Raw genomic sequence first — 288,358 nt, forward strand, 5'->3', positions numbered from 1 at the left:
ACTCTAATAGCTATGGCCATGTTCACGTTTTGCCTTTGGCAATGTGTGATCAATTGTATTATTGACTTTTTTTATGTTGAAATGCATGCTTTTAGTTTGAGGCGCTTTCACGCCCAAGTGGGGGCGCACTCGCACTTGTTTACGTGAAGAAGAGCGCTCACACGCCAAAAGAAGATGGACAGCTACGCAGCCTCTGAGCAAGTGGGCGAGTTAGTGAGAGAAAGAGAAACACGGCTGCAAACCTACGTTCATTGTTTATGCTTGTAAAATATCTCTACAGAGGCAACACCTGTGTGTATCATCTTTTCTGTTGTTGTTGTGTTTTCCACCCGCGATCGGACAATTGGAGCCAGTTGTGTGGTTGTTTGAACGATGTGCTAATGCTAGCAAACGCATGCTAACCGTTTGTGTCATTGCCGTAATAGCAGCTAATTACCATTTATTTACGTTGATGCGAACCTGTTTGGTAACGACGACGAAATTGATTTGTATTATTTGTATTTTTGTTTCACTCTTCAAATGATGGTGTCATAACGACGGCCAAACCAAAGTCAGCAAATTATACAGATGTCCATCATTGTCATTTGGGAGTTCAACTCGCTGTATAGCTAGGACCGAGCCGTAGCGTCCTGGTGAGGACAGTATATTTGCGTTTCGTTGTTCATGCATCATGTAACATTATCATACTGTACACTTATTCAGCATGTTGTTCTCAATTGTATTTTTATATTAAATTTCCTTTCAAGATGACATATCTGTTCTATGTGTTGGATGTTATCAAGTAAAATTCATTTTAAATTTTTTTTTTTTAAACATTTTTTAAAAATGCGACTTATACTCCGGTGCAACTTATGGGCCTATATGTTTTTTTTTACTCTTCGTTGGGCATTATATGGCTGGTGCGACTTATAGTCCGAAAAACACGGTAGTAGAATTCATTTAACTAATGAAAAAAATGTACATACATGTATTTTTTTGATCCTGTTAATTGACCAGATCATTATTTCCTGTTGGCAAGGATTTCGCCCCAAAATGTCAATCGGCTTTGTTGGCAAATAGATAGGATTAACTCTACAATCATTCGGACAGTGAGCAGCAAGGTATTAGCGGCCGCGTCTAAGCTGGATTTAAACTGAACAGACCGGTCGTCTCGACTGAAGGATCACAGGAGTGTCCGGCGGAAGGAGAAGCGAGCACAGCTAGAATTCATGCCTTGGCATCAACACTCAGGCCATGGAAATAACACTGAAGGGTTTTCCCATGAAGGTTGTCAATATTCCATGGAGGAACAACAACCTGAGTAATTTGCATTCAGAGCCTCCGCTGTCCGAACATGGAGAGACTATTATTGGAATCTACCTGCTGATCTTAGGTAGGTGACCTGTTGATTATTACTTATGCTGATAAATATTACATTTCTTTTCTGGTGACAATACTCAGGAATTTAGTCCAAAGTATAGTTGGCATAGAAGGTGTTTAGTAATTCTCCTAATTTACACAACCAAGTGATTAAGTGTAGTTCAACTTCAAATAACTCTAGTCGGTGTCCTAAACTGACCTTGACCACTTCAATCTGAGATAAAAGCATTACGTGAATTCTCCTAACTAATCAGTTAAGAAAAATAATCTGAATTGATCAATTAATATGATAATAATATAGTCAAAACATAACAATATGAATCTTCTACATACCATACGATATACAGTACTTAATTACAATTTGTCCTTTCACAGGATGGCTGTCCTGGTTCGGAAACAGTCTTGTGTTGTTTGTCTTGTACCGACAAAGAGCTTCTCTACAACCTACAGATTTCCTCACTTTAAATCTCGCCATTTCGGATGCCAGCATCTCAGTATTTGGCTACTCTCGAGGGATTTTGGAAATATTTAACATTTTCAAGGATGATGGTTTTATAATCTCCTGGATTTGGACCTGTCAGGTAAAACAATCATTCTCAACTCAGTACTCTTACACATGCACGCTCCTAATTGATGCCACGTGTATGCATCTGCTTTCTTCATTTCACCAATCCCCATTAATGAAGTAAATTAAAGGAATCTGTCTTTGAGTAGCGTGGCACCGGGTACACATGTGAATGTGTGTGTGGGAAAGGGATAAAGCACGTAGCTGCATGCATGTGTGCTGAAGGTTAAATCTGTAATAAGATTACCAAACGTGAAGGCTTGTACACGGGGGAACTCTCTGACCACAATGTCAACTGTTACCAAACAGGTAAAACACATCAAAGATGCGAAAAAATTCTAGCATAACAATCCGAAAACTTATTAGTTCATTAAGTATTGTGTCTCTGCATCAAATAAACAATAAGCAGGGCATAGCTAGAAAAAGACAACGCTTGACCCTCCCATATCAGAAAATGGGATGATCTCATCTTGAAGGTTAGCTTACAATCAAGTAAAGAAGAAGGTGAATGACGCAGGCATTAGCCGTCACATTATATAGCCACGTCGCTTGAGTCGACAAATTTAAGTTAAAAACAGAGTCAAAACTCAAGTTTAAAACTGCCGATACGTAATTACAGAATAATGTGATTTCAATGACTTAATCGTCACATGTGAAATCTGATATGTAGGATCCGCACAATGTGAGGGTGAAGGTAACGTGATGACGGGCAGTAATAGGATTACAACTAAGAGAGATCAAGAAAAGGATTAAGTAAGGGACCTCAACTGGTACGTGTCACCTGCAAACGGCACAACAGGGAGCGTCGGGGTTGCACAGAGCCAGACATAGCAAAGTGGTGTCATTGTCTTAAAGGAGAGCAAGGATTAAAAGATAATCAAACATTTGTCTTTACAAACAGTGCATACAAGTTAAACAAATAAAAAAAAAAACTGAACTCAAACTACAGCAAATAGTGTGCTTCAGTAAACAACTTTTGTAGCTTGCTAGTAGGCTAACCCAGGGGTCGGCAACCCGCAGCTCAGGAATCCTCTTATTTGGCTCAGTTTTATATTAATTAAATGAATATTTGACTGTATTGTATTCTGATACCTGCTAGATTTAACAACAAAGTTTACCTTTGTAGGCAGGTCAATTCAGGTTGACAGTATGTGTTTTTGTTGACAGAACACACACGCTCGTCATGAATTCACCATCTATGTAAAGTCATGGTTGCTAATCTACCACAAGTGGGTAGACCATCCAAGTGGCAAACGTGACTTTACATAGCTGGTGAATTAATTATCTGTTCTGTTCTGTGAATCTCAGTATGCAAACAGTGAGGCTTTATTGTGCTTACTAAAAGGAAGCTAAACACTTTAACTCAAATATGCCCCTCAGAACAAGCTCCCAATGTTGTCTTTTTTGTGGAAATGGGTCGAAATAGCTCTATGTGTCTGAAATGTATTCAAAATAGAACAGTAGATTTGTGTGGCAAAATTTGCTGATTTCAGGCATATAAGAGCCAATATGAGCACGTTTTATTTTCATGAGAGACATTTTATTTCAGCAACATTTAAAGGACTATGTGTTTTATTTATTTAATTTTTTATATGGCATTTTGGTGCCTCTTAAATCAAAAGTGAGCATCACTCTTAAGAGGTGTTGAGAAAAGAAGATCATGAAAAGAGCAAATTATGAATGGAAATTTCTGGCAATATGATTTCAATGTAATTACTGTAATTTTCGGACCATAAGCCGCTACTTTTTTCCTTTAGTTTGAATCCTGCGGCTTAATTGTTGATTTATTTGGGTTAATAAGTAACACTTTATTCGACAGCGGCGGAATAAGACCGTCACAATTATGACATGGCACTATAATGGCCATTACTTAATGCTTATGACATGTCATTAAGTTTAATCCGGCAAATATGTCACTCGTTCCACTTATGTCCAGTTCTGATCTTTTACATCCATTCAAAAGTGAGATCATTTGCCGGATAACACTAAATGACATCTGTTATAAGCATTCATTAATGCGCATGACAGTGCCAGTGACAGTATCATGTCATAATTATGATTGTCTAATGACAGTCCTATGGCGCCACTGTCAGATAAAGTGTTACCAAATACCATAACTAGCAATTAATGAAATAACCGGAACAGTAACTGAAGAAATAATTAGCACAGAACATGTTTTTTTTTTTTTTTTTTTTTTTTTTTTTTTTTGCATCTGTAGAGCTGCAATGCATGCTAGGAGGCATGTTGGACAACAACAGTGTTGACAGCAGGTGGCGGCAGAGGTTGAGTATCTCCCCCTAGGGAGCAGTTATGGCCAAATGAAACTTCTTGAAGCAATGAAGCTTTGCAGCCAATTGGTTCAAAGGTTCATGGTGGTTCATTTGGTCTTATGACAGTCATATGATGCCGCTGTCAAATAAAGTGTAACCGGTTAATATCTTTTGGCGTAAATATGCCGTAATACAGTGAAGACAGCTGCGGCTTATAGTCCAGTAGGGCTTATTTATGAACAATTTTGTGTCAAATTTGGTGGGTGGCGGCTTATATTTAGGTTTACCTTATAGTGCAAAAATGACAGTATATTGTTACTACAATAAAAATACATTTGAATACTAAAAATGTATTTCCAAAAGGAATTGCGCTTGACTTTGCAGACACAACAAAACATATTAGAAAATAAAAATAACTTTTTTTTTTTCTTTTTTACGTCATCCAGGTGGATGGCTTCTTTACTTTGCTGTTTGGCTTAGCGAGCATCAACACCTTGACCGTAATCAGTGTCACCAGATACATCAAAGGATGCCACCCCAACAAAGGTCTGCTTCTGCCCTCACACCAAACAACCCATGTCCACAGTACAGTCTTCACATTCCACTAGTTCCTGCCTGGGAATGGGGCTAATAAAACCTTAATACCAACCTCAACGGTGGAAACAACCAACACTTGTCCCCTGTGATTCCACATGCCAACATTTCATTAAGTCTGTTAAAGTGACAGTTTCTATTTTTGAGTATAGACTGGAGAACATTTTAATCACGTGCTTATGCAAGTGTTTGTGGTTGTTCATAAAAGACAAATCTGTCTTTTAACATTGGTGGTTACATCTGTGGTATATGTGGGTCTTACATTTAATGTGTTTCCAAGTGAGTGGAATTCCCCAGTATTTTGCCGCTTTTGAGTTGAAACTGTTGAACTCTCTGCAGTAGTTGCTGCTGTTTAACACACAGCAACAAAGTGACTTTGACAAACGGATTATTGACATATGATAATGGAGCCCAGTATGGAGATGTGGTGTTCTACCAAAGAACATGAAGCTGCGTGTAATTTGTTAACAGAGGTTGAGGTTATTAGCAAAAGAAAGGACCGTCTTGTGCATTCATTGTCAAATTACGGAATTGCTAACAAAGTAAGAATCCTTGACTGTCAACCCTTTATAGGGCACTCGTTTAAAACATTGGCTCCCATTCATGGCACTGGACGTCAATGGTCATTGATGCTGAAACATGAGCATTCCTAGTGTAAATGAATCGGACATCCATTGTTCTCAATGATAGGCAATTAGTTAAAAATACGATGAAATTTAACATTGGAACTACCAGGATTTTTTTTGGCCCACTACTTGGCTTTGTCAAACAATAGACCACTCAAACAAGCAATCAAGCAGCATCGGTGTTAAGGGGGGACTCACTCTGGATAGCTGCAATCAGCATCTTGAATATTTGCAAAACCAGACTTGTTAACTCCTGGATTAGTGTAACAATGATGAGAGGGCCATGTGGCATGGAACTACGACTAGCATCCATAACTGTGGCTAAACCAGACTGTCTACATTTTAGAAAAATAGATTGTTAGAACATCTGGGACAAATCCCAGCACCTTTACTTTGTCTTGACAAGTCCAACATTCAGTTGTCAAGGTTCACAGTTTATTATGTTGAAGCACACAATGACCAAACAACTTTCCACAGCAGCTCAAACAGCTGTTTTGTCACAGCAAACACAAGCTTCGGTATACATTACATACAGTGCTGGCTCAAAATATTGGCACCCCTGCAATTCTGTCAGATTATGCTCAATTTCTCCCAGGAAACGATTGCAATTTCAAATGCTTTGGTCGTAATATCTTCATTTATTTTGCTTGCAATGAAAAAACACAAAATGATTTTGTGTTTTTTCATTGCAAGCAAAATAAATGAATGAATATGAATATCTTCATTTATTGAATGAATATGAATATCTTCATTTATTTTGCTTGCAATGAAAAAACACAAAATGATTTTGTGTTTTTTCATTGCAAGCAAAATAAATGAAGATATTACGACCAAAGCATTAGTAATTGCAATGATTTTCTGGGAGAAATTGAGCATTATCTGACAGAATTGTAGGGGTTCCAATACTTTTGGCCAGCAGTGTAGGCAAACTGCAGCTTTTGGAAGATGTAAAAAGGTTGTCCGCCCGATTGCCTGCCTGTGCGGTCCACTGTCCGACAAAAAACAACTGTTTTGTGCAACTGGACAAGCCTATTCGGAAGGAGGAGAGAAAATGACCTCTAAAGGTGTTCATTGCCTCAGACAACCATCCAATGGCACCTTTCGGTCTCCATAGAGTTTACACACACATACAGTATATGTGAGACATACTGTAGGTCTGACCACATTATTGTTCCATGCATGAAGATGAAAAAAAAAAAAAAAAGAAAAATGAAAAAGAAAAAACTTGACTAGTATGTTGATTTGGTTTACACAGAGGATAAAACTGGAAGAGTTGAAGGGACAAGTAAAAGGGAAAGTCACATCCTGTCAGTAGTTTGGTCTATTTTATGGTGGCTTTTTCACTACGACCTGTCTTCTGGGCTTGAAATTGACAACAGGCCAGCTAGAATAACACCCGTTTACCCTTCCCTCATCAGCCAAGGCACCCCTACCCTGCAAACACTCAAACTGCTGATTGGAGCGATCCAACCCTTTGGTTTTGCGAGTATGAATGGGAATGACTAATGAGGACCAGAGTGGTCACAAAAGATGTGCTGATTAGGGTCAGATGATCCTTCTCTGGTTACATAAGTGATTTGTAACCAATGATTCCTTGGTAATTCTCATGTTAAAATGTAATGTATTTTCCGCACTATACGGTGCACCTAAAAGCCTTCAAATTTCTCAAGAGTGCGCCTTCTAATCCGATGCGCCATATATATGGATCAATATTGGTTAATCATGGGATGACATTCCCTTTAGCACAGCTCTATCTAGTGAATATGTAACGCAACCCTAACCTCTCCTACTACTCCTACTCCTGCTCCTTATAATGCGGTGCACGCTATAGTTGTCCGATAAAGACTTTAACCGATAACCGATATCCAGATATTGTCCAATTCCAAGAAATAGATACCGATATCAAACCGATACCGATATATGGGACCGTGGACTTAACATATTATGGCTAATTGTATTGTGATGCCTCACTGGATACTTTAATAATGATAAATGATACAACTTAAAGGTTTTACCAATAAACATTCTGTGAAAAATAAGAGAACAACTTTAACTGAAGTTTAGGAAAATAGGCCTATATTGCACCACTATATTTATATAATAGTGCAAACATCAGTTTTTTGGATCAAATGCATAATGCCAGTACGGCACTATCATATCACATGTGACTCACACACTGCTACACATAGCTTCATTACAGTAAATTAGGTATGTAATGAGTTTATAATTAATTTTCAGTCATTTACTGTTCATTTAAATTTTGCACCATGAATGCAAATGGTCTGCTGACATAACAAATCCGAGGCATCTAATGGTCTTTGGTCAATAAGCATAATTGCTGTGCTAAGCTGTGACCAGCCCTTGTACAAAGGCAGAAGGCTTCTAAATTCACTTTAATTTTTGCACCATGAATGCAAATGGTCTGCTCACATAACAAATCCCAGGCATCTTAATTTGGAGACATCTTATGGTCATTGGTCAATTAGCATAATTGCAATGCTAAGCTGTGATCAGCCTTTGTACAAAGGCAGAAGGCTTCTACATTTACTTTGCAGGCGACATGCATACTGGTAGCTCAAAATCGCTAAAGAAAAACTGATGTCGATATTATCCAACATCATTTTAAAAGGCTTTTATCGACTGACATCAACTCAAGTATTTCTTTATAAAAATAACATGTTCTCGCACCTTAAAAATACATAAATCATTAATAATATGAATTAAAAACTTTTCATTTTATTTCATTCTCTACACGACAAAGATAGAAACATCTCTCAAACCAAAAACCGAAGAAAATATAACATGATGAGTACAACAAATAAATATGCAATAAATTAAAACTACATAAGATACAGCAGTTATAAATCATTATAAGGAGAGTGTCTGTGTACATTTATGTACGGAAATAATATAATTATAATTACAATTGAGACATGGAATCCACATGTGTGAAGATCACATTTTGTGTCATGCAAGCCACATATGATTACCAAATTAATATTGTAGCTATATGTTAAGTACATTTTCTTTTAATTACCAAAAATAGTCACTTGCCCTAGAAATGGGTTGAATCCATATTAATTTCTCTGATTTGCGTTCACTCATTGCTTTCTGGACGCTCGGTTGTATCGTTCATTGTGTTTATAATATTTTATATTACTGTTTATATCATCTCTTATTAGGATACTGCATCAGCATGAATACCATTGCAATATCGCTGATCTGCATTTGGACCGGAGCAGCTTTTTGGTCGACGGCACCAGTGCTGGGCTGGGGCAGTTACACAGGTCTGTACTAGGGTGATAACTAACTTAAAAAATTAAAAAAAAAAGTTACTCTACCCATTCACCTTCACATTTCTAACACTTCAGATCGAGGATATGGAACCTGTGAAGTTGACTGGTCCAAAGCTAATTACTCCACTATTCACAAGTCTTACATCATCTCCATTCTCATCTTTTGCTTCTTCATCCCTGTGATGATCATGCTGTCCTCCTACGTTTCAATCATCAACACTGTCAAAAGCACTAACGCCATGTCCGCCGAGGGTTACCTCACCGCCCGTCAAAGAAAGGTGGAGAGGGACGTCACAAGGGTACGCAAATACCCACTCAAAATCCATGTTGTTTTTACAAATGATCATTAGAAACTAGGGCTGCCACAAAGGGTTTTAATATTCACCTAATCACCATTTATTTTTGCAACTAAATTTATTTTTGTATGCACTGTTATTTATTGTTATATAATGCTCATTGTTTTTTGCTGCAAAAGCAGATGTTTGAAAATATCTCATTTTGATGTGTTAGAAAGATCTACATACACTGACGACGACACAAATGAGAGAAAATTTCGTTTTTTCTGTTTTTCCTTAAAAACTACTTGAAAAAATATTTGATCAATAAATAAATACATATTTTTTAAATAGGATAGTCCTATAAAAATATATAAGTACATGTATAAATAAATATATATTTTTTAACAAAATGTTTTTCCTTTTTAAAAAAAAAAACTTTTGAAAAATAGAAAAAAGAATTATGAATAAAAGACAATACATAATATTTTTTTCCATTAAAAAGGATTATGACAGAAAAAGGAAGAACAAAGAAAATTAAAGGAAAAATATTTTTCATTTTTCAAAAAATATTTGCTGTATTAATTTTTTAAATTAAAAAAGTCTAAAAAAAAATTGCAGCTTTAACTTATTCAATGCCACTGATGACAATCAGATTTTAAATTTTTTTCCCTTTTTTAAATGAAAAAAAAATTATATTCTTTTTAAAATAAATAAGAGTCATTTTATTAAAAAAATAAAATAAAAAAATCTAATAATAAAAACAATATTTAGTTTTAAATAAAAAAAAAAAGGTTTGTCATTCAGCAAAAGACCTTCAAAAAATGTATAGGATTATAAAACGAGTACATTTACTGTTTTTTTATTTTTTATTTTTTACCCTTGTTTTTTATTTTAAAAAATATATATTATTATTGTTTGAATATATATATATATATATATATATATATATATATATATATATATATATATATATATATATATATATACTGCCTGTAGTTAGCTGGGATAGGCTCCAGCACCTCCGCGACCCTCGTGAGGAAAAGCGGCATGGAAAATGAATGAATGAGTTAGCTGGGATAGGCTCCAGCACCTCCGCGACCCTCGTGAGGAAAAGCGGCATGGAAAATGAATGAATGAATATATATGTGTATATATATATATATATATATATATATATATATATATATATATATATATATATATATATATATATATATATATATATTGCCACACAAACGTAAACAAAATAATCCAGGTAAGCATAAAATCCAGTTTTTATCTAATTTACTGCCATTGGCGGATATAGATGTACAATTTATTTAGATCGAATTATCACTACCGCCCTTCCCAGCTCAATTGGATTTGACGTCTATCACCGTCAATTGCTGCCATTAGATATTGCCAAGCATCCAATTGGCTAAGCGGGGCCTCTACTGTATGTGTATGTGTTCATCCCAGTATCCTCTTCATTCGCCTCTTGTGTTCTGACAGCTTTACATGAGTGTATTAACTTTTATTCTTTACTCTATTATTGTTTTTGTTTTTTTTGTTTTTTTACATAATGCACAACATATTTTACAGTATGTTTATAGTGCAATAATCTAAATGTAACATGTATTTGTCACATGTTTTGATGCATTTTTAACAAATAAAATAGATTTAGGCATTTACCTGGAAAACGCGTCTACTTGCAGAATTCTCAGGTTTATGAAATTATGAAATTACACTGTATTTGGACATTTTTAAGTTCAACAATGCCTCTCAATGAGTCATTGACTATCAAAATCGGTGTTAATAAATTTGATAGCCAATTACTTGTCTATTTGCCGATGAGCCTAGTGATCAGCCTCACAGCTCTGAAGTTCCTCCAACTTTTCTAACGCATGCTTGAACACTCAAAATTTTGCATATTGTAAGTACAACGGTTGCTTGTCCTTATGTGCCCTTTTTGTTTCTTGACTATGGTGCCTTCATTTTCCTCTCCAGATTTCCATTGTAATTTGCACAGCTTTCATCATGGCCTGGTCACCGTACGCGGTGGTGTCCATGTGGTCTGCCTGGGGTTTCCACGTGCCAAGCACAACCAGCATCATCACCCGTCTCTTTGCCAAATCAGCCAGCTTCTACAACCCGCTCATCTATTTCGGCATGAGCTCCAAATTTCGCAAGGATGTGTGCAACCTCCTACCGTGCGCGGGGGAAAACAGGGATGTGATCCGTCTGCAACGTTTTAAAAACATCAAGCTTAAGGCTGAGGCGAAGCCCCCACCCGCTCCACTTCCTGTCCAGGTACTGGAGGCCAAATACACAGTGAAAGAAGAGATGCAGTTCAATCCTGACAGTGACTCAGGAGTAAATAGTCCGCCACGAACTCCTCCATTTCACCCGCAAGAGATCTACCATATTGATTTGCCCTCACATATCGAAACATCCGAGTACTGCTGCGACAGACTTTAAAAACTGAGACAATCTACTTGAACCCATACTTGAATTATAAAGGGAAGATTACGAGAGAATTTTTTATTTTTTTGCTCCCGCCCATCGTAAAAGGACGTAAAATGCATTATTACTTTCAATAAATTATTTTCTGTGTCTGAACGGTTATGCTGTGTTGTCTTTAATCCTTATAACTATGATTCAGTCTAATCTGGAGTCATACTTGCGCAATATGGACATAGGTAACATCTGGAAACGGTCTCCAACTCATCCCAAGTATGTGATGGCACTCACGTACACGGTGCCTCTGGCTCCTCATGCTATCGTACTTCCTACATCCCACACTCTCAGAGGGATGCCAGACTGTGTGGGTATGGTGTCTGCAGCACAGAAAAGCTTTTATTAACATTGGTATTTGTTGGACAACGGTCCAGTCTTGTGATCTCCATCTAAAACAATATCAAATATTATTATTATTTTTTTAAATTTAATATATATTTGAAAATCAAAACTTGGTTTACCTCATGGAATGTTTTAGACAGGAATCTCAAACTTGCGGGCCAGTATTTTGTAGCTCCCGCGTTGATATCTGGATATTTATATTAAGGACCTGTTTTGTTTATGAATCGCAACAAGCTAGCATAGTTCAGTCTAATGTCAGTTTTCAGCAATGTTTATCATCCTGTTAGCCAAAGTCAAACTGTTTAGAGACGTAAAAATCCTCTTTGTAGAATATCTTAAAAGCAATTCAATTCAATTCTGTCAATCTTGTATCATTGAATCAACGTCACTTTTGCACCCTCATTTAATGTTGTGTCAACGCTGAACTCTTTACAAAACCTAAAGTCATTTCGATTATTAATAATATTGGAACAACGCTAAATCAATGCTATGTTTTCGATAGGGCTGTCAACATTATCGCGATAACGCGCGGTAATTAATTTTTTAAATTAATCACATTAAAATATTTGACGCAATTAACGCATATGTCCCGCACAGACAGTATTCTGCCTTTTGGTAAGTTTTACAGCAAGGCTTTTTGTGCTGTCTAACAGCGAACTCTTGTGGTCGCTTTGCGACATGGTTTATTGTGTTCTTGCCAGTTCAATATGGCTGCACGACGTCTCGGGCTGACGCCTACGTTGTAATATTGTGCTTATATGATCCTTGGACAAGATTTGTCCGTAAGTATGGTTGTTGTAAAGAATGTAAATATTATGTTAGTAAGCGAAATGTTATATTTTTTGTATGAGACGCTTTTTGTTTATGTTTAGTGAACCTGTATAGCGTGCTAAGCTAACGTTGTTGCTAATGCAATGCTTGTGTACTTTTTTTGTAGTTTTACAACGGTCTAAAGAGGACAATGGTTTGAGGCCATTTTATTGATAAATCAGATGAAAAAGGAAGAAGTCTGGTTATTAAGGCGTCGTTCACTAGCTGTCTAGCTTTGGAAAAAGTAGATGCTTCGGAGTGAGGACAGCATAGACAGATTTAAATGACAGTGGAGTGAAATGCCCACTACAGTTGAATGTATATATCCATCTTGTGTCTTATCTTTCCATTCCAACAATTTATTTTACAGAATATATATATAATTTACAGAAAAATATGGCATATTTTATAGATGGTTTGAATTGCGATTAATTGCGATTAATTACGATTAATTAATTTTTAAGCTGTAATTAACTCGATTAAAAATTTTAATCGTTTGACAGCCCTAGTTTTCGACCAAAACGCCCGCTCATCCATAATTCAATGACTTTTCCATCATATTTCCCGGTCAATCATAAATCAACTATTTGTCAACATTAGTTCATCAACTATAAAACAATGTTAACCTAACCATCGCCTGACATACCATAGAACAATGTCGATTCAACATCACTTGACGTCGAAAATTTCGATGTCAACCATACTGATGATTATGATGGAAAATCAACGTTTATTCAATGTCCGTCTGCTATCTGGGAAAAGCACTTAATTTCATTACTCACTACTGAAAAGTAAAAAAAACGCTGTTATACTCTAACGCTGGCCCGGTACTTCTTCGAGCAAGGTCACAGGTAGATTTTCTGTGATGTTGGCGTTCTCTATAAAAACAAGTGGAATGGTTTGGATAATCACGCACTGAAGGGGCTCTTTACCTTACTCTATGACAGGGGTCCCCAACCACCGGGCCGTTGACCGGTACCGGTCCGTGGCACAATTGCTACCGGTCCGCACAGAAATAATAAATTATTAACGACTGCATTCTGGCCGAATTAACTTTGGCCTATGCCCATTAACACACTAATATCCCTGTCTACTCTAGATATAATACTACAGGATAGAATGTCGTCAGAGAAATCCATTGATTGGACTGCTACCAGTACATCTTGTTTTGTATATCTATGTACGCTTGTCCTCGATAATAACGTATGACGTAGGGCGGGCGCATCACATTTGTTCCCGGAAATAATTAGCCCCAACACTAGAACGACTGAAAAAAAAGACGTCTTTGGACAGATTTTTTACGCGGGAAATGGCACCCGACGAGCCAGAAGATGAGCCTACAACCTCGAAGAAAACAACATCTACGCTACTTCCCAATCACTAAAGACCCACAAACTGCGAAGGAGTGCATTCGTGTCACGTTTGTGAATAAACCGAGTGATTCGAGCATGTCTGTGCAACAGGAGGATCAGCTTGTAGAGATCGCAAATGATGGCGACCTTAAACGTATTGTACATTTGAGACAACAACTCTACCGCGGTTCAGGATTAAAGTCATTCCGTAATATCCTGACATCGCTACGAGAGCACTGAAAACCATGCTACAATTTCCAACATCGTATCTTTGTGAAGCAGGCTTCTCTCACTCTCCAATCACATCTAGATGGAAGCATCTCGTCTCAACAAAACAGGCTTAGGTCTCCCACTTATTCAGCAGGTGAGTTATATTTTCCCTGCACTTAACACGACGGGGCTAAAAACAAATGTGATCATGTAATTTTATATTTGCTGTATTTTATTGCCGCACATTGCCGGTGTTCTGACAAATTTTGCATAGGCGTAACATTAAAAATGACCGCGAATGCAGTGATTCCAAAGTAAATACTACAAACTTTCTTTACAGAAAGGATTATTAACTTACGTTTGATCATTGACGGACATGTAGAAAATAGTACAACTGAATATAAAAGAGGGCTTTTTCACCGCGACAAAAGCTTAGGGAGCATAATTTTATATGGGTGCAAAATTTGACAGAACACCGGTCCGTGAAAAAAAGACCCAAATCACACCGGTCCGTGGTGCAAAAAAAAAGGTTGGGTACCCCTGCTCTATGAAGTGAGGGGAAACTGACAGATTTACAGACCCGGCGGCATGGGCGGGCATTAGGGGGCCGGGCCCGCCCTGAGAGATTGCTGTGCCCGCCCTAGCTCGATTAGACTGTACTGTGTTTTTTTTTTTTTTTTAATCTTCCACAAAAACACACACACATGGAGAGGACGAACCCTCTTTTCATTCTATTTTGATCTGTCGTCATTCAATTCAACCAATCTGAGCAGCGAATGAAGACCATTTCTAGCCAATCACAGATAAGGGGGGCGGGCCGAGTAGCCGGCCATTTGGTGCTCATGTTTATCAGTGCATATGTTATGTTTACGCTGAAGTGAGCACTGATTTTTTAAATGTGTACGCCTACGTTCAAAATCTGTACGTTTTTCGTGCAATACGTTTTTTTTTCTCCGTTCGGATTTTGTCACCGTTTTGGCAACGAGATAATGTGCGTTACGATGCGTTACTACGTTGGTTGAATGACGCAAGAAAAGTCAGAGACACTGAGAGAGAAGAGTGTTGTGACGCTGTAGCAAACACGATGCTAGGCTAGGTGGCTCCAATATTTCCTGACTGTAGCCGACAGCCTACAATCTATGCCTAGATATCAAATGCTTATAGAACTACATGCGAAATGACAGACGGCGACGTTAATAAACAGCCGCAATTTTGAAGCAGTAGACTTCTCAGAAAGGCTCGGTTGTAGTGAACCTTCCTAGTGAATTTAAGTAACTTTTAATCTAAAATACTCCTAAATCGGCAAAATCTTGACTTGAATCTATCTTTAAATGATGAAACAGTTTTAAAACTTTAACATGTCGAAAGAATACAGAAGGGAACTAATGCAAAAACGGTAGCAATTTTAACAACTTTAAAAGATGATTGACAACATTTACCGATTTCCAAACATAGCAAAGGTTACTATGTTTGTTTTTGTTGTTGTTTTTTTAATGGAAAAAAAAGTAAGGTAACATCATTTACTTTGCCAAGTAACTAATTACTATTACCTTCAGGTAACTGAGATACTAACTCAATTACTTTTTGGGAGAAGTAATTTGTAACTAATTAATTACTTTTTAAAAGTGAGATTAACAACACTGGTCATAAAGATGAAGTCTGCAGAATGAATAGTGACGAAAGCGGAGATTTTATTCTGCCAGTTTGTTGCCAAACACAATTTGCCCGCAACTATTGCTGATCACCTCTCAGAATTAGCAAAAGAAATTGTTCCCTGACTCAAAGATTGCAACGTTAGTTTTATCAATTGACCTTTTTAATTTATAATTGGACACACTAACGAACTACCTTCAAGTCAAACTAAATTGCGAGCTGAAGTGCTATGAAGCGCAGCCATCAAAAGTCATGATAGAAATTTCCAAAAGTGCTACATACAATTATAACAAAAGTCACTGTTAAATTTTAGTAATCATGATGTAGCTGAAGATATTGTTCTTTCATTGCACCAGGTTATGTGTTACAATATTACCAATAAATTCATATTATTTTAAAAATTTAAAGTTAAAAATTAAAGTTTTATTTTTGTTTGATATTGCACACTTTAAATGACGTTGTAAGATTAGTCACTAATTTGTAAGGGCATAAGTTACTATTTGTAAGATTGCCAACGGCCTCGGGTTGACAGGTATGTTTTCGTTTGTCTTATAAATTTACGATGAACTACCACCAGGGGTGAAAGTCGGCAGGAACGGTCAGGAACGCAGTTCCCGTATAAGATTCAGGGCCAGAACGCAGTTCCGGTATAAGATTAAGGGCCGGAATGCGTTTCCGGTACACGGTGCTTTGATTCCGAAAATATGACGGCAACTGTCAAAACGCTTGATTAAAAAAAAATAAAATAAATTAAATACTAAGCTGCCACGTCATGCATTTCATCTCCAAGAAGAAAACAATCTACCAACATCAGATTTACATACACAAGTGTTAACAACAAGCATAATAAAGTGCTTGTGTAGTGCATTCCGTTGCCACCAATATTTATTATTGTTTTTATTCCACGGACGGCATGGAGGTTTCCCCAGCTGCTGCAGTTATCTGAGTCTGACGATAATGAGTCATGTCAATGTGCGAATGCACCCAGCAAAGCAAAACGGCTGGACTCATTTATCCGTTCAATTGGCTGACATACTGACATGTGATCAGCACAGATCGTTAGCTCTGATTGGTTCAAATGTGCATGTTTTCTGGAACAGCAAAAAAAAAAAAAAAAAAAAAAAAGGTTGAATTGATGCGACAAAAAAAGGGCAATGCAACCTAAAATGGATCAAATCTTTAAGAGCAACGAAAGAGTTGAGGAGGCATATTTATCAAATTTAGTTTTATTTGCTCTGATGGGGAGGTTCAGAACATCATAGCTGTCAATGTGCACTTTGGACTTATATTTGTTCATTTATGTTAGGCTACTTCTTCATTTCCTTATGATTTAAAAAAGTCAATGTTTGCGCAATCTTCAAAATATATTCCATTTCACTCTGCAAAATATAAGTCATTTGTACTTATTTTTCTGAATGTATGTTATGAATATCTTTATTATTTAAAAAAAAGTATATGTTTACATTAACTTAAATTTTATTATACATCCTATGGTCTTAAGTAGTTAAAATTGAGATTTGGCATTTAGTATGTGAGGAAATGAGGGAAAATTAAAAATAAAAAAAAGGAAATGGAGGTTGGGGTCATTGCTGTTTTTGTTAACTTTTATTTTGCAAATCATTGAAAAAATACAATTTTGAAAGAAAATCAGATTTTGCGTTATAGAATTAACTGTGCTAAAACAGTTTTCTTTGCATTTCAGTAGTTTAACAGGTTTGACAGCCCCCCCCCCCACACACACACACACAAAAAATGAAAGAAAAAAGTACATTTCTGGCACCGTGGCGACCTTCACACCGGGGAGTTCCGGCAAGAAATTCTAGCCACTTTCACCCCTGACTACCACTTGTGACTTCAGTGACAGAAAATATTTCAGTGCACTGATGTAGTAATGTACGGGTAATAATGCCAGTGTTCAGGCTAAATTTACATTAAAGAAGTGTGCCTCCCCAAAAAATGTAATGCCCCCCCCCCACCCCCGTAATTTCTTTTTGCAGCCGGGTCTGCAGATTTATAATCATATTTAATAATTATAGGTTATATGATTATTGATTTAAACTAATATTCTGGAAACTTCGTAGTGAATATATCAGCATTTTTGTGTATTTATTTATTTATTTATTTATTTTTAAACAAAAGAAAATATTATAATATTATAAATTATTAGGGGGGGGGGCTTGAAAATATTAAGCCCCCTCTAAAATAGGCCTAACAACGCCCCTGCCTGATATTATTACAGCATGCCCATCTAGCGTTTGTATTTTATAGCCATGATTATCGCTTAATTAAAATGGATTGGACGTCTAGCGCCGACAATGGCAGCCATTGAGTTAAATTGTAGCTGTTGGTACTTGCGTAACACAAATTTGTATACAGAAAACATTAAGCGTAAAATAACGCTGAAGTGTGACCACAGCAGAATCCAAAGTGTGCGCGCGTCTGTCAAACAAGTGTTGATTGGCGTGTTTGGGTAGATAAGGAGGCGTTACGACTGCGGGGTGCGAGTGCCATGGACCAGTCTGGGAGTCAAGAATTAGTGACGGGATCTGTCGTTCACTTGAGTAAACGAATCCATTCCGGTTCGTTCAGTAAAACGATTCGTTCAAACGAATCGTTCAACGAATCGTTCGCCCCCCTCATCTCCCTCCCCACCCAAATGAATCGTTCGGTTAGTGAACGGGAAGTGACGTTGCCGAACGAATCACCAAAGACCGCTTCGCAGTATAACTGAACGGGAAGTGACATTGCTTGGTCCCTCCCTCTCTTGCACATTGACCACTCGTCGTAGTTTCAGAAATGAGTGACAGGCGATATCATTCTGCTCTCAGAGACAGCCTCGTCTCCCTCCCGCTGCTGCAAAAGCGAGGGAGAACTTCCGCGTCGTCTGTCCTAGTTCTATGGGCTCAAAGTCATGGCTCGTGCTTGCATTTCGAATTAGGACACGGTTAAACATTTTCCTTTTGAGGGGGGTTTGGGGTCGGGGGCGCATGGACTTTCTTTAGCATGATCTTGCTCACATATATAATGCTGCTGCTAACAGCCAATGCGGCATGCTTGCTGTCACGAAAATAAAAATAAATCGAAAGTTTAATTTCTAATTATGGAACGGCCAACTCATCACATTAACCTCTCGCTCTGTTGTATTTTTGTTTTTTATTATTAAGATGATCGTTTTGAATTTTTGCACTGGTATTAATAAATAAAATAATCCGGTCAGCTCCCCTGTCGTCCCCGCATCTCAGATCGTCAAATGCTGACGAGAAATAATTGTTTGCTTTATGATTTCGCCTTTCTACTCTCATTAGTCTGTTAAGAAAAATGTAGACATATTGCGACATCTCCCGTGTCCGCGCGCTTTGTTTTTGGGGCGCTTGAGTAGCACATGATGGACGGATTGACATAATTTGTCAAACCAACCGACACCCTCTGACACGAAAAAAAAAAAAAAAACACTCGGAAAAAATTGACATGTATATACAGTTTCATTGCAAATCAGTATTATGGTGATCATACTAAATATTATTTTTTTTCTGTGCACATATGAGGTACATATCGCTGCCATGAAGCCTCCATATAGTGACAGTTCTCTGCCCGCTTCACTGCCGTCACGCGACCGCGACCGGTTTTGCTTGCCTCGTAGCTACGCGTGTTTTAAATTACTGTAAATTTGATAGTATGTCGTCATAGGCACAGTCCCGAGTCTGTTGAGTAAAGTAGAACACTAAACCATGCTCGCTAGATTTGTGTGGTGTTTTTGTCTTTTTGAGCAGCATTTGATAGGCTCCACGTTAACAAATATGTGACAAAGTCGTTTCCTTTCATTTTATGACTCGTTCACCGCATAGTCATTGCTGGAAAGTCAAGTTAGCAGCAAGCTAGGTCAGGAACCGGAGGACCGAATCACTGAACGGGAAGTGACAAAACTCAGTCTTTCCCCCCTGCCTGCACGCTGGCTGCTTATTGGCCACACGTGGAAATGAGTGACATACGCCCTGATTCTGTTTCCGCTCCCTCCCCTGCCCGCGATGAGGCTGGCGTCTGATTGGTCGTGTGCGATGTCAGAAGACGCTGCCGCTTGCTCAGCGCCCTCCCACGCAGCGAACAAGCGCCACCAACTTCATAGAACGAATCAGTGCAGATGGTGATTAGTTCGGTCTCGTTCACCCAAACAATTCGTTCAAAAAGAACGAATCGTTCGCGACCGATACAACACTATCAAGAATGATTTCTCTCCAAGCAGCGCAGCAGAAAAACACGAGTAAACAACAGTAAGAGGTTAACAACAGGATGCCTGCAGAGAGTTGATATACTTCTAGGTTGAAGGGTCAATGCATCCTCTCTGTATATGAGCGAAGAGTTCGCGTCTGTCGAGTGGGACGGGCAATTGAGGAGAAACTGGCCCCATCCTCGCCTGCACTTTTAATGAGCTGCCTGGATCATGCACGAGTAAAAAAAGTCCAGGTGGAGGCTTCACTCATCTGAATGGAGGCGTCAAACTAGCGCGCAAGGATTTACATTCGCGATTTGCTGTGCTGCGGGATTATTTGGAGTCGTCCGGTGAGTTTGTTTTTAATTACTTGGTGGATGACAGCAAATTGGAGTGCAAACAAGCAGTTGTAAAGTGTGTTAGCGCTTGGCTGCAGCGTAAATGGAGGATCTACTTTATTTCTGTGCGTAATTGACTCGAATTCAGGCGGACTGTCAAAACGTGGTCCGATCAGTATGAACTGTTTTCAACATCACCTTTTACCCCTTAAAATAATTTACCTTTTAAAAATCATGTTTGATTCAAAGTTTGCAACATTTTCTGGTTTTATTTTAATTCCTCCGTCTTTTCTGAATCACTTTAAAAAGAGTGAATTAGTCATTCAACCATTTACAGTAAACAGACGGACTTTTCATGGATGGCGATTCACTGATGTTATCTGTATTCTGAAAGACTTAACTCTGACCCCCCCCCCCCCCCCCCCCATCTTTTCTGTTCTTGCAATGCATTTTCTTGCACTGAACAATATTTGACATGTCTGCCAAGTTTGATCAAGGAAAAGTTGGCGTGTAAACAACCTGTCCAGCAGCAGACTGGAGCAGGCTGCGACTTGCACTGAAAGCAGTGCCAAGTATTAAAGTATTCCAAGCTGTACCGGGTCTGATCACCAAATAGGGCCCACAGGCATAGAGGCTTTAAAGATAACCTCATAGATTAGTTTAGCCCATATTTTCTCATTTTTGTTCCCAAACCTCCCTGAAAAAAATCATGTACTTCCATTACTTAAAATTCATGGCTGTATTTACTACTATTGCTGTGGTTCGCGAACCTTTTTGCCTGAGAGGGCCTTAACACCCAACATATTTAAAAATGTGATTCTACGAGAGCCATATAAAATGTTTGTGTCTATGTGTGTATATACGGTAATTTATATACTCTCCGAGTTGTGATTGATAGAACTGTTGAGAAAACAACAAGGAAAGCTTAAGATTGTCACTTGAGATGTTACAATCGTTGCTCAGTTGCCCACTAACCACTTGGAAAAAACATAGAAACATGAATTGCCGTTGCGTATATACAGTAGGGACAACCAGTTCGACGTGTGCATCACAGTGGCCGAGTCAGGTGGAGCCTCTCAAGGCAGTTGTTTCGTGAGTCTCACTCTCCTGGAAGTGGTGACAATTTGAGAGGCGAGAAAGTAATGAAAGTGAAACCGATCACCCGCCTGTGTGACTTTGGGTACCACACAATTCACTTTCGTTGTTTAATTTCCCCCTATGCATTTTCATAATTATATTTTAACTCATTTACTATACTTTATAGCCACGCTGCTGGCTGAGCGGAGACTTAACGCACAAGGCGAACTCTGTAATGTCCATCTTTGTGCAATCCGCGACAAGAGGACCACCAATTGGCACCGAATTGAAGCATATCGTTGAAAAATATGTTTAAAATGTCCAAGATCAATGTGTGAATGCGCCATCAGCTCATCACAGCTTATTTATTTGAAGCGAGTTGGCCGGTTCCACATTTAAGATTACGGGTTGGCCGAGAGCCAGATGCACTCCTTAAAAGAGCCAGTAATGGCTCGCGAGCCATAGGTTCCTGACCCTTGTACTAGTGAATGTCAGGATAGCTGATTTAAGCTTCAGTAAATGTACAAAAAGAGTTATATGGCTGTAATTCCTTTAAGTTCAACTACATATTTACGGCAGTTTTTTAAATGTTTTTTTAAGCAATTGCAGAAATGTATAACTGCAACAAACTGTATATGATGAAATCCACATGCACGGAAATAATGTGTGTTAATCAGTGTTGTTTTTGGAAGCCCTTTTAATTTTTGTCTTAGTCTTTTGGACAAAAATACTTCTCATATTATATATACATTATTTTCAATTAAACCCACCCAGAAGCCAAGACCTGTATGGAAAAAATTGTCCAAACATTTAAGCGGATGCTCGCCACACTAAAGTGGATGCTAATGCTAACGCGACGACTTATATTTAGTGTATGATGATCACTCAGCACAGACCTTTAAAGGCTAAAGCAACATGGCATATTCTCTCTTGCCAAGATAAGAAAAGAAATCTTACCATGTGTTTCCAAACAAGCAAGATGGAGCACAGCTTACCTTGAAACACATGCTAAAATCCTGTGAGGAAAGTGAGGGAGAGGCTCTGCACATCTCACAAACAGTGCTATGAAGCAAGCTGACCTACCCCACTTACAATACGAAAATATCATGCCGACTCACGCACTGTGAACATAAACTAGGATGACCATATTTTGATTTCCAAAAAAAAGGACACTCGGCCCGGCCTCGATATGTTGGAATTTTACTCAAAGTTCACTCAAAGGTGCCTATATCACTTTAATATATTTAAAGTGCCTCCTCCGTCTGGATAGCAATGTTCAATTTTATTTAAAAAAAAAATATATATATATTTGCCATATAGTATATATTATATACTATATGGCAATAATTTTTTACTCAACAGGTTACAGGTTACTCAACAGGCTTTAGTTTTCCTAAAAAAATTTAAAAAAAATCAATAAATAAATAAACAAATAATGATAAAATGTAATATTTATAATAATTTCCATTTTTGCGCCACACACAAAAATGAACCAAGCCGACGAGAATTTTGAAGAGGTCCGCAAGTACGACCACCTGTAGAATGTTTTGTGAATGCATTATAAAGATCGCCAAATGGCGAGCAATTCGTGGAAGGAGATTGCTGAAAATAAGGGGCTGGAGGTCAGTGAAAGCATTAAAAAAATGGAAGAACCTCAGAGACAAATATGTGCGCTTTCGGAATCGAATGGCCACACGAAGCGGTGACCCAGCCAGCCAAAAACTGCCAGCTTTTTATCACTCGTATTTTTGGTTGGTGCACTTTACCATTTATTTTGTACATATGTTTGCTGACTTATTTACATTTACACTTCAAGAATATAAAGAATAAAGCATTGCTTGCTCAATGTTGATTAGCTGAAGATCCGCATTCAAGTGTTCCATCTCCGTTGCCATTGTTGTGTAACCGGAAGAAAAGTAAAGGAATTCGACAAGTCCCCCAAAACTGTACAAACACAACTCCACACCCCTTCTAGTGGCTTGTCGGTGAATTACAAGAGCAACACGTTCCCTTGACGCTGAACTTCGAATGCTCATTGACGACGTAGAGTCTACGCCGTCACCAGAACGCAGAAGCATAAATTAGGCTTTAGGTTAGTGGACATCAAATTTGAGGTCACGTGGGCTATAAGGTTAAACTTTTTTTTTTTTTAACACCAAAAATAGTCACTTGCCCTAAAAAGGATGAATGAATGATCAATTATAAGAACCACAGCATTTTCCCCAATGACCAATCACTGACCCGATAAAAGTACGTTTTTGGCAACACCACTGTAGAGACGTGATCTCATGGTGGTCACTTGGCTTGTTGATACAGCAAATCGAACATGCTCACAATGCAACTTGGACACCAGTGAATGCTGGGATTTACCACTGTCTGCACAGAGGAGTATACCATTGTGTGCCACATAAGTTACCATGACACTTTAAGTATCCAACCGTCATTTGAATTAGCAACTCCGGATAAAACTATCAGAAAAATACGTCAGTGCACATTTGTTGCATCTGTGCCTTTTATATTTGTTTAAAGATTGGGATGTAGAAAACCATTTCAACATTGACAGCAAATATAATGCAGGTAAACTAATTGCTCTTTGAAAAAGTGATCTTGCAGCTGCCCAACATCCTGTTTCTTGCCCCTTTACACCTGTCAGGTGTCCCTTATCGAGCACAAGCCGATTGTTACTGATAATACATCAAATGAAAATACCTGCAGCAAATTTTACTGCAATAGATCATGCATTACACTAGAAATCTTGGAAGGAGAGCACAAGTTTGTAATCCCTTTTGTGGCGTGGGGTTACCCTGATGTGAATTGTGCTATAATTCCTTCAACTATGTGGACTGTCTGAGCTGACAGATTTACTACAAAATGAGTGAGGACCGATGTCGAGGACCTTTCACCTTCTGCCATAGATATGGAAACTACTGTTTCATTTCTGTTCCGTTCTTTCCTATTGATGGATGGATAGTAGCGAAAACTACAGAATTGGCCTTGGAGCACAGACCTTTCAAAATATCTACTTTAAAGGGACAGACAACTTGTATAGGGCTGCAGCTATCAAATATTTTAGTAATTGAGTATTCTACTGAAAATTCCATCAATTAATCAAGTAATCGGATTTTCGGAGCAATTATAAATATATGTACATGTGAAAAAAAGACATTTCACCAAATACTGAACCATTTTTAGACATCTTTATTTTAGATGTACGAACAGCCAACAATTGCCTCTCAGCTGTGACTAGAATAAAAACAACAAATTCACTGCTTTCACTCAAAAAACCTAAGGTCTTATTTACAAAAAATCTTAATCCTTACCTATAAATGTGATTACGCTTGATAAGACACATGCACTTAAAAATTGGGTGGTTTTCCCACGTGTTTCTATTGAATTTCCATGTGTCAAGCTATTTCTAAGTTTAAGTTAAGTTTTGAGTTTAAGTCTAAATTGTAAGTCCTGATAGGACTTTTGAGTTTTTGCCGTTTTCAAAATAAATGTATGTGCCGTATCGGAGCACATTAGGCACCAGTGCTACTTGGTGTTTTTTCCATCAATGACTACCGAACTAAAATTGGCAGTTAGCTTTATTATTTTTTTATTTTATACCCTCATCACTCTACAGCGCCGTGTTTTTACAGAATAAATAAAGCCTGTGTGAAAGACACAGCCACGCATCAACAGTGGTCATAATTACCTCATTTGTTCCCAAAAACGTATAAATACCTTCTATTTTTAATTGCTTCAGAGTCCCAAAAATGTATTTATACGTCTTTTGCATTTTTTTTTTCACAATCGGCATCTATAGGTTCCCATGTATCTCAGATAGAATGCACAAAGCTCAAAACCCATTTTTAAGCAATAAAACTGGCCACTGGAGGGCAGTAGTGCATTTGGTAATACCCGCAACCCTATTCAACGGCAACCAACGGCCAAGCCGCAAAGCCGGGGAGAGGGCGGAAGACGACCGAATGGATGACAGGCACTGGACGACCAAGCAGAGCGACCGGGACCACTAGATGCCGTACTGTCCATGCTGCTCGCGAGCAGAGCCCGCAGACACTCAAAAAAATCCATCTTTTTGAAACAGGCGGCGATGAGGGAAAAGTTTAACCTGCTGTCGCTGCCAACACAACGTCATATTTCAGTTAGTTATGTCTAAATAAATTGTTACTTTGCTATTAAAAGCTCTATTTGTCTTGTTGTTTCTGTTTTTTTGGTAAAAGGAAAACATTATTCAGATGTTTGGGTTGTAACTAAAGCAAAAAATAGCTGTGTTAAAGTCAAAGTTATGTTTGAAATGTATGCGTTCACAAAAAGCTCAATTTCTCAGTTTTTTCATCAGAAATTGGAAAAATGCTCAAACTAAGCTATTTTCTAATGCTGATTTCCAAAGAATGGAAAAACATTTGAACTTACTTTTTTTCTGTTGAAAGAAGAGAGTCTAATCTTTCTTTTGGTGGGTTCCATGTTTATATAGCAATAGAACAGAATTTTCTGTGGGCCTTGCAAAATCAGTCAAAATCCAGTAAAACGGCCGGGAGCGAAAGGCCTTGCTCCAGTGAAAATGGCTGGGAGTGAATGAGTTTATAGAAACCTAGCCATGCGCAGGGCTAACGTTACATTAGCAAGGTATAGTCACGTTAATGTTATTTATTACTGCTACGTTAACTTAATTTTACCTTGTCCTGAGTATTGCTCCTCCGCTCTCGGAGTAAACAGGGTGCCTTCTATGGAGCTGGGGCTAGGCGGGCGGGCCGTGTGGTGGCGCTCGGCCCGGGTGGTCATCGGTCGCGGGGTCCAGTCAGGGATGGGGAAGCGTCAGCAGCATAACACTACCCTTGCCCAGCCACGGGTAGCCGGGGCCGGGCAAGGGTAGTGTTATGCAAGCGCTGTCTTACAGTGAATACATGAAACAGTATTCGCCTTGGTCTCCAGCTTGAAATGCTCCCACACTTTTGACATTTTCTGCTTTTTCGTGGTGCCTTTCTCTTCGCTTTCGTCGGCTTCTTCTTTGCTACCTCTTTATTCATGCATGGTGGAAATCAAATATATCCACCGCCTCTCTCTTCTTCATGTACGCACGTGACGTCAGCGCGTTGTGCAGCATTAAAAGTAGTCATGCTTAGAGGTGGCAAAATTAAACGATTACTCAAGGCGGAGAAGATTCCTCTATCAATTTTTAAAATCGAGTTACTCAAATTATTCGAGCTCTAATATAGTAGAAATAACCCTTACGTGACAGACGCTCAAAGTTTTTAAGTATGCACATTTCTTAGACTGCTGAATATGGAGAAAACAGTGTTTGAACACCAAATAAATGACACTGCTTACAAGCAACCTTCTTGAAGTTGGCCCCCATTCAGATACAAATGTGTATAAAAATGATGTTGATCGTAAGGCTACGTTTGTACTACGTTGTGCTGTAAAAGGTTTCGTTTGTGCTGCTATCGTTTTTAAGATATTTACAATTCTTTTATAGGTCAATCTGAGGTTAACCAGTTGCCTATTTTGATTAAAAATGGCTAAAAATTGTGTCAATCGCTTGTGCTGTAAAATGTTTCGTGTGTGCTGCTATGGTGTTTGAGATATTGAGATATTAATTTCGAGTGATGATGTCAGGCAGCCCCCCATTTATTGCAAAATGGACCTGAAATGCTACGTTTGTGCTCATTTGTGCTGTAAAAAAATTGTTTTAAAAAATTTGTTTTTGCTGCCATTGTTTTATTGATCAGGAGATATTAATTTTGAGCGATGACCTCAATCACAGCCCTCCATTTACTGCAAAATAGACTCGAAAGGATGCCTTTCATTTGTGCTACGTTTGCGCTAGTTGTTGAGTCACCCCCTGTTATTGAGAGAATTGGTACGCTCCGTCAACTGCGACAGAGGGGCTAGGGCTGCTGCTATCGATTATTTTAGTCGTTGATTAATTTATCAACTAGTTAGTCCGAATAATCGAGTAATCGGATTTGGAACATTTAATATGTTGCAGAATAAATTTTAGGAGATACAAACAAAGGCTTGCTAAAATTGCACTTTCAAAAAAGCAATAAATGCGAATACAAAATAAAATTACTGAGTGTTTCTTCAAACAATACAGAATTGCACTTTCATTTAACAATAATTTAAAATACCTGAGTTTAACCTCAAAACGGTAGATGATATAACTACAACAAAAAAACAATTGGCTAACCTGCATAGCAAAAGTCTGCTAGCTTAAATGCTATAAAATGCTAACGTGTTTTTATAGTGCTCTTAACAAATCGTTCAAACTAACACAAAAAAACACACACACACACAAAAAAGAAAAAAAAACAGCTAAATATACCTCTAAACAAAATTACAAAGGCATAAAAACATTTTAGCATTTACCCATTTACCTAATGTTGGTCTTAACAGGGAGAAGCTGGATTCAGCCATGTTTAATGACTTACTATGTCATATTCACTGCTGCCACTAGAGGGCAGTGTATACACCCAAATCAATGAAACCAAATGCAACCATGACGACACCACTGTAATTGAACCAGCAAAATTTGATTTGAAGCTTTTTTTCCAATCGAATTACTCAAGTTAATCAATTAATCGAGTCAAAATAAATTAATCGAAAATAGTATCTCAATATCTATACAACGACAGCAGCACAAACGAAAATGTTTACAGGACAAACGTAGCATAAACGACTAGCAAAATTCGGGTCAATAAAAAAATGGGGGCTGCATGACGACATCACTCAAAATCAATATCTCTGCGTGGCTGTCGCGTGTTTGGTGGGGCTCGCGCGCGGCTCGATGTGATTGGGCGCGCTCGGGTGGGGCCCCAGTGCCGGGATTGGCGATGGGGTGGCGTAGCCTCGGTTGCCGACAGGCTTACACTCACAAGGGATTCACATGATTACTGGTTTCTAGATCACAGAACAGATTTGTGTACACTCCACCCCTCCCAATCACTTATCCTATAAACTCCCCATTCCTTCTCCCCTTCTTTCCCTGGTCAACAGGCCCCCCACAGGGTGTCAACCAGAAATACATTTAGCTGACGATAGCACCAAAATATTCATAGTTAGTGTAGGCGTTCAATGTATTTCTTGTTGTTGTTTGTGTTTCTTTTCTTTCTTTTCTTTTCTTTTATTCCCTCATATTCCCTTCCTGTTCGCTACTTTTTCATAATAAACGATGTTTGTTGAATGATCACAATGGGAGTATGTCATACTCTCAATGTGAAACATTAAAAGTGTTCGGACCAACCGGACACTTAGACTTCCATTCTCTGTGTCAAACAGCTGAACACGACCGGTTAAAAAACAAAAAAACAAAACCAATATCTCAAAAACGATAGCCGCACAAACAAAACTTTTTACAGCACAAACCAGCACAGCCCATCTTCACAGAGGTTTACGAACACTGTCATTTTCAAGTGTCATAAGTTGTTTGCGTCACTGAGAGAATTATGATAAGTCGTCCCACCACATTTAGCACTAGAGGTGTACTTATCTGCCCCAACTTGCTCTGCTCCCCTCACACATATGGGAATGGTAATTCCAGACAATGTAGAAGTCGTCAGACTTCCATGTCAAAATGCAATGATGTTGAAAAATGAAGTCAGAGCCTATGATCAAATTGTTGTGCTGCATTGGGCCTGTCTTACCGCCGTTGCATACAGATCATTCAATTGCATAAGAGGTTAAACAGTAATCATTCTTAAGCAAAACTGTCTTCTAATTCAGGGGTGTGAGACTTTGTCGCGGGCCAGGTTGTAGTCATCATTTCTTCCAGAAGGCCATAATGTCTGCCATGATTAATCAATGAATCAACATCTATTTGATGATCAAATTAATTCATAGGCGGAGTTTTACTTTTGGGGCATGGGGGGCACAATATGTTGATGATCCCGAAACGCAGTGTCAGCAATAAAATCAACCTACAACAATATTTATAATAATACGTTGAAGCTGCTTAGGCTATACTTTTCCCCAAGATCGTCATCCATTGAATGTGGTACACCCACCGGTGTTGTGCCAATATAGTTACCCCAGTCTGGGTGGAGCCACTGCACTGCACTGATTTGCTTGATTGCTTGATTTTGGTGATGTAGTTACGAGGTTTTAAAACATGGCATATTTATTTTAAAAAAAAAAAAAAAAAAACCTTTTTTTTTCTGTCGTATACCATAACATACGTACTGAACGTTAAAAAAGGCAATGTTTCACAGTTTTACTCGTAGGATGACCAATAACTTTTTTTTACTGTAATTCAAGTCCTGTATGGAGTTTCTCCAGTTCGGTAAACGTCGATCTCTAAAATATATAATTGTGGTTCTTTTCTTGATCAGTTAATTGTTTAAGTCGACAACACTCATAACTAATGTGTGTGTGCGGGGCCAAGGGACATAATTTTTGGACGGGGGTAACTACATTGGCAAGAAGATGGTGGCTGATGGTGGCTCTGTTGTACAATTAGCGTCTTTAGTGGGGCAAATTGAAACTCCGCTCACCATTTTGATGGTGGTCTCTAACGTTTCATGGTCCACATTTTAAATCTTTGGTTCTTGCTCAGTAGTTGTTGTCGCTTTTGAAAGCTTAGGTTTGAAAAAATATTACGTATATCCATCTTGCCTTTTCGGTCCTCGGGTGGTTTTGGCTAAGCAAAGCAAATGACCGGCTAAGGTGCTAGTTACATAATCTGTTTGAAAAATAATTTTGACCTACTATAAAAATATAATTTTTTGTTCCTTTTGTTAGGTTTTGTGTTTGGTTTCTCCTTGTGTGACTTGTCCCTGTGATTACCCATTGCTCTCACCTGTGTGTGTTTTCCCAGTGCATCCTGCAATTTGCATCCACCTGTGTTACCCAGCTGTTCCTCGTCTCGTTACCCCTTGTCTGCGTATATAATGACCCAGTTTCTTGTCACTCCTTGTTGCGTCATTGTCTATGTCTATGTCCGTCTTCACCAAAGTCAAGTCCGTTCCACGCTCTCGTGTACCAGTCCCTCTGCTTAAGTGAGTTTTGTTTGAACATTGCCTTTTGAGCCATAGCCCTTTTGTTTGTACTTTGTGATTTTGTTAGTTGTCATTAAAAGGTTTTTTTTTAGTTCACTGCCACCTGCCTCGCTGCATTTTTTGTTTCCCTGCATTTGGGTCCATACAACCTGCCTGCCTGCTCATTCCTGACACCTTTCTGTTATTTTGTTTTGTTTATAGCTTGACATTTATAGTCAATATTTTACCAGAAAATTCTTAATTTTAAAAAATTACTGTATAGGAAAGTCAATTACATACAATGACACTTTTCTGCCACCGGGGGTGGGGGGGGGGGGGGGGGGGGCTGGCCCCCCTGGCCCCCCCCCCGAGAATCCGCTTATGAATTAATTGACAATTATTTTCATAGTTTATGTTTTAGAGACATTTTTTGATCGAAAAATGGTCCACATCCTCTTTTTCGCACCTTTTAATAGCAAATATTCTCATTTTTTAATAAAAAAAAAGGAAAATACAGTAAATATTTTCTATTTATTTTATTTACTGATTTTATTTGTATTCTTTAATTTTGATTCATTAAAGTTGTATAGTAAAGTTCTACATTTTTCAATTAAAAAACAAAAAAGTAAATATTAACCTATGTTTAGTTTTTTATACATTAAAAAACAGAAAGGAAAAAACAGCAAATATTTTTATTTTCCTAATAAAATATGTATATTGATATTTTTTATTATCATTTTAAAAGTAGAAAAAAAGCAAATATTCTCTGATACCTGCAGTCCTTGAGCCTTCATTGAGGCTGATGAAATTGTTTTTAAAATGTCATTTTAGCGAAAAAAGAAGTTAATTGTCATCAGCATTCCTTCAGTCATTCGTCTTCATTGACAAACATACTTATCAATGAAAATGATTTGTAACTTGGCAGCACAGTGACATAGTGTTTCATAGCAGCAATATTCTCTATCTTTCAAAAACACTCCCACTATAATGCACAAATGCATTAACAGGATTAACATCCTTATATTGGTCTTTAAAATCAGTGTTCCTGAGAGGATCACATGTCGAAGCTCCTTTACATTGCCCTGCATGCGATGGGAATCCACCCCCATGGGTGGTACTGCATTCCAGCCTTAACGGGGAATGCCAACAGTGAGTTCATCCAGGAGTCTGTAGGTGAAAAGCAGGGGAAAGCACCTCAAAAGCAGTGCATGACTGCTTATCAATGCAAGTTTCAATATTTCAGCTGACCTGCAGTCCAGAATTACATGATTGCAACCTATTGATTCACTTGTTTACACCGAGCAAAACACATGTAAAACGGAAATTCAGCTTCATGTGGTCGTCGAACAACAAAGCCATCTTTTGATTTAAGGCGTCTTCTGTTTCTCCACCTTTGTACTACTCTCTTATTGAGTCTGATGTAATATGTATTCTAGTGTAATAAACAAGTTTGTATAAAACACCAGCTGCTTGAAGTGGTGCTTCCCGCTGTTTAATATGTTGTATTTGATCACCCTGTGTGATTTATAGCCCAGATTTTAGTCCAGGTACACTTCAAAGAGCTTTATCTAGAAGGCTCACTCGGTGGGAGAAGTTTACTCAATCGCCATTCAGTGTTACTGCAATAAGTTTCTGTTTTTGCTCACTTTTGAAGGAGTTTATACAACAACATCTGGCCCGCGGAACCGACACCCACCCACCATGACCAGGGCATCGTTGACTCTTGTCTGTTTTGGTGAGTGACATCAGTTGTAGTCCATGTACTGTATGTAGAAACATTTTTAACTTGGAATGCGGTTACCCTAACCCTCTACAAAAGCTGAATTTCCTTCAAAATGGAAAACGTGTTAACACTCTGCAACTGATGCCAAAACATACAAAAATCTCTACACTAGGCATTTTATTGTAAAACTTAAGTTAATACTACAAGGTCTCTCTGGCTGCTTAGTGGTCCAACTCAACATTTTTTCTTTTGTATGCTTTTGAAGTGAAGAAATGTTGCGTTTCAGCTCTGGTCTTTGTGTCCAAAAACTCACTGAGTGTTTTGATTGACGTAGATTCAATGATCCTTTTGTAATTGTCTCTCTCTTCCATTATGAGGTCTGTATTATCTAAAGTTAATGTGAAAAGGTTTTTATGAAGTTATATGAATAAATGGACCTTAAAAGAGGGCCACTTTTCCATTCAGTCGTAAAGATAGATAGATTTTCTAATAGAGATCAATCAATTCATGTTTTATATTTTTTTAGTTTGTAGGGGTGTAGTATTACATAGTATTATACTGAAGGGTTAAATATTATAAATAAAATAAAATTAAAAAAAAAATCAGAATGGACTCAGGGGCGGAGCATACTAGAGATGCTGCCGGGCCCAGACTTCTAGGGGGGCTCAGTTTGCGGGCGCAAATGGGGTGTGGTTGGGCAAGGAAAGGGTCAAACAGAAAGATAGGAAGATGCGCAGAGCTGTAATATAGTGTTAAAATAGCTCTGTCAACCCCCTCCCCCACCCAACTCACGCCGTCTGGAGGGGCCCATGTCATGTCTGTTTTTTTGGCGTGTCCGTTCAGACTGCGATTGTCCATTGAGCGATTGTCCATTGAGCACGTTCAAGTATTACGCATGTACACTAATTCGCAGTCCGACACGCGCTAAGCAAACTGACCCGCATGCACAGAAGCATCAACACAAATAACTATGCACTGTGCGGGCATGACGCACACATAAAAGCCTAATGTGTGTGCGTCAGTTTGCCCCGACTCGGCCATGTAAGCAATATTTCAGTTTTGCCTACATGGCCATACTGAAATATTGTTCACTTGGCGCACAGTAAGAAACTGAGCCTTTTCTTCATTGTATTTCTTTTTTTATGACTGTGTTCAAGCCCGCCTCCTGCGTAGTAAAAGCTAGAAAAGCTAGGCGCTAACGCGAATGAACAGCTACATTGCTGCCGTCTAGTGTTCTGCTCTCGCTCGTTGCTGACATAATTGCTGCATGAATTCCGATTTGGGAGACTTGACAGCTCAAACCGCTGCTACATTCTGGAAAAATGTGGCCCGGATCAGATTTAACCACATACAAAAGTGACCCTGATTGGATTTGAAATGGTCCACTTCTATGTGACGTGTCCCATTCAGACTGTCAAGTCAATGCCTCACTTGAGTCGAAAAAACATGAAACAATCAGATTCGTGCATTAAGACCTGCAGTATGAACCTAGCCATAGTCTCTCCAGCATTTCCTGGCTTTCCCGCCGGTGGGACATGCCCAGAACACCTCTCATGGGACACGTCCAGGAGGCATCCGAACCAGATGCTCAAGCCACCTCAACATGCTCCTTTCAACGCGGAGGAGTAGCGGCTTGACGCCGAGTCCCTCCTGGATGACCGTGGTTCTCACCCTGTATCTAAGGGATAGCCCGGACACCCTGCGGAGGAAACTCATTTCGGCCGCTTGTATCAAGGATCTTCTCCTTTCGGTCACGAACCACAGTTCGTGACCATAGGTGAGGGTAGGAACGTTGATAGACTGGTAAATTGAGAGCTTCTCCTCTTCACCACTACGGACCAGCACAAGTCCGCATTACTGCAGATGCTGCACCGATCCGCCTGTCGATCTCCCGCTCCCTTCTACTCATACTCGTGAACAAGACCCCAAGATACTTGAACTACTCCACTTAGGTTCTTATCCCAGAACCGGAGAGGGCACACCACCCTTTTCCGACTGAGGACCATGGTCTCGGATTTGGAGGTGCTGTTCTACTGTATGATGATATGTGACCATGATAAGCACAGCTGAAGAACGCTAGCACCATAGAAAATACCTCCCAAATTTAATTCTGATCCATTCATGAGTAACAAATAATATTTTAGTTAGTGTCCTCACCAAGAAGAACAAAAACAAAGCAAATGACTTTTTGAGCCCTCCCTCTGACAGACTAAAAAGCTCACAGTATGTGCAGCCCTACATCGTAGCAAAAGTCAGTGATCGTAATGATATAAACATGGCAGCACAGAGCCGAGTGTTCAGCATCTGCCTCACAGTTCAGAGATTTTGGCTCTAAACATGCATCTTAGGTTAATTGGAGACTCAATTGCCTACATGTGGGCTTGTGTGTGTGTGTTAACAAGTGCCCCGCAGTGGACTAGCAACCAATGCTGACAAGATCCCAAAACTCCTGATTTGGGAACTAAAGTTGAGCTGAGTAAAGTTGACTCGAGTCAGTCATGGTTTAGAATGTTTGACACACCTCTTGTAATGCTCCATAACGCATGGATGACATTTCCCACTAGACTGCTGTCAACAGAATCTCCCTTTCGCATTTTGCACACAGCGCTCCTGCTTTCCTGCACTTGTCGGGCCAAGCCAAATGGATCAAAGAGCAAGAAACCAAAGCAAGGTAGCTACTATCGAACCAAATGTATTATTTCTGTGTCAGCTGCAAAATGGCCGTCTCCACCTTTATGCTCCACTTGATTTATCGACTAGAAAGTAGTCTGAAGTGTCCTGCTGCCATTAAATTGTTGCGATAATTTGTTATTGCAGGTAAACTGTAAAATGGGATTTTACAAGATACTAATGGGTACTCATGAGTACTCACTGGTACCTGGGAAATTATCCAACCTTTCTCCACGATATAACAGAACACAACTGTGCAATGTTCAATCAATCATCTGGAACAGTCCAGTATGAATAATTACATTTGCATAGTCAAATGTTTTGATTCTAAAGCCCTTGACAAACATTCACATACGTTACTGGAAGCAGTGCAGCTGTGAGAGATGCTAGAAATAAAACAGATTGTTGGCAATAAGTTAACATAATTTCCTGGAACCAAAATTTAGCTTCTGAATGACACTCATTGCTCATATTACACTCAGAAAAAGCTATACTATGAAGCTCAAAGACAGAAATGCAATCCATTAGTGTAAATTATAATTCAGGATAAGCTTCAGAAACAAATCCTTAATTGCATTGCTTTGAGTAATGCTGAAACAAAGAATCAGTTGTAAGAATTGTTGACTACAGCCCGCTTAATCGGTGTATCTGCTTAACAAATAATCGGATCATCGTTTTAGCAATTTCAATGATGTCAAAACAACAGGTAACGACGATATATGCACACATCGCTTCTGTTTAGTGGTTCCAGCCATCGAATGCGATGTCAGAGCTGGAAAGATTAATCTCCCGGAATTCATAGTCAAATGCCCTTCGCACTGCCGAGAGACCAAGCAGCAGGTCTATGGCACAGGGGTGTTCGCGTCCATCTCCAGCATCTGTAACGCCGCCATCCACAGGTAGAAGTTGAACTCACGATAATTATGAAGATGTAGGCTTTTGGCGGAAAGTAAAAAGAAATATATATCCCTGCCAACAGTGGCGTCATCACCAATTCGGGAGGAAAGGTGATTGTGAGGAAAATGGCAGGCCAAAACATTTACAAAGGCAGTAACTCCAATGGCGTGCGCTCTCTGTCACTACCTAAATGGAGAGAATCCTTCGTGGTCACAGGTACTATAATCATGATGCCAATCATAAATGCATTTATTTATTTTTAACACAATGTTGAAAGCCACACGAAAATGACTTCATTTGCCTTGCTGAGTTTCAGAAGGGAAGCCAAAGAAAGGCGTGATCTACCCTTCTACCCTTGACTTTGTCCCTTCAAGACCAACTTATGTGAAGACTAGTAAGTAAAAGGAAGTTTTTTTTTTTTTTTTTTACACAGTGAAGCATGCAAAAAATCTTTCCAAACCTCAAAGCGAGGTTACTCGATGTATGGGTTTTCAGGTTCAATGGGAAGTCATAAAGTTATCAGTCATTCAAAGAATGTCAAAAATGAATCAAAGACCCACAGCTCCTGTTGACGCTCTTCCTTTGTCCTAATTCATCTTGTCATCTCCTTTCAGGTCAAAAGGACAAAGGCCCCGCGGTTACCACTGCTCTTCCAACAACAGCAGCACCTGAACCCACCACCATGACACCTGAACCTACCACTATCGTCCCCACTACCCAGGCTCCCACGACCACAACAACGCCTCCACCTCCACCGCCCGCGACGACTCCCAAAGCCCGTGCTGTTATGCAAAAAGTCCGAGATGCAGGTGACCTAAATAAATCCTTGCTTATGTTGTGTATTTTATGATGGATCGCTGCATGTTAGGTGAATAAATTGTAACACTTTGCCAGTGGCGTCATAAGACTGTCATAAGACCGTTATAATTAGGGATGTCCCAATCGCATATTTTCACACCCTCTGGCGATACCGAGTCCCGATCCGATACTGAAAAAAAAAGTTTTATTTTTTTGTAACAAAAGTTCAAAACATGTCACAGTACTGTACCGTTTACAGTACTTACTCTTCCTCTTTTTCTGGGAGTCTTGCAGAGTATAAAACATATATATTTTTGATTGTTTTGGCAATGCCATTGTATTTCTAGATTATTTTGTTACTTTTTAGCCCTAAAAAAATTGTTTACAAACCGTACATACAGTATAAAGATATGTATATTAGTGCTGCAACAATTAATCGATTAACTTTTTAGCGAAAAAATCATTTTCATTGATAAGTAACTTTGTAAGTAACTTTTGCTGCTTCGAGTATTCGTTTAATTGATGTGGCATTGTAATTGTTTGATTTGAAAGTGTTTGCATTTAGTTTTATTGATTAGGGTGGATACACTGCCTTCTAGTGGCAAGAGTGAATATGACCTAACTCATTTTACATGGCTGAATCCACCTGCTCCCTGTTAAGACCAACATAAGCTAAGTTTTTGTTTGAGCTGATGTTTTTTTTAATGCATTCGTAATTTAGTTCTTTAGGTATATTTAGCCGTTTTTGTGAGAATATGTTTAGAATATTTTTTAACCATTTGTTAAGAGCATTTGAAAAAAATGTTAGCATTTCATAGCATTTAAGCTAGCGGACTTTTTCTATGTAAGTTAGCCAGTTGTTCTTTTGTTGTACTTAAATCCTTATCTATTTATTTTTTATACTGTTTGAGGCTCAGCTCAGGTATTTGGAGTTTTTGCGTTCCATGTCCAATTACTCGATTATTCGAACTAACTAGTTCATCGATTAATCGGCTACTAAAATAATCTATAGCAGCTACCCTAATATATATATAATGTGTACTGCCCAAAACAGTGCGTTTCCTTGTGTACTGCCCGACAGCCAGCTAACAATGAATGTCCTCCATTAAAAAACAAAGCTTGGTCTTTTCTGGTTTTTCACATGAAGTAATTTAATTATGTAAAACTGTAACAAAGAAACATGCATGTATTCAACACAACTGCACAATACACGCCGGTATACAAATACTATGTAGACATCACACTTCACTTAAGCTAGAAGCTAGATTAGCTTCCACACAGCAGGATTTATAAACAAATTTCGTTCATATAGCGTTTCCCCATAAACACACATATACTGCATATTAACAGGTTGGTAAAATACTTACAGACGTATAGTTTCCAAGACAGAAAGGTAACATAAAGCCCTGAACAGCGTCATTGCGACCGACAGGCAGTGTACTGTGCAAGGGCACAGCAATAATAACCCACTTTTTAATGGATTTTTTAATATTAGCTGGTTGGATTTAAAAAAGCCGATACCAATATACGTCAAATTTTCAAATATCTGCACTAGGGCTGGGCGATATGGCCTTAAGTACATATCGTGGTAAATTGAGCGGATTTACCTGGATAACGATAAATTCGCCCCAGCGGACTGTTATATAATTTGAAAATCTGAATCAATGCATGAAACATAAATTAACTGTTTCTCGTTGATTTATTTACCAGCTTTCAATTTAACAATTGTACATGCAGTCTAAACATTGAGTATATAAAACATTCTTGTAAACAATATGAATTCAAGTACTGTATGAACATTTATAACAGCTTGTATGACTTGAGCAATGTATATTATAAAAAGCAATACGAGAACTGTGCAAACATGTCATTTGTAACACAAATGCCTTACAGCTTGAACAGTACACTTCAAACAACTTATTGTTAATGGCTGCTGAGACATAATTACTCAACACACGTGTTTACTTAAAGGTTTCAGTTTTTTTTTTTTTTTTTTAACCAGATCTTTTTTTTTTAATACATGCACGCACACACATGCACCCTCCACGCAGACACACACACATTAAAGCTGTATTGCTCTTATGAATGAAACATTTAAGATTTTATGATGGCAGTAATGACACAGAATAACAGAATGAAGCAAGCACATACAGAAAAAAGCTGTGGCCATTAAACGGTCACTGTTGGATTATAATTTATGATGAATGCATCATAAAAGATATCAAAGAAATCCCACTCACAGAGATACAAAATAATGCGACATAGCCTACTAATTGCTAGATGCAGTCCGTGCATAATCCACTCTTTAATTCAGCCGTTTTGAAAAGGTTAGAGCCACTAGCCGACTCCATCATGTTCATTTGGAGCCGCTGTTAGCTGCTAGCGTTAGTCTGTGGCCTGGCTACCAGTAGAAAGCACGGAAAACACACGCTCCTTAAATCGTGAGAACCAGGGAGGAAAGCGGGTGAAAGCCCGTCTGGAGGCCGCCAAGAGTCTACTTAAGGTCGGGTGAAATTTTTGCGAAGCTCCCTTAAGCCAGACTCCATCCCGTTTGCTTGTAGCATTAGCCACTAGCGTTAGCCTACCGGGCTTCTGTTTGTTTTGAGTTCCTGATAACCAAGTGACTTCATACGTAAGCACACTGACTGCTTTCTTAAAGGGGAATGAATATAGCCGAACAACACAGTCAATGCGGGATGAAAAGACTATTTTCTTGTTTTATTAAATTACCGATTTTATCGACATGGTCAAAATTACGTCAGTCATCGTGAAGAATTTTGGTAACGGTAAATTTTCGGTGTACCGCCCGGCTCTAATCTGCACCGATAATCGGTCTGGCCGATAACCGGTCTATCCCTATTCCTTAGTTATAATTATGATGTGAGACTCTAATGAGCAATCATGAATGCTTATGACAAATGATGTCACTTCCGAATGGATGTAATAGATGCGGATTGGACATAAGTGGAGTTAGTGACAAAATTTGCCAGATGACACTTAAGTACATCTATTATAAGCATTCATTAATGTTCATGACAGTGTCATGTCTTAATCATGATGGTCGTATGACGACACTGTCAAATAGTGTTACCGAATTAAGCTAATATCATGGTCCGTGTACCTTTTGGGCATTCGTTTTTTTTTTTTTTTTTACTTCTAATTTCAGGAAAAAAACGGGAAATTAATCACTTTATTTCCTGATTCATAATTAGTCAAAGAAAAATAGAAAACGAGTCTTTATAAATTATTTCATTATAAGTTTATTTAACACACGTCGGGAAATAAAATATTGCCATTATTTGTTTTCGTTCTTAAATTCATTGTCATGACCCAGATTACATTCTTCTTGTGATGATTTTTATTCTGGGGAATTTTCCCCCATATTTTATTACTTAGTCCAGCGACTTAAGGCCTCCAGACTTGGAAACACAACACACTATGCATTGCTGCCCGCATCCCCTTTAATCAATGGGCAGGATCCAACTGCAGACGCAAAATATGAAGCAGCAGAAGATGATGTAGATATATATTTCCATTTATTCACACAAATACATATCTGTTCATTTCACATGGTTTTACATGATCTTCTCACATCTGTGTGTTATCTACAGTACAAGGACTTACGCTTCCATTGTTTTGTCTAGCTATGGGTGGCACTAGGCTGCTGTTTTTTTTTCTGTACGGTTCGTGGAAGACAGCAAATGTTAACTCCCGCGAGATTTGGGGCACTTCTTCTGGGGTTCATCTCGTGGTGTTTTGAGAGATGTGTCCTAAATTGATCACCATTAAATGACTTTTTGCTTAATAAATGTATATATCTTAGGAGATTAATGCTTTCTTTTTGTTCCTGAATTGTTTGTTGCCATCACCTGTTCGTTAAGAGAATTAAAGAACCTGTAAAAAGGGGGGGGGGGGGGGAATCAACATTCTTTTCTGTCGATAGTCTTCCGGGTCGCGGCAAAGGGAACTTGAAGAAAACGAATAAGAGTCGTATTTTATTTCCCGACTTGTGTTAAAGAACTCATGATGAAACATCGGATAAAAGCGTTCGTTTTCTGTGAATGGGAAAATGAAAGACAATATTCACCCCCCCCCCCCCCCGTTTTTTTTTTTTTTAAATACACATAACACAAAAAATGGAAATAGACCAGTTTTCTGATTTTCTTTCTCTAAAATTAGAAGAAAAAAAACAAATGGACCATGTCACTACAGGCTCTTCATTTATATGGTCGTACTAGCTCATACATGTGTTCTCATGACAAATGGCTGCTGCACTGCCATGCATTTGTGCTGTTCATTTGACTAACTGATTTAAGTGCTCATTTGAGTGCACCTTTCACCACCTCTAACACATGTAAACATTATGAAACACTTGGGAACAAAAGCAGCCACAGTGAGTGCGTAAATGTGCTGTGTGCTAAAGTAATGTGTACCATGTCAGAAAACCTCCCAAAAGAACTCTCTTTTTTTCATAATGTTTTCTCTTCTTGCTTCATTTGTGTGTTTTCTATGTAGGCAGCAGTCACCCATACCTTGCCTCTGTAGCAGCTGCCAGTTCAAGTGAGTTCAGCAAAGTAACGCTCCATTACAGTGCCATGAGGGCTATAAAGTTGATTTCCATAGACTAAAATTAGCATGGAGGGGCCTATTCTACCCAAGTGTATTTTAGTGACAGAGCAGAATACACAGTAGTACTTGTTTTGGAATTTGGTAGATCGGTCTAAGTAGCGTACAGTGGTATGAAAAAGTATCTGAACCTTTTGGAATTTCTCAAATTTCTGCATAAAATCACCATCAAATGTGATCTGATCATTGTCAAAATCACACAGATGAAAATACAGTGTCTGCTTTAACTAAAACCACCCAAACATTTATAGGTTTTCATATTTTAATGAGGATAGCACACAAACAATGACAGAAGGGGGAAAATAAGTAAGTGAACCCTCTGCCTAAGGGGACTTAAAGAACAATTGAAACCATTTTTATTAGACAAAAGTCAGGTTTGTGCCTAATCACTGATGAGTGGTGAAAGCCGCCCTGTCCACTATAAGAGGCCGTTTACATGGCGACTCTCCGAGAATACGAAAAATTTCAAATTTGCATTTATATGGGTCCGTCTCCATTCGAACAATGTCGAAATTCCGCATGAAAACGATGTGGTATTCATGCCAGGCCCTAGGGGGCAGTGCAGATTCACAAGGCGACAGTGAATGATGCACTTTGACCCCAACAAGCTCCTCAGCCCGGAAAAAAATATGCCCGCCCACTCGAAGCAATGGCATTTTTCTTTTGTTCAAAAAGGCACAAAAATGGAAACATTCAACATATTTAATTTAAAAATATTATTAAAACAGTAAATTAAAGCCGACATTCCGCCATATTTGCTGTTTTTAATGTTTAGTAGCACTGCTGCGCACGCCCAATGTGACGTGTACGAGTGCTGACGTTATCGGCGCAGTCTCACGCCGCGGGAGCTTTTGATATTCATACGGATCAAGCCCCCTCTATCCCCCGCAATTGAATTCTTCCACTTTGGAGGCAGGATTCAGAACTTTTCGTCTTCGCCTTCCATCTTCGCCAACACCATATGCACGTGAGGCGAGTCCGCTACTCAGTCATTGCGTCTTTGTGTTGCAAAGTCGTCATGTAAATTGCCCCTTAAACACTCACCTGGTGAGAAATGTCTTGATGAGAAGCATTGTCTGATGTGTATCACGGCTCGGTCAAAAGAGCTGTCTGAAGACCTGCGATCAAGGAGTTTTGATTTGTATAAATCTGGGAAAGGATACAAAACCTCTCCACGGAGGAAGCCACTGCTTCAAAAAAACAATGTTCCTCGTTTAATGTTTGCAACCAGGTACTTGTACACTCCACAGAAGTTTTGGCAAAATATTTTGTAGACTGATGGAACCAAAGTTGAATTGTTTGGGAGTAACACACAACATCATGTGTGGAGGAAAAATGGAACAGCTCACCAACATCAACACCTCATCCCCACCGTGACGCGTGGTGAAGGGAGCATCCTGATTTGGGGCTGTTTTCCTGCCTCAGGGCCTTGACAACTTGCAATCATCAATGGAAGAATGAATTCAAAAGTTTATCAGTATGTTTTGCATGAAAACCTGAATCTGTCTGTCAGGCAGTTGAAGCAGTGAGAGGATGGATGCTGCAACAAGACAATGATCCAAAACACTGAAGTTTATCAACTTCAGAGTGGTTTCAGAAGAACAAAATACATGTTCTAGAGTGGCCAAGTCAAAGTCCAGGCTTGAACCCCATTGAGATGCTGTGGCTAAAGACAGCGATTCATGCCAGACATCCCAGGAATCTGACTGAACTACAGCAGTTTTGTAGATAAGAATGGGCCAAGATTAGTCCTGATCGAAGTGCCAGATAGATCTGCAGGTACAGGAAGCATCTGGTTGAATTAATTGCTGCTAAAGGGGGGCCCACGAAATATTAAATGTGGTCGTTCACCGACTTATTTTTCCCCTTTCTTTCATTGTTTGCATACTATTCTCATTACTATATAAAAACCTATAAATGTTTGGGTGGTTTTAGTTAGACATTGTTTTTTCAACTGTGTGATTTTGACAAAGATCAGATCACATTTAATGGTGATTTTATGCAGAAATGTGAGAAATTCCAAATGGTTCGGATACTTTTTCAGACCACTGTGTGACCACATGTGTCTTGCAGATATCTTTCGTGGACAAAAGAGTACTTTTACTTTAATTTTTTTCCCCAAAAGATGAGCTGCTGTTAAGGGGAATATTAAGAAGCCTGTTTATTGGCGTAAAGGAGTACCCAGTGTTCACTAATATAAGCAACACACCACATCCGCTTTCCAAAGTGTATGGTTGTCCATGAAATTAGCAAAACCTGGTCTAAAACACACATCACTTGGCACAGACTTATGCCAATCTCGATTTGGATGGCATACAAAAATAGTGCCATGAATGTTTGCTTCTCGGTGGCGACCTCCAGCAAAAGTCTCATTCAGTACATCAAATTTAGATAACTGTCTCAAACTGGTATACAGCATCTTCTGTTTTTACCTGGAATATGGAAAAGCTTTGAGTCACAGTAAAGTTTTATATCCTTTTAAAAGGGCTTGTGTTATCGTGTAGAGAAATCAACTGTAATGCAAAATAGCAATTCAGATCATAGGTGCTGTATGCTGATGCAGTTCTGTTGATTGTTTCCTACCCTAAATATATTTATTTTACCGGTATAGGACAATCACAGACTGCTCAAGGCAAAAGCCCCAGCCAAGGTAGACGACTCATTCAGCAGCTCTTGGAAAATCTTTTACGCTGCATGTAACAACTCTTTGACTTGAACATGATGTTTCTTTAAAGTATTCCGTGGAAGTGCCTATCCCAATAGATACCCACAGCGTTCCAGTGCAGGTACTGTGAAGCCAACTTTTGAAAAACAAAACCGATCTTATCGTATCCTTTCTTATTCATAATATTAACTTATACAGTACATAACTGCAAATCAACCTTGCATGCACATCTGCTGCCGCTTTTGACTGTAATGCCTTTCACCACAATGTTTTTTTTCCTGAAATAACACTCAGTGACTGTTTTCAGCTTGCTTCATCCATAACTTCCAATTCAAAATGATCTTACGAATTTTGTTTCTGTTGTCAGGTCTTCGCAGACCAGAGGCTATAAGGAGGCAGTCATCCTCTCCAGTTGGACCAGGTAAGCCTCACTAAACATACTCACTGCTTATATGCACAGATAAATGCTTATATGCAGACAAGGTTGGACCAATGTGGAATGTAGGTCAAGGTCAGTGGTATTGGAACAAAAATGTTGGAGATGCTGTCAGAGTGCTATCCTCACCTTAAGGCACTAAATCATCCAATCAAGCTCACATTCCTTCCCCAGTAGCATCTGCTATCTGTCATCAGCTGCATCCTCAAATTCAGCTTTTCATGGCCTATGAAAAAAAGAGCCAATTGGCCTGCATGAATATTATTTAACATCAAATTACAGGGAAATAGATTAGCTGAAATTGTGGCTGCATCCTTTATCCTTCGTTTCTTCTTTCCCTTCCATTTTTCAACCCAACTCTCTGTTTTCTTTATGTTCTTATTCTGTCTGTTTCTTGTTGCTCCAAGCAGCTTTTAACAGAGGTCAGCAAACCCCCAAGGAGCGAACTCCAATCATGAGCCAATCCAATCCTGGTAAGTGATTCGGAAGTCCCAACAGGCACGTTCATACTTTATATTTTATCTCTTTGAATATGTTCCTTTAAGAATTTGAATTTGGATAAAAAATGCTCGCTCCTTTTAACTATATGGCATGTAGTATATAAGGCTTGGTTCAGTGGTGGAGGCATGAAAATTGCACTCTAAGTGCCTCTGAGATGAGTGACGTCAAGATAAAAAGCATTCATCTCATGCCATATCTGCAATGAAGATAAGACTGTGATGAGAAAGGCGCTCTCTCAGTAGAGTAATAGTATCTTCCAGTAAAGTCCATCTGGTCATGCCTCTTCTGGTCCAATGTCAAAGCCTGCAGAGAGATCCAGTTTTACATAAAATGTGGTTTTACTCTCTTGCTTTATTCAAACCTGAGGAATTTTTATCTTTGGGTGGAAAGTTCCTCTGTTCTTGCCTGCGTGGAATGCACCCTGATTGATCCCTACAATTAGTGTCATCTCCATGATAACAAAACGTAACATTAGTACATTTATCTGCTTGTTAAATTTATTAGAAGTAATGACAGAACTGAGCAAGAGCTGCAAAAGGCAAGTTGTGATTCATAAACTTAAGTTTTATTGACGCCCGTAAGGTACATTCTTCAAGCCTGAGTTCGAAGGTCAGAGGTGGAGATCATCCAGGCGTGAGGGATCACTTTCTATCTCAAGGACACTACAGGACAGAGAGTGAAGTTAGAGGCACGATTTATGACTGTTTCGCTCACCAATGCCTTTGCCAATCACCAAGCAGATGTACAAGAGTGTTATTGGGTTCTATAACCAGAGTTTATTTCTCTTGGAAAAGCCCCAAAACAATTTAAGCTTCCTTAGAAATTACTATTTAATTATTTCATTGGCTTGTCATGACGAGAATAGCGAGAATTAGTGCTGCAACGATTAATCGATTAACTCGAGTAATTTGATTTGAAAAAAAGCTTCAAATCAAAATTTGTTGCTTCGAGTATTCATTTAATTAGAGTGGCGTTGTAATGGTTTGTTTTGAAAGTGTTTGCATTTAGTTTTATTGATTTGGATGGATACACTGCCCTCTAGTGGCAACAGTGAATAGGACATAACTCATGTAACATGGCTGAATCCAGCTGCTACCTGTGAGGACCAACATAAGGTTGTAAGATTTGTTTGAGCAAATATTTTTTTTTACATTCGTGATTTTGTATAGAAGTATATTTAGCAGTTTTTTTGTGGGAATATGAATTTGAACAATTTTGTTAAGAACATTGTGAAAAAAATTATTACATTTTACATTAGCATTTTATAGCATTTAAGATAGCGGACTTTTGCTATGCAAGATAGCCAGTTGTTCTTTTGTTGTACTTAGATTCTCATTTATTTATTTTTTTATATCATTTGAGGCTAAGCTCAGGTAATTTTTTTTTTTTTGTGAAAGTGCAGTTCTGCATAGTTTGAAGAAATATTTTGCATCTCCTAAAATATATTCTGCAACGCATTAAATGTTGCTAATCCGACTACTCGATTATTCAAACTAACTAGTTGATGGATTAATTGACTACTAAAACAGCTGCTCCCTGTTAAGACCAATATAAGGTTTTAAGTTTTTGTTTGACATATACAGTGCCTTGCAAAATTATTCGGCCCCCTTGAACCTTGCAACCTTTCGCCACATTTCAGGCTTCAAACATAAAGATATAAAATTTTAATTTTTTGTCAAGAATCAACAACAAGTGGGACACAATCGTGAAGTGGAACAAAATTTATTGAATAATTTAAACTTTTTTAACAAATAAAAAACTGAAAAGTGGGGCGTGCAATATTATTCGCCCCCTTGCGTTAATACTTTGTAGCGCCACCTTTTGCTCCAATTACAGCTGCAAGTCGCTTGGGGTATGTTTCTATCAGTTTTGCACATCGAGAGACTGACATTCTTGCCCATTCTTCCTTGCAAAACAGCTCGAGCTCAGTGAGGTTGGATGGAGAGTGTTTGTGAACAGCAGTCTTCAGCTCTTTCCACAGATTCTTGATTGGATTCAGTTCTGGACTTTGACTTGGCCATTCTAACACCTGGATACGTTTATTTTTGAACCATTCCATTGTAGATTTGGCTTTATGTTTTGGATCATTGTCCTGTCCCAGTGTCAGGTCATGTGCAGATACCAACAGGTTTTCTTCCAGAATGTTCCTGTATTTTGCTGCATCCATCTTCCCGTCAATTTTAACCATCTTCCCTGTCCCTGCTGAAGAAAAGCAGGCCCAAACCATGATGCTGCCACCACCATGTTTGACATTGGGGATGGTGTGTTCAGGGTGATGAGCTGTGTTGCTTTTACGCCAAACATATCGTTTTGCATTGTGGCCAAAAAGTTCAATTTTGGTTTTATCTGACCAGAGCACCTTCTTCCACATGTTTGGTGTGTCTCCCAGGTGGCTTGTGGCAAACTTTAAATGAGACCTTTTATGGATATCTTGAGAAATGGCTTTCTTCTTGCCACTCTTCCATAAAGGCCAGATTTGTGCAATGTACGACTGATTGTTGTCCTATGGACAGACTCTCCCACCTCAGCTGTAGATCTCTGCAGTTCATCCAGAGTGATCATGGGCCTCTTGGCTGCATCTCTGATCAGTTTTCTCCTTGTTTGAGAAGAAAGTTTGGAAGGACGGCCGGGTCTTGGTAGATTTGCAGTGGTCTGATGCTCCTTCCATTTCAATATGATGGCTTGCACAGTGCTCCTTGAGATGTTTAAAGCTTGGGAAATCTTTTTGTATCCAAATCCAGCTTTAAACTTCTCCACAACAGTATCTCGGACCTGCCTGGTGTGTTCCTTGGTTTTCATAATGCTCTCTGCACTTTAAACAGAACCCTGAGACTATCACAGAGCAGGTGCATTTATACGGAGACTTGATTACACACAGATGGATTCTATTTATCATCATCGGTCATTTAGGACAACATTGGATCATTCAGAGATCCTCACTGAACTTCTGGAGTGAGTTTGCTGCACTGAAAGTAAAGGGGCCGAATAATATTGCACGCCCCACTTTTCAGTTTTTTATTTGTTAAAAAAGTTTTAATTATCCAATTAATGTTGTTCCACTTCACGATTGTGTCCCACTTGTTGTTGATTCTTGACAAAAAAAATAAATTTCATATCTTTATGTTTGAAGCCTGAAATGTGGCGAAAGGTTGCAAGATTCAAGGGGGCCGAATACTTTTGCAAGGCACTGTATATATAAATATTTTATACATTCGTAATTTAGAGGTATTTTAGCCATTTTTTGTGGGAATATTTTGAACGATGTGTTAAGAGCATTGTTTAAAAAAAAAAAAAAAAAAAAAAAAAAAAAAAAAAAAGCATTTCATGGCATTTGAGACTTTTGCTATGCTATAAGTTAGCCATTTGTTCTTTTGTTGTACTGAGATCCTCTTTTATTTATTATACCATTTGAGGCTAGGCTTAGGTATTTTAATTATTTTTTTTAATATAGTAATAGTATACTCGATTATTCGAACTAGTTGATAGATTAATTGACTACTAAAATAATCGATAGCTGCAGCCCTAGTGAGAATGCTTTGTCTAAGTGGTGTCGAGTGCGGCTGTTTGGTACCTTGTGACCGCAATCATGGTTATGATGAAGACAACCCTACTGCCTCACCTTCACAGCAAAAAAAAACAACACTGCTGTCTGCCATACTCTACAGCAGCAGATTAAGTTAATCTTTGCTTCTTTTTGTTTGCACTGTCCATAGACTGTCCCAACTATACAATAATACTCTTACACTCCAGTGAGCGTCCCGGTCAACACAAAGCCAGCCTGCTCGCTGCTACAGGCTGGGAATTGTGAAATCAGGCTGTGTGCTTGTGTAAGCTACCTGACAATTACAGAGAGCGAGCATTGAATTAGCTTAAGTCTGTTCAGACAAATTTAATGGTCTGCTCTTCTTGCCTTTAAACAGTTTGCCAAATTCTCGTTTCCATCATGTTCCAAAGCGGAATGTACATTATGAGGGTGTTTCTAGTAAATTGGCATCTAACAAAAACTAATTTAAAGGGCAGATGAAGAGTTTAATTCTTGAGCCTTTTACTTGGTTAAATTGTGATGAATGCGTCATTCGCTGTGTCAAAACTCATACTAAAAAAAAAAAAAACATTGACTTCACCGCATAGTTTTTCAGTTACTGCTACAGCAACACCTTAGCAATGAGGAACGTGCTTCGCTGCCGGCCGCTACCTGATGACATAATTTACAGAAGACCTTGCCAGCACTCCAGTACGGAAGTATAGCACTACGCTATCCTCACCAAAAATTGCAAAGATTTTTTGGGTTTTACTCGCAAAATTCATCATGCCATCTCAATGTGTAGCGATAAATTGCTCACTCGAAGGCTCGACACTCTAACACGGGCCCACAAAACCTTCTTCTGCAAGGATATGGACATCTTTTGTGAGAGTTAAGCAGAAGAACCTATGCCCGGCTCTTCGATCGATTCTTTGTTTTCAGAATTTCAGGGACGAATACAACCTTGGATTTTCAAAGACGTAAGTAGACCCTTACTGGCTTTTCTCATTCTAAAATTATATGCAATTCTGTTGGTATAGATGGGCAAATCCTACTGCCTGGCCGTTGAAATGCGACCTTTTTTTTGTTTTTGGCCTGTCATAAGTATATTGGACAGCGGACAGGTCGTCTATTCATGTGTATTTTATATATTTATTACTAAATCTATATACAGTGGGGCAAATATGTATTTAGTCAACCACCGATTGTGCAAGTTCTCCTACTTGAAAAGATTAGAGAGACCTGTAATTGTCAACATGGGTGAACCTCAACCATGAGAGACAGAATGTAGAAAAAAAAAAACAGAAAATGACATTGTTTGATTTTTAAAGAATTTATTTCCAAATTGAAGTGGAAAATAAGTATTTGGTAACCTACAAACAAGCAAGATTTCTGGCTGTCAAAGAGGTCTAACTTCTTCTAATGATGTCTAACGAGGCTCCACTCGTTACCTGTATTAATGGCAACTGTTTTAACTCATTATCGGTATAAAAGAGACCTGTCAACAATCTCAGTCAGTCACACTCCAAACTCCACTATGGCCAAGACCAAAGAGCTGTCGAAGGACACCAGAGACAAAATTGTAGACCTGCACCAGGCTGGGAAGACTGAATCTGCAATAGGTAAAACGCTTGGTGTAAAGAAATCAACTGTGGGAGCAATTATTAGAAAATGGAAGACATACAAGACCACTGATAATCTCCCTCGATCTGGGGCTCCATGCAGGATCTCACCCCCTGGCGTCAAAATGATACCAAGAGCAAAAATTCCAGAACCACACGGGGGGACCTAGTGAATGACCTACAGAGAACTGGGACCACAGTAATATAGGCTACTATCAGTAACGCAATGCGCCGCCAGGGACTCAAATCCTGCACTGCCAGACATGTCCCCTTGCTGAAGCCACTACACGTCCAGGCCCGTCTGCGGATCTCGAGAGAGCATTTGGATGATCCAGAAGAGGACTGGGAGAATGTGTTATGGTCAGATGAAACCAAAATAGAACTTTTTGGTAGAAACAGAGGTTCTCGTGTTTGGAGGAGAAAGAATACTGAATTGCATCCGAAGAACACCATACCCACTGTGAAGCATGAGGGTGGGAACATCATGCTTTGGGGCTGTTTTTCTGCAAAGGGACCAGGACGACTGATCTGTGTAAAGTAAAAAATGAATGGGGCCATGTATCGAGAGATTTTGAGTGAAAATCTCCTTCCATCAGCAAGGGCATTGAAGATGAGACGTGGCTGGGTCTTTCAGCATGACAGTTATCCAAAACACACAGCCGGGGCAACAAAGGAGTGACTTCGTAAGAAGCATTTCAAGGTCCTGGAGTATCCTAGCCAGTCTCCAGATCTTAACCCCATGGAAAATCTGTGGAGGGAGTTGAAAGTCTGTGTTGCCCAACAACAGCCCCAAAACATCACTGCTCTAGAGGAGATCTGCATGGAGGAATGGGCCAAAATACCAGCAACAGTGTGTGAAAAGATTGTTAAGAGCTCCAGAAAACGTTTGGCCTCCGTTATTGCCAACACAGGATACATAACAAAGTACTGAGATGAACTTTTGGTATTGACCAAATACTTATTTTCCACCATGATTTGCAAATAAATTCTTTAAAAATCAAACAATGTGATTTTCTATTTTTTTTTTTTTTCCACATTCTGTCTCTCATGGTTGAGGTTAACCCATGTGGACAATTACAGGCCTCTTTAATATTTTCAAGTGGGAGAACTTGCACAATTAGTGGTTGACTAAATACTTATTTGCCCCACTGTAGCTACTCTGTTTTTCATATACTGATAATTATATCACAGAATGACTGTGGAAGTAAAGGTTCAGAGAGAAATCACGATGCTAGACATAGGGTTACCACGCTTTCGTTTCGAGCTGCCAGTCGGCGTCATCACCACTGTCTGCTGTGCCGAGTACATCGTTGTGATCTGACGCCTCAGGTTCAAACAAGTAAGGATTCATTGTAGATAATCTTTCCTAGGAGCCCTCGTCATCGTTAACGTCACGAAAAAGTGATCCCGAACGGAAATATCACTATCGCTGGTGCTGCTATGGATAAAGTCTGCCATGTTTTCTGTTGCCTTCTGTAAATAACGTCGCACTTCGGGGCTTTGGGAAGGCAGTTTTGCACAGTGCAAAATTTTTTGTTTTTGTTTTGAAAGTTAAGCGTTACAAATAACATAGTCGTATTGACTAACTCATGCAAAGTTTAAATTCGTCAAATTACACCAAAATCCGACAAACTCGTCATCTGCCCTTTAGAACATTAGGCAGTACTATTTAGGGTGATCCTATGTCCGGATTTATGCTCAACAGTCCTTCAGGATACTTTTTTTTTTTTCCTTTTCAGAGGTGCACCTGAACGCAGCACACTTCCGTTTGTTCACGTGTGCTCGCTGCATTGAGAGAAGCTAATGATGACTCATTTTCCGTTGTCAAAGCAACTGATTACATGAGGAAATAAGTTTGTTTAATTCAATTGTTGTTGTTTGTGTAGTAAGCTCGCCAATAGTCACTTACTACGTTAGACGTGGCAGTAGTTTTTGGAAGTGGACTCTTTTGTCTTTTGTATATATTATCAATACCGTAAAATATTTTTCTTTGCGATATCAAAAATCTATTACATCCCATCAGTTGCATGTTGTTTTTCAGTTCAGAGTAGATTTTTGAATGTAAATTTTATCTTGGTGTGTACATAAAAGTTCTACAACACATAGGCCTACATCATGATACAGTATTTCATAGATAAAAATGTCTTGTGATGAACAACAGCTCAGAATCACTGTACAGTACTATGATACTATTAGTTAGAGGTGCACGATAATTATCGGTCAGATAATTATCGGTCCGATAATAGGAATGATGACATCTCCCAATAAATCTGATAACATTATTTATCGGCCCGATAATATATAATATTTTTGGCCCAGTGTCGGTGGATTGGGATGTGTGCGTTTGCATACTGACAAAACAGGAGAGGAAACAAAGTTTTGTTGCTGTTCTGGAGGCTGTATTTTTCCATCACTGAGTGATAAACCTTACTATGGCTAAGGGTATTGATAGGCTTTCTGTCCTATAATTGCCAAGTTAAGAAGGTTGTGTCATGAACCAAGACCGCAAAAGCCTCCTCTCCTGTTACACCAAATGTTTTATCTCCTGTCAAAGCACAATACCTGTTGGGTTTATGTTTTAGTTCAGTGCTCATTTTTCAGGGGAACACATTGTCAATGATATTGACTGATTGATTATGATTGAATTAAATTATATTTATTTGAAAAAAAAATAAAAATGGGCACTTCATTTGAAGTCAAAACTCGTCTTTGTTTTGTTCATCATAATAATGTTCATGTTAACATGAGAATTCTGGTAAGGGTCAAAGGCAAATCTATGCTGAATCCGCCACTAGTATTTTTGACCTACAGTGTTCAAAAACTCAGGTTAATATACATTTAAAAATTCTATAAATATTATTGGTTATCATATCGGTATTGGCCTGGAGGAGCAGGAAGTTATCAATATCGGTATCGGTTTCAAAAAATGGATATCGTGCACGCCTACCATTATTGTTTTGTATTGCTGTAGGTAGACATTGCGAGTTTTCTTTCCCCATTAAATGCCGCAAAGTATGGCCGACCAAAGTGGTATGGTGCTCATTTACAGTTAGAGAGTGCGTCTAAGCTCCTACACTGTCCTGTTAGTGTGGTTAGCACAAGTGGAGTTATGTAAATTGACCTAAATCTAGCATTCAATGAGGGCAGGATGGAACTGATTTTTGGAGACACACAACCAGGTAAGTATAGCTCATGAGCGCATGCTTGTTGTGTGTATACTCTATACCTTCTTCCAACTAGTGTAGTGCAAACAACCTTAGATGCTCAGCTGTCTGAGTTACTAGGGTATGTTTCATGTCTGACTCAAGGCTGAACATCTTGTGTAAACCCCACTAATGATGCGGCATCTTTAGTGGAGGTCACAAGTATGCTCTGCGTCACGCTTTATCCTCTTCCCCTGCACAGTTTATCCCAGGAGGGACTGGGCCCCTCCGTCCTTCCCTCGTCCTGAGTGGTTTCCCGGAGCCAGACGATCGTCAGGTACCGCTACATAATAAAAATGCACATGTGAAAAGACACGAAAGAATTTTGAACAGTTCTCGGGTCTTTTGATAACTGTCATGTCAAGGTCTTGTATGGTTTAACCATTATTTTCATCAGGATTGTTCTCTTGCATAGAGGCTACCCCCAATAAAAGGCCTCTTGAAAATTTGCAGTATTACTGTATTGGCTTTACAAGACCAGCCATCTCTAGAAAATATGGGTTTCTCTGCTTCTTTGTTTTGTTTTGTTTTTCTTTTTTTATTTGTAAATACAGCATGTATATAAGCTTCCATTCATCTATTTTATAAGGTGTGTAATCCTTTATTGAGTAATAAACGATTCAAGATATATTTTTGAACGCCTTTTCCCATTAGTGCACACAGGAATCAAACTCAACTCTATTGGGCCAGATTTGGCCCACCACATTATTTTGCGTGGCCGGCAAAAGTCAATCATGCGCATTGATGTAAAGCGACACTTGGTAATTTTTCACCCTTTATGAAATATTTTCATAACATTTGTGATAATATGTCGACTGAATCGTAGATGAATGGCACATCTTTTATATCTTGAGGGGATCTGTATCGTTTTCACCAGCACTAATTAACTTTGAGGAGGGTGGTAGGAATCCTGCCACACAAAAGAAAAACTACAAATGTGCTGACTGCTTTACGGCATATGACACTTCCCTCTTTCCCCATTCATTATAAAGACCGAAGTCGATGCGAACGCTTTCGCGCGAATTCTGCAAAGATGGCAGAGCAACAAAACTGACAAAAAGTTTTGTCTGAAGAGATGAAAAAAAGCTTATCACTTAGCTATCACGTCCGTGATGTCAACCACTGCCCCCCCACCCCTCCGTCAACTGAACTTGTCAGCGTTACGAGTTCGGGTGGGGTTGGGGGTTAGACACACGATTGCCAACCGTTATATGCTATTATTTAGCCACAACTGGATTCATTACCTTATTACTATTCATCCTTCACACAGCCACTGGAAACAGAAATGTTGTTTCTGCAGGCGACCGGGAGAATGAATGATTTTGATTGATTAATGATTTTACGACACTTTGCGGTTGTGCGCTGGTCCTCATGGAAAACGCAGTCTTCCTCAACCCTCATATTGTGTTATGGTTAGAATTGAGCCATTTTCAAATATTCGTATGCAAAAATCAATGGTACTCTTGACAGACCCAAACATGAAAACGGGTCAGTCTTGACCCGAAAGCAATATACTGCAAAGGCTTAGTATTTTCAGGCCAAGTTCATTTACAGATCAAATTTTAATTCACTAACAAAAATATGGACTGATTTCTAACACCAGATAATGGTTAAGGAAAAACACTACCGCTTTTGTCCACCGGCATCGCTAAAATTGACCCAAACTGAAAAACTACGAAGTGTTTCTTTAATGTTTCTCGATTTTTTTCTTTTTAAAAATTAAAAATAAACATTTAAAAAAAAGAAAATAAAAATATTAAGACAAAATTAACCTTTTTCCGTATTTGTTGTTTTGGATAAGAAAAAAAAATATTTACTGTTTTTCCCTCTTTTTTAAATTTAAAACTTACTCATTTAAAAAAAAAAAAAAAAGACAAAAATAACAAAAACTTTAAAAAAAAAAATTTATTTAGTTTTTTCCAGTTTTTCGTCAGTACCGTATGAAAAAAAAAATAATAAGGGAAATCTTTTCTGTTTTTCCCATTTATTTTTTTCATGAAAAAAAAACAAAAACAAAACGGAATTACAATAATATAAAAGAAAAAAGAAAATATTTGCTATTGAGGCTCAGAAAATCTGATGTAGACAATTTTGAGGTCATAAATGTCTCTAAACGATTGTTGATTCATTAGTTGTTGCCCTGTGACTGGCTACACATTCACTCTAACAGTTTATCTTTCACACGATAGTGCTTGTATTTCTCATTTTTAGATGTTGCAAGCACCTTAACTGTAACCTTCTGCTGTAAATTTAGATGTTATTTATGCAGCTCCAGATTCAGGATATACGTGGACTGAGACAGACACACCTGAGATGACAGGTAAGTCTGCCACAGAAGTGTGCATGGGACAGCTATGTGCTTGTATTATTGTATGCTGCATGTGCAGACATGATCGTGCATGATCATGTTATTGATACAGTTGGACATGTGCATGGATGGAATGGATGTGTTGAATGGGTGAGTGCATGCCATGGTTCTAAGTACAGAACTGTATTGCGTCATGTGGAAGAGAGATCTATTGAGCAGACCGCACTTTAAGCACGAGAGGTGTGATTCTGCAGAACGCCGCCGTTTTCACTGGTCTGGGATTGGGTATGAAACAGCATGACCAATCGCAGCCATGGAAATGCGTGCTTTCCCTCCAAAGTTCATTGTGGGAATACTAACAGGTTTCAAACCATCCTCCTCTAGCTCAGGATCACAGGCCCGATATCTCAGACTTTGAGCGCTGGTATTATAACTTTGGATCATACCGTAAGTGTTTTTCTCTTCTATTTACAGGGAACTAACAAGTCTTGGGGGTTTATAGTCATTAGAACAGATTAGACTCCTGTAATTGTCCAACTCCAAATGATATTGAAAGTGGCTAATTGCTCAGATTCAGGCTACTTTAATCCATTTTTGGTGAGAACATTCAATATTGTTTATAGTCATACAGTACTTGATTGTAAGTGCCAAAATCATTTTTAAGTAAGTTGAACACTGTCCAAAATAAAAATCCCAATAAATTATGCTAATGTAAGATTTTAAGTGGCCACAACTCAGGTTTTATTCAGAAACTTTTTATTTTGGATATTCGTTACTCATTTTGTTAAGATTGTTAACTTCATAAAATGTGTTGTGTTAACTTGCATGCTCAGGTTTTGTAGCAAAACCTAAATTTCTGAGTTAGCAAAACATAAAAATAACTAGTTCTGTAAACCTGAAATGTAAAGTTGTGTGAGCTTGATACAGTGTATTACAAAAGTGAGTACACCCTTCGCATTTTGCAGATATTTAAGTATATCTTTTCATGGCACAACACTGACAAAATGACACTTTGACACAATGAAAAGTAGTCTGTGTGCAGCTTATATAGTAAAGTTAATTTATTTTCCCCTCACAAATAACTCAAAATATAGCCATCAATATCTAAACCCCTGGCAACAAAATTACTGGACATGGTTCCAGTAATCCATGTGCTTTGTTGATATGCCTTCAGCAAACTGTTTGCGGGCTTTCTTGCGTACCGTCTTCAGAAGAGGCTTCCCCCTGGGGTCACAGTCATGCACACCAATTTGATGTAGAGTGCGGCGTATGGTCTGAGCACTAACAGGCTGACCCCCCACCTCTTCAATCTCTGTAGGAATGCTGACAGCACTCCTATGACGAGTCAAGTGACATTGTGGAGGGAAAATGACAAGCAGTACTCAATTTGGACATTTAGGGATGTACCTTTTTTTCATAGGGGTGTACTCACTTTTGTTGCCAGGGGTTTAGATATTAATGGCTATATTTTGAGTTATTTTTGGGGGGGAAATAAATTAACTATTATATAAGTTTCACACAGACTACTTTTCATCGTGTCAAAATGTCATTTTGTCAGTGTTGTCCCATGAAAAGATATACTTAAATATCTGCAGAAATGTATGGGGTGTACTCACTTTTGTGATACACTGTATGTTGTGTGAACTTAGCCCTAGCCACACTCCTTTCAAAACAACATGCGGGCAAATCCACAGTTAACTAGACTATTTAGTTTAGTTGTCTAGGCATAGTGCTGTTATTGAGGAAATTTACAGTAAGTTTAAATCCCATTAGGCAAAGGTTTATATATGTGCTTAAAGTTGAAGCTAGTTTACTTAAATCTTGAGTTAAGACTAGTCAACAGCAGTCCTTTTTACTTAAAATATGGAATTCAATTTACCTAACATGAATCCAGTTTGCTTCGAACGTTAAATTCTGCTCATTTAATATAAGTCCAGTTTATTTTGAGTTCTACCTACAGTACTTGATATATTAAGTCCAGTTTACTTGAAATTTTAAGTCTTTGGCAGTAATCTGACTTTGTAAGTTTTCCCTTAAAACTTGAAAATTAAGGTAAAATCAGTTGACTTAAAGTTCTGTCAGCTTTTTTTTTTTTTTTTTTTTTTTTTTTACTACTGTGTATGTTATGAATGAAAATGACACAAAAAAATGTGTTTTTTCTTTCTTTTTTGTGTTCTTTCAGAAAACTTAGTGACATTTTGCACAATCTAGAGCAATCTAATTTACTCTAAATTTACTCAGACGGATATGCCTGTATTGGTAATACTAAATACCATACTGTGGATAATTTTACATTTTAATCTTATGAAATGTAAGCAGTCTTTGCCACTTTTCAAGTACCATATTTTCCGCACTATAAGGCGTATCAGAGTATAACGCGCACCTTCGGTGGATGGCCTATTTTAAAACTGTTTTCAAGGCACACTGCATTATAAGGTGCAGTAGTAGTAGTAGTAGTGGTTGGAGTTGCGTTATTTAACGAGATAGAGCTGTACTAAAGGGAATGTCATGCTATGATTAACCAATATTGATCTATACACAGTGAAGACGATAAGTATTTGAACACCCTGCTATTTTGCAATTTCTCCCACCTAGAAATCATGGAGGAATTTGAAATTTTCATTGTAGGTACATGTCCACTGTGAGAGATATAATCTAAAAATAAAAATCCAGAAATCACAATGCATGATTTTTTTTACAATTTATTTGTGTGATACAGCTGCAAATAAGTATTTGAACACCTGTCTATCAGCTAGAATTCTGACCCTGAAAGGCCTTTTGGTCCGCCCATTAAAAGTCCAACTCCACTCCATATATTTTCCTGAATCAGATGCACTTGTTTGAGGTCGATAGCTGCATAAAGACACCTGTCCAACCCATAGAATCAGTAATTTGTAACATGGCCAAGACCAAAGAGCTGTCCAAAGACACTAGAGACAAAATTGTACACCTCCATAAGGCTGGAAATGTTACGTCCACGAATACGGAAATAAGGTTGGACCAAGCAGCAGACAACAAGCGGGGATGGCGCACAAGGGTTTATTAATCACAAACAAAAAAACAACACGCGATTGCGGAAAGGTAGAAAAAACAAAAAGGGTCCTGTGAAAGTAGGTCGACGGGGCTCAATAATACTAACTCGAGGGTAAACTAAGAGAATGGGCAGAGAGCCGAAAAGGCAAAAGACAAATACTCAAATACTTGCACAAGGTAGAGATTCACTGGAGGGCAGCACACAAACAAAATCCTAGACAGGGAATATGCGAAAGTAGCGAGGCTATAGTGCGAGAATCAAGTGGCGATCAGCAAGCAATATCTCGGCAGCTTTCTTCAGGATCACCCGTGCTTAAATGCTGTGTTGATGAGCCTGCACTGAGTGCAGGTGCAACGTCAGGAACGCCCCCCACAATGAGCTCTGTAACAAAACATAATCTAACCAGCCGCAGAACGTGACAGGAAAGGGCTACGGAGCAATTAACAAGCGGCTTGGTGCAAAAACGTCCACTGTTGGAGCAATCATTAGAAAATTGAAGAAGCTAAACATGACGGTCAGTCTCAGAGTGGAGCCCCATGTAAGATATCACCTCGTGGGGTCTCAATGATCCTAAAAAAAGGTGAAGAGTCAGCCCAGAACTACATGACAGGAGTTGGTCCATGACCTGAAAAGAGCTGGAACCACCGTTTCCAAGGGTACTGTTGGTAATACACTAATACGTCATGATTTGAAATCATGCACGGAACGAAGGTTCCCATGCTTAAACCAGCACATGTCCTAAGTTTGCCTATGACCATTTGGATGATGGAGATGAGTCATGGGAGCAAGTTTTGTGGTCACATCAGGCAAAATAGAACTACTTGGTCATAACTCCACTAACTGTGCTTGGAGGAGGAGGAAGGAGAATGATGAGTACTATCCCAAGAACACCATCCCAAGTGTGAAGCATGGGGGTGGTAGCATCATGCTTTGGGGGTGTATTTCTGTACATGGGAATGGACGAGGATGACTGGGGGCCTGTATTGTGAGATTTTGGGGAACATGCTCCTTCCCCCAGTCAGAGCATTGAAGATAGTCTTCCTGGGTCTTCTAACATGACGATGACCCGAAGCACACAGCCAGGAAAACCAAGGAATGGCTCCATAAGAAGCATATCAACGTTCTAGCATGACCTAGCCAGTCTCCAGACCGAAACCCAATAGAAAACCTTTGGAGGGAGCTCACACTCAGCAACAGCCCAGAAACCTGACTGATCTAGAGAAGATTTGTGTAGAGGAGTGGGTCAAGATCCCTCCTGCAGTGTGTGTTTACCTGGTGAAAAAGTACAGGAAAGGTTTGACCTCTGTAGTTGCAAACAAAGGCTACTGTACCAAAGATTAACATTCGTTTTCTCAGGTGTTCAAATACTTATTTGCAGCTGTACCACACAAATAAATTGCTAAAAAAATACATACACTGTGATTTTTTTTTCTTTTTAGATTATCTCTCTCACAGTGGACATGCACCTACGATGAAAATTTCAGAGCCCTCGATGATTTTTAAGTGGGAGAACTTGCAAAATAGCAGGGTGTTCAAATAATTATTTTTTTCACTGTATAAAATGCATTGGATTATAAGGCACACATTTGAGAAAATTGAAGGCTTTTAGGTGCACCTTACAGTGCAGAAATACAGTGCATTAAAAGCTTAAAGCACAGGTTTTGACAGAATAACATGTTACTTAACATTTGTCATTATGTAACTAGAATCTCCTGGCATTTACTCACTTCTGTAGGATTTTAATGTAGGATCTTGTGGTTAAAACTGGATACCTCACAACTTTTTTAAATGCAGCCGCTTATTACTGTTTTTGCATAGGCAAATTACTCAATTTTCCAACATTCAAACTATCCTTTTAAGTATTTTTGAGGTCAAACTCCTTGAATTTGTTTATAGACTCAGTTATGGCTCATTTGCAAGGCCCAAACAGTTGTGCAAGCAGCCTTCACTTCCCGATTACAGGTTGTAGCTCCATCTGTTTGATGACGCCCGGAAAAGAAATCTTAAAAGAAAGGAAATTCTTTCCCGGCATGCACCACTAAAATTTCGCCACGCATTCTACCAGATGAAAGCCGAAGCCAGCGGGAGCAGACCGCCTCACCGCGGTGTTTCTGTTTGGCATGAGATGCATCTCACGATTGCACGATGACTGAACATGTGTCCCTTTTAGTGTCCCGATCTGACTTGGAGGGCAACCGCCAAGCGCCGCTGGATACAACCAATACGAGAGGTGAGCTGTGGTCAGCACGGCCGCAAACACCTGCTTGTATCCAGTTAGGCAGCTTGGACACAACACATGTGAACCAGACAAACCCAGTTGACATGTGATATACTGTAATTTCATGCCAAGCCCGTCGTGAGTATTGCTGGTAGTGACTTGCTTCTGTTTGTATGACATCATCTGTGCAGTGGAGACGGTGGATGAATGGAGACCCAATGCAAATCCTTATGAATCAGGTGAGATCTTTATCAATACTTTTTCATTCTGCTTTTTAGTAGAGTTGATTTGATACCAACTAAGTCCCCTGGGTAGAACGTACAGTAAGTACAAACCAAGCTGAGGTTATCCAAGGCAAAAGCATCTGGCTTTGTGGCTTGTAATTGAAGGGATGTTGAGATAATGTCAAACAGCATGGTGGCTTGAGGATGAAAGCAGACCATGATTGGTTTCATGTTTACCCAGCACACACACTCAATAGTGGACAGCTGCTGTTATTTGGGAAAATTCCATGACAAGACAAACATTTTACTATTTATTATGACTAGCTTTCTCGTTCTGATAAACATATTTCTATGCGATTAGGAAGAAATGGCCCAAACAGTACTTTATATTTAAAGGGAAACCCGGACTTAAAGACTTGTCGACTCTGATAAGCCACCATTGTTCTCGTTTCCTAAAATATGTTAGTAGAAACACATAAAATATTGCCATCGATTTAAAAATCTATAATATTCAGTACACGTTTTGACCTACGGAGGGCGCCATGTTTGATAGACGCCTGGGGTGATGACGTAGATTGTCACTAGCCACGTTTACATGCTGACTTTTTTTCATACCGATTCAAATCATTCCGAATGGAAATTTCACATCAGCTGTTTACATGTCACTTCATCTATTCCGATCCAGCGTTTACATGTGTCTGCCTTTATTCCGAAAGGACGTTTGACAACTGCCGTCTGACATGCGCAGATTAATCAAAACAAAGCGTCACGTTGCAAAACATGGAGATCGATCGTCAGATCAGCTGCTATTGTAACTTTTCGAGTGGAAACAAAACTTCAGAATGACACGCCGTTCATTTAAAAAGTTGTGTGGGTGCGCTGTGCGTGTGCTTGGAAGCCATGTTGCATGTGACGTTACTTACGTCACCAAGTGACGTCACCACGTCAGTACGGAGCATGTGCAGAAAGAACGCAGCCAGACACCATTCCGCTTCCCTGTTTACATGATATAATTTTACTTCAAATCGGTTTGGGAAAAGGAATATTCCACCCCTGTGAATCGGAATGAAATTCCATTCGGTTTGGGCCTGTTCATTCCGAATGAGGTGTTTATATGGAACACATTTATTCGGTTTGAACAAATATTCCGATTGAAATTGGAATATTTGGCTCCATGTAAACGTGGCAACTGTCACTCGACGAATATTACCGGGTTACTGCAATTCCTTTTTCGCGGCGAGAAGTCCAACACATGCGCTCATCGGTTAAAAGCGGCGAGTACTTACTATTTGTGTTTTAATTGAGTCTTTTAATACCTTTTCATTGCCTCAAAATACTTTTTGCATGTGTTTCCCTGTCATACTTCTAAGCATTGTGTTTTCTTGTGGTAGCTTTAAACTAGGTTGTTGATCTGTTGACCACATTAGTCATGTAGCATATTTAAACCATCCTTATTTGATATTACTACGTTTAAGTATTTTCTTAAGGCATCTTTAGTATGTTCTGTCTGTATGCATCTAACCAAAACAAGCTGAAAGGGCACAGTAGTACTTTGGGTGTCAAATTCGCCTCTTGTAGGATGTTTCGCTAGTGTAGGACACCGTTTTTTTTCTACTCTCATCTCGTCTCATCCTGTCTTTCTTGTTCATTTTACTTTTGCTGCTCGTTTTGTGAAATATTGACAGAGCTGTCATGCTCATTAATGTTCGTCTCGGGTTCAAATTGAAAGGGTTTAACAGATGAAGGTATGCCACTAGAGTCATACTCTGGAAGCCCAGCAGCGTAACCATGTGACGTCATCGCCTTGCGACGTCAACAAGGATGACGACCTACTAGTTAAACTAATTTTACAAATTGTATAAAAACAAAAACATCAAGAGGGGTTTCAAGATCAAATTATTTTAACTCATAATATTGTTTATTTTGTAAGAACTACAAGTCTTTCTATCCATGGATCCCTTTAACTCTTTATAGGGCAAGTGACTATTTTTGGCAATTAAAAAAAAAAAAACCTGGCTGCTACATCCGTGGAAATCACATTTTGGGTAATGGATTATAGGCCACAATATTAACATTTGGTATAGTACAAGTGTGGCTTACATGACCTAAAATGTCTCAATTATAATTGTTTTTTTTTTAATTGCTAATAATTATTAACAGATAACATTTTTCTATTTTTTTTTTTTTTTTTTTTTTTACACATTTTAAATGAATAACCTTTACTACAATAAAGACAACATTTGCAGTTTCTTTTAATTTAAGATAGAATTTTTTTATTTTATTTTTTTAGCAAAAAATGATATAAAATAGAAACACAGGTAAACGTTTTAAAAATAACTGAATATTCACTAATAACTCACTGCCTGCTATTGACAACAACGCACTTGCGAGCTTTAAGTGCTGTTGAGTTAAATGAGTGCACGATAAAGGGTTAAACTTTTTTTTTGCAGTCTTATTCCAAAATGGAAGTTTGTTTTCCATAAATCTGCAAAGATTTTGAAACTTTCATTTATATTTTGTCATTAATGGATGTTTTGTCTATACCTGGAAGACTGTTAAACATTCATCTAATGAGCTACTGTACAGTTTATGTACGGTACGTGTATTATATAATATTTAACTCTTCCATTCACCAGTTCGACCTCGTATGATTATTCTACATCTGCATAAGTACAAAAAAAATACTCACCATGTGCTATTTGTGTAGATTTGTTAAAGTAACTCTTTGATTGCAGGCTTCACTGTGAGGGAGCAGCCACCTGCACCAAGAGCACCTGAACCTGTGTCACAGGGCGACCCAGGTAGGATGTCTTGGAACACTTCAACAACACAAATAAATTTGCCCAGCAAGTATTAAAATAGTTTTTTTTGTAGTTTCTTTTCTTTTTTTTTAATTTTTTTACTTAGACTCAGAAATTCCAAAGACAGCGAACCTCATTTTATTATTATTATTTTGGACAATCCCTCATAACTGAATTCAAGAATTTGAAACCCCTCCTCCTCCAGCCATCCTGAAGCACAGCTGACTTACTGACACTGAGCAACAACCGGTGGGGGAGGGTTGAGCCCTGCAGCTGCAAGAGAGTGATTTCTCTCTGCATTTCTGGGATGTAAAAAATAGATAATACCATAGGGACGGTATGACCGAAAATTTTTGCGGTTTAGAAACGCTGACGTTTTTGTAGCACAGTACACCTTGAAACCAGTAATCGGCACACTTCTAACACGTTCATTCACAACACTGGTTTTCTGACCATAAGGCGCACCTGACTATAAGCCGCGCTCACCAAGAAAACTGTATTTGCTCATTTATAAACCAGACTGGATTATAAATTGCAGGTGTCCATATTGCATTGTGCGATATTTACACCAAAAGACAGGTAGCTGCTTTGTAGTGGCTTATAGTCTAAAATTACTGAATTCAACATGATAAAGCCCACAATTATGGGAGTTGAAATATTTATACTTTATAAAATCTCCAGTGCGGTATGTTGACACATGCTATTGGTTACTACTAATTTTGACATACCAGCAATATACATAGATTTGGACTGGCGGAGGGTCGGTTGCCAACGGGCTTACACTCACAAGGGATTCACACGATTACTGGACTCTAGATCACAGCGTTTATTTGTGTACACTCTACCCCTCCCAATCACTTATCTTATAGACTTCCCCGCCCCCCTCCCCTTCTATCCCTGGTTAAACAGGCCCCCCACATGGTGTCAACTGGGAATACATCTAGCTAACAATAGCACCAACATATTAATAGTGTAGGCGTTCAATGTATTTCTTGCTGGTGTTTGTGTTTCTTTTCTTCTGTCCCACCATAAACCCTTCGTGTTCGCTGCTTTGTCATAACAAATGAGATATGTTGAACGATCACAATGGGAGTAAGTCATACTCTACATCTGAAACATTAAAACTGTTCAGACCAACCGGACACTTAGACTTCCATTCTCCGTGTCAAACAGCTGATCAGGACAGGTTTAAAAAGTAAAATATAATAAATAAATTAAAAAAAAAAAAAAAGCAATATACATAGATCGGCAGTGGTAGCACAATGGAGTTGCGGTTAGTACACTCACTTCACCGAGTTTGTGTTTTCTCAGACTGTAAAGTGGACCTGGTTTTCTTGATGGACGGGAGCTGGAGCATCGGAAAGCGGCGTTTTAAGATTCAGAAGGACTTCCTAGCTGAGGTGGCTCAGGTCATCAACCTTGGCGTGGCTGGACCCATGATGGGCGTCATTCAATACGGGTTAGTTAGTTCTCCTTCCTCTCCTGTGAAAGAAATTAAAGTATTTCTATATGAAAGAAAATCTCCCGTTTCTATTATTTTGTTGTTTGGTGTGCAGGGATGACCCCGTCACAGAAATCAGCCTAAAGAGCTACTCCAACTCCAGAGATGTAAAGGCAAGCATCGCTAAGATTGCACAGAAGGGAGGCCTCTCCAATGTTGGTGAGTGCCGTGCCTGCGCGACACAACGTGTGAAAGTGAAAGGGATGCGGTTATTGTTTGGTTTACGAGACAGGCGCATTTTTCACATGCAAGGATAGAATTAGATCTAAATTTGAAGTGATACAATGTTAGTTAAATTACAGTCCTGCTCCTGTAAACAGTGTTTTTCTTTGGCTAGGACCAGAAAGAAACTGGTTTCAACAGTTTGGGGATGAGGGGGATGGTTAGCGAGAGGGAGCAATTGTGAGGGCTTTGACTGAGCTGAATTGTGTCAACAGCCCCATGTGGCTTTTTGCTTCGCTTGAAAAATTGCACATGGATACAAATAGCATTGTTTGTTTGCTCGCTCTCAAATCATACAACAGTAACAGTAGCATCCTGTTTAAGCATTTTTAGACTCGTATTCCTTGGTTAATGACAGGATAATACTAAAGCTGGTGCTATGTAGTTTATAGACATACTCATGTGGACTTGTATAAGAAATAAACATACTGATTATAGTTCTTATATGTCATGTACAGTTTGTGCAGGCATAGGGTTAGAGAATGCAGACAAAGCTCCAAAACCTCAAGTATTGGATAATGTGAGGCTTCATGCAGGTTTTCAGACATTATACTAGGACCCAACACGGTTGATATCTGTATCATCTCCCTGTCAGTCGACCTGGGAAACTGCTTTCTGACATAAGCACTTTGAATTGCGTTATGTTGAATTGTGCTATACAAATAAATTTGCCTTGCCTTACCTGTTTAAATCCTGGGATTTAACCAGAGTTCAGCGTATGTCTAAAAAGCGCTCAAGCATGCCTGATTCTGTGTTTAATCGACTAGTAAAATACGAAATGCTTAATTATGAGTAGGCGGTTAAACGATTAAACGACTAGTTACACACATCCCTACTGTTAACTGTATCAGACAAAAGTACAGTGGTACCTCAACATACGATCACTTGGACACAAGATCTTTTCAACATCCGAAGTAAAATTTGAGTCGCCATTTGTTTCTACATCCGACGACATGCTCGAAATACGACGATTTGTGACAGCGCAGCAGTTTCTTTGTTTTCCTGCAAGACGGACGCACGGCGGATTTTCTTGCGAGAGAAATCCACATGGGTTCCAAGAATATTTGTGCAGGTGGTGAAAAAAGGTGACGCTTACCATTCAAATGAAGATGGAAATGATACAAAATTATGAGTGTGGCGTGCGCGTCCGTGAACTGGCTTGACAATACGGCTGTAGAATGTCAACGATCTTGACGGTCCTCCTCCAATCTCCATTCGCCAGTCTTAATAAGTTAAAGTGACAATTATTATTGTGGTAACATCGCCAAAGAAATCGCCTTCGTTAGGTTTGTAATAGGGTTGTTCCGATGATGTTTTTTTGCTCCCGATCTGATCCCGATCGTTTTAGTTTGAGTATCTGCTGATCCCGATATTTCCCGATCCGTTTGCTTTTTTTTTTTGCTCCCGATTCAATTCCAATCATTCCCGATAATTTTTCCCGATCATATGCATTTTGCAATGCATTAAGAAAAAAAATGAATAAAACTCAATTCAACTGCTCCAAGTATCTTTTTTTATTGTCCAACATGACATTGTTCCACTGCTTTGGATCAAAACAAAGCTTATCAGCACTGTGCCATAAAATATGTAAACAATAAACATGTAAACTAAAACACTGAGTGCAGAATAGTGCAATAACAAAAATCTTCAAAAGAGGTAGTTTACCTACTTACTAGGCTTAAAAGTGACATTCAGTCAAAAACTCACATTCACAAACAATGAGAATAAAATAAATTTTGGCTTAGCCTTAGTGCAGCAGTTTAATACAACATGAACGGATATAAACCAGATATAAACCAGATATAAACCAAAACTAAAGACTCTGGATGAGTGTAAGACATTTTGCCTGTAGCGTTAAATACAATTAGAAAACGATTTAATTAAAAAAAAAAAAAAAAAAAAATATATATATATATATATATATATATATACATACATATATATATATATATATATTTAAAAAAGTCATGTCCGATATTTTTTTGCCGATTCCGATACTTTGAAAATGACGTGATCGGACCCGATCGATCGGACATCTTTAGTTTGTAATAATTTTTTTCAGAACTTGTGCAACACAACACACCAAGTGTCCCCCACAGCTGACACTACAAAATATGGAAAGTGAAAGTAAAAACTCTAATTCACCTCTTTCTGTCACGTCAGCCACGCGGTGCGTTCAGCTGCACCACGCAAAACACATCCGCCATATTAGAACCCTATTCGTTACATTATTACAGGTATTATTATTATTAATATTATTACTATTATTATATTTTTGTTGCGTTTTTGCTCTGTGTAATTACTATTTGCAGTTGTACAAGCATTACATCTTAGGCTTTAGTGTAGGTTTTCGGTCTGTGGAACGAATTAATAGAATTATTATGTATACTTATGGGGATATCCTGTTCGACATACGACTGTTTCGACTTATAAACAAGGTTCTGGAATGAATTAACCTCGTATGTAGAGGTACCACTGTATAGCTGTATTGTACCTTTATGCTGCTGCCCCCTGGTGTTTAAACAGGTAAGGCCCTTTCCTATGTCAACAAGCAGTACTTCAGTGACGCCAACGGGAACCGCGGAGGAGCTCCCAACGTTGCTGTGGTGCTGGTGGACGGCTGGCCCACGGACAAGGTGGAGGAGGCGTCTCGGCTGGCAAGGGAATCCGGCATCAATATATTCTTTGTCACCATCGAGGGTGCCGACGACAATGAGAAGCAAAACCTAGTGGAGGCCAATTTTGTGGACAAGGTAGGACCAATAGGGAATGGGACGTACTACGTCATTGTTTGGACCCGCCTCCATGCTGGCAATATAATTCACTTCCGGGCCGGCAGAGTCAATGCGGATTGTAACGTGTGGTAGTGCTAAGCTAACTCTTTCGGTGTTTTAGAAAGAAAATATGGGTGCTTATTGTTGCGTTACCGGGTGCAACAGCGTCTCCTACGACAAAAAAAGGGTCTAGGAAAAATGGACTCACTTTTCACCGTTTTCCTGCATGGAGGACCAAATATCAGATCACGAAGGTACGACGGATGGCTGGATTGCAGCGGTTCGTCGGAAAAGCATTTCTTATGATCATATTTCTGCTGGAATGAGAGTGTATTCCCCTCATCTCTACTCTTGTAAGTTGAACGATTTATCCGTTTTGGTTTCAATACGTTTTTTGTTTTTGTTTTTTTCTTTACTGTTGTGTAAATCTGCCTCGGTAGCAATGCTAAACTACTCCTCCTCATCACCTACCTGTTGTGTTACTAGGAAAACCTGCATATGAAATGCTGACAACACATCCCGATTGGTCACCATATCTCTTCTTGGGTTATTCTGAGGTCAAGCGCACCACATCGGAGCGTTATGAGAGGTTGGAAAGGCGAAGAGTGCACGCTGAAACTTCAGTTTGCTCTGCTCTTACAAACACGATCCCAAGTGTTATGAAAAGTCAATAAAATATGAATACCAAAACATGACTTGAACAACTTCTTGACAAACTGTAACTGCTTGTTGTTTACTTCAGGTCTTCATAATAAACAGGTGTAATAATTACAAAGTCAGGTGACTTAATTTTGTTATTCTATTTGGAATATGCATTGACAATTTTTGGACAGTGATGTAGACAAGAACTGGGACTGATAAGTTGCAATAGATTTATTTCAAGTAATGCAATTTCTCCAATACGATATTTGAATTGACAGTTTAAAATCTTTAAATTAGTGCAAACAAGGCCCACCCTCTGACGGTGGCAGCAAATATTATATAATAAGTAATACACAAATACAAGATCACAATAAACGTGTCTTTGTCAAAGCAGTTTAAAACACTATTTACTGGCCTTGGGTAAATTGCCAGACAGGATAAATATGTGCTTTAAAGTTCTTGCATTTCCATTTTAAGTATTGCAAGTACTAGTCTCCAACACAGTATTTGAACTGACAGTTTAAAATCATTTTAGTACAAAATGGCCCACACTCTGGCAGGGGGCAGCAAATATTATAATACATAATACATTATAAAAAGCTATATACTATATGAATACAAGATCACAACAAAACCTGTATTTTTCAAAGCAGTTAAAAAACATCCAGTGGCCTTAGGTAAATAAAGGTGTATAAATATGTACTTTACAGTTCTTGCATTTCTATTTTAGGTATTGCAACTTTTCCAACACTATTTGAATTGACAGTCTGAAGTCTACATAAGTGCAAATAAGAATATTATAATTTAAAAATAATAATAGAATATATAAATTCAACATTACAATGAAAGGTGTCTTTGTCAAAGTGGTTAAAAAAAAAAAAAACGTCACTGGCCATAGTTAAATAGCCAGGCAGAATAAATATGTGCATTAAAGTTCTTGCATTTTCACAAGTTAAAAGCCCGCAGTTCATCGACGAGAAGGGCAGACCCAGATGGCGTCTGCTGCAGGGGCTTGTTTGAGTCCGACACAGGACAAATGGAACCACTCCATTGAACAAATTTTCTTTGTCAAATAATCCAAGAAGAGAGATGGTGACCAATCGGGATGTGTTGTCAGCAGGTTTACCTAGGAACACAACAGGTAGGGGAGTCGTAGTAGGCGAGCATTGCTACCGAGGCAGATTTACACAACGGTGTAAAAAAACAAAAACGTATTGAAACCAAAAGTGGATAAATCGTTCAACTTACAAGAGTAGAGATGACAGGAACACACTCTCATTCCAGCAGAAATATGATCATAAGAAATGCTTTTCCGACGAACCACTGCAATCCAGCCATCCGTCGTACCTTCGTGATCTGATATTTGGTCCTCCATGCAGGAAAACGGTGAAAAGTGAGTCCATTTTTCCTCACCCCTTTTTTTGTCGTAGGAGACGCTGTTGCACCCGGTAACGCAACAATAAAGCACCCATATTTTCTTTCTAAAACACCGAAAGAGTTAGCTTAGCACTATCACACGTTACAATCCGCATTGACTCTGCCGGCCCGGAAGTGAATTATATTGCCAGCATGGAGGCGGGTCCAAACAATGACGTAGTACGTCCCATTCCCTATAGAATTATATTTGACTGCTTGTTATGAAAGTGTCAAAATAAACCTGTTATGAACATGAATGAATTCTTATGACAGATGTCATTAACGTGTCCGAACCGAAATACTAATCTAACACAAAGACACGTGAAACAATGTCAATCTTGCATCAAAAGTGACATAATTGAGGGAATGACACTAAATGGCATCTATCATAAGCTTTCATTTATATTCATTATCATATAGCCTATTATAACCTAGTATAACCTGATATTTCTGCATAGTGACAGGCATTGTCATGTTCTTCTAATAGCCGGCAGAAGGGACAATTAACCTGTGTAGCTACTTGTTGCAATTCATACAAAAATTGTTTACATCAGTTTTGTGTTCCACTTAACAGGCCAATATTGCACATTGAGTAAGTATACTTGTACAAAAGCCCACTAATAATTATAATAATATATAATACATTTCATAGGTAGTCTGTATTTGAAATTCAGTTATCTGTGGGTAAAGATAACTAAACCGCAAATCCGGATTAGTAATCTTTACTTTAAATTACAGTTGACTGATTTATTCCCACGGTTTAGTCTTTAGCCACAAACTACTAAACACCAATTTGTACCGACAGATCAATAATCTGTACACACATGTGGTTTACTTTGTAAATACAAAGGTTGGTAAACATTGTAATACCAATGTCTGAACTTTATTATTGTCATTTCATGAAAACAACTGTGTCTTGTGTTCTTGCAGGCTGTGTGTCGCACAAACGGCTTCTTCTCCTTGCCCGTGTCCAGCTGGTTTGCTCTGAGAAAAACTGTGCAGCCGCTGGTCAAGCGAGTGTGCGACACAGACCGCTTGGTTTGCAGCAAAACCTGCCTCAACGCTAACGACATCGCCTTCGTCATCGACGGCTCTAGCAGCGTAGGCACGGGCAACTTCCGCACGGTGCTACAGTTTGTGGCCAACATCACGCGAGAATTTGAGATCTCTGACACGGACACGCGAGTGGGCGCCGTGCAGTACACCTACGAGCAGAGGCTAGAGTTCGCCTTTGGCCAGCACAACACCAAGGCCGAGCTGCTCAACGCCATCAAACGCATCGACTACTGGAGCGGCGGCACCAGCACGGGAGCTGCCATCACTTACGCCGCTGAGCAACTCTTCAGCAAGTCCAAGCCCAACAAACGCAAAATTATGATCGTCATCACTGATGGACGCTCTTATGACGACGTCAGAGCACCTGCGCTGGCTGTCCATAGCCAAGGTGAGAAATTGTTTCATGACTTCAAAGGTTGTCCTGATGCAACTGGTGTTGCCATTGTATTGGCTTAGATTCCATCAAAAGGGACAAAGAGAATTGTATTCTATTTTAAATGAACGCAAAAAGAAGTGAGGCCAGCACAGTGACTTTATGGTCAGCATGTCTGCCCCACAATTCTGGGGTTGTGGGTTGGATGCTTGGCTTTTGGCCTCCCGCTAAGTTCTCAGCGGGTAAAAACTTACAGTGTGTTAGGTACACTGAAGATTACAATAGCCTGGCCTGTGTTTATAGAATACATCAAGGGCAAAACCACAGAAATGCAAAAAGAAATACATGACTGAACAATTGATTTTTTTATCCAAAATTTCATTTTAAAGTAACGTGAACAAAATAAGTACATTATGCACAGTGAAATGGAATATATTTTGAAGATAACACAAACATTGACTTTTTAATATTTTTATTAGGGCTGTCAAATTTATCGCGTTAACGGGCGGTAATTATTTTTTTAAATTAATCACTTTAAAATATTTGACGCAATTAACGGTTGCACTCCAATTAATGCCAGCCAGTACTAACAGTCAAGGTTGCCCAACATCCCATCATGCATTTGGGCGGAGCAAGAGACCATCTTTTTCTTAACACGCCTAATTAAACACAACGCAGAACATACTGCATACCATTTGCAGCCACCACTGACAGTCATGGTTGCCCAAATTCCCATCATGCATTTGGGCAGAGCAGGAGAGGTTCTTTTTCTTAACATGCCTAATTGAACACAACGCAGATCATGCTGTATACCATTTGCAGCCACCACTGACAGTCATGGTTGCCCAACTTCCCATCATGCATTTGGGTGGAACAGTTAAGTCGCTACAGTATCATTTAGTGATGGCACAACAAAAATATTATTCCTATTTCTCAAAAAAATAATGTTCACAAAAAAAGCGCTCAATGCAAAGAGAACTGGCATTCCCAATCAAAATAGCTATGCAACCTTCATATAAAACTTACTCAGACTTTGCCTTGGCTAGATCTCAAATTAATTTAAAACTCGCCATTGACACCTTGTGGTGTATTTCAATCACTACCTTACGTAGTTAAAGATACTGTGGAAGAACGGCAGGGAGCCCGATGTGACGTCACCGCTAAGCGACGTCAACAACGGTGAGCTATTAGTTTATTTTTTGATTGAAAATTTTACAAATTTTTTAAAAACGAAAACATTAAGAGGGGTTTCAATATAAATTTACTATAACTTGTACTCAGATTTATCTTTTAAGAACTACAAGTCTTTCTATCCGTGGATCCCTTTAACAGAAAGAATGTTAATAATGTTAATGCTATATTGTGGATTTATTGTTATAATAAACAAATACAGTACTTATGTACAGTATGTTGAATGTTTATATCCGTCTTGTGTCTTATCTTTCCATTCCAACAATAATTTACAGAAAAACATGGGTTATTTTAGAGATGGTTTGAATTGCGATTAATTACGATTAATTAATTTTTAAGCTGTGATTAACTCGATTAAAAATTTTAATTGTTTAACAGCCCTAATTTTTATATTATATGGAAATAATGAACCTAACATAGATAAATGGACAAAAAATATGTCCAAAGTGCACATAAATTGTACTGCCAAATGTATCTCGAGAAAAGCATTTCTGGACCTTATTGCAATAAAAAAAAAAAGAAAGAAAAATTTAAAAAAATTCTAAAACCTTATTGTGTTCAATCTCACTTTAGTTATATTTATTTTATCCCGAGATGTAATGCTTAATGTACAATTTATGATTCAAATTAGAACATATATCTATACAAATTAATTTTAAAAAACGTTCATTTTTTTTAATGACGTTTAAGGACCCCATTAAGCTTTGAAATTGAAAAAAATCTGAATTTTCATTATTTCTGGGGTCAGGCATTAATAGGGTTAACAAGATGTTCTGAATAAAATAAGTCTCTTCAACTCTTTCCTTTTTCTTAATGATCTGATCAATTTTCCATTGCATTGCCTTTCTTTTAATTGCATTAATTCAACACGTTTTTTTTTTTTTTTGTCCCAGAAAACATGTGCATTTGAACCAATCAGAGCTAACTATCCATGCTGATCACATGTCAGTATGTCAGCCAATTGAACCGGCAACTGGAGTGCCGGTCAGGGAGAGTGGTTAGCTGAGTGCTGTCCGTGGAATAAATAATAAATATCTGTGGAAACGGATGAAGCGACACAAGCACTTTATTATGCTTGTTGTTAACACGTGTGTATGTAAATCTGACGTTAGTAGATTGTTTTCCTCTTGAAGGTACCTGTATTGCAGCCAGGCAGGTTGTTTTTAGCATGGGGTTTTGACAGTTGTCATCACATTTTCGGGATCAAAGCACCATTCCGGCACCGAACCTCTTGCCAGAACAGTGTTCTGACTAACTTTCACCCGAACCTACGCTTTGGTCTATATAACTCTCCCCCGTACCTGTGTTCCAGGTGTGATCGCCTACTCCGTCGGCATCGCCTGGGCCGCCCAGGACGAGTTGGAGTATATTGCCACTGATCCAGACAAGGAGCACTCCTTCTTTGTGGATGAGTTTGATAACCTGTACAAATTTGTGTCTAAGATCACACAAAACATCTGCCAAGAGTTCAACTCCCAGCCCAGAAACTGAGGATGGATACCGAAAATGGCGAAAGCTTACATTAAAAGAACACTGACTGCAAATTTACCCTCTATTGGCCACATGTGCCATATCTTCATTTAGGTGTGGATTGGGGATTAACAACAGAAAACATCTTCGAGAATCAGTATTTATCCTCAAATCCACCTATGGTGCTAACGTTAGAGACAAACAGCTGTCGTTTGGCTGCATGAAGAAAGCCGTACTATTGAATCCTATTTCATGGATTTAAATGGCGTACCACTGTCCATTTACTGTTTTAGAACAGTATCGCTCAAACCAATGGTACTACAGTATTAAAATTACTGTTGCTATTTAGCTATTATGCTAACCTTTAAGCATAAGTGAATTTCGTTCAATATTTTTCAGTTGTTCAATTCAAAAAGTGAAACTGTTCATCATTTGCAAATTATTTGAAGGTGGTACCAAAATGTAAAGCAAGAGTATCTAAGTCGAGGTGGTTCCAGGACAAAGAAAAGTTGACATTTGGCACAAGCGGCACTTCTTTTTTGAGGCTTTTTCTTTGCGCTTTATCTAAAGTGGTGCTTTTTCTTCCTAACTGGAGAAATTGGTTCGTGGGGACACTGTGTCGGTTCCTTATTATGGTTCTTGTACTGCGTCGGCATGAAAGGTCGTTGGAATGGAGCTTACGTGCACTGCATGATTTATTTCCTTAACAGTGCGCTTGCTTTTAAACAGCTTTTGTCTAAAGAGTATTTATGATTGTCTCCTTATTTGTACATATTCATATCAGCATATTTGCTCACAATGATTTTTTTTTTTTGCAAGTTTTGATAAAATAAAGAAAATAAGACAACTTCATGGCGCTGCTTTGAGAATGAGTTCAATAGCGTGCATGAAAACAACTGACAGTGAGGTGAATAGTTTACAGCAGGTTTATTTTGAACATTGCTTTGATTTACAAACCAGTGACTGAGAAAATGGCTCGTTGAATGCTGCGCTCTCCGCTCATTTGATTCAAACCCAAGGAACATCTCACAGTTTACAGTAGGATTAGAACTTGCAGGAAATGTCACCTCACTCCGTGTTAGATGGTGGACAAGTTATTTGAAAGAGTCCTTGAGTACTGCACTAAGGTCCCGCTAAACACTGGACTACTGTCAATAGGTGGACATGACACATCACGTTGTAATAAGCATGTCCGGTGGGGGAGGGGACTACAAACAGTACAAGTCAATTGGAACAAGAGCAAACTGGCCAAAATTAGTTATTCCTAAAATGGACATCAATAACCAACTTTAAATTGTAATAGTATATAACCAAAAATGGTTTACTTTAGACACAAATGTTTGTACGCTAATCTTACTTGTCAAGTGTACAATATTCTAACAAACAGACCATATACTGTATCTGCTTTGCGTCACACTACCAGCTTTGTCTGGAAAAGCACAAAACTGATTCCCCAGATACATTTATCAAAAGGAGCACTCAAACTCACTGCACAGTTAATTTTAAGACTGAATATATATTTTGTTTATTATAAGTATTTGTCATTTTACATCCAATGTTAAAATCAGCAACACTGTGGCAACCGGATGAGTTTCTCTGGCGCTCCCTCCCTCACCACTCCCCAGAAACAAGCTTGTTAAAATAACATTTCCAAGGCCTTTTAAAGCAAAGGCACATTTGTCAACAAGTGTTTTAAAAAGGAAAATCAAGGCAGACCAGCAAGAGGAGAAGTGAATCTGGACTGAAAACAAAACCTGATCTTGTTGGGGGGGGTCTGTCGATGGGGAGGAAAAGGCCTGAGGGGGGTGGGCTGAGCGGCTTGAAACCAGGTTTCTTTATTTCTCACCCCTTTCCCCCCACACTTGTTCTGAGCCTCCTAGCTGTGGAGATGGCGCTGTAAGCGATAACATCCAGGCCTGCCTGGATGCTAGATGACTAAGGGCTAGAGAACAGTTCTCCCAGCCCGAACTTCACGTGGAGATCCATGTCCCGTTTGCAGCTACGGCGTCTCCCAGTGAGCGATGGGGGGATGAGATTGGACCCGTCCCTTTAAGTCTATTCCCCTCCTGTGCCTCAATTGGTCCCTGGTTACTGGAGGCAGGGACGGGGAAGGGAGCTACGGGGAGAGACGTGGCACTGCGTCATACGAACACCTTGGCAAGAGCGTCCGCCCCGGCGCTGGCGATGTAGCATTTGGAGGGATGAAAAGCCACATCGTGAATGGACTCCTCAAATTTCTTTCGGTGAGCCGTGAACTCCTGGATGCAGGTTTTACTCTCCAGGTTCCACAGGCGGATGGAGCAGTCGTGACCTGAACAAACATTGTTTCAAGAAGAATGCTTGTCAGGTTGTTTTTGGGGGTTTTTACGAGTGATGTGTGAAATGACGATCTATATCGCCATCATTTAAGACTGGCTGCCATTGACTGTCAATAGCATGCAATGAGTTAAAGACTATTAAAAAAAAAAATTTGGCCTGTAACTCGAGTGTATTTCTATCTATATTCATTTAATTATTTTAATTTTATTAACATTGTATTCATATAACAAAAAATATATATATATACCTTAATTATTAACATATGATTTAATAAATACAGTTATAGCTAGTGTTGTGACAAAATATCGAAATGGTGATGTATCGTGATACTTTGTATCCCAAAAGGTTATCGATACGCTCCTGTCAAGAATCGAGATATCGTTTTAAAAAGGCGTCAATGTTTAAAAAACATAAAATAAAAATAAAATAAAATAAAAGGAACCATCAAGTTGCTACCAAAATCTTCCACCATAATAGTGTCTCAGTTAACTTTAAGGCTGCCATTGACTGTGCTCGACGCCCAATCCGTTTAGACTGCGAACGTTCGTTCATTCAAAACCAGAGCATTCACAGTCATTCGGTCAGATTTTCGGGGCATATACAGGTCACTTTCTGTTCATTTTAGGGCATTTACAGGTCATTTCCTGTTGAGTTTGAGTCACTGCCTATTCATTTGGTTGATTCCGAGGTCACGTCCTGTTCTGTAACCAAAAATAAACAGGAAGTGACCCATAAAATACCCCAAAATCAACAGGAAGTAACTGAAAATCAATAGGTAAATGATCTTAAATGGCCCAAAATTACCTCATTGTCTAGCAATGGCTGCCGCTGACGGCCATAGATGTTCAATCCGTTTGAAGTGGGAGGGATGGCAGCCCTCCCAGTTCAAATGGATTGGACGTCTACTAGTGATAAACTCATTCCAACTTACAGCAGAAGCTTGTTTTTCTGTTTATTAGTCATTGGTAGAAAATCCTACAAAGATTTCCTGACCAATGTATCGATAATCGCTGTATCGCTATATCGTCAGATCATCGTTATCGTGAACTGTGTATCGCAAATCGTATCGTATCGTATCGTGAGGTACCAAGAGGTTCCCACTCCTAGTAATAGCTAATATTTAAGTTTTTAATGACCAAAAACAATCACTTCCCCTATACAGTGATACTTCTAATTACGAATGTCTCTACAAACGGACACACCTCAACGGGAAAATATTTCCTCTTATTATGAAAGAAATTTCAAGATACGAGAGGTAAATAGTATTGAAAAAGATACATATGTACTTCCTGCTTTTAAATGTCACGCCATAAGACTGCTGCCCTATTGGTCATTATCTTTCTCATTGTGCTTCAGTAATGCGATTCTGCTCTCCTATTGACATATTGTTGATGTTTAAATTTGGGTCTCGCAGTATGATACGCACGCACAGGCACAACGGTGTTGTTCTTCGCGGTCTCGACGTCTTCGCCAAAGAGCAGAAGTCTCCTTGCGTTTTTTTTTTTTTTAAAAGCCCACACGTCTCCACGCGTTTATGTGTCACGAAGAGTAAGCTGGGAAATAGACACAATCTTGAAAGAGAAGGAAGGTAAGATATTTTGTTTTTCTATTTTCCTTTGGATTATGTTACATTATGTTAGGTTAGGTTAGGTATATGGAATGATTCAAATTTGTTTGTTGTTTGATTTTGGTTTCAACCAGATTCTAAAATTTAATGTGGCGTTTCAGTAGTGCTTGGAACGGATTACGGCATTTACATGGAAAACACGTCGGAATCTTAAGGTTACGAGACTACTTCCAGAATCAATTTTGTAAGTAGAAGCACCAATGTAAATAGGATCTCTACAGGTATCAGGAAATCTCATTTAGTGTCTTTTAAATGCCACTTTAAACTAATTTAATGCCCATGCCGAACTGCAGATAGTTTAGTTCGATAATGACTTTTTAACCGATATCCCAACATTGTCCAACTCCAAAAATCCGATACAGATATTAAACCGATACCAATATACAGTGGGGCAAATAAGTATTTAGTCAACCACTAATTGTGCAACTTCTCCCACTTGAAAATATTAGTGAGGCTTGTAATTGTCAACATGGGTTAACCTCAACCATGAGAGAGAATGTGGGAAAAAAAAAAAAAAAAACAATATCACATTGTTTGATTTTTAAAGAATTTAATTGCAAATCATGGTGGAAAATAAGTATTTGGTCAATACCAAAAGTTCATCTCAATACTTTGTTATGTACCCTTTGTTGGCAATAACGGAGGCCAAACGTTTTCTGTAACTCTTCACAAGCTTTTCACACACTGTTGCTGGTATTTTGGCCCATTCCTCCATGCAGATCTTCTCTAGAGCAGTGATGTTTTGGGGCTGTCGTTGGGCAACATGGACTTTCAACTCCCTCCACAGATTTTCTATGGGGTTGAGATCTGGAGACTGGCGAGGCCACTCCAGGACCTTGAAATGCTTCTTACAAAGCCACTCTTTTGTTGCCCTGGCTGTGTGTTTGTGATCATTGTCATGCTGAAATTGTCATGCTCCTCCAAACACGAGAACCTGTGTTTCTACCAAAAAGTTCTATTTTGGTTTCATCTTACCATAACACATTCTCCCAGTCCTCTTCTGGATCATCCAAATGCTCTCTAGCGAACCGCAGACGGGCATGGACGTGTACTTTCTTCAGCAGGGGGACACTTCTGGCAGTGCAGGATTTGAGTACCTGGCGGCGCATTGTGTTACTGATAGTAGCCTTTGTTACTGTGGTCCCAGCTCTCTGTAGGTCATTCACTAAGTCCCCCCGTGTGGTTCTGGGATTTTTGCTCACTGTTCTTGTTATCATTTTGACGCCACGGGGTGAGATCTTGCATGGAGCCCCTGATCGAGGGAGAATATCAGTGGTCTTGTATGTCTTCCATTTTCTAATAATTGCTCCCACAGTTGATTTCTTTACTCCAAGCGTTTTACCTATTGCAGATTTAGTCTTCCCAGCCTGGTGCAGGTCTACAATTTTGTCTCTGGTGTCCTTTGACACCTCTTTAGTCTTGTCCGTAGTGGAGTTTGGAGTGTGACTGACACACAGGTGGACAGGTGTCTTTTATACCGATAATGAGTTAAAACAGTTGCCATTAATACAGGTAACGAGTGGAGCCTCGTTAGACCTCGTTAGAAGAAGTTAGACCTCTTTGACAGCCAGAAATCTTGCTTGTTTGTAGGTGACAAAATACTTATTTTCCACTCTAATTTGGAAATAAATTCTTTAAAAATCAAACTGTGATTTTTTTTTTTTTTCTTCCCCACATTCTCTCACTCATTGTTGAGGTCTACCCATGTTGACAATTACAGGCCTCTGTATCTTTTCAAGTAGGAGAACTTGCACAGTTGGTGGTTGACTAAATACTTATTTGCCCCACTGTATGTGGTCGTGGACTTAACATATTATGGGCTAATTGTATTGTTATGCGGCTGATGCCCCATCGGATACTTTAATAATGATAAACGTAACAACTTAAAGTTTTACCAATAAATAATCTGTGGAAAAATAAGAGAACTTCAACTAATGTTTTGGAAAAAGTGTCTATATTGCACCACTATATTTATGAAACAGTGCAAAAATCTGTTTTTTGGATCAAGTGCAAGGTGCCAATAAGGCACTACCATATGATTCATACAGTGCTTCTGGCTCAAAATAACAAAGGCACACAGCTTCAGTACAGCGAATGAGGTATGTAATGAGTTTACAATTAATGTTCAATCATTTACTGTTCTGGTCTGCTCACATAACAAATTCCAAGCATCTTAGTTTGGAGACAACTAATGGTCAACAAGCAATGAAACTGCTGTGCTAAACTGTGACCAACTCTTGTACAAAAGCCAGAAGCTTCTACATTCACTTTGAAGGCCCAAAACTGATCATGAAAAACCGATGTCGATATTATCCAATATCATTTTAAAATGCTTTTATCGGCGGACAACCCTAATAAATTATGTAAAAAAAAATAATAAAAATACATTTTTCTAACCATCAAGTTTACAATATGTTTCATGCCTCAGACATTTAGTTTAATGCTTTTTAAGGCCTCAATTTGGACTAAATCAATTTATTGACTTTAAATGCTTTTTAATGATCCGCTTAAACCCTGTGTAAAGGGTTTGCACTGTAGTGACCACTGTGGCTGAAAGGTTTAAATGTACACACTTGTATTCGCTTTCATTGTGGTCTCATACGCCACTCTATCATTTTGCAATTCAACCTCCAGATGTCACTGTTTCATTGATAAATCAAGAATGCATACTGATTGATACAGTATATCCATCGGACCATAATTTGCTATCCACTGATTACCAAGCAGGTGATGGGCACTTGGACGGGCTGTTAACTTCACATTTCCGGAAACACATTGTCAGGATTACCTGTAATCTGTCAAGATGTTTTATCAGAGTGTTTCATGAGTTATGACCAGTGTTGTTAATAACGGCGTTACAATATAACGGCGTTACTAACGGCGTTATTTTTTTCAGTAGTGGGTAATCTAATTAATTACTTTTCTCATCTTGGCAACGCCGTTACCGTTACTGAGGACGGAAAGGCATGCGTTACTATATTGGTCGAAAAGTCTGAGGGAGACGGACTCACCGAGACGACAGAGCAGAGCAGGAGTAGGGAGGAGGCAAGAAAGTTGTGACGCCGAGCAAACGCGATGCTAGGTAGCTCCAATAATACATGTTGTAGCCGATAGCCTACAAACTACGCCCACATGTTATGGTAGATATGGTAGACATGGTAGATATCACATGTACTGTACATAGATATAACTAGATGCAAAATGACAGACATGGCACTAAATGAGTTAGTAGACAGCCGCCATCTTAAAGCAGTAGACTTTTTAGGACTGCTCTGTTGTAGAGAACCTTCCTAGCGAACCTAAGTAACGTTTTATCTAAAATACTTCTAAATCGGCAAAATCTTGACTTGAATCTATCTTTAAATGTTGAAACGGTTTTAAAACTTTCATATGTTGAAAGTAGAGAGAAGGGAACTAATGCAATAATGGGAGCAATTTTATCAACTTTTAACAGTTGATTCAGGGTAAAGGGTAAATTAGGGTAAAGAATTGGGCTCGGGCCACTTGTACCAAAAACCTTCACAAAAAACTTCACATAGTGTGGCCAATGTTTTTTTTTTTTTTTTTTTTTTTTTTTGGAGGGGAAAAAAAAAAAAAAGTAATTATCACCAATTACTTTGCCAAGTAACTAATTACTCTTACATTCAGGTAATTGAGTTACTAACGCAATTACTTTTTGGGAGAAGTAATTTGTAACTATAATTAATTACTTTTTTTCAGTAAGATTAACAACACTGGTTATGACTTTGTTTATTATCTTGTCGCCTTGCGGCAATTTTTGAATTAGCGTCATTTGTCTATGTACTATGCCAGAAGTAGTAAAAACGTGTTTTGACAAAAGGGGGCAAATCAGATGTGTTATGTTTGGGTGTGAAAAAATGCCAGAGGCTTAACCGCCCTTGATAAATTTGCTATGTGAAATGTAACGACTCGTTGTAAACTTCTGTATGTACTGTACATTTCTTTATTGGTTAGTTGATATAAATAGCCGATATCACGATAAAAGATTTTTTTCATATTGCAATCAGCTAAGGTTTTACGGTATACTTTTCTGGCTAGTCCAAATTTAGAGGTGCACCGTGCACGCCTTCAGTGCCAGGCAGCAAGACCTCAACCGGATGTAGCTGCACCATACATGGCTAGTGAGCATTATGTGAACGTGTTAACTTTTGTTGACACTTACTGCCCGACATGAGATACAGTCCGTTGGGGTCCACGGCTAAGCTCGTGACGGCATCCAGGTGGGCCACCATAGAGTGTATCAGTTTGCCAGTGTTGTTGTCGAAGAACTTGATGTGTCTGTCCTCCTGTGCTGTGATGGTGATGGGCAGCGTTGGGTGGCTGAGGATCTTGTTGATGTGAATTGGAAGACCTAGTTATCAATAGAATGAATTAGTATGGAACTCAAAATGCAGGAATGGAAATCACAATCTTTCCTATTTGATACTGTTCAATTTTTAATGTTACTACATACAAGGGCTGGGTGACCCCCCACCCCCCCCCCAAAAAAAAGGTTCACATTTACTACAGTTACTTCAATATAAATTGAGTTCATTTTTTAAGCAATTCTGGTTAATCTACAACATCATTTCCAAAACGAACCTTGCCCTGCATTGGACTCTAGACTGAGGACAAGTTGACTTGTCTCCATATTGAAAAGGCCGATCTCCCCGCTAGTGAAGGATGTGACCAGGTGAGCTGGTTCACTGCAAACCAGGTCCACCGAAGAGGGAACTCCCATCTCTGATGCAAACATAAGCAAGCATTCATTACACAAATGCACAGAGTAGCTAATTGACTATTGAGAGTCAAAGTTTTACTTTTATTTTCGTTGAATACTGCGAGGGCTGGGGAGGTGCTGTTGGCGTCCCACAGTCTCACTGTCCCATCGGCCGAGCACGAGAGAAGGCGCTGGTGTGCACTGCTGTACACTAAACCCCAAACGGAGTCTGTGTGACCGCACAGCTCCCCACGAAGAACTGATGAGTCTATCACACAACAAACCTCAATTAATCCAAAACGCTCTACATGTAAAATAATAATATTATAACAAAATCACATGTGCATTACCATAGGAATCATAGGGGTCGATGTTGGGATTCGGCATGTTCCAGCATTGGATGGTGCCATCCACTCCTCCACTAAAACATTGCTCCCCAGTGGCGCTCATGACTACGCTCAACACAGCCCCCCTGTGGGCATGATAAGTTGTTCAACATTTTGTTCGTCAATCGATACTAGAACTTGTTTGTGTTGGAGAGTACCTGTGGGCCCTGAACGTGTAGATGGGCTCCACATCTAAAGATGTACTCCTGTGGACGATAAAAACCCATTGATCACCATCCCAACACTCATCAAAATGTGTTTTATGACATTTACTTGCATGAAATTATAAAAGTGGATTAACGCATTAAATGGACCCAGAAGCATTTACTCTGAATGACTCCCAGTCCACTGTGTGTGGGTGTGTGGCGGAGCTGTGCTGCGAAATCACTTTAATGAGTGAGAACTATTCCCCGCAGATAACTGAGTCAACCCAATGGAAACAAAGTCTTGTCATGTTCTCTTACTTTTTGGCTGGAGTTGTCTTTTGAAGATTCCACATTTTGAGTGTGTGATCTTCTGAAGCAGTTACAAGGACAGGTTCCACTGGGTGGAAAGACAGGGCCCGAATCCCGTCAAAATGGCTCCGGAGTGTAAATTTAGCATTCCAGGTTTTTCTCATGGCATCTTTATTGTTGCCAATCTGAGGACAGAGGTTTTAGTGAAAATATTTAACAGTATATTGCCATTGTGTATGTTTGTATAATAACACTGGTCAACACTAAATAAATGGCAGAGGTGAGTAGTAACGTATTACATTTTCTTGAGTAACCTGTTGAGAAAAATGTACTTCTAAGAGTAATTTTACTTAACCATACTTGAGTAGATTTGTGAAGAAATGCTACTCTTACTCCGCGACACTAGTTGTTACATTTTTCCTATTTAATCCACATATTAATATTTTCCTTTTTTGTTGCCAACGATGCCAACAGTAGCTCTACCAGTTTCACCAATGAGACGTCGCAACTAAGCCTGTCGCGATATGCAGTAAGTCAAATTATCGTAAGGTAAATAAAAATGAAGGCAGTAATTTTCACGGCTACGATTTATCGCCACGTGTGTGCGTGCATTTATTTGTGTGTACTGCACTTGGCACACATGCGTGTTTATTGTATATGAGACTCCAGTAGCTTTCACAGATGTTTATTGGTCATCAACACGCCGTAGAATTAAAATTAAGACATACAAAATAAGGAAACACATCAATATTAAACATTGTAAAACGTTAGCATTGCCTCATTGAAGCTTAAGGAAAAAAGAGAATGTACTAATTATTTTAGCCTGCTAAAAAACATTGGCAGTCTTCTCCACAACACAAAATTGCGGTTAAAAGGTGACACTTCAAACATGAAAAATCCCTGGATTACATCATTTGCAAACGATGTCAACAAAAGGGGGGAAAAAAAAACTATTACTGACGCCACTTGCATGACGACTAGCAAAGTGCACTTTGTTTTTGTTTGTTTTTTTTTTACTGAGTGTAAAGCGTACTGTTAGTGGATTAGCAAATGTACTTCCGGTGAACATTTCAAAAATAAAAGCACACCCTGTTAAGAATTCTGGAGGCAATCTCACATACTTCAGATTCTACACTAAGAATAGATTTAAAATGACACCAATTATGAAAAATCTGATTTCCAATGATAATATGATGTAATAAATGATAATAATTTGGCTTCAAATTTGTTAATATGCGTACTTTGCAAGACAAGATGAGAGTGATTTTTGATCAAATTAACACTTTTAATGGGCTCTAACTGGCAGACAACAAAAATGACACTGGGTTTCTCACCTATTTCATATTCTGCTCTTAAACTAGCTTTAAAATGACTCATTATGGATTGTGTGTTTTTTTAATATTCAAAATTTTTAATATAGTTTGTTTCATTTAAGAATAACAAATTATTGCATTTGAATAGGTGATTTATTAGGATGTATTGTTACTATATTTGTGGTTGAATAGGATAAAAAAAAACAAAAAAAACCTGGCGATTACATCGCATATCGGCAATAATTTATGAGGCAAATACCGCCTACTAAAACTTATCTCGACCATCCTAGTCTCAACAATAATCACATGACTTTATTATACCAATCACACACACATCAAGCTTGCCGTTCTATGATCACGCTGGCCTGTTCAATCACGTGGCGTCTTCAAAAGACTGTAAAAAATTAAGTATTTGACATGGAGCGCTGCCATCAACATGACTTGAAAGCGCAGATTTTAACCGCTCTCCCACTTTTCAATTGGCACCGATTGACCACGGAAAGAGAGATATGATCCTTTTAAGTTCATAATAGGAACTATGAAGGAACTATTTATTATTCAAACTAAGAACTATTTTCTCCACTAGAGGGCACTCATGCTCTTTAGACAAATGATGCTTCAGTCTGTAATTTTTTTTCTCACGCCGAAACTCAATGATTTGGTTTTTTTTTTTTTTTTTGGTATTTATTTCACTTAATGTGGTTATGAAATGGGTTATTGTACAGTATAATAATAACAGCTCATATAATACCGGCTGAGAAAAAAATACCATTGTTTCAACAAAAAAATCAACATGGTAAGCAGTTAGTCATTACTTGAGTATCCTTTTCACAAAATACTTTTTTACTTGTACTTAAGTACATTTTTTGGATTACTACTTTTACTTGAGTAATATTATTTTGAAGTAATGCTACTCTTACTCGTGTAAAACCTTCGGCTAGTCTACCCACCTCTGATTAATTGTCCAAGTTTTTTTTTAGCTGATTAATGATCATTGCAATGGGCTAAATCCAAAAATCACATTGGTTTCGCTCAACCTTCTGAAATACACTAATGTATGTAATGCTATGAATGTCTATTATTTAGTTTACAAAAATGTTCTTTTGTAATATATCATTAATATATACTAGAGCTGTCCCGACTAGTCGACATAGTCGACGTCATCGATGACGTAAATCCGTCGACGAGCACAGCATCCCGTCGACGGTTAATGAAGGGTTAAAAAAATATATGCGTGGAAAGTTAGAATGTCGGATGCTCTGTTTGCAAGCGGGGAAAGCGGCACAAAGCCAAAAAAAAGCGCACCAGAGTGTCCAAAACATTGACTTATTTCAAAGAAACAAAGGAGAGTACACTCTTCTGTCCTGTCTCTTCAGTGCCAAGCTTGGCTGCACGTCAAACACCTCAAGCGCCTTCACGCAGTTTGTAATTTTTTTTCTTTTTTTTTTCATTTTTTGTACACCAGAGGGTGCTGTCGCCTTACTAAATAATAATGTTTCATTGACAATGGGCCTATAAGTGCTATTAGTATTGTTCATAATGCTAATTGAAAGGTTTATTTTATGGTATAGAAAATTATATAAGGTTAAAAGGGCATAAATATATACAGTGATTGCACTCAAGGGAGAGATTGTCAATGATAAGGTAATAAATCAAGGTAAAGGCAATTCATATAGGCAATTCATTGATGTATAAATAAGGTTTAAAAGGAAAAAGTTGAAAAGTTTTTGTTAATTTCTAATTGTGTTGCTTTATTTGTGTGCACCGTAGCTCTTACGGTGTGTTTACATCAAGGATGGAATAAAAGTTGTAAACCATCAGTTTAAGAGACCATCTTTTCAATCGGGATTCTACACTAGTTAATTCTATCAGCATTTGAACTCATTGTTTATTTGTGATTTATTATTGTTATTTACGTGTTTATTTGTACTTTAATAAATGATTTGAGTGTTCCAATGTTTTTTGTGAATTGATAAGCGTCAACAAAAATTTCATTGCTAAATTAGTAAAAAAAAAAAAAAAAAAATTATTAGATTAGTCGACTAATCGTAAAAATAGTCGGCTGACTAATCGGGAGAAAATTAGTCGTTTGGGACAGCCCTAATATATACATTTAGAAAATATTTCTCTTCCAAAACCTGCTTTTCAGTAGAAATATTAATGAAAATCAACTGATGTCACCAAAATGTAATCCATTCAATCAGAAGATCAGATTAAAACAAATACCTAATTAGCATAAAAATCTGACCTGATTGAGAAAAACTGTCATTTTTTGATTCAGTGGTGCAAACAGTCCCTAATTCAGTTAAAAAAAACACAGCCAGCTTTAAAAAAAATTGTAGACAAGTGTAATTCAATGAATGAAAACAAGGGATTTAATTAATTTGATTAAACTAGAGTTAAACCGAAAGTTACTCTTTAAACCTCACCATCGTGGACCAGTAAGTCAGAACACCTACCAACATTCCCTGGTGTTCTCATCACCAATCTTATAGTATTATTCTAATATACAATACTTGTCCAACTACCCTATGAATGCAGAATCAAATGAAAAACCAACTTTGAGCAGAAACAAAAGTTACGAATGTAACGAGAGTTATGAACGTTAACTACGATTCTACGAATCCCATATGACCACCAACAGGGATGATATGGAACAAGAAGTGTTGCAAATCTAATTTGAAAATAAATTGTGTTGATATTGCAACTAAATCAGTTAAATTCATTAGAGCAAGAGCACTTCATGAGTTACCGTATTTTCTGAACTAAGCCACATTTTTTAATACAGTAGTTTGGCTGGTCCAGCAATTTATACTAAAGTGCAACTTTTAGTCCGAAAAATACAGTAATTGCATTTTTGGAGGAAGAAAATCATTCAGGTGTTTGAATAGGAGTACCATGTCATTAAAAGACATAACCTTCAGTGAGGAGAAGTATTTTGCAAATTTATCCACTTCGAAAATAGGCTGAGGTCTGAAATTTCAATCATAGATGTATTTCCACTCATAGAGACACAATTTTAAAAAATCCATAAATCACATTATATGATTTTAAAAAAATAATTTATTTGTAATTTACTGGGGTTTAAAAGTATTTTTACTCCAGGGAATCACCGATAATTATGACACTCAAAGAGCTGTCAGTCTACCTTAAAAAAAAAGTCTGCCTTTACCCCATGATTAATCACCCACCCACTACCCGTTTGAGCTCAATATTTTCACCTGCGCACCCCACAGTCAGTCATAATCCAACTGCAACCATGGGCAAGACCAGAGAGCTTTCGAAAGACACCAGAGAAATAAATCTTGAGCTCCACAAAGCTGGAAAAGGCTATGGGCAGTGTTGGGAGTAACGCCGTTATAAATAACGCCGTTACATAACGGCGGTATTTTTTCCAGTAACGGGTTAATCTAACTAATTACTTTTTCCGCCGTTACAACGCCATTACCGTTACTGACGGTCAAAAGCGGTGCGTTACTTACTCTGAATAAATTGAAGAAACTACCAGCCGTGTCGAGTCGACTCTCTGCTCTGTTGATTTGTCATCCAAGACTTGGGGTACGTTCAGGTTCGAGAATAGCGCACGTACTTCTGACTCCAAGCTGTTTGTCCCTGCTCATTCAATTAGACAATGCTTTCCAAAGTTTGGTAACGTTTCTGTGTTTGCTACACCTGATGCTAGCCTTGTTCCCATCTCCCACTGTCAGCCAGTAATAATTCTGCTTCCATCTTGAGGACGGCAGACGCTTTGAAGGTGACGTGAATTGTCGGGAAACGAGCCTACCTGAATGCATCCCCTCGAGAGATGCGATGGAAGTGATTGTGATTGGCTGAGGGTTAGAGTCATGTGTCGTGGTAAGCCAATCAGAGCCGGTGATTTCACAAGCAAACCGGAACAGCGCGTGCGGCAAACACACACTCGCAAAACAGATGCACAGGGTCGGGATGGCAGAGCATTCAGAAGAAAAACTGTCCTTTAAGAGGTGGAGATATAGACACTATTTCAAGTTTTTCGAAATTAAAGGAAACCTGCATGTAATGTGTAATTTATGTCCCGGGGCAAAGCTTTTGTCGACATCTGTGGTAAGCAATTCAAATCTGCTGAAGCACCTAACAAGTTAACTACCTGTCTGTTCTTCTCTATTCCACTGACTCGAATACTGCTCGGAAAATTTCAAATTCTTTGACATACAACAAGTTCTTTTTAAAGTAACGGAAATAGTTACTTTCCCTGGTAACTAGTTACTTTTACTATAAAGTAATTCAGTTACTAACTCAGTTACTTTTTGGAAGAATTAGTGAGTAATGTAACTAATTACTTTTTTAAGTAACGTGCCCAACACTGGCTATGGGACAATTGGAAAGCAGCTTGGTGAGAATAAATCAACATTTGCAGCAATTGTTAGAAAATGGAAAAGGCTAAACATGACTAATAATCTACCTCGGACTTGGGCTCAATGCAAAATCTCTCTTCGTGGGGCATCACTCATGATGAGAAAAGTGAGGGCTCAGCCTTGAACTACACAGCAGGAACTGGTCAATGACCTGAAGAGAGCTGGATGCATTTTCAAAGGCTACTGTGAGTAGAACACTCCGGTGCAATGGTTTAAAATCACGCATTGCTCAGAAGGTTCCCCTGTAGAAGCCAGTACATAGGAAGGCCCATCTGAAGTTTGCCAGGGACCATCTGAATGATGCAGAGGGGTCATGGGAGAAAGCCATGTGGTCAGATGAGAACAAAGTAGAACTTTTTGGTGCAAACTTTACTTGTCGTGTGTGGAGGAAAAAGGAGGAGTACAATTCCAAGAACACCGTCCCCACTGTAAAATATGAGGTTGGAAACCTCATGCTCTGGGGACAGGACGACTGTACTGTATAAAGCAGAGGATAAATAGTGAAATGTATCGTCACATACTGAGCCACAACCTCCTTCCATCAGTCAGGGACTTGACGATGAGTCGTGGCTGAATCTTACAACATGATGATTGGAAGCACACAGCCAAACTTACCAAAGAGTGGCTGCGTAAAAAGCATACCAAGGTTCCGGAGTGGCCTAGCCAGTCTCCAGACCTCAAGAGAATAGAAAATCTTTGGATGGAGCTGAAACTTTTTGTTTCTCAACGTCAACCTCGAAACCTGACAGATCTAGAGAAAATTTGTGTGGAGGAATGGACAATAAATGGGCAAATTAATGATTGAAAATTCAAACAAAGTGAGTTCCGGATTTTTTTTTTTTAAGATTATGTCTCTCTAAGTGGAAATGCATCGATGATTGAAATTTCAGACCTTTACCTATTTTCTAAGAGGGTGAAATTGCAAAAATTACAAGGGGTGCAAATACTTCTGCTCCTCACTCTATTTAATTTTTTTCTTATACAATGAAAGATGATTAAAACTGAAAATAGGTTTCAAGTTACTGTCCTTCCTGTGCTTGACCATATTAAAGTCTTTTCATGTGTCAAAATAATTGCACAGGTCTGCAATTGTCAAGTGTGGGTTGCAATGGCTGCTGTAGCAAATGTATATTGCCTCATAAGGATACAATGAAAAAAACAGATTCTGTATATAGCCTCATAAACATAAGGAAAAATGGGTGTCTTTTCAATGTCTAGCCCCATTAATTGATTGAATAAACACTAACTTTTTGAACATTTCCACTGTTGCACTATCAAAACTATTTCTCAAGCAGAAAATAGAAGCTTGAGATGTTTGTCAATTTCAGTTAATGATCTCTGTATATCAGAGGGACATGGTTGATATATTTCACTTTGTGCTCCGTTCATCACATACTCAGAAATAGTTCTGGGCAAAATGACAGCCTTTTGGGATTTTTGACTCCCTCCTACTCACATCGTACGCCAAGCTGTCGGCCTCGTTGGCTACAGTGAGCCCGGCCAGCTCGCCCAGGCCCAGCTCGCTCTCCATGGCCTCGTCTGAGCCCATAATGAACGACTTCCCTGAAGTAGGCGGGAAGGTCAGCGCCTCCACTGGAAATAAAAAGAGAGCTTGAGTCATCATAACAGTGAAGACAATTACAGGCAAGCTGAAACATAACTGGCATGTAGAGAGGAAAATAAGGGGAGGACAGGGTTGGTTGTCACAATTTTTAATTGTTCTTCCATGTCTTCCATCTTAGAATACTGGATACTGGAATGCTTAATATCTTGGGTTGGATTTGGCATCCTCTTCATTTTTCAACTTTTTATTTCTCCAGTATTTTTTTTTCTGCCTTAAATTGTCTTATGACAGATTATTATTAGGGCTGTCAAAACTATCGCGTTAACGGGCAGTAATTAATTTTTTAAATTCATCACATTAAAATATTTGATGCATTTAACACACATGCCCCGCTCAAACTGATTAAAATGACAGCACAGTGTCATGTCCATTTGTTACTTGTGTTTTTTGGTGTTTTGTCACCCTCTGCTGGCGCTTGATTGCGACTGATTTTATGGGTTTCAGCACTATGAGCATTGTGTAATTACTGACATCAACAATGGCGAGCAACTAGTTTATTTTTTGTTTGAAAATTTTACAAATTTTATTAAAAAAAAAAAAAACATTAAGGGGGTTTTAATATAAAACTTCTATAACTTGTACTAACATTTATCTTTTAAGAACTACAAGTCTTTTTATCCATGGATCGCTTTAACAGAATGTTAATAATGTTAATGCCATCTTGTTGATTTATTGTTATAATAAACAAATACAGTACTTATGTATGGTATGTTGAATGTATATAGCCGTCTTGGGTCTTATCTTTCCATTCCAACAATAATTTAGAGAAAAATATGGCATTTTATAGATGGTTTGAATTACGATTAATTAATTTCTAGGCTGTGATTAACTTGATTAAAAATTTTAATCGTTTGACAGCCCTAATTATTATACACTCCTGAATAGAGGTGTGCAAAATTTCCGATTCTTAGATTATTCGCGATTTGGCCGTGGAAGATTCGAGAACGATTCACAAACATCCAAATTCCGATTATTGAAATATGCCAAGTAAAGCGGAAGTACAACACACTCAGCGCGCCGCGCGGTCTTCGGGGCGCAACGAGGAAGAACGCAGCGAGAGTAGCTAAACATCGTGCTTCTCGTTACCCGGCCCCTCGGGTAATGCTCAACTCACGGCTCTAGCTCAACTCATGCCACGAGATAAAAAAAACACAACAACATACCTGACTGCTGCCGAAAAGCTGCTACAAAGTACGTCATCCACACAATGTAATGGTAGATATCATTTATATAGGACTAGATGTACCATTGATTCGGTAGCGTGAGCAGCACATCTACAAAAAGCTAGTAAAAACATTTAGTAAACGGCCGCCATCTTAAAGCAGTACACTTCCCTGCAAGGCTGTTGTAGCGAACCTTCCAAGCAAACCTAATTAACTTTTTATCTAAAATACTCCTAAATCGGTAAAATATTGACTTGAATCTACCTTTAAAATAGTTTTAAAACTTTCACATGTCGGAAGTAGACAAAAGGGAAATTATGGAATAACGGGAGCAATTTTAACAACTTTAACAGTTGATTCACAACATTAAATTAAATGAATGTAGTTTAAAGCTGCTGTTACAGAATGGGGACTGGAGTTTTTTATTTACTGTTATTGTTGTATATTTGTTTACTGCTATATGTTAACTTGATACTGAAATAGTAGTTTGGTTTAGCCTGAGAGGATTTTTGAACAATTTTGGAACTAATGTACAAAACATTTAATTTAAAAAAAAAAAAAAGGGGGGGGGGGTGCATCAATAATCGTATCGGAGCCTCTGAATCGTAATCGTAATAGAATCGTTAGGTGCCCAAAGATTCCCAGCTCTACTCCTGACAGCTGCTGGAAAACATTTTCACTGTGCACTCTACACTGACAAAAACTCTTTGAATCCTCGATGGCAGGTGGTGTTTTGGGCTAAAAGCTAAACTAACAGCTAGCAAGCAACTGGCTAGTTAGAGAATGTTAACCCAAACTGTGGCTTTGTTTTCATAGCTTTTAATGGTAACACATTTATGAGTAGAACACTATTGTGAAGAAGCCAATGAAAAGAAAAGTGAACATTTTAAAATTTATAAATTTACCTTAAAAAAATTGTCACTTAACTCAAAGCAATATGACGCTCGACAGTGAAGAATATGTGTTTTTCTTAAATGCTGCAATTCCATTAATTTAAATACTGACATTGCGCACACGCACACTCTGGTAGTCAAGGTATCGCAAATGTGACGACCAACCCTGTTCTCCCCTACTTAATAATCCTTGCTGACCTTCATCTGTTCGGTTGCCGTCGTGCTCGTTAAATCGCACAACGTTGGATCGGGATTGAGTGGTCGATGGTGGCTGCATGTGGGACACATCCTCAGTATCCCTCAAATTAGCCAGCATGTCCTGGAGCTTGGACCGGTTGGGTCCTGTTTAAAGCAAGAGTGTTCACAAGAGGCAATCGTGAAAATGAAGTGTCAAGAAAAACATACGGAAAAGGAGGGAAATGCAGAAGTGGAAGGCAATAAAATCAGGGAAGCAGAGAAGATATACTGTAAGAGAATGGAAGCCAGCAAGTTCAAAAGGAAAAAAGGTGGTCGAGGAACTTTTATCAATAAATGTAGACCTGTGCGTATGGGTGTCCAAAACAAAGGTTTTTTTTAATGACTTAAATTGCTTGTATATGAATATTTGGGTTTTAAGAATGCGTGCCTAACCATCAAGACTTGGTAAATCTTTCATCTCTTTCATCTTAAAATGTCTGAAAATATGAATGTGAGAGGCAATCGGAATTTCTGCCACACATTGTAACAGAGAAAATAATTTACATAGACTAATGAATTTACTTATTGTCTTTAAATTTGCTATCCTTCCGCACTTTTCGCATATGCAAAAATAACCAGCTTTACTCTCGGTCATCACGGTAACAGAATCAATACTGGCAAACAGTCCTTAAAATCACATTTCCTTATTTTGTCCTCCACCACGGAGTGGAGAGTAAAACTAATCTGCGCTATAATTGGAGAAACAGTGATAAAAGTGGAATGAAATGAGGTAGAACGTGATTGGCCTTAATTTCTTTGTTCACACAGCAAGGAAAAAAACTGCAGAATGAAGTAGGCTATGAGGAAAAGAGTGTTTGCCTCACACTTGAGACACTTATGCAATTGTGAAGAGCTGCAGCACCCGTCTAGATTCAGTTAGCCACATTAGCCTGCTAGAATTTGGCATTCAGGATATAAGTGCACTTTTTGGGTATTTTCATACTTTCCAACCACAACATAGTATTACATACAATTATAAAGTCTGTCTCTTTGCTGTGGTTAATTGGTTAAGGAGTGTAGTTTGTACTGACATTCCAGACAGTCACTGTGTGGTAATTGTTTTGCGGCCATCTCATTACTGTGTATTCCCTATGTGAGTGAATTCATGCACATTATACCTGTATAGTGAAGTCACACATTTGGCTCATATTTAAACTGTTCCAGCATTAGGAAGCAAAAAAAGTGACTTATCGGCCGTTTACACGGTGACGCTATGACACCAAGAATTGTGTTGCGGAATGGCCTTGCATTTACATGGTGATGGCGAAAACGGAAGGCGTAGACGCAAACTTTTGATTCCGACCTCCATAGCGGACCGATTCATTTGCGGGGACCGCTCCGCAACTGTATGCATGGAACATTCTCGCTCTGATGACGTTAGCACTCGCACACGTCACTTTGGGCGTGCACAGTCGCTGCTAGTAAACATTCACAACGGCAAACATGGTGGATCGGTGGCTTTAATTTACCGGTTTTAAAATATTTTTAGTTTAAATATATTTTATTTTCACATTTTTGTGCCTTTTAAAGCAAAATAATTAAAAAATAGCATGGATGCCATTGCTTCAAGTTTTTTTTTTAATTGACAAGCAATGTAATACAATCATTTAAACTTGTAAAGAATAGCAAACATACATGAAATGCGAGAGAAAAATTAAATTTACAGGAAAACTGTGAATAAAGCTGCATAATAAAACGTGGGGGGGGGGGGGGGGGGGGGATAAAATAAAAAAATAATCAAACGCAATTGCTTCTAGTGCAGTGGTTGTTAACCCAGCTAAAGGTACCGAACCTCACAAGTTTCACTGGTGCGTTCACTGAACACTTTGGAATTAGATAATAAACCTTTTTTTTTTTTTTTTTTTTTTTTTTCAAATTCAAAACTGATATAGCTAAGCTAGCAAGCTAACATTTAAGCAAATTCCTGTTCAAATTTCTTTATACTTTTAAAACATGTTTTCAAACAGGTCAAAATTTGAGTTCAAGCTGGCGCCGAGGTCTGTTGAACTTCCCGATACCCAGTGCAAGTCAACCTTCCACTAAGCAAACCAGGTTCCTCTCCTGTCAGATAGAGGACTAGCAGTTGAAAGAAATGGAATAAAAAATGTAAACGAGTTCAAAACCTGGTATAAACCACCACTTTCCTGAGATGTTGTCAGTGTAACATATTTATGTCACACTGCAGTTGCCATAGTTTTGCACCCCCTGCTGTTGTGGTATTATGGTAAAAAGGAACCTAAGTGATGAGCCTTCTGCACATGTGAAGAGAAGCACACTGAATAAAGAAGGGTTATTCCACTCAAGTCTCGGCCTTAAATGTACTTAGATTGAGAAAGTACATAACAGTCAGTGTATGAAAATATGGCCCTGCGTGTCTTAATCTTCACCGAACCCATAAAACTTACTCATTAAACCCCTGGGGTTCGATCGAACCCAGGTTAAGAACAACTGTTCTAGTGGGTGGGTGTGTTGTCATTCGGGCTGAGGAGGTTGTTTTCAAAAAAGTGCATCATTGGTTGTCGCCTAGTGAAACTGCACTGCTCTGTAGGGCCCAGTATTAATACTACATCGTTTTCATGCAGAATTGCAACATCGTTCGAATGGAGACGGAACCATGTAAATGCAAACATGAAATTTGCCGTATTCTTGGAGCGTGTCCATGTAAACGGCCCTTAGAGACCTGATATAATTTAGTACTTCTCTTCTCCAGAAAATTAATACAAACCTTGTGATTTTCTTTATAAGGGAAAATACTGCTGCATTTTAATTTTGGGTAAATGAAATTATAATTAATTTGGATTAAGTTTTTTTTCATTTTCAGACGTTTCCATTTTTTGTGAAATACTGTATGTGCAGTTAGAAATAACTTGGTTTACATGTAATATTCGATGTCTTAAATTACAACAAGTGTGATTGAAATATGAAAGACGCATGCCATTTGTGGGGGTAACAAAAATTCAGGTCGGCAAAAAACAACATCGGCAGAAGGGAAATTTGTGATCAGTGCGCTCCTAGTGGAGATTACTTAATTCGCAGCTAGACCACCTTTTCACAAAGATGTCTATGTGAAATTAGAGTGAGACAGAAAAACAAGCAATGAGTAAAAATAGAAGGGACGCATTTGGAATATGCAGCACAGTGGACAGACACCATTAAGGATGAATTGACAGACCGTAGGTCAGAACAAAGCCAAGTAAAGGGCATTTGATTGGAGCTTTTGACTGAACTCAAGAAAGGCTAAGGGCTGAGGCTCTGCAAAGAGAGAGGAAGGGAGGCATCGACGCCTGGTGGGACTTACTCTTCACCCCCTTTTTCCCCTTGCGCTCCTTTCTGTACTGCTCCTTGAGTTTGGTTATCAAGCCTGGATCCACGTCCCAGGCCTCAGAAATGGGACCGTGCTCGTCCTTGTCTACACAGGGGGGACAAAACCAAACCGAGAGGCTGTTGAGGAACTGCCAGGTGGTGCGCCCCAGAAAGGCCTGGCAGAGCAGTCTCTCCAAAGCTTCCTAGTCTGGAAGTTTCTCAGTGTTTACAGTAGACAGCATGTATACATGAGCATCTTCGCTATGAAAGAGCTCACTCTCACACTTATGAGAGATTATTTAGGATTCTTTGTCTCTAGTAAATTTGAGTTATCTATCATACCGTCCTTTGCCACAAAAGGCCATTTATTTCTTTGTATGCCCAACAGTTAGCAACCACTATTTGGGATTTAAAAGGCACTTCATACACATAAATTCAATAACCTTTTTGGATTTCATTCTACAATTTCCACAGACCTCTTCAGATTACCATTTTATTATGCTGCCCAAAAAAGTCTGCAATGCCAACTATTGGATGCAGGCTGTTCAGTGTTTCCATAAATGTAGACAACTATAGGTTAGGGCTGCCACGATTTATTGATGACTAATAAACTGTCAATTTAATCAACAACAATTTCGATATTCAAGTAATAGTTTAGAGTTTCGAGAGTTTAGAGAATGTTGATTGAAGAATTTTCCAAATACAAATTTTTTGAGGCTCTAAATTCATTAACAGCGCTAGACGTCCAATCCATTTGAACTGGAGAGCGCAGCCAACCAGTCTCGAATGATCCATCAATAGTAGTGAATGTGTTAATAACTGCATTTCATGTTTACTTGGGTTATTTTTGTCACAACTGTGTGACATCCATTGTCAGTTGTAGCTTAATCCTTTAATTAAAAAAAGAATTAAAAAATCATACAGTACAGGCCAAACGTTTGGACAAACCTTCTCATTTGTGCGTTTTCTTTATTTTTATGACCATTTACATTGTAAATTTCACTGAAGGTAATAAAACTATGAATGAACACGAGTAGAATTATGTAGTTAGCAAAAGGTGAACTAAAAACGTATAATATTCTAGTATCTTTAAACTAGCCACCCTTTGATTACGTTTTTGCACACTCTTGCCATTCTCTTGAGGAGCATCAAGAGGGAGTCACCTAAAATGTTTTTTGACTTCACAGGTAAGCCTTTTTAGGGTTGATTAGTGGAATTTATCGCTTTATCAATGGGGTTGGGACCTTCATTTGTTTTGCATTGAATGAGGTGTGTCCAAACTTGGCCTGTACTGTATATATGTATATATTATTGTTTAATACAAAAAACTAAAATAAATATTCTGCGATTTTAATTTTAGGTTATATCAATTTGTATTCATTTTAAAATAATATATGAAGAAACAAGAAATGAAAACCTCAAAGCAGATGGTTATCTTTATAATGAATCAAAATGACATCTGCTTTTGCGCTGGAAAACAATAAATCATATAACAATAAACAATCTGATTTATATAGCCGATTAGTCAACTATCAAAAAAATTATTTGTGGCAGTCCGACTACAAATTTGAAAACTAGCTATGAAGTCCGAAAATATAGGTTTCGGTTACAAGTAGTGAAATGCCAATAAATTCCAAACACTGATCCAACCAAGGTCCTCTAAATAACAAAACAGCTCATTGTATAATTGAGCCCATTTTTTATGGCTTTAGTCTGAAAACGAGTGCAGTGAGATACAAACATTAGACAGATTAAACACAGAATGTAACAGACAAAACAGTGACGGAGTAGCTACTATTTAGTAACACAGTGGATGACATCACACAAAAAGACATCACCAACATTGGTTGTGATTTATGTACACAATACAAATGAATGAAAGGTATTAAAGGAAATGAACAAATTATGAAAATAAATCATAGAACCTACATGTTACGTATGTCTATGTCTACTCATGTTGTATACTCCAAGTTTCAGAAGGCTCACCCCAGTCAGTGCCGTCTCCTGTCCCTCTGCACTCAGGTGAGATGTCCATCTCGTCAGGACTTGATAAAAAGTCAAAGCCCTTAAGAGCATCTTCTGTGTCTGGGTCCTCACTAGTGTCCATACTAGCTGGCGGCGTTGACGATGATGGCTTCTTTCTAATGATCTGGGGGGGTACACGCCGATATAAAAATTATATTATAAAAAAGGTTTAGCTCAGCAAGTAAAGCGAGGCTGTTATTATACCGTTCTGGATTCCACATTGGTCCTGTCCTTCCCCTCACTATCCTCTTCATCATCTTCATCACTGAACTCAGCTGCTGCATTCTCGATGAACTTGAAGGCTTCCAATACAGCGCTCGTGTCCGAGAGCTCAGTTTTCCTGTTAATGCGTAAAAATGTGCATCTATGATTACACACACTTTCAATATGATTTACAATTTACAATTACTGCATTTTTCTTACTTAAGAGAAAGCGCCATCTTTGAAGCTCGCGGCTCTAATAATGAAGCATCTTATTCATGCATATATGGGCTAGTGAGCATTAAACTCTTTTTAACAATTTATTCATCCCATTTTGCAGAGCGGCTTGGAGTGTCATGTTACATTGCCAATTTTAATGTCTCCATCTGGGAGTGTTTCATTATCCAACCACACTTTGAAATACCGAGTGTAGCAACGTGCTTTTTCCGCTTAGCTTTGTTTCCAAGCAATAGCAATCGTGAGTCTACGTTTGCGAGAAGCGCGAGTTGTTTACAGGTAAATGTCGAATTGTTGTCAAGAGAAGAGCAATGGTGGTATTACACAAGAACAATTTAAGTACGTCCCTTCACGGGTGGTTACATACGTATATTTCAAAAGAAATGATATCCAAAGTTTCTTACCACAATACTCTCAGTTCCTATCGCTGACTAAGTTAGCAGCTTGATTGGACTTCATCAAGCACTTTTATCGATAAAAAGGGCTCCGCCTGATGCTGAGCGGGATTACAGAAGAACAATTTAAGGCTGACCATGTTTTTTTAAATGTTAGTTTAGCCATTGTTTCCTACAACAAAGCTGCTATGCATACCGCACAGCTAGCTTTTCGAAGAGATTTTGGATCAATCAAATCTTTCTGTAACAAACCGAGATTAAAACGTGGACATCTGTGGCTTATATGTGTATTTTTGTTAGATTTGATCAGATTTTTATGGTCCAGCTTATAGTCATGTGCGCTCTAAAATGTAAATATGTGTTGATGGCTTCTACAATACGCATTGGTGTTGGTAGTAAGAGTGTGACAATATCTCGATACAGCGATATATCGTGATATTTTGCAACCCGATGGGTTATCGATATGCTCCCGCCAAGTATCGATACTTTTATTTAACATATTGGCCATACAATGGAGTATGGATGCTGTAAACTGCTCAATGTTTGTTGAGCAATTCCTTGGCGGTCCACTAGGGGCGCTCAAAAGTGGCGGTGAGGGTAAAGTGCGCACAAGTTGTCTAGAGAAGAAGAGGTAGCTCCAAGTGGGTTGAAAAAAATAAAAAAGCTCCGTGAGAACGGTGGAGGAAAAAATGAGAAAAATATTGCTACAAATCACACATGGGGACACATTTTAGATTTTACACCAATAAGAAAGGAAGTAAGGTGAACAAGGACTTTGCTGCAAGAATTGTCTAAGAAAAATGAGTTTCACTGGGAGCTGGTGACGTAGTGGACACCGGAGTTTGTGAGCTTCGCTTTCATCACTTGAGGTAAAGTTTTGCAATGTAATTGACTTTGTAATTTACATGTATTATTTTGATGACATTTGATGTTGAAATAAAATAAACCAGGACCCTAAACTGGATGAAAATGAATATCGAACAAGCCCACATGAATTTACCGATTTATTTGATATTATTTCAGAACCACTTTCCATCTAGTTTACTACACAAACTGTTATTACTGTCATTTTGATACAATAAGCTATAAAAATGGTTTGAATAGGTTCCAAGATATATAAAGTGATGTGCATGATAATTAATGTAGCCTACGTATTAAAAATAGGTATTTATTGAATTTTTTATTTCTATACATTCAATTCATATTTTTTTTTTAATTCAATACTTCCAACACAAAAAAATCAGGATTTCAACTCAAACACTATGAAGTAGCTAATATTTTTTATTTTATTTTGTTGTTTTTAAGGTGAGGAAGACTGTGACTGAGCAAGTCTGACATCTTAAATGCTGAAGCAGATGGCGGAAGTGCTCAAACCAAGCAACAAAGGTCATATACAAAGAAAAGACCCACCAATTTTATCATTGCCCCACTCCAAGCTCAACTGCTGACACCTACGGCACTTTTTATTTATTTATTTATTTTTAAAGATTTAAAACTTTAAAGAAATTAAGGGTGCCCATCATCATGATCTCTCAAAGTGATATCAGTGGTCGTGGTTTGTTTCCTCTATATGTGCAGGGGCACAATTTGCAGTAGATTTATATTTTACAGCAATGTTGCACAGAAAAGGTGTCACTGTTTAATAAATGACTTAAACAGTATTTTTTCTTTTTTTTTTCTCTTATCGTTTCAACAGTTGTATCGTAGAATGTCATGTATCCAATTTCTGACCAATATATCGATAATCGCTGTATCGTGATATAATCGTTATCGTGAGCCTTGTATCGCGAATCGTATCGTATCGTGAGGTCCCCTGAGGTTCCCACTCCTAGTCGGTAGCATGTAAAAGCCAGAAAATATGATAAAAGGAACTTACGCTCTGGTTCCCATGCCCTTTGTTGTGTCTGTCCCATTGACCAAAGGTTCTGTACTTATACGTTCAACTGTCTTCCCACTTCCATCGCCAGCTAGACCCAACAGTGCTCGGACACGCTGTGACTTCACATCTAAAATGGTGTCTGTGTAGCCAACCTCCTGCAGGTACCTAAAAAGATGACAAATACATAGTTAAAAGTTCATGGTCTTCTCTAGAGGTCAAATACAATAATGACAGAGAGGGAGATGACCAGCTGATTCATTTAATAGTGTTACATCATGCATTGAAAAAGAATTGGTGGAAATATTATTGACGAACAAAAGTTATACTGTGACTCATGTGATAAGAGATGAAGAATGAGGTTCTTGCTAGTGTCTTGTTCGCCGAGTAGCACTTTTTTCATCAAGAAATATGGACTGTGGCATTGCCCAGCATGTGAGGCTGATGATGTGAGAGGCTGCAGTATGTTGGATGGAGAGAAGAGTCACTTTTTTCCCCCAGCAAAAAAACTACAAACAAATGTGTATGTGCAGAGTACAAACAAATATAAAAGTGGTATTGCCTACTAAATAGATATACAGTACCATGAAAAAGTAATCACCCCTTTTTTGAACCCTCTTCCCCCCCCAATGCAAAAATAAGACCCTACCATTCAAACTTGCTCATGACATTAGATTTTTATCAGACTAAGAGTTGTGTGGTTTCTCTATACACTGTACTAGTAGTTATGTGGACAGAGAAGGTAATAACGGGTGCTGCCCATGTGAGGGAGCTAATGTCCACCGTTTTAGGCCTCATCACTGCTGACAAAGAAGGATACTTGACCATCATTATGCACCAAATTTAATTTGCATGAAGTCAGCAACACATATGCATTTGGGAGCATTCCATACAGACACGTAATTTGATTTACACAGCATGTGAATTTTGTTGGGAAATAAAAGAAATAATGAACATGAAAACATAAAATATGTGTTCTTACTGTCTGAGAAGCTGCCGTCCTTGTTTCCAGGACAGCTGATTGTTCAGCGATCCAGAAGTATCGTTCTCATTCGTCTCGTCTGGAGAAGGGAAGGACACAAATCAGGGCTCCACAAAGAATGCAGTTGTTTATGGTAATGTTTACACTTGGTAAATTCACTCAAAATACTGTAGCAACTACACGTATTCAGCTGTTAAGGTAACTTCAGTGTATCAATAGAATTAGTGTATATAGAACTTGAATTGGTCAAATTCTCTATGACCCTCTGATAATACACTGATAGGACTCAAAGCTCCCCTGTGTTAGTCATCAAAGTTCACGCTCCACTTGTGAGTCAGCTGGGACTCTAGCATGGGCCAGATGCATGTTACTAACATTTGGATGGGGATGACCACAGGTGCGTCACAGTGGACAGAGTCATGCTAATGCTCTAGGTCACATGACTAAGGAAAGTGAGCGATGGGCAGCTCCATCACCATACGAGCAACACCTCCCACTTGTCTCAACCCTTGTCACCCACCCCCACTAGAAGCTAACACCTCTTTTTCCTCACCTCCCGCCTTCATCAACACTTCAAAAGCTTTGGAGCTTTGAACAGTCCTCATGAAAGTAGATGCGGGAATAGGAGAGGAATCCTCAAAATAAGACTTCATGGCAAAGGACATGAGCACAATCAAAAGACAAACCAATACAGCCACATTATTTGTTTGTTTACACTGGCGCAAACAAAGCTATTAGTGCTGCCGCAGTTTAATTAGCATGCTGCTGTTAAAGAGTGGCTTGGAATGTAACCTTTCAGCTAAATTGTGCAAATAAAGATAATTGAAAAACAGGTGGGCACTAGCGGACACGCTTGTCTCACAATACTGAGGTTCCTGATTAAATCTGTCGATACGTTTACATTAGCATGGATAACTGTATTCATACCTAACATTATACCTAGCCATAAAGGAGTTTATGACCGCCACTGTTGCACAGAGTAGGCATGCGCACATCCCCGCCAGCCCTGTTTAACTGGCATTTTGTTACAAAATACATTTATAAATCACATTTATAAAAATAGTGGCAAAGAAAGACTGTATTAACAAGGTCACCATTTTGTGAGTCAAGACAGGACACAGTACGAAACTATGGAGGCAAACAAGATCTGACATGAATGAAGCCCTGACATTCAAAAAGGTGATGTCATGATAGGTATGTGAACGCAACAATAACAGTGATTTGGCAGAGCAGGTGGAGTTGACTGCAAACTTACCGGAATCGTAGCTTGGTGGTTTCATGTCACCTTGATTTAACTCAGTCCCGTATTTTAATTTGTGGTACTTTGCTCTGTAAGTAAAGCAAATAAGAGGACAAATATGCATATACTTTAATGAAAAATCACAAATCTTAATGTCTTTGTCTGTTGTTTAGTCTTTGATTCGCCTGACATTTCAGAACATCAAATATACTAGTCCTTCTCAAAAAATTAGCATTTTGCGATAAAGTGCATTATTTTCTGTAATGTACTGATAAACATTACTTTCATATATTTTATATTAATTACACACAACTGAAGTAGTTCAAGCCCGTTATTGTTTTAATACTGATGATTTTGGCAAAAAAGTCAAGAAAAAACAAAAATCCCTATCAAAAAAATTTGCATATCATGAAAAGGTACTCTAAAGAAGCTACTAGTCATCTGAATCAATGAATTAACTCAAAAGCCCTGCAAAAGATTCCTGATGATTTTAAAAACTCCCAGCCTGGTTCATTACTCAAAACCGCAATCATGGGCAAGACTGCTGACCTGACTGCTGTCCAGAAGACCATCACTGACACCCTCAAGCAAGAGGCTAAGACACAGAAAGAAATTTCTGAGCAAATAGGCTGCTCCCAGAGTGCTGTATCAAGGCACCTCAGTGGGAAGTCTGTGGGAAGGAAAAAGTGTGGCCGCTGGCCGTGGAAATGCTGCACAACCAAGAGGTGACCGCACCCTGAGAAAGATTGTGGAGAAGGACAGATTCCAGACCTTGGGAAACAGAAACAGTGGACTGAGTCTGGAGTAGAAACATCCAGAGCCACCGTGCACAGGCGTGTGTGAAACAGCAGCAGACGCACCTGACCTGGGCTACAGAGAAGCAGCACTGGACTGTTGCTCAGTGGTTCAAAGTACTTTTTTCAGATGAAAGCAAATTTTGCATGTCATTCGGAAATCAAGGCGGCAGAGTTTGGAGGAAGACTGGGGAGAAGGAAATGCCAAAATGCCTGAAGTCCAGTGTCAAGTACCCACAGTCAGTGATGGTCTGGGGTGCCATGTCAGCTGCTGGTGTTGGTCTACTGTGTTTTATCAAGGGCAGGTTCAATGCAGCTAGCTATCAGGAGATTTTGGAGCACTTCATGCTTCCATCTGCTGAAAAGCTTTATGGAGATAAAGATTTCAGTTTTCAACGCAACCTGGCACCTGCTCAGAGTGCCAAAACCACTGGTACATGGTTTACTGACGATGGCATTACTTTGCTCAATTAGCCTGCCAACTCTCCTGACCTGAACCCCATAGAGAATGTGGGATATTGAGAAGAGGAACTTGAAAGACAAAAGACCCAACACTATGGATGAGCTTAAGGCCGCTAATGAAGCATCCTGGGCCTCCATAACACCTCAGCAGTGCCACAGGCTGATTGCCTCCATGCCATGCCGCATTGAAGCAGTCATTTCTGCAAAAGGATTCCCGACCAAGTATTGAGTGCATAGCTGATATAATTAATTGAAGGTTGACTTTTTTTGTAGTAAAAAACACTTTTTTTGTATTGGTCGGATGAAATAAGCTAATTTTTTTTAGATGACTTTTTCACAGACACCATTTTTTTCATTGTGACGTCTTTGGTTTAAAAGTTTAAATTATGCGAGTGAATATTTTTTTTTAAGTTGTTTTTAAAAAAAAAGGGTTAAATTAGACATCAATTTAAGATTCTAAGATAAAAATGACAGACATTTTAAATAATATACATAATTAATTACCTTCGTTTTATGGCTGGGTGGAAACAAAAGTGGTTGCGTCACATCTGTAAACGGGGGTTTCCAGGGTAAAACGGACAAATTAAAAATAGTTTGGGGTCTTAACGCGCCATGAAATCTGCTATGGCAGCATATAGACAGATTGTTCTATCAAACACAACAGTTGTTTCGGCTTAAAATGCAGCAGTTTCTTTTAAAGAAGCGTGCAAGAGCAGAAATTGCTTTTTCAGTCTTGTCTGTGTTTTCTGCCATATATTTTAGCATTCATCTCACATGTGCACAAAAAAGAAAATGGTGCTCATTGACTGACACACGGGCCAAAATATTCATTCATTCGATCTGTTAGTATTGTAAAGTAGGGCTGCAGCTATTGATTATTAAGGTAATCGATTGATCTATCAATTAGTTAGTTTGAATAATCCATCAATCGTATTATGAACATTTAATGCGTTGCAGAATAAATTTTAGTGTATGTAAAACAAATAAACAAGTATTTATGCTTGCAATAATAGTTATTTTGACTTGCTAAGATTACACTTCAAAAGAGCATTAAATGCGAATACAAAATTAAATTCCTGAGAGTTTCGTCAAGCGATGCAGAATTGCAGTTTTATTTCACAAGAGCAATGAATGCATTTAAAATACCTGAGATTCGCCTCAAATGATATATTTGGGGAAAAAAACGAAGATCTAAGTACATGAAAAGAACAATTGGCTAACTTTCATAACAAAAGTTCACTAGCTTAAATGCTATAGAATGCTAACATTATTTTTTTTTTTTTACAATGCTTTTAACTAATCCTTCAAACACGTATTCCCACAACAAACGGCTAAATATAGTTCTAAACTAAACGAATGCATAAACAAACATATTAGCTGAAACAAAAACATACATTATGTTGGTCTTAACAGGGAGCAGCTGGATTCAGCCATGTTAAATGAGTTGTGTCATATTCACTGTTACCACTAGAGGGCAGTGTATCCATCCAAATCAATAAAACTAAATGCGACACTTTCAAAACCAACCATTACAAAGTCACTTTAATTAAAGGAATCCTCAAAGCAGCAAAATTTGATTTGAAGCTTTTTTTCTAAACATATTACTCAAGTTAATTGATTGTTGCAGCACTATTGTCAAGACCTACATTCACAAACCGAAAAAAAAAACAACACTTTATCAGCACTTATTGAACGGAATCTACAAATGTGTGAGCAGAGGACGCTAGGTACAAGGACTACATCTCTCCAGCTTGTGACTCCAGCAGAAGCTCTCCTCATGAAAACCTCACACTTCTCTTAAGATGTTCTCGGTGATGTGAGTGGTTGCTTAGCAACCGGGGGAAGTGGTAGTAATTCTGGGTTATAAGTGTTGCGACTGAGGCAGTCGTGTGCGCTTACACAGGGGAAAAGTAGATAAATCCTCACTAAAAACAGCTAGAGGGCAATCCTACGCTTGAAAAACCTGCCAATGAAGGTCCTTACATCGGCGAGGAAGGAAAGGTGCAACTGAAATCAGCAACTCTGATCCAACTGCTGACTCTTAAATGTCCCATTAACTATTTTCGTGATTTGTTTCTAAATGCAGTACAAGAAATATGTCTGAAGAGAAGTGAGGAAAGTATGTACAAAGACAATTTAGTGTGAATTTCTCCTGGTCTATGCAGAAATAAGTGAATAAAATGCTGCGATGTGTTGAAAACACACATACTTTATCAGTTGGTTGGATTACCCCAGACAAAAAAAACACATATTCTATTGTAAAAATGCCTACATCTTGTGCAGTTGCAAAAAGATAATCAAATATTCCAACCACTCAAAAAAAAAAAAAAAAAAAAAAAGGGCTTGGCTTTACAACAGTTGGTTTGTTTTGTGCAGTCCTGAAAGGGGAAAAGACTAGCTGACTGAATAAATGTGCTGACTGTAAAACATCCATTAGGTCAATTAACCTCAATTTATCTTCTTTGAAAACAGCCATTGACTTCCATCTTCTTCCCATTTTCATGAGTGGCTTGAAGGCAATCAATACAGCTTAGGAGTAAGGAGCTGTGTATTCTTTGTTCATTGGACTAACAATCATGGTCAGAAAACTATCCTACACTGGTACCATGTTTTAGAAAGAAAAAAAGTATTCATGAAGAAAACATAGCTGTTACAAGGTTTTGACAAATTGTCAGGGGCTGATGAACGCATGAAAACAATGACAAAAAAGAGAAAGCTATGACGTTGACCGGCTGGAAACATAATGTCTTATTCTCGTCCTCATTTTTATCATGTTTACCAAGACATGCCGTGTTCCCTCAGACAAAAGACAGCTAAACCCAGGAGTATCTCACAACACTGCTACTTCTGCTGACATCATGCTTGCATAGCATAACGTGAATAACATTTGACTAAATGTTCTCTTAAAATGCTTGAATTCTTGTAACGAATACAACTTGCTGATTTATTCATATGCCGACTTTCAATACACAGTTTCTCACATTTTCAGGGGAGAAAGGGATTTTCAGAGCAAAGATAGAACCTATACAAAGCAGTAAAAGTGATGGGGACCCACCTCTCTTGCTTAAGTGCAAACTCCAACATTTTGATCCTCCTCACAAGGTCTTTCTTAAGGTTCTCCTGGCCTTTCCGCTCTCCTTGTAGGAAGGCGATTTGAGCCTGGAAATATAAAAATTGACGGGATTTTAATAGGGGAAAAAAAACATGCAATTCCTTTCCAAAAAGACAATATTCTGCCTTGCTTTCGTGCTATAAAGACTTGACGTGAACCTTTGCAAGACTACAAGCACATCAAAGAGCAGCTACTTTTGTCAAGACTGAAATAGAACGATGTCAAATCAATATGCGTGGCAGGATGGGAAGTCATGAGGAAAAAGTGTTTCCTTCTATTTTAATCTAACCTACTCAGACTCCTACACACCAAAAACGGTCCCCCCTCACTGTTCCAAATACAGATTTTCACTCGCCACAAACGCTCTTAAGATGCAGCTTTTTGAAATACTACATACAGTAGGTGCATTAAATTCTATCTTTGCAGGAGAACTTTTTAGAACAACAGGGCTTACTATGAGGGGAAAAAAATAGGGGTTAAAGGGGGTCTGGTCATCTGAATACCACAAGGTATTACAGTATATGACTCCAGCTCTGTTTTTTTAAGATTTTTGTACAGGTCAAGTGGCAAAATATACTGTAGTAAACATGACTACTCTTTCCCTCTTGTATGAGTATAAACAATGTTAAAAGAAATTAAACTGTCTTTACTCTTGTGGTTGTTTGAACACTGTGCCAAACAATTAATATGACTGTATGAGTGACAGTCTGAGTAGTCAAAAGTCGCAAAAAAAACAATTTTTTATTTTTTTTAACATCGGTTGCAACCTTGGTCGAAAGTTACAATAACAAAATTTGAACCATTTTTACAACTAATGCCCTCACACAATTGTTGTTATCATTTGTTAAAACTATAGATTCTATGATTAAGTGAATTACTATAATTTTTGGACCCTATGCCACAACCACCAAATTCTAAAAGAAGATTTGCTCACATGTAATTCGCACAGGACATTAACCCTCAGGTGTTCACGTTATACTAAGGGATGTTTACACTAAAACATAATAACCTGTAAAAATCTATAAATCAAAGAGGAAGAGGAGTAGTGGCTTATAGTTTGAAAATTATAGTAAATTGATTGGACATATTATTTGAATTAATTAGATTACCTTCTTCATAGATTGTGTTCATCTTATTACTTGACTTAATATCTAAATGGGATGTCCCGATCACATATTTTTGCTCCCGAGTCCGAGTCAAATTATTTTGAGGATCTGCTGATACACAGCGCCGATACGATACCTCAGCAATGTATTAAGGAAGGGTGAAAAAAAAACACTTACTTTATGAATTTTTTTTTAACTTTCCAGCATGTACCAGTATTTCTGAAACATTCTCAAATTATGTAAATTAAGGTCTTTTTCTGGGATTAACATTTTAGTTGTAAAATTAAATTGCATCCTATGCATAAATTTAAAAAAAAAAAAAGTACGTTTTTTGTTGTTGTTGTTTAATTACTCTTTTGTTTTTATTCATGCTCCATATTACCAGGTATGGTGATTGTGAATATTTTAAATTTCAATAGCTGGTTGGCAAGAGGACAGTAAAATGAAACTGTTGCATAAAGCATTAAATTGATAAAACAAAAAGTATTGATTCATTAACCCCTCAGAGAAAGCCATTGCGTAAGAGCACGGGTGACCTGTGGTGTTCATCCATGGACGAATAAATATATTTTCGACCATCAAATTAAAACCATCACATCTACGGTTTTCCATGGTCTATCGGTGGCTATTAAAAACAGAGAGAGGTTGAAATTCACTTTCAAGTAAAGCTGACAGCAGCCGACTAGGTGAGCGATTTTATTTTTTTAAGCTACTTTAAAGTCGCCCAGTGATTGAACACGTCACCCCGGTTTATAGGACTCAGAGTAAATTATTCTTTCAGCATTGTGACATTGTTGTTACAAAATACCATCACCAGCAGCTTACTAGCTAGTCAAGATGGTCTAGTCACAACTGGCATTTAGCTTAGCAGCCAGCTGGCGGACTCCACTCGTGACTACTCAACAATTTCAAATCGGCACACATAAACATAACATTGCTTCCCCTCGCACCTAAGTATAAAATAAAGCATAAAAAGTAAACGATGACGCAACAGACATTCTTACGTGGTGCTATATTTTAGTGCTGCAACGATTAATCGATTAACTCCAGTAATTCAATTAGAAAAAAAGCTACAGATCAAATTTTGCTGCTTCGAGGATTCGTTTGATTAGAGTACGGTTGTAATGGCATAGACATCAAAATACTTAACCTGAAAGCTCCTTCATTCACTGCGCCCCACCTGCCCGTAGGGGGCTGTGTGACTCAGCTTCATTTATTAGTAGTCGGTGGGAGTGGAACTCTCACACATGCTTTTAAGCACAAAGCCGGATTTACATTTTCAAGTCCAAATCCATCTCCAAAGACTTGAATGTTCCTGTGCCTATCGTGCCCATTGTCATCAATATGTGTAAAGCCCATGGCACTGTGGCTCACTTCCCTAGATGTGGACGGGAAAAAAATATGGACGAGAGATTTTAACGAAAGATTGTGCAGATGGTGGATAAAAAAACCTCGACAAACATCCAAACAAGTTCAAGCTGTTCTGCAGTCCGAGGGTACAACAGTGTCAACCTGTACTATCAGTCAGCGTCTGAATGTAAAGCGACTCTATAGTAGGATACCCAGGAAGACCCCACTTCTGACACAGGGACATAAAAAAAGCCAGGCTGGAGTTTGCCAAAACCTACCTGAGAAAGCCAAAAACGTTTTGGAAGAATGTTCTGTTGTCAGATGAGACAAAGGTAGGGCTTTTTGGGAAAAGGCATCAACATAGAGTTTACAGGAGAAAAAAACGAGGCCTTCAAAGAAAAGAACACGGTCAAACATGGCGGAGGTTCCCTGATGTTTTGGGGTTGCTTTGCTTCCTCTGGCACTGGACTGCCTGACATTTTGCATGGCATTATGAAGTCTGAAGATGACCAACAAATTTTGCAGCATAATGTATAGCCCAGCGTGAAAAAGCTGGGTCTCCCTCAGAGGTCATGGGTCTTCCAGCACGACCCAAAACACACTTCATTAAGCACTAGAAAATGGTTTGAAAGAAAGCAATGGAGACTTCTAAAGTGGCCAGCAATGAGTCCAGACCTGAATCCCATAGAAAACCAGTGGAGGGATCTGAAAATGGCAGTTTGGAGAAGGCACCCTTCAAATCTCAGACCTGGAGCAGTTGGCCAAACAATAATAAAATTCCGGCAGAGCATTCGTTACAAGAAACTCATCGATGGGTACCGGAAGCGGTTGTTCGCAGCTACTTTGTCTAATGGTTGTGCTACCAAGTACTATGCTGAGGGTGCCAATACTTTTTTCTGGCCCATTTTTGGAATTTTGTGTAAACTGATAATGATTTATAAAAAAAAAAAAAAAAAATCATTCTCTTTTGTGTTTTTTCATTGCAAGCAAAATAAATGAAGATATTACTACCAAAGCATTTGTAATTGCAATCATTTTCTGGGAGAAATTGAGCATTATCTGACGGAATTGCAGGGGTGCCATTACTTTTGGCCAGCACTGTATATTTCATATATGCGTTGTCAAAAGTTGTATAAAGATGATCATGTTTGAATTATTTATGAACAAACAGGTTATCATTACTGAAATTTTCTCAGGAAAAAAAAGTTCTCGTCGACCTGAAGTGGGCACAAAACATTTTGCATTAATAAGATTAAAAGTCTAAAAGTGGATTTAAGTTTCCGTACTAAAGAAACCAAACTTCACACACCTTAGCTTATTTTAGATGGACTGGCAGGAACTAGCAAGGGCAGGATGGGAAATGGTCACTTTTTTTTTCATCCCGGAAGGAATGAAATATAATTCCTGCATTGGAATCTATATGCAGAGGATTGTGTGAATTTGAGTGGGCTGGATGACGAGTTCACACAGATATCAAGCGGAGCTGTTGTAGCCCGCAACAATGAGTCATGAACTGTACTTCAGTCTGCATCACATTGGAAGCAACATTCTAAACATCGAAAGCTTTTTGCATACAAACCTGTAATCTCACTCTTTGCTCTTAGCAATATTTTTCACAAATAATGCTTCCATCTGAGGTCTACAATTCTTTATTTAACATATTTTCTGCCACACACTGATTTAGCAACATCCATTTTGCATTGTCATGAGTCACATTATAATGATGTAACAGTATTCTTACTGGAGTTCAGTATGTGGCTACTCTACCCACCTCTGCTTGCAGCTGGATCCTTAATGCGACATCGCTGATGAGTGAGTTTTGCCGAAACTAACTAATTAACTTGAAAGTTAATAATAATAATAATAATAATACTAGGAAACACATGCACAATTGTGTATGTTCCCAGATACAAGTGCCCAAAATTAATATCAGTCAGTTCCTAAGCCGTGAAATACACTTTCACGAAAATTTGCTGAACTTTCATTGTTTGACGGATAACCCGTGTGGAAAAACACTGCTAATGTGCAAGCGCCAATAGTGGTAGGAACTTTTTCCTTTTCTATTATGGTGTAATGTTGTTTGTTGGTTGTACACACTTTACTTTGCCCCCTAAAGTGTCATATTATGCCTTGAGGCTACTTCTGGTGTCCTCACCCTAACAATAGTCTGGTAGAATATCAGCTCAGAGCGGGAGCAAACCACACAGAGTATTAATGCTGCAAAAGTTGTTTCGGACCACCGTTTCGCAAAGATGTAAAAACATAACAAGAAATTATGCTGATGAAACCCACACCCTATCAAATTTTAGCTAATTGTTAAAATATTGTCACCAATTGTCACCGAGTCCAAAGAGATTTGACACCCGCCATTAACTGTTAATTTCCTTATCCACATGAAACCCTCGCCCAAAGACCCCTGGCATTCTCTGGTGCCAAAGAGTTAGAAGAGTAAAGCTCTGTGAATCTCTGGCTTTCCATCAACACCCTGATCAAACATTAACCTTAGAAGGAATGTAATGAGTCAACTAAGGCTGTAAAGAGACACAGGAAGCATTTAATACTGGCCTCACACTGACTGCATTATTGGGCTGTGGGATAAGAGCTCCTCAGTGTGTCTAAGGGAGGGACATGTAGGACAGGGCATCCATCTAGAGCATGTTTTTTTTTAATGGAAAAAGGAGGCCATGGTGATAGGCTGATGGCTACAGAGGACAATAAACACCAGACACCTATAACTTGACTATGATGAGGTAGGCCAAAAGCCTGTACTTTGATATCATGTCAATACCAATTCAGGACTACCGGTATGTATGCTAACTGTGTTAGCATGTTCATTACATTTACTTCATACAATAACACTCAATTCATGGGGGGGGGGGGCGGGGGGGGGGCGGGGGATCAGCCATAAAACATGATCACATGAGCAGTAAGTACACTAATACAATTGGCATGCGTTTTTTATTTTTCATTTTTTTATTGTGATTAAACATCAATTTCGGGGGATCAATTAGCGGCATTAGCCTGCTAGCATTTGGTCACAGAAATTCGTTGACATTAATATGAGCACTTCAATGCACTCCTTAGGCACAGTTGTTAGCACATCTGCCTCAAAGTTCTGAGATCAAGGGTTTAATCCCGGGCTCCGGCCTTCCTGTGTGGAGTTTTCATGTTCTCCCCGTGCCAGCGAGGGTTTTCTCAGGGTACCCCGCTTTCCCCCCACATCCCAAAAACATGCATGCTAGGCTGATCGAACACTCTAAATTGTCCCTAGGTATGAGTGTGTACGCGAATGGTTGTCCGTCTCCTTGTGCCCTGCGATTGCCTGGGAACCGATTGAGGGTGTACCCTGCCGACTGCCCATAGTTACCTGGGATTGGCTCCAGCACCCCCGTGACCCTTGTGAGGATAAGCAGCTCTGAAAATGAATGAATGAATGAATGAATGGGTATTTCTATACTTTCCAACCACAATATAATATCTAAAATTCTAATGTTTGCTGTTCTTTGCTATGCTAACCGGTGAATGAATGGCATTTGTATTGACGTTCAATATATTCCCTATGCTGTAATTGTTTTGCAGCCGCCTAACCCAGGCCTACCTAATTAGTGACTGCACACATTTGGCTCACAATCAAATTATTCCAGCATTAGAAGGCATTTCGATGTGAAAAATAAAGGATTTAAGAGATTTTTATGTAATTTATAAGTTCTCCTATCCAGTAATTAACTTATGCATTTCATCAAACATTGTGATTTCCTTTTTGTAAAGCAAAATACTGCTGTATTTCAAGTTTGGGCAAATTAAGTTATAATTCATTAGTTTGGAAACATTTTTAGTAGGGATGTCCCGATTCAGGTTTTTGCACTTCCGATCCGATACCGATATTGTTTTGCACTTCCGATCAGATACCGATACTGGCCGATACCGATACCGGCCTATCTGAGCATGTGTTAAAGTTTAAAGTTATTTAGCTTCCTTACTTAGTTGTCAGACTCATGTTGAAAAAGGTTTTAGTACTCCTGATAACAACTAGCCAGCTGAATTAGGTGAGTTTGAATAACACACAACGGTTGGTAACAAGAAACTGACCTGTTTATTCAGTGACAAACACAAAACATTATAAATAACAAACAGAAATGGCATAGTCAGTCAGTAAAACGTGCAAATATATATAATATAATATAATATTGTAAACTGTCTTAAAAAAGCAAAACACACAAACAACCTCAGTGGAAAATCCCACAAACCCCCCAAAATTACAATTATATTATAATTATATTATATAATATAATATATAATTATATATATATATATATATATATATATATATATACATATATATATAATTTAATTAAAATTAAATTAGTTACAAAAATTGTATAAAAAGCCTCTCAGGTTTAAATAAACGACTATTTCAGTATCAAGTTAACATTTTAAAACGGTAAATAAAATACTCAAGTCGCCAATCTGTATCAGCAGCTTTAAACTACATTCAATTCATTTAATGTTGCGAATCAACTGTTAAAGTTGTAAAAATTGCTCCCGTTATTCCATAATTTCCCTTCTGTCAACTTTCGACATGTGAAAGTTTTAAAACTGTTTTAAAGATAGATTCAAGTCATGATTTTGCCGATTTAGGAGTATTTTAGATAAAAAGTTAATTAGGTTCGCTTCGAAGGTTCATAACAGCCTACTAGGGAAGTCTTCTGCTTTAAGATGGCGGCTGTTTACTAACGCAACTAGTTATCAATACTTCAATGTCGCCAACGCCGTCGAGTCTGTCATTTTGCATCTAGTTCTATATACATATGATATCTATTATCTACAGTAAAACGATGTTGACGTAGTTTGTAGCGGCTGTCAGCAGCAGTCAGGTATTCTTGTGTTTTTTATCCAGCGGCATGAGTTGAGCTAAAGCCGTGAGTTGAGCATTGGCATTACCCGGGTCTATGACAAGGATGAATTTTACTCTCGGGACGCAATGCGTTCCGTTTCTCATTGCGTCCCGAAGACCGCGCTGTGTAGTAGTTGCGTAGGACCTTTCTTTTTGTCTTCGGTTTTCTTAACATACTTCTTATAGTTTGTGGTGGTATTTAGCTAAATGCTTGATTAGGTTGGTTGTAATTAAAACTTCTTACAGCTTTACCACCACAATTGACTTTATTGTGGCATATGTTGCACTCTGCCTCTTCATCTTTGTCGTCCTTTAAGGTGAAATGATCCCACACAGCTGACATTTTTACCGATAAAGTCTCTCGGTAAATTGGGAGACGGTAATGTAAATGTATTGTGTTGGAGGTGTGCCGTAAAATGCGGACCGGATTTTAGGGAAACCGAAGTAAAAACTGGAATGGATTATGTAAATCGGTGTGCTGGAAAACCCCGACTGGAGTTTAAAAAAAAAACTGGATCGCAAGTCTGGATCGGAATTTTTCCGTGTTGGCCGATCCGATACCGATGCGTATTTTTTTGCCCATATCGGCGTCCGATCCGATCCAAATATCGGATCGGGACAGCTCTAATTTTTAGAGAACTACTGCATGTGCAGTTAAAGAACAGCCCTGATAATATTCATTGTTTTACAATGAAACAAGATTGATTAGAATATTAAAGGCGTTGTGTGCTGTATGGAAAAAAAAAATCTATTGGCAAAAATCCACATTGGCAGGTCAGAGTTTTCAAAAATTGGTATGTGATCGGTGAACCTATAACTGTTGTTATTATATAATATCACTATTTATTGTGGGTCTTATATATGCAAAAGTAGCATTTTTTCAGACATGAGTGAGACAGACAAATAGGATTCTACTACAAAGACTGTTGATCAAGTTTAGCAGTCAACAGTGAATTGCAGTCTGACAAGGCTAGAGTTCAATTTGTTCTACAGGAATTCATGAGGATACTCATATGGTCTCGGGGCTTCCACACATGGTGACCCATTGTGACCAGAGTTTGAACAGGGCATGGTGTAAGTCCCATATTTGCAATGCAAACAAGCTTTTTTTCGATGACCGCTGTTAACTCACAGCTATACCCACTACAACTCCACCATCAACATGATGGTCGACCTGATAACGCGCCAAGTACATTCCACACATGCCTTTGCACTGGCAGCAACAAGGGTGAAAAGGCTGCATGACTACAGAAGCAAGACAGGTGTAAGACATCCATCATTCTAAATAGTAGTAAATACACTGACTGGGATTTGTCTGGAATGAAAAAAAACTGTAGTCCACAGCAAAGTCAATATTTCTGGATTTAATATAATTAATATCAGTGTCATATTTGGAAAATTCAGGATTTTGCACAACAAAGAGCTGCACTTTTTCTAGAGACTAGCAAAATGTTCCTACCAACTGTATGCATGACAGTTACACAGTCATGTTAATATTATTCCAGAAAACAGATGTTAATGTCCTCATATATTTTGCTCCTTCTGACAAATAGAATTCTAGATTACACTACACAAGACTACTCAGCAGAGGAAAAGAAGCACTGACCAATTTTCAACTTAAAATGATTATTTAATTGTCAGGAATTAGCAGCTTAACGTCCTCAACATGAAAACTCATCACTAGCTTCTTTTACTAGAATACTGATTTGTCTTTTTTTTCCCCCATTGTCACAACTTACCTACTGACATTCGCTTTAGACTGGGCTGTCACACTACTTACAATATGTCAGCTTGACACTGCAGTGCTGCTTTGCAAGTGGCACAAACAAAAGCAGTTTATCAGAACCCTGGGACGAGCGTTCTCATCCACATTTGGCAGTATTTGTTACATAAGACATACGGTAACATATGAATATCGGATGTAAACGAAATCAAATTTTCAGCAATGTATAAGTAACAAATTTGGTGTTAAAAAGTCACTGTAATCTGGCAATACAGATTATACAGGTTTTCGCAAGCATAAACCTTACCAAACCCTGGCATCCTATTGTGACCGGTCAGCGTAAGTGCATTATCACCTATGATTTGAATTTAGCCTCAGGTTTGTGCAGGGTCAGATGCTGTGCTGTGAACAAATATGTACTAGTTAGTTACTAGAGGTGGGAATCTTTGGGCACCTAACGATTCGATTACGATTCAGAGGCTACGATTCGATTATAAATCGATTATTGATGCAAAGACAATCGACAACTCAGTCATCATGTCAAATAATCCAGGCGAGTTATGTGTGATTTTCCGCTTCGAAGACTTTGAAACATCACTCGGTTCTGGTTAGCATGTCGGCTAGCTGTCATGCCTTTTGGTTTGTTTACATTCTCCGAAGCCGGGGAAGGGAAATGACATACAGTATGTCCGATTTAGGTGTCATAAAATATCGTTCGGGAGGTGCGACAGTAAAGGTGAAGTCGACAGTTTTTACCATTATGGAGTAATTTTGCCATGTCGTCCTGAATAAATGCATTTTTATTATTTCATATTCCATTTAGCACAAGACTGTTATTTGTCATGACCAAGCCGTTTATTTAGCAATTGGGGAAAATACTTGGATAAAAAGAATATCTTGTAAAAATATTGAAGTAAAGAGACAGAAACAATGACATTTTGCAGCTCTCTTCGTCGCGTTTTCCTCGTTGTGAATAGTTCCCCCTCGACGGGCTGACTGGTCCTTCTCAAGCCATTTATATAGCTATTGGGGATAAATACTTGGATAAAAATAATATCCTGTAAAAATATTGGAGAGACTGAAACAATGACGTTTTGTGGCTCTCTTCGTCGCGTTTTCCTCGTTCTGAATAATTCCCCCTCAATGGGCTGAATAGTAAAACCGATGAGCCCAGTCTACTGCTGACGTCATCCACCTGTTGGGGACGCTAAAGCCCTAAATTGGTAGGCGTGGCTAATCAGCAGATTAAAAGACTAATTTCTTGTCATCTGCGCTGTGCTAAATTGTTGTATATAGTCGAATCGTCTCAAAATATGATTCTAATTCACATAATAATGCCATTTAAGACTTTTTTCTCATGTCGTATGCTCTTTAAACTACATTCAATTAATTTAATGTTGTCAATCAACCGTTAAAGTTGTTAAAATTGCTCCTGTTATTCCATAATTTCCTTTTTGTCTACTTTCGACATGTGAAAGTTTTAAAACTATTTTAAAGATAGATTCAAGTCAATATTTTACTGATATAGGAGTATTTTAGATAAAAAGTTAATTGGGTTCGCTTGGAAGGTTCGCTACAACAGCCCTGCAGGGAAGTCTACTGCTTTAAGATGGCGGCCGTTTACTAACGCCAGCATCTAGCTTTCTCTACATGTGCTGCTATCGCCACCGAGTCTATTCTACATCTAGTCCTATATAAATATGATATCTACCTTAACATTATGTATTGTGGACGTACTTTGTAGCAGCTTTCGGCAGCAGTCAGGTACAGTGCCTTGCAAAAGTATTCGGCCCCCTTGAACCTTGCAACCTTTCGCCACATTTCAGGCTTCAAACATAAAGATATAAAATTTTAATTTTTTGTCAAGAATCAACAACAAGTGGGACACGATCGTGAAGTGGAACAAAATTTATTGGATAATTTAAACTTTTTTAACAAATAAAAAACTGAAAAGTGGGGCGTGCAATATTATTCGGCCCCCTTGCGTTAATACTTTGTAGCGCCACCTTTTGCTCCAATTACAGCTGCAAGTCGCTTGGGGTATGTTTCTATCAGTTTTGCACATCGAGAGACTGACATTCTTGCCCATTCTTCCTTGCAAAACAGCTCGAGCTCAGTGAGGTTGGATGGAGAGTGTTTGTGAACAGCAGTCTTCAGCTCTTTCCACAGATTCTCCATTGGATTCAGGTCTGGACTTTGACTTGGCCATTCTAACACCTGGATACGTTTATTTTTGAACCATTCCATTGTAGATTTGGCTTTATGTTTTGGATCATTGTCCTGTTGGAAGATAAATCTCCGTCCCAGTCTCAGGTCTTGTGCAGATACCAACAGGTTTTCTTCCAGAATGTTCCTGTATTTGGCTGCATCCATCTTCCCGTCAATTTTAACCATCTTCCCTGTTCCCTGCTGAAGAAAAGCAGGCCCAAACCATGATGCTGCCACCACCATGTTTGACAGTGGGGATGGTGTGTTCAGGGTGATGAGCTGTGTTGCTTTTACGCCAAACATATTGTTTTGCATTGTGGCCAAAAAGTTCAATTTTGGTTTCATCTGACCAGAGCACCTTCTTCCACATGTTTGGTGTGTCTCCCAGGTGGCTTGTGGCAAACTTTAAACGAGACTTTTTATGGATATCTTTGAGAAATGGCTTTCTTCTTGCCACTCTTCCATGAAGGCCAGATTTGTGCAGTGTACGACTGATTGTTGTCCTATGGACAGACTCTCCCACCTCAGCTGTAGATCTCTGCAGTTCATCCATAGTGATCATGGGCCTCTTGGCTGTATCTCTGATCAGTTTTCTCCTTGTTTGAGAAGAAAGTTTGGAAGGACGGCCGGGTCTTGGTAGATTTGCAGTGGTCTGATGCTCCTTCCATTTCAATATGATGGCTTGCACAGTGCTCCTTGAGATGTTTAAAGCTTGGGAAATCTTTTTGTATCCAAATACGGCTTTAAACTTCTCCACAACAGTATCTCGGACCTGCCTGGTGTGTTCCTTGGTTTTCATAATGCTCTCTGCACTTTAAACAGAACCCTGAGACTATCACAGAGCAGGTGCATTTATACGGAGACTTGATTACACACAGGTGGATTCTATTTATCATCATCGGTCATTTAGGACAACATTGGATCATTCAGAGATCCTCACTGAACTTCTGGAGTGAGTTTGCTGCACTGAAAGTAAAGGGGCCGAATAATATTGCACGCCCCACTTTTCGTTTTTTATTAGTTAAAAAAGTTTAAATTATCCAATAAATGTTGTTCCACTTCATGATTGTGTCCCACTTGTTGTTGATTCTTGACAAAAAATTTTAAATTTCATATCTTTATGTTTGAAGCCTGAAATTTGGCGAAAGGTTGCAAGATTCAAGGGAGCCGAATACTTTTGCAAGGCACTGTATGTTGTTGTTTTTTTTATCTCGCGGCATGAGTTGAGCTAGAGCCGTGAGTTGAGCATTGGCATTACTCGAGGGGCCGGGTAATGACAAGCATGATGTTTAGCTACTCTCGCTCCGTTCCTCATTGCGTCCCGAAGACCGCGCGGCGCGCTGAGTGTGTTTTACTTGACATATTTCAATAATCGGAATTTGGATGTTTGTGAATCGTTCTCGAATCTTCCACGGCCGAATCGCGAATAATCTAAGAATCGGAAATTTTGCACACCTTTATTAGTTACTAAAAAAATATTTTGTTTAACTACACTGTTTCTTGTAGCCACATAATATATCGTTTGAGCATTGCAATGAATGTGTGGGAAAAGTCACATCGCACATCCTGTGATGTCGGTGTACTAATATGCAGTGAATGAACTGTGTTAATTAGGGCCCGAGCACTAAGCGTGCGAAGGCCCTATTGTTTTGCAAAGGATTACTTTATTTTATTTATTTATTTATTTATTTTCAGGGCAAATGAAAACGGCCAATTTGGAGGCCTGAACATGCACGAAAAGTCACCAAAATTTGCACATACGTGCGGAAAATTGTAAATTTCGATAACTTTGCAACGTTGCAAAAAAATGTAACAAAATGGCTCAGTGGCGCCCCCTTGAAATTTTAAAATTGGCCTATAACATTAGGGTCTGTCAGCGTAGAGCGATGAAATTTGGGGAGTCTATACCTTGTCCAAAACCGCTCCAAAAAAAGCATTTACACCCATATTCCAAACCCAACAGGAAATCTGTTATTTTGGATCCAATATGAAATTTTTATCGATTTACAGGGTGCACATTTGAGACCTTTTCGCCGAGGGAGTTAGTTGGATCATCTTCAAAATTGGTGAGACTGTTCAGGAGACATATGAGATCTTAAATTTTTAAAATGGTGCGTTTTCATTCACGGGTCTGACCTGGGCGTGGTGCCAAAGTCGGCCATTTTTTCGGCAAAATGACAAATTCAGTAAATGACTAATAGTTCCTTGACACAACATTCAATCTTTTTCATATGTGGCATGTATGTACAGTATCCCACCCTTAACACGAGTGCATTGAAATATTACCCAATAGGCCTAGCGCCCCCTAGTGAGTACAGGAAATGCCTTTTTTTACGAGACAGGTTCCTCCTCCAAGGGAAAAAATCTGTTGACCTCAAACCTGCATCAGGGGAGCCTTAAGACCTGTGTTCAGGTGCCTGATGAAAAATATTGAGGTTTCGTTGAAGCGGAGGGAACCAAACAGGAAAGTGAAAATGACCGTCAACAATTTGTCTCGCAAAAAACTTTGAACAGTCATAACTCAGCAGATATACAACATATCTGCGCCAAACTTCCCGTGCTTGTTGAGAGTCATACCCTGAATGGCCTTGTAAGGGTCATTTGCATCAACTCTACAGTGCCAACTAGTGGCGACAGAAAGGAGTTTTAAAACAGGCCTTTCCTATTGGGGTTCTTCAACGTAGAGTAATGAAATTTGGGGAGTCCATACCTAATGCAAAACTGTTCCAAAAAGTCTCTTGCACCCATTTTCCAAATCCAACAGAAAATCGGGTATTTTGGATCGAATGTGAAATTTTTATCCATTTGTAGTATAGTTTACATTTGGAGGCCTGAACACACACGAAAACTCACCAAATTTTGCACAGACATGCGGCTTCGCGTGGATTTTGATTATTTTGCGACATTACAAAAAAATGTAACAAAATGGCTCAGTGGCGCCCCCTTGAATTTTTCAAAAAGGCGTTTCCTATTAGGTTTTTTTAACGTAGAGCAATGAAATTTGGGGAGTCGATACCTTGTGCAAAACTGCTCCAAAAAGTCTATTGAACCCATATTCCAAACCCAACAGGAAATCGGGTATTTTGGATCGAATGTGAAATTTTTATCAATTAACAGGGTGCACATTGGAGACCTTATCACAGACGGAGTTAGTTGGATCATCTTCAAATTGATTAGACTATTCAGGAGACATAGGAGATCTAAAATTTTCAAAATGGTGCATTTTCATTCATGGGTCTGACCTGGGCTTTGTGCCAAAGTCGGCCATTTTTTCGGCAAAATGACAAATTCAGTAAAAGACTAATAGCTCCTTGACACAACGTTCAATCTTTTTCATATCTGGCATGTATGTGCGGGATCCCACCCTTAACACGAGTGCATTGAAACATTACCCATTAGGCCTAGGGCCCCCAATGGGAACAGGAAATGCCTTTTTTTTACTAAACAGGCTCCTCCTCCAAGGAAAAAAATAAATTCACCTTAAACCTGCATCAGGGGAGCCATAAGACATGTGTTCAGGTGCCTGATGAAAAATATTGAGGTTTGGTTGAAGCAGAAGAGTCCAACAGGAGAAGTGAAAATGACTGAAGCCATTTCGTCTCACCACAAGTTTTGAACAGTCATAACTTCTACAACATATCTGCGCCAAACATCTCGTGATTGTTGAGTCATACTCTGAAAGGTCCTGTAGGGGTCATTTGCATCAACCCTACAGCGCCAACTAGTGGCAATAGAAAGTCACTCATTTTTCTAATATATGTCGAGTTCTTTTCAGGTTGGTCATTGTAGTTTCAAGACCTTTTGAAATACTTATTTTACGGCCCATGTCCACATGTCTCTGTCTGTTGCAGTGACGACCCTTTATTCGCTCCTTTTTTGTAGTACTCTCTCCAATAGGGGTTTTTTATCTCTTAGGTGTGTGAATGTAAAGAGGCGACTTTCAAGCATGTTAGGTTCTACTGAGATGATTAGAGAGGACGATCTGCCACCACCCTGACCTGCACACTTTCCGAGTTGCGTGACGTCCGAGTCGCGCTAGATTGCGAGGGCCCGTTCAGTCCTGCTTGCAGGCCTAGTTACTATTATTATTTGAGAAGCAGGGTCACTTGGTTAGACATGGTAATAGTGACCTGCAATGATGTTATGGTGATTACAAATAATGCTGCCAGGATTAATCAATATCGTACAGGTCTATTGCATGTATGTTGTATCAAACTGTTATACTGATCAAGTTTGGTTAAAGTTTTACAACAAAGTGTTGCTCTTGATGACCAACCTCAAAGAGTGGAAGCAGCTGGTGGCCTTTGGCTTCTTTTGAGTGGGTGTGGCCCCACAGGATAGCAAAGCCAACACTGCTACCTGGAATAGCTTTCAGCATGCCAAGCAGCTCCACAACATTTTAAGACACTACAACACATACATTTTAATCTAAAGTAGCCACCAATGTCTAATTATTCTTGAGTACAAGGAAACCTGGGGATTTACCGTTTTTACTAGTAACCCTGGGCGACGAAATAAATTCTTACTTTTTACAAGGGAAACTGTGCCCAATGGTTGTAGATAAGCTCAGAGGGACAAACTTTAAAAAGAAAAGATTTTATAGGACTGACTTATCTGTCCACAGCGGCAATTTGCTACTGCAATGACTGCTTTGTGGTACCTCTAATGACTGTCTTGTCAAAGTTACGAGTTTGCATACATGAGAAAGAACATGAGTAGTCTGACACTGGATGATCACAACTCTTGAAATTCTTGCATTTTTCGTACTTTCGCAAAGCTGATGCAGCTACTGGAATTAAAAAAAAAAAAAAAAAGAATTGAGTTGACCAAGGAACAACAGTGGCAGGCCATTTCTGAATGCCACAGTAAAAGCAAGCCTGTGATTGAGCTTGGCACGGTGCTTCTTTTCCCAGCGCTATGGAACCACATCAGCCCCTGACTTTGTCTTTAGAGCAAGTCAACTTAAGAGCATGGCAATAAGTCATTATATTAAAGATAACACTAAGCTTTTCTGCAGGTAATTGCTGCTCTTACTGTCGATTAACAATCATCAACTTGGCTTGTTTTACTTTTTTTTCTCCTTGTTGGAATAAGAGCAATAAAAGTAGGCCCACTTTTCACAATAGAAACACTCTGTGTCACCTTCAACCTTCTCAGGTGTCAAATCATTGTAGCCATCAAGATTCTTTAAGCAAAGCGATATACTGTAGCATGGAACAGAAGACTGCTGAAAGTCATCCCGTAGAACGAGGTAACTCTATGAACAAAAGTCCTGTATCCCATTTTATCGTGTTAAATGATGTTGCTAAAAAAAATCTCTTTAGTCTTTACTCGACTCACAATTCAGTCAGTCGCTTATTATTTATTTATTGTCATCATCATTGGTATCATTGACATCAAAATCATTATCTTTTGGGGATTTAGAGCCATATAAGTAAACGACTCATTTCACTTCATCAATATTGGTTTAACCAGCTTACAGACAAAACCAGGGCTTCCTTTCAACAGATGCATCAGTGTCTTCTCCACCCAAACATAAACACCACAAAAACACATACTGGAAAGTCAAACAACTTCACTTGTTGACTTTGTTTAACAATGTTTATCAGTGGTTTGGTGTCACAACGCTGTACACAACATTTTTTTTTTTTTTTTAACTAACAAGTTATTTGTTATTATTCAGTGCTGCAGTACTTTTTAGTCCTCTAGTGTTGTCCTGTAGACATGACAGTACTAAATAGGGGTGGGAACTGAGAACCTATGCGTACCTCACGATACGATGCGATTTGCGATACAAGGCTCATGTTAACGATTATCACATGATATGACAATCCAACAATTATCGATAACTGAGTCCGGAAATCATTCTACAACATTCGACAATAAACAGTAAAACAAGCTCTTTTCATCGCTCTGCTTTGGTTTGCTCTAGAGGAGATCTGCATGGAGGAATGGGCCAAAATACCAGCAACAGTGTGTGAAAAGCTTGTGAAGAGTTACAGAAAATGTTTGGCAAGTTTTGGTATTGACCAAATACTTATTTTCCACCATGATTTGCAAATAATTTTTTAAAAAATTAAATAATGTGATTTTCTGGTTATTTTTTCCACATTCTGTCTCTCATGGTTGAGGTTGAAGCATGTTGACAATTACAGGCTCTCTAATATTTTCAAGTGGGAGAACTTGCACAATTCGTGGTTGACTAAATACTTATTTGCCCCACTGTAGTTACCAGGGAAAGTAACTATTTCCGTTACTTTAAAAAAGTTTTTGTATGTCAAAGAAATGATATTTTCTGAGCAGTATTTGAGTCAGTTGAACAGAGAACAGACAGGTACCGGTAGTTGTGTTATGGAACCTTGTAATATTTATTGCACCTCACCAGCAACAGATTTATCCTACACTTGAAGTGCAACAAAAATAAACAGATTTGAATTGCTTACCACAGATGTTGACAAAAGCTTTGCCCCGGGACATAAATTACACTTTACATGCACGTTCTTTCCTTTAATTTCGACCAACTTAAAATAGTTTTTATATCTCCACCTAGTAAAGGACATATTTTCCTCTGAATGCTCTGCCATCATATCCCTCTGCATCTGTTTTGCGTGTGTGTGTTTGCCGCACGCGCTGTTCCGGTTTGTGTGTGAAAACACCGGCTCTGAAGTACGTGCGCTATTAGGCTCGAGCGTTTACGTCACAGAATGGGGGATCACGTGAGATTTGACAACAACGCAGCCATATTGGAAGCAGGTCTGGTTCGTGGGACATTAAACTTTAACTTGCCAGTTCAATAAAGAGACAAACTCATTACTAAGGCGAAGAACAGATATGTGATCAAACTTAAGGATGTGAACAATATTGACCCTTACGAGCAAGCCGAAGACAAATGGAGTAAAGATGTCGACGGGCTTCCACAATTACGCGAAATGACATTCTGCTGTATTTATTGTTTGGTGTATGTAACTAAACTCATCAGCGATTCCGAAATTACAAATCACTACAAAGCTATGAACAGTTTTGCTGCGGATGGGTGCAGGACCTGCACATTATGACCATATCAAACAGCAACTCCATCGTTCTTGCAAAGGTAGGCTATGTGTGTTTACCATTTTCATTGCCATGAACCTGAACGCACCCAAAGTCTTGGATGACGAATAAACCGAGCAGAGCAGACTCGCTACGGCTGGTAGTTTCTTCAATTTATTCAAAGTAAGTAACGCACCGCTTTTGACTGTCAGTAACGGTAACGGCGTTGTAACGGCGGAAAAAATAATTCTATTACCCCGTTACTGAAAAAATAAAACTCTAATAAAAACTTTTTTATCTCGTGAAAAATAAAAATAATAAAAAGTTATTTATAACGGCGTTATTCTCAACACTGTTTATGGGTATCTTCCCCAAAAACCAGGAAGACTGGCTATGAATGCTTTTAAAACGACATATTGATTCTTGGCTGGATCATATCGGTAACCCTTTGGGATACAAGGTATGGTGATGTATCACCATTTTGATATGTTGTCAATTTAAAAATTAATAGCACTGAACACATTCAGTGGCCAAATACATTTCAAAGCACAGTTCTGGTAGCCCCATAAATCACAACACACCTGCTAGCTGAGTATTTTCAAACTTCTTCAAAACATGCTTAAATTATCATGTAGTTCAACATTTTTTTTACACTTTGCACTTTTCTTGTACTCTATTAACACTTGATGTGGCAACTTATTCAGCCTCTAAGATATGAAATCAAGGAAATACAGTCTCGATATACAGCATTTTGTTTGCATTATTACCCTGTAATTTCAAATAACCTACTAGTGAAATACACAGAGCTTTAAAGTTTCCCTGAGTCAATTTATTGATAAACCATGACTAAAGGACCATGGAAGCTTAACAAAAAGAAGCCTCTGCTGACGTGTACAGTACAGTAAATTTCAGTTCAGAGCTGCCCGACAAGAGAGGAGTGGCTCTTAGCAGGACCTAACAGGCTTGCTGGGCAACATTCTTGCAAGCTGTGAGGATAGCATTCTGCCCAAACAAAGCAAAATAAGACATGTTGTGTTGTCAAATGGGACCAACATAAATGCTTGTGAATTCCGAAAATGTTGTGCGATACTGAAATGTATTACCAGAACATTGACCCAAGCACGGGTCTTGTAGAGGAACCAATTTCACAATTTGGGTCTTGAGAAGAAAGAATAAGAACCCTGTTCACTCGTACAGTGCACTTTATATGAGATGAGACCAATCGGAAATAGCTCAAGGACACGAGAAGGTTGCAGTCACATTTGATTTGATGGTAATGTTATCCTTTTAAGTTGTCGAATACTATTTGAGGGGCAAAAGATGCTCTACAGGGGTACAGAAAATTATGCTCGAGTGTGGGGTTTGCATGTTCTCTCCATGCCTGCATGGGTTTCTTCTGATTACTCCCGCTTTCTCCTACATTCCTAATATGTGCATGCTAGAATGATTGAACACTATTTTCTATATGTGCCCTTCAATCGTTTGCCAACTAGTTCAAGGGTGTCCTCCACCTCGTGTCCATAATTATCTGGGGTCGGCTCCTGCACCCATGAGATTCTTGAGAAGTGATACGGAAGTTGAACTGAACTGTGTTATTGATAGGTAATCATATCTCACACTTAAGTCAGGTTAGGTGGTTCAGAAAGGATAGATAAAGGGAAAATTAACTCTGAACTGGCCCAAATTGTTCGTAGGAACAAGCACTAAGTCCGGAACGCTGCTCTCCACTAAATGAACATTGAAATGATGCCCAAACCATCAACCAGTAATTAAAGTTACCAACAAAAACGGAGCCGGAACTGATTGTACCGCAGTTTGCCGTCACAAACAAACCACCCAACAAGCCAGTCAACAATCTCACTGTGATTTGCTAGAAATATTACTGTGGACAGGCAGAGACAAGCAGAATTTGAGTGAGAACACACACAGAGAGCATATTTTTGTCGACTTAAATGAGCATAGAGATGTAGTCATACCCATTTAACAAAACAGGTCAGTGGTGCTTTGACAATAACTTACAATGTGTAACTCCATCGCAAAATAACGGGAAAAAAAATAAAAAACAAAACGTATGACACCTGCCAATTAACTACAGAGAGTCAGATTATGTGGTTTGCATTCAAATTGGGATGCTATTCATATGCACTTTACTGCCCAGAGTCAACAGAAAAAAATAAAGTACTGTGCATAACTGCTATTAACATCATTGTGGTTGACGAATTATCATGTGAAAGTAAACAATATGTCGGGAAATAGTTAAAAGTAGTTGGACAATGAGATACAGTATTACGTTCTTTTTTTTTTTTTTCAGTACAGTAACCTTTAAGTTATCCACTAGCCTGATTTCTCTGAATTTGGTTGGTCTATATATAAAGTGACTGACAATGATGTTTAATACAAGGGATGTAAACTACAGTAATCGAAATTCATATTGTTGGTTGGGAGTGGCAGTGGCAGCCATAATATACATCCCATACTGTATACATTGTGACTCCCATAGTCTGGTATGTGGTCTTTTGGAGGAACCAGCCATCAACAGAACAAATTACTATACAACTATACAGGTACTTTGCCATCAGCATCATACAAACAAGATTAGTTTAGTAACGCTTCTTCGTGATATTTCGTCAACAACAACAAAACACAATGTCGACCTACAGCACCTACTGAAGTTAGCCGTGACTGGCAGTACAAAACAGCTAGCTGACAGGATAGCAACCGTTTTTATTGAAGACCACTATTAGAGAAAAAAAATAAATGCAGTCATCCAACACAGCATGTTCAAAGTGGGATCAGTAACTAGGTCGAAAAGAGCCGTCGAGCTGTGGTCGGGGGCGCTACAGCTTCGAAGCTAAAGCTAACAAGCTAGCCTAGTAACGTGAACAATCATTCCCATAAGCTCAACCGAGAGGCACTAGAACAAAATCATGTCGTGTTTCGACGGTGTCACCAGAAAAAAAAAAGTTACGTGTCTCAAAAAATACAGTGATTTTCACCTGTAATTCTGCACGCTCCACGTCCCATTGTGCCCTCTCGACTTCGAAACGGGCCCATTCGTGCTGCAGGAAGTGTAATATCCCCGGGATACTGTACTGCGCCCGAGCCGCCTCCCCTGCGTCGCCATCAGGCAGTGGTCCTTTGCCAGCGCCGGGTAAAACAGAGTTATTGTTGTTAAAGAACACGCCGGGGCCCGCCTGTTCGTCCATGGCCGGGCTCGGTGGAATGAGCTGTACTCCGCTTACGGTTTCTTTTCGCTTAATGCAATCGAAGGGGCACCGAGCAATCGACGGCGTACCGTCTTCTCGAGTCCGAGGAATGAACTCACTTTCTGACAGCTAGCTGTCATTGAATGACGTCAGATGAAAAGCCCCTCCCACGTTAGCTGGGTGGGTGGGGGGAAGACAAGTAAACGTCACTTGAGAATGGAGGCAATGTACGGAGGTAGATTTGTGTCTTTATTATTTAATAATAATAATAAAAAAGTTCCTGCAATCAAAATAAATACTTATTTCAACCAAAAGAACCTATCAGTTCAATCAAACAAATAATTTTCAAAGAAAAAAAGTGCATGTAAAATTATAGATGAAAAAAAATGCTTTTGAACTTCTTTTTGCACATTATTTCAACTTATATTTTTGTTTTAAGCGGTTTCTTTTTGTTTACAGTAATTATTTAAAACAAACAAAAAAAACTTTAATTTGAATTGAAAAAAAAAGATTTTGTTTTTGTGCGACTTTTTTTATTAAAGATATTTTGATTGAAACAACTCATGAAACAAATGTCCTCCCCATAATATAGATATAACACACAAAAAAGAACATTTTCAGTCAAAAAATGCTCAATGCAATTTTTTGAGTTCCCACAAAAACTTTTTGCGTACAAAAATTTTTCGATGAATTGTTATTTTTCTAAATATTTTGTTTGAAACTACTTATTTGATTGAATTTATAAACCCATTCATTCATTTTCCATGCCGCTTATTCCTCACGAGGTTCGCGGAGGTGCTGGAGCCTATCCCAGCTAACAACGGGCAGTAGGCAGGGGACACCCTGAACTGGTTGCCAGCCAATCGCAGGGCACAAGGAGACACACAACCATTCACGCACACACTCACACCTACGGACAATTTAGAGTGTTCAATCAGCCTACCATGCATGTTTTTGGGATGTGGGAGGAAACCGGAGTTCCCGGAGGAAACCCACGCACGCACGGGGAGAACATGCAAACTCCACACAGGAAGGCCGAAGCCCAGGATTGAACCCTTGATCTCAGAACTGTGAGGCAGATGTGCTAACCACTCAGCCACCGTGCCGCCAATTTATAAACCCATATGGCCAAAACACATTACATAAAAAAATCTATTCTATTAGCGAAAACACGTTCAATCTATTTTTTTTTTTTTGTCTCAAATATATTTTTGCTCTCAAATTTCAATTTTTATTGAAAAGGTTTTTCTGAGTGAAGTGAGGATTTTTTGGATTGATCAGATTTTAATGGCTCAAATCTACCTCCATAGCAATGTAGGAATTATTTCGAAAATAAAACCAGTGAAGCATCAACTATCAATCAACTTGCAAAACAAAAACCTATAAAAACCTGGCCAACACAACTTTTACTCACTTCTCATATTTGCATGGAATCATTCTGTAATGACTCAGCAACCGTATTGAACCTGAGATTTTTCCCTGGTTTCTAATCAAAGCAAAAGGGGACCATGTTTATACACACTTCTGAAATACTAAAATAATAACAGTCTATCTGAACATTATTTGTGTTCATGACTTCTGACGAAACATGAACAATTTCACAAGGAACCCAGTATCAATATGACACACTTTATTCCTATAAATCTCGGCAAGTGTTTACACCACATGTGTCAAACTCAAGGCTCAGGAGCTACTTCTGGCAAGCCACATTATTTTATGTGGCCCGTGGAGGCAGAAATGATGTCAACTTGGATAATAAACACATAACTACAACAGCATTGGAATGTATAATTTATGGTTTAATATAATTTAAATGTTTAGATTTAAGGTGACATACAATTAGAAGTGGTGGGTTAAGGTAAAACAAAAAGACTAGGGGCAGAAGTAGATCATGTATTAATGACAGAAATGTGATCACACCAGAAAACACCGATGTGATTAAAATGTATAATGGATTTTAGATGGACAATCTTTTCAGTGAACATTCAGAGGCATTTCAACATCCTAAGAAGTCTCTCTTGTTTGTGTAAGACACAAATGAAATGTAAATTAATACATTTAAGAAATTGTATTTGATGCAGAGGAACAAACATTCTTCTAACAAATGTCTTTGTAAAAACGGTGGGTTTAGAAGAAGCTAGTTTTCAGTTTTATGGTTGGCGCAACTTGGACTGCTGGCTGAGATTGGCGTGCTGCATCTTTAGCTTTGCTGCTAGCCTGATTTGCCCGAACAGCAGATTCCAGACGGGTTTTAAGATCAGGTGCTGCACCAATAACCATCTTGAAGGCAGCTGGATATAGAGGGCCGATGCGCATTAAGTTCTGAAGAGCAAAGTCATGCAGGCTTTTCGAGACTTTGGAAGCAGAAGGAATGGCATTTTCATCCAAAAGATATGAGATAAGCGTTGGAACAAGAAGGGCCACCAGCTGTACTCCTAGTGTACACATAAAAAAAGAATCATATGAATATTTATAGTACCAGTAAACTGGAGTAAGCATTCTAAAATTAGATTTTGATGCCTCTTATCACTGATGGTGCACATTTAGAGCCACTGAACTAAACACTTTAAACTACAGTGCATTAGTGAACCATTAGGCAAGTAGACACTTACGGTTTTGCTCTTCGCCCATGCCAACAAGATTCTCCAGGACCTTGATTCCCTCTTGCACAGCCTGCAGCTCAGCAGCAGTCCTTGGTCGACTGCGCTCCACTGCCTTCAGCTTCTCTACCACGCGTGGAGCCAGAGCGTGAATATAAGGGGTAGAAAGGGGTCGGCTGGGATGTTGAAACACTGACAAGAGCAGCTGGTAACAGCGTGCCTGAACCTGGAGTAAAGAAGGCAAAATATTAGGGATGTCCCGATCACATATTTTTGCACCAGAGTCCGAGTCACCTGATTTTGAAAAAAAAAAAATTTTTTTTTTTAAGAATTAGTATTTGAACAAAAGTTCCAAATATGTTACAGAACTGTACTGTTTACTGTACTTCCGATTCCATTTTTTCCAGGAGTGTTGCGGCATATAAATTTTATATACTTTTGCTTTTTTTGGCAATGCCCCTGTATATCTGGATTATTTTGTTATTTGTTAGCCCTTAAAAATATCTCTATATATTTTTTTTAAATTAAAAATCCAGTCCTTTTCACCCGATTCCGATCCTCTGAATAATGGCCCGATCGGTCCGATTTCTGATCAGGTGATCGGATCGGAGACATCCCTACAAAATTATTTTGAAATTTTTCACTCTTTTTCTTCTCATCATATCATCTACTCTGCAAATTTTAGTTCAATAACCTAAATTCGTTATCAATTTATCTCAAAATTCCTTTTACGGCATCCGTGACCTTGGAGCTCTTGACCCCAAAATTTAATTACCTCTTCCATTTCATATCCTGCAAGTCTGACAATATTTCCGTTGTTCATACCAGTGCTCTTGAACACAAAAATACAAACAAACAAACAAATATACGTAACCTTCGCCTTTCGTAGCAGTACCTACCCAGGGGTCACTAGAATTGAGGGCATTACGGAAACGTTCCATGCAGCCCTTTTGGAGGACAGTCACCCCTACAAGTTCATTACTAGCAGACAGTAGGAAGAGTGTAATTGCTGTCAGCATACTAATCTCATCCATGTCAGGTCTGGACTCATCTAGGGAAGAACACAAAATATGTTAAACATATTAAATGTTGCTTACAGCCCTTTTTTAGTAGAAGTATATATATATATATATATGTGCGAACCTGGTTGTGAATCCTCGAGTATAGAAGCCAGGCTACTTCTCACAAGGGCAGTCCACTGGGTCTGGAGGCTATCCACCCGAGCCAATGGGGAGGTGATGATGGTCTTTATGCCCTGCAGCGCAGCAGACACAGCTGTAGGGACAGAGTTGTCAGCAGTCTTAACTGCAGTTTCCCTCAGCACCCCGGTGATTAGGAAAAGTACAGTGGGTAGGATGGTCATGCTTCCTGTGAAAAGAACCCAGAAAACATGGGCATCATTTCTATAGATTAATAGAAAAAATATTTAAAAGTATTTTTTGTGCGTCTTACCAGCAGGGGAGCAGAGTGACGGCAGTTCGGCCAGGATGGAAACAGTTTTTGCCACCAAGCGCGCACTTTCCTCAGGTAGTCGCTGAGGCCTGATCGTCACATGGGTGGGCGACTCTTTCACACGTGTATTGAGCTGTGGTAAGTGCCGTACCAGGATGAAAACCAGCAACTCCATTGCTGCAAACACCAGAGAATTGCCAGGGACAAGCTCCCCCATCTCGCCCCCTTCCCCCAGGGTGAATTGAGAATCTCTCAGGCCTTCCTCCTCTTTGCCTGTGCAAAACACCACCATGACCTAGATCAGTGGAACTGCCGCAACATATTACTGCTCTGTCAGTAGAAAGTAAACCAATAACCCATCATGATCCAGCCATCCATTTTCTATAGGGCTTATCCTCATTAGGGTCATGGGTGAGCTAGTGCCTATTCAAGCTGACCTCAGGCGAGAGGCGGGTATACCATGGATTGGTTGGAAGCCGAACACAGGGTACATAAAGACAAACAACCGTTTGCTCTTATTTTGCCAACTACAGAAAATTTTGTTTTCAATTAATGTAACATTTTTTAAATATGGGAGTAGCTGGGGAAACCTATACAATCACAAAAAGAACATACCATCTACAAACACAGGTAGGTCAGAGCCTGGTTTCAAACTCTAAACATGAAAAAGTGTTCACTCTTTTGAAAGTTTTTTTTATTTTTTTATTTTTTTTGCACTATATTCAAATGGACACTCACAGTAATTTGCTAACATTCGGTCAAAACAAGAACTTCAGAACAGTGAGTTGAGTTGACAAGAAAATTATATAGTACAATGTATCAGCTTTAGTCTTACCTTTTTTGATATGTTGTTGCTGCAAATGGTCTAGTGCAGCTTTTATGGTCTCTTGGACTACAGCAGTCACCTGGAGCTGGACTGCAGGAGGGTCCCGGGTTAACAACAATCTGTGAAGTACATTCAGGAGCTCCACTGCCAGAAGCTAAAAAAAAAAAGTAAGACATTTAATGACACCATTTCAAGGAAGGGAACCACATGTTATGGGCTTTTTGATTTCAAAAGATTAACCTGACCTAATCAACCCATAAATTAAGCATACATCTATTGTATGATAAAGCACTCAAGTGGCCTTTATCGTCATAGAAAGCAAGAAATGTCACACGGCCCTGTTATATTTATCAGGTGTTTGAACTAAAGCTATTCTGGCAAATGTGTCACTTGAACTACAACAATTAAACAACTATAGAGTGGAGCTAGTGCTTTCATTTCTATTACAGATGTCATTGATGTTTCAAAACCTGTAAAATTTAAAGTATAACAACACTTACTTTAAATGAAATTGCACCCTAAAAGAATGCCAACCTACAACCAGAAACCTACAATCTGACACACTTACTCAAATAAAAAGCATTTCCAGCCTCCATTGCATCATATTACTAACTCGTAGTTTTCCTTATGTACTCCATTGGCCAAAAAAAGATGCCCATACCTGGTCTTGTGCAATGTGGGTCTTTGCACAGGGAGATTCAAGCAGAGTTGACAAGGCATACAGGCAGGACATGACATGCTCAATGGGTTCCTCCGGTCGGGGAAAGCAAAGAAACTCTATACTGACACCTGCAAGACAGGAAAATAAATGTGATCAGGACATGTTCATACTCTTCTTCTGTATTTTTGTAATGTTTTCATTTTGGGCAGGTGCAGTTTCAATAGAGACAACAAAAACTGTTGAGCACAGAACTACATTTAATGTTTCTGTCTCTATACCTAACATTAGATGCATTCTGTCTTTGACGGAGTCTTCAAAGGTTTTAACGGTTGACAAGGCTCCTGTATGGACAGCCTTGGACAGCACTGGGGAAACCTCTTTTTTTTCTTCGCAGGCACCAAAGCTAGTGCTGCTCAGCCACAAAGCCACAGCATGCACTACTGGAGCCCATGAATTGCGGTAATGGAGCCTTGCTGTGTCAATTGTCTCTGGAGTATAAAATGCTCCACCTGAACACACAGAGTGAAATCCGTTTTTAGAATAGTAGTGGAGCAATTTTCTTTAAAACCAAGCACAAAAATACAGAAAGAAGTAAATATTTTTAAGATTTCATTTGGCTATTCAGCAATCAAAAGGCACTGTTGTGTTGTACCGTCAGGGGGCAGCTGGCTGGAAAACTCTGCAGGCAGAGTGAGCAGAGCATGATCTCGGAGCATGGCCAACCATAGCCGGCTAAGTGAGGGCAGTTCAGGTTGCACTAAAGTGATGAGACTGTCAGGTGGAAGCACATCTGCACTCAGATCATCCTCTTCCTCATCGCCACTTTGAACCGTTTTGACTGGTTTCGATTCCGCCTCTTTTTTGATCTTCATTGCCACCACATAAACCTCTGCCCATGCCTTAAGCACAGCCAGCTTCTCCATGGTGGTTGCACTCTCACTGTACAGCTGACTCGGTGAACCCTTCCCAGCTTGTACTTTGTCTAGTGATGAAACCAGCAGGTTGTGGACTCGCCGCAGGTCGTTGAGGTCACTTACCACACCACTACCAATCCAAGTGCTACACACCTGTAGACACACACATTCATGGATAAAATGGAAGAGACGTCATGAAAATCTTTTCGATAGAACTCGCTTTCTTTTTATACACCTGTTAAAATATGATTCATATAGGTATTTAAGAAAAAGGAATCTGTACTAAATTTAATAACAGTAGATTACTTTTGCGTTACATGGTGAATCAAAAAAGAAATACATGAAGTCTTCGCGTTACAATGTCTTCGACCAACCACATTTCGTCTATACAACGCCCGTGTCTCGTCCGCCATTAAGTCCCCTGCGCCATAGTTTCTGCTTCGCTAATACATAGTGCTAGTCTGTGTTTGTGCACTGGAAGTGTCTTTGCCTTATTTGCCCATATATTTTCCAATTATGGCCCCAAAGAAGAAACCTGGGGGGTTCTAGTTTTAGCCAAAAGAATAGAAATTACCATGGAAACGGAGTTTAAAGTGCCTATGACAGCAAAAACCACGTTTGTTCCATATTTTACATGGTATTTTATGCTCCTAAATTAAATGGACCACTTGGATGTGTGTGGAAGCGATCGATATATTTAATCAATTTTTTGAATCCCGCGCCATGAAAATGAGTGATTTCCTGGATTAATGAACAATGCGAATGTGACGTCAGCGTGCTAATCATCTTCAGTATACAGCCGATACGACAGTATGCAGAACGACTGCAGATTCAGCTGATTTTGCAGATTATTTCGTTTATTGTTCGCATCACGCAAGCCCAATGTGCTGCAGGCTTTTGTTGCACCAGGGAGAGGCGTGTGAGCCTTTTTGGGTCTCAAAAAGTTCCTGTTCACCGCGGATAATGGCCAAAACAAGTCTGACAACTGTGGGACCATTGGACCGACAAGGAAGTGAATAAGCTACGTGTTTTATATTATGTCAAATACTGGAATCATGGCACGCGTTTTAATAAAGAGGTGGCTTGCATTTTGTTGGTGACAATGCTCCCTGTCCACCGAGAAGGCTACTCGGCCGACGACCAGCGGCCATGGTTACTTCCACCCCCTCGGTCCTCTTCGTGTGGCTACCAATAGACCACTATCCTCAGCTTGGGCTCGGGCAGCCCCCTGCTCCGATGTCGGCCGGTTTGTCCACGGAGAATGCACTATTTTCAACGTTCATTCCACTCTCTCCCCACCCGGAGCCGCAGCAGAACGATGAGCTGTAACTTGCTTGCCGCCGGGGGCTGGCTGATCAGCGAAGACAATCAACCCCGCCGCCGTATGTGACAGGAGTCGGGGTAGATTTGTGTGATTTTTTGTTTTCGAAAGGCGAGAATAAGACTTGGAAAAGCTGCTCGGTTCGGGTTAGTATGTCGGCTAGCTGTCACGCCTCCTGTTTTGGTTACGCTCTTTCCTCCTTCTCCGAAGCCGGGGCATGGAAATGACAAAAGCAGGATTAACTCCGTTGGCATAAAATACTGTTCGGGAGAGGAAGAAGTCGGCAGTTTTGACCATTATGCAGTAATTTTGCCCTGTCGTACTGAAAAAAAGCATTTTTAATATTTCATATTCCATTTAGCACCAGACTGTTATTTGTCATGGCAATACCATTTTTTAGCAATTGGGAAAATACTTAGATAAAAAGAATGGCCTGTAAAAATATTGGAGAGATTGAAACAATCATGACATTTTGCTGCTCTCTGTGGCATTTTACTTGTTCTGAATCTTCGACTTCAATGGGCTGAATTCTAAATCAAATGAAATCGTTACCCTGCCGACTTCATCATCCAGCTGGGGATGCTAGAACGCTATAATGACAGGCGAGGGGCTAAACGGCAGATTCAAAGACTAATTTCTCATCATCTGCGCTTTGCCAAATTGTTGTGTATAGTCGAATCGTTTCAAAATAGGATTCTAATTCACATAATAATGCTAGTTAAGATTTTTTTATGCTGTCACAGGCACTTTAAGATCATAAAAAGAATGAAGAAAGGTGAGGGACACAGACACACGTCAGCAAAGACATGCTGCGTTCAGACCAACGTTAAACTGTTGTGCGAAAACGCCTTGCACGTCGCCAAATGTAGGTTTGTGGTCACAAAGACCCTATGTCGCCGACAGTCAAACAATTTTTGGTTCAAGTTACCTAAACGTAAGGAGAGTAATGTATCGAATTAGGTTACATGTATGCTTAAGATTGCAATGTTGATGTGTTGTGGTTTCTGGGCTGCCCCTACATGCATCATGTGTCTGACTGCAGTGACAGAGGAAAGCGGGGAGGCGTTGGCAGCTGCTTTTCTTACCTAGTCAAGTTCTATGCTTTCTGTTACAAATAAACCATTGAAAACCCTAAATCTCCATCCACCTCTCAGCAGTCATGGTAAGTACAGCATATTATTTTTTCATTTTAATGTATTTTGCGTTTTATATACTATTTTGACGCAGAATTTCAACTACAGTGCAATCCGATTTACACGGTAATTTGGGTTACGTCGCCAAAGTAAAAACGAAACTTAGTCGTAACTCGAGTACTCCCTTTATTAAAATAACAACGTTATTATATTTATGTATGTACATACATTTGAAGAACGAACACCTATGGAGGGGAAAAAACAAATTTATTGTCTTTTAATGTTTATTTATGTAATTTTACTGTTTTATTGATTTACATTTTTAAACAAAAAGGGGAAAAGAGTAAATATATATTAATATTTAAAAAAGGTTTTAATTTTTATTATAACTTTTAATTTTTCCTTTTAATTTTTTTTTCTTCAGATTGTTTCAAAAACAATAAAAAAACAGGAAATATTCTCCGATTTCCGTAGCCTTCCATCTTTTTATTGAGGACTACAAAACTTGTATTTAGAATTTATTTTAACAAGAAATATGAATGTACGTGATTTACTTTCGCGAGCAACAGAAAATTATGTGGTTTTACACCTGTGATTTCTGCTCTAAGCACACACAATAAATATATAAAGTAATATAAGCATATCATAGCAAAGCAAAATGAAAACCAAAGTATTTTAAATCTATTTGTTTAATAAAATTAATCACAAAGTTTCTTACCTGGCATGCTTTAGCTGTTATGTCAGATGGCGTATCAGGTGAAAAAGCTGGTCTAAGTGCAGCTCCAACCTTAACACATACATTTGACAGTTCAAATATTTGACATTCAATTATTTTGGCTTTGAGTATAACTGAATTCCGACAGAGTTCTTGACTCACATTGGCCTGATATTGTTCCAAGATAACATGCCCTGGAAACTCAGGCTCTGGAACACATGCAAACTTTTTAATGATGTCTTCCAGGGCCTGCAGACCAGCCATTCTTAACTGGTTACTGTGGTCTGTAGCAGCCATAAAAGCCATCCGGATGAGGTCAGACAAATGGAGCACCAACAAATCTCCTGGGGAAAAATAACAACAAATGGTGAGGAAATTGAAAGATTATTTGAGGAATGAATTATGCATAACTTCAATGAGCAGTTGTGGAAAAAAGCGGAAACTGATTCATTCTGCTACAATATAGAATACCCCATGCAATTAGTATTAATTAAGAAATGACAAAACAGTCCTCTCTCTTTCAATATAATCTCACCGACAAGCAAATGAAATCCATTCTTTGTTTGACAATATATGTCAAGTGCTTGCAGAAGCTTAAAATATACCTTTAGGGTTCTTTGCTTGTGTAGAACGTGCAGTTGCCAAGTCAAAATGTGCTTTGTCTGCATTCTCACATAGCAGGATAATGCGGCACAGGCAATCTGCAGCAAACACTCGCGTCACCCAGCGAGGTGCCACCGAGAGCTTAGATTTGTCATCTTCGCCTAAACCCGTAAACATGATGTCATCGTCCATTTCGTCTTTTTTCTCAGAGTCTTCTTCATCTTTTTCCACTTCAAACGTAACAGCTCCGCCTACATCTGATAAAGTAGATCGACATATGTTCAGGAACTCAAAACAGAAGACTCATTTCACAGTATTCTTTTTGATTTCTTTAAAGAAAATTATAATGAGCTATTTTACTCTTTTGTAGTCACCTGTTGTTGCTGCAAGGACATCCTTGCATAGCTTAAGCCAATGAGAAAGCTTTTCCACAGCAAGTGATGACAGCATGTGGCCTAGTGTGTCATGAATATCAGAGCACAACTTCCTGTCTGTTTCGTGATCCAGCATACCAAATAGTGCACCCTCAAGACCCGTCTCAGTGATGTTCAGATCTGAATCAGCAACAAAAGTCAAACACCAGTCTCTCATTAGAAATTATGCAAGCACTACACATTCTTGTTAGTCTCACAGTTTTCACTCACTTATTGCAGCGTCTTTGCCATTTCCTGCCTTCTTTGCAAGGCTCATGGCATACTCACAGACCTCGGAGGCCTCTCTCTGAGCAAGTTGTCTCAAACAGGCTACAGCAGCACGGCGCAGCAACAAGTGTGAGCTGCATAAGTGCACCTGAAAAAATCCCCAAAAGAGTTAAAAGGACATTAACCCTTTATAGGGACAAGTGACTTTTTTGTCAATTTTTGTAACCAGTATTTAGATGTTTTTAATTAATTAACAAACTAATAATATGTTTAAAAAAATTTAATAGAATTAGAAAAAAAAAAAAATCGCTGAAATTGTTTTTTTTTTTTTTTTTATGATTTCATAGTATTTAACTCATTAACTGTGATTGACATTGATAGATGCCAATTAATTTAAACTAGGAGGACTGGCTGTGAATTATCATGTTTCATTGCCATTTACTGCACTAGACGTCCAATCCATTTTGACTGGGAGGCCTCCCAGTCAAAATGGTAGAGCTGGGAATGTTGAGCTAGTAGAGCTGTGACTCTTTGGGCACCTAACGATTCGATTACGATTACGATTCAGAGGCTCCGATTCGATTATAAAACGATTACTGATGCATCCCCTCCTTTTTTTTTTATTTTTATTTTTTAAATGTTTTGTACATTAGTTCCAAAATTGTTCAAAAATACTCTCAGGCTAAACCAAACTACTATTTCAGTATCAAGTTAACATATAGCAGTAAACAAATATACAAAAATAACAGGAAATAAAAAACTCCAGTCCCCATTCTGTATCAGCAGCTGTAAACTACATTCAATTAATTTAATGTTGTGAATCAACCGTTAAAAGTTGTTAAAATTGCTCCCGTTATTCCATAATTTCCCTTTTGTCTACTTTCGACATGTGAAAGTTTTAAAACTATTTTAAAGATAGATTCAAGTCAATATTTTACCTATTTAGGAGTATTTTAGATACAAAGTTAATTAGGTTCGCTACAACAGCCTTGCAGGGAAGTGAACCGCTTTAAGATGGCGGCCGTTTTCTAACGCCCGCATCTAGCTTTTTGTAGATGTGCTGCTAATGCTACCGAATTGATATTGCATCTAGTCCTATATAAATGATATCTACCGTAACATTATGTGGATGTACTTTGTAGCACCTTTTCGGCAGCAGTCAGGTATGTTGTTGTGTTTTTTTTATCTCGTGGCATGAGTTGAGCTAGAGCATGAGTTGAGCATTGGCATTACCCGAGGGGCGGGTAATGAGAAGCATGATGTTTAGTTACTCTCGCTCCGTTCCTCATTGCGTCCCGAAGACCGCACGGTGCGCTGAGTGTGTTGTACTTCTGCTATACTTGGCATATTTCAATAATCGGAATTTGGATGTTTGTGAATCGTTCTCGAATCTTCCACGGCCGAATCGCGAATAATCTAAGAATCGGAAATTTTGCACACCTCTAACGTCTAGTGCAGTCAATACCAGCCAATGAGGTAAATGAGGGAGTGCCCTATAAAGGGTTAACAACAATGTATAGTTACAGTATAATCTGATGTTGAAGCCACACAATAAGAACAGAATCAATACAAAGTGAAAAAAATCATAATAAATTGACATTGGTCTTACACAAAGACACGGCACCAAGCTTGAGAGGTTGACATGCCGAGGAGCAAACATGTGGAGCTGTTGCAGACAGGAGATGGCAGCTGCCTGCACCAGCGAGTCGGAGTGATCCTGCATTATAGCACAGCCAACAAGGCAGGACGAGCGTATGGTGGAGATGGTGGCACCGTTTCCTTAGTAACATACAGTATTAACAGAATGTGATTATTAGGTACATAGGTACAACATATATACAACATAACAGTAATTGTCAATGTCTGCCAATTAAAATCGGTAACACTACCATCTGCTGATACAAGAAGCCAAGTGCAACTACAGGAAATCTGTCAAATATGACGTTTAATTTCTGATAGATTTACCTTGTAATTCTGGTCCAACTGTAGTGATGAGAGCACCCAAGCAGCGGCCCAAACACTGATGCACCTCTGTGTGTGAGGGGGGCACTGTTAGGAGCAAGGTAAGGACCAAGGACAAAGTAGGTTCCACATAACCTCTGTACATAGGACCACTTGAGTCCACAATAAGAGCCAAAGAATGAAGAGCCCATGTCTGTCAAAAACGAGTAAATGGAAAAATATACTACATTTAAAGGGAAGAGCCACAACACACTATCTACAAAAAAAATCAATTTTAAGTTTAGTTGTTGCATTTATAGCCATACGCTACCTGGACCTCATGTGACGATCCATCCTGGGCGAGCGCCAATAAAATACTAACACTGGTCTTTAAGTGCTGACCAGAGCCAATTCCTCCCACATATCGATGCAGACAGCCGAGAGCCAGTGAATGACCTGTCCTTGACACTACATCACGAGCTGACTTCAGCCTGCAAACAGAAGTAAAATTATGAATCACCTATTTGAATTCCAGATTAAAATGAAGACAATTTTAGATTGAAATCAATATTTTGAACATGACAATTGCGTCTCCACCCAACCACTTAAAATGATTATACTGCATGTCAGCTAAAAGATGGAGGCAAAATGCTTACTTGTCAAAGCTAGTCTGGGCCATTCGTGCGATGAAAGTAGCCTCTCCCACGACCTGTGCCATTCTGCCGAGGGCTTCACCAGCAGCGCAGCGCAAAATTGGATTGGGATTGTCTAGAGCCCCCATCACTAGGGCCAAGGCTGATTTGCGGACCTCCTCTGGGCCCAAAGTACTCTTGTTCTCCGCTAAACCCTTCAAATAAAACAGTGAAAGATGCAGTTTCCCAGCATAACGTATATCTACTGAATTTGAACAACAACATAATAGCCTGTTCTTTAAAAGTTTTTTGGTGATTCTCACCTTGAGAGCACTCAGCACAGCAGTAAATATGTTGAGTTGGACAGCTTGCTGGCGAACTCCTTTAGCCTGCTTGATACATTCTGCAAAGTGGTCAAGCATCTGCAACCTAAATTAATGAGATGAAAATGAATTAAACATTTTAACCAACTGTTAAACAGCAGCAGTTAACACAAATATTAATTAACCAAAATCATTAACATTAAAACAGGAATCAGGACTGAATGATGTTTAAAGGGACTGAAAACATGTCAATCACGTGCATCCCAATGTAAAGAATCTTGTTATAAAAATGTGAAAAGACACAGAACTTCATTTTTACAATGTATAAAAGCACAGAAAATTTAAATAACAGCCAACATTTCCGTGCATTAGGCAAAATAGATGTTGTCAGACATTTTTTAGATGCCAGTACTAGTATAGCCATTCAAATGCGAGTAGCTCAGCTTTCCGTGCCTACGCAGCACGCATTGGCTACTACTCAACTATTAAAGAAACAGGCTTCAATTGACCCAGAGAGTCAAACAGGCTTTGTCTGAGTCTTCGATGGAGAATGACAGGGACTGATTAAACAGGTACAGAATTTAGAGAGTGTGTCCCTATTTTCTCAGCAACCTTTTTACCTGTTGTGACTCTATCAGCCAGCTTTCATGTGCTATATGCTCTTGACGTGACTGACGTAACAATAGCTGTGATTGAAAGCGGTGTCATTTTTTGTTTAAACATTATTTTCTCCTTTATCAGAGGTCTAAGAAACTCACGATTTGTGTACTTAAAATACTTAGTGCAACCATCTTTGACATTAAGGTCATTTAGGCTAGGTGTTGTATATTGCTTTAACTTAGTGACTGCCAATAATATTGATGAACCAGAGCTGCTCTAAAAATGAACCGATTTTAGATGACCACACAGTAACACTGTCATATTACCACTTACAACACTCAAACTGATGAAAAAAAAAAAATCGAAAAAAAAAAAAATCAACAACCTTCATACCGACCTAACAGTTTTAATGTTAGTTCATAAAGTAACTCATTGGCTCCCAATGACAACCATAGACATCTTCTCCCAAATGGATTAGATGTCTATCGCTGTCAATTGAAACATAATTTCAATGCCAGCCATCCACGTTAAAATATATTTCACATACATTGCTGTAAATGGCTGAATGTATTATGAGGATAACAAGTATGCTCATGATTCGATCGCTCACCTGTGTTTGAAAGACACGTGCGGGAAAACTACACCAAACAGAGCCACAGAGGCATCAATGACTGATACCCCCAAAGGGAGTGGACCTGGGATGGCTTCACCTACAGGCACTCGCAGGTATATAGAGGAGGGATCATGCTCCAAAGCTCCACTACCAGATGCACTGTTGGGCTGCAGCTGTTAAGTACCAATCATAGTTTGGGAATTCATAAATGGATTTAACTTAAAATCTAAAGCAAACCATAAGGATATATGCAAATGTAAAGAGAATACTTTGACTAAGAGAATACTTTGACTATCATATTTTTAACCACCCAAATTGCACATTATTTTACCTGATCCTCTATGGACTTGTGGTCTGTTTCCTGCAGCCAAGAGCCCATGAGCACACTGTCATCATAGTGACAAAGAGAGCGCAACAAAGAAGTGGTAGTGTTGGATGAGTTGTCGGTCAAGGTGAATTCTGCCACCAGCTCCCTAAGTAGGGCATTGAAGCTGCCTGGAAGAGCACATCAAGTCATAAAAATTTTGATAAGATCTTTACTCTTTTCAAATGGAATGTCTGCCTAGATACCCGTTAAAAAAGCAAATGGACAATAATGGAAACTGAAAAACAGATGTACAATGAAAGACAAAATACAGCTAACTCAATGTCACACAGAGAGTAATGTGATTGTTTTTTTAAGTAATTGGGAAGAACAAGTTTGAAACTTAAATTAATGTGAAACAACAGCATTTGCCATTTTTAAAGTGTAATATTGCAGTACTTTTTGAATTTTTAAAGTTTGAAATCTCTTACCTTCATATGTTTTAGGGGGCAATAGAGCCAATATGTCATACAGCCTCAGTCTCACCATTGCTGCACTTGCTTTTAGATGTGCACCATGAACTTTGATGATGGCAGGGACACTAAGGAGCAGTCACTAGATTATTAATCTTGAAATTTAATATAAAACACAAATACCGTGTACATCTCACATATTTACTGAATGTCAAACAAAAAGATCTTAATGAATAAATGCATTCTACTCACTGAGATATCATAGTCATAGCACATTCAATGGGTGTCATCAGTCTACGGATGACATCCTCAGTAAGGAGCTCTGGACAGTGGGCCACAAAACTTCGCATTGCTAAACAGAAACAGGGATAATCAGAAGTGAGCATGTTGACATTTACACCATGTTTATAGAAAGCAGGAGCACAAGTTTTTTTTTTTTTACCACATAGTGCACCAGCTCGGCCTTCTAGGGTGACCTGCCAAGTAAAGGAGTCCCCCCTTGCTTTTTCTGCCTCCAGCTCCTTCTGGGAGCGAGGAAACACATTCCTCCACAGCAAAAGCATCTTGGGAAGGTGATAACGTACCAGGGAGGGCCCTTTGCATATACATAAGTCAAACAGAGGTATAACATCTCAGTTGAGATAACATGACATCTACAATATGAATGACATACCCAAGGTCATGAGTGCACCCAGCAGCAACCATCCAGCTTGTGTTCGCTGCAAGGACAGTCGGCTGTTCTGAGCAGCCGTCCGAAGGAGGTCTTCAGCAATACTTACCACCAACTAAATGGAAACATTTCAAATCTAATCATTATAGGCTATGTACATATAGTAGATTTAGCATTTAAACCTAAATATTTAAAGATAGGCAAGTGGAAACTACGATATCTAAACTGCGTTTTCCTCATCATATTTTTCAATACCTTGCCCTTAGCGTGCGGGATTCCTAGAGGGCACTGATGTACACCTCCAAGCAGAGCTGCCATTGCAAAGCTGTATCCGCTAACAGCCTCCGGTGAACTTTTGAGATTGTTAATTCTCTCAGCACAACGGTCCAACAATGGTGTTAACTGATAGGGCAGTGCCACAGCAACAGAACGCAGGCACCAAGCAGCAGCCAAACGAGCGGCCATGCTTGGGTGCAGCAACACTGAGGTCACAGTTTCAAGAAGGCCTGAGGAAAAAGACATTAACAATACAATCCCACACTTGCTACTTCACAACAAAAATTCTGTCGATTAGGAATGGACATGCAAGAATTACCAATAGATGGCTCCTGAATGAGAGGCGACGCTGTGGCACTCAGGCTCTGAACAAGGCTTCCCAGTTCTTTTAGGGCACAAACCATAACATGCTGGCTGGCAGAAACGTCCGCTGTCTTGTTTTCGCCATTGAGGTCATTGACAACTGCCTCTGTAATAACAATATGTCAAAATGCATCCATTGCATTACATTACATCAAGCAACCTTTAGAAATTGATCATGCGATGTGATATAAATATTCTCTAGACAAATAGCCAAAGCACACACTTAGCACTCATCTACAAACACACTACCAGAGCTGTTCAATATTCTTAAGAGGGTGGTATTCAATAACCATATTTCAGTGACAATGAGGTAATAATATGCCATAGGGCTGAACGATATTGAAAAAAAACTGACATTGCGATTTTTGGGGGGTTTGCGATATGTTGCGATATATGTTGCGATATTAAAACTAGAATCAAGTTTCACCAGATGACTTGAATAGCTCTGTTTGGGAAGACCTTAGTTGACTCACTATGAACACATTGTATTCATTCGAGATGTCCCGAGCCGATCACGTGATCGGAAATCAGGCCGATCACGCCGTTTTTCAGAGGATCGGAATCGGGTGAAAAGGATCGGGTTTTATGTTTTTCTGCTTCATGCTCCTACACCATCTCACCCTGCCTTCGGCTAAGCAGTGTGACCAAACTGTTTTTCTTGGTCACCAGTGTAGCTGGCATTTGGTACCTAAAGTTAACGATGATTGACATGTTTGTAGCTTTCGTCTGTCCAGTGACGTCTCAATAGCTCTATGATCAAAGCTTGGTACACAGTCTGATATATGCTGTGACAACTCATTTATTGTGTAAGTGAGAGTCTGTTCTCGGCAGCGTGAGCGTCAAAGCAAAAAAAAAAAAAAAAAAAAAAAAAAAAAAAAAACTTTTTTTTTTGTATCGGATCGGGACTCATTATTGGCAGATTCTCAAAATCAGGTGACTAGGACTCTGACTCGGGTGCAAAAATTTGCAATCGGGACACCCCTAGTATTCATATGATACAGTTTAATCCAGGCTAAAGGGGTTTATATTTGAATGATGAAGATTTGTGTATATAAAATGGATCCAGGAAGCCATGTCTCCGCACAATTGCTGCTTTAATGAAGAAAAAAAAAGTTTACATTAAAAAAACAAAACAATCGCACGTCCTGCGATAGGACTATTGCACATGCACAGTTGCACACATTGCATTGGCGATGTTCAAACGGTCTATTGTGCAGGCCTAATATGCCATATTCTGTGATTTTATTTTAAGAGTTACCATTTTATATCTACAGAAATAAACTAATCAATAGTGAAAAAATATTTTATAGAGGCAACTTTAACTATTTACAGGGAAAGTGAGTAAGCTCATAAAGGTTTGGCGTCCACATACATTTTGGGTCATGTAGGCCACAAAATCAATATTTGGTATAAAAATGTGGCCTACGTGACCCAAAATGTGTGTGTTTTTCTTTTGTTTTGCTTTTAAATGAGGATTCATATACACTCACCAGCCACTTTATTAGGTACATCTGTCCAACTGCTCGTTAACACTTAATTTCTAATCAGCCAATCACATGGCGGCAACTCAGTGCATTTAGGCATGTCGACATGGTTTAAGAAAATCTCCTGCAGTTCAAACCGAGCCTCAGTGTGGAGAAGAAAGGTGATTTGAGTGACTTTAAACGTGGCATGGTTGTTGGTGCCAGAAGGGCTGGTCAGAAACTCCATGCTGCGGTCCCACTGCCCCAAGCCAAGCTCTCCTATTTTAATGCATACATTGCACTACCCTCCCCTCACACCCCCATCACGGTGCTGGGTGATGGCTGCCAGTCGGGAACCTGGCAGCCACAGTAATAGGGTGGTAGGTGGGTCCCACACTTTTTCTATATGGCGTGGCTCCCGGGGTGTGGCCTCCCCTCTGCCTCGGCTGCCGGCCGCGGGAGTGGGTTGGGGGGTCGGGTCTCCGATCTTGCGTCGCCCCATGGCAGTCCCTGGGCGTTCTCCTGCCTCCGCCTTCCCCTCTCTTCTCTGGCTGGGCGTCCGCCCTGCGCTCCGTCGCGGGTCGCTGGCTGGGCGCCGGTGTATCAGCGGGGTGTCGCCTGCACCGGCGGGGGACCCTGCCTTGCCTGGGGCTTGGTGGGCCGCTGGGGGTCCCGTGGCGTGCCGTGCCGGTTGGGGGGCTGTGGCTCGTGGTCCGGGTGGGCGGGCGGGGGTGGGTGTAGGCGTGGGGTTGGTGATGCGTCCCCTCCTGCCATCCCTGAAGGCCGGTTGATGGGCGCGCGGGTGGCCCGGGGGACCACCCTGGGTCCCGGGGGGGGGTGACGGTGGCTCCTTTGCTGGGCGGTTGGAGGAGGGATGGGCTGCGCATGGATCCCCCCGCCCCCCCGCCCGCCCTCCCTCCCCGGGCTGGCTGGGTGTGGGCCGTGGCCCTGGGTTGGTGCCCGCGCGGTCTCTCCGCCCGTCTGCGTGGCTGTCGCGCGCCCGGTGGGGCTTGCGTGCTGCTGGATGTGGTAGGGCATGCTCGGGTTGGGGGTTCCGGTGCCGGGATTGGCGATGCGGCGGCGTAGGGTTGGTCGCCAACGGGCTTCCACTCATAAGAGATTCACACGATTACTGGGTTCTAGATCACAGAACTGATTTGTGTACACTCTACCCCTTTCAATCACTTAGTTTATAGTCTTATAGACACCCCCACCCCCATTCTCCTCTTTCACTGGCCAATAGGCCCCCACATGGTGTAAACCGGAAATACATCTCGCTGACGATAGCACCAGCATATTAGTAACTAGTTTAGATGTTCAATGTATTTCTTGTTGTTGTTTGTGTATGTGTTTCTTTTCTTTCTTCTCTTGTATTTCTTTTCTTCTGTCCCCCCATAATCCCTTCCTGTTCGCTGCTTTGTCATAATAAAAAGGTATTTTGAATGATCACAATGGGAGTATGTCAGACTCTCAATGTGAAACATTAAAACTGTTCAGAATCCGGGCACTTAGACTTCCATTCTCTGTGTCAAACAGCTGAACAGGACAGGTTTTAAAAAAAAAAAAAAAAAAAAAAAAAAAAAAAAAAAAAAAAAAGAAAATCTCCTGCAGTTCAAACCGAGCCTCAGTGTGGAGAAGAAAGGTGATTTGAGTGACTTTAAACGTGGCATGGTTGTTGGTGCCAGAAGGGCTGGTCTGAGTATTTCAGAAACTGCTGATCTACTGGGATTTTCACGCACAACCATCTCTAGGGTTTACAGAGAATGGTCCGAAAAAGAAAAAATATCCAGTGAACGGCAGTTCTGTGGGAGGAAATGCCTTGTTGATGCCAGAGGTCAGAGGAGAATGGCCAGACTGGTTCGAGCTGATAGAAAGTCAACAATGACTCAAATAATCACCCGTTACAACCAAGGTAGGCAGAAGAGCATCTCTGAACGCACAGTACGTCCAACTTTGAGGCAGATGGGCTACAGCAGCAGAAGCCCACGCCGGGTGCCACTCCTTTCAGCTAAGAACAGGAAACTGAGGCTACAATTTGCACAAGCTCTGGACCAAACTCTCTGAGGAATCCTTCCAGCACCTTGTTGAATCTATGCCCGAAGAATTGAGGCAGTTCTGAAGGTTCCACAACCTGAGTCATTTAAAAAAATTTTAATGGTAATACCAACAAAACCAATTAACATTTTAAAAAATGACTCAGGTTGTGGAACCCAGCAACACTGTAAAGATGATTTTTTAAAAAAGCTTTCATAGTGTTAAACAATTTATGAATAATAATCTTTCAATTAGATGGCAGACTACTTTTAATTTGTTTAGTGTGTAAACGTCCGTGGAAAAAGATTAAACAATAAAAGCTGATGGACCAATTTGCAACTATTTTTCTTGTTCCTCATACTGTATGAGTGGGCAAATTTAGAAGTGAGAGCAGAAGGTATTACCAACGCCGACAAAAAAAACAAATTGCTAAATTAGGGCTGTGTGCAACACAAGCTCGAACCATGCTAAATATCTATTCGATGAATAGAAAGTGATTGACATTTGTACAGTACTGTACAGTGTCGTGCTCGGAACATTGATATTTTTCCCCAAACCCCATCCTCCTTACCCACAGCCCTCATTTGCTTGCTGATGGCTTGGCAGATTTCTTTGCCAGCTGCTATCTGCGCTTTCTCGCCAAGTAAGCCACCCAAGGTGGCACGTAGCATAAAGGAGACACACCGTCGTGAGTACACCGCTTCAACATGCGTTTGTGTAGCCCTTGGATTGGAAACAAGGTCCAAAACATGGGAGAGGAAGGTGGCAAAGTTGCGCTCCAGCCACTGCCCACCAAGCGTGGTAACAAATACAACATAGGCCTAAGGAAAAGGAGATTTCATATATAAGTTGGCAGTATAAGGTCTTAAATTTTACTTTGTTTAGACTAGGATGTAGCTCACCTGTGTGACGCCCACACGGACTTCTCTGCTGACGGAAACGCCTCCCTTCAACATTTCGCCTCCACTTTTCAAGAAACCAGATCCACCACGCAGGAAACCTGTGGCCATTAACTCCAAAACCTCGTCAAGTGTCGCCCGTTTCACATTCTGACGCATCACTGAAGATAAAAAAAACGACCAAAGTTGATTACATTCATTAAAACTATGTCGGCTGCAAATTTTAAATCTAACCAGCAGCTTGTTTAGGCATAAGAGCCGTAGCCATGACGGTCCCTAGGAGTTTGGCCACAGCAACACGGACACCATAGTTTGATCCTTCAAGGGCCTTGAAACATAGTGTAGCCATGTTCTCTAGTTCTGTAGTCCACATGAATACTGCCTCATTCTGCAACTCTAGAAGGCACTAATCAGGTAAACATAATACAATTGGAGTCATGTTAGCTATATCAATTTGGGTTTCGATGCTTCAGAAAATCAAAAATTGTCTAAATTAAAACTTCTTTAGATGGTCTAACCTATCTTTATGCATGTATAGCATTGTGATACAATGTACAATATGACCTACCTTTGCCACTGCACATCGCACAGCCATTGACCTGTCTGTAAGTAAAGAGCGGGCATTCTTGTAAATATCTCTGTGACATGAAGCTGCAGCTCCACCCAGTCCACTGAGCACCTTCTGCAGACTGATGAGTATTTCTCCTCTGCCCTGGGACTGCAAATATAGTGAAGATAGAAATCGGAGAACCAAATTAAATATTCAATAAATTCACTACATTCTGAATTTACTCCATCAACATTTCCAATCCTGTCTATAAAACATTTTTATGATTGTACAATAATGTCATACCTCTGCACTCTTTAATGCCTTTAAAAGATTATTAATGGTGTCTGGAAAGGAGCTTCCAAGCATCCTGCCCATCTTTTCATAAAAAGCACCAACACACGCTACTGCAGCACTAGGAAAACCAATGAAAGAAAACATTCATATGTAGTTTCTGTACAAGCAGTCGATATTGCATTCTCAAACGTATAACTTTTTATTGCTGAGATTTAAGTTGTCAATAAGGTCATTAAAATCTGAGTTAGGAGTTACTCACACACTAAAGCTCATTTGTCGCTATACAGGTAGACCTCAGGTTATGAGCGAGTTCTGTTCCTATTCTGGCGATGTAACTCGAATTTACGTGTAAATCAGAATTAGCCCTTTAATCTCAAAATAACTACCCAAAAACATGTGTTATACATCATATTGATAAAGTAAAAAAAAGTAAGATACTGTGAAGTACGTTGTGTTAACTGCCGTTACATTCAATGACTATTCGCGCTTTACTCCCGAGTGGGCCACCTTGCCGAGAGAAAACGGCGCTGTAGAAAGAGTAGAGAGGCGAGAGGGGGGATATCATGGCCACGCAGGTCGCCTCGCTCAACGCGAGCCTGCCCTCCAAACTCAAAAAAACGAATCGGGACTGCTAAGAGGAGTCGGCGCCAGGGGAGAAGCAGCAGCAGCATGAGAACAAAGAAGCGGCAGATCTGCCAGCCGAAAGGCACTGCAGGACGGCCGCAATGCTGCTGGGGAAGGACAGGATTCTGACATGAAGAACGGCAACGGGAACTCTGTACTGTTTATGCGACTAGGAAAAAAAACGATTACAAAATTGCGGACGAGACTCCAGCGTCAGTAAGTCGAAAACACGTAAGTCAGGTACGTCGTAACCCAGGAACTTTGGATGTAAATATTAATTGATTATTGACTGTCAATAATTTAGTCAATTGACTAGATTTTATAACAGGTATTTCTAAATGGTATGCAATCATTAGAGGGTTGTTCACAATGGTTTTGTGAGTGAAGAACATTACATTACAACACAGAAAAATACCATTAAAAAAAGATTGATCAAATAAATCCTCCTTAACTTTTCTCAAAGTCAAGCAAACACATTTTCGTCCAGTGTCTTTGTCCATATCTCTCATTGAGACATTTCCCAGCACACCACACTCTGCATATACAAATGTGCCTGACATTGAGATCCAGTTATCATCAGACTGCATTAAAGCCTGCCACAGATTCCCTTGTATGCTTAATCCCCCCATTAAAACACGAACCATCTGAGCAACGTTTGCTTTAACGACTTAATCCCTTGAAGAGAGAAATACCTTGCAATAAATTGCTGAATTTTGAAAGTAAACTGATGTCAACCTTTGAAAAAAAACATGTAAAAAAGAAACTATTCATTCATTTGAATCTTACAGTTTTGTTGGCAAGTATGCAGGAGTATCATCCTTGCTTTTGATGATATCATTGCATTTATCCAGCGTCTGGAACACCGTAAATGTGTCGCCAATGCTGTAGAGTGTGGCAAGGTTTTTGGCCAGCAGTTTTCTTGTTGGTGGGCCTGGAGCACTGCTGATCAATCCTGTCAATTGTTCCACCAACTTCTTCTGCTTCTCCTTCACATCCACCTACCACCCAAACACAACTCGTTCAACAACCATTAGATGAAACCCAGAGCGACCAGTTATTAAAAACATTTCAATCACCTTATTAGCTGCTACGAGGACCTTGTCCAAGAAACGCAGCCATTCGAAGATGAAGACGGGCCTCTTTGCTTCGGTGATCTGCGCCAACGCGTCCTCGTTGAGCAGGAGACTGTGAGCCAGCTCCATGATTTTCACACACTGATGCTCTCGCAATTCTTAATCGTCAATCTGCTCTGGTGGATTATTGAATCAGGAATCGGAGCAAACTATTAGTGGGGATGGGCACCTGCTTTAAAATGCTGCGATGGTATTGTAGCACAGCATTCGCGCGTGACGCATTATAACTACTTTAGTGTGACTACAATTAAAACACTAGCATACATACGTTTCATTACCTAGTCGCCCTGAATGTTAAATATAAATCGTGTTACCGTATGTCTTGTCGTTCGGATGTTCCTCTTGTGTGTTGACAGCTTCCTCCGGATCAGCTGTTAGCAACTAAGCTAGCTAGTGCTTACAACCAAACGCCAGACTTAACCAATTGTCTAAACTCTGAATGAATGCGGTCGTCTTATCACCATGTCTTAATGTATTTGGTTCTTTCTGACCGAAACTTCGCATAACGTGGGATAAAACTAAAAACAACCACGTTATTAATCCATGTTCCGATATCTTGGCGAGTGTCGATGGTGTTGCAGTTACAATTGTCCGGTGAAACAAAACAATGACACGGTGGAATGTAAATGCTTTGATAAAAAAAAAATCAAAAAACAGATAAAAAACATTATTTAACCCTGAAATAGTTATATCTTATGTTTTGAACCTGTTAAAAATGTTCATGTTGACTTTTTTTCTGGCACGTACATGCTACTAAAGGAATCTTAAAGTTCCATTTGTTGTTAGACGGAATGTATTTTCGAAGAACCAAACAGTTGGGGGAACCGGGAACAACTAGCCAAATCACCACGGATATTGCATTTTATTTTAGCATAATCATTTTTGTTCTTAATTTCACAATGTCTGACGAGGAAGACGATTATATGTCTGATGCTTTCCTAAGTCAAATGTAAGCATTGTGCGGCGGTATTTGTGATTTGAATGTGCGACGTTTTTTGGGGGGGCTCTTTTTGGAAACACTAAAATAGTCAATGCGTATTTAAAATGTTTCCTTTGTTGTTGCTTTGTTTATCGTACTGCACAACAACATGTTGCACAGTAAAAACAAAGGCATGAAATGTGGTTCAACTAGTAATGAGCTTTAACTCATTTATCAAATTCAAACCACTTAAACTCTTATCAAATGATATTGTTTTTGAGGATTTGCATTCATTCAGAACTTCTTCTAATTGTGGCATTTTGTTCGGATAGTAAATTTTTCTTTTCTCCTGTGTCAGAAAAGATGTCAAACCAGGCGTCACCATGGTGAGGCGGGTAAGGGAAGCAATGAAAAAAGAAGAAAAACACAAAGAGATCAACATTAAAAACCGCCAAAAAACCTTCAAGGAGCAAGAAAGGGAAAGTCGTGAAGCGGCTTTGCAGAGCTCCATTAGTAATGAGAATAAGGGATTTGCACTTTTACAGAAAATGGGTTACAAAGCTGGACAAGGCCTTGGAAAGGAAGGCAAGCTTTCTTGTCTGTCTTTGACTGAATTTCGATCCGCTTCTTTTTGTGTTTATGTATTGATGATAATAGTATTGTTTTCCTCTTTAGGGGCGGGCAGAGTTGACCCAATTCCACTTAATATTAAAACTGGTAATAACCCTCAGCTCCTCGCGAGTTACATTTAGTAGTCGATTAGTAGTCAAGTCAAACATTTTATTTAATCAGACAGGGGTGGCATTGGAATGGAAGAGGCAAAGAAGAGAAAAGCCGAGGAAGAGCTGGAAGACTATCGAAAGAAAATACAGGCTAAACAACAAAACGAGACCAAATCTCTTCAAGATTTTAGGTGAAAATTAAGCAAATGTATGCCTCTGAGCACTTATCCATTGTACTGTGGCAAGCTTTCATTGTCTGTCTTTGCTCGTGTTTTTCTTTCAAGGTCAAGAGTAAGGACTGAGAGAGAGGAGCGAAAAATTGAACAAGACCTCAGAAGAAGTAAGCGAGCCTGTGAGCAGTTGGATTCACAAAAGGTTGGACAATAACTAATTAATAATAAAGTCTATTATAGTTATGCATACAAAAAAAAATACCATACTGATTTACAGGATGTCAGTATGGTAATAATATTTGTTAGCGTGGAATTTAGAAATAACTGATTGTCCGTCCTTTTTTAGGGCATCACAGTCCCAAGGGAGGAATGGTACTGGCTTAAAGTAGGGAATGAGGAGGAGACAGATGATCTTAAAGAAGAAGAGGTGGACGAGGACGAGATTGTGGAATTAACAGTACGTTATTATTAAATATATACACGTGCAAAAGTTGGTTGCCGTTTTGGAAAAAAGTGTAAAAAATGGGTTTCTTTTCAACTTTCTACTTCTATTTGGCCACTCTACCTACATTTGCACTCACCAGTATGTTGTACAAGAAAAACCAAATCACTATTATGTGGTGTCGTTGTGTAATATGCGGGGAAGAGTTGCCTGTGTTAGCTTAGCAGTACATGTGCTCCTAACTCTGCTTAAGGACGTCTTTCTCGTCATCCGCGCTATGCCCAATTGTTGTATATAGTTGAATCGTCTCAAGATATTATTTTAATTCCAATAATAATGCTATTTAAGCCTTCATTTTAGGTATCGTATACACTCCTGTTGCCGCATGTTTGTGTTTCTGGTTTAGATACTTTTATATGTACTGTCCTGTGTTGAGGTTTATACAATTCAGTTGGTTTTCTGTCCAGACTGATATACTGTATCTTTCTCTTCCAGTCGTTTGAGAAACTGCAAATACTGACATCATATTTAAGAGGGATCCATTTTTACTGCATATGGTGTGGAACGACCTATAATGGTAAGCCTGATTGTTGTATTAATTTTTGTTTGATTTCCTATGCTGATGGATTGAAATATTTTCTTATTTCTAGATGAAGAAGACCTATTCACAAACTGTCCTGGGAATACAGAAGCAGACCATGACTGAATTTAGTCAATACACATACTTTTTGTAGCATATATGCAGTAGTTTCAAAGCTGAAATCTCATACATTCTGAATGTGGCGATAACAGTAGGCTGTCACATAATGTTTACATGGAAGGAAATTATTTCCATGATGATATTTGCCCTTGTTTGTATTTTGGAGATTTTTTTTAAACAGTACTTTATTTGAAAACTATATACAAACTTTTCTTGTAAATTTCTAGGTATTTCAATTGATGTGTATAATTTGAAATGTATGTTTCTAAATGTGTATTTTTTTTCTGATTTGTTGAGCCAAAAACTGTTAGGTATAAATTTCTAGAACATTATATTATTAGCACATGTAGGTGAAATGAAAGACAAGTTATAGTACCAAAACTAACTATAATGTGTGCTACACAGTCTTTCCCTTTTGCTGTGTTTTTAAGAAGGATTCATTATGAGATCGAATCCTTTCAATTGAGTTGTATGGTCTCATCTCTTTGATACAGTAGGATTGATCCTGCGTGCTCATGTGTTCACATGCTTCATTAATCTGTTTTTTAAACAGGAAAATGGTACAAAGTTAAAGAGGCTTAGTGTCTAATAATGTACAGTCCTTTGATGTCATTTTATCAGACTTGCAAATTAATATGTGTTGTACATCTCAAGAATGTCCCCCTTCCAGCTGTTTTAGTTGGTCCTTTTTTTGCCCCTGAAAACAGACAGACTTTCATTAATATATGGCTGGCTGCTCGTTTGCAGAGTTGTTTGAGTTATAAAAGCCATTGTACAATAATTCAATCACAAACCACAGAAATGACAAACTTAAAGTCGCACACCATTTGACGCATTGACAGTGCTAGACGTCCAATACATTTGTTTCATCATTAGTATCTAGCATGTCGTCTAGCCGTCACGCCTCTTGGTTTACATTCTCCGAAGCCGGGGCAGGGAAATGACAAAAGCCTGACTGACTACAGTGGCTTAAAATATCGTTTGAGAGGTGCGACAGTAAAGGTGAACTCGACAACTTTGATCATTATGGAGTAATTTTGCCATGTCGTACTGAATAAATGCATTTTATTATTTCATATTCCATTTAGTACAAGACTCTTATTTGTCAAGACCATACCATTTATTTAGCAATTGGGGAAAAAATACTTCGATAAAAAGAATATCCTGTAAAAATATTGGAGTAGAGAGACTGAAACAATGACATTTTTTGGCTCTCTTTGTTACATTTTCCTCGTTCTGAATCTTCCCCTTCAATGGGCTGGATTCTAAATCAAATGAAATCGTTACCCTGCCGATGTCATCATCCAGCTGGGGACGCTAGAGCGCTATAATGACAGGCGAGGGGCTAAACGGCAGATTAAAAGACTAATTTCTCGTCATCTATGCTTTGCCAAATTGTATATAGTCGAATCATCTCAAAATATGATTCTAATGCACATAATGATGCTATGTAAGATTTTTTTTATCCTGTCGTACACACTTTAAACTGTAAATTTTAAATCTAAACCATTGGAACGGGGGGGGGGGGTGTCAGCAGCGAATGAACGAATGTTCATTTGCTGCTAGTCCTCACAGTTAAAATGGATTGGACGTCAATGTGTTTAAATTAGGGCTGTCAAAATTATCACGTTAACAGGCGGTAATTAATTTTTTGAATTAATCACGTTAAAATATTTGTCGCAATTAATGCACATGCCCCGCTCAAACAGATTAAAATGACAGCACAGTGTAATGTCCGCTTGTTACTTGTTTTTGGGTATTTTGTCGCCCTCTGCTGGCGCTTGGGTCCAACTGATTTTATGGGTTTCAGCACCATGAGTGAGCATTGTGTAATTATTGACATCAACAATGGCGAGCTACTAGTTTATTTTTTTTATTGAAAATTGTACAAATTTTAATAAAACGAAAACATTAAGAGGGGTTTCAATATAAAATTTCTATAACTTGTACTAACATTTATCTTTTAAGAACTACAAGTCTTTCTATCCATGGATCGCTTCAAGAGAATGTTAATAATGTTAATGCCATCTTGTTGATTTATTGTTATAATAAACAAATACAGTACTTATGTACCGTATGTTTAATGTATATATCCGTCTTGTGTCTTATCTTTCCATTGCAACAATAATTTACAGAAAAATATGGCATATTTTATAGATGGTTTGAATTGCGATTAATTAATTTTTAAGCTGTAATTAACTCGATTAAATTTTTTTTATCGTTTGACAGCCCTAGTTTAAATGGATTTAAATATTTGCTAAGTGAAATGTTTGAAATAGAATGTCCCTAGTTGTTTCTGAACAATAAACTTGGTCAGTTTTTCATATAAATGAAAATCATTTTTAGCAATAATCGGTCTTTGTCAGGTGACGTAACGCTGTCAAAAGCCGCAGTGCATTGTGGGTTGAATCGCCATTTTGAGTACACTTATTGTAAACAACTGAGCAGTGAGAATCGTCTTTGCTTTCATCATTGTCTTTGATAAATGGGATACTCGTGTTGTTTGAAAGGCTTCCATACTAAATCACACGACAAAAATGGCAGCAAAGTTGACCGCGACGTAAGATTTTTTCGTTTTCCCTCTTGGAAAAGAGGTTATAGACAGCAGGTTGAGGAACTAACGAAGCGGCGTCGGATGGCCTGGGTCGCAGCGGTGAAACGACTTTCTACACCATATCCCCTTCCGGCGTGTTTGCTCTCGGCATTTTCATAAAGGCATGTCAGTTTTTTTCAAAGTACTGATACTGAATATGCTGTTTTTTTGCTTTCTAAAGTCGCTATTTTCTCATTGGCTAACCTTAGCTAGCTAGCCTCACTTGTAAACTACAGGCAAAGAGGGAGGGCAGTTGAAATGGGTTAATCTGTACGTGATAAATCAATGTTTAATTTATTCAGTCATCGTTTATAAATACATTATAGAGTGAATGATTTAAAAGATAAAGGTAAACAGCAAAAATGCACAGAAATATTTATCAATGCGCAAGATTTCCTTTTGTGATCTGAGAGATCTGATGGGATGGTAGCATGTCTGATTAAGTGCTTACGAAAGTGAAATGCCATGGAAATATCCAATCTTACCTAGCTTTCTAAATAAAACCTGTGATTGCAGGTGAACCAGCTTATGAAATGATGGAGACTGACCCAGACTGGGCACCATCCCTACATCTGGGACACACATCTGTTACACCGACAAACACTGCACGCTCTGCAAGACGAACGTGAGCAGCTACGGAAAGAGACACTGCAAGCACCAGAGATGGGGGTCCAGCAGGATGCAAACATTGAAGAGCTGCAGACCAAGGAGGGACCATCTGAGCCTGGTGAAATAAACAGTCATCAGCAGAATGAGGAAGGGACACCTGACGCTGGAGAAGAAAGTGGTCAGCTACAGACTGAAGAGGGGACACATGAAGCTGGAGAAGAAGGTGATCAGCTAATCACAGGGATGAGACGCACAACACCAATCAGGATGTGACACAGATTGTGATTATTGACCGTTTTGAAATTTTCACAGAAAACCCATTAAATCTGAAAGCACATGCCCAAATGTTTTTCATCTACAAGCACCACCACACTATGAAGTATTTAATATGTATTACACCCAAGGGAGCCATTTGTTTCTGATCAAAAGGCTGGGGAGGGCGTACAAGTGACAAACATATAACCCTGAACAGTGATTTATTTTTTGATAATTTGTTACCTGGGGACATTGTCTTGGCTGACAGAGGTTTTGACATACAAGAATGTGTGGGCATGTAGTGTTCAGATGTCAAACGCCCAGCATTTACAAAAGGCCGCTGTCAGCACATTTGAGAATCCATGTTGAAAGGGTAATCGGAAATGTTTGTCAGAAGTATAAGATCTTAACAGGAACCATACCCATAAACATGATTCTTCCATGTGAAGGTGAAGAAGCCACAATGTTGGATAAGGTCACTTTCTGCTGTGCCCTGATAAGCCATTGCCCAACAGTAGTATAGTACAATTTTCTTTTCGTAGTGTTTGTACAAGCAGTTTTTTTTATACGTTTGTAGATGACTTAAACCTGTTTAATAAAGTATGTCAGTGACAATTTTGAAGTCTTGACTCCTTGCCTCTCTTAGGTACGTAAAACACTAGTGTTGGTTTTGATAATGAAAAGTACTTTTTTTTTTTTTTTTTTTTTTTTTTTTTTTTTTTTTTTTTTTTTACTAATTACATTCAAACAATTTTGTGGAGATAAACACTGAATAGGAAATACAATGTTTGCAAACAAAACGAGATGTTTGACAGGTTTACTTTTTTTGGATTTATAATTTTTACTAAAATTCTCAATCAAAACACAGCAGCAGCACAATGGTAAACAGAAAATAGCCATACAAGGAAATATAAAACGTGCATATGAAGTAAAATAACACTAGTTGTAGAATAAGGTGTTCAAGTAAATTTGTCCCACTTCACATGATAAGTCCTGCATTGAGAGAATGGCACATCTTTGCATGGCAATGTCAACGCTGAAACAATATATTGTGCAATATACATGAATTTGCATGTCATTATGACAGTTCCTTCACCTGTTTTAGTCATGTGATGTTTAAGATGATATTCAAGGTACAATTCAAGTTCAAGGATGTTCAAGTAAAAGCTGTATCATGTTTCTGAGAGTAGCAACGAGTGACGACTGTGTTGTCGCAGTCCTGCGGTCGAAATGCGAAGATCCTGCACCGAGCCATTCGTTAAATGTCCGTGAGCTTCGAGAGGTTTATAGTTTTTAAAATGTAAGCGCTGATACCGTAAACGAGGGACTTTTTTATATACAGCGATGAAGTTGGAGGCAGTAATGTGGCGTCGGAGCTACTCCTGTTCTGGTTTGTTTACATCCGTGATACACTCAAAATGGCGCATGGGTACACTCAAAATGGCGCATGGGGGGCGTGTCCGCTAGTTTGGCCACGTGACTGACAAAGACCGATACTGTACTGTATGAAACATTTCTAAAAGGTGTTTTTTGTTTGTTTTTCCCGAAGTGTATCAAGTTGTCTTCAGCCTTAGCTCCTTCGCATGTACCCGAGTAATACAAAAAGGATTCAAAAAGTTTGGTAGACTGTCCTATCACGGCGACGGTAAAAAATAATAATAATAATAATAAATAAATAAATAAAATAACATTTAAAAAAAGAGAGAGAGAGAGCCTGGGTAAAACCCTTCTATCTCCCTGCATGCCTTGCGGTGGTCTTCATAAATAGCGCGGGGTAGTTGAAGTAAATTAAGCTAGCTTTACTCATCTGTAGATGTAGTGTGTGCAATATGTGTGACTAACTGTAATGAGGATCTCATAAGCAGTAGTAAAACCCTGTTGTGTATGTTTAACATTGTCGTGAGCTGATATAACAATTCACTTAGATTTGAGATAGTTTTATTTCTAAGCAGGCACGGTATATTGATGCATGTGTGCTGGGGAATTTTGTCTTTTCCGACTGCATTGAAAGGCAGCACACAGATCCAATCAGGAAGTTTCATTTTGGACAAATCGAAATCGAAACTAATAAGAAAACTAGCTGCGGTACAGGTACTGCACTAGCGTCGAACTAGGTGTAAAGAGCTTTTGTTTTTGGCAGAACACCGGTGTAATTCGAATTGACAAGGCCAATTTTAATTCAAGTTAGTTTTGTGACTTGTGATGGATACTGAAAATTACGTTGCCAAATTAAACGAGTACGTTCAAAGAGCACGTTCGGAGCTGAACTATGAGGACATCAGAACCGATGGCCCGGATCACATTAAAACGTAAGCAAAATTCAGAATTCATGTGAGTTTTTATCTCGTGAAAAAATGATTGTTTTCCTTCTGTAATTCATTGGTTGACATTGACGTGATACAATATGATCGAGAGTTTATTTTCAAAAGGAATGTTTTAATATTGGCAACACATTAACTTTTAGATTACTACTGATAACACTGAAACTAAGTAAACAACTCAAAACCTTCCTACTGTTCTCAGTGTTTAATGTTAATTCATAAATTAACTCAGTGGCTGCCATTGACGGCGATAGACGTCCAATTTGGACGTCTTGAACGTCTATCGCCGTCAATAGCACTGAGGAAGGATCATTTAATGTGGCAGACAAATGAATTTGATGTCTATCGCCGTCAGTGAGTTTATACAGGTTTGTGACTCATGTTAAATATTTGTTTTTGTTTTTTTGCAGATTTAGCATCAGGGTTGTTCTAAATGGTGTGGCATATCCAGAAGGTGTGGGGAATAATAAGAAGGAAGCCAAACAGAAAGCTGCTAAACATGCTTTAGAACACATCATGAAAAAGGTAAATCCAGATTGTATACGTCATTTTTGAGAATTCATGGTATTGATGTTCGTGTTACCATAAAAATTGAACGGGGGTATTTTTGTTGCCAGAACGAGCAAGCGTCAGAAGCGTCCCTTGCGCCAGTTAGTTCAACAGCAAAAAATTACGTATCCTGGCTCTATGAGTATGGAGCGAAAATCAAGATGCCAGTCAAATTTCATGAATCCACAAAACCTGGCTCGTACAAGCCGTTTCAGTAAGCTTCAATCATTTTGTAATGTTTGTATATACAGCATTGTTGACATGTTATTTTGTCTTCTTAAGATGTAGATTTTCGATTGGGGAGATTGAGTATCCAGTTGCTAATGGGACATCAAAGAAGGAAGCCAAGGAAGAAGCTGCTAGGCTTGCATATCATGATATATATGAGGCATCACAGGTAAAAAAAAAAAATGCACATTTCAGTAACACACTGCATGGGGGTTGCATTACATTGTATTCACACAATTACGCTTAGTCTGTTTGCCTAATGCCTGCAATATTGCAAAATGTTGCAAGAGGTAGTGTTAGCTTTTGTAACTATTTTCCACAAACACAAGTAAATATGCCACTCTCTAATATATCTTACAAAAACATTGTATTTTTATTTAAGACTGAAGATGAGGAGCTCTTTGGTGCTTCAAGTGAACAAAAAGAGGAGAATTGGTGAGCACAATACAGGCAATATTTGTGAGCCACATCTGTGAAATACCCTATTTGATCATTTTTAATTTTTTGGGGTACTACAGCGACAAGTCCCCAAGTTCGAAGACTGAAGATGATAGTTTTGTTGAGACCAATTTTATTGGAAATATCAACCACTACTGTCAGAGAACACATCGCACTCACAATTTTATCGAAGTGGGGAGAAGCGGCCCATCTCATAACCATAAGTACGTTCGGGTCTCCATCCTGGCACTGAAGAGTAAGCAAAATAGAATCTCAGTTTTGAAACAAATGAGTTCAAAATGTTGCAGATTTTCCTACAAGTTGGTGATCGATGGTAAGGACTACCCCGTGGGGGCGGGAAAGACTATCAAGGAAGCCAAGCAAAATGCTGCTCAGTTAGCCTTGTCTGCTCTTGAAAAAGAAGACAGTAAGGTAGTTTGTTTTTGTTTGTTTTTTGGGATGTTGTTTTTTGTATCATGATTAATGATAGATTGTTAGAGTAGAACTTTAATGTAAAACAACCTATCCGCCTGAAACCATACATATATTGTCACTCATAAACTTCTTTGTCATTTTGCTAAACTGTAATGTTTTTACTCTTGTGCTTTTAAACTAAGTGGTGCATCAAACCCAGTTGTAAATACCTTCAAAGCTAAAATCTTGATCTCTAAAATTATATTTGATGTTGCATGACTCACTGTTTCAGTACTTTTGGTAGAGGGCATTTTGTACAAGTAATTTGAGCTTTTTCTATTCTGTATGTATTGTTGATACTGAATTGGATTTGAATATTATTTCAGTATGAGCCATACCAAAAATAGAACACAAAGAAATAGAAAAACAGAGAAAAAAAATCCAAAATAAACACATGAAAAATGAAGTCAAGCATACGATGTAAATACATTTCTATTTTAGCAGGCACTTGAAACCAAATTGATAATCCAAAACTCCTGTATGTCATTATTTTGCGCTTGATAGGTCTTAGAGTCCTTCACACGTCCCAAAAGTGCCAGCATGGACTTCCCTCCAAACTTGTAAGTCACGGGCAAAGAAGTGCTTCAAATTTGTGTGTTTTATTCTTATAAACTATTCTCTATGTATAATTAAAGGGAATCCTCTGGTGAAAAAAACATGATGATGACCCCTCAAAGTATTTCAGTAGAGTTTGTGAAGTCTTCTCCCAAGGTTCAGGTAGGAAATTATTAAATGAATGTTATGTTACAGTGTATCACAAAAATGAGTACACCCCTTGCATTTCTGCAGATATTTAAGTATATCTTTTCACCCCAGGAGGAAGCCTTTTCTGAAGATGGTACACAAGAAATCCCGCAAACAGTTTGCTGAAGACATGTCAACAAAGCACATGGATTACTGGAATCATGTCCTATGATCTGATGAGACGGGCGGGCTTTCTTGTGTACCGTCTTCAGAAGAGGCTTCCTCCTGAGGTGACAGCCATGCACACCGTATGGTCGCGGCGTATGGTCTGAGCACTAACAGGCTGACCCCCCCACCTCTTCAATCTCTTCAGCAATGCTGACAGCACTCCTGTTACGAGTCACATGACATTTTGGAGGGAAAATGACAAGCAGTACTCAATTTGGAAATTTAAGGATGTACGTAGTTTCTATGGGGTGTACTCACTTTTGTTGCCAGGGGTTTAGATATTAATGGCTATATTTTGAGGGGAAAATAAATTAACTCTATTATATAAGCTGCACACAGACTACTATTCATTGTGTCAAAGTGTCATTTTGTCAGTGTTGTCCCATGAAAAGATATACTTAAATATCTGCAAAAATGCGAGGGGTGTACTCACTTTTGTGATACACTGTACGTCAGAGAAATACCGTAATCCTCTAGATTTTGGTTAAAAACAGAATTTCATAGTCCAAGTGTGTTTAATTCGATGACCCGTGCTGTATGTTGTTTACTTTTCTCTACCAAAGCGTAAAAGTACAGGCAAGAAGGTCATAAGAAAGTAAGTCAACACTTGTATTTTTTTTTTTCATATTTATGTAAACAGCACAGTTACACCAGACATCTTTTTTTTTCTTCCTGTTTTTTTCTTTTCTTTAAGAATTGCAGCAAACTTTGGACCACAGGTAAAAAACCGGATGCCATGAAAATGGGTTTACAGTATGTTTAATACATTTTTTCATCATCTTTATTCAATGAATGTATTTATTAAGGACGTAAACAGTATAGATTTCAAAGACAGTGAACCCAATTCAAGGTATGTGAATTTTAATTTAATATATGATTATCTTTATGAGAAGATATGACACAGCATTTTTGTCCCTTCAACAGGTTTGAAAAGGACTTTGACTGTATAGAATACATAAAAAAAGGAGCCTTTGGCATGGTTTTTAAGGCAAAACACAAGCTTGAGGAAAAAAACTATGCTGTGAAGGTTGTCCAATATAAAGAGTAAGTTTAGCCTCCGATTTGACTATTACAGTTAATGCACACTTTCTTCTATGTTGCTGTTGTGCAATGTACATTTATCATGAAAAACATAAATCATCTTTTTTGTCAGAAAATCTTTACGAGAGATATTGGCGTTATCAGAATTTCATCACAAAAACATCGTAAGATACCACACATGTTGGACTGAGGACGGTGCTTACAAATCTGACAGTCCATTACCCCAGTGAGTCCTATTTAAGGATTATGAAGATAAGTACTCTTCAAAACATGGTTACAACAGAAATAAGGGTGAAATCACTTTTTATTGTCATTTGCAGATCTGCCACAAATCCATCTGGACAATACCTATACATTCAGATGGAGTTGTGTGACACCACGACCCTCCGAGATTGGATTGATGATATGAACACTCAGAATGTGGAGCCTTCACAAAGACGGGAAAGCTGTTTTGATATTGTACAGCAGATAGTCGAAGGAGTCGAATATATTCACGCCAAAACATTAATCCACAGAGATTTGAAGGTAAATATATTTAAAACCGTTACAAAGTGCGGTGAGATTCTAAAAAAAGAATTAAATTCTTAGTAGGGCTGTAACAATACATTGATTGGTAAAGCAACGAGCCAGTTAAATTGATTTTTCTTTTCTTTGCCACTGTCAGACTGACAGCAATGTTCTTCACGAGTTGCTTTGTCTTTTTCTGACTACTTAGCCTGCCAATATCCTGTTTGGGCTGGATAATACAGTAAAGATTGGGGACTTCGGCCTTGTTACCTATGATAATGATGGGATGGACAGAAGCTTGCACACAGGAACCCCAAATTACATGGCGCCTGAGCAGGTGAGATAAGCTGTACACATCTTGAAGCATTCAATATTGTTAATAAGAGATAACATCATCATCATACAAAATACTCCATCCTTTCTTGATTCCAGAAAGACAAGATTGCTTATGACCGAAAAGTGGACATATTTGCTCTTGGTTTGATTTATTTTGAGCTCTTATGGTCCATGATTACATACAGTGAAAAGGCAAAGGTGAGTCGAGCAGCCATTGAGCTGTGATCTTAAAATGTAACCTCATAAGTAGGCATGTGCCGATTACCGGTTTCAAGGTATACCTTGGTATGTAAACGTCAAGGTTTCAAAACTGCAAAAATTTTCCGTCATACCTAGGCCTGTCGCGATAACAAATTTTAGTGGGCGATAAATTATCTCATAAATTATTGCGATATGCGATATTATTGCGCCCCCCCCCCCCCCCCCAAAAAAAATTTTTTTTGAGCGTTTATTTTTATTCATTGTCATCATCATCGGTATCATTGACAGTTGCAAGATGTGATATGAGCAACCCGAAAAAAACGAAGAAAAGACAAGGGCTGACGAGAGAAGCATATGCTTATCAAGTCCCGTCCCCTTTTAACCAATTTACAATAACACAGTGAGAATACAGTATATATTAATAGATCAAGTACACCCATTTAAACGCAATAAATGTTTACTTTTAAAAAATACCTTTTAAGCAATCACAACTAAAAACAATAGACCATGCCTCTTTCAAGTAAAAGACAACAATATTAATACCGCACAGAAACACATATTAAATGTCTTTTTTCAAGAAAAAATAAAATTGCACTTAATAACTGAAGCATTTAGGCATATAGGTATAAAGTTGCAGTCACAGTAATTGCACTTCAACAACAACAGAGAAAAATAGACTAATTAAGTAGCAGTAACAAAAATTTGGCTCCCAAAGGTATCAAATATCATTTAACAGAGGTAAAACGGTCTCATTTCTTCAGCAATGTAGCGGACTTCACTTTCCGTCAGGGAACGCTATTTTGCGCGGTGTCGTCTGTATTTCTCACATCAAGCGAATACCTCTAATTGTCAATTAACATGACGAGGAGGCTCCGCTTGTTGCGATGCAGTTTTCTTACTAAGCAGTGAAAACTGGAGAGGATAATAGTGTTTCAAATGTAGATTTATTCTGTTGGCCATCTTTGTTGAAACAACCTCCAAAAACATTTTGCAGACTGGTTCGTCCTCTTCCTCATTCCGCTCGCTCATTCCTGTGCGCCGACCGTGCACTCGGCCCTGCCTCCATCCATTAAATGACGGTCACTCAAACTCAAATGTATAAAACGAACATACCCAGAAGTCAATAAAGGAAGCACAAGGAAGCTGAACTTTAAACAGCGCTGTCAAGCACGTCTGCCACACATCTGCCGCAAGCGCGTGCGTCGCGCGCGCACGCACGCACGTGACAAACGCGCGCACGTGCACGCGAGGCGATAAATCGCAGCACGAAAATTACCGTCTTTATTTTTATATACCGCGCGATAAATGGAATTATTGCATATTGCGACAGGCTTAGTCATACCGTCCCTAAGGTATTAGCTATTTTCTATGTCCCAAAAATGCATGGAGAAATCCCTCGCTTGCAGCTGTAAGGCTCAACCCTCCCCCACCGGTTGTTGCTCAGTGTTAGTGAGTCAGCTGTGCTACACGATGGCTGGAGGAGGTGAAACTCCTGAACTCTTTCCCCCATCGAAGAAAACGAAATCGCTGTTATGGGAACACTTCAGCTACAGAAAAGTTAGACGGCTGCGGCTTAGAGGAGGGCCAACCGACATGTTTGTGCAGGGTGGCTGCCGAGGAGACAATACCTCCAATATGATTTCACATTTACCGTATTTTTCAGACTAGAAGTCGTACCTGAGTATAAGTCCTTTTTATTTTTTTAACCCAGATATCTCAAAGTAACACATACCGTGAAACCGTGAATTTTTTTTTTTTTTTTTTTTTTTTTTTTTTTTTTGCTTAAGGTTATCATACCATCAGAATATCATACCGGCACATGCCTACTCACAAGCAATTGTAGAAATGAAGGAGGCAGCCCTAGGAAATGTGATAGAGTGCGAGTCAAAGGTGGAGGCCTGTGAAGAGTTACATCAACCATCGGTAGTACACGTGGTGAAGGTTGCCATAGTCACAGTTTAATCAGAAGTGGGGAGAGCATTGACAAAAGGAGAAGGAACGAGAATTAATCAGTTTATCTAAGGTTTAATGTTGTACCTACTTGTTCAAATTGATCATTTGTTCTAACACACCTCTTCTTGCGTAAATCTCCCCGGGCACAATATACAAAGGCCCAAGAGTAATCTAAGAGATCTACTCTTTACTGTGACAGTAATGTGTATCTAGATAATTTGGTTTTCATTTAAAATCATTACACATGTTTTATTTTGCATTCCTTCTAAACCAGATTTGGATTGATATCGGAAACCAGAAACTTCCTGCCGAGTTTTCAAGCCTTTTCCCCATGGAGGTACAACACATTAAAATTTTGACATTTTACCTGAAAGATTAATCTGGGTCTGGAAACCTTTTTATTTTGAAAGTTTGAGAAACTGCCCGAAGTTAGCTGGGATAGGCTCCAGCACCTCCGCGACCCTCGTGAGGAATAAACGGCATGGAAAATGAATGAATGAATGAATGAAGTTTGAGAAACTTAGAGGGAAAACAAAACAATGTCTTTAATCAAGATGTGTACATTTTGTGTTGTAATTATTATTATTATTTTGCAGCAAAAAATCATTAAGTCAATGCTTTCCTGGAAGCCAGAAGACCGGCCTGAAGCAAGTCAACTCAAGACCGACCTTGGAGAGTTTGCTAATGAACTTCAATTTGCCAAACATAGAAAGACAGTCTAATTAACACCTTGGCTGCCATTGACAGTGATTGAAGAACTAGATCTGTTCTTCAAATGAGCTGCTTTTACATTGACCGCACAGTAACTATTCCCCAAACTAGGGGAACAGATCAACAATCTTCTTGCTTCAGTGGTATTTCCCAAATTGACTTGTTGGCTGGCATTGACAGCAATAGCCGTCCATTCTATTTTAAATGTGTGTCATAATGTAATCTGACTGAGCGTTTAGCTGAAAGTTGGTCATTTGAATGAAAATTGTGTTAAAAAGGAAAAAACCAAGCTAATGATTGTAAAATAGCTTACTGCAAAGTCTATTGCTGAAGTGTGCCCTTTTAAATGATTACCTGAGATCCATAATGGGATTTTTTTTTAAGGCAATCGTTGGTAACATCATGAAGAAGCAGTTTGATGGCAGTCTTGTTTTCCCAAGTGGTCAGGTGTGCAGCAACAAATTGTCAATAATGTGCCATTTTCCCCATGACCCTCAAAAAGGAATAAGCGAGGCAGAAATGGATGAATCATCCAGTCAAAAAAAATCCAAAAACAAAGAAAGAAAAATAAGACTACGAAAATAGTCATATTATCGCAAGATTAAAGTCATACATTGTAATATTACGAGAGAAAAGTCGTAATATTACAAGAAAAAGTCATACATTGTAATTTTACAAGATTAAAATAGTAATATAACGATATTAGAGTCGTTTTGTTGCTTATTTTTAAATTACTCTGTGTGGAAATTGTTTGGTTCCACAGGCTCGACTTTTAGGGACAAGGTCTGTGTGAACACAAAACTGCTTTTGGCGTAATATAATCAGATTAAGGTAATATTGGGAGAAAAGGGTCTTAAAATTACGAGATCAAAGTCGTTATGTACTTATTTTTACCTTACGTGAACTTGTTGGGTGTCAGCGATGTAACATGAACACAAAACTGCTTTTCTCTTGCTGTTTTTCTGATGAGTTATATTAAAGATTAAGATGTTGATATACCTTTTCTGTGTTTATTTCAAGGGCGTATGTTTGGTCTCAACATTGGTAGGGATGATATAACAGCTTAATCTGCCTCTACACTTTTTGCTTGGGATAGGACAATAATAAGACCAAACAAATTGGGTGAACTGGGGTCAGGACTAGGTTTCTCTTCTTGTTCACGTTTTTCCGGGTTTATAGTTTCCAGCAGAGTTCACTACATTTTTCACAGTTTAATTAACATTAACAGTAGAAAACACAAACAGAAGGCTCGTGGCCTGGGTGGGCAGATGGGGTTGATGACAGGCGTGGGGTTGGTGGTGCGTCACCTCTTGCCATCCCTGAAGGCCGGTAGATGGGCGCGCGGGTGGCCCAGGGGACCACCCTGGATTCCATGGGTGGGACGAGGGCTCCTTTGCTGGGCAGCGGGATGGGCTGTGCTGACCCCCCCCCCCCCCCCCCCCCGGCGGGCAGGCTGGGTGGGGGGCGTGGCCCTGTGTCGGCGCCCGCTCGTTTGCGTGGCTGTTGCGTGTCCGGTGGGGCCTGCGTGCGGCCGGATGTGATTGGGCGCGTTCGGGCGGGGGGTCCCGGTGCCAGGACTGGCAATGTGGCGGCGTAGAGTCGGTCGCCAACGGGCTTACACTCACAAGGGATTCACACGATTACTGGGTTCTAGATCACAGAGATGGTTTGTGTACACTCTACCCCTTTCTATCACTTAGCTTATAGACTCCCTCACCTCCTTCCCCCTCTTTCCCTGGTCAACAGGCCCCCCACATGGTGTCAACCGGAAATACATTTAGCTGACGATAGCACCAACATATTAGTAGTTAGTGTAGTTAGGCGTTCAATGTATTTCTTGCTGTTGTTTGTGTTTCTTTTCTTTCTTCTCTTGTGTTTCTTTTCTTCTGTTCCCCCATAACCCCGTCCTGTTCGCTGCTTTGTCATAATAAACGAGGTATGTTGAATGATCACAATGAGAGTATGTCAGACTCAATGTGAAACATTAAAAACTGTTCAGACTATCCGGGCACTTAGACTTCCATTCTCCGTGTCAAACAGCTGAACAGGACAGGTTTAAAAAAAAAAAAAAAAGAAAACAAACAGAAGGACACTTCTCTCTAAGCAGCTTCCTACTTAAGTTTTAGGTTAGCAAGTTCACACAGTTTAATGTTTTGCTAACTCTGATGTAGGTCGGACTTTCAGTAGCAAAAGTAGTGGTGTGTTTCCCACCTCTACAGCATTGGCGTCTTTTTACTGACAGTGGCTGCTGCTGGCCGAAAAAAAATGTCTAATACCCCTCCTCTTTGAAGGAGGCGGAGGGGATGGCATGTTGTCCACATGTATTTTGGTCGGGGCTGTGTGAGCGTGCGTGTGTGCGGCGGGGGTGGGAGAGATCATCAACCAATCAAACGTGCGTTTGATGGGAAAAAATAGACTGGGACATTCAGCAAGTGAAAAGGGGTAAATGTAAGTCCGAACATAATAAAAATTAAACACTTAATAATGGTAGGGTCAATTCTATCCTTACAACATATGGGAAGACAATCTATATTACCTGTCTAATTGCACTTATATAATGCATATAAGGTTGCTTAAAATTTGGTGGGGACAATTTGAGCATCCTGAAAAGTTGGTAGTGTTATGTCCCTAGTTCCTACCTTCCCTATGCAAACCTATACGCTCTTGGTTTATTTGATTCCTTTTGATAACACTTTGATGTGAATGAATTTATGGTGTAAGGTACAGAGTTTTAAATTTCAAGATTTTGAGCTGGTGATGTGCCTCGAGATTTTTTCAATGCAAAAAGTTTCAATTGAAAAAAGGGTTGGGAAACACTAGGCTCTTATCACCCTGTCTTATTTAAAAGAAACAACAACCAAAAAAGTTTTGAACTGGGAGTGAATTAAATTCATTATTGAACTGTGTGACTCATTTATGATTGTGTCAATATCAAAAGAGTTGTACTGTACAAGACTTTTCCTGCAATTTAACTCAAATGCTATGTTCACATTTTATAAATAAAGTTCATTTTCTCTCATTCCACTGACCAAGTACAGTATACAGTATTTTAGTAGCCACCAACCGAAAGGGGGAGCTGTGGATCCATCATTGGTGACACCTAAGAAGCCCTCTTATCCTATGGACAATTCACACATTCTGGGAACCAAAAACCTTGGGATCTGACATTTAATCATCCTCAAGGCACATGTTGGGTAATTCACGTCTTGCAGGATCGTCACCTACCTGATGAATACATGTCTCATAGGACGAGGCAATCAGATGCTTTAACTCCTGATAATATTTAAATTCAGAAAACAAGACTTAAAATTTGTCAATAACAGTATTTCTCCAGATTTCCCAAATTTATTTTCAGTAGGCCTGTTGGTGGTTGTGTTGACATTAACAATTTGTAACCTCCTGTGTTTAATTTGATATTTATTTAAAAGAAAAAAATGTTCTAATTCTGATACAGTTCTATGATATCCCACAAAGCATGCAGGTGTGCAAAATTTGGTGGTTTTGATGAATGTTGGAAAAGAATGCACATTGACGGAAACATGCAAAAGTTAGCATAGTATATTTAGCAAACAAAATACTGTATGGACAAGTTTCCGAGGTACATCCGCTTTACTTCCCACTTTCTGCTCGCGACTTCCGTTATCACGTTATTTTACATTGACAGCAATGGCGCTGGAATGGCATCACTCACTAATAACCCTGAAAAAACACTATTTGGAAACACCGCATCCTTCTGCCTCCAAAAATGACCGAGGGTGACCACAAGCAAAATACTATCGTATTTTATTGATTCTGTGGCAGTGGATGGAAACGCCATCAGGAACCTGAAAAGCTCTGAGGCATTACAATACCTGCACAGCCACAAAATTGGATATGTCCTCAAACACAAACATGGGAATTTTGTCATCATGAAGGCGGATGTGGAACCAAGCCAGTACCTTAATGCTCCGTACCACAAACTATGGGTGCAAGTAACAAAGGAGGGAGATGTCGAAACTGCAGGCTGTACATGTATCACGGGTCCCGGGCGGTTGTGTAGTCATTCTGCCGCTGTGTTATGGAAGGTATGTTCTCCAAAAATACAAAACCTAAAATCTGGCGCATGAAATGACTTGTTGCCGTTGCTATTGATATTACAATGATGATTGTAATTATGAAGTTTAATAATTTTTTACTACAGCTGCTGCTGTAGCTGCTACTACAACAACATGACCAAAGTTCCAGGAAATGATGTTCTTCGTTGTGTTTCTTATCAACAAAGTGATAAGAACAAACATATAATCTTTTAGGTGGAGCCTTTAAGTTTAGAGAGGTGATCCACATTCTTGAAATATTGTCTCCTGGTTTAGGATGTTAGGCGTATGGCTGGCTACATCCATAGTGGCGCTTTGTAGCTGGTTGGTGATAAAAACATTCCCCTTCAAACCATATATTTAGGCGCTTCCAGGAGTTTTCACAGCACAGAAAGCCACGGACCCTCGTTTATATTGTGCTCAATCCATTTTTGGAGAATCAGTGGGTTCTTTGATTTGATTTTGACTTCGTCAACACACCGCTAACTTCAACCACAACTCATGATATTTTGTCTAAACCGGAAGTTCGGAGCAGAAATTTTCCAAGATGGCGGCGCCCATGTTTTGCCCTGGAAACTTGGCAAATCATTAACTCATTCACTGCCTTTGACAGTGACACGCATCAATTCTAATTGAACTGGGATGGCTGGCAATGACCATTTTTCAATGCCATTCACGGCATTAGCCGTCCAATCCAGGTTGACTCATACCCATCACCCCCACACGATCAAAATTGGATTGGACGGTCAGATGGATATTTAGAATATTTTACATGCCAAATATTTTATATGTGGCATGTCATTCAGATATGCATTGCATGATGAGGCATCATCCATCTGATATTTACACCAAAGCGAGGTTTCATTGTAGCAACATCTAAGAAAAGTAACCTGCTGTTTCCCCAATCTTGCAGGGCTGTTGCGCACGTGCGAGCAGGGTTATTGGATGTATTGAGGTCACTTCCTCTGAGAGCAGCATGAGCACTGAGGCAGTGATCTAGATCTCGTCTGGACCGTGTAGCCGGAAGGTAAAATGGACTCACTCAGCAACACACAAATCACAAGGGTCATGGCAAAGCGCTGTGTGTAGCTTCACAAGCGTTCCAGAGATACTTTCTTTGGCTTCTTGTTGCTCTGTTACTCTTCAGCCACCAGCACACATCGAAATCTCAGAGACAAATGCGGATACACTTGGCTTTGTTTTTTTTCATCAATTTCACAAATTCTGCTTTACCGTTTTGAAACACTTGACCTCTGGTCAACTCACTAACTGGAGCATGACCACATGCCATGCCTCGCTATGGGCTACAATTGCTTTTTACGGTGGGAAATCAGTCTCCAAAGAACCACATACTTCTACTGTCCTCTCCAATCAAGGACCTTAATGTTTCAAAGATGTTGCATTCTTATTCTGCCTGCTACAAGTCTTTAAACACAGTGATCCACTACAAAAATCTAACATTCCATACCTCTATAAAGATATATGTAATAAATATTGACTGATTACAATTCCCTAATAATGATGAGATGTGTTTATTATTTTGTATAGCATAGATCAGTAGGGACACGGAATAGTTGGTGGGAAGTATTTTAAAATATCGTTAGCCGTATAGCATGATTGCCTAAATAATATTTCACTGGTTCTTGAAAACAGGAAAAAACATATTTGTCTGAAAACAAATTGGCTTTTATTGATATTGTTTTGGTTTCTAAAAAGTGTTGTGATCGGCCACGGACGTAAACAGAAAGGCAGGATTAAGCAGAATTTAAAGCAGCATAAAGTAAGGCAGATATCACAATTTGGCCAACAAAGCCAATTATGCTACGAGACTAACAATATTATTGTTTGTTTGATTGTTTATGAAATAATGATTCTCTGATAGTTGGCGTTATTATCGTAGTAGAAAAAATATTTCGGTGCAGTTCATTTCAAGACAGCAAAGCCAATGACACAGGTCGGTGTCCCGAGTTATCTTGGATGCAACATATAGTTTTGGAACAAAATGGATGATTAAATTGAATGAAATGTTATTAGTCATTTGAAATTAATCAAGGTAACACTTTATTTGAACTCGTTATAATTATGACATGACACTGTCATGAACATTTATAAATGCTTATAACATATATGATAAAGTGTTCTAACCATAACACAGTTCTTCAACTCTAATCCCAACCAAAAAATATTTGAAATAATCTCAACATTGCATCAGAAGTGACATAATTTACTAAATGACACTCAATAATATCTGTCATAAACCCAACAGACAATGGGGTCATTGTCCTGTTGGAACACCCAACTGCGCCCAAGACCCAATCTTCGGGCTGATGGCGTTAGGTTATCTTGAAGAATTTGAAGGTAATCCTCCTTCTTTATTATCCCATTTACTCTCTGTAAAGCACCAGTTCCATTGGTAGCAAAACAGCCCCACAGCATAATACTACCACCAACGTGCTTGACGGTAGGCATGGTGTACTTGGGGTTAAAGGCCTCACCTTTTCTCCTCCAAACATATTGCTGGGCATTGTGGCCAGACAGCTCGATTTTTGTTTCGTCTGACCACAGAACTTTCCTCCAGAAGGTCTTATCTTTGTCCATGTGATCAGCAGCAAACTTCAGTCGAGACTTAAGGCGCCGCTCTTGGAGCAAGGGCTTCCTTCTTGCACGGCAGCCTCTCAGTCCATGGAGATCCAAAACACGCTTGACTGTAGATACTGACACCTGTGTTCCAGCAGCTTCTAATTCTTGGCAGATCTGCTTTTTGGTGATTCTCGGTTGAATCTTCACCCTCCTGACCAATTTTCTCTCAGCAGCAGGTGATAGCTTGCATTTTCTTCCTGATCGTGGCAGTGACAAAACAGTGCCATGCACTTTATACTTACAAACAATTGTTTGCACTGTTGCTCTTGGGACCTGCAGCTGCTTTGAAATGGCTCCAAGTGACTTTCCTGACTTGTTCAAGTCAATGATTCGCTTTTTCAGATCCATGTATGTATATTTTTGACCCAGCAGATTTGATCACTTTTTCTTTTAACCCATAATAAAGTCATTAAAGAACCAAACTTCATGAATGTTTTTTGTGACAAAGAAGTATCTGTTCCAATCACTCTATCGGAGAAAAATCAGAGTTGTTGAAATAACTGGAAACTCAAGAGAGCCATGACATTATGCTCTTCACAAGTGTATGTAAACTTTTGACCACAACTGTATGTGGCTAAACCCTAGCAAACGAGGCAACAACAGTGAATACACTGAGAGCATCATACCTCATGGTGAACCGTTTTGCTAAAGCTAAGAAACCTTTCCGATGGAGAAAAACTCATTAAGCTTGCGACCACGGATATTTACTGACACGTTTTAGGAGAGGCCACTGTAAAAAAAAACGTTGACTCAGTGTATGCTGAGTGACATTTTTCCTGCACTAAATATTCGTTTTTAGCCTAGACGTGTTATTTTATTTATAGTGTCATCTTCTGCCACACATTGCCAGTCCGTGAAAAAAATGCCCACATTACACCGGTCTGTGGTGCAAAAAAAAGTTGGGGACCACTAATATCAGTGTCATTTTCAATCCCAAACTGCATATTTGCCTCCTGGAGGATGGATTTGGGTAAAATAGCAGCAACAAACAATATGTTTTAACTAGGGCTGTCAAAATTATCGCGTTAACGCTCGGTAATTAATTTTTTAAATTAATCACGTTAAAATATTTGATGCAATTAACGCACATGTCCCGCTCAGAAAGTATTCTACCTTCTGGTAAGTTTTACAGCAAGGCTTTTTATGCTGTCCAACAGCGAACTCTTGTGGTCGCTTTGCGACATGGTTTGTTTTCTTACCAGTTCATTATGGCTGCACGACGTCTCGGGCTGATAATGTTGTGCTTATATGATCCTTGGACAAGATTTGTCCGTAAATATGGTTGTTGTAAATAATGTACATATTATGTTAGTAAGCGAAATGTTATATTTTTTGTATGAGACGCTTTTTGTTTATCTTTAGTGAACCTGTATAGCGTGCTAAGCTAACGTTGTTGCTAATGCAATGCTTGTGTACTTTTTTTTGTAGTTTTACGACGGTCTAAAGAGGACAATGGTTTGAGGCCATTTTATTAATAAATCAGATGAAAAAGGAAGAAGTCTAATTATTAAGGCGTCGTTCACTAGCTGTCTAGCTTTGGAAAAAGTCGACGCTTCGGAGTGAGGACAGCATAGACAGATTTAAATGACAGTAGAGTGAAATGCCCACTACAGTCCTTATGTACCTTATGTTGAATGTATATATATATCCATCTTGTGTCTTATCTTTCCATTCCAACAATTTATTTTACAGAATATATATATAATTTACAGAAAAATATGGCATATTTTATAGATGGTTTGAATTACGATTAATTGCGATTAATTACGATTAATTAATTTTTAAGCTGTAATTAACTCGATTAAAAATTTTAATCGTTTGACAGCCCTAGTTTTAACGATTATTTTTTGTTGTTGTTGATGTTTACTTAATCACTGATTTTCAAAAGTCAGCCATTGATGGTACCATCAAACGTACATGAAGGCCAAATCAAAACTGTATGCCATGTCAGAGTTCAAGGATTAATATGTTTTTGTTCACCATGTTTAAAGTCACAACATATGGACACAACATAAGCACAAGGTTAAACTGCATTCTAAATTGCATTATTGAGCTTGTAACAGGTACAATTACAGTACTTTAACATGATAATGCCTTACATTGCAAGAAAAGGAAAGCCAGACTAGACTTTCTCATTTGAAACCTTAAAAAAGGCTTCCATTTTCTGGGAGCACATAAATAAACTCAATTTTATATACCATAGTTTAAAGTACTTTTGCTGTCATTGTAATGCCCAAAAGTATGAAGGTAAGTTTGACTGCAGTTTTCACGGTAGATGTGTTTTCTTTGTGATGGCCAAAGAAGCTGCCAGCGCAAACTTAACTTACAAGACCTGTAATTTACTACAAATGATATTGCATTCTCTTTGCTGACAGCATGCCAGTGCTGTCAAGTGGCAAACCCAGCTAAGTCGTTATTATACTTCATGCCTCCTCACATTGCTTCACACACCCACTCTCTTTGTGCATTCGCTGTATGGAAGGTCAAGGGCACAACAGCAGACTCAACTGGTAAATCTTTAATAAGTGAGCAAGTCTGCTCGGTCTGAAGTTCAGTAGTTCATCGAGGAAAAGAGGGAGGTGACAGTGCGTCAGGAGAGGCAACTGAAAGCCACTTTTTGCAAAAAAGATACATAACTAAATAAATAAAAATGACACTTTCTGACAGTTCTGCTGTTGTGCGAAGTCCATGCCCACAGTAAATATTTCCAAACCCTCGTGATGTAAAATTGTCAAGTAAAAAAAAAAAGAAAAAAGAATGCAAACTAGTGTACTTTACAACACATTTGAAAGGTTTGCATCAAATTTCTTCATCACAGTTGTCCTCTTGCATGCACCACTCTGTGGTGTCATTACCAAAGCACACAAATACTGTAAACATACACTAATTGTTCAAGAGAAGCTGTGACTAAACAATCAGAATAAAGCTGTTACGTAGGACTCAAACAGCATAATAAAGTTGAATTGTTAATTGAAGTTTATTTATATAACCCTCAACTCATTACCTCTCATCAACAAGATGGACATCCAGTTGATTTCAACTGGTAGGAGTGGCTGTGAATGCTCTCGTACTAGTGGAAATCATTTGCTGCCTTCCGCTCCCTGTCAAAATGGATTGGACCTCTAGTGCCGTCAATGGCAGCCAATTATTTAATCACTAAAAGATCCCAAAGGGCTTCAAAAACACACGGATGACAGTAAAATATGAAAAAATAGCAATAAATTAGTACCGTAAATATAGATATAGATTAAAAATAGAAAATAAATAATGAACGCCACTGATTTAATGACAACAAACAAGGAAAAGCCCATTACTGTAAGTAAAAAAACATGTTATGTGAACGTAAACTCGTGTTAGGTTTCTCATCGATGTTAGACGTTTAGGACACAAAGTTAGAAAAAGCGGACGTTGATAGATCGTGCACATTCTGAAGATAGATTGTGAATAAATTGGCAGAAGGATGATGACGATGGAACTACAAAAGGAATATAGGCTCTGACGACCCCAAATGGGCCAAGCCAAAAGAGAAAAAAGGAGGCACAGTGATTTCAGCTGACATTTTAATGATAATAGACAATTCTCTGCAGGCAGATATGCTTAATTGAACTCAAGCACTGCTAACAAGGGCGCACCAATCTATTACGGATGCAGTCACATTCATCAAACGTGCTGTTAAATTAAAAGATGAAATGCTTAGAGAGTAATTTATAAATATTTTTTGTGGATTCATGTTTTCCTCTTTGTGTCTGTGGAAATGACACAGCCACCTAAGGGAGCAGCAGGGAGGGAGATGAAAGCAGTAGTGAAACCAGGCCGTGAACAAAGCCAGGGACAGATAGAAGGCCTTGGACACCATGCTATGACAGACATCCTTTGGGCCTGTTTTATTCAGCTGCCAGGAGCTTTTTGGATTTTGTTTTATCTGTGCTGCCTTTCCAGCCATGTGCACGCCCACCCCTTCTGGATGCTGCCCCAAATCATTTGTGTCCAACTTGGCTCTCAGAAGCTTTTAAAAGGAGCACTGATACCAGCCTGCGTATAAGGTGTCTCACATCTTTTAAACCTTTCCTGGCCATTCGGGATTTATTGTCAACAACTGGCCAATCTAAGTGAATGTAACAGATTTTGCAATTTATAAGTATACATTTTGCACATTGACAAAAAACCTATCCACATTCATTCATAAAACAGTGTGCTCAGGGTGCATGTTAGAAATTTTGGACACTGACCACCAGTAAATGGGAAATACTATCACTATTTTGTTTTCAAAGATCATATCTTTAAAATGTCAACCTAACATACTCTTTAATTAAGATGTCCAGTGCGCCACCCTGCTTCACTACAAAAAGTACACAGAACAACAGTCTTTAAAGTGCTTGTGACACGAAAAAGCATGTTTATTTCATAATACACGCGGTATTTTATGCTCCTGAATGATATGGACCGCTTGGATGTGTGTGGAAGCGATCGCTATATTTATTTAGTTTTTTGAATCCCGCGCCAGGAAAATGAGTGACTTCCGGCTTCGGTCTCGCATTGAGGAGGAGGGCGCTGTGACGTGTACGGTAGAAGACGTCCTCTTCACGCTACAGTGTACTGTTGTGTATGAGGACGAAGGATTCAGCTGATTTTGCGGATTAATACTTTTATTTTTTGCATCACGCCAGCCAAACGGCTGCAGAAAAATCATTCTGTATGCGGGAGAGGCGTATGCGCCTTTTTGGAGTTTCAAAAGGTTCCCATTCACCGTTGATATTTACTGTGGGACCATTGGACTTACAAGGAAGTGAGTAAACATCTTGTTTTGTATTATGTCAAATACGAATACAGTGATTACAGAGTAAACACTATAAAATTCCTTTAAATAAAGGACTACTTACGTTTGATCATTGATAGGCATGTAAAAAGCTATCCTCACGCTCATTAGCAGTTAGCTGTTAGCACGTTAGCTACACAACAATTCCAGCCACCCTCCTCCAGGGAACGAACTGTAAATTGCTCTCCGCCGGGCGGTTTGCCGATCCGCAAAGAAACTCGACAACCGGGTCGTCATGTCAAATAATCCAGGCTAGTTATGTGTGATTTTCCACTTCGAAGACTTTGAAACATCCCTCGGTTCGGGTTAGCATGTCGGCTAGCTGTCACTCCTTCTGGTCTGTTTGCATTCTCCGAAGCCGGGGAAGGGAAATGACATATGTCCGATTTAGGTGTCATAAAATATCGTTCGGCAGGTGTGACAGTAAAGGTAAAGTCGACTGTTTTGACCATTATGGAGTAATTTTGCCATGTCGTCTTGAATAAATGGATTTTTATTATTTTATATTCCATTTAGCACAAGTTATTTGTCATGACCATGCCATTTATTTAGCAATTGGGGAAAGTACTTGGGTAAAAAGAATATCCTGTAAAAATATTGAAGTAAAGAGACAGAAACAATGACATTTTGCCGCTCTCTTTGTCGCGTTTTCCTCATTGTGAATAGTTCCCCCTCGACGGGCTGACTGGTCCTTCTCAAGCCATTTATATAGCTATTGGGGAAAATACTTGGATAAAAAGAATATCCTGTAAAAATATTGGGAGTAGAGAGACTGAAACAATGACATTTTGCAGCTCTCTTCGTCTCGTTTTCCTCGTTCTGAACAATTCCCCCTCAATGGGCTAAATAGTAAAACCGATGAGCCTAGTCTACCGCTGACGTCATCCACCTGTTGGGGACGCTAAAGCCCTATAATTGTAGGCGTGGCTAACCGGCAGATTAAAAGACTAATTTCTCGTCATCTGCGCTTTGCTAAATTGTTGTATATGGTCGAATCGTCTCAAAATATGATTCTAATTCACATAATAATGCCATTTAAGACTTTTTTTCTGGTGTCGTATGCTCTTTAAAGGCTTAAATTCACTACCGTAATTTTTGGATTATAAGGCGCACCTGACTATAAGCCGCCACCTACCGAATTTGACACGATAATGGCCTTTGTTCATAGAAAAGCCACACCGGACTATCAGCCACAGCTGTCCTCACTGTATGTTGTTTGACAGCGGTGTCATAAGACTGTCATAAGACCATCACACTTATGAAATGACACTGTCATGAGCATTAATGAATGCTTATGACAGATGTCATTTAGTGTCATCCGGCAAATTATCTCACTTTTGAATGCATGTAAAAGATCCGAGCTGGACATAAATGGAGTTAGTGACAAAATTTGCGGGATGACACTTAATGACACCTGCATTTTTGGCCAGGCTACCAAAGCTGACGGAGTGGAATCACAGACAAAGAGCTTTTTTCGTTGAAAATTCTTGTGAATAAATGCGTAAATCCCTGAATTCTTTATAAATATGGATGTAAAAAGATTCTTGGTTAAAAGCAAAAAAAAAATGCAGTTAGCATTTATTTTACGTAATTGTGTCGAGGTACAATGCTAATCTGTTAGTAAATGTAGCTACACAGATAGCAGACCGACGTTGAAAAGATGTTGGATCAACATTCTGTTGTCGATCTTATATCGTTGGATCAACGTCACTTTTGCACCCTCATTTAATGTTGTTTCAATGTTGAAATCCTTACAAACCTAAACGTCATTTTCGATTATTAATATTATTGGAACAACGCTGAATCAATGTTATGTTTTTGACCAAAACGCCCGCTGATCCATAATTCAATGACTTTTCAATCCTATTTCTCGGTCAATCATAAATCAACTATTAGTCAACATTAGTTCATCAACTCTCAAACAATGTTAACCCAACCATCACTTGACATACCAGAGAACAATGTTGTTTCACTTGACGTCGAAAATTTCAGTTTCAACTATACTAAAGATTTTGATGGAAAAGCAACGTTTATTCAATGTCGGTATGCTATCAGGGTAGCGGCCGCCTTATGTAAACAGAGCTTTTCCTGTGAAAATTCTTGTGAATAAATGCTTAAATCCCAGAATTCTTTATAGATATAGACGTAAAACAGTCTCGATTTTTGGTTAAAAGCAAAAAAAAAACAAACAAAAAAAAACGTGCAGTTACCATTTATTTTACGTATATATTGCGAACTGTGATGCCAGTGCAGTAGCGGCTAATTTCTCCTATTGATTTTTTTTTCACAACGTTTCGAAATGTATGCATGGTACGAAAAATATAATAATTACCTTGAATCCTCGAACGACTCACTCCTGAGACAATCCTTCCTGTTTGTATGTAGTACAGCTTTCGTACTTTTTCAACAGAAATCCGGCGTTAGATCGCTGCGTGCGTTTGTTTGTGAATAGCTCCTTTTAATGTGGGCGGCCCCCTACTCAAATACGAGGCGCAGTCCATGACCGATCTGACCCGTCAATACCATTATGAAGTCTATGTATAAGCATTTATTAATGCCAATGACTTTGTCATGTCATAATTACGACGGTCTTATGACAGTCTTATGACACCGCTGTCAAATAAAATGTTACCTATCAACGAAAAAAAATCAACAAATAAGCCACACTATACTCAGGCATGAAAATCTCTCACCTTTCGGCGAAATTCGCCGTTTTGAAGTCAAAAAGGGCGACCTACGTGAATTGCGTAGATCCGAGGAGAAATTCTTTTTGGGAGGGGGGGGGGTCGGGAGGTTTTATTAAATTATTATTATTACTATCATCATGTGATTAACTTAGTACGTAAACGGATTGGTTCTTTAAAAAAGTGACACGGACAGTCAGCAAATCCTTCTAGATGCTTCGCTAACGAGAACCAATCATCGGCCCAAGCTGCGGGCCATTATTCCAAACGCGCGCACTCCTTACGTGAAACAAGGAGTGCTCGGCGAGCCTTTGGTTGCATTGCAAAGCTGCGAAAACAAAAAAGCAGGCCTTATCCACACCGGGGCAGACCAGAGCGCAGCATACACACTTGCCTGTATTTGCCAGCAGATTGAATTTGGTGAGTAATGGTTTTAATCGTTTTCACATTTTGCGATATAAAAAAGTTAATGCCATTCGTTGCAGCTTGCGTTGAACAATGCCAGAGCTAGCCAAATCTCCCATGAAAAAAAATAGCTCCCGTTAAATTGGCGTCAAGCTTGTGTATTTAGCGGTAATATAAACGAAGAAACACACTGTTGAGTCAAATTAAGCGGCATGCTCTCGGATTGAGGGGTCGCCTCGCATCGCATCGCTCCCGTCGTCCGCCTTAGACGCGTTATTTTCGGCTGGGACTTGAGCTGACGGCCGGTGTCGGCACAACACCGGCCCGACGAGTGGTGGGAATGACTCTTGCTTCTTAAAGCTTTTCAGAAATATAGGGATCCCTCGTTTTTCGCTGTTAATGGGGACCAGAACCCGCCGCAATAAGTGAAAACCGCGAAGTAGCGCCCCCCCCCATTTTTTGGGTGTGTGTTCAATGTATTTATTCAGATTTTAAATTGGAAAAAAGATACATATATATATATATAAGACATGTTTTTTCACTTTTTTCACCAAAGTATCATTGGTTTTCAAGCACTTCAAAATGTAAGAATTATGATAAGTTTTAAACATGTTACTGCCCCGCCGAATTATTTTTAAACAAGAATAAAGTAGTAAGAAAATGCTTGGCTTTATTAAATGCTTCATACTGAGTCTACTCAAACCCTCTCAGGCTTTGTTAAACGGTGATTGACACATGTGCAAAGTTTTTCTTTTTATATATATTTTTTGTTTGAAGCAACTTATTTGATTGAATAATAAAAACACAAATGTCCTAGCCAAAATGTGGCCCAAACGCAAAACAACATTACTTCAATGGAAAAAATTTTTTTCAATCAAGAAAAATAGTTTTCAAATGCTTTTTTTGTCTCAAATTTATTTTGCAATCAAAAACTTTTTTTTTTATTGAAGTGACTTTTGGGATTAAAAGTATAACTGTATTTTGATTGAAGCAACTTTGTTTTTGATAGAAGTAACTTTGTTTTTTGATTGAATAATAAAAACACAAATCTACCTCCATCTTTATTGAGAGAGAAAGAAATTAAGAAAGCTTTAAAACTAAAAGCCACCGGGGAGTGTTTTTTAAAATTATTTATATTTCATTACATAGACATGCCTCGTAGGGAAAGGAGATTGAGGGATAAAAAAAGGAGTTGGATGAGGCTGCTAAAGGCAGCGGATACCTCATCAGCTGGGTGAATAGCAGACCTGGTAAGAACAGGTTTGCAAGGATAGTCGGGTATTAAATACAATTATAAACACATTACAATGTTATTTTTCTATAAGATTTTATGTCATTGTTTTATTAATCATTAGGTGCTAGAGTTGTTAAGTATGGATAATAATGAAATAATAGTTTTGAGAAAACTGTGCTGTTGGTGGCTCAGTGACCATGTGATGTGGTTTGTTCTCAGATGAACAAGTTGAGGAAGGAAGTTTTGATGCAGAGGTTGAAGGAAGAAAAGAGCTAGACTGACTGAGTCACAGCCAGAAAGTGTGGATGACAGTTTTGATTTCTATTCACTGTTGCCCCCTCCCAATTAAAGTATGTCACAGTCGCAGCCAATTATTATCTAAAGCTGGTTAAAATTGAAGTTATGTTGTTTTAAGGTGTATTAAATACTTGTTCATGTGCCCCTTTTGATCTACAAGCACCCGCCCCTCCACCGGTCTCTGCACGGCCCTGCTGAAACACAGTGTGGGTCGAGAGAGCTCAATATTTTGTTGGGGTGTACAGTGTACTGGAACATATTTCCTCCACACCCTTCTCACCTTTTTAACCCCTGACCCATTTTCATGCCTGTATACTATAAGCCGCAGGATTCAAAATGAGGGAAAAAGATAGCAGCTTATAGTCTGAAAATTACAGTAATTTGATCAAGTGTGATTTAGAAAAAAAAAGGCATTAAATTTCACCTGAAAGGTCTGAAATTCTTAATATTTTGAATTGTGCTGCGTTATGTGATAATTTGTCAGTGAAATGTCCAAGCAGCGAAGAAAAACTTATTTTCACCCATCCCAACCCAATTCAATTTAAATAGGACCCATTTAGCAATTAAGACTTATAGTAGTAGTCGAAAGCGGAGTTTAAGGGGGGGGGTCAGGCCCCCCTGGTGGTCAAAAAGTGTCATTGTATGTAATTGACTTTCCTATATATGTACAATTTTTTTAAAAATTCATTTGTTTTAATTAATTTTTTGAACAGATCATGTGACTAGCACCTTAGACGGTCATTTGCTTTGCATATTATTATTTTTTTAAATTAGGGGAGGGCAATTTTATTTTTCAAATGATTTTTTTCTTTGTTTGAAAATATGTTTTGGAGATTGAAGCAACTTTTTGGGGGATTGAATGATTTAGACACAAATGTCTTGCCGATAATATGGCCCAAAAACAAAAATGATTGCTAAATCAAAGAAAACTTTTTAAATAAAAAATTAAGTGTTCAAATGCAAATATTTGAGTCTCAAATACTTATATACTTATTTTTTGATTGACTAATAAAGACACAAATGTCCTAGCCAAAATGTGGCCCAAATGGAAAACAACATTACTTCAATCAAAAAAATTGCTTCATTAAAAAAAAAAAAAGACTTCAATCAAAACAAAAATTCAAAGAAAAATAGCTTTCAAATGCATTTTTTGAGTTTCAAATTTATTTTTTGCATTCAAACACTTTTTTTTTTTTGATCGAATAATGAAGACACAAATCTACCTCCATATGCCTCCATATGCCCAGGGGATACAGTTTTTGACTGGGGTAACTACATTAGCATGACACCGGCGGGCGTACCATATTCAATGGATGATCTTGGCGAAAAATATAGCTCTCCTAAGCAGCCTGATTTTGAATTCCCCTAAAGAATGATGGGAAACCAAAAATGCCCATTTTCAACTTATTGTTATACATATTCTTGTAAGTTAATTTTATTGCTGACACTGCGTTTTGAACCTGTTGTGCCTCCCGGCCCAAAAGTCAAACTCTTGCCTATGGTAGTAGTACAATATAGTAGGATTTATACATTATTTGCCAAAGCACATGAAGCTGCTGCCATGGAATTTGCTCTGAAATTAGCAATAAATTCTGTTCTCAGTTGTCTTAAAAAGCCAATAATACATCTTAAAGGTCACTTGATGAAAACCGTAAGAATCCCACATAATGTTATTTCGTTTTTATGTCAAATAGTCCTGCTGGTATTCAATCTGTTGACATAAACCAGTGGTAAATTTTGAGGAAGTTATTTACATCTACTCTAGCTATAATGTAATGTCATGCAAAATTACCCTAACTGTTCTAAGAAGATAATAATTCACTATTTAGATTTTAAATTGCAATTCAAGTCAAGTTAAATTTATCATTAGTATCATGCTAGTTTGCTACCCACTTCATTACAGTGACTGGAACTGTCTTATAACACTCGATCATACAGACAGTCCTGCCACCTCTCGGGGGCACTGTTGGATCACGCTCCCTTACAACGTAAGCCTATTTGAAGCTACAGAAGCAAGGTTGCGCCATCCTTCTGTATTGGTGTCCTCACTTTGGCACAATATTCTTGTAAAATCTAACTCTTCTACCGGGAGGGACGTAGTCCTTTCCCTCATAGCAAATTTAATCAGAATTCTATTAGTCAATGCAACCACTTATGACCACAACAGCAAACATGTTGACTGCTGGTCATACTGTATATCATTGGAAGACTCCATTAACTGATTATATGTATGATAGTGAATGGTAGCTGTGATGTCATTCTTGATCAGATGTGAATTATTGGATGATACCGAGTAGTAAGAACAACAAGTCTAACCTCAACCATGGGAACATAGTTCTCTGGTATTGCATGAATGTAGCGAACGTAATCAGCTGCATATGTCATACTGTTATTGTAAAAGCAGTACATGAAGCTTTTAAATCATGGATAATGTGCTGTATAATTCATGTGACCTTGCCCCTTGCAATTTTATTGCATCACTCCCCTTATACTCTTTGATTGGCCTGCCCCTAACATCAGACCTCACTCTTTCCACTACCTCTTTACACTCAGTCACTCTTTAGGTATTTGAATATTGATGCAATCTTTCACTGGGAGATTGGCCTCCTTCTCTCTCTGTCCATCTTTACAAATGATCTCTCAACACTAATGAGTCCATGTCTAAAAATACCCTCCTTGTCCGCCAAACTGAATGTGTCATGGTGAATTTTGGCCTTTTACAGATTTTAATGGGCATGGAGTATCGGAGTGGAGGAGAGGACGGGATACTCGTACCTAATATAAACAATTATTAATATTCAAGTTGCATCCTCACTCACTCACAGAATTCCGCTGCCATAGTTTCAGTTTAGATGCGCCCATCCCCTTTAGGCTACCTTTTTAGCATACCGCCGGTGTCTTGTGTTGCCATAGCAACACCACATAACCTTTACAGGGAGGTCGAGGAATGTCAGCGTTGCCGCTTAAAAGATTTCATTCCCCTTGAAAGGCTCAGCTCTCCACTCATTGGTGGTCTTTGCAGTTGGAAGCCTTTTCCATCTTGACGGATGGGGGAAAATTTCGAAGCAAACTCGATCTGTGTCGTGAAAGAAAAGACTGATGGAGCCATCACCACCATTGTCTAATTAACTGACAGGATCTCCTCATTTCCAGCAACAAGCTCCAAGGACTCATTTCACAGAGAAATGTGTGGGCAAGCTTTATTTGCTGATGGCAAGCCATACCACAAAGGGAAAATTAAGTACATTGTTATTAAGTACGCTATATTCTCACAGTTAAAACTGAGGACATAGCCAGAAGACAATTTGGAGGAGACTAGCTTGTTTACTTTACATTACTCCTAGAACACAGTATATGTTAGATATTTTGTTTCTGTTGACATCAGTATAATTAATAACTTCATGCCAGGATATCTTTAAGGCAAATATAGATTAACTTAGATCTGTTGAAAAACCTTTTAGACTGTAACCATGGCAATTTGGCAAAAGTTCATCTAAACTTTCTGAAAACTACCGCAACATCCTGTAGCTGATGTCATTTCAAAAACTTTTTGACTCTGAAAACATTATGTGGTTGACTCTGGGTTCAGTTTACTTTCAGTGAATGACCTTTTGCTCTATCATGGTATAACCGTCAAAGTGTGGTGTCATTTGCGGTTATACATTACATTTTCCCTACAAGACAAGTTAATTATTCATATGGTGACTTTCCTTTAATCAAACTCTTTGGCTGCCATTGACAGTGATAAATATCTTAGAGGGAGGGCAGGAAAGACTAGGGTATGACAGAATTAGTGCTACATTTTTTTTTTTACCTCTGCTGCCATTGACGGTGGCTAAAATGGATGGGACGTCTACAGCCGTCAATTGCAGTGGATGAGGTAAATATTGGTTTTACTTTGCCGATTGGATTTCAATTCTATAGCAGGAAATGTCCCATGAAAGTTGAAAAATGAAAAACTTGTGTTTGAAACTGTTTACATTTTGACATACATGTTTTGACATGTACTGTATGTTTGTATCTAAATTTACATCCTCATTTCAAATGTGTGGTCTGCATTTATAGTTATGTTATGTTTACCTTTACGATGATAAAATTTTAGATCCATGGGGGTAAGGGGGCTCAGTTTTTTGCCATATGCCTGTGTCATTTGCAGAAAAACTCAAAAAACATAAAAAAATGTTTCAGTTCTCTTATGTGATTTATTATTTGGAATAGAGTGGTACCTCTACATAAGAATTTAATTTGTTCCAGGACCTGGTTTGTAAGTCGAAATCGGTGTACTGTATGTCGAGCGTGATTTTCCCATAAGAGTGCATCATAATTCAAATTAATTTGTTCCACAGCCCAAAAACCTACGCTAAATCCTGCATAAATACTGTGGGTACAATCACAAATAGCAATTACACATCGCAAAACAAAGAAATTATAAATACAAATCGGATTAATAATAATAAAAAAAGAAAATGTAATAAATCAGGTTCTAATGTGGCTGTTGTGTTTTGCATTCTGTTCCTGAACTGATGAGAACGTGAGAGAAGTGCGGAAGAGTGGAAAGTTTTTACTTCCTCTTTTCATGTTCTGTCATTGTTGGCGTCGGCTACGGCGGACAGTAGCCGTGTTGTGTTGCACAAGATCTGAAATAAAAAAATTAACGTGACAAAGCTGGCGACTTCCTTGCCGATGTTACAATAATAATAAGTATAATAATTGTCACCCTCACTTATAAAGACTGGCGAACGGAGGTCAGAGGAGGAGTATCGAGATTGTAGACATACAGTATATTGAGACAAATGACGACTCAAATTTTACATTGGATGTCGAAAGAAAATATGTTGAGGCCTCTGTATGTCGAAGTACCACTGTATTCCTATCTGATTTTATCGAGTTAATTTTGTGAACTTCATTAACTGAGTTCAATTAACTTGCATGATGAAGTATGTAGAGCAAACCTCAGCTTTAGCTCAGTTTCCTACACTCAGCTGTCCCAGTGGTTGGTTCAATGACCATTTGAAGCAAAATATTATCTACTTAAACTTGAAGTTCAATTTACCAAAAATATTGAGTTCAAACTTCGTAAACTGAAGTCCCATTTATTTAGAATGTACAGTTGAAAACATTACTTTGTTTCATCTATTCCTTTAAAACTTGAAAAATGCAATGAAATTCATTGACTTGAAATTTTAAGTTCAAACAATGTTGTTGTTGTTGTTGTTTTTTTTTTTTTTAATTATTTTATTACAGTGTACAGTAGGTGGTTCAGAGACAAAACACAAATGGCCAACCCGTATTTGGACACATTGACTCACGCTCAAGTGATTTGTTCAAAGACTTTCCACAGGCAGAAAGCCATGACACCACTTATAGAGGAGCGCTTGCAAAGTGACGCATGATGACTGTTGGTACACGTGGTGAACAACAACCGATTTCATCAGACCAGTGAGTATGCTGATCTGGAGTGGCAACGCAGCAAAATGTTAACAGCCTGAGAGTCAGCAGAAGGCAGAGGAGCCCACACCCTTTCTTTCCTTCATGAGAAAGTAAGGAGACATCAACAGCACCAGTCCCTGCCCAAGGCTTTGACTCTTAATTCACACAAGATGTTGGATGTTGAACAGCCTCCTGTTCTCATTTGTGCTGCGGATTGGGATGAAAAGGTGTCGAGCGGCAGGAGTAGACCTCTTGGGAGAGGTTTCATTAGATATTACAATCTAAGCTTCCTCCAAGGCCAGGGTCAAAGATGTCTCCTATTTGCACCCTATTTCATGGCCAGGGAGATAATCGACCCACACTGAGTCCACCTGGTTTACATGAAGAATTGCCTTTGTGCCACGCAATACGGCACAGGTCTCTTAACCCTGAAAGTAGCAAATAAAAAACATGAGGGTGGAATTAGATTGTTAGATTGCTCGTGAAAAAGATTGTTTTCCTGAATCTTAGAGTTACAACTGGATGAAAGGATTGTTTTATTGCTCCCTGATTTAGCGGTTTTATGCTAGCAGAGAGCACCATGTGACAATCTCATGAGTGCTATCAGTAAGTCGGTTGTCTTTGTACAGTCTTGCTGAAAACGATAACACCAGTGTCACCGCCCCTTCCGTCCTCATGCTCTACTTTTTGTCCTTCACAAGCGGTAGGTAATCAGATACAGTAGAGCGATTGTGGAGCAAACAACCCGAGGCAATACAGCTGCACAGGAGTCCATTTTCAACCTTAAATGATGATGTCATCATACCCATGTGACAGGGTTTAGTTTCACAGTCAGATCAATTATTCACAGAGTATAATTGGATCAGCTGAATACAGATCGCACAAGGGATTCATTTCCAGTAACAGCAGCTGCAAATAAACCCTGAGCTAGCATACAAGGCATAAGGCTTCAGATCGATAGCCATAGTCTGCAGGCTCTTCGACTGTAAAAACGATACCTAAATGACAGTTAAAGTTACTTAAGGGAATCGTCTGTATGCTAAAGTATGCGTCTTCTTTTGAGATAAATTCCGGCTGCTGCACACAGTAACCGAAGAGGAGGGAGCTGGGAGCTGATGATCTCAGCGTGCATGGTGAAGGCCAATCTGTGAAGATGCTGGCTGCAAGCATTAATCACACAGTCGAGTACAGCGTCGTTCACAGCCTAGTCATCACACAGTCCCCTGGCCTCTATTCCACTACCGCCTTCAACTCATCAGGGGCCTCTCAGGCATAGGTGGCCTTTGTGCAAAACTAACCGGAACAGTACCCCCCTTATTAGTACTGGTTTTTAGTCCAGACTATAGCAGAGAGAGCCTTCCATTCATGTGGTGGAGGCCTATATCTCTCTCTGGACATGTAGAAAGAGCAGGCCATTCATCTTTTAAGCAGGGGAGTCTCACATGGCAAGGTCTCACCACCCCCCCAAAGTAAACACAGTCATCTCTGATTTCACACCAAGACCACTTATTTATCTTGTCCTATCCTTGTACATGTTCACCATCATTTATCCCCCACCTAGCCTGCACATTCTTTGTTGTGTTGAATGGATGAAAAATTATCTGTTAGGTAATCCTATGTACATTCCAGTGAACAGTCTTGTTAATCATTGTAAGCACATTACTTGCTGAAAAGATTTGCAGGATCCCACGTAGCCAAAGTGAAGGAGCCTTAGGGCATGAATACACCTCATTCATTCCCTCAGTGAACTCACAGAGTCCCGAGTGTCTTTTGGCAAGCTGTCAAACATGCTTGTGTGTAAAATAGCAACAAAAGTGACCCGAACGGTGACCCTACAGGCATGTTGTAGCTTTGGAAAACATGACTGTGCCTGATTCACACTGCACAAATAGTCACACACTGAACTCAGTCAACCTTAAGCCTTCGTAAGACACTCATGGGAATATTTAAACTTGTTAATACATTGCCAGACCTGAAAAAGATTTTCACCAATATTCGTAGAAGAGTACCTGAAAAAGTTTTCCTTGATTATTTCATTCACTCATTATTCAGGCATCAGGTCCATTTTAAATCCATCCATTTAGCACCGACAAAGGCAGCAAATGAGTTAACTACATCAACAAACTTGCGATTTACTCAAGTTGGGAATCTGTTGCAAGAAAATAATTTCAAATGCATCAAAGGCTGCCTTCAGTCAGCTGGAAATATCTTATTCCAATTGGATTCCTCCTCAAATCTGATTTTCAGGGCTGACTGTTCACACTATTTTAGGCCAAATCGGATCTCGGCCTGTTCAGACAGGGCCACATTATTGACCCATCTGACGGGTTGCTGTGGCAACGATGGCATCATCCAGCATAGCGTGAGGTCACAGACAGTAAAAGTCCATCAGAGCTGTTAAGACTGAAAGCACATTGCCCATATCGGATATGAAATTACCTTCTGCATGTGGTTTCAATCGTCTTGCAAAAATCAGATTTCTGTGCTTTGTGACTGTTCGGCAGTGTTGGGAATAACGCCGTTATAAATAACGCCATTATATAACAGCGTTATTTTTTCGGTAACGGGGTAATCTAACTAATTATTTTTTCCGCCGTTACAACGCCGTTACTGTTACTGACGGTCAAAAGCGGTGCGTTACTTACTTTGAATAAACTGAAGAAACTACCAGCCGTAGCGAGTCTACTCTGCTCTGTTTATTTGTCATCCAAGACTTGGGGTGCGTTCAGGTTCATGGCAATGAAAATAGTAAACACACATAGCCTACCTTTGCAAGAACGATGGATTTGCCGTTTGATGCGGTCATAATGTGCAGGTCCTGCACCCATCCGCAGCAAAACTGTTCGTAGCTTTGTAGCGATTTGTAATTTCGGACTCGCTGATGAGTTTAGTAATACACACCAAACAATAAATACAGCAGAATGTCCATTTCGCGTAATTGTGAAAGCCCGTCGACATCTTTACTTCATTTGTCTTCGGCTTGCTCGTAAGGTCAACATTGTTCACATCTTTAAGTTTGATCACATATCTCTTCTTCGCCTTAGTAACGAGTTTGTCTCTTTATCGAACTGGCAAGTTAAAGTTTAATGTCCCACGAGCCAGACCTGCTTCCAAAATGGCTGCGTTGTTGTCAAATCTCACGTGATCCCCCATTCTGTGACGTAAACGCTCGAGCCTAATAGCGCACGTACTTCAGAGCCGAACAGCACATGCTCGAATACTGCTCAGAAAATTTCAAATTCTTGGACATACAACAACTTCTTTTTAAAGTAACGGAAATACTTTCCCTGGTAACTAGTTACTTTTACTATAGAGTAATTCAGTTACTAACTCAGTTACTTTTTGGAAGAAGTAGTGAGTAATTATTACTAATTACTTCTTTAAAGTAACGTGTCCAACACTGCTGTTTGGACTACAAAAGAGCCATCTAGTGTCAATCTGGATGAGCTAAAAATAATGTTGACTGTCTGTCAGAATAATGCCTTATATATGGGTTGCAATTTGACACAAAAACGAAACTTGTAAAAGGATGCAATGGTTCAATTACCATTTACAATGTGATACCATCCGGAACCAAAGCGAAATGTATATGAGGTTTTTCGAATAATGGGAAAGTAGCAATAACGCCAGCATAATTCCATAAAAGAGTTTAGCATTATTAAAAATCAATGAGATCAATTCAAGCAGGCGGATGTCCTGATCAATACTTTGCAGAATCTGAATCTATTAATCAAATGCGCAGAGGAGCCGACAAACAGCAGGTTCACACAGAGTGGAATGACCATGGAATGGGTGACCTTTTTTGAGGTGCTGTTCACCCTGAAGAGACATACTGTTGAGACATAGTTAATCTGCTTTGTTCACCACTCAGCCTCGGCTCGAATAAGACTATTGATCGGAAAATGCATTGATTCAGTGCTCTTGCAGTGGCTGGCCTTATTTGGCAGGTTATTTGGTTAAGTGGTGGGTGGAGACAGGTCTGGCTTGGCATTATGAATGAATCCAATCAGTTCATTTTTTAAAAAGGCCGAAGGTTCATTTTACACCATTATATCTTAACATCCTAGTTTTATTGTTTCCTGACAGTGGAGTATGCCATTATAGCTGTCAATCGTACAGATTTTCAGCCTAGGGCATGCAGGTTTAACAAATTCTGCTGATGTTGAGGATGGAGGCATTAAACATTTTGCATGCTCATAATGTGTGTATTGTGAGAAGGGCTCTGTAATAATAAGGAAGTGTGTAAACTGCTGACTGTCAAAAGCAGTTGTTCTCTCATGTACTGAAATATGTGATTACATTTTGCGCTTGGGGAATCAAGCCCACTATGTTCCATAATGTTTAGTAGTTCTTATGGGACATCATCTATGGACGTATTGCTATCATAATATTGCAGCGTGAACAGTTTTCAAAATACCCTGGGACCTTTTTGTAGGTATGCCTTTATTTGCTTGTATTTCCAGCCACGCTGTAGGCTTTATAACTGAACCATCACATTTCGACATGAACATGTTTCCATTAGCCAATGGCTTAGAACCTGAGAAAATCCTATTTTGAGAACATAGAGCCCTGCTTGTGAACATAGCAGAAGGGGAACCGAGGTTCATCGAAACTCCCACTGGGACATGTTGCTCTGCTTGGAAGCACAAGAATCAGGAAACAAAAGGAACCTGAGAATGCATGACTGTCCGAACAAAGGTTGTCAGGATGAAGTATCATATGAACAGCGCTCCCAACATGGACCTATGATCATTGGACCATGAGAGATTAGGAGCATAAGATCCTGCCTGACTGGTTCATGAAAGAAAAAAAGTTGACGTAGCCCTTTGTAGATGATTTTCAACATAGTAACACCTTGCTCACGCAGTCATCGCCATAATACCAGTGTTACCGGCACTTCTCATAGTAAAAGCGTTACTTATAACAAACGTGACCTGACAGGGAAAAAGACTTGGATAAAGGGGGCATGAATAGTCAAAGCTGACATTAGGTTAAATACATTTGAGCTGCAAAAGTGAAGTGGTGCAAAAGGGAGCTCAAATGGAACAGACAAGCCTCAGTTTCTCTGGGGCGATTATGAAACTAGCCTTTACAGTAGAATGATTCCCCATTCTGATGTTTTCATGAAACGCATCTATTTTTAGACTATCCTCTCTTCAACCCTGGCTTAGCAGGCACACAAACATCAGAACATACTCAGCGCATCGGGCGTCAATTTGAAGTTGATTGTGGATGGCGGCTCTAGTCACCTAAGCATGTAAGAGTACATAATAAGTGTGTACAGCAGATACTATATTTTCATTCACTTTGTGCAAGCAAGCATGTATCGTAACACATTTACCATCCATGAGGATGTTTTCTATATCAATGAGACTGTGGGAAGTAGATTGTTTTGTGCAAAAGCAGATGCTCTGCAGTCACTGTGCAGGCACTCAAACCTTGGCACACAGTGCAATCTTTTCCCTGGTGTTCACATGACAGACTGTAATCACAGTTGAGTAATACTGACATTACGTAAGTCCTCTTTTTTTTTACCCTTTGGGGTTGGTGTGGAAACTTTGCCGAACAAAAAGTCACACAATAGCTATGTCTAATTATCACTCACGTCCCATCCCACACAAGGATGTACCCCACACACACATTTGGCCTTGTGGCAACAAATACTTCATGTTCATTCCCATTTATATGGTGAGATCACAAGTCTATGTGTGTATTCGCTATTTAGAACTTCTCTACCCACGACAAGCAGTTAAAGCCTCTTGTGTTATTTTTGCACCGCAGGGCAAGAGAATAAAAAGTAACTGTTGGTCTACATGTGTCTGCATGTGTTTAGCAGTACCCCATGCCAAAAAGTTTCTTTTTTTCCTCTTTTTTTTTTTTTTTTTTTTACAGTTATGTGTGGGCCTGGAGTGCCTCGTTGGAAACCTCAAAATGCTTTTTCTCAGCCGCCTCTGTACACTAACAGAGGTTATGGTCCACACATCATAACAAAAGAGTATTAGATGTACAAAGAAAGAAATGAAAAATATTGATGAAGAAATATATAGAGCAAAGGTATTGCAAGATAAAAGCAGCATATTCAACAAGTTTTTGTAGAGACCATGGAGTCGTTTTTGTTGTCATAGCGTTGTTTAAATGAGGGCATTGGTGAGTTTTAATAACATTTTTGTTGTTCCTGTTAGCATACTAGCGATTAACTACTTACCACGTTAAACTCGGCGGTAGTTTTTGGTGCTGGACTTTTTAAATATTGTAAATATCTTGAAATAAAAAAGCTTGTCCGACAAGTGTTGTGCTGTTTATATGCACCTGTTTCATGGTGTTTTTTTATGTTTCCACAAAAAGTTCTATTAATAATGCATAAGAGGAAGGTGGGAATTCAGAGTTTTCCAACCATTGTTTTTTCCTCCACTATATGATTGCTTACAAGAAGGCAGGTTTGCAGGATGTCAAAATGTCTTTGGATGGCCAAAATAAAAAACAACTTGTCGCATCGGCCATTGTGTCTCTTTAGATTCGCTTGGAACGCTTTGATGCCGCAACTGGTACCTACCGAGTGGGATAAATCCGAGTTCCCACCTTCTTCGAATGCAGCATATAAGAGCAGTGATTTGTATTTATCTAATTTCATGCAAATTTAGTTAGCACGTTAAAACTATAAATGTGGCACTGCACTTTGCAAGAGGGATGTATTATAAAATAAAAATACTGTAAACCAATGTCATTCTACTCCACAACAATTTTCCCCCCTATTGTATTACACATACGCCTCCGTTACGTTTCGTTTCGGTCCAGTAGTACCGCAACATGAAAGTCATCAACATACGATTCATTCGACATACAACGTAAAATTTTGCTCGTCATCCGTCTCGACTTATGACGACATGCTCGAAATATGATGATTTACGACAACGTCGCAATTTCATTTTTTTTCTCACGAGACTGCAGCCATGGAGGATATCCATAAGATTTTCAGGGGCCAGGCCCCCTGGTGGATGAAAAGTGTCATTGCATGTAATTCACTTTCCTTTACAGTATATGATTTTAAAATTAAGAATTTTCCAGTAAAATATTGTCTATAAAAGTTTTAATGCAAAAAAAAAAAAACCGACAACAATAAATGAAATGAACAAAAAAAAAAGATATTTTTATAATGGGTCAAAATTATTTTTCGAACAGATCGTGCGACTCGCACCTCAAAACGGTCATTTGCTATGCTTAGCCAAAACCACCTGAGGACCGAAGAGGGAAGATGGATATATGTAATTTTTTTTTTAAACCTAAGCTTTCAAAAGCAACAACAATTACTGAGCAAGAACCAAAGATTGAAAATGTGGACCATGAAACGCTAGAGACCACCGTCAAAATAGTGAAAAGAGTTTCAATTTGCCCCACTAAAGACGCTCATTGTATAACACAGCCACCATCGGTGTCTTGCCAATGTAGTTACCCCCATCAAAAATTGTGTCCCCTAGCCGTGGGAGCGTACACACACACATTATTTATGAGTTGTGTCGACTTAAACAATTAATTGAAGCCAGAAAAGAACCACAGTTATATTTTGGACATCAACGTTTATTAAACTGGAGAAACTCCGTACAAGATTTGAATTACAATAATAACAGTTATAGGTCATCCTATGAGTAAAACAGTGAAACATTGCCTTTTTTTACATTCAGTATGTATGTTAGGTTATAGGACAGATTTTTTATTTATTTTTATTTTTTTTATGGGTGTGCCATGTTTTAAAACCTCGTAGATAACTACATCACCAAAACATGAAAATCAAGCAAATCAGTACAGTGCAGTTGCTCCGCCGAGGGGATAAAATTTTTGACTGGGGTAACTACATTGGCACGACACCGGCAGGCGTACCATATTCAATGGATGACAATCTTGGCGAAAAGTATAGCCTAAGCAGCCTGATTTGGAATTCCCCTCAAGAATGATGGGAAACAAAACATATAAACTTATTATTATAAATATTCTTGTAAGTTAATTTTATTGCTGACACTGCATTTCTGGGTCATCAACATGTCGTGCCCCACCCCTCCCACCCCCGTCTCAAAAGTCAAACTCCGCCTATGGGGAAATCCCTCTCGGCATACAACCTTTTTGATATACAAACCAGTCCTGGAACGAATTAAATTGGTATGTCGAGGTACCACTGCATATCTTAGAATTACAAAATTTTGACACCATTATGGGGGTAGTTGAAATAGATGTTGCCTTTTTTTCTTTCGTCACTAAATGCCACAGCGTACTCCTTTTTGGTGTTGTGGAAATGGCCATCCTACTTTCACAGCATTCGCTGGCTGTGCACAGCCCTCAGAGAAGACAAGATGGCGTTGCTAGGAAGCTGATGGGGGTGTGCATGAGAGGATGGAAAGAAAGTGAGAGGGATAGGAGGAGGGGTTCTGGTGTAAAACCCTGTTACGCAACCCCTTCCCTGGCAAAGTGCATGTTTGTAAAATGGAGGCGAAAACAGCTTTGCAATTAGCGCTTGATGTCCTGAGGGTCCTTGTCTCTCCCAATCACATCGCTTTGTCCTGCTCTCTCCGGAGTGCTTGTTGCTAAGCAGACGATGTGACTCAGGAACACACGCCGCCATTCTTTTAGTGTCAGCGTGGAGCAGACTCAACTGATAGCGCCGCTCTGCCCACATGCAATCCTGTGTTTCCTGGAACAAATTAAATCCAGCCTCTTTGTTGTTTTCACCACAATTTGGCCGTGTGTGCGTCAGCTGCTCTCATAAAAGCTGTAAGAAGCTGAAATTTGCCTGAGGTTTCCGTTTTTATCTTCTCCGTTCATTTTAGGAAAAGCGCATGTTCGCAGCAACTTTGGGTGGGGTCGGTACTCATGGGGGCTTCCTCTGCGGTGAGTGGAGTGTTTATGGGTCTGGTTCTGTTTCCTGACTCTCAGATAAAGACCACCCACACCATGGCAATCAGCAGTTAACGATATTTGAGGAGGAACATGTTGGCAGAACAGAAAAATAGAATACATGAAAAATGTTTTCTTTTGTGCTTCACCTTGTTAACATACCATTTTATACACAGCAGCAACCGTAAATACAACTCATGTCCCCGCAGGGCGAGCTTTCATGAACGTCAACTGTAGCTCATGCATTGCCTTTTATCTTCAGTCCGACTAAATTTAGTTCTATTCTGAGGTTAATCCCAACTGAAACCAGGCGAGTATGTAATCTGAGCCAAAAATATTCAACGTGATATTGTCAATTAGGTCAGACATTACCATCGGGGTTGGGTTACCAGACTGCGTGTCATTGTTAGCACATGGCCATGGCTAATGCTAATCACGCACTCGAGTCTGTGTGTGAAACATTATTTAACACTTTATAGGGCGCTCACTGGAAGGGAATCTCAAGGGGACTCAAAGACTTGTAGGCTTCTAATAAGACACAATTGTTGTCTTTTACTAAAATATGTTATTAGAAGCACATAAAATATTGCCATCGATTTAAAAATGTATAATATTTAGTACATATTTTGACCTACAGAGGACGCCATATTTTAAGCGCGCAATGGACGCTCAGGTGATAAAATTGATTGTCACTGTCACTCGACAAATGTTATTGCATTTCCTTCTACACGGCGAGACATGCAACACACGCGCTCATTGGTTAAAAGCGGCGAGTACTTACTATTTGTGTTTTTATTGAGTCTTTTATTACCTTTTCATTGCCTCAAAATACTTTTTGCATGTGTTTCCCTCTCATACGTTTAAGCATTGTGTTTTCTTGTGGTAGCTATAAAGCAGATTGTGAATCTGTTGACTACATTAGTCGAATAGCATATTTAAACCACTCTGATTTGATATTACTATGTTAAGCTTTTCACACACTGTTGCTGGTATTTTGGCCCATTCCTCCATGCAGATCTCCTCTAGAGCAGTGATGTTTTGGGGCTATCGTTGGGAAACACGGACTTTCAACTCCCTCCACATTTTTTCTATGGGGTTGAGATCTGGAGACTGGCTAGGCCACTCAGGACCTTGAAATGCTTCTTACGAAGCCACTCCTTTGTTGCCCTGGCTGTGTGTTTAGGATCATTGTCATGCTGAAAGACCCAGCCACATGTCATCTTCAATGCCCTTGCTGATGGAAAAGATTTTCACTCAAAATCTCTCGATACATGGCCCCATTCATTCTTTCCTTTACACAGATCAGTCGTCTTGGTCCCTTTGCAGAAAAACAGCCCCAAAGCATGATGTTTCCACCCCCATGCTTCACAGTGGGTATGCTGATCTTCGGATGCAATTCAGTATTCTTTTTTCTCCAAACACGAGAACCTGTGTTTCTACCAAAAAGTTCTATTTTGGTTTCATCTGACCATAACATATTCTCCCAGTCCTCTTCTGGATCATCCAAATATTCTCTAGCGAACAGCAGATGGGCCTGGACGTGTACTGGCTTCAGCAGGGGGACACGTCTGGCAGTGCAGGATTTGAGTCCCTGGCGGCGCATTGTGTTACTGTGGTCCCAGCTCTCTGTAGGTCATTCACTAGGTCCCCCTGTGTGGTTCTGGGATTTTTGCTCACCATTCTTGTTATCATTTTGACGCCATGGGGTGAGATCTTGCATGGAGCCCCACATCGAGGGAGATTTTCAGTGGTCTTGTATGTCTTCCATTTTCTAATAAATGCTCCCACAGTTGATTTCTTTACACCATTCCTTTACCTATTGAAGATTCAGTCTTCCCAGCCTGGTGCAGGTCTACAAATTTGTCTCTGGTGTCCTTCGACAGCTCTTTGGTCTTGGCCATAGTGGAGTTTGGAGTGTGACTGACTGAGTTTGTGGACAGGTGTCTTTTATACCGATAATGAGTTAAAACAGGTGCCATTAATACAGGTAACGAGTGGAGCCTCGTTAGACCTCGTTAGAAGAAGTTAGACGTCTTTGACAGCCAGAAATCTTGCTCGTTTGTAGGTGACCAAATACTTATTTTCCACTCCAATTTGGAAATAAATTCTTTAAAAATCAAACAATGTGATTTTTTTCTCCACATTGTCTCTCATGGTTGGGGTTTACCCATGTTGACAATTACAGGCCTCTCTAATCTTTTCAAGTAGGAGAACTTGCACAATTGGTGGTTGACTAAATACTTATTTGCCCCACTGTATGTGGACATCAGGTCTTTATAGGGGTTGAATTCTTTTTAAATTACCAAAAATATTCACTTGCCCTACGAAGAGTTAAGAGTTAAAATGGTGAGCACTGAGAGACCCAGAGGTGGTGGGGTAGTATTGATTGTGACAGGCCAGAAGAGACATGGACAACTCTCCTAAGTGTCTGGGGCTTCTTGCAATGCTTCCACAAATCAACTTTATTGCTCCTTCTTTGGACTCTCCCCAGTTAGCAGCTAAACTGAGATAGCCTGCAGCAATCCAAACACAGGCCTTAACACTATCAATTGGTCATTCATCACCTGTTTCTAAGTAACAAAACAAGCTAAAGCTCAGGTAGAACTAGTCAAAGAGAGTGGAAAATCCCAGTTGGATTAGATTTTTTTTCTGCGTGCAACCCAAAATTGAAAAATACGTGTCGGAAAGAGAGACGAAAAGTAATGAGAAAAACTTTCGGAAAGAGGTCGAATGAAATGTGCCCCCCTACTTTGTGGCTCCCTCCCTCCTCTGGCGCATTCCTCTCCCCTCAGCAGATCTGGCACGGCCCACGGGAGGCGGCGGCAGCAGCACAGTAATCTTTTCAAAAGGGCGGATTTGAGCGGCCGCCAGGGCACCCGGCCAACTATTTCTCATTTGGAGCTGGCCTGGAGATGACCCTCCTGTTGGAGCACTCGCTCTTATAGGAAAAACAAAAGCGCTAGCAAGCTCCGAGTAAGGGAGCACCTTGGCAACACTGGAGAGCTGGGAACAGACGAGCAGAAGGAAAACAGGGAAACTGCAAGCCAGCTCTCAGGAACATCTGCACCGCCTTCCTGTGTAGAAAAAAAATCAACTTAATACTGTCTGCATGTGCCCGAGGGATGCTAACAAAAACATGGGAGGGCTGTGTTTAATTCTTTTTTTTTCCTGGAACTGTCTGGATGTCTTTTTTCCTTTGTCCATTTCCCTCTCTGTCAAACAATTTCCTGAGCTCAACACCCCCACTGCCTCTTTGCACTCAACGCAAGCCCACCCTCAGCTTGGAGGGAACTGGTCTAGGCCGCTGTTATGCTTGCTCAATGATGGATGAGCAGGAAAACTAAGAATCTAAGTGCAGCATTCCTGTGTTTGCAGTGGGGGTGGGTGTAGGCACAAAGAGCAATTCCTAAAAGTTTTTGTAATCACTGTATGTTTCACAAAAACCACGCTGACCTCCAGCCAAACTTGCGGTTAACCTCCAGACAAGTAATACCAGCATCTTGCTAAAGTAAGAGAAAAGAGGACAACAAGTTAAAAAAAATAGACGCAACTTAGTCGGTAGCTAAACGTCTTTGTGAGTCAGACCTTAGACATCAAATTCCACATGCCGGGTCCAGATATCGTGACTGCGTGCGATGTTTACTGCCACAGTCAGCCTTGGCTTGGCCACGGGGCCAACAAAACACTCCTGTGGCCAGCTTTAGGGAGGGATCAGGGGACAACAACAAAGAAAACCCTTATGTTTTCCCTCTAAACCTGTTTCCCACCCCCACACATACGCACAACTCCAAACCAAAAAAAAAGCACACACACACACACACACACACACACATAACCGATCCAGTAAAAACTCATCACACATCTGCCAGATCCGCTGAGGCCTGCCTCCAATTATCCGCCCACCACGCTGGAATCCCAGGCAGGCTCTGTCCGACCGAGCGTTTGATGTTGCCACGCAACATTTGACAGAGACCAGGGTGGCTTTGAAAATCAGAGTGTAAACTTGCCTGCCAAGGATTGACGTGAAGAAAGAAGGGATGGTGGCGGTGGAAGTGGGAAGAACGTGGGGGAGAAGCGGGTGCCGCTGCCATTGGGGAGACAAGGAAAATGCCACTAGATGGAAAGCAGCTGCCTATGGCTGAGAAACATTACTTTAAATGGGCCCAAATGTGGCAGAGGCCGACCAAAACCTCAGCCCGGTGGTCAGCATTTTATCTTCTGGTGCCTTTTTTGAGGGGGGAGGAGAACTGCAGTCCTGTGAAACAACTCAACTGCAGTGTTTATGCGTGCAGATAGCAAGAACGGACATGGATGTCTATCAGTGGGTGTATATGATGTAGTGCTGCAACAATTAACCCATTAACTCGAATTGTTTAATTAGAAAAAAGATTTGAATTAAATTTTGCTGTTTCTCGTATTCGTTTAATTAAAGTGGTGTTGTAATGGTTTGTTTTGAAAGTGTTTGCATTTAGTTTTATTGATTTGGGTGGATACACTGCCCTCTAGTGGTAACAGTGAACAAGACATAACTCATTTCACATGGCTGAATCCAGCTGCTCCCTGTTAAGACCAACATAAGCTAACTTTTTGTTTGCGCTAATGTTTTTTGTAATGCATTTGTAATTTACTTCATAGGCATATTTAGCCATTTTTGTGGGACTATGTGTTTGAACCATTTGTTAACAGCATTGTATAAAAAAAAAGAATAAAAATAAAAATAAATTGCTTTTTATAGCATTTGAGCTAGCGGACGTCTGCTATATCAGTCTGCCAATTGTTCTTTTGTTGTACTTAGACCCTCATTTATTTTTTTATCCCATTTGAGGCTCAGCTCAGGTATTTTAATTTTTTGTGTTCTTTACTAGATTACGCGATTATTCGAACTAACTAATTCATCGATTAATCGACTACCAAAATAATCGATAGCTGCAGCCCTAATGTACTGTATATTGACTTAATCCCCAATACAAGTATATTAATATGATGGAGAAATTTTAAGCGTTTTATTTGTTAAATTAGTATCTTGACTGTTTTCCTTACATTAACGTTTTTACGGCGTCAAATAATATTACAAAGATAATACAGTATACAGATAATACCGTGTTGGCCCGAATATAAAAAGGTGTTTTTTGCATTGAAATAAGACTGAAAAAGTGGGAGTTGTCTTATATTCGCGGTCTAGACATTATACCCATTCACGTGGCTATATGGCGCCAGATAAAATTGAAGCGAATGCTGAACTTGAGGAGTAATGTTCTGTCATGAGAGATCTCAGCTACTCTCAAGTTTAACCAGTTTGCATTATTTTATTGCAATGTTTTCCCTTATTCACATTTGTTTCAAGACTACAGTTACAGTTAGACCTCACTTTGATGGTTAATGCAGTTTTTGCAATTTAGTTATTTTATCACAATAGATTTGTTTATTTACATTTCAAAAACCAGAAGCCATTCATTTACGAATGTGATTGCACTTTAGTTTACATATTTAAATGTTCAGATATTAAGATTTGAATGAGGCAAAATAACATGCTTTTTTTCCTCAAATATATTGTTAGAATCATTTGTTTCAGATGTACTGTAATTATTTTCTGTATAAAAATTCATTTGATGTTCAAAAAGTTTGTTTTCAAACTTGAGTCTTGAAAAAGAGGGGGTCATCTTAGAATCAGGGCCGTCTTATATTCGGGCCAATATGGTAATACCTAAAACTGAGCCTTTGTTTGTTTGTTTGTTTCCCATCATTTTTTAGGGCAATTCTTAATCAAGCTACTTAGGAGAGCTATGCTTTCATCATCCATTGAATCTGGTACGCCCGGTGGTGGCTCTGTTGTACAATTAACGCCTTTAGTCGGGCAAGCTGAAACCCCGCTCACAATTTTTAGTGGCGCTCTCCAGTGTTTCATGGTCCACATCTTCAATCCTTGGATCTCGCTCAGTAGTTGTTGTCGATTTTGAAAGCTTAGGTTTAAAAAAAAAAATTGTACGGTATATCATCTTGCCTCTTCTGTCATCAGGTGGTTTTGGCTTAGCAAAGCAAATGACCGTCTCTAAGGTGCTAGTGACATGATCTGTTCAAAACATAATTTTGACCCATGATAAAAACATTTTTTGTTCATTTCATTCAATTTGTTGTTTTATTGCTGTACAACCTTTATAGACAACATTTTACCGGCAAATTTTAAATTCATGTATAGGAAAGTCAATTACATGCAATGACATATTTGGCCACCAAGGGGGGGCTATGACCCTCCAGGTCTCCCATTAATCTCCACGTGTACTCAATTCGATTAGATAATAGGGTCTTCATTCCATTTTAATTCAATATTTGGGTAAAGTTTTCAACTAGCAATAATCGCGCCTCGGATAAACCTTATATTATGCGCACATTGAACACAACCAGTTCCATTTACACTAAACTGACAACAAATAGTTTTGATGTTTTTGACAATTTTGTTGCTGAAACATTTCACACAGTTGAATGAAAACAATTCTTTTTTTTAACAAAATTGCATATCTAAAAGATGACGATATTTTTCGATGTTTAGCATTTTGATCGATTTTCATTCGATTGTGCTTATGATATTGATATATCAATCGAGACTGATTGATTGTTACACCTTTAATTTAGTTTCATGTTGTTCAACATACAGCTTGTTGTATGGGACTGTTTGTTATGTATACTCCCACCTACAGGACTGGAGTGGAACAGTTTTTCACATTTACGTCTGTTGGGCTTTGGAGGTCTGCTCTCTGAGTGCCATGCTAGTTTATTTATGTGTTAATCTGTTTGTTTGTGTGCAGGATTACGCAAAAACTACTTAACTGATTTCCACAAGACTTTGTGAAGATTAGTTCCTGGTGCAGATCAGGTTAAATGTGAACATACGGGAATGTAAGAAACTTTGATAAAGGTGTGGTTGCTCTTGTTTCTTTGGCTATGTTAACAATGTAAAGAGGCAGTAGCGCCCTATGAAATGCCGTCCACACTAATGATCGTTCCTGAGCACAATGATGACGGTAAAGTGAAACCACTGCGGTTTGCTCCCTAGGCAAATGAGGTCATCTAGTTCCAGTTTGTTTGGATAGTTTTCCCATTACAGTATCGGCATGATCATCAGAAAGGTGACACCTGGGAGGCGCAACTGTCACGAGAAGCAGTGACACCTCCACACAGAATGACCCAGTCTACACAAAAAACAACATACAGTAGAGTGACTGCATTCTTTCCCACGACTAGCAGTAGAGCGAAGTAAATTAACCCACTGTAGTGTCAGTGCAGAGAAATGCACTTACAATTTTAATGCTTACCCTACTTTAAATCTTTCCTGCTCCAAGTATTCAAAAATAAATTATCAAAATGTCCCTTATATGTCCACAGGCAATTGCATCACATTGTGATGACGACATTAACCTTCATTTAGAACTAAAAACAAACAGACACACCTATTCCCCTGGAGTGTTTGCAATGTCAACAGTGACGTTGGCAGATGATCCAGCGCATCAATGCTGACCTGAGTTTTACAGGCGCCATGCAAATGAACATCACATGCACTATTACTCAAACATTCAAACAAGCTCGGCAGGATTTTCATACTTTATCACCGCATGCACATGATGTAAGCGCTAAAAAGCAGTGAAAGGTATTCCAAAAATGGAAGGCTGCATTATATGAGTCCAATCTCGTTTGTAGTGAGATTAAGACAACATGATGTATAATTAACATGAGTAACTTGCACATACCAGCAAGGAAAACCAGTAACTAGACAATACACACCACCCACTGCTGTCCTCAATGAAACATGACTATCCCAACTCTTTGTCTTGCCTCTTTTAAGCCACATATAGTGTTGCAAACTCTCCTCCGGACGAAAATAGTTGCAAAAAAAGTCACGCTGTCCCTGTCTTACTCTCAAAACAGGTCACGGCGACCAGAGTTCAAACTGGCCTGATCCACAGACAGGCAGCATGTGACCAGCTTAATGTGGAGCTTAACCCACAACAGAAGTCAGCTTGGAAACAAAGGAGTTCTTACAAGAAAGTAGAGCAAAGATGTAGAACTTTAACTCACAAGTCATTTGACTCACTGCCCCCCACTTCTGGTAGAAACTCAGTCACTCAAAGATAGCACTGCATCATAATGAAAAGTTTATTTTGACTTTATGAAAGAAGCAAAGAAATATTTGAAATCATAAAATGCAAATTACTATATTTATTACATTGCAATCTACAACCACAGCAACGAAAAGAGTCAATAAATCTAACTACAACACTGGGTGTACATAATGTTATGTCCAGTGTGTATACATTATATATTATGCATCCCTTGGCGTGCCCTCTCTCGCCCTTTCAAAATGGCACATGCACTTTACGAGAGCCGCGTGGGCGGCACTCCCCGCGCTGAAAGCCAAATAAATAAATATAGAGGTAAGCAAATCATGTTTGAAAGGATTTACCCATAGGACATCAGCTGACTGGCTAAATCTGCTCTTGGCCCTTCTAGCGGTCACCCTAGCAACAGACTTTCCAAATCTGGCCACTGCCAGCCTCGCTCCATCACAACAACGAATCCCATTGATGCGTTTCTGGAATGTGTCGGCCTGTTCCTAGGGGAGACCTGTGGGCCATTTGTGCAGCTGCTCAATAGGGGGTGAATGTACATTTTAGAGTGTTGCATTCACTGTGCTCTAGTGAATGTGGACAACAGAGAAGATGCAAAAAAAAAACATCCATACAGAATTTAAATGTCACTCCTTTAGGATCTGTAAATATATATTAGTTATTGGTACGAATGGGTACGTTCAAAAAAATACAATTTGGCAGGCTATAGGGCTGTCAAGATGCCACTCAGGATGTTGTTGTTCTTGTGGACACCAACATGGAAGTCCCATTTTTCTGCCGTTCGTGAACTGATCATCTTGAAATTTGGTAGCGATGTAGCATGGCCCAGCATTTATTGAACTTTGGAGCTCTATAAGGGCCAATTTATTGCTGACTTATTGGTGCCTTTATTGCCTGTAGGTTATGAGTTTGCAGGTAAAGGACATGCACACATAGCCTTAAGGCTGTAGTGTGCTGGAATACACTCATTCTTGTGTCACTCAAAATTTGAATAAGGATTTTTTTTCTCCCTCCTACTTTTTTAAATAGACTAAGAAGAAAAGATAGCGAAAGCTCAAAACAAATGTTGAACAAAAGCAAATAAAGTCCAAAACCTAAAGCAACACTTGGTAACTTTTCTGTTTTGGTCAATTTTAGCGACGTCGGTGGACAAAAGCAGTAGTGTTTTTGCCTTAAGGAACACTGTGTTTCCCATGAGTACCAACGCACACCCGCACAGTTTTGTAAAAACATCAATCAATCAAAAATCAATCTCCCGGTCGCCTGCAGATTGATTAAACAACATTTCTGTTTCCAGCAGCTGTGTGAAGGATGATGAGTAATAAGGTAATGAATCCAGTTCTGGCTAAACTTTAGCAAATGACGGTTAGCAACCGTGTAGCATAGTGTGGCTAAAAACTACCCCACCCAAACTCGTCAGCGCTGACGAGTTCGATTGAGGGGGGTCACGACAGCGAGTGACAGCCGGGCCAATGTTTATTCTGTATATCCTGGTAGCCTCCCTTTTTTTCCTCATCTGAAAAAACTTTTTGTCTCTTTTGTTGCTCTGCCATCTTCGCAGAATTCACGTGAAAGTGCTTGCATTGACTTCCGTCTGTTTTTTGCTCTGAGCCCCAAAATACTGTGCAATGAAACAAAGTTTTTTTTACACAGTAAGTTAAGTGCTTGAATTGAACTTGATATGGAAAACGATGTATGCTGTAACTATTTTTATGCTTTTTACAGAGGCTTAAAACCAATTTAGTGTTCCATCTTCATAGTCGTGAGCCTTTGCCTCATTAAGATGTCGGTGCTATCGTCAAACAAATGACATATCGTCGTCAAAAATTAATTACATCTCTGTGGAAATCAGTCTCCAATATTAAGTCACTGAGTAAATAAAGACTTCAGGGGGTCTTGATGTCACTCCAGTGAGGACAAGATGTTATGTACTCTACTGAACATCTACTGAAAGATAAGTCATCAATTAACGAGCTTAATGAGAGGAAACATAAGCTATGGAGGTCATTGTCATTTCGTCTTATGTCTAATGACGTTTTGTGCGCTTACAATTAATGAATGCTGATGTCAGTTGACTGTGTAAGCTTTGTGATTGCAGAATGAGGCTGTATGTCACAGCAATATAGTTTATTCATGGTGCGTGCAGCTGGGTCACGATTCTTTACACATGTTTATTTAAGTATAATAACACAGACCAAGGGTTTTAAAAAACTAATTATGGAAAGCAAGAAATAATATTTGGTGACTCTAATCAACAAACTATTGATCTTGTGTCCTCATGTGGGTGCATGAGCAATGAACAGACATCCAGAACAGTACAGCCTTTGTGCGAGGCCCCCATCCCCCAGTGCAACCTCCCTCCGTCCGACGTGGCGAGTAACCCAAGCGAAAAGTCACGAGCTGCCCTCTTTCCCCTTTTAAGCAGGTAAGACCAGCTGTCGCCATGGTTACGAGCCACAACCATGCCCCATTTCAAGACAGGAAGGGGGTGGAGTGCGTGTTTCAATCACAAGGACATCTCAATCACACAGGCTGAAAACAGAAATAGGCAATCTTTTCTTGCCAGAAGATTTAACGGTCTTCCAGCCACTTTGCTAAATGCTGCAGGACTCAAACGACACAATAACAGGCCAAATTGGCTAGCCTAGCATTAGCAGGCATAGTGTTTCAAAATGCGTACATGTGACATATTGATATAATATAAATTTTGTCATCTATTCATTCAATTTGATGAATCAACTATTCTCCCCTTATAATAAAAAAAATAAAATAAAAAATAAAAAATAGAGGGTTATGTCACTACTGAGACAAATAATATTTAGTGGTTCTACATGAATTCTGTATAGGGCAAGTGACTATTTTTGGTAATTTAAAACACAAACCCATAAATATACAGTATATATACAGTGGTATGAAAAAGTATCTGAACCTTTTGGAATTCTCATATTTCTGCATAGAATCACCATCAAATGTGATCTGATCTTTGTCAAAATCACACAGATGAAAAAACTGTCTGCTTTAACCAAAACCACCCAAACATTTGTAGGTTTTCATATTTTAATGAGGATAGTATACAAACAATGACAGAAGGGAGAAAAATAAGTAAGTTAACCATCACATTTATTATTTATTTACAGAGATATTGGACTGTGCCAGTGATTTCTGTAAGTGTTTTGCATACACTCTAGGGTTCTTTTTACCCCTCCTATTCTGCACTGAGCTTTCGGCGTCATCTTTGGTGGATGGCCACTCCTTGAAAGAGAAGCAACAGTGCCACACTCTCTCCATTTGTGGACAACTTCTCTGACTGTAAATTGATGAACATCCAGACTTTTAGAGATGGTTTTGTATCCTTTCCCAGCTTTATACAAATCAACAATCCTTGATCGCAGGTCTTCAGACAGCTCTTTTTACCGAGCCATGATGCACACCAGACCCTTCTTCTCATCAAAACAATTCTTGCCAAGTGTGTTTTATAGTGGGCAGGGCAGCTTAAACCACACATCAGTGATTGGACACACACCTGATTTAAAATGTCTGGTAAAAAATGGTTTCAATTGCTCTTTAAGTCTCCTTAGGCAGAGGGTTCAAGGACTTATATTTCCCCTTTCTGTCATTGTTTGCTTGCTATCCTCATTAAGATATGAACACCTTTAAATGTGTGGGTGGTTTTAATTAAAGCAGATACTGTTTTTCTCATCTGTGTGATTTTGACAAAGATCAAATCACATTTGATGATGATTTTATGCAGAAATGTGAGAAATGTCAATAGGTTCAGATACTATTGCATATATATATATATATATATATATATATATATATTTATTTATTTATTTATATTAGGCCTATCAACAATAACGCGATCGAAGCTCAACCAGCCTAAAGTACCACCTTCAGGCACAGCTAGTATTAGCAATGACGCTAACACTGCGGGAAACAAGCCGCAGTCATCAAGCTACACTGGCAGAGTGTGGACTTGGACTTGTCAACAAAAGACAACAAGTAGGTTGACTACTGCTATCGCTACACGGGTAGACAGAGACTGTAGAGTGTAGACCCATTAACATAGTCGAAGACGAGGGCGTTGAAAATCCAATGACAACAAACAACAACGACAAACCACCAGACAGGTACAAGGCAGTGCCAGCATGGACTCATGTCCACTACAGTGGTGGTCTGCGCACAGTGGTGCCCACAGTAAGCTGGCTCATGCAAAAAAAAAGATTCTGGTCACACCTGCCACAACCGTTCCTTGCGAGAGACTGTTTTCTTTGACAGGACACATTGTTCAAAAGAAATGGTCTGCTGTGTTATCTGAAAATGTCAACAAGCTAGTTTGCCTGAGCAGTTGGTTAAATAAAAAAAATGGGGTATGACTGGCTAACTTAAACAGTGTTTCTAAACACCTTTACACACAGTTTAGTGTAATGTTTTTCAGTTAAGTGTGTGAAAATTGACCTTTTTTTTTTTTATATCTCACACAGCTTTCAGGCCATTTAGTGTAAAACTGCAAATGCTGCATTTATTTGTGTGAAATGTTCAATTTAACAGAGAAGTTGTTTACACATTTTTTGAAACACTAGCTATTGTTACTGTATTGTGCTTGTCTGCTCTTTAAATTGGCAGTTAATTTTGGGTAATATGCCAAACGGTACTTGAGCCACATTGTTAGTCTGAGGGACTTTAATCTGTTAAAGCTCTTTGCTGTATCATACAATTTAATTTTATTTATTATTTTATACGAGCTGAGTTGTCAAATAAAATTTTAAAACTCTATTTGGTTAAGTATTAATTCATTCACACATCATACATTTCATCTTAAAACAAATTTTAAGTCAATTATAGTATTTTCCTAGATTTTTTTTCCCCCAAAGAGCAACTTTATTTATCCCAAGGGAAATGTGATTAATATACTAATATACTGATATGTACTAATATATATATATATATATATATTAGGGCTGTCAAACGTATACATTTTAAATCGAGTTAATTACAGCTTAAAAATTAATTAAACGTAATTAATCGCAATTCAAACCATCTATAAAATATGCCATATTTTTCTGTAAATTATTGTTGGAATGGAAAGATAAGTAGGATATATACATTCAACATACGGTACATAAGTACTGTATTTGTGTATTGTAACAATAAATCAACAAGATGGCATTAACATTATTAACATTCTCTTAAAGCATCCATGAAAATAAATACTTGTTGTTCTTAAAAGATAAATGTTAGTACAAGTTATAGAAATTTTATATTAAAACCCCTCTTAATGTTTTCGTTTTATTAACATTTTTAATCAAAAAAATAAACCAGTAGCTCGCCATTGTTGATGTCAATGGTAAATGGTGTTATACTTATATAGCGCTTTTCCACCTTTCAAGGCGCTCAAAGCGCTTTACACTATAATTACACCATGCTCACTCCTGGTACTAACCCATAAAATCAGTTGGACCCAAACGCCAGTAGAGGACGCCAAACACCAAAAAACAAGTAACAAGCGTACATTACACTGTAGTCATTTTAGTCTGTTTGAGCGGGGCATGTGCATTAATTGCGTAAAATATTTTAACGTGATTAATTTAAAAAATTAATTACCGCGCGTTAACGCGATAATTTTGACAGCCCTAATATATATATATATATATATATATATATATATATATATATATATATATATATATATATATATATATATATATATATATATAAGCGATAATTATAAGCGATAATTTTGACAGCCCTAATATATATATATATATATATATTAGGGCTGTCAAAATTATCGCGTTAACGGGCGGCAATTAATTTTTTAAATTAATCACGTTAAAATATTTGACGCAATTAACGCACATGTCCCGCTCAGACAGTATTCTGCCTTTTGGTAAGTTTTACAGCAAGGCTTTTTATGCTGTCTAACAGCGAACTCTTGTGGTCGCTTTGCGACATGGTTTATTGTTGTCTTGCCAGTTATGGCTGCAGGACGTCTCGGGCTGACGCCTACGTTGTAATGTTGTGCTTATATGATCCTTGGACAAGATTTGTCCGTAAGTATGGTTGTTGTAAATAATGTACATATTATGTTAGTAAGCGAAATGTTATATTTTTTGTATGAGACGCTTTTTGTTTATGTTTTGTGAACCTGTATAGCGTGCTAAGCTAACGTTGTTGCTAATGCAATGCTTGTGTACTTTTTTTTTTTGGTTTGTTTTACGACGGTCTAAAGAGGACAATGGTTTGAGGCCATTTTATCAATAAATCAGATGAAAAAGTCTGATGAAAAGAAGTCTGATTATTATGGCGTCGTTCACTAGCTGTCTAGCTTTGGAAAAAGTAGACGCTTCGGAGTGAGGACAGCATAGACAGATTTAAATGACAGTAGAGTGAAATGCCCACTACAGTCCGTATATACCGTATGTTGAATGTATATATCCATCTTGTGTCTTATCTTTCGATTCCAACAATTTATTTTACAGAATATATATATAATTTACAGAAAAATATGGCATCTTTTATAAATGGTTTGAATTGCGATTAATTGCGATTAATTACGATTAATTAATTTTTAAGCTGTAATTAACTGATTAAAAATTTTAATCGTTTGACAGCCCTAATATATATATATATATATATATACAGGGGTGCACATAATTTTTTTGTCCAGGTACTCAGAGGAGGATGTGACTTGGTCCTCATTCAGCTTGAGAGCCGACCCGCCTGATGCGATAAATTTATGACAAGCTTTACTTAGAGCCAATTAACTTTATTTAATTATATTAACAATGAATGCTTGATTAACATCAACTGGCACAACAAAATTGCCATTACTTTGAAGTGAAATGTAAAGAAATAAAAAGCACCATTTCAAAATAAAGGGCATTATGCGGCTCCCACATTAACTCCAAGCCTTTTTAAAAGTGGGATGTCCTCCTCATAAGACCTCATTGAACGTGCATGTTTAGCTTTGTAAAATGCGAGCAAAAACACGTTTGTCAGTGCATGTCGCTGTTCATTACCTTTATTCCGCCCTATTCCGCCACTTGTCCATAGGGCGAGTGGGGTCCTGTTTGACATCGATAGTTTGCTTAATTCCCACATGCTCTCTGTTTTTTTCGTGCTTTTCAAAGTTTGGATGGCTGAAATTCTTTGACCCTACATAAAATGTGCTGCTCTTATCGGCGACATTGGGATTCTCACGGCACATTTTGTACCGCATTTCCGTGCGAGCATCATTTGCTTCTAGCCATGATACCTCCTGTAGCCACTTTTCAGCAAAAGTCCTTTTTTTCGGTAGCTCCGGTGACGTCTCTGTCGTCTCTCTGTCTTTAGACGGGGGTGGGGGAATACGGAAGTAATTACTCAGTGTGGCCTGCCTCTTCGACATTTTGAGAAGTTATTTTCTCGTGTCCGCCGCAAATACAGTGGTCAGCCATCGGTACGCAAAAGCGTATGGAAGCCGTTGAGGGCCAGCGCGTTTGTCTACGTCCAGTACGCATGCGCGCATGCGGACCACTTATGTGCACCCCTGTATATATATATATATATATATATATATATTCAAATTAAAATGAATAAAAACAAATACAAAGTTGATTTTTTTTTTATTCAGAATAGTTAAGTACCTTAGAAAGGGTCAATGTTTATACATTGAATTGTAGACTTATGGCGCTGACATTTTCTTCATTAGTCTGACTGCCTACCCATCCATTCACCAACACTGTTAGATTGTTTCCATAGCAACTGAGAGGGGGAGCCTGCTTTGAAATGTGATTCCTCCATAAAAATACAATGAATCCTATTCATATGGAGCATTCATCGCCTGCACAGTGTGTGCCTAGAATTCACATCCACCTGTAGTCGAGCTAGGAGATGTCATACATAACATTAACAAAATAATCAAATGCTTGGTCATATTTTTCAAGCATTACCATTAGCATTTTTTAAATTGGTAGCACATTGCATATGTACAACCTTCATAACAACAACACTCTTTGAAATGCAAAGTGCTCTGTCCTAAGCATGAAAGACGTTTGGACAGGAAAATAGAAATTCCCTATATTACCGCTCTCATCAGTATCATCATTATTCAGCGTTGTTTTTGTTCCTGCATTATGGTGGTTCTGCAGTAATTGTTTGTCATATCTTTGATGACCGAATGACGACCTCGTGGTGTTGCCATGGCGTGTTTGGCACAATTTTATGGTTCATGGCACCTCGTTAATTGGATTTTGTCATTTGCTGAGAACCAAGGTAACAAGGTAGCATTGTCCTTTGTCAGTTTACCCATTTTATTCACCCAATTTCTAACATATTAAATAACAGCTGTTGTCTTCGTTTCAGTCTTTTGTTTTCATTAGTGATGATGACAACAAAAATATTTTGCTGACGACCCTGTTTTTCTGACGGTGATAATGAATTAGCCACGGGCTGGCAATGATGATATTTCTTCAAAGGTAAGTTGAAACAAGTCATGTTAAGATATCATAAACATACAACTTCATTCATCAAATGGTCTTATAATATTCAAAAGTTTTCCACATTCAGGTTTTTCAAAGTTCAGGCAAATATTTCAGGTTGTTTGCGCTGCTAATTATAGCAAAGCTCTTACTAAACTGGTAGAAACCTAGACTAGGCCTAAAACCATACAAAATCCTTTAACTAACACGTTTAGAACTGACTAAAATATTAATAAATTGAATAATTATTTTCAATTTAAAGACCAAGACTGAAAAAAAAAGCGGGCTGCAAAAAACAACACTGGTAACTGAATACATGTTGCATCAATCTATAAATATGGTTCTCACATCTAATTGCATGAGCGTGAAGTAACTGCTTGTGTGTAGGGAGCGCTGTGTCCATATGAAATGATGAGTGAATCATTTTGGAGATAACACACAAGCTGTTCACTTTTTGCAAATGACGGTCAGTGCGGAGAGCCAAAGCAACTGTGACGAGTAGCATGTAATTACCAAGGCTTATTGCCCCCCCGGAGCTGGCCGTTCTCATGCAGCCCTCCATATAAACAACGGCAACAACATTTAAATGTCCTTGAGTGTGGCACCGGGCCTGCCAACGCCCCGCTATCTGAGGCGTCCAGATTTCCCCATTCATTCGGTGATGTGTTACTACTATAGTACCCTAATTTTCGGACTTTGCTCCAACTGAACCCTACAGCTTTAAAATCGAAGTGGGTTATTCATTTTGTGGGACAAAAGGACTTCAAGCTTTCTCATTAAAAACAAAAATGGACATTTCCATTCACCTAATATATTTTGCTCTGTGGCCTGCACTTTGGGTGCATTCAAAATCTCTACCGAATAAGCACTAGTCTTGAATTATAATAACAAACTTGAGTTTTACATTAAAGTTATTTCCAGAAAGCCGGAAATATTTTGGAAAAAAAGTATTATTGTGATTTTTGGGGGTTTGCAATATAATGCGATATTATATAGCAGTATTAAAAGTAGAAGAATTTTCACCAGATAACTTGAATTGCTCTGTTTGGGATGGCCTGAACTATATTAGAAAAAATTAAAATTGTGATATACGTATATTGCCAAGACTCCATATGTTTTGCATTGGTTGCAATGGTTGCACCTAACTTCATTCTTAAGGTGCACCAGCAGAATATGTGGGCACATCCACATTTTTCATTGCATCACCTTTAATGCCATACTTTTAATTTATACACTCCCAGTCATTTTCACCGGTGCAGCCCTCTTTGCTCCTGGCCGTTTTACTGGATTTTGACTGATTTTGCAAGGCCCACAGAAAATTCTGTTCTATTGCTATATAAACACCCACCAAAACAAAGATTAGACTCTTTTCTTTAAGCAGGAAAAAAAACGTTAGTTCATATCTTTTCCCATTCTTTAGTTTGAGCAATTTTCCAATTTCTGGTGAAAAAACAGAGAAATTGAGCTTTTTGTGAAAGCATACGTATATTTGAAACATAACTTTGACTTTAACAAAGCTATTTTTTGCTTTAGTTACATCCCAAACATCTGAATAATGTTTTCCTTTTACAAAATAACATAAACCACAAGACAAATAGAACTTTTGATAGCAAAGTAACAATTTATTTTAACATAACTAACTGAGAGATGACGCTGTTGTGGCCTTGACAGCCGAGGTAAACTTTTCCCTTATTGCCGCCTGTCTCTGCTCGGCGAGCAGCACGGACTCAATGGCATCGTCAGCTGCACTGGTGGTCCTGGTCGTTCTGCTCGGTTGTCCAACACCTGGAATCCCGGCCGTCCTCCTGGTTGTTCTGCTCGGTCGTCCGCCGCCTGGCATCCTGGACGACCGTTCGGTTGTCTTCCGCCGGCGCCCCGGCCGTGCGGCCAGCCGTTCGTTCCGTTGAATCAGGTTGCGGGTCTTACCAAATGTGCTACTGCCCTCCAGTGGCCAGTTTTATTGCTTTAAAATGGATTTTCAGCGTTGTGCTTAGGAGCTATATTGAATCAGAACCCAGAGATGTCTCTTGTGGAAAAAAAACTTCTTTGGGACACTGAAACAATTAAAAATAGAACGTATTTATACATTTTTGGGAGCAAATGAGTTAATCACTCTCCATAACATTCATATACGTAATTCTTTCATTTATTCATCTTCTGTATGTTGGCAAGGAGGACCTCAAAGCGTTCAACTCAAAAAATGATAACTACAAAAACACAAAGTACAAACAAAAAGCACCAAAACTGAACTATACAGAGGATGCAGGAACATAAGGGCTATGGAAGGCAGAATCGACATGAACGACACCAGACCTTGGGAAAAACACTTGGATCGACAATGAACAAGAACATGGAGCACATGGGGAACTTAAATACAGACATGGGGTAACGAGACATTGATACACAGGTGGTTGATACAAGAGGCAGCGGAGTGGTCAAGACTCAAGGAGCAGGCCAGAAAAGGTGAAATCAATGGACAAGAAAAACAAGGACACAAACTGAACAGCCATGACAAAGATCCTTGGTGCCACTACAGAAGAACCATTTAAGGCTAACCAGTGGTGGTTAGACCTATTTTGTGTGTGCACTCTGTTGACACTTTGTGTAATAATAATAAAGGTGCTCTATTCTATTCTATTCTATTCTATTCTATTCTATTCTATTCTATTCTATTCTATTCTATTCTAAAAGAATGGATTTTCAAATTTTCGCGATATTGTTCTCAGCCATGTTGTCAGACTTCACTAAAAACTGGAGATTTTATTGCAAAATAGGGGTCTATTTGATGCTATGTATTGCTACAGAAGAACGATTTAAGGACAGCTACAGGTGGTGCGATGGATTTAAAAAGTATGGCTATCTATGGTTTGATATGTGGGGCCAGTAAATATTAGCATGTTGAGGATGTTTGGTTATAAAGGGATTTTTGAGTACCGTAATCATATATTTCTGTGGTGCATCTGCCTATGTAATTATCTCATATTAAGACATGGACACTTGAGTTTATAGCCATGTGCTGCTTGCATATGTATTTTGTCTTGGATATTGTAAAATTTGGGTGGTGCGGTTTATAGTCAGGTGCTCTATAGTGTGGAAATTATGGTACAGTACTAGCTTTAGTGCGATTAGAGCATGAACGAAAATTTAATTTTTAAACACAAGGATGCTATGCAGTTTGAGTGGCAGAAATGCTGGGTGAAAATGAGGCGCTGGGTGATGACGGAGGTGGGGGATGAGTGGGATATGAAAGGAGGGACTGTTGGGGGTGCCAACAGCATATCAACAACCACCTGACTGCGGGAGGTGATAGCTGGAGGCGTTCACTTCCTCTCCACATATTCTGTTTTCCAAAGTGTGCAAAGGAGAGAGAGAGAGAGAGAGAGAGAAAGCCTATGCACGTTTTCAATCATGCGGGATGAATGCAATGAAAAATTGATGCAGCCGGCTGCCTGCAGACTTATATAAGTTTGCCTGCATGTAGGAATCTATGAATAAGTCTGCAGTGTTTCGTTTACAGCGCTTGTGGATGTTTCACAGTTCCGCACAGCTGGTGTGTGGAGAGATAAAGGGGGAGTCTGTCTCTCCCCCTTTATCTGATAGAGGACCTGATTGGAATATTAATGGACTATGCAGATCAAGCTACACACTAAAGGCACATTATTCAGCAATCACAGATCTGTACACGACTATATGTGTAAGACGCAAAAGATAAACTCATATAATTGCATTTCATGACTACATTTACACACAAACATATTACATACAGGTGAACATTATTTTCTCCCTCAAGGGTTGTAACAGAAATAGCCTCCCTTCCTGGCCGTGTTTTATCACCAGCCCTTTTATCATATGCCGCAACACATGTTCGCCGCTCCATATTGCATGGTTACCGCCGATACACCAGTATCAATCATTCACCTACACAGAAAAAGAGGACAAGCAGCAAAGTGGCCATTAAAGAGTAAAACCTTCAAAATAAGAGACACTGTTGAATGTGAATGTGCGTCTCCATGTGTGGGTTTGTTTAGCTGATTTTGTCATTGGCTGTGCAGACACATCCATCCAGTGAGACAAGGTAATTATGTTTGTCATGCTCACACACTGTAAATAATTTCTGTCTTGGTGACTACGTGAGTGTCTGTGTGTTGCTGACAAGAAAATGAATGAAGACAATTGTGTCACCCACACAATGCATCCCTTCTGCTGTGAGCGTGTTTACCATGGCAACTGCCTCCCCATCCTGCAGCATCACTGGAAGTGACCACCCATAACAACAAGGACAGAGAACAAAGGCATCTTGACTGCAGCTCTCGACAAAACATTTTCTGTACAACAATAGTTGTAAAAAAAAAAAAAAAAAAAAGACATTTTAACAACCTATGTATAAATGTGTAACACACTGTCGAGCATTGATATGCTTCCAAGGTTCTGGTGCAGGGTGTTGTTATCCACTGCAGTGGTCTTTGCTGGAGCTATGCCAGTATCATTTGAGAGCATTGTAAGCTAAGACGGTAGACACTAGACCCTGACCAGCTCAAATGAATGGGATGTCACTTCCGCTTAAAACCACAAGCCCTGTCTTCTACTCTGATGAGCCTGTGTGTGGACTTTAAACAGAGAGGACATATCCAATCCAAAGGTGAGGGGTAATAAGACCCCCGAACACACACACATGCACATACATTCTCACCGAAGGAAAGAGCAAAGACATCTGTTCAATGATAGCTGATTTTTAATCTGGTCTGTGTAATTGCTCCAAAGCAGAGGTCATGTCTGATTTCTGAACCTCAAGCATGAGGTTCATCTCCTTTGCCATTTCAATTTACACACCTCCATTTCCACAAACAGATACTGTACACGTATAAATGAAATGGGCAACTAGCCAGTGCAGATAAATAGATACGTCAGCAGCACCAGGGCAACCTTAGCCTGACCACAGATCATCTACCCTTCTTGGATGAGGTTGAAAGGTTGTTTATTTCGAGCTGGGAGCCAGTAGGGTAGCCATGGTAACCTTTCACGGGGGTCTGGCACTGGCAGCACTTGGGTGGAGCTTGGCGTGCCTGGGAGGCAGCAGGCACACAGGTGCCCGAGCCTCAGCAGCTGTCAGATAAAGAGGTGGTTTGTCCACCGCTCCCCACCGACGTGCATGTCAATCACCCTTTTCATTCCATGTCTTCTCTTAAACCCCCACCCCCTTTTTTCTTTATAGCCTTTGATCAGGGATTGGATTTGCTGGTGGAATGACAGAGGCAGGAAGTGTCCGGAGAATTGGCCTGACCTGGACCTGCAATCAGTCTTCACTTGCCGTCTGTAGGTCATCCTGGCCATGTCAAAGTAGGCCACAACTACTGATCAGAGAGACCAAAGTCCTGGATACTGCCTAAGACCCAATGGCGTCGTGCATAGATTATTAACTCATTGGCTGCCATCGACAGCAATTTATTTTGACTGGGAGGGGCTGGTAGCGATCATTTGCTGCTATAGTCCTCATAGTCAAAATGGTTTGGATGCCTATTGAAGTCAGTGGCAGCCAATGAGAATGAGAAAGCTTTATGTTGGACATGAGAAAATAAAAGTTATTGGGGGAAAGAAAAAAACGACAAAAAATCAGACAAACCAATTAAAATACTTGAGATAACAGCAACAACATTTAAGACAATAATAATAATAATAAATAATATTAGAATTTATTCATTGTGTCTAAAAAGGAGTAGGATGAAGTATTTGCTTATTAAAACCTACCCCCCTTTTCTATTCATCAATAATATCAGTCCGCCCTATTTAATTAGGCCTATTATCAACAAGAAATAATGTAACCTTATACATAAGATGCAAGACAAAATAAAATCAAATAAAAAGGAGCAGCCAAGAACAGATATGTGAAAACCCCCTATATTAAAACCCTTCCTCTTCCCTATACCCTGTGAAAACAGTGTGTTTGTACCACTTCCTAAACTGGATCATGCTTGGACATTGCTTGAGCCCCTCATCTAAATTATTCCACAGCCTTACTCCACGAACAGAAACACAAAAACTTTTTAATGTAGTCCGTACCCTCTGACGCTGTAAGTGAAGCTCCCCTCTCAAACTGTAATGACCTTGTCTGTTAAAAAACAACTTATGTATATTGCCAGGAAGTGACATGTGGATAACCTTATCAGAGCTGAAACGAATACTCGAGCAACTCGAGTAACTTGAGTTTAAAAACTGATCCGAGTAATTCTATTCACCTCGAGGAATCGTTTAATTTTGCCAGCTGTAAGCATCACGTTTTGTCCTGACTACTTTTAATGCGGGACAACGCGCTGACGTCACGTGCGTAGAGGACGAAGCAATAAATTAAAAAAAAAAACTTACTGCAGCCGACAGCCGCTACAAACTACGCCGACGTTGCTAAAAACTACACCCGCATGATGCTAGTATGGTAGCAGGAAGTGTCCAATGCGTCTCATGGATATCGCATGCATTTAGGACTACATGCGAAATGACAGACTCGGCCGCATCTGGGCAGCGTTAGTAAACAGCCGCCATCTTTAAGCAGTAAACTTCTGAGCGCTAATAAATATAACGTTACTGTCACTCGCTCACGTAACGTTAGCCCTTCGGAGGGCTAGGTTTCTATTGATTATGACCACTGTCGATGCGTGACTAACGTGTTTTACATACAGGCTTTATTTAATCTGTAAAAACACAGCGCTCTGGAATGATAAGGATGTAAAATTAAAACATAATAAAGCTAACTTTCCGTTTTAGCTCAGTAGTCATTGCTGAATAAAACACCAAGTAGCACTGGTCCCTAATGTGCTCCAATACAGCAGGTATCATACATTTATTTTGAACACTGTAAAAACTCAAAATCCTATCAGTACTTGCGATTTAGACTAACTTAAAACTTAACTAGGACTCAAAAATAGCTTGACACAAATGGAAATTCAATTGAAGGTAAGAGATATATAATTTATATAAATATATATGTATATATATATATATATATATATTTTTTTTTTTTTTTTTTTTTTTTTATCAGATCTAGAAGCTTTTTTGAGTGAAAGCAGTGATTTTTTTTCCCCTAGTCACATCTGAGATGCAATTGTTTGCTGTTTTCAACAATGTACATCGAAAATAAAGACATTGATTGACTGAAAATGGTTCAATATTGGATTAAATTAATTTTTTCTCATGTATATTTATAATTGCTCTTTACCTAAAAAAAAAAAATGTTTTATCCCAATTAATCGATAGAATTTTCATTCGATTACTCGATTACTAAAATATTCAATAGCTGCAGCCCTAAACCTTATACATGAGCTGAGCTGTTTGAAAATGAACCAAGTCTGTGAGTTTTAAAGTTCTGGATTTAAAAAATAATATAATAGTATGATCCCTATAACCAGCATTATGTATTATTCTTATGCCTCTTATTTGCAAAATGGATAGTGAATTTATTGTACATTTATACGTATTACCACAAACGTCTGCACAGTAGGGTAAATATGGCAGGATTAAAGAGCAGTAAAGAATGTGGAGTGATTTATTATCAAGAATGTGTTTTGCTTTATTCAGTACTGAAATGCTTCTAGCTAATTTACTTTGTATATGTTTTATATGAGCTTTCCAGTTAACCTTATCAATTACAACGCAAAACATACCAGTGTCATCTGCAAATAAAACTAATTTTAGTTTGCTTGAAACTTTTTTATATGCCATTTATGTGAAGAATAAACAGTTTTGGACCTAACACTGAACCCTGAGGGACGCCACAAGCAATGTCCAAGCATAATGATGCATAGTCACCCAACTTCACAAATTGTTTTCTATTACTTAAATAACTCTTCACCCAGTGTAATACCACCCCCCTGATGCCATAATTGTCAAGTTTATTAATTAAAATGTCATGGTTAATAGTGTCAAATGCTTTCTGTAGATCTATGAATATTCCAAGTGAATGTAATTTGTGGTCAATGAATTAAAATGTCACACTCACCCTGCCCTATTATACCCTAGTCTTTCCTGTCTATCACCACCAATGGATCTGAATGAGTTGTTAACTAGTACTAGCAGTATTTTCTTAACTTTGCATACCATTTATGTTGATTGGTTGAATCAAATGAAATTAAATTAGCTATCCTCAAATGAATATTGGGATTAGCTGGCATCAAGTGTCATGAACCCACGGCTGGAATAGGATGAAAAAAAAAACCTGCAGCCTTAATTGACAATAAACAATATTGATTGATGAAAGGATTAAATTAATACTTAATAACAACCACAAAAAAATAAACATTTCTTTCTCATTTATTATGGATTTTTTATATTACTTTTCATTGCTAATCGATGTCATTTGATCAGGTTTGCAAAATAACTTGAAAATGCCCAGAACGTTCATTTTTAATCAATTTTCATTATACACTTTAGATATTTGCTTGTCTCTGCAGGCCGCCACATTATCATTAATATGAATATTATATTGAATATGTAAATTTAATTGCTTCACTCTCATTGGTAATCGTTCGGTGTCCTTGGCATGTGTGTATACAACCCCAAGCAAAAGTATGGAATTACCAGTCTCGGTCGACCACTCACTCAAACATTTTGGTATGTAGATAAAACTCAGATAAAATGCTTGAAAAAATAATGAATTAGTTCAAAAGTGCAACTCTTTAGCATGCAGAAACAATAAAAGAAATTGATAAAAAAAACATTGTGGTAGTAAGTAAATGTTACTTTTATAGAGCAAGTGCGGGGAAATGAGTGTAGAATCACGCCATTCTCATACCTGTCAACCCGACACCGTTGGCAATCTTACAAATAGTGACGTATGCCCTTACAAATTGATGACTAATCTTACAACGCTTTATATGGCGTGCAATATGAAACACACAAAAAAAAATTGGAATTTATTGGTAATATTGTCCCACATAACCTGATGCAATCGAAGAACAATCAATATCTTCAGCTACGCAATGATCACTAAAATTTAACAGTGACTTTTGTTATAATTATATGTAGCATTTTGGCAATTTCTATCACGTCTTTTGATGGCTGCACTTCATGGCACTTCAGCTCGCAATTCAGTTTGACTTGAAGGTAATGCGTTAGTGTGTCCAATTATAAATTAAAAAGGTCAATTGATAAAATTAACTTACCGATGCAATCATTGAGTCAGGGAACATTTCTTTTGCTAATTCTGAGAAGTGATTAGCAGTGGTTGCAGGCAAATTGTGTTCGGCAACAAATTGGCAGAATAAAATCTCCGCTTTCGTCACTTTTCATTCTGCAGACTGCATCTTTATGACCAGTGTTGTTAATCTTACTTTAAAAAAGTAATTAATTACAGTTACAAATTACTTCTCCCAAAAAAGTAATTGAGTTAGTAACTCAGTTACCTGAACGTAAGAGTAATTAGTTACTTGGCAAAGTAACTGGTGTTACCTTTCATGTTTTTTTGTTGTTGCTTTTTTCAAAAAAGCAAAAAAAAAAAAAAAAACATAGTAGCCTTTGCTATGTTTGGAAGTCATTTAATGCTGTGAATCAACCGTTAAAGTTGTCAAAATTGCTCCCGTTTTTGCATTAGTTCCCTTCTGTCTACTTTCGACATGTGAACGTTTTAAAACTGTTTCATCATTTAAAGATAGATTTAAGTCAAGATTTTGCTGATTTAGGAGTATTTTAGATAAAAAGTTACTTAGGTTCGTGACGTAATTTACAGAAGACCTCGCCAGCACTCCAATACATAAGTATAGCGCTACACTATCCTCACCATATATTGCAAAGATTTTCTGGGTTTTACTTGCGAGATTTATCATGCCATCTCCATGTGTAGCGATGAATTGCTCACACGAATGCTCGAGCCTCTATCAGTGGCCCCAAAGACCTTCTTCTACAAGGATTTGGACATCTTTCGTCCAAGCGGAAGAACTTCTGCCCGGCCTCTCGAACGTTTCTTTGTTTTCAACATTTCAGTGATGACATCTTTGAAAGCCTAGGAGAATACAACCTTGGTTTTTCAAAGACATAACTAGACACTTACTGGCCTTTCTAATTCTAAAATTTGATGCTATTCTGTAGATATAGGAGGCCAAATCCTACTGCCTGTTCATTGAATTGCAAGCTGTTTGTTGATGTTGTTGTTGTTGTTGCTGGCCTGTTATAAGTATATAATAGTATATTAGTGTATAAGATAGGACAGCTGATAGGTCGTCTATTCATGTGAATTTGATACATTTATTACTAGATCTATTTACAGTAACTACTTGTGTGTTTTTGTAGTTACTGATAATTATATCACAGAATGACTGGGGAAAGAAAGGTTCAGAGAGATTTCACAATGCTAGACATCAGCTTACCACTCTTCCTTTTGTGAAGTGTCGAATACATCATTGCCATCTGACGCCTCAAGTTCAAACGTGTAAGGATTAATTGGAGATGATCTTTCCTGGGCGCACTCGTCATCGCTAACGTCACGAAAAAGTGACCCGAAACGGCTACTTTCACTGGAAATATCACTATAGCTGGTGCTGCTATGGATGAAGTCCGCCATGTCTTTTGTTGCCTTCTGTAAATGACGTGACACTTCTGGGTTTGGGAAGGGAGTATTGACGGAGTACTAAAAAAAAAAGGCAAATTCGTCTCGCAGTTACGAGTTAGAAAAAACACAGTCATTTCGACGAACTCGTCCAAAGTTGAAATTCGTCAAATTATACCAAAATCCGACAAACTCTTCCCTTTCATGTAAAAAACGTACGCTTTTAAAAAAAACTGTGGTTAAGCGTCAGAGGCAGCCAATCAGTTTGTTTTCCTCAACGATGACGTTAAGGAAAATATTTCGTCAAAGAATAATTTTTTCATGACGGTGACATGCTGAAAATGAGTCTTGGGAGACTAAAACATAACGAGATGGATGCCAATTGTCGTCTGACGACATGAGAACGAGATGAAAATTTGCCATAGTTTCCTTCATTATCTCACAATGTCTTATTGTACGTGTAGGTAGCATGCATTTAGCAGTGTTTGGTGGTGTCACTCATGTGACATGATGTGCCTCCCCACCGGCCGGTGAGTAAGCCTGTGCCCATTCCAGGCTCTTTTTGTGAAACATACATGTCCAGTGCTGGATGGTTAGTTTTGCTTCCTTTTTTTAGCCTGATATGCCATGTTGCTTTAGCCTTGAATGGTCTGTGCTGAGTTATCATCACACACTAAACTAAGTTGTAGTGTTAGCATAGCGTTTGCGTTAGCATTAGCATTTAGCACAGTGACTCTGTGTCTTCTTAAACTCTTGGAAAAAATTTTACATACAGATCGTGGCGTCTAGGTGAATTTAATTAATTGCAAATAATGTGCTGTTTTCCTGCTGAGTGTGTATTATCATCATGAAAATGGCGATGTCCTTGTGTACAGTTATGTGCTCGTCTGTCATGTTCATTCGAAATTTTTGGAAACCTTTTATTTATTTCATTTATTCATGGACTAAAACTTTTGAAGTTTCTAGACGGAAGCATTTTGAGAATTGTCGACTAAAAGTAGTTTTTTTTTTTCTTTTACAAAAACTAGATGAAGACAAACACATTTTGAAATGACTAAAATATGACTATAACTAATAAGTATTTTCATCCAAAAGACTAAGACGAAATTTAAAATGGCTGCCAAAAACAACACTGTTGCCAATGAGTTAATTATTTAAAAACCCGCCCCCTCAAAAAGAAAGAAAACATTACCTACGGGCTGTAACAGTCACCTCCTTGAGTGGTCTTCCTCCCGACGTCCACCGCGCGGTGGCGCTGCTTTATTTATGTTGTATATGTTCTTCTTCTGTTATTGCTTACTTGTGTTGGGGGAGTTCGTCTGGGAACGCGTGTGTGCGTACCGCTGAGCTCCGAGTGACGAGTGGTAGAGCTGGAGTTATTTTTGACTATTAAAAGTGCATGGGTGGACGTCTGCTTCTTTTTTTTGCCTTCTATACGCTCATCCTGCCCTGCCAAGCGTTACAGGGCACAATGGAATAGTGTCTCATTCCAAATAATTTACTTTTGCATAACTCATTTGTGTGTGCATGACAGCGTAACACAGTGCCGACTTGTTCATTTTGTGCACATTGCAGTCCACATGTAGAGTTGCTAGCAGCATGGGTGGAGGGTGGAGCAGTGCCCGAGGCCCCCGAGAACTCCCGTGACTCCCTGCTCTCCTTGCCGTGTTTACCCTGCTCATTGGATTCAATTACAACACACACTCTTTCACCATTCTGTTTGATATGGCTGGCCGCCAGGAAAAATAGTCAAGAGGTTTCCAAGAAAGCGGGCCTAGCGGTCACGGAGGCCACGATGATGACATGTCACGCTAACAGAGCGAGGCGCTCGTAGAGCCGCAACTCAGCAGAAAGTTGAGCCTGTGCTTTCTTTGATACAGGTCATCAGAAGTTGATTGGAGGGAAGTAAGTGGCGGCTTGAGATGAAACACCTGAAAAAATGAGCGACGCGCAAGATGCTAATGTGACCGCGTCGGCGAGTTTCATTCTAAATTAAACTGAGCCTCAAATAACTCTGGCAGCGGCAGCGTCTCTGTTTCCCTTCCCTTCCTCTGAGAGAGGGTAAAGTTCACTTGAGCTCGTCTCAAATCCCACCAAATATCTTTGGAGCCTCTTCAAAATAAGCATGAGCCATCCCTCCTCCAGCACAGTAAAAATCCAATACAGCTGTTTTTTCTAATCTTCCTCATGTAAAGACATGGCCAGGCTTCCAGCAAGCACACAAAAAAAGGTTGTGGCCTAGTTGAAAACCTTAGTTGAAAAACCTAGTAATTTTCAACTCGTGCAATTACATTTCTGTCCCCTGGGAGACTCATTTCAACACAGTGAGGAGAGTACGCTGGAGTTCATACGAAGGCAATGCAATAACTGTGCAATAATGTCTTTGGCAGGGTCTGAGTCTGCTGTGTTTCTGGGAGCCAGCGAGCTGCTGAGGGATTACAGGCCCTTCAAAGTGGCGAAGGTATGTGGCTTTGGACGTCTGATGCTTTTCCACTGCACTAACTGCTATTGCAGTTCATTCTGAATTCTGGCACCGGCAAGCTGCTGGAAAACAACTTTTCGCTGCCAAAGGCTGTATATTATTACTGTAGAGAGCTTTTATCCAAAATGGCGATTCAGCTACTGTGGTGTGCGTGTTGTTCTCATGTGGTTGCATAGTAACCAAGCAAGAACGTGGCAGACTGAAGGTTAAACAAGTAAGAGAGAGTACTCTCGCTCACTCTCTCTCTCCAGCACAAAAACATACACTATCGTACAGGGTTTGAAAGGATGTTATATTTTGTACAAAGGTCACCAACTGTCTCATAACAAGATTCATTTTAACCCATTGATTGCCATTGACAGTGACAGACAAACCAGAGTTGTTCTAAAAATGTTCTGTTTCTACATTGACCACATTGTAATTTTGGCATTTTAACACTTATAACACTCAAACTCAGGAAACAGATCAACAACCTTAATACTGATTTAACAGTTTTAATTAGAGATGTCCCGATCGATCGGCCGATCGGGTCCGATCGCATCATTTTCAAAGTATCGGAATCGGCAAAAAATATCGGACATGCCTTTTTTAAAAATATATATATACAGTACTGTGCAAAAGTCTTAGGCAGGACACCTGCCTAAAACTTTTGCACAGTACTGTATATATATATATTTTTTTAAATATAATAAAAATATACAGTACTGTGGAAAAGTTTTAGGCAGGTGTCCTGCCTAAGACTTTTGCACAGTACTGTATATACAGTGCTGCTCAAAAGTTTGTGAACCCCCTCAACATTTTGGAATTTTCTATTATTTCAACCTGATTTCCTAATCAATCAATTCAGTAGTTTTTTTTTGTTTTTTTAACGGTTGTGTTGTCGAGACTAAATTAAAAAGAGTTTTCATCAACTGATGTAGGTGCAAAATTGAACTGTTTGGTCACAACCAAAACCGCCATGTCTGGCGAAAAGTCAACACTGCATACCACCAAAAGAACCTTCTCCCAACAGTGAAGCATGGAGGTGGGTATGTCAAGATCTGGGCTTGCTTTTCATCCTCAGGACCTGGACAACTCCACATAGTCCAGGGAATCATGAATTCTGAGGAATATTGTCAAATCCTAGAACATAACCTGACGCCATCTGGTTTGAAGTTAAAGCTTGGCAGAAGGTGGATCATGCAACATGATAATGATCCAAAGCATTCCAGCAATACAACCAAGGAATGGCTGAAAAAGAAGAAGATTCGTGTTCTGGACTGGCCCAGTCAAAGTCCTGACCTAAATCCCATTGAAATGCTGTGGCGGGACCTGAAGCGAGCAGTTCATGCCAGACGCCCATCAAACCTCTCTCAACTGACTGCGTTCTGCAAGGAAGAATGGGCAAAAATCCCCCAAAGTAGATGTGAGAGGCTGATTAGGCACTACAGAAACCGTTTGGTTGAGGTAATCTCTGCAAAAGGAGGCGCAATATCCTATTAACTGAAGGGGTTCACATACTTTTGCACACATGATATCTGAGTTTTTCTTAAATCAACCACTTTTGTTAAATAAAGAATGACAATATAACTATTTCTTTTGTTTCAGTCCATTATTTGGAATGTCAGTATTGTGGATTTGGGTATAACTTAACATTTAATAAGGTTATTTTAGTTTTTTTTACAAAAAATCTGACCATCGCTGTGGGGTTCACAAACTTTCGAGCAGCACTGTATATATATATATTTTTTTTTATTGAATCGGTTTCTAATTGTATTTAACGTTACAGACATAATACGTTACACTCATCCAGAGTCTTTAGTTTAGGTTTAAGGTAGGGTTATCAAATTTATCCCGTTAACGGCGGTAATTAATTTTTTTTTAAAATTCACACGTTAAAATATTTAACGCATGCGCTGCACGACCCACTCACGCTTTGTCGCGTTCAATCTGTAATGGCGCCGTTTTACCTATATATAGAGCTAAAAGGCAGCGCAAAATGAGTAGAGTGAATTTTGGCAGCCTTTGGAGCTTTTTTTTAATTGGCTAAAGCCTTACAATCCTTCTCCCTACGACTAAAAATATCGTGGGAAGCAATGTGGGGAAGAAAGGTAGTAATTGATCTTTTTCTTAACACCCTATGTTATTTCCCAACGCAGAGAAGATATATCAATTGGTACCACTACGCACAGTCATGGTTGCACTTCCCATCATGCATTTGGCCAGAATAGTTAAATGGCTACAGTATCATTTACTGAAAGCTCAACAATACACTAGATGGTAATTTTTAGTCACAATATACAAAGTCACATTTATCCTTTAAGAATTACAAGTCTTTCTATCCGTGTATCCCTCTCACAGAAAGAATGTTAATAATGTAAATGCCATCTTGAGGATTTATTGTCATAATAAACAAATACAGTACTTACAGTAGGTACTGTATGTTGAATGTATATATTCGTCCGAGTTTTATTCATTTTTTCCTTAATGCATTGCCAAAATGTATATGATCGGGAAAAATTATCGAAAATGATTGGAATTGAATCGGGAGCAAAAAAAAGCATTCGGATCGGGAAATATCGGGATTGGCAGATACTCAAATTAAAATGATCGGGATCGGATCGGGAGCAAAAAAACATGATCGGAACAACCCTAGTGTTAATATTATTTCATAAATGAACTAATTGTCTGCTATTGACGGAGATAAACATTCCGATCTATTTTGACTCATAGGGGTGGCAGCGATGCAATTACATTTTAGTAGAAATAAAGGAAGAAAAAAAAATATTACAGTGCTACCTCGACATACGATCGCTTCGACACGCAATCTTTTCGACATCCGACGTAAAATTTGACTCGCCATTTGTTTCTAAACCCGACGACATGCGTGAAATACGACGATTTATGACAGCACCGCCGTTTCTTTGCTTTCCCGCAAGACGGGCCCACGGCGGATTTTCTTGTGAGAGAAATCAACAAGGGTTCCAAGAATGTTAGTGCAAGTGGTGAAAAGAGGAAAAACATGAGGCTTACCATTGAGATGAAGATGGAAATGATAGAAAAATAGGAGCGTGGTGCAGGCGTCCGTGAACTGGCTCGACAATACGGCTGTAGAGTGTCTACGATCTCGACGGTCCTCCTCCAACTGCTGTTGTCAGTCAGTATAAGTTAAAGTGACAATTCTTTTTGTAGTAACATCGCCAAAAAATTGCCAGCTATGTCAGGTTTTAATCATTTATTTCAGAACACAACATGCCTACTGTCCGCTGCAACTGAACAAAGTGAAAGTAAAAAGTCTGTCTTTCACTTCGTCCCGTCAGCCAAGTGGTGCGTTCAGGTACAGCACGCAAAACACATTCGCCACATTACAACCAAGTCATTACATTATTACAGGTATTATTATTATTATTACACTTTTATAGTATTATTCCGATTTTTATTTATAATTTATTTGTTTTGCTCTGTGTAATTGCTATTTTCAATAGTACCCGCAGCATTTATCAAGGATTTAGTGTAGGTTTTCGGGCTGTGGAATGATTTAATAGAATTATAATGTATTCTTATGGGAAAATCCTGCTCGACATATGACCATTTCTACTTACTGTATTTTTCGGACTATAAGTCGCAGTTTTTTTCATAGTTTGGCTGGGGGTGCGACTTATACTCAGGAGCGACTTATGTGTGAAATTATTAACACATTATTATATCATTTCACATGTTATTTTGGTGTTTTGGAGTGACACTGATGGTTTGGTAAACTTGTTAGCATCTTCTTGCTATAGCCTAGTTATCTGAATAACTCTTAATAGCTATGTTACGTAAAAATACCGGCCACTTTCGCATTTCGTTGTTCATGGATCATATAACATTATCATACTGTACACTTATTCAGCATGTTGTTCTCGATTATATTTTTATTTTTAATTGCCTTTCAAGATGACGCATCTATTCTATGTGTTGGATTTTATCAAGTAAATTTCCCCCAAAAATGTGACTTATACTCCGATGCGACTTATATGTTTTTTTTTCCTTCTTCATTGCTAATTTTTGGGCTGGTGCGACTTATACACATGTGCGACTTATAGTCCGAAAAATTCGGTACAAACAAAGTCCTCGAACGAATTAACTTCGTATGTAGTGGTACCATTATAATAATATAATAAAGGAAATTGTACATAAGGATTTGGTTAAATTGTATTACACCTAAAAAGTTGTTCCTAAACTAGGGCTGTCAAACGACTGAAATTTTTAATCGAGTTAATTACAGCTTAAAAATTAATTAATCGTAATTAATGGCAATTCAAACCACCTATAAAATATGCCATATTTTTCTGTAAATTATTGTTGGAATGGAAAGATAAGACACAAGAGGGATATATACATTCAACATACGGTACATAAGTACTGTATTGTTTATTATAATAATAAATCAACAAGATGGCATTAACATTATTAACATTCTGTTAGAGCGATCAAGGGATAGAAAGACTTGTAGCTCTTAAGATAAATGTTAGTACAAGTTTTTTTTTTTCAAATTATATTAAAACCCCTCTTAATGTTTTCGTTTTGATAAAATTTGTAAAAATTTCTATCAAAAAATAAATTAGTAGCCCGCCATTGTTGATGTCAATAATTACACAATGCTCATGGGTGCTGAAACCTATAAAATCAGTCGCACCCAAGCGCCAGCAGAGGGCGACAAAACTAAAAAAAAAAATACAAGTAACAAGTGGACATTACACTGTGCTGTCAATTTAATCTGCTTGAGCGGGGCATGTGCGTTAATTGCGTCAAATATTTTAACGTGATTAATTTAAAAAAATAATTACCGCCCGTTAACATGATAATTTTGACAGCCCTATCCTAAACGTTCATAAAGAAACAGTTCTCTAACGATAAATATAAATTTTTGTAGTATAAGTTGTATACTGAACTGAATTTGGTCTATGCACTTTAGCGGAAGGTTGTTTAGCATGTGAATCACTCCATATTTTGCGTATCGCTAGAATGAGTCCATGTACCACTGGTGGTACTCGTACCACACTTTGAGAACCACTGTTCTATTCTATTTTGTTTGAATGATTGTCCTCATTCAAGGGCGAGTATTTGCTCTACCCATGACACAGCAATTTCAAAATGCAAGACAATACTTGAAAGATTCACACTAACTCGACATCTATTATTATATTCAATAATGGATCACAATTTTTATTGCCGAGGTTTACTGTGTTTTATGTTTATGTTTACATACTTTTATCTTTTGCAAGTGAAATACAAATGTGGCCCATTATTTTGGTCATGAATAATTATCAAAGCAAGAAAACAAGGTGAAAGAGAGTGGCAAAGCGTCGCACAGTCCCATGAATGGGTTAACAGTGGACTTATTGCTTTCATTTCCTCTTGTGTTCCATCTGAACAAACAAGGCGGGTGACCTGACAGAGCACAGAGGGGCGGGAAGGGGGAGGGGGTGGTTGGTTGCCGTGACTGGAATAAAACCAAAGAGAGGGGGAAGGCGGGGCTTGGAAGGAGGAAGAGGGAGAGGACAGGCTCACCACGTGATGAAGCCTGCAGGCTTCGAAAAAAAAATCAGACAGAGACAACCCCCATCCACCAACCCGAATCCCCACCCCCATGTTGACGTTGCACCACAACAACAATTCTGAGAAATGGCCGCCGTCTGCATTCTAGCTACTATTTAGATGGCAGTGATTCAGCACGCACAAAGCTTTCATCATCATGCGACCTTTGTTCTTCACTCCTCCCATTTACTCTCTGCTTGCTTTCCTCATCTGCTTTAAAAAAAAAAATTAAAAAAGACTTTATCGTGCATGAATGAAATGCCCTGGGACAGAAAACGTAGACCAAACAAAAAGAAAAGTGAGATAAACTAGGGCTGTGTCGCAGGGCAAGAAAAAGCAGTGGTACTTAGGGATGATGAAGAGGTGGGGGAGGCGGGTTGCAGTCTGGACTAGAAGCACAAGAGACATGAGTCATGGCAAGCAATCTCCCAGGGGGCTCATTGGTGCAGTCTATAAATGGAAATAGCAGGAAAACAGCGGCTTCCCTCGCCCACCCGCCACTGGGTTATGCCTTATTAGAGTTTGATAGCTTATGACAGCAACTGCCTTGTTTAGCCTTCTCCTGAACTTGGCTATGTTTTTTCTTTTCTTCACCTGGCCGTCAGGAAAGTGCACACCGAAGTGTGTATATTAAGCTACTTAGCGTCAAAAAATCATTCTAAGGAGCTGAAAACAGTTCATGTGTTCTAAGCTGTGACTCATACTAAACAAAAAGCAATGTACTGTTGTCTAAAATAGCACATAATGTAGCTACATTGTAGTGTTGTTCTCGGCAGCTCTTTTAATTTTTGTCTTAGTCTTTTGGATAGGAGTGGGAACCTCTTGGTACCTCATGATACGATACGATTTGCGATGCCAAGCTCGCGATAACGATGATCTGACGATATGGCGATACAACGATTATCGATGCATTGGATTGATTTTATCACTTGTAGACGTCCAATCCGTTTGAACAAGGAGGGTGGCAGCGAATTAACGCACGTTCATTCGCTGCCATCCCTCCCACTTCAAACGGATTGAACGTCTATGGCCGGTAGTGGCAGCCAATGCCAGGCAATGAGGTAGTTTTGGGCAATTTAAGGTCATTTACCTGTTAATTTTCAGTTATTTCCTGATTTTGGGGTCTTTTATGGGTCACTTCCTGTTTATTTTAGAGGTACAGACAGGATTTAGAGGTACAGAACAGGAAGTGACCTGGGAATCACCCAAATGAATAGGCAGTGACTCAAACGCAACAGGAAATGACCTATAAATGCCCTAAAATGAGCAACAAGTGACCCGCAAATGCCCTGAAAATCGGACAGAATGACTGTGAATGCTCTGTTTTCGAAAGAACGAATGATCCCAGTCTAAATGGATTGGGAGTCCAGCACCGTCAATGCAGCCTTAAGGCCGAGTTATGCTTCTGCGTCAGACCTGCGCCGTCAAGGAAGACCCGATTTATGTCCCTACGCCGTAGCCTCTCTGGCTCCTTCCTTTCTTTCTGATTTCGTGTCGCGTCAACGTGTGTGACGTGGTGGAAATAGACTATGATTGGTCTGCTCAGGCTGTTGTTTCCAATTCAGTGCGAAATCACCGGCATTATCAAACATTATTTTTCTGCACGCAAAAATGGACCAAACCGACGAAAGTATCAACAAAGAGCAAGTACGACAACTTCTACAATGTCTCATCAACACATTATGAAGATTGCCAAATGGCAAGTGAGGAGATTGCTGAAAATATGGGGCTGGAGGTCAGCCAGCGATTGAATTTAAAAAATAAAACCCTGAGTACACGACACAAACACTGCTACAATGCAAGCTGACGTGCTCCATGTACAATATGAAAATGTCTCGCATTGCGAACATATACAGAAACTGTCGAATATTCGTCTCGTCAGACGAAAACTGGCATTCATATCGTTATGTTTTAGTCTCCCAAGCCACGTTTTTAGCATGTCATCGTCATAGAAAAAAATTTTTGTTAACGAAATGTTTTCATTATCGTCATTGTTGACGAAATCAATAATGCAACAGTAAATAAAAAAATACATCATACTAGCCAAAGATAATTTAAAACTCATTGGCTGTTATTGACGGTGATAGCCGAACCAGATTTGCTCTAAAATGAACTGTTTTTACATTGACAACACAGTAGCTTTGGCATAATACTACTTACAACACTCAAACTAAGGAAACACATAACACATCGACAACCTTCTTACTCTTCTAGTGGCTTTAATCATGGCTGCAGCAAGCAAACGATGGGTGTTACGAATGTCACAAGGAAAGGTGGGCAAGATTGGCTAAAATAATACCAGCATAGAAAGTGTCTGCCCTCTTGTTGAGTGGCTACTTCCTGAAAATGCAGCCCTTTTTATATACAGGTACCCCTGAGGTAACGACATACCCGACTTACATGATTTTGACTTGACGATGCCATAGTCTCATCCCACATTTTGTCTCCAGTCATTGTGTATTTGATTATAATATTGACTTTTGATTTTTATTAGTATTTCCGCACTGGTGTAAGAGCGCATATACACACGAAGAAGAACGTACTTGCGCACACGAAGAAGAGCAAACTCGCACACACGAGGAAGAGCGCATTTGCTCCAACGAAGAAGTCGCACAGCCGAGTGAGGGAGAGACAGGGGAAACATTACAGCTTAGCTCATTATCTAGCTAGGACTTGGCTATTTGGCAAATACTTGTTCTCCCCACTGTATATATGTATGTGTATATATGTATATGTAATAATTAAAAAAATATATATACATATACAGTGGGGAGAACAAGTATTTGATACACTGTCAATGGGAAAACCCATTGGCAGTGTATCAAATACTTGTTCTCCCCACTGTGTATATATATGTATACAGTATATATATATATATATATATATATATATATATATATAAATGAAATGATGCGGGTTTTTTTCAATGTATTAAACAAGATTCCTTCTGCTGGGATGCACATTATAAAATGTCCTTTAAGGGCAAAACACAGGGGATGCAGGGCCCTTAGGCACAGGCATTTTACAATGTCAGTTAAACCACACACATACACTTATTAAATCGAGCACAAGTGCATGTTTTTATTTTGGTATACTCAGATTTGATTGGCTAAAATAGTCTAGCATTGATTAAATCTCTGCCCCCATGTCAGATGGCCACTTCCTGGAAACATGGCTTTCATATATATTTGTCTTCACTACTACACACGCGGAAAATTAATTCTGTTTTTTCAATTCATGAAACAAGATTATTTTCGCTTGGATAGACATGAGAAACGCATAGTCTTTCCCTTTAAAGAAACAGTTCCTTTTCTAATGTAGTTTGTTACATCATCCACCAAGTTTGAGGCGCTGGGCGGATTCGATTTACATAGCAACACAGTAGAGGTTGATCTCTGGTTGGACAAAAAGAAATCCGATGCTGGCAAGAGAAATACCGACTTTAAACTGTCAATTTTTTCCCTCCACAAACATAATTTTAAATGTGTTTAACAATGATTTTTGTTTCCCGGATCTGTTGGTTGCTTCACATCACCCGAGCCCTGAGGGAGTACTAGCGGCACAGCACCACCTGTTTCCACACCATCCACCTCTGAGTGTACCCTGCCCACCTGCTTGCTTGGCGAGGGGACACACCCTGCCCACCGAATCCTTCTTGTTCATCCGCACAAGAGAACAGATGCAGACGGAACTGCAGCGTGCCGGGTCACTCGATTGGAGGGAAGGGCGTGATCGGTGTTGCTGCGGGCCTTTTGTTTAGCCGCCTCGTGGAAAACTCCCTGCCAGGTCATGTTTGCGCTCCTTTTTTTCTCACCTGTCAGAACGGCGCTGTTTTTGTGTGGGCTTCATTGTAGTGTTGGTCCCTCCAGGCACTGAAGACTTTATCTTAGTGGAATAAAGGCAAAAGAGGTAACGTGACAGGGGTCGTTTTAAGTGTGGTGGTGAAAACGCCCGCAAGGCCTCTTTTTCATGTCAGACACATTAGAGCTGTAAAGTTGGATTAAGATGAACAGAAGGGGGATGCAGGTGAGAGGCGGGAGATCCCCGCTGAGGGCCACCCCTGTGTTTGTTGTTGGGATGGTTGTTTTAGTCATAATACTGTGTGTTTATCTGGAGCTGATGCTAATGTTCCCTTGGTGAATGGCATTAGCCAACACAGCTGCTTCATCAGTAGCTGGTTTAATGTTTTCATCATGAAAAGAAACACCGTAGACTCTTTGCCAATTGGAGCATTTATTCATGGAAGCCTTTTTAACCTCAGCCAAGGAGCAGTAGATCTTCCTTCAATGGTGCAACTGAGCTTAAATATTGCTTTCATTGTGCCCTCTTTATAGAATTAAGATGTTAATGTTTATTTATTCAGCAAACAAATCCCTGTGAATTTAAATTAGATTGCACATGTTAAGCTCTTAATTGTTTTATGTCTTATAATTAATGGAGAGTAAATGTGTTATTTGTTCATCAGTTTAGATATCGATCTTATGCATGCATACTGTATATACTTTGTTTCCCTTAAAATAACATTAGGTAATTTTTCAGTTTTGGTCGATTTTAGCGACGCTGGTGGACGAAAGTGGTAGTGTTTTGCCTTAAGGAAGACTGCATTTCCCATGAAGGCCAGCGCATACCCGCACAGTGTCATAAAATCATGATCTCCTGGTCGCCTGTAGATGGATTAAACGACATTTCTGTTTCCAGCAGCTGGGTAAAAGATGATTCGTAATAAGGAAATGAATCCAGTTACGGCTAAAAAATAGCATATGACAGCTAGCAATGTGTGGCTTAGTGTGCCTAAAAGCCCACCACCCCACCTGAAGTCGTCAGCGCTGACTAGTTCAGTTGGGGGGTGGGGAGGTGTCACGGCAGCGAGTGAAAGCCAGGCCAATGTTTATTCTTAGCCCTTTTCACACACATATCCAGGTAAATTCCCATGTAAGGTGACGTGGGATTTACTCGCGTCATTGCTTTCACGTATGTAGAGATGTCCCGAGAATGAGGCGGGTTGGACACTTTTACACACTTGTCCCGTGTTGCTCACTGGCGCTCTCTGTGCGGTGAGGGCTGCTGGCGCGATTTTATAACCCGGACATTACGTCATTTTTGGTCGGCATTGGCTGTTGGTCAAATCGTGTTTTGTTCGGAAGCTAGCGTTCCCGACATCGAAACTGCAGCCAATTTAAGCTCATCAAGACTGCTTTTAAGCCCAGGCGAGTCAAGAGAAGGGTGGAAGGAAGAATTCCGCTGGCTTGGGAAGGAAGAATCCTGCTGGCTTTCTTTTGTTGTCTTATCGGCTCTCTGCCTACCGCTAAGGTTAGTATTTTTTTGATCCCCGTCGACCTACTGTCACAGACCCATTGTGTTTTTCCCCCTTTTCACCCAGCTATCACGTGTACTTTTGTATTTAATAAACAATTGAATGCATCCCTCCATTGTTTTCTGATTTGAACCTTGTTTCCGCAGTAGCGGACTCTTAACATCGGGAACAAAATAAACCAGTGATGGACTCTCTTCCTCTGTTCTACTGTCACGGACGCATTGTGTAAAAGCAGATTTGTAGTCTTTTATGTGGCATGGTTCCTGCCACCCTCCTCAAAGTTATTTAGTACTGGTGAAAATGATACAGACATTAACAGATTATACAGATATATAATAGGTTTAATTCAACTAGTTGTCAGTTGACGCATCATCACAAATGTTATGAAAATATTTTATAAAGGTTGAAAAGTCACCTAGTGTTGCTTTAAGTGATGAAATTTGCTTTAGTCTGCTTTGAAAAAAATATTGGAACTGTCTCTTGTTGGCCTTAATCATATATAATTTAAATCAAAGTTTTTATTATTCATATAGAACAGAGGTGACAAACCTGCGGCCCAGGTGCGAACTACGGCCACTGGGACGATATTTTGTGGCCCGCATATGACGTGTCACACCCATGTATTTCGCAATGGGCAATAATTAAAAAAAAAACTGTATAATGATGTCAAATATCGTTAATGAATTAATTTGAAAAACAATAATATAAATTGTAATAAGTTAAAAATATATTTTTTAATTAAAATAAATAAAAATAGCAAATTATATTGAACAAAAAGCCATGGCAATCAAAAAAAATATATAAATCTAAATAAAATAAAATTTAAAAGATTTAAAGAAATTGTAATACATTTAAAACAGTATTTTGCTTTGAGATTGTTAGTTTATTTTTTGTTTGTTTGTTTTCTTTTAGAAATCTCTTGTGACCACACATAACTTTAACTCTTTGGCTGTCATTCACAGCAATAGATGTCCAATCCATTTTAACTAGGAGGTGCTTGAAGCAATTGAACGACGCCATACTGTTTTCAATATAAATTTCCCTCTTTTACTAACTACCACCTCACACACCCTGTGACCAGAGATGGTAGTGGCTAATGTTAACTTTTGAATAGATGTCCACTGAAAAGATCACTTTCCATGAAAGGTAAATATGTAGCTGTAAAATATTTTATTCAATCATATTTGCTTTATTTGTCAGGCAAAGTTTAAAAGAGGATGTACACATGTGACTATTAATGACTTCCTCATGGACAAACTCACTTGAGGAACTGTAATATATAATTTCCTATATGACGCTGTTTAAAGCTGAGTAATAAATGCTAGAGTAGCAGATTCTGCACAAGCTTCATGTACAGTGGGGAGAACAAGTATTTGATACACTGACAATGGGTTTTCCCATTGGCAGTGTATCAAATACTTGTTCTCCCCACTGTATGCGTCCAGCAGTGTGATGAGATGTTGTTTCAGGATGGCGTCAAAAGGATGTGACGGCTCATTCTTAAACATAGTAAACCGATCTCACCGCCGCTTTGGCTCGATGTCCCAGCATGCCTCGGGCACGCATGACAACGGGAGGCCTGTTTTCCTTCCACAACATAGCAACAACACCCAAAAGCCAGCTCCAAGAGTTCAAGATGTCTAAACACTGTGTTGGCCCAGGTAATAGGACAGTTACACAAATACTCCAATGCTAAGTTTCCAGCTTTAAATAAATCAAATCCAATGACCAATTATAAACAAGGAATATGTCAACCAAGTGGGCCATTTTGTCTTAGCTCTCTGTCGTACAGTAAGGTTTTGATGGCCAACAGAATTCTATTAGCTGTATACTAACTTCTCCCACACGAGAACTAAATTGAAAAGTTGGTTCCTTGGACCCAAACCTGCAATAGTGTGTTTTGATAATATCAAAATATACTTCTGAACCGCAATAATAATTGTCACAACAAACCTGATTCAAGAGGCTGTGTTTGTATGTTTTAGGGAGGGGGAAAAAAATCTAAATATTAAGTTGACAGGGTTTTTGAGATTAGGACTATTACTTTATGTGTAAATAAAAGCCATTTATTATCAATACTTAGATGTAGAATCTTACAAAAACATAGGGCGCTTTCACACTTGCACTGCTTGATCCGTTTTATCAGAGTTCAGATCAGAGTTCTTTTTCTCAGATAGTCCCCTTCATTTTGTAAATGTGAACGCGCATCCGAATTCTAGTTCGGACCAAACAAACCAACTCTGGTCTAGATTGATCGCAAACAATAACCAAAACAAACTGACAAACGATTAAACCAGCATGTTTCCAAACGCAGCAGTTTAAAACTATATTTCCCATAATGTCAAGCTCGGTTTAGCTCACTGATAGCTACTCTATTAGCAATCACCATTAGCCAAGGCAAAATCAAGCATTGCTATGAAATCATCGGCAGCGCAACAATGCGACACAAAACGGGATTTTACAGCTCACACCAGTACAGAGCTCCGACAGAAGTCAACAGTTGCCGAGAAGTAAGTTTAGCAAGTATATATACCGATAGCATGTGAACTCCTGTCGTGACGAAGGTTTGTTTGAGAATTGACAATTGACCCCATGATAGAGCCAGTCTGTGATGCGCACGCATGCATTTCTTCTTCCTGCCTTCGATAGGGGCGGACGTGTTTCCTCCCTGCTCCTGATTTGCTATCTTCGTCAGTCTAGTCTGTCTGCTTTTTTTGTATTTCGTGTGTGGATCAACTGTGCTGGTCTCTCATACGAAACGAAATGAAAATGAATCTGATAAGTTGGTGTCTCAGCACAATTGAAAAGATTTTTTCAATAAGACACAGTGCACCAGGAGAGCCGTCTTGCCCAGACGGGACCTTCACTGCTGGATATCTGTGAGATTCATGGGATCACTGGAAGCCAGCGTGTCTTACTGTCCTATCTGTGGAAGATCTCGAGGATATTTGGCTGGTTGGCGTGACGGTTGTGGGGTTCCTTTTGCTTATAAGGTGCCCTCTTCTACCGGAAAGTTTCCAAGACGGCAGCTTTCAAGGAAATCAATAAATTGACCACTGATAAAACGGTGCCATCCAAGACATTAAAAGACCGGGTCGAGGTTCAGCGCGAGAACTGGCTCTGTGGATTCACGGTTCGGTCCGAGGAAGGATGGTGAAAAGTGGATGCTACCTTGCGCCAGGTGATGGAACTGTCGGGGCGGGTGACTGAATTGCCGAGGCAGACCGCGACTATTGGCAATGACTTAAGGGACCTTAGGTCTCACCTACGCCATGAAGAGCACAAATTTGACTGAAAACCAACTGTATCTGTACATATTAAATTCTTATTCTTAATTCGATTATAATTTTCCTTTACCTTTCCCGAGCACCCTTACCCCACCCCTCCCTTTTCCTGGAGAGAGCCGTGCAGATGGCCCTATCTCTTGCCCTTGATCTACAGACACATACAAATACTGATACAACTCACACACAACCTCCCCCCCTCCAGTCTGCCACCGCCTTTTTCTTACGATCACTGATCCCCCACCCTTCCTCCAGCCATGACTGGTAGTTCTCCTTTTTTTCGTACAAGAAATCCCTGCACATAACCTGTGCGTCGTGTCATACCCCTGCTATGTTGTATGATATATGTATGTCTATTTGTAACTTGCTCTGTAATTTCTGAAGAAGACAGAGAAGTGGCAGCGTGGAAAAAAGTCTGCAGCGGCCCGATGCTCACTCATTGAACGGATTTTCGTTGCATCTGTTGTCATCTTTGAGAGCTGGTGTCAATGAAAAATAAATCTCTGAATGTGAATGCGCAAATTTGTATCCAAAGTAAAATAAAGGTATTTTCGTCTTAATACTCTTTTGGGTACATGAGTATTTGATTATATACGTACCGATCGTAATAAAAGTCTTAAAGGGTATGAAAACGCAAAGGGGGTGTGAGACATCAATAGAACCATTATGTGCCAAGATAACAAATATTGATAAAGTTAAGAAAAAAATCAATCACATTAATGAGCAATTATCGAAAATAGATCGAAAATGACGAACATTTCCGAAAGTGTTCTGGAAACAGCCGAATGGGGCGGAGACGTCATAACAAGGAAACAAAAGGTCGAGGCAGGTGCCATCGTTGTTTATCGACGAGAGAGTTGCGTTCGTGTTTTATCAAAAAATCGCTAAAATGGTTCAAACCTGTCATGCTATGTGGTTTACAAATAGCCATTTGTCGCAATGTAGTACCCATGAGTTCCCGAACGCGAGAAAAAGAGCTGGACTACGCAGACAATGTGTAAAGTTCGTCAGTGCTAAGAGGGCTAATTTTGCAGACCCAGCCTCCGGCACGGTTTTGTGTGGTGCGCATTTTACACCTGAAAGCTATACGAACTATGGGCAAATGAAATCAGGTTTTGCTACGAAATTGCTGCTGAAAGCAGATGCGGTGCCCGGTGAAAGAGGACGATTACTGGCTCTGATGAGACCACCTCACCACCCCAGGCAAAGCAAAGGAGGGAAATGGCCAGAGTGAGTACTCTTTTATAATAAAAAAACATATCACGCATTGGATATAGGACTGGACACGTATAAATTATCGCTCGTAAAATATATAGAACAAATCCTCTAATCCCATTCATATTTGTGTCGGTTGCCAGAGCGAAACCGATGATAGCATATTAAATGATAATTATTCTATACATTACTTTATTTTGTGGTCACGGTGTATCAGCTTCAAAAAAAGAAATGCAAATCAAACCATTTGGTGATTCTGTTGCCGCCGGTGTTTCATCAGTGTGATTGCTCCCCTCAATGATCCTTTCATTAGGCTGCATTGGCTTTCGTTTGGGCTCAAATTGATAACCCAAAACACCAAAAAAGGTTCATAGCTCTCCTCGTCACCATTAGAAGAATGTTAGTTACGTGAGATTCGTCGCTGCAAATAGAAACAAAATTGTCCGCCATCATCGCCGCCATTCAGTACTAAGCACTGAGCCGGTTGCTTCCCTATAGTGACGTCACGCACACAATATGCTAGATTTCCGGCATCTCGGGGGCGGGTCCTTTTAGCTTGACAATCGACCTAATTTCTATCATTTTCTTGGTGTTGCAATGTGTGTAATTACACGAAGTGGCATGATATGAATTCAAAAGGCATGCGTTGATGGATAAATGATGGAATATTAGCATTTCCCCAGGTGTTGTCATACCCTTTAACATCTGGGCAGCACAGTACCGTAGTATTATGTGCAAAGCATCAGCCAATTTCAACACACGCTAATTGGTCGCGTAAAATAATGAAAACCTGACATTTTTATAAATTTGTAAAACCCCGCCGGACAGGATGTTAAAAGTGAACATGTCCGGGCAAAAGAGAAAGTTTGGTCACCCTAGCCAAACCGAAAATAGCATTGTCACCCATCATGAATATGTCAATAACTATAAGTGCAAAACCATCCTCCATTCATTTTTGAGAAGTTTTATCCGATTGAGGGTGTCAGGGAGCTAGTGGGTGGTCACTACTGTAGTACACGGTACATATAGAAAAATAAAGAGCAAAATCTTTATTTGCATGCAAAAACAGTTTAATTGTACAAAGAAAGAAATCAGAAAATGCTTTGGCTATCTAATAAAGAGTTTGTTGTCAGCTCAGGGCCACATGGATGATTGCGTCTCCAATTTTAAAGCCGCCGAGTCACTCCGGGCCTCATGATCCACGTCTACTCGAGGTCTGATTCGTCTCGACTACTTTGCAAGGTCAAAGATTCCAGACAACAAATCTACAACCACAGATAGACACAGTGCTTCTTTTTCACTATCACCGCAGGGATTTGAGTCATTGTGGAACACATCTGGTCCTTTCTGGCACACGCAGGCACAAAGTCTGTTGTTTGTCCTCAAAGATGGCTCGGCTCGCTCGTGCTGATATGTCCTCATACATATCAATTGCTTGATGACTTTGGCAGTGTCATTCCCAAGGTGTTTGAAAATAAGCTTTCAATGTCAGTTGAGAGGCATATTCCTGACTAAAAAAAATACACGATTTTCACCCCCGGGCTATCTCAGGCCACATGCAGTGAAACTGGAACCCTTCATAAATAAAAAAATCCAGGGTTGCACAAGAAAAATGTTGCATCAGTAAATGAACTTCTTTCTCCATAACAGTTAAGCTGTCAGCAACTACAGTCAGTGTTTATTTGGAGGGGTAGGGGCAAGGGGAAGTGAACCTCTCTGTGCTTCTTTGTTGCTTGAGCACATGCTCGACTAGATTCCTGAAAACTCGGACAGCAAAAATGGCGTCACGATCGCTGTGAGTCAGAGACGGAGCGTGTGCCCTGAATGAACTTCCTGTTTGAGTCCGCCGCAGATATAGGGTTTCTCCAGCCCAGCCACACACAGGAAATGAGTCACTCTTATTCACCAGTTGTCTGCAGGCTGCAGACACTTCAAGCCCCAGAGTGACAGGAAAGCCAAATTAGCTTGTGAAACTTTAATCTCCTATAACTCAATTATTTAATATCTGAGCCACTCTCTTCAAAGGAATACCTCTCGCCTTCCCCGGCTTGAGCCTTTCAATCTCGTCTGTGGGAGAATTCACCAATTTGAAATCTCTGCCCTGAGGTTTGAGCGACATTCTGCGAAAATCCCACCGTGCGCCCTGAAATCTGAGCTGCACTATTAGTGAAGTTCATTAAGTGGGCTTGCAGGTACAACGGCAGAATAAAACTATTGTGTTCATCCATGCTAATTTTAGGTTGCAGCAGTAAAATGAAATCATTTACAGCTGTGCAACGTAATCTTTTGAGTCTAAAGCAGGCTAGGGGAGGAAGCGTTTATGGAGGGCTGGAATGTAATGCACCATGAAAAACATCTTGCAATATAAACTTATGTAATACCTTAGAAAAATCATTTTAACGCGATGACTAGCTGTCAGTCACATACGAACCAACTACGGATGGTACAGATCCACCAGCCAAGGTTTGTGGACCACTGATATCCATAACATACAGTGGGGCAAATAAGTATTTAGTCAACCACCAATTGTGCAAGTTCTCCGACTTGAAAATATTACAGAGGCCTGTAATTGTCAACATGGGTAAACCTCAACAGTGAGAGGCAGAATGTGGAAAAAAAAACAGAAAATCACATTGCTTGATTTTTAAAAAAATTATTTCCAAATTAGAGTGGAAAATAAGTATTTGGTCACCTACAAACAAGCAAGATTTCTGGCTGTCAAAGAGGTCTAACCTCTTCTAACGAGGTCTAACGAGGCTCCACTCATTACCTGTATTAATGGCACCTGTTTTAACTCATTATCGGTATAAAAGACACCTGTCCACAATCTCAGTCAGTCACACTCCAAACTCCACTATGACCAAGACCAAAGAGCTGTCGAAGGACACCAGAGACAAAATTGTAGACCTGTACCAGGCTGGGAAGGCTGAATCTGCAATAGGTAAAACGCTTGGTGTAAAGAAATCAACTGTGGGAGCAATTATTACAAAATGTAAGCCATACAAGACCACTGATAATCTCCCTCGATCTGGGGCTCCATGCAAGATCTCACCCCGTGGCGTCAAAATCATAACAAGAACGGTGAGCAAAAATCCCAGAACCACACGGGGGACCTAGTGAATGACCTACAGAGAGCTGGGACCACAGTAACAAATCAGTAACACAATGCGTCGTCAGGGACTCAAATCCTGCACTGCCAGACATGTCCCCCTGCTGAAGAAAGTACACGTCCAGGCCCGTCTGCGGTTCGCTAGAGAGTATTTGGATGATTCAGAAGAGGACTGGGAGAATGTGTTATGGTCAGATGAAACCAAAATAGAACTTTTTGGTAGAAACACAGGTTCTCGTGTTTGGAGGAGAAAGAATACTGAATTTCATCTGAAGAACACCATACCCACTGTGAAGCATGACGGTGGAAACATGCTTTGGGGCTGTTTTTCTGCAAAGGGACCAGGACGACTGATCTGTGTAAAGGAAATAATGAATGGGGCCATGTATCGAGAGATTTTGAGTGAAAATCTCCTTCCATCAGCAAGGGCATTGAAAATGAGACATGGCTGGGTCTTTCAGCATGACAATGATCCCAAACACACAGCCAGGGCAACAAAGGAGTGGCTTGGTAAGAACAGTGTTGTCAGTAACGCGTTACTAAGTAGCGCGTTACTGACAATCAGATTACAGTAACGCGTTACTAATAACGCATTACTGTAATCTGATTACTTTCTTCAGTAACGAGTAATCTAACGCGTTCATTTTTCCAAGCCAGTAATCCGATTAAGTTAGTTTCCCTAGAGCCTCTGCATTACTATGTTGTTTTTGCCTCATAATGTATGCAGAATGAAGACTACTGTAGTCATGTACAAAGAGCATTTCTCATCGGGTGAAAATAAAATGGATCACGTGTATTACGATGCTGTATGAGCGCTGTCTGCCACTGATGCTGCATTCTGACGAGGCAGCGAGGCTAACAATGAAAGGCAGGATATATATACCGCAAATGGATGCCTTGGCTCACTGGAAATACAGCCATTACTTCACATTTCTGTCCAGTAAAGATGACAAAAATATCTCCGTGCGTTGCAAACTTTATGCTGGGTGAAAATGACTGTCGGTCGCTAAATCAAAAAAAAGAAGCACTTGGAATTACAGTACAACGCGACAAAACTCAAAACAGCCTACAGGTACCAAGACAGTCAGCACTTCTACAGTTTGTAACCAGCCTTTATGCACATTTTATTGTCAATGTTTGTAACCATAGGCGGAGTTTTACTTTTGTGGGGCTGGGGGTAAAGCATGTTGATGACAAAAGTCAAAAGTTTGGACACACCTAAACATTTTTATGTTTTATATATTTTCACTACTATTGTAAATTCTCTCTGAATACATCAAAACTATGAACAAACATGTGGAACGGCCAAAAAAAGTGAAATAACTGAAAACAGGTTTTATATTCTACATTCTTCAAAGTATCCACCTTTGGGGTGTCACCAAACTTTTGGCCAATACTGTATATATACATATATATAAAATTGTTCAAGCTCAGTTGTTGGTTGCGTTTGAAAGCTTAGGTTTACAGAAATTCTAAATATCCATCTTGCCTCCACAGGTGTAGTTTTGGCTTAGCAAAGCAAAGCAAAAGCTAGTGTCTTAGGTGCAAGTCAAATGATCTGCTCGAAAAATGATTTTGACCCATTATGAAATACGTTGTAGGATTCTTGTTCATTTCATTAATTTTTGTTGTTTGTTTTATTGCTTTAAAACTTTTATAGACAATATTTTAACAGCTAGGTCTTTATTTTAAAGGGGAAGTTCAGAATTTTTGACATTAGGCTTTATCTTGGAGTTAGCGGGGGTTTATTTAGTCGTTTGATTTGATTTGAACAAATTCCGTGCAGTTTGTCAATTATTTGTTAGTTTCAGGGCTCCGGGGTGGCTAAGCTAGCGCGAGTCAATGGTGGTTGAAATCAACTCCATTGACTAATTAAACCCCCGCTACCTCAAAGATTAAGCCTTATGTGAAAAATTCAATTACATGTGATGACATTTTTTTGTTGTCATTTTTATGTTGAGGCAGCAAAAGGAGAAAAATTGGTAAAAAGTAACTGATAAGTTACTTTTAAAGTAACTTAGTTACTTTGATAATAAAGTAATCGGTAAAGTAACTAGATTACTTTTTGAGGTGTAATCAGTAATCAGTAGTTAAATAACTTTTTTAGGTAATCTGTGACAACACTGCGTAAGAAGCATTTCAAGGTCCTCGAGTGGCCTAGCCAGTCTCCTGATCACAACCCCATAGAAAATCTGTGGAGGGAGTTGAAAGTCCGTTTTGCCCAACGACAGCCCCAAAACATCACTGCTCTGGAGGAGATCTGCATGGAGGAATGGGCCAAAATACCAGCAACAGTGCGTGAAAAGCTTGTGAAGAGTTACAGAAAACGTTTGGCCTCCGTTATTGCAAACAAAGGGTACATAACAAAGTACTGAGATGAACTTTTGGTATTGACCAAATACTTATTTTCCACTACGATTTGCAAATAAATTCTTGAGGTTGAGGTTTACCCATGTTGACAATTACAGGCCTCTCTAATATTTTCAAGTGGGAGAACTTGCACAATTAGTGGTTGACTAAATACTTATTTGCTCCACTGTATTTGCTATTTTAGACACAGGCTGCTCCTCATCCAATTCTGTTGCCTGGACCTGAAGAAAAAGTTGAGATATGCACACAAGATGTTAGCAACCCAATTCAGTTTATATCACAACATGCAGAAATTAGGGCACAATTCTTAAAGAAGGTCTCTTTTTGCCACTCTTAGTTAAAGTATGTTCAAAGTAAATGAAAGAGTTAAACAAATTATGATAAACTATGATACAGAATTAGAGTATAGACAAGTTTCCGAGGTACTTCTGCATTTCTGCCGGCTGTTTATGTAGCCATGTTGCCGCTGGTGTTATCGAAGGTATGTTCTTCCTTTCCCTGCATTTTCATGTGTCCAATGCTCAAAAAATACTAAAGTTAAAATCTTGCACATGAAACGACTTGTTGTCTTTGACCACTTCATGTTGTTCTGTCTAAACTGGAAGTCCATAGCAGAAAATGTCAAATATAGCGCGACCCATGTTTTGCTCAAGAAACTTGTCTATAGGACTGGATGATCTGCCCCTATATAAAAAAAAATAATAATAATAACAATTTGTATCCATATCATCCGATTTAGATTATTTTCTTGATTTTTATTTATTTTTTTTTTAACTATATGTAGCTTTTTTCAAACGGATAGTTTTTGTACAATGGTGTCTACATTTTCTGATATTGTCCAACTCGATACCAAAATTCGATACTGATAACAAACCGATACCGATAATGTGGTCGTTGACTATATATGCGGTCGTGGAATTAACATATTATGGCTGATTGCATTGTGATGCCCCACTGTATGCTTTAATAATGATAAATGTAACAACTTCAAGGTTTATCCAAATAAACATTCTGTGAAAAATAAGAGAGCAACTTCAACTGAAGTTATGGAAAAAGTGCCTATATTGCACCACAATATCAATCATCATAACAGCATACTTGCTGTGCTAAGCTGGGACCAGCCCTTGTACAAAAGCAGAAGGCTTCTACATTCACTTTGAAGGCAACATGTATATTGGCCCAAAAATCGATCATGAAAAACCGTGTCGATATTATCCGATATCATTTTTAAATGCCTTTATCGGCCAATTCTCGTGTCTACCATTGTATTTTAGCATTAAGCTAGCAGGCTTTTGGGAAAAAAGGGAGAAAAAACAACATTTGGCCAAACTAATCTGCCAAACTAACAGCTTGCATCTGGATATGCATATGGTTGATTAAATATCACCGAGGTTGATCAAAAATATTTTCTGAGCCTTAGTCTCAATCTAAAAAGTGCCTAGCTCTACGTTAGTGTACTACCCTGCATACTAAAAATACGTTACATAGTGTTGTTTTGGTGGAAGCTGGAAGAGATTCATGATATTTCCATTCATGTGAATTGGAGACTATGAATTGGGATGCAAGTCATTTGAATTACAAGCTTATTCGAGAAAGGATTACACCTGTAATTCAAGGAAGCGTTTTACTTTTGATAGGTACTAGTGACATTTTTGCTTGGATCAAGATTTGAAAGTAAGGATAAGGGGATCAAATGATTAAATCATCAGCAAATGTAAAGGGCAAAAATATTCTTGAGGAATCACGTTGTTTGACCGCCAATGTATTTTCCTCAGAGAGCCACGTCACGCATTTGCTCGCTCTCTGGAAAAGTGCATCAGGGAAGTGGAAAGTTAAGACCCTTCCAGTTAGTGCGTAGGGAGGTGTGTGTGTGTGTTGGGGGGGTTTTACAATGACACACAAATAGTCTGAGGCCACATAAACGTCGACTAATTCAAACACATTTGTCACTTGAAGAGGTATGTACAGTAGAATGTTGTTACATTTTTATTAAAATGTTATTACATTAGAGCAGTACTTCTCAAATGGTGGGGCGCGCCCCCCCAGGGGGGCGCAGGGCGATGCCAGGGGGGGCGCGAGTGACCTCGGGGAACATGCTTTTTTTTTTTTTTTTTGCCGTACTAGAATAAAGTGTACTTGCACATCCACTCCGTGGGTGGCAGTGGCGCTCTCATTTTCAAAGTGCGTGCAGTATTTTTGAAGTAAGCAAGAGCACACGGAAGAGACTCATGCAGAGCTGGACTCACGCAGCGACCCACTGTCTTTCTCACGTGTCCGGCCGAGAAGTGCCGTTTTCGGCTTGGGATCGTCACGACCACCGCCCTCACCTACGGTTCTCCCTCGGCCGCCGAGAATGCGCTTTTTTCGGGCCGTTTGCCTTTGACTTTTAATATAGTGGGAAATGAGGAAAGACCACTTTTTACTGAGTCTAAAAATGATTATAGCGGAGAAGCCAAATCAGTTAAGACGCCACTTAAAGACATTAGACCTCAATCTCATTGATATGCCGCTTGATTGTTTTTCAGCGAAAATGTGCCGAATATTGCCAATTGTCACAATCGTCCCGCTTTGTCAGTGTTATATCAGTAAACCAGTGAGCACTGTGGTGAATCAGCGAAAATAAAAACTTTCCTTCTGTCCAGAGACCTTTTTCCCCCCTTCTATTCAGTTTTGTTTTTTTTTGGTCAAATTTTTTGGCATGTTGTCCTGAAGAGTAAATGTTTCTAATCAATTTGAATTTGTTATTATTTACTGATTTTATTACATTTTATTTTTCAGTATCAAATGGTCAAAAATGTACCTTGAGTGTATTTTTACAGTTTGGATGTGACTTTTTTTTTTTTTTTTAACTTCAGGCAAATTGATGCGCATTAAGTCTTTTCTGTTACAAGCAACACAATGTTAAAAAAGTTATACTTTATTATAAGTTGATCTATGTTACTTTTTTTCTTTAATAGAAAAAAAAGGACACAATGTTAGGCTGAGGCGTACTTATAATAGTAATATAGACGAATGATACTATTTACAGTGGCGGCAGAGAGTTGGGGGGGGGCGCGAAACATTTACGTCTTCCTTGGGGGGGCGTAACAGAAAATAATTGAGAAGCACTGCATTAGAGTTAAAATGGGGGTTTACATGATATTTTTATTTGTTGTATAAAAAAATAAAATAAAAAGAAATCTGCATTTGCATTAAATATTCGTACTTGCATAACATAGCCAATGAACATTTTATTTGAGCGGCTTTTAAGATAGTAATGTGGCTGAACAATCGTTTTCAACATGATGAAAAAGAACATGGCTGCCAGCATCACATCATATTTGGCATCATCCACCTGGAACAGATGGTTTTCCAGGCAAATGATATTAAACGCAGCTAATGAGCCAAAGCATGTGTGAGCTCATGCTTCTACCACTTCCATTTCTTAATCTATCGATATGGTGCACGTGCGTGGAGTCGAAGTGAACGGCGGCGTACTAATATGTAAATATGTGCGGGGTGGAGGTTATATACATTGAACTCTTCTAAAACTAAGTAGAGTGACTCTATCAAGGGAACAATGGGTATTCTGAGCCCAGCATTGTGACAAAGGTTCACGCTGACACGCTTTCCTAAATTAGGCTGTTCATGCACGGCGGGGGCGTGAGTCCTGCTCCTATTCTTCTATACTCCAGGGTCATTGTGCAGACAGGAAAGGCCGCAGAGACATATGACTTGACATGGTCTTTAAAAGTAGGTTAAGGGCTCACAAGTATTAGAACTGGTTAACTCTTTGCCTGCCGTTGATGGCAATAGATGCTCAATTCTCTTGGACCGGGAGGTTGCACTGAAACATAATCAGATCAGATGTTGTCGCCAATGAACTCTTGTTTTTTGTTTTTCTTTCTTTAATTCCCCCCCCCAAAAAATGGGAGGGATATTTTGTTCTTTCTTTTATTTTGCTAAATTTTATTTATTCATTCATTTTATTATTATTCTTTATTTAAAAATCAAATTATTACATAGTTTTTATTTAAAGAAACTGCTGAAGTAATCTATTTTTTAAAATAAATTCCTTTAGCTTTTTTTTTATCTTATTCGATTTTCAGGGATTTTTTTTTTGTATTTTTTTTTTTACATTCTTAAATTTAGAAAAAATGCATTCCTGTTATTTTCTCTGTTAAAAAGTTGTTGTTGTTGTTGTTGTTATAGCGGGTTGACGTCTTAGACAAAAGTCTCCTCGCGTTTTAGTGTCACGATCAGTTTTATTAAGCCCACACACGAGTCGCTACATTTGTAGCATATTAGAGCACAGGTCTCCTCACGTTTTTGTATCCCAAAAAGTGATATAGACAATAGGCCCCATCTTGCAAGACAAGAAAGCCATCAAAGCAGTATCACCTTCGAAGAGCGTGACTATCCTTTCATGCAAGAGGAGTCAGTTTCATGATGATGGAGAGATTTCTCCTCTGGATTTTGGAAAAGGTCATCACTGGAGAAACAATCACCGAGACGGTAATCTGCCACAAAACCAACGCCATTTTCGATCTCGTGAAAGATTTGGACATCGCTTCACTCGAAAGCTGAGATTTATTTTTCTTTTTTCCACTGAATTATGTTCTATAACCTACATCATTAAGGCCGTTTCAAATTAGCGACAGCCTAATGTGCAGGTTTTAGCGGCAACATATTAATTGTGTATGTGGGAGTGGACTTCTTGGGAAAAATGAGTGGTGGACGGCCATCTTGGGTGGAACGGCAAGTTTGAATGAATTTGCGCCGAGAAGTGGGGCTCAAAAAAGAGCCTTACCGACGCCGTGCTGACGTCAACAAAGAATCCAATAGCAGAGGGGTAGGTGTACTTATATCTGTGCTATCAGGCTGTTTTGGCAGACAGATATATGCAAATCACGGCTGACGAAACCTTGATAAATGCGCTTTTTAAAAATGTCTCTCCTTGCTAAGCTAAATAATCTATGTGCGTTTGTGTGGAAATATAGTTCACAAATTAAAAAAAAAACTATTCACCCTCTTACCGAAACTAGTAAAACTCTTTACACGGCAATTATAATGCCCCCTACATGTTCAAATAGGAAAAGTCACTGTTTTCTTGTGCAACAATGAAAAATAAACACATTGGTGCTTGGGACTATAGTAATTATGCTTGCCGCTTTTCACTTCCTGACACCATCTATGTTAGAATACGTAGCTCCTCCCGTTTTGCGCTTGCCGTGGACCGCTCTTCACACTGGGCTGACGCTAGTGTGAAAAGGCCCATAGACGTCATAATGATATTGACAGGACACGGGGCGGATTAATAGGGGGCCTGCATTGTTGGCGTGGCCGTCAAACTTGACTAAGTGGAATCACAGACAAAAAGCATTTTTCGTTGAAAATTCTTGTGAATAAATGCTTAAATCCCTGAATGCTTTATAGATATGGACGTATAACAGTCTTGATTCTTGGTTAGAAGCAGAAAAAAGTGTGCAGTTAGCATTTATTTTATGGAAACATGTCGAAGAATGAAGCTAGTCTGTCACTCAATGTGGCAACCGCCTTATGTAAATGGAGCTTTTCCGCTGAAAATTATTGTGAATACGTAATTAAAATCCCTGAATTCTTTATACATACGGACGTAAAACAGTTTCGATTCTTGGTTAAAAGAAAAAAACGTGCAGTTAGCATTTATTTTATGTAAATATGTCGAAAAATGATTCTAGTCTGTTAGACAATGTGGCAGCAGCCTTACAACAAAGAGCTTTTTACGTTGAAAATTCTTGCGAAAAAAACGAAAAATATAATAATTACCTTGAATCCTTGAACAAATCACTCCTGAAACAATCCTTCCTGCTTGTATACAGTACAGCTTTTGTACTTTTTCGACAAAAATCTGGCGTTGAATCGCTGCATGTGTCGCTGCGACTGACTGCGAATAACTGAAGAGGATTGTGGGATGGCCCCCTACTTGAAGATGTGGCTCAGTGAAGGTCGATCCTGACCCGTCAATATCATTATGCAGTTTATGAAAGGCCTTTACAGGTATTAACGGTTAGGCCAGGTCTATGGAATAAATCAAATGTGTTGTTGTTTTAATCTGGTTTTACCCCAATTATAAAATTTAATGTAGTGTTTGTTTCAGTAGTGCTTAGAACGGATTAGGGAATTTACTAGGAAAACGGGTCTCTACTTACGGAATTTTCAGCCACCAATCAATGTCGTAAATAGAGGTATCACTGTATGTGCTTGACTGAAACATAACTTTTTTAATAAAAAATTGTGAGTTGAGTTCCCAACAACAGAAGCAAAATCCGACTTTTCATTTCACTTCAACCAAACCCCAACTCAAGACATTAGGAGACGACCCGCAATTGATCCATTCTTGTTTTTATTTTTTCAACAGTGCGTGTTTTCTTCTCATAAGGATGTTGCAAGAGCGCGGTGCAGAGCCGCAGATGGGAACAGAGAGGCCTTTGAAGGAGCCGAGCCGAAGGCCCCCTCAAACCCCCCCGACCCGACTCCCATCATACGGGTCCGCTTCCAGGAAACCAGCTGTTGGATAGAGGAAAGGGGAGGCGGTGAAATTCTATATCAGGGCTCTGAATCACAGTTCCATGCTCTGTATTTTTCCAGCGGTGGTTTGGCCGCTTGGCCGAGCGACTGGCAGGTCGCTTGAGGAGGTATGTGTTATGGAGTGGGCCCCCGCACTGGGAGACAGGGACAGGGGGATGCTGGGTTATTACATGGCCCCGGGGGTGCTTATTTAAACTGAAATCCTGTCTGGACTATTGCACTCAAACACTGTTATTGTATTGCAGCTGCATGAGACACAAGAGCACAGAGTTGGTTGTAGGGAGGAGGAAGACGAAAGGAGGTCTGGATAATGTCATCCATCACTCCCAGGAAACGGCCCAAACAATCAGTCCAATAATTAAAGCAACAGAGGGAGCTTGAAAGCGTAATCACACTTTGGATTAACAAGGAGTCTTGTGTAGAACGCATGACACAGCATCTGGTATGGAAAGATTCATCAGCGTTCCGAGAACAAAGAACAATCGCGAACGGTTCATAAGATCCGAGGAGAGATTTTCGCGGCCTTCTGGTCGGAATGGCGGAAATCCCGCTCTGATTGTGCAGCCCTGTTTGCTTGCGCTCAGACAGCTCCTCGCAAAGGAATGCGTGGCCTACATTCCCTCTCGAGCCCCCGCCTCTTCCTCTCTCCAAGCTGCTCGACAACAACAACAATAGGTGGAGGCATTCAAATTTTACTAATCTTCTGCAATGCAGAGGGGGGATGGGAAAGCAACAACAACAAAAAATAATGTGTGGATTTAACCCATTGTAGGTGAAGTGTCTTTTTTATTTTGTAATGTGGATGCTAGGTCTCAATTATAATCATGTTTTTATTAATAATCATCAATTTTGTACATTTTTTAAATGAGTAAATAACAAATTAATAAAATGCAAAATACTACACTGCAGTTATAGCCCCTAAAAACACTCTAAAGTTGATTTTTTTTCATAGAAGACACCATATTTTTCAGTCTATAAGACCCAATTTTTTCACAGTTTGGCTGGGCCTGCGACTTATACACAAGTGTGACCTACAGGTAGTTCCCGGTTTACGAACCAGTGCCGTTCTTGCGCTGGTGATGTAACCCTGATTTCCTCGTAAGTCTGAATTAACCCTTTAAATACCTCAAAACCCCCTCTCAAAGGAACCCTATCGAAAAACATGTATTATAAGCCATTGTACTGTCCTTGCCAAGACGATTGGCGCTAATGCTGCATTCCAGAGAAGTGGGAAGTGGGATTTATCCCACTCGGATGGTACCAGTTCCGACCTCAAAGCGTTCCAAGCGAATGTAAACCGCAAAGATGGCCGATCGCAAAAAGTTGGTTTTTATTATGTTTATCAAAAGGCACCTTGACCTACAGCAAACCTGCCTTCTCGCACGCAATCAAATAGTGGAGGAAAAACGGCGGCTGATGTACATAGCACACACTGTAAACTGCCCTCTTTAGTTACACCCTCGCTGAAAGTCAATTTAAAAATCAACTGAAAATTCATTAAGCTAATTCACTGTGAGAACATTTTATTATTTAACTTCATTATTGTGTCCTCAATGTGTTTTTCTAGACTCTCTTTATTTAACTGATAAAAGTTGTCTGACTATCAGTAGCCATCCTACCGCGGAGTGTCTAGCCCCGGCATAAAATACATGTTCATTGACAGACACACAATAACACACACTGCACTTGAACTCACAGAGAAGAGTTCTTTTTATTTTGCACAAGCGCAATTATATTATATGCAGTCATCCTCACTGGAATTACACAGGTGGTTAAAAAAAAAAAAAAACTTTATTTTTTCCTATAAATAAAGGAATATCCTATTTAACATTTTGTACAAATCATCGAATGACTTCATGCAAACAGATAGCAGCATATCTTCACGCAAAGTCAGTAAAAATCATATTGCGTTATGTGAAGTTGTGTTCAATTACTAAATTTATGTAATAATAAATAGATACGGATGAATATATTTTTATAATCGTGTAAATTATGTTTTACCATTCATGGTCTGTTGTGTTTTGATGGGTATCGCCATTTGTCCTGTGACGTCAGATTGAAACAACTTGGAAGTCGGGGTAGATATTTTTTCTCCGACTTTGTGACTCGGACCTCCCAGTTCGAGTGGCGTTCCAATGATATTTTCCTCATCGGAGGTCGGAAAACTCCGACTTTTCTGGAATGCAGCATAAGTCCTAGCTAGCCAGTGAGCTAAACTCCGAAATGACGATGTCAGACATCCCTGTGGTTTACTGTCTTTATTCAGCTGCTCATGACATCAGCACTTGCAGAATGACACTAAAATACAATGAAATTAAATCAGTCTCATCTTCAATAACCGCAATTCAAATTTGTGTGTACAAGTAGCTGCTGATACAGCAATAATACACGATTAGGATGTATCAGTTAGTGTCCACACATCATCAAAAACAATCGCCCCAAGTATTCGACCACAATTGAAAAGTACAATAAAGAGTACAAAACGGGTTCTAGACAGCCGTCGCCTCTGGAGTTTCACAAGCTACAAATGTGCGCGCAGGCTGTCACCTCTGTCACTCGGCTGCTCTGTGTGTACGTGCGGAATGGGCGGACGCGCCTGTACGTGCGTTCGCTTCCTGTTCTACGCTTCCTGCACCAAAATAAAATCATGCATCACAAAACAAAAGTCAACATTTAAAAAAGAAAAAAAAAGACGATGAGGCGTCGTAAAGTCAAAATTTCATAAGTTGGGTCCGTCGTAACCCAGGGACTACCTGTATATGTTTTTATTTTCACTTTGACCACCAACAGTCTTTTATGTCCTGTTTTAAAAATAAAATTAAACTTAATATGTTGCATTAACAGATGCCTATTTTGCCTATTGTTCTACATTTGACTATTTTTACCTTAACTTATAATGTTTGTTTTCCTTGTTTCTGATCAATTAAAAATTTCCCCCCAAAAATGCTACTTATACTCCATTTCAGCTTTTATATATATATATATATATGTATATATGTATATATATATATATATTTTTTTTATCTTCATTGTGCATCTTTTGGCTGGTGCGACTTATAGTCGGAAAAATACGGTTACTCGTTTCCTGCATTTGACAATTGCAAACGTCCAATTAACCCTTCAAGGACAGTGGCCACCAATTTAAAAAGTTGACACTCAAGATCTTTATCCTTTAATAACCTAAGTGACTATTTTCGGTAATTTTCGAACTATAAGTCGCTACTTTTTTCCCCTCATTTTGAATCCAGCGGCTAATAATCCAGAGCAGTTTATTTGTTGATTTTTTTTTGTGTGTGTGTGTGTGTGTGTCAACAGGTAACACTATATTTGACAGCGGCATCATAAGACTGCCATAAGACTGCTACTAATTTACTTATTCACTTATTTCTTTCCAACACTATCATGGGCATTCATGAATGCTTATGGCAGATGTCATTAAGTGTCATCCGGCAAATTCGGTCACTAACTCCATTTACAGTGCCTTGCAAAAGTATTCGGCCCCCTTGAACCTTGCAACCTTTCGCCACATTTCAGGCTTCAAACATAAAGAGATAAAATTTTAATTTTTTGTCAAGAATCAACAACAAGTGGGACACAATCGTGAAGTGGAACAAAATTTATTGGATAATTTAAACTTTTTTAACAAATAAAAAACTGAAAAGTGGGGCGTGCAATATTATTCGGCCCCCTTGCGTTAATACTTTGTAGCGCCACCTTTTGCTCCAATTACAGCTGCAAGTCGCTTGGGGTATGTTTCTATCAGTTTTGCACATCGAGAGACTGACATTCTTGCCCATTCTTCCTTGCAAAACAGCTCGAGCTCAGTGAGGTTGGATGGAGAGTGTTTGTGAACAGCAGTCTTCAGCTCTTTCCACAGATTCTCGATTGGATTCAGGTCTGGACTTTGACTTGGCCATTCTCATACGTTTATTTTTTAACCATTCCGTTGTAGATTTGGCTTTATGTTTTGGATCATTGTCCTGTTGGAAGATTAATCTCCGTCCCAGTCTCAGGTCTTGTGCAGATACCAACAGGTTTTCTTCCAGAATGTTCCTGTATTTGGCTGCATCCATCTTCTCGTCAATTTTAACCATCTTCCCTGTCCCTGCTGAAGAAAAGAAGGCCCGAACCATGATGCTGCCACCACCATGTTTGACAGTGGGGATGGTGTGTTCAGGGTGATGAGCTGTGTTGCTTTTACGCCAAACATATCGTTTTGCATTGTGGCCAAAAAGTTCAATTTTGGTTTCATCTGACCGGAGCACCTTCTTCCACATGTTTGGTGTGTCTCCCAGGTGGCTTGTGGCAAACTTTAAACGAGACTTTTTATGGATATCTTTGAGAAATGGCTTTCTTCTTGCCACTCTTCCATAAAGGCCAGATTTGTGCAGTGTACGGCTGATTGTTGTCCTATGGACAGACTATCCCACCTCAGCTGTAGATCTCTGCAGTTCATCTAGAGCAGACATGTCCAAAGTCCGGCCCGGGGGCCAAATGCGGCCCGTGGACAAATTTCATCCGGCCCCCAGCCTCTGTCCTAAAATTAATAACGTCTGGCCCACACACAGACTTAATAAATTGCTCAGCAGTACTGCTACCATCATATGAAGTAGCTTACACACTAAATGCTGCCCCTCATTTACCCACTAAAAGGCAGCAGCACTCTAAGCAACATTACCCCGTGTGACCCTCTACTCCCAATTTTCTAAAATGGCGACAATCAACTGCGATGGCCGACGCTTCAAGCATAGGTGGAAATTGGACAATTTCTTCTCTAAAATACGCAACAACTGTGTCTGCCTCATATGCAAAGAGACAGTCGCTGCTTTTTAATAGTTCAATGTGAGGCGATATTACCAAACAAGACACACTGACATGTACGACAAGATTGCAGGGTAAATACGTAGCGATAAATTGAAGCAACTTGAAGCTAGTTTAATTTCACAGCAGCAGTATTTCGCACGAGCCCGAGATTCAAAAGAGTACGCCACAAAGGCTAGTTGTGAGATTGTTGAAATTATTCATTTAAAAAAATAAAAAAGCAAATGTGACACACAGAATGGCTTGCTAAAATTTTCTTAAATATATTGTTCTACGTAAAGGACGTCAGCCAAGGTCGGCCCCCCACATTTTTACCACACCAAATCTGGCCCCCTTTGCAAAAAGTTTGGACACCCCTGATCTAGAGTGATCATGGGCCTCTTGGCTGCATCTCTGATCAGTTTTCTCCTTGTTTGAGAAGAAAGTTTGGAAGGACGGCTGGGTCTTGGTCGATTTGCAGAGGTCTGATGCTCCTTCCATTTCAATATGATGGCTTGCACAGTGTTCCTTGAGATGTTTAAAGCTTGGGAAATCTTTTTGTATCCAAATCCGGCTTTAAACTTCTCCACAACAGTATCTCGGACCTGCCTGGTGTGTTCCTTGGTTTTCATAATGCTCTCTGCACTTTAAACAGAACCCTGAGACTATCACAGAGCAGGTGCATTTATACGGAGACTTGATTACACACAGGGGGATTCTATTTATCATCATCGGTCATTTAGGACAACATTGGATCATTCAGAGATCCTCACTGAACTTCTGGAGTGAGTTTGCTGCACTGAAAGTAAAGGGGCCGAATAATATTGCACGCCCCACTTTTCAGTTTTTTATTTGTTAAAAAAGTTTAAATTATCCAATAAATGTTGTTCCACTTCACGATTGTGTCCCACTTGTTGTTGATTCTTGACAAAAAAATTAAATTTCATATCTTTATGTTTGAAGCCTGAAATGTGGCGAAAGGTTGCAAGATTCAAGGGGGCCGAATACTTTTGCAAGGCACTGTATGTCCAGCTCGGATTTTATACATCCATTCAAAAGTGAGATAATTTGCCGAATGACACAAAATTACATCTGCCATAAGCATTCTTAAATGCTTATGGCAGTGTCATGTCATAATTATTATGGTCTGATGACAGTCTTATGGAGCCACTGTTAACTGTGTTCCCAAAATACCATAACTAGCAATTAATGAAACAACTGGAACAGTAACTGAAGAAATAATTAGAACGGAACATGAATTTTGATTGTTATTTACATCTGTAGGGCTGCTATGAATGCTAGGAGGCATGTTGGGTGACAATAATGCTGACAGCAGGCGGCAGCAGAGGTTGAATGTCTCCCCCAAGTGAGCAGTGGTGGCTAAATGAAGCTTCTTGAAGCAATGAAGCTTCATGGTTGTGAAATTGGTCTCATGATATTCCTTTGATGCCACTGTCAAATAAAGTGTTCCCCGTTAACATCTTTTGATGTAAATATCACAAAAAACAGTGAGGGCAGCTGCGGCTTATAGTCCACTGCGGCTTATCTATGAACAAATGCCGTTTTCCTGTCCAATTTGGTGGGTGGCGACTTGTAATCAGGTGCATCTAATAGTCCAGAAATTACGGTAAATATTAGCAATTATTATTATAGTGTATCATTATATTTTAATCAAACAGAATGAAAATCGAAATACACACTGGCAACGGCCCTAAATGAAACTTCAGTTTTGTTGTTGTTTTTTTATAGTATCAAGTATTTTTCTATAGTATAAATTATGTAGTATATAGTTTATAGTATCAGTATGCCATTGTCATCAGTAGCCGTTCAATTTATTTAAACCGAGAGGACTTGCTGTGAATGCATATACATCAGTGCCAACGACGTGTAATCTATTTTGACTGGATGGGCTAATGAACCAACGTTACATTGGACGTCTAGCGCCATTAATGGCAGCCAATGTGTTAACTGAGTGATCATCTGCTGCGACCCTCTCCCAGTCATAATGTATTAGACGTCTAGCGCCGTCAATACCAGCGGATCACTTAAATGAGTGCGTTATAAAGGGTTTAAACTCAGTTATGCTTTTGATATAGTGTACAAGAGGCAGGAAGGGGTTAAGTCTGCTGCAGAGAGGAGAGGAGGTATGAGGAGACAGAAGGGGTAAGGGAAGAAGTGTGTGCAGTAGGGGGAGGGGCATGTGTGTGTTGGTGCAGCATTCCAGTGAAATTAAATGGAGGCTAAAGTGCTGACTCATTGCTTTCAGGGCCCCATATTACCTGCTCCGTCACCCAGGCTTTATGGGGTGGGCTTCCACAAGAAAAGGGTTGGGGGATGCATGCAAGAACACTAATAACAAAGCAAACAGCAAGCTCTGCATCTCACCTGTCCTTAAAACATCAAAGACACACAAACGTATATCTCCCTCATTTTTACTTTTGGCAAAACAAGTCTACTTTTCTGCTAATGAGAAATGAAGGAAGCTTTTTCACTATCCAGTTGCAAGTGATTGTTCTGTTCTATTTATTGTTATAATTCAAACTGAAATATGCAAATATGCCTATGGTTATGTAAGCTCTGCGACTTTTCCACATAAGGGTCAAGGAGAACTGGAGCCTATGCAGACGACAATGTATGCTAATGCTGCGATCAGACTGCCAGCATATCTGATCAGTGTTGATAATAACGGCGTTAGAGTATAACGGCATTACTAAGTGTGTAAGTGTAGTGAGTAATCTAATTAATTGCTTTTCTCATCTTGGCAATGCTGTTACCGTTACTGAGGATGTAAAAGGCGTGCGTTACTATGCGTTACTACGCGTTACTACGTTGGTTGAATGACGCAAGAAAAGTCTGAGTCACACAGAATCATGGACGCAAGAGGGCAGAGTGGGAGTGGGGAGGAGGGAAAGGAGTTGTGACGGCGTTGCAAACGCGATGCTAGATGGCTCCAATAATACCTGACTGTAGCCGATAGCCTACAAACTACGCCCACATGATGCTACGGGTAGATATCACATGTATATAAAACCAGATGCGAAATGACAGACACGCCGGCGTTAGCACATGTATAGAGAACTAGATGTGAAATGATAGACTCGCCAGTATTAGTAAACAGCCGCCATCTTAAAGCAGTCGACTTCTCAGGAAGGCTGTACTGTAGAAAACCTTCCTAGCAAACTTTAGTAACTTTTTATCAAATATACTCTTAATCAGAAAAATCTTGACTCGAATCTATCTTTAAATGATGAAACAGTTTTAAAACTTTCACATGTCGAAAATAGACAAAAGGGAATTAATGCAATAACAAGAGCAATTTTAACAACTTTCACGTTTGATTCACAAAGTAAAATGACTTCCAAACATAGCAAAGGATACTATGTTTTTTTGGGGGGGGGGTTTGAATGAAAAAAAAAACATCTAAGGTAACACCAATTACTTTGCCAACTAACCAATTACTCTAACATTCAGGTCACTGAGTTACTAACTCAATTACCGTATTTTTTTTTTACTATAAGTCGCAGTTTTTTTCATAGTTTGGTTGAAGGTGCGACTTATACTCTGGAGCGACTTATGTGTGAAAATTTTTAACACATTATTATATCATTTCACATGTTATTTTGGTGTTTTGGAGTGACACTGATCGTTTGGTAAACTTGTTAGCATGTATTTATGCTATAGTTATCTGAATAACTCTTAATAGCTATGTTATGTTAACATATCGGCCACGATCGTATTTTGTTGTTCATGTAACATTATCATACTGTACACTTATTCAGCATGTTGTTCTCTATTGTATTTTATCTTAAATTGTCTTTCAAGAGGAAATATCTGTTCTATGTTTTGGATTGTATCGAGTAAATTTCCCCCCAAAATGCAATTTATACTACAGTGCGACTTATATATGTTTTTTTTCCTCTTTGTTGGGCATTTTATGGCTGGTGCGACTTATACTCAGGTGCGACTTATAGTCCAAAAATAGGGTACTTTTTGGGAGAAGTAATTTGTAACTGTAATTAATTACTTTTTTAAAGCAAGATTAACAACACTGTATCTGATTCCAATTGGATTCCTCCTCAAATCTGATTTTCAGGGCTGACTGTTCACACTATTTTTAACAAGTGTCCAAATCAGATCTGGGCCTATTCAGACTGGGCCACATTATTGAGAAAAGACAGGTTGCTGCGGCAACGAAAGTGTCAGGCAGCATCGAGTGATGTCACGGACAGTCAAAACCCATCTGGACCGTTCAGACTGGGAAACTCCTTTTCCGTATCTGATATGAAACTATCACCCATACATATGTGGTTTGAATCCGTCTCACGAAAAATCAGATGTCTCTGCTTTATGACTGTTGAGACTACAAAAGAGCCATCCAGTTTCAATCTGGGTGGGCTAAAAAAATCAGATTATGGCTGTCATTCAGAACAAGGTCTAAAAGGCGCACTAGACCTTAGATTGGTAACGAGTCAATCCCAGGAAAAAATATTGTCGACAAAAGAGCATTCATTCTTACACCCAAGGGCAATTTAAGAGTGCATTTAACGCAACAAGCATGACTATGTTCAAACATAGGTAGAAAATGGAAAGTAAATGCTGAGATTTGAACACTGCTCTCAAATGTTAACAAATGATATATTCACATCACACTGAAAAAAATGTTCAAGTTGACGTATTCCATTTGAATTTTTTAGGTTATGCTGGAATACCTAAACATTTTAAGTAGCCTGAACACAAATGTTTAAACAATCTGGTTATAGGTTTAAGTACATTTACAATAAATGAGCCAAAAGGGTATTCAAACCTGGGGTTACTACAATGACAGCACAATCAGAGGTGGGTAGTAACATGTTATATTTACTCCTTTACATTTACTTGAGTAACTTTTTGAGAAATATGGACTTCTAAGAGTAGTTTTACTAAGCCATACTTTTTACTTTTACTTGAGTAGATATGTGAAGAAGAAACACTACTCTTATGCCACTACTTTGGGTTACACTAGTCGTAACATTTTTCCTCTTCAGTCTACATTTTACTCTTTTTTTTTGCCAGAAATGATGCCAACAATGGCTCTAGCAGTTTCACCAATGAGACGTCGCAACAATAATCACATGACTCCATTACACCAATCAGACTCAAGCTTGCCGTTTTTTTTATCACGCCGGCCTGCTCAATCAAATGGCATCTTCAAAGCACCTTTAAAAATTAAGTATTTGACATAGAGCGCTGCTGTCAACATGACTCTAAAGCGTGGATTTTAAACACTTTCCCAGTTTTTATTTTGCACCGATTGACCATGGAAAACCGGAAATATGATCCTTTTAATTTCATATTAATTTAATTTAATTTCATATTAGGAAGTGTTTTATCCACTGGAGGGCACTCTTGCTCTTTGGATGAATGATGCTTCAGTTAAGTAATTTTTTTTCTCTCGTTGGAACAATGATTTTTAATTTTTTTTTTTTTTTTTTTTTTCGTATTTCTCAGCTTAATGTGGTTATGTAATAGTTTATAGTAAAGTATAATATCAGTTTATATACAGTACAGTGTATCACAAAACTGAGTAGACCCGTCGCATTTCTGCAGATATTTAAGTACATCTTTTCATGGGACAACACTGACAAAATGACACTTTGACACAATGAAAAGTAGTCTGTGTGCAGCTTATACAATAGAGTTAATTTATTTTCCCCTCAAAATAACTCAAAATATAGCCATTAATATCTAAACCCCTGGCAAGAAAAGTGAGTACACTGCATGGGAACTATGTACATCCCTAAATGTCCAAATTGAGTACTGCTTGTCATTTTCCCTCCAAAATGTCATGTGACTCATTACAGGAGTGCTGTCAGCATTGCTGCAGAGATTGAAGAGGTGGGGGGTCAGCCTGTTAGTGCTCGGACCATACACTCTACTCTACATCAAATTGGTGTGAATGGCTGTCACCCCAGTAGGAAGCCTCGTCTTAAGACGGTACACAAGAAAGCTCGCAAACAGTTTGCTGAAGACATGTAAACAAAGCACATGGATTACTGGAACCATGTCCAATGGTCTGATGAGACGGGCGGGCTTTTTGCCCAATTCAACTCAATTCAAATTGAAACTCCATTTGGACATTTAGAGATGTACGTCGTTTCTAAGGGGTGACTCACTTTTGTTGCCAGGGGGTTTAGATGTTTATAGCTATATTTTGAGTTATTTTGAGGGGAAAATAAATTAACTCTATTATATAAGCTGCACACAGACTACTTTTCAATGTGCCAAAGTGTCATTTTATCAGTGTTGTCCCATGAAAAGGTATACTTAAATATCTGCAGAAATGAGAGGGGTGTACTCACTTTTGTGATACACTGTAGATAAAATTTTGCAGAGAAAAAAATTGTTTAAAATATATATATATATATTTTTTTTTTAATTCAAACATCGTAGGCAGTTACTCACAATGCTACTCATTACCTGAGTATTCTTTTCACCAAATTCTTTTTTACTTCTGCTTGAGTACATTTTTCAGCTGACTACTTTGACTTTGACTTGAGTAATACTAATCTGAAGTATCACTACTCTTACTTAAGTAAATTTTTCGGCTTCTCTACCCACCTCTGAGCACAATGCATTGACAAGTGCGCTAAAGAGTCTGGCTAATTATTACTACTGCCTGTGCACACTTTTGACGGCATCGGTAGTGAGATTAAGGCTAAATTCACAAAACTTAGCATTTAAAGTTCACTCAACTTTGCATTTCAAATTCAGTTCACTGATAAATGTAAGTGCAGCCTGAAAACTTTTCAAGTTCAAGCTAATACAGCTCATTTTTATGAAGCCTACAGTGGTAATTGAATAAAATTAGAATACGCAAAATCTGTTACTAAATAAGAATCTGAGTTATGTCCATTTAAAATCCTAAATCAGCATGCTTTATGGAAAGTTTTTTTTTTTTTTTTAACAGTGCAGATATGCAAACACACATCATTTGCTCTCGTGGATGAAACATTGACAACACTTAATTACCGAGCCTCCAATTACACAAGCAGTGTTTGTGTCAGTTTAAATACTGAAACGCCAAAGGGTCAGCATGACTAGCACCTAAAAATATCTAGTAGGAAGCAATTTTTCCATTTTTCTTTCGTAGGACACAGAGTTGAACATAATGAGTTTTAAAACCATGACTCAACCATGATGTCACTTTGGTCTACTTACGAGAAAGTTACTACTTTGAAATGATCTCTTGTGGTATGATGCGTGTGCCGACTTGTCATAATATTTTCACGGTGATTGTGAATGGCCAGATGACTAAATTCATAGCGACTCCCCACAAAGCTCATGCTTTTTTAATATCTAAGATAGGTAAACAAAGGTATGCCATAGACTCCACCATCAGTTGACAAGACAGCTCCAACAGACATTGCGCCACGCCCTCCCGTAGGGGGCCGACCCAGGCAGAACATTGAGTTGGCTTTCACTGTGATAAACCAAACACATGCTGCGTTCTAACGTCGGATTTAGGTGGAAATAGGACCAAGGTTCTACAGCATACAAGCAGGCAGGAGTGTCTCAAGAGTGACTTGGTTTAGGATGCAAGGTGATTATTATATTAAATAGCACCATACATGCACTTGGAAACGTGAAAAAAAATCAATGGATGAAATGGGTGTAACTTTGGCTTGAAATATTCACGCAAAATGAATAACAACTGCCCGTTTTTTGCTTTTAACTAAGAATCTAGACTGTTTTTGTTTATATCTATAGAAATTCCGCCATTTAACCATTTATTTACAAGAGTTTTTTAACTTAAAAAGCTTTTTGTCTCGTGACGGCCGCCATGTTGGATTACACAATACCGTAAGTTTTGCTTAAAATTTTTACGTAAAATGAACGACAACTGCTCATATTTTGCTTTTAATGAAAAATTTAGACTGTTTTACGTTCAGCTTGAGCGGAATTCAACCTAAATAATTTGTGATTTTATATAGAAAAATGTAAATTTTGCCTATGTTGAGTAAAATTATTATTATTATTAAAATTGACAATTCTGCACGCTTTACTCAAGTATTAAGTTTCTAATGTGAAAATTGAGTGATTTATTTGCTGTTGAAATCTTGCACTAAATTAAAAAAAAAAAAAAAAGTTGCTATTTTGGGCAAAATCTATTGATCCTGAAAATATAGGTGATTGTCTCTGCATTTAGTGATTTTTGTTCATCTCGCGTAAAATTTCAGAATTTCATAGCCATTTTTAGTTTTGTTACTGTATACTTGTATATAAAAAAATAATTAATTAGGATTTGATTAGGGAACGACTTTGAATTTTTTGATATCACTGCTCATGTAGACTCGTATATGCCTAAGGGAGGTGTCTTTTGGTTTTAGGACTCTAGTGGCTTTGGATTTGAAAATATTTGAATTTTAAGTTTTTGAAAATAGGCCCCCTACGGATCAGCCCTGAGCCCCATGTCCCGTCAACTGATATTGAAGTCTATGGCTATGCTAAGCTAAACTAAGCTAGAATAAGAAAAGCTAAACCATGCCAACATATTATTCACAACCTCTTCCATCTGATATAGCCTACTGTAGTTATTTATTTGAACACATTCATAAAAACACTTTAGCCGTTGAACACGCTATGCTAAATTGTTGTACATGGTTGGGATTACAACTTCACCTGAGAGTAGAGCTTAGTTTGTAAGGTATTGATTTGGCTTGATGAGTAGAGTAGTGATTAACACACACGTGGCAACAATTCCCACTGAATGCGCTTTATACAATCGCCCTGCGACTGACTGGCATGCAGGCCACCTTTCACCTTATGTCAGAGGGGATAAGCTCATGTCCCTGCTGTGACCCCCCACAGGATAAGCTTTCCAAAACCTGTCGAGGTGCCTTTGAGCCTGGTACACTTGTTTTCGTGAGGCGATGGAGTAGAGTACTTAAAAACAACATGCTAGCAAGATGCTAGCGAATGATCCGAATTAAAGCGCTGATACCTGTCTTCATTTTGGCATTGTCAGTCAATGCTTTCAGTGATACTAGAAAAAACATGCGTAACAGGAAGGTCTTATATCATGTGCGTGGTGTTTAGCTGCGGGCAGCCTACAGCCTTTACTGGCTGTGGGTAGCACTTATTGCTTTTGATCAAACCAAATGGACTACGGCACTGTGTCAGGCTCCGGTTTGTCTCAAATGGGCCGGGCAATCAGAGCATACAGCCAATAAATGGATGCATTCTCTCCGAGCTGGCTCCGCTTCTCCATCTCGCTCATTACTCTCATTACTCTGCAGCTTGTGGGTTATCTAATGCTCTCCCCGTGGCTTACGCTTTGGCTGGGGATTAGACTCATTTTTCCAAGGGCATTTTATAAACAACCCTGTACTGCCTCCTGTTCCGGCGAGCTGAGCTGATGTAGCTGCACAATTTACGACCTCAGAGGCCTTGCGCCCTCGCCCCCGCTGCAATACATTATTCAAATTCATTCCCGCTCCCTCGCACGGAGCGGAGGGCCATGATTTGAATATACAACAGGAGGAGTGCTGCTGCTCACTTTCAACAGCAAGAGACGTCGCAATTGCCTCAATCCGAGGGTTCAAGGTTGCAACACGAGGATTTATGACACAGGTTTAATGTTTTACTGAAATCGTTACTTCACACATGTAAGTCTTCGCAAGAATCACCTGAATGGTGACAACGGTAATTTCCACTCGGGCTGGATTTTTAAGCAATAATTGGACATTCAGCTGGCTATGTAGAAATTCAGCAACGCGATGTGAGCTGGTTCCAAGATGTTGTTCAGATGCAAGGGCGTAGGTTTGCATAGGGACGGTAGAGACATAACACTACCATCTTTTCAGGATGCTCAAATTGTCCCCACCAACTTTTAAGCAACCTTGTTTGCATTTTGTAATGCGTTCAAATTTTGTAACGCGTTCAGTTATATATATAATTTAGATTGTCTTCCCATATGTTGTAAGAATATAATTTACTTTAGCATTATTAAGCTAATTATTTCCATTATGTTCAGACCTACATTTATCCCTTTTTACTTTCTGAATGTGCCAATCCATCCCCCCCCTCAAAACGCATGTTTGGTAAGCGGATGACTTGCCCCTGCCGCCCCCCACCCCCAAAACACACACAGACACACACAGCCTCGACGGATTCATGTCGACAACATGCCGCCTCCTCTGCCCTATTCCGAAGGGGAGGAATATTAGAAGTTTCTTTGGCCAGCAGCAGCTTCCGCAAGTAGTGTAAAAAGACGTCAATGTTGTGGAGTTGGGGGAAACACCACTAATTTTGCTACTGCAAAGGCCAACCTGCATCAGAGTTAGCATAACATTAAACTATGTGAACCTGTTAACCTGCAAAACTACTGCAGTCAGGACAGCCTCCACAAGCAATAACGAAGTCAAGCAAGCCGTCCCTCATTTAGATCATTGTTTGCATTATGTGCATTACGGTATTGCAATGCGATGGCTTCAGAGTCAAGTCCCTTAACATGAATATTTAACATGAACATTAACTAACACAAGAAAAAAATGTGAAAATGTGAAATGAAATCACACTTTAGAATTTCATGAGAGTACTTTGGTTCGAGTCTTGGGAAAGTCTAGTTTGCCTCAGTTGTAGATCAGTCCTTGGATATCTTGATATGTTATATCGTCCCTACCAATGTTGAGACCAAACCTACGCCCTTGTTCAGATGGCATCTTGGGAAAGGTTTAAGACCAAAACAAAATAAAAGGAAATTAATCCGCAGGCAGAAATGCTCCTCTGGCTGCAGCGTCCTTTTTTCGTCCTCTCGTCATCAAAGTTAATCATTGCAAGGGAACCAACGGCAGTTTTGTGCACAGGTTAGGCTTTATGGCTTAGTATTACTTTCCAAATATGAAAAGAAAATATACATTTGCAAAAATAATCTCTCAATTTTCGATCCACTCCATTCAAGTCAACTTTCACAAGTATCAGTGCAGCAGTGGCAGATGCTGGTATTTCCAGAATATGGTCGCCCTTAATGTTGGCAGACATTATAGTATTTCAGCCCATCAAATGCAAGTATTCCAGATTCGGTGGCGAATCCTGATCTTTCAGTAAGGGGAACCTCAAAGTGTGTCCGTCTGTGAGTGCTTTGTGACGATGAAGGGGCTCATCGGCACCCGCTGCTCGGTAGGGAAAGAAACTAGAGTGCCAGTAGTCTAGTCTCCAAAGACAGGCAGCTACAATAGAAATAAACACCAGAAATGAGCTTGATTTTTCACTACCCGTTTTTAACAAAGCAAGTGTCGCCAGGATGATTATGAAAGTCTCCGGTTGACTCAGAGCAACAGAATGAAATATGAAAAATACCTCCTGCGGCTGCTTATACGACAAGATCACTGATTCGCTCATTTCGCTGTCAATCAACAGGGGTTTCAGCCTCAGACAGATCATCCAATCATCGTGCTCAGAACCAGAGTATCTTGGCCAGCTGAGCCCCGCCCACTGCCCACAGACCTCCCCCAAGACGCACTACGTCCGATACGTGGGATAAACCTAGCCTTTAACCAGTGATTCATTTCGCTGTAGTGTAACAACGTAATCTCAAATCTAGAGACGCACTGCACCCACACGGTTTAACCCTTTATAGTCATATGTATCACATTTGATAGACTTAGAATTTAATTATTTTAATACTCTAACTCAGAATTTGGATATTACTTCCTCAAAAAAATTGATGGATGCAAGTCTACCCATGCATCTGCAGGTTCCATGAGGGTTAGTGATATTAGAGCACTTATTACACATATTCATTTGGATTTTTTTATTTTATTTTTATTTTTTACAAATTTGAAAAAAAAAGACCTTATTTTTCAAATATTTCGATTCTCTGACAATTGGTTCCTGTTGCAGGCCTTTAATTTTTAAAGGACTGTGAAGCAGCGCAAATGAACGAAAAGCAAGCCGCATCGTAACCTGTGGTAAGAAGCTAAATCTGAACACAAGTTGAGTGCATATTTAGTCAACAACATGTACACACAACAGTATACATTTGATCACGTATTTTTGACATTTCGGGGGAAGCTGAGCTTTCCTTTGCAGTCTTAGAGCAATCGCCTCTGCAGTGCAGCGTATTTTGAGGTTTCAGTTAACACAGGAAGTGACATAGTGTTATTTTACTGAGCTGTGACATCCTCTTTTTGTGTGAACCCGTCACTGTCTCTGCAAACATTGGTGAGAGAAGCACATCTGCCTTTAGAAAATCTCATGCGGCTAGATCCAGTTCCTGTCACTGATACCGTGAAAGTAATCGCAGTCATAACAAAACCCCATTCAAAGGCTAAAAGCAGGACACGGTCAGGTAAGCGTCACTTTGGCATCTTTCCCACAATGCAGCTCTTTTCAATCCTTTTGAGTGTGCCTTTGGTGATAACTGGTGAGAACAAGTGTGATGCAACTGGGTTTTAATTCATGACAGTACACATCGGGAGGGTTTAGCCTTCAATGCCTGCAGATTTATAAATAAATCATCACGCCTGAGAGAAGCGCAAACCTCTAACAATAAAAGATTTTTCCTCCCTGACGGGTGAGTCCTCGTTCAGAAGGAAATAGGCCAATGTTCTCTGCCGTCATGTGTTAAGACCTCAATATCGGCAATAAGAAAAACTGGCTGACAATGGAGCTAATTGATGAGGATTATGCAGCAGAAAGGAGGAAGCCATGGTGATGTGATTCATTACGACCATCTGTGCAAGTACACGGCTTTCTCACTTTAGCACATTTCAATCCTGGTACAGTATTATGATAATAACTGGCATAATAAGCAGAGGTTAGATACCACAACCTGGTAATGATGGATGTATTGGGAGAACTATGAAAATCAGCATATTATATGAAATTTAGGAATAACGAACACAACTCACAAAACGACCACATGCAGTATGTATTAAGTTTAAAAACATTTTTCAGAAGCCACGGTGTATTGAATCGTGAATCAATCAAGCAGTACTTTCCAGTGCGTGGATATTTCCTAACATTATCCAAACTGGATGCTATTGTATCAATACTGCATTACAAGAGACACTGTGTGTCGAAATATCAATATTATCTGGCTGAGGTGAATTGGAATAGATTATTGGATTTTGACTAAATACAGTGAAGAAAACAAGTATTTGAACACCCTGCTATTATACAAGTTTTCCTACTTAGAAATCATGGACGGGCCTGAATTTTTTATCGTAGGTGCATTGCCACTGTGAGAGAGATTAACTAAAGAGAAAAATCCAGAATTCACAATGTCTGATTTTTCAGCGATTTATTTGCGTGATACTGCTGCAAATAACTATTTGAACATCTGAGAAAACGAATGTTAATATTTGGTACAGTAGCCTTTTTTTTTGCAAAAAACAGAGGTCAAATGTTTCTTGTAGTTTTTCATCAGGTATGCCCACACTGCAGGAGGGATCCTGGCCCACCCATCAGTCAGGCTTCTGGGCTGTTGCTGAGAAACACAGAGTTTGAGCTCCCTCCAAAGGTTTTCTATTGGGTTTAGGTCTGGAGACCGGCTAGGCCATGCTAGAACCTTGTTATGCTTCTTACTGAGCCACTCCTTGGTTTTCTTGGCTGTGTGTTTCGGGTCATTGTCATGTTGGCCCACCTTACATCCTCTGACTGAAGGAAGTAGGTTGTTCCCCAAAATCTCACAATACAGGGCCCCAGTCATCCTCTCTTTAATACAGTGCACTCGTCCTGTCCCATGTGCAAAAAAACACCCCCAAAGCTTGATGCTACCACCCGCATGCTTCATAGTAGGGATGGTGTTCTTGAGATAGTACAAACACAGGTAGTGGAATTATGACCAAAATGTTCTATTACACTGACTACAAAACTTGCTCCCAAGACTCCTCTGCATCATCCAAATGGTTATAGGCAAACTTAAGACATGTGCTGGTTTAAGCAGGGGAAACTTTCGAGCCATGCATGATTTCAAACCATGACGTCTTAGTGTATTACCAACAGTAACCTTGGAAACAGTGGTCCCAGCTCTTTACAGGTCAGGTCATCGACCAGCTCCTGTCATGTAGTTCTTGGCTGATTTCTCACCTTTCTTCTGATCATTGAGACCCCACGGGGTGATATCTTACATATGGCTCGACTCCGATTGAGATTGACCGTCATGTTTAGCTTCTTCCATTTTCTAATGATTACTCCAACAGTGGGCCTTTTTTCACCAAGCGGCTTGGCAATTGCTCCGTAGACCTTTCCAGCCTTGTGGAGGTGAACAATTTTATCCCTGATGTCTTTGGACAGCTCTTTGGTCTTGACCATGTTACAAGTTTGAGTCTTAATGATTGTATGGGGTGGACAGGTGTCTTTATGCTGCTATCGACCTTAAACAAGTGCATCTGATTCAGGATAATACATGGAGTGGAAGTGGACGTTTAATAGGCAGACTAACAGGTCTTTCAGGGTCAGAATTCTACCTGATAGATAGGTGCTCAAATACTTATTTGCAGCTGTATCACACAAATAAATTGTTAAAAAATCATGCATTGTGATTTCTGGATTTTCTGGACATCTAAAATTTCAGACTCCTCCATGATTTCTAAATGGGAGAACTTGCAAAATAGCAGGGTGTTCAAATACTTATTTTTTCAATGTATTTCGAGACACATAACTAAGCACAAACAAAACTCCCTAATTAGCATAATTAATCATATTATCTAACATTAAGCCAGTGAAGAATCCCAATACTTAAGCCGTTGTATAGTTTATGGCTATTTTTGGTAATTTAAAAAAACAACCCCTTTAAAGAACTTACATTTTGGGTCATGGGTTAATATATTATTAATAAAAATTATTATTATTTTAAAAAAATATATTGTATGGATACACAAAAAAATAAATGAATGAAATGTTGATACAAATAAAATGTATACAAATTTTAATGAATAAACACCGAAATATACTCTGGTTTTGGTCTTTAATACCACAGTAAAGAATGTATTATTTTAAATTCATAGTGTTTACATGAGTGGGGTTCAAACAAAATTGATTTTACTTTCTTGTGCTACAATACCATTCAAGATGGTCTAATCTGAGGCCACCCTCAGCCTTCACACTTTCTGTGAAATTCAAATACAATGACAAGCTAATGACATTTCACAGTAATCCTGACACAAAGGCATGACGGAGGTCTCCTGGGAAAGCTTTTTAAATCATTAAAAAGCGTCTCGGACGCACAGTTAAAATGTCACATGACCAGCATCAGTGGACCAGACTGAGTTTGCTTTCTGCTTACTTCCGGATGGAATTAATAAAGGACTGAATCCAACCTCAGTTTTCTTGTTTTATTCATCTTCCACATTTGATCTCGACTCATTACCGCATTCCCATGCGGTTATCTGGTGTATAACAAGGATGAGCATGATGTTAGACTGTAGAGTGAAACAAGTGTGCAAAACCCAAAATATCCCAAGCTCAAAGTCAGGCATGTGGGGACACAGCTTCTTTAAAAGGGAAATTACACAGTTCACAAAGTTTTCTGATGTCTTCTCCAGTCAAAGCTAAAAATGCCCTTTAACTACAAAGTCACATAAAGGGAGGATCATGTTGAAACATTGGATGAAGATCTGTTGTTCATGAACATGCTTGAACGCTATGTGTGCGGTGAGGAAGAAAGGAAGACATTAATTAAGGCACATGGGACATACAAAGCACATACAGGTGGTCGACTTCTCTATGTTTAATGTTAGTTCACTTTTTAGGTGTCAGAGCCATCTTCTCCAGTCTTTTCCTCAGAGCAGCTGGCAGCATGAGCCCACTGGCACCAGGGGGTTAAAAAGCTCCAAGCAACTCACTGACACCCAGACTGCCAGACTAAAACCATACTATGCGGGCTTATTACAGCTGTCAAGAGGCCCGCGCGATTTGGGGTCAGTTCCAGTTACAAATGCCAAGATGAATTCAGGTTATTTCAGGATGTTACACAATAGCGGTGAATAACTGTCACTAACCACGAACTGTTAACTCCCTGTACATGACAGATGTGCGCAGATATGAATGTAAGGGTAAAGCGAAAAAGCTGTACCGCATGGCCAGGAATATAAGGTGATTGAAAAGTCACTCCTGTCAGGAATGCTGGACTAGCAGGCAAGGAACAAGAAGGTTGGACCCAATTGCTGGGGAAAAGGGAGGCCAGGTAGAGTGGTGGTAAACTCAAAGTATCTTAATATTAGGAAGGTCCAAAAAACAAAAGCAAAGTACAAACAAAAAGCATGTCATCCAAAAATACCAAGGTAAACCAAAAGCAAGTAAAATAAATTGTTGGAATGGAAAGATAAGACACAAGATGGATATATACATTCAACATACGGTACATAAGGACTGTAGTGGGCATTTCACTCTACTGTCATTTCAATCTGTCTATGCTGTCCTCACTCCGAAGCGTCTACTTTTTCCAAGCTAGTGAACAACGCCTTAATAATCAGACTTCTTCCTTTTTCATCTGATTTATTAATAAAATGGCCTCAAACCATTGTCCTCTTTAGACCGTAGTAAAACTACCCCAAAAAAGTACACAAGCATTGCATTAGCAACAACGTTAGCTTAGCACGCTATACAGGTTCACTAAACATAAACAAAAAGCGTCTCATACAAAAAATATAACATTTCGCTTACTAACATAATATGTACATTCTTTACAACAACCATACTTACGGACAAATCTTGTCCAAGGATCATATAAGCACAACATTACAACGTAGGCGTCAGCCCGAGACGTCTTGCAGCCATACTGAACTGGCAAGAAAGCAATAAACCATGTCGCAAAGCGACCACAAGAGTTCGCTGTTAGACTGCACAAAAAACCTTCCTGTAAAACTTACCAAAAGACAGAATACTGTCTGAGCGGGACATGTGCGTTAATTACGTCAAATATTTTAACGTGATTAATTAAAAAATAATAATTTCCGCGCGTTAACGCGATAATTTTGACAGCCCTAATATATATACTAACAATTTATATATAAATATGGTGTTATACTTGTATAGTAAATGGTGTTATACTTATATAGCGCTTTTCCACCGTTGAAGGTGCTCAAAGCGCTTTACACTACATTGCCATCTACCTACTGGTGACGCAACACCAGGAGCAATGTGGGGTTCAGTATCTTGCTCAAGGACACTTAGGCGAGTTCATCAGGGCAGAGAATCGATCCCACAAACTCTGGGTTGGGGGACAACTACTCTACCACTGAGCCACGCCATCCCCCATATATACATATATAATACTATACTAATACTTACTGTATACTAATGATATAGTCGTAGTCATATTTTAGTAATTTTAAAATGTGTCTGTCTTTGTCTTTTTTTTTTTTTTTTTTTTTTTTTTAAATTGAAAACTAATTCTAATTTTGTGTAGTTTTAGTCACCGTTTACTCAAAATGTTTTTGTCTCTAAAATGTAAAAGTTTTAGCCCAAAAATAAAAATAGGTTACTTACCAACAATTTGTAATGATTATTGATAGGCGAGCACAATTTGTCCCGTCTACAAGGACAACACCAACTTTCTGGTAATAATGCACTCTAGGCAACAAATCAGTACATTACTTTCACTAGCCTGATGCTAACGCAAATGTAATGCTAACACTACAAGTTACATTTAATGTGTGATGACCACTCAGCATAGACCTTTAAAGGTTAAAATAACATTGCATATTCTCTCTTGCCAAGATAAGAAAACAAATCTTACTCTGTGCTGCAAAACAAGCAGGAGGAGGAGAGATGACACTGCTGAGTCGTGGGTGGGGGTATGCAGCACGTTACATGTCACACAACCAGACACTGCTACGATGTTGGCTAACTACACATAAAAATGTCGCAAATTGTGAACATAATGGAAACTATGGCGCATTTTCGTCTCGTTCTCGTCTCTTCAGATGAAAACTGGCATTCGTTTCATTATTTTTTAGTTCCCAAGAGAAGTTTTTAGCCTCTTATCATCTCGTCATTTTCATGAAAAAAATTTTCGTCGACGAAATATTTTCGTCAGAGTCATCGTTGACGAAAATAACACCGTTCCAACCCCTACTTCAGAGTATGTCTGAAAGGGGCTATACAGAGATATTTTCATTCTATAGATAAAACCAAAAAATATGGCAGATGGTATGCATGAGCCTCCCTTGATGCAGTGTCTTCCCAGCCAAGGCACAAACATTTGATGACACTCTAAGCAACATAAGGCATATGAATCACGCCTGCACTGATATGGCCCAGAGCTGTTTCTCATGGGCCTCATCTGGCGCACTGCGTTCCCGGTGCTGCCTGGTCTGCTGCCAGGTAAAGCACTCCAAGTGTACGTGACACAAATGTCATTTGCTTTGGCTTTCTCCTTCAATTTCCCCGACACGGAATCCACCCACCCATCCTCCTTCACAGAGACTTGCAAGAGCCAGCTTTATCAGCGGGTGTAAATTCATGAGAGCCATCATCAAAGGCAATTCCTGGGTTTCCATGGAAACAGCCCACTTTAGGGGTGGCGGATCGGAGGAGGCGTGCGTTGAATGCCGCCAGTTACCACGGAGACTGGAATGACAGCTTATATAAGTATTCAGCGCGAGCGTCCAGTGCATCTAGCCACGTTCCGCCGTATAATTAATGCTCTGAGTGTTTGCTCGCTGCTGTTGGAAATTACGACAATGTCATTTCAAGTGGCAGGCGGTGACGCTCGTTGGCCCGCGCCACCATAGCCAAGGTCAGGCTAATTTCCCCACCAATTAAGTCTGGCTTATGCAACGAACAGCTGTCAACTGCCATCTCCAAGGTGACACATCAAATGGAAAAAAACAGCCACTTGCAGACACTTATCTATATTGTCTCGTTCGTGTTTACGTTTGAGACCACCCAAGACAACCCCGTGGACAACCCCCGTGTTTTCCAACAAACATTTGGAAAAACTCAGTTGAGTGCAGAACTCTGCACATTTTCACAACAGTTCTAAAGTAAACTTTTGAATTATATTGTATACAAGTGTACGGTGGCTATAAAAGGTCTGCTAATTTCCCTCTAGTCTTTGTTATGTAAGTTTTCCAGTATGTAAGTTGATTCTGCAATACCTGGACAAGTTTGTGAAGTTCAACACCTGACACTCACTTTTCTCACCACAATTGTGCCGCGAGCAATTGTCGCTGATTTATGTCACTTCAAATGCTGGCACTGACATCAGCACACTTCTAATTGTGTGACTTCAGGATTGGAGTGTGTGTCGCTGTGTGAATGAGACTTGACACTTAAACCAATCAAGAAGTGTGAAAATAATAGCGCCTGCCATCACAATTAGTTTAGTGACAAAGTTTCCCTGACTGTGCATTAAAAATAGAAAAGATTATAGAAAAGGGTGGAATTGGATGTTTAAGAGCAGTGTTTTTTAAACCACTGTGCCGCGGCACACTACTTTGCCGTGGCGTGTAGACATGTGCCGAATGCCGGTTTCAAGGTATACCATGGTATGAAAATGTCACGGTTTCAAAACCGCAAGAATTTTCCGGCATACCGTCTCTATGGTATTAGCTATTTTTATGACCCAAAAATGCTGGGAGAAAACCCGCACTTGCAGCTGTAAGGCTCAACCCTCCCCCACCAAATGTTTCTCAGTATCAGTAAGTCAGCTGTGCTAAACAATGGCTGGAGGAGGTGAAACTCCTGATTTTTTTTCCCCCATCAAAGAAAACGAAATTGCTGCTATGGGAGTACTTCGGCTGTTACAGACGGCCACGGCTTAGAGGAAGAGGAGAGCCAACCAACATGTAAAACATGTTTGTGAAGGGTGGCTGCCGAGGAAGCAATACCTCCAATATGATTTCATATTAATACAAAATTAAAGATTAGTAAACACTGTCATGATTCTTTCCCACTAGCTATGAGAGTTAACTCCAGCGTGTTTAGTGTGTCTAGCGGTGGTAAAACTGAGTCTGAGTTGAAAAGAGAATGTGTGTTTAATGTAAACATGATACGAGTCATACACACATGCTTTTTTGGAAAATAATTCAATTATTTTTGTTCTGATGGTAATAATGTTGAGTTGTGGCTGTGGGTTTAGGCTCACCTATAGGACAGCATTTATTTTCATTTTCAGTTGTTATTATTTATTTATTTAGTTTAACTTTACATTACATTTACGTTCCAATTTGCCTTTATGTTTTCAAAAATAAAAATCCTGTTCAATGCAAAAAAGTTTTTTTTTTTTTTAACTCTGATATCTCAAAGTGACACATTTTTGAGCCGTAATTGCAATACCGTGATACAGAGATATTTTAGCGTAAAGTTATCATACCGTCAGAATTTCATACCGGCAAATGCCTAGTGGTGTGGTATCTGTTGTGTCGTAGAAAACCATCCACTTTCACCTAATTAATGTAAAAATGTTTTTGGAAAATGAATCCGCAAATACGCAAAATCTAGCGTCTGTGCTGTCCAGTGGTCGGGAATCATGCAATACTCTTCCGTATCAGTAGGTAGCTAATAGTGATGCGTAAGACGTGACAGTGATTTTAAAGATTTTTAAAAAGGAAAGATGCTAACTCAGAACTGGACAAAATTAACTGGACAGAATGTAAAGAAGAATTGAACATAGGAATAACTTTAACGGGGATGCAGTGAAGTGTTGTTTTCGTCAATTATGACTATAACGAAAATATTTTGTCAAAGAACAATTTTTTTCATGATGGTGACGAGATGAGCTAAAAACATGTTTTGGAAGACTAAAACATAATGAGATGAATGCCAGTTTTCCTAAGACGAGACGAAAACGAGACGAAAATGTGCCATAGTTTACGTCACATGTTCACAATGTGTAACATTTTATGTGTTGTTAGCCTGCATCGTAACAGTGTGTGGTTGTGTGATTCATGTAACGTGCTGCACCCCCCCCCCCCCCCCCAGGCTTGCTTGTTTTGCAACATACAGGAAGATATGTTTTCTTATCTTGGCAGGAGAGAATATTCAATGTTGCTTTAGCCTTTAAAGGTCAGTGCATCACATTCTAAATGTAACTCGTAGCATTAGCATTGCATTCGTGTTAGCATTAGCTAGTGCTAACGCCGGGGAGCCTCTTAAACTCTCGGACAACTGTTTTAAACACAGTACGTGGTGTCCAAGTGGGTATGATTAATGGAAAATAATTTACTGTTTTGCTGCGGAGTGTGTATTATCACCAGGAAGTTGTCGTTGTCCTTGTAGATGCTACAGTATGTACCTATCTGTCAATGTTCATTCAAATTGTTGGAAACCTTTATTTATTTATTTATGGACTAAAACATTTAAAGATAAAAACATTTTGAGTAAACGTCAACTAACACTAGACAAAATTAGTCTTGAGTTCCAAACACATGTTGAAATGACTAAAATATGACCAAGACTAATAAGTATTTTTGTCCAAAAGGCTAAGACGAAAATTAAAACAGCTGCCAAAAACAACACTTATGCAGTGATACCTACTCTAATAAATACAGAAGCCCAGGTGTCACACTGAGTGAGTAAAAATATGATTTCAAAATGTGTTTTTCGCTGTTTTGTTTGATTGCTATTCAATACGTGACTATATATTGTTAATATACAGTGCTAGCCAAAAGTATTGGAACCCCTGCAATTCTGTCAGATAATGCTCAATTTTTCCCAGAAAAGGATTGCAATTACAAATGCTTTGGTAGTAATATCTTCATTTATTGTGCTCGCAATGAAAAAACACAAAAGAATGGGAACAAAATTTAAATCATTTTCATTTTATACAAAACTCAAAAAACCCTTTGAAAAATCAAGTGATGCTTCTCTAATGTGTGTTATTAAAAGCACCTTTTACATACCTGTGGCACATAACAGGTGGTGGCAATAACTAAATCACACTTGCAGCCAGTTAAAATGGATTAAATTTGACTCAACCTCCGCCCTGTGTCCTTGTGTGTACCACACTGAGCATGGATGAAAGAAAGAAGACCAAAGAACTGTCTGATGACTTCAAAAGCAAAATTGTGAGGAAGCATTGGCAATCTCAAGGCTACAAGTCCATCTCCAAAGACCTGAATGTTCCTGTTTCCACCTTGCACAGTGTCATCAATAAGTGTAAAGCCCATGGCACTGTGGCTAACCTCCCTAGATGTGGACGGAAAAGAAAAATTGACGAGAGATTTCCAAGAAATCGCGGATGGTGGATAAAGAACCTCGACTAACATCCAAACAAGTTCAAGCTGTCCTGCAGTCCGAGAGTACAATAGTGTCAACCTGTACTATCCGTCGGTGCTGAATGAAAAGGGACTATGGTAGGATATCTCAGAGACCTGGAGCAGTTGGCCAAAGAAGAATGGTCTAAAATTCCAGCAGAGCATTGTAAGAAATTCATTGATGGATACCGGAAGCGGTTGTTCGCAGTTTTGTCCAAAGGTCAGATACCAAGTATTAGGCTGAGGGTGCCAATACTTTTGTCCGGCCCATTTTTTGGGAGTTTTGTGTAAAATGATGATGATTTAATTTTTTTTTCATTCTCTTTGTGTTTTTTCATTGCAAGCAAAAAAAATGAAGATATTCCTACCAGAGCATTTGTAATTGCAATCATTTTCTGGTAGAAATTGAGCATTATCTGAAAGAATTGCAGGGGTGCCAATACTTTTGGCCAGCACAGTTGTCGAAAGGAAAACAGCTTTATGAAAAAAGTGTGCCGAGGCTCAAAAAAAGGTTGAAAAACACTGTTTAAGAGGATGCCAGTTTATTTATTGGCCGTGGACACTCCTAGCACTAACTAATCCACTAGTGAAGAGTGCCTGGACTCCAAATGGGAGTAGACTGATAATGTCCATCCTATTTGAAGTGCATGCATTACCTCCTATTAATGCACTCAGCGCATCATACTATGTATATATTGCTCCATCTGAACGAAGCCTTTCAATTCATTGAATTGAATAGATGAACCAGATCTGCTCTAAAAATGGACTGTTTTTATCACACAGCTACCACTAATAATACTGAAACTGAGGAAATAGCTCAACAACCTTCCTCTGTTGTAAACGGCTTTAATGTTAGGTAATATCTTAACTCACTGGCTGGCACTGACGGCAATAAATGTCCAATTTACACTCAAACGGCCAAATCGTCCATTCCTTCAAAAAATCCACTACTGGATTTTTCAGACTCTAAATGACACTTTTTTCAAAGATCGTCTTGGCCTGCAATTTATTATTCAGATGCGATGATTTTTTTTCATGCTAACAGATGTGAAAGGGGCATTCTATGTGTACCCACTCAGAATTGTCTGAGTTCAAGAGTGATACTGAAGATAAAGATTATAATGGTTTGTTGTGTGGTTCAGGCTATAGTTATCTGAAAAACTTTTAATATGTTACTTTGACACAAAGATCGGGAATCTATGTCTCGCGAGCCATATCTGGCTCTTTTGATGAGTGCATCCGGCTCCCCGCCAACCCATAATTCTAAATGTGGAACTGGCCGGCTCGTTTGACATCAACTGGCTGTGATGTGCTGATGGTCCATTTACACATTTTTCTTGGACCTTCAAACATACGTCGCAATAATATGCTTCAATTCAGTGCCCGTTGGTGGTCCTCCCGTCGCGGATTGCAGAGAGATGGGTGTTAGCACAGACCTCGTCTTGCGCCTTAAGTCTCCGCTCAGCCAGCAGCAGGGTTGGCCCCGCCCATTTCAATGCCGAGCGATCTGGAGTATACAGTGCCCTCCATAATTATTGGCACCCCTGAAAGAGATATTTGCTTTGCTGATCGCCATTTGACATCTCGCACTATAGTCTCGCTACATTTGCTTGTTACGCCCCTGCATTGGGTTTTTTTCTGTTAGTGTGCTGCACTCGTTTGTAACCTCTACCCTGTGCAGGTATTTGAGAGTTTTTATTTTGGCTTTTTGGCGTCGACCTGCTGTCACGGACTCCTTTTGTTATTTCTACAATCCCGCGATCGTTGTTATTTTTTGTTTGCAATCATTAAACCCTTGTACGTATCCCCCGCTTGTTGTCCGCCTCGAGGTCCAACCTTGTTTCCGCATTTGCGGACGCTAACAATTATAAGTAATAATAACTGACCACAGCATCCCGTCTCTCTATTAGCCTCCTTTTTTCGGGAGGGGGGGGAGTCCCTTATTTCTATTTCTGAAAGGTGGCAACCCTACTTTGGAAACAGTTCCCAAATTACTGCATCATTTCTTTAAGTAAAAGACTAAGTAAAGTTGACGTAGTGAACTGACCAGAGATTGTGTCACCGGTCCAGCGCACTTCCTCTGGATAGCAGTCCTGCTCTTGCAGGCTCAAACTCGTTGTGTTCGTTCACGTTTCGTCTTCAAATGTTTTATCAGGTTCGAGGTATTAAAACTGGCCGATTTAACTCCACATCTCGAAACTTTCAGGCCGCAAATCTTGCATGCAGCCATTGATTTTAATTGACGGGATTTCTATTTTGAAATATTTCCCGACCGCCGCCATGTCGGCGCTGCCAAGCGACCTTGTCATTGGTCAGGAGTGGCTATTGGCCCGTTCTCATTGGTCTAGAACAGGCCAATAGCGATAGCTGCTTGGTGTTCACGTGTCATCACACAACACAGATACAGAGTGTAGTGAGCGCCAGGAGAAAAAAAAAGGCTGCGGTCAAATGTTATAATAATGGACCGGTAAATGGTATCGGTGCCGTCTTTGTTGGTACTCGCCGATACCGATACCACCATTTCGGGCCGGATCGGCGCCCCCTGCCGATACTAGTATCGGTATCGGTGCATCTTTAATTAAGATCTGCGCTTTCAAGGCATGTTGACGGCGGAGGTAAGTAAAAAAAGTATTTGGTGAAAAGAATCGTCAAGTAACGTTGGAGTAACTGCTTATGAAGTTTATTTTAAAATTATTTTTTACTGTATTTTTTTTCCTCAGCACAATTTGTATTTTATGTATTTATGTTATTATTTATTGTTATATAATATTGTTTATTTATAATATATATATATTTGATTGATAGATTTGATAGATTTATTAAGAAGAAGATAACGTATTACACAACCACATTAAGCCAAAGAAATATATAAACAAACAAACAAACAAATAAATAGATAAATAAATTTTAATTAGGGCGAGAGAAAAAAAAATCTACAGAAATGAAGCATTACTCGTCTAAAGAGCATGAGTGCCCTCTAGTGGCGAAAACATATTTCTTATTATGGAAGTACTCTATGTCAAATACTTACTTTTTTACAGTGGTTGAAAGATGCCACGTGATTGAACAGAAGACCGGCATGATCATAGAACGGCAAGCTTGAGTCTTATTGGTGTAATGGAGTCATGTGATTATTATTGCGATGTCTAATTGGTGAAGCAAAAGCAAAAAGTATGGCAGAGTAAAACTGCTCTTAGAAGTACATTGTTCACCAAAAGTTACTCAAGTAAATGTAACAGAGTAAATGTAACACGTTACTCCACACCAGTGGTCACGAAACGGCGGAGCCCCAAGCCGTCTGGACCGGATCTCAATCTGTCACGACTAATACACGTTGCAACAACAAAAATCATTTTTGTCTGCGGCTTTGCAGAGCGGAGGTGGGCAACGAACAAAAACCTTAGCGGTGACGCGCGTGAGCCAGCCAATGGGAGTGAAGCATTTGAAAGTTATTTTTAGAACAGCATGTCTCACACTCGCTTTCCAGACTCCGCGGAGTGACAGCCAAATACTGAGCCGAATGAAGTTGGAGGAAGAGGCGAAAAAGGTACGGCAAATGGCGTGCTCAAAACTACGCAAGATTGATGCAGAAAAGTGTTTAAGGAGAAGTGGACCAACACATTTTTGTTCATTTTACCTGGCGGCAGCACAAGACCGCTATGGCTCATCTGTTCAGAGACGGTAGCGCTTGTAAATAGCAACAATTTGAAAAGGCACTATGAGACGAAGCATGCAGCTTTTTTGCAAAGTTTCCCTATGAACTCTGCCATCCGTTTTTAAAAAAATAGCGGAATTTAGGGCTCGATATGATCGCACCTCAAGGCTCATGGTTCATTCATTCACTGCACAACAACGCGCAAATGAATGCTCCCTCAGAATAGCGTGGATATTGGGTCAAAACAAAGTCTTTCAGTGACGCACCGATTGTCAAAGATTGTATGAGTGCAGTTGCTGAAACTTTGCTTCATGGAAAGCAAAAAGAAGAGGTCTGTCAAAAAATAAAGCAAGTCCCCCTGTCAGCATCCACAGTTTAAAAAAAAAAGTCTTGAACATGCTCTTATGTTGCTATTTAATGATTAAATTAAAACACTTTTTTAGTTTTATGCACCTTTTATATATTATTTACATTTTTGAATGTTATAATTATCAGCATGGCCAC

At 39.2% G+C, this 288,358-nt stretch overlaps 6 protein-coding genes and 2 long non-coding RNA genes across 18 annotated transcripts; 5 read left to right on the forward strand and 3 right to left on the reverse strand.

Annotated features, from left to right (window-relative positions):
* Positions 1 to 1,147: 1,147 nt before the first annotated feature.
* On the forward strand, positions 1,148 to 12,609 carry LOC130922598 (opsin-5-like). Its single transcript, XM_057847448.1, has 6 exons — positions 1,148 to 1,372; positions 1,735 to 1,940; positions 4,641 to 4,740; positions 8,597 to 8,701; positions 8,786 to 9,009; positions 10,975 to 12,609. The coding sequence occupies exons 1-6, from the start codon at positions 1,234 to 1,236 to the stop codon at positions 11,443 to 11,445; spliced, it is 1,245 nt and encodes a 414-aa protein (XP_057703431.1). The 5' UTR covers positions 1,148 to 1,233; the 3' UTR covers positions 11,446 to 12,609.
* A 7,463-nt stretch (positions 12,610 to 20,072) lies between these two features.
* On the forward strand, positions 20,073 to 76,098 carry vit (vitrin). Of its 7 annotated transcripts, none has more exons than XM_057847707.1 (23): positions 20,073 to 20,408; positions 32,106 to 32,186; positions 34,780 to 34,845; positions 35,587 to 35,743; positions 35,824 to 35,957; positions 36,058 to 36,135; positions 36,356 to 36,550; positions 41,055 to 41,099; positions 43,777 to 43,815; positions 43,901 to 43,951; positions 44,198 to 44,251; positions 44,674 to 44,739; positions 53,318 to 53,392; positions 55,370 to 55,435; positions 55,808 to 55,870; positions 60,628 to 60,687; positions 60,867 to 60,914; positions 63,635 to 63,700; positions 65,012 to 65,159; positions 65,257 to 65,360; positions 67,950 to 68,176; positions 71,186 to 71,699; positions 74,188 to 76,098. In XM_057847707.1, exons 2-23 carry the CDS (start codon positions 32,153 to 32,155, stop codon positions 74,364 to 74,366), a joined length of 2,469 nt encoding a protein of 822 aa, XP_057703690.1. In that variant the 5' UTR covers positions 20,073 to 20,408; positions 32,106 to 32,152; the 3' UTR covers positions 74,367 to 76,098. The 7 variants fall into 7 exon arrangements, with proteins under 7 accessions (XP_057703690.1, XP_057703692.1, XP_057703691.1 ...); XM_057847709.1 differs by having other exon boundaries at positions 55,385 to 55,435; XM_057847708.1 differs by having other exon boundaries at positions 44,677 to 44,739.
* LOC130922741 (uncharacterized) lies at positions 69,716 to 70,434 on the reverse strand. The gene is made up of 2 exons (XR_009064569.1): positions 70,088 to 70,434; positions 69,716 to 69,965 (listed from the first exon to the last, which is right to left on the reverse strand). It is a non-coding gene; the product is annotated as an uncharacterized LOC130922741 (long non-coding RNA).
* On the reverse strand, positions 74,699 to 129,747 carry LOC130922740 (striatin-like). 2 transcript variants are annotated; one of them, XM_057847714.1, is made up of 17 exons: positions 129,410 to 129,747; positions 108,047 to 108,150; positions 103,751 to 103,824; positions 102,496 to 102,574; positions 101,514 to 101,681; positions 99,009 to 99,144; positions 98,766 to 98,928; positions 96,775 to 96,885; positions 93,438 to 93,581; positions 91,016 to 91,152; positions 83,862 to 84,037; positions 83,556 to 83,603; positions 83,362 to 83,483; positions 83,112 to 83,279; positions 82,894 to 83,034; positions 82,475 to 82,663; positions 74,702 to 76,656 (listed from the first exon to the last, which is right to left on the reverse strand). In XM_057847714.1, exons 1-17 carry the CDS (start codon positions 129,617 to 129,619, stop codon positions 76,487 to 76,489), a joined length of 2,340 nt encoding a protein of 779 aa, XP_057703697.1. In that variant the 5' UTR covers positions 129,620 to 129,747; the 3' UTR covers positions 74,702 to 76,486. The 2 variants fall into 2 exon arrangements, with proteins under 2 accessions (XP_057703698.1, XP_057703697.1); XM_057847715.1 differs by lacking the exon at positions 96,775 to 96,885 and having other exon boundaries at positions 74,699 to 76,656.
* An 823-nt stretch (positions 129,748 to 130,570) lies between these two features.
* heatr5b (HEAT repeat containing 5B) lies at positions 130,571 to 154,263 on the reverse strand. 2 transcript variants are annotated; one of them, XM_057849026.1, is made up of 35 exons: positions 153,992 to 154,263; positions 153,621 to 153,788; positions 153,331 to 153,542; positions 151,930 to 152,038; positions 151,645 to 151,794; positions 151,311 to 151,482; positions 151,080 to 151,237; positions 150,749 to 150,998; positions 146,637 to 146,786; positions 146,297 to 146,547; positions 146,045 to 146,156; positions 145,814 to 145,966; positions 145,624 to 145,723; positions 145,390 to 145,499; positions 144,926 to 145,089; positions 144,592 to 144,767; positions 143,382 to 143,487; positions 143,083 to 143,273; positions 142,758 to 142,917; positions 142,451 to 142,640; positions 142,095 to 142,264; positions 140,489 to 140,633; positions 140,219 to 140,398; positions 139,847 to 140,101; positions 139,404 to 139,585; positions 139,245 to 139,313; positions 135,811 to 136,225; positions 135,437 to 135,667; positions 135,159 to 135,286; positions 134,507 to 134,651; positions 133,672 to 133,944; positions 133,363 to 133,587; positions 133,119 to 133,270; positions 132,232 to 132,445; positions 130,571 to 132,054 (listed from the first exon to the last, which is right to left on the reverse strand). In XM_057849026.1, the coding sequence occupies exons 2-35, from the start codon at positions 153,744 to 153,746 to the stop codon at positions 131,747 to 131,749; spliced, it is 6,132 nt and encodes a 2,043-aa protein (XP_057705009.1). In that variant the 5' UTR covers positions 153,747 to 153,788; positions 153,992 to 154,263; the 3' UTR covers positions 130,571 to 131,746. The 2 variants fall into 2 exon arrangements, with proteins under 2 accessions (XP_057705009.1, XP_057705010.1); XM_057849027.1 differs by having other exon boundaries at positions 153,621 to 153,793.
* A 214-nt stretch (positions 154,264 to 154,477) lies between these two features.
* Positions 154,478 to 158,679, forward strand: gpatch11 (G patch domain containing 11). Of its 2 annotated transcripts, none has more exons than XM_057848528.1 (8): positions 154,478 to 154,626; positions 154,955 to 155,181; positions 155,272 to 155,313; positions 155,389 to 155,509; positions 155,603 to 155,693; positions 155,838 to 155,948; positions 156,429 to 156,510; positions 156,584 to 158,677. In XM_057848528.1, exons 1-8 carry the CDS (start codon positions 154,577 to 154,579, stop codon positions 156,637 to 156,639), a joined length of 780 nt encoding a protein of 259 aa, XP_057704511.1. In that variant the 5' UTR covers positions 154,478 to 154,576; the 3' UTR covers positions 156,640 to 158,677. The 2 variants fall into 2 exon arrangements, with proteins under 2 accessions (XP_057704511.1, XP_057704512.1); XM_057848529.1 differs by having other exon boundaries at positions 154,485 to 154,626; positions 154,960 to 155,181; positions 156,584 to 158,679.
* Positions 158,680 to 159,065: 386 nt separating this feature from the next.
* Positions 159,066 to 160,712, forward strand: LOC130923260 (uncharacterized). Its single transcript, XR_009064682.1, has 2 exons — positions 159,066 to 159,193; positions 159,743 to 160,712. It is a non-coding gene; the product is annotated as an uncharacterized LOC130923260 (long non-coding RNA).
* Positions 160,713 to 161,896: 1,184 nt separating this feature from the next.
* Positions 161,897 to 170,860, forward strand: eif2ak2 (eukaryotic translation initiation factor 2-alpha kinase 2). Of its 2 annotated transcripts, XM_057849229.1 has the most exons (19): positions 162,287 to 162,399; positions 162,822 to 162,936; positions 163,029 to 163,174; positions 163,243 to 163,357; positions 163,571 to 163,623; positions 163,707 to 163,850; positions 163,935 to 164,058; positions 164,605 to 164,660; positions 164,736 to 164,817; positions 165,576 to 165,607; positions 165,707 to 165,731; positions 165,819 to 165,862; positions 165,937 to 166,056; positions 166,166 to 166,279; positions 166,374 to 166,578; positions 166,769 to 166,897; positions 166,993 to 167,094; positions 169,325 to 169,387; positions 169,647 to 170,860. In XM_057849229.1, the coding sequence occupies exons 1-19, from the start codon at positions 162,293 to 162,295 to the stop codon at positions 169,770 to 169,772; spliced, it is 1,902 nt and encodes a 633-aa protein (XP_057705212.1). In that variant the 5' UTR covers positions 162,287 to 162,292; the 3' UTR covers positions 169,773 to 170,860. The 2 variants fall into 2 exon arrangements, with proteins under 2 accessions (XP_057705211.1, XP_057705212.1); XM_057849228.1 differs by lacking the exons at positions 163,571 to 163,623; positions 163,707 to 163,850; positions 163,935 to 164,058 and having other exon boundaries at positions 161,897 to 162,399; positions 169,647 to 170,849.
* Positions 170,861 to 288,358: the final 117,498 nt, after the last annotated feature.

Source organism: Corythoichthys intestinalis, chromosome 10 (genome assembly GCF_030265065.1).
Source record: "Corythoichthys intestinalis isolate RoL2023-P3 chromosome 10, ASM3026506v1, whole genome shotgun sequence".
NCBI classification, from domain to species: Eukaryota; Metazoa; Chordata; class Actinopteri; order Syngnathiformes; family Syngnathidae; genus Corythoichthys; species Corythoichthys intestinalis.

Bases quoted from the DNA above. Each gene is read 5' to 3' on its own strand.
- LOC130922598 (XM_057847448.1), top strand. From the start codon at position 1,234: ATGGAAATAACACTGAAGGGTTTTCCCATGAAGGTTGTCAATATTCCA. The intron at 8,702-8,785 runs GTCTGTACTAGG...CTAACACTTCAG, and splicing joins GGGCTGGGGCAGTTACACAG to ATCGAGGATATGGAACCTGT. The intron at 9,010-10,974 runs GTACGCAAATAC...TTTCCTCTCCAG, and splicing joins TGGAGAGGGACGTCACAAGG to ATTTCCATTGTAATTTGCAC.
- vit (XM_057847707.1), top strand. From the start codon at position 32,153: ATGACCAGGGCATCGTTGACTCTTGTCTGTTTTG. The intron at 60,915-63,634 runs GTGAGATCTTTA...CTTTGATTGCAG, and splicing joins TGCAAATCCTTATGAATCAG to GCTTCACTGTGAGGGAGCAG. The intron at 65,361-67,949 runs GTGAGTGCCGTG...GTGTTTAAACAG, and splicing joins GGGAGGCCTCTCCAATGTTG to GTAAGGCCCTTTCCTATGTC.
- LOC130922740 (XM_057847714.1), bottom strand. From the start codon at position 129,619: ATGGACGAACAGGCGGGCCCCGGCGTGTTCTTTAACAACAATAACTCT. The intron at 91,153-93,437 runs GTCAGCAAGGAT...TTTTATTTCCAG, and splicing joins CGGCAACCGAACAGATGAAG to TGGAGGCGCTGACCTTCCCG. The intron at 84,038-91,015 runs GTGAGTAGGAGG...CTCTGTCCTCAG, and splicing joins CCGACAGCTTGGCGTACGAT to ATTGGCAACAATAAAGATGC.
- heatr5b (XM_057849026.1), bottom strand. From the start codon at position 153,746: ATGGAGCTGGCTCACAGTCTCCTGCTCAACGAGGACGCGTTGGCGCAG. The intron at 143,274-143,381 runs GTGAGAATCACC...TTTTATTTGAAG, and splicing joins CTGTGCTGAGTGCTCTCAAG to GGTTTAGCGGAGAACAAGAG. The intron at 140,634-142,094 runs GTAAGACCAATG...GGATTTTTTCAG, and splicing joins GCTTGGTGCCGTGTCTTTGT to GTGCACTTATGCAGCTCACA.
- gpatch11 (XM_057848528.1), top strand. From the start codon at position 154,577: ATGTCTGACGAGGAAGACGATTATATGTCTGATGCTTTCCTAAGTCAA. The intron at 155,182-155,271 runs GCAAGCTTTCTT...TTTCCTCTTTAG, and splicing joins ACAAGGCCTTGGAAAGGAAG to GGGCGGGCAGAGTTGACCCA. The intron at 156,511-156,583 runs GTAAGCCTGATT...TCTTATTTCTAG, and splicing joins GTGTGGAACGACCTATAATG to ATGAAGAAGACCTATTCACA.
- eif2ak2 (XM_057849229.1), top strand. From the start codon at position 162,293: ATGGATACTGAAAATTACGTTGCCAAATTAAACGAGTACGTTCAAAGA. The intron at 163,175-163,242 runs GTAAGCTTCAAT...TGTCTTCTTAAG, and splicing joins GGCTCGTACAAGCCGTTTCA to ATGTAGATTTTCGATTGGGG. The intron at 163,624-163,706 runs GTGAGCACAATA...GGGGTACTACAG, and splicing joins GAACAAAAAGAGGAGAATTG to CGACAAGTCCCCAAGTTCGA.